The 288,358-nt window shown below is 45.2% G+C and overlaps 4 protein-coding genes across 8 annotated transcripts; 2 read left to right on the forward strand and 2 right to left on the reverse strand.

Moving 5' to 3' along the window:
- The first annotated feature begins 28,153 nt into the window (after nt 1-28,153).
- On the forward strand, nt 28,154-52,487 carry e2f4 (E2F transcription factor 4). 2 transcript variants are annotated; one of them, XM_033036036.1, is made up of 10 exons: nt 28,155-28,418; nt 39,358-39,467; nt 44,246-44,407; nt 45,293-45,336; nt 45,671-45,735; nt 45,865-46,147; nt 47,589-47,792; nt 48,907-48,954; nt 51,746-51,790; nt 52,287-52,487. In XM_033036036.1, exons 1-10 carry the CDS (start codon nt 28,302-28,304, stop codon nt 52,400-52,402), a joined length of 1,194 nt encoding a protein of 397 aa, XP_032891927.1. In that variant the 5' UTR covers nt 28,155-28,301; the 3' UTR covers nt 52,403-52,487. The 2 variants fall into 2 exon arrangements, with proteins under 2 accessions (XP_032891929.1, XP_032891927.1); XM_033036038.1 differs by lacking the exon at nt 51,746-51,790 and having other exon boundaries at nt 28,154-28,418.
- Nucleotides 52,488-62,914: 10,427 nt separating this feature from the next.
- LOC116982684 (engulfment and cell motility protein 3-like) lies at nt 62,915-153,933 on the forward strand. 3 transcript variants are annotated; one of them, XM_033036039.1, is made up of 22 exons: nt 62,915-63,092; nt 86,812-86,929; nt 93,510-93,625; nt 98,456-98,496; nt 102,789-102,861; nt 104,465-104,515; nt 108,736-108,905; nt 111,438-111,537; nt 113,212-113,363; nt 115,801-115,879; nt 116,281-116,331; nt 116,799-116,921; nt 117,818-117,949; nt 120,189-120,293; nt 121,629-121,737; nt 122,635-122,771; nt 142,611-142,774; nt 144,548-144,660; nt 148,072-148,176; nt 149,078-149,160; nt 151,337-151,417; nt 152,603-153,933. In XM_033036039.1, exons 3-22 carry the CDS (start codon nt 93,548-93,550, stop codon nt 152,813-152,815), a joined length of 2,160 nt encoding a protein of 719 aa, XP_032891930.1. In that variant the 5' UTR covers nt 62,915-63,092; nt 86,812-86,929; nt 93,510-93,547; the 3' UTR covers nt 152,816-153,933. The 3 variants fall into 3 exon arrangements, with proteins under 3 accessions (XP_032891930.1, XP_032891931.1, XP_032891932.1); XM_033036040.1 differs by lacking the exon at nt 86,812-86,929; XM_033036041.1 differs by lacking the exons at nt 62,915-63,092; nt 86,812-86,929; nt 93,510-93,625; ... (11 more) ...; nt 121,629-121,737; nt 122,635-122,771 and adding an exon at nt 134,967-135,100.
- A 7,976-nt stretch (nt 153,934-161,909) lies between these two features.
- lrrc29 (leucine rich repeat containing 29) lies at nt 161,910-176,730 on the reverse strand. 2 transcript variants are annotated; one of them, XM_033036043.1, is made up of 8 exons: nt 175,833-176,730; nt 175,436-175,646; nt 171,593-171,694; nt 169,077-170,060; nt 166,436-166,651; nt 164,593-164,802; nt 163,452-163,669; nt 161,910-162,464 (listed from the first exon to the last, which is right to left on the reverse strand). In XM_033036043.1, exons 2-8 carry the CDS (start codon nt 175,466-175,468, stop codon nt 162,281-162,283), a joined length of 1,947 nt encoding a protein of 648 aa, XP_032891934.1. In that variant the 5' UTR covers nt 175,469-175,646; nt 175,833-176,730; the 3' UTR covers nt 161,910-162,280. The 2 variants fall into 2 exon arrangements, with proteins under 2 accessions (XP_032891934.1, XP_032891933.1); XM_033036042.1 differs by having other exon boundaries at nt 175,739-176,730.
- Nucleotides 176,731-226,655: 49,925 nt separating this feature from the next.
- On the reverse strand, nt 226,656-272,993 carry LOC116982686 (E3 ubiquitin-protein ligase TRIM71-like). Its single transcript, XM_033036044.1, has 4 exons — nt 271,934-272,993; nt 247,331-247,498; nt 235,141-235,275; nt 226,656-233,645 (listed from the first exon to the last, which is right to left on the reverse strand). Exons 1-4 carry the CDS (start codon nt 272,822-272,824, stop codon nt 232,194-232,196), a joined length of 2,646 nt encoding a protein of 881 aa, XP_032891935.1. The 5' UTR covers nt 272,825-272,993; the 3' UTR covers nt 226,656-232,193.
- Between the last annotated feature and the right edge of the window lie 15,365 nt (nt 272,994-288,358).

Raw genomic sequence — 288,358 nt, forward strand, 5'->3', positions numbered from 1 at the left:
ACGTTTCGGGCCGAAACCGGCCCGAAACGTTGCCTATTTCCTTCGCTCCATAGATGCCGCTGCACCCGCTGAGTTTCTCCAGCATTTTTGTGTACCTTCGATTTTCCAGCATCTGCAGTTCCTTCTTAAACTCCACGATGTTAAAGTCAGTGCCCACTGCTAGAAGCTCCACAAAGCACAGCTCTATGGTGTTAAAGTCAGCAGGCCCAACACTCCGGAGTTCCAACACTGGCGAGCCCTGGCAAGGGATCGACCCGCTCCCTCGAAGTTAATTCGAAGCTGAATCTCTGGGCCGTCTCCAGTAGGAAAGGCCGCACCAATCCGGTTGGTAATCCTCGAGGAGGGCGGGGGGGGGGCGAAGATGCGACACGGAAAAATGACGCATCTCCATCCAGGTAAGTGACTGAGAAACGGTTTCCCCCTATTCCCCACCACCACCCTCCCACATAAGACATACTAAGAAACGTTAAAACATACATTTAGACACACGAAAAATAGCATAAAGGGTGAAAGGACTGGGAAGTCAGCCACTGATGGATGTGGGAGTCGTGGGCTTATGGTAGATGTCAATCGATAGTCTGTCCCCTACGATGCAGACAGAGCAATCAAGAAAGGCGAGAGAGATATCAGAGATAGTCCACGTTAATTTGAGGGCAGGATGAAGGTTGGTGGCAAAGTTAATGAAGTCAACAAGTTGTGCACAGGTGCAGGAGGCAGTCCCGCTGCAGTCGCCAATGTAGCGAAGAGAGAGCTGGGGGATGGCGTCAGTGTACGTTTGGAACAAGGACTGTTCAATGTAAGCAACAAAAAGGCAGGCATAGCTGGGGGTCATGCGAATACCCATGGCTACACCTTTAACTTGAAGAAAGTGAAAGGAGTCAAAAAAGAAGTTGTTAAAGGTGAGGGCAAGTTCCGCCAGGCGAGTGTTAGTAAACAGGAACATGAATAGTAACGTGTCTTCAATTTGAAGAAGGCTCCCGACCTGAAACATCACATATCCATGTCCTCCAGAGATGTTGCCTGACCTACCAGCATTTTATGTTCTAGGGTGCAGGTAGAGTTAAGGGCCTGTTCCGATAACATGCGTCTAGCGCGACCAAACGTGGTCGCTTGAGGCGTACGGCCTCGCGGGGCCGGTCCCACTTCGATCGGCGGAGGCGTATGGAGTTGTACGGGACTGCTCCCGACATCGCGCGGGGCTCCAAAAATCTTGCACTGTCCAAAAATCCCGCGCGACAACGGCCTGTCGGCCCGCAGCCGCATTGAGGCCGTACACAGCGTCTTGACGTTGTACGCAGTGTCTTAACGTTGTACGCAGCGTCTTGATGGCGTACGTCTAGCGCATGGCGTGGCGCAATTATGTCACCGCCCGGCGTGCCGTTGCGTGATGACGTCACCGCCCGACGCCGTGCGACGTCCAAATTCAGTCGCCGCGCATCCTGCCCAGCTGATTGGTGAGTATGGTGTCGGGACCAGCCCCACACAACTCCATACGCCTCCGTGGTTCGAATTGGGACCAGCCCCGCGAGGCCATACGCCTCAAGCGACCACATTTGGTAGCGCTAGACGCATGCAGTCGCATGCTGGTGGGACAGGCCCTTTACCATACCAAATGATTATTGTGTATTCTCCAATTTGTTGATAAAATCGACTTGTAGGCTTCTGTATAAACAGAATGTCTATTACCCTGGAACGGTCTGTAATGCAAAAATGCTCCATTCCCCACATTAAACTACACAGTACCTTTTCCTGAAGCAGTATGGATTGCTTTGCAGGGCATCTATTAACACAACCTTTTTTGCACGCGGGTTTCCTCTCAACTCCTCCATGTATTCCCAATCCACCCTACCTTTCCATGACCTTGCCTTGCACGTTCAAAAGCTTTGGATTCTGTAATGCGGAAAGTTATTAGATGAGGTGTAGAATATAAAACAGGGAGGTTAGACTGCAACACTGGTCGGGCCACTGGCTGAGCATTGTGTACATTTCAGGTCACCACATTCCAGGGAAGGTGTGATTGGACTGGAGTGGGACATTGCCAGTACTGGAACATTGCAGCTATTGTGAGTTGAAGGTGTTTTCTTTGGATGGGGAAAGCTGAGTGTAGATTTGATCAGGGCATAGAAAGTTATGACTCGCCTGAATAGAATAAATAGAAAGGATCTATTCCACTGAGCTGAGGAGCCAGAGGCAGAGACTGTAAAGTTAAAGTAACTGTAAAAGATTAGAGAAGGGAGAGGAGTAAAAGGAGTGTAAAGGGTTCAGGAACTCACTGTCAGAGGGTGGGAGAGGGAGAAGCCCTCACTGCATTTAAACTGTAGGTATTCTTAAAGAACTAATCAACAGCGGGTCATGGACCTAATGCTGGAAAGTGGGATTAGACTGGCTCTCTTTAACCACAGAAGCAATAGGGTGAAGGCTTTCTTCTCATAGAATCAGTGATCATAGATGAGACCTCCAGCCCAGCTGGCACATGCCAACCTTTTACACTAATCCCACTTGCTGGAAAAATGCATCTCGAACAGCAGAGTAGGGGAGGGTGGGAGAGCTGAGAGGGGCTAATAAAGGCTTGTTGATCGCACCTGACTTGAGGGGAAAGGTGTGAATAGAAGGAGACAAGGACAAATGAATAGGGAATAAAATTTGGAATGGTCACAGAGCATAGTAGATTATGGAAGTCTCAAGTAAAACTGAATTCAGGAATTGCCCAACAGATCGGGCAGTATCATTGAAGAAGCAAAAACTGTGAACATTTTGTGCTCATGACCTATTATCGGATTAGGCCGTTCCTAACACAAACTGGAAAGGCTGGTTATCTGAAATTGTTGCACTCTCCCTGATGTTCGCTCATTTTATCGTCCTGATAGTCAAATGGTCTGGTCATTTCCACATTGCTGTTTGTAGAATCTTGCTGCAAGCAAAACTAGCTGTGGCTTTTTCCGCAGAGCAACAGCATACACACCAAAAGTACTTAATTGACAGTAAAGCATGAGGCAGTGGAGGATGCTATCGAGCAGACACATCCCTATGGGTGATTTGCCATATTTCTTTGACCGATTTTGTGGCATGTTTTGCACCCAGCTGACAGGACTGTTGGCTAAGACCTTGGTTTAACGTCTCATTCAGGAGAGAGTGTGATTACTTTGGCCATAATTACTTCAACATGCATGCAAGCCGTTTACCCTGTCGACATTGCATGCAGTGTTGATCTATTGGGTTTGGGGAATATAATGGACCGTGACATGATTTTCGAGGCCACCGCAGAACCTTCTGACCTACACCTGAATATGCAACTGATAAAAGGATACGCAGTCCCACAGCAGTAAATTATTCCCCTGCCCACCACCCTCTCCAAAACAAAACTGTGCATTGTGCCTTTGAAGTGCAGAAGCGCAGGATGTTGGATAATAAGCTGACCATTTTACTTCCTGGTTTAAATCGTGCTCTTGTAACCACAGAACATTATTGACAGATGGCTTCCCATTGGAGACCTCAGCGTGGAGGTAGGGGTCATGGCTACTGGATTCCAAACACAGGGAGGTTTAGCACTGCATGAACTGGAGAGGGAGAGGCATCGGGTTTCACCGGCACGGTATAGGACCTGCACTGTTTGTGCCGTGTGTTGTTGAAGTCACGGTCAGCCTTTCAAATGGCCCTTGTCTCCTGCGAGCATGCAAACCCCAGGGCAAATCGCTAAGCGTCGAGCGATCAAATGAGATTCAGACACCGCTTCAGGTGTCCCCCACACATACAATCGCCACCTCCAAACCCCAACCTGATCCTCGGCCACTGTAGCTTCAGGTACATTCAAAAAAGAAACTTAACAAACAAAAACGCACATGTTGGAAAACTAAAATATAAGCAGAAAACACTGGGAATACACAGCATGTCAAGCCACATCTGCGGGAAGAGAAATAAAAATAATACTTCGCATCGAGGATCCTTCGTCAGACCTGTGGGGGAAATGGATGAGTTGCTTTCAAAATGCTTTTGTAACAATGGTCAACATAGAAACATAGAAACATAGAAAGTAGGTGCGAGAGTAGACCACCAGGTCCGTCGAGCCCGCACCGCCATTCGCTCATGGCTGAACACTAAACAGACACACTTACCCACAAACAGTAGACACAAGACACAGAACACAAGACACTACCCTCCCCTTTATACCGCTATCACCCCTCTCCACCCCAAGAACCTCGTGATCTCCTGGGGGAGGCAAAAAACCGGATTAAAAACCCAGGTCCAATTCGGGAAAAAAATCCGGGAAATTCCTCTCCGACCCCAATCCAGGCGATCGACACTTGTCCAGGAGATCACTCAGGTCTTACTATACTAACCATACCTAGGTCCATATCCCTGCCCTCTCCCCGTAGCCCCTTATCCCCTTGGCAGCTAAAATACCATCTATTTTAGACTTAAATATATTTAACGTTTCTGCTTCCACTGCTCCCTGGGGCAGTGAATTCCATAAATTAACCACCCTCTGGGTGAAGAAGTTCTTCCTCATCTCAGTTTTAAAAGAGCCCCCCCTTATTCTGCAACTATGTCCCCTAGTTCTAGTTTCCCCGATCATTGGGAACATCCTCGGTGCATCCACCCGATCAAGGCCCCTCACGATCTTATATGTTTCAATGAGATCGCCTCTCATTCTTCTAAACTCCAAAGAGTAGAGTTCCAGCCTACTTAACCTTTCCTCATATGTCAATCCCCTCATTGCAGGAATTAATCTTGTAAACCTTCGCTGCACTGCCTCCAGGGCTAGTACATCCTTTCTTAAGTATGGACCCCAGAACTGTACACAGTATTCCAAATGTGGTCTCACTAATACTGTGTACAGCTACAGCAAGACCTCCGTGTTTTTATACTCAATCCCCCTAGCAATAAAGGCCAAAACTCCATTGGCCTTCCTGATTGCTTGCTGCACCTGCATACTAACTTTTAGTGATTCATGTACTAATACCCCTAGATCCCTTTGCGTTGCATTACAACGCAGCTCCTCCTCATTTAGAAAATAACTTGCCCTATCATTTTTTTTCCCAAAGTGAATGACTTCACATTTATTAGTATTAAATTTCATCTGCCAAGTTGTTGCCCACTCACCTAGCTTATCTATATCCTTTTGCAGACACTTCCTATCCTCCTCATCCCCTACTTTTCCTCCCATTTTTGTATCGTCCGCAAATTTTGATATATTACACTTGGTTCCCTCCTCCAAATCATTTATATAAATTGTGAACAACTGGGGTCCCAGCACCGACCCTTGCGGAACCCCGCTAGTTACCGGTTGCCATCCCGAGTATGAACCATTTATCCCCACTCTCTGCTTCCTATTTGTTAGCCAATCCTCTACCCATGCTAATATATTACCCCCAATCCCATAATTTTTTATTTTTAGCAATAGTCTCTTATGTGGCACCTTGTCAAAAGCCTTTTGGAAGTCCAAGTATACCACATCCACCGGTTCCCCTTTATCCACCCGGGTTGTTACTTCCTCAAAGAATTCGAGCAGATTCGTTAAACAGGACTTCCCCTTCACAAAACCATGCTGGTTCTGTCCGATGAAGTCATGTTTATCCAAGTGCCCCGTTAGTGTTTCTTTAATAATTGTCTCTAACATTTTACCCACCACCGATGTTAGACTAACCGGTCTATAGTTACCCGCCTTCTGTTTACTTCCTTTTTTAAATATAGGTGTTACATTGGCCATTTTCCAATCCACTGGGACCGTTCCTGCCTCCAGGGAGTTTTGGAAAATTATCACCAATGCATCCACAATCCCCACCGCTATCTCCCTCAAGACCCTTGGATGTAATCCATCAGGCCCAGGGGATTTATCCTCCTTCAGTCTCATTAATTTCCCTAATACCACCTCCTTGGTGATCTTAATAGTATTTAGCTCCTCCATTCCTACCGCCCCCTGTTTATCCAGCGTTGGAATATTTTTTGTGTCTTCTATGGTGAAGACTGATACAAAATACTCGTTTAATGCCTTTGCCATTTCCATGTTCCCCACCAACAACTCTCCAGTCTCACCCTCCAATGGACCAACGTTCACCTTAGCCACCCTTTTTCTTTTTATATAGCTATAAAAACTCTTACTATTAGTTTTTATGTTGTTCGCTAAATTCCTTTCATAGTCTATTTTCCCCGTCTTAATTAATCTCTTAGTTATTTTTTGCTGACCTTTAAATGCTTCCCAATCCTCTACCCTCCCACTATCTCTGGCTACCTTATATGCCCTTGCCTTCAGCCGAATACTATCCTTTATAGTTTTACTGAGCCATGGCTGACTGTTCTTACCCTTACCCCTTTTTTTCTTCATAGGAATAAATTTTTCTTGAAGGTTATACAGTAGATCCTTAAACGTACACCACTGCTCATGTACCGTCTTATTCTTGAGTCTGCTATCCCAGTCAACTTTGATCAGCTCAGTCCTCATACCTTCATAATCCCCCTTATTTAGACTAAGCACCCTAGCCTGAGTTTCAACCTGCTCCCCTTCTATTTGAATACGGAATTCGACCATATTGTGGTCACTTGTTCCCAACGAGTCCCTAACTATGTCAAGAGTTAGACAGGGTTCAGAAAGAAGGAAGACATTTCAGAGCCATGGCAAATACGTGCTGTTTGTTTCAAAGTGCGATGGCAGAGCAAGAAATAACCATGGCAGAGGCTAGCATGTGTCTGCCGTCGATTAAAGGCTTCCTCCTGCCGGGTCATGCAGAGGAGCACCCTCTCAAGACAAGAACTGGCCGCAAGTGGGGGCACTGATCTAAGGTGATGTCGGGAATAACGGAGCAGGCTGGAATGTGTTCTACTAGCTCTACCTCTCCACCACCACCTCATCACTCCCACCCACAACCATAGGAAACGCATTCAGACAATTCATGCAGCATAACAACAACAATTCACCTTAGATACAGATGATGGGGACAACAAGCTCACCAGGCTTGTCTTCACCCTGGCACACTCTCAGTTCAGTGATGAGCTTTGCCAATGAATCTCAGTAACCCGCACTCAGACCTACTTGGGACCATTGTGTTTAAAATGAATGTATTTGCCTTTTCTTCTACCCCAACATCCTCTCACCAACTTCCCCAACAACTCTCATTAACTTCTACAGATGCGCCATAGAAAGCATTTTTTGGGGGATGCATCACAACCTGGCTTGGGAACAGCTCCATACAAGACTGCAAGAAATTGCAGAGAGTTGTGGACGCAGCCCAGACCTTCATACAAACCCGCCTCCCTTTCATTAACTCCATCTACACATCACACTGCCTCGGCAAGACCACCAGCATAATCATGGACCAGTCTCACCCCAGTAACTCCCTTGAAAGTGCATACCTTCAGATTCACAACAGTTTCTTCCCAGCTGTTATCAGACAATTGAACAATCCTATCATCAGCTAGGGTGCAGTCCTGACCTCCCATCTACCTCATTGAAGACCTTTGAATTATCTTGAATCGCATTTTATCGAACTTCAGCGCTATATCTTGCTCTGAATGTTGTGCCCATTATCTTTCTCTGAACACTGTGGACAGCTTGATTGTATTCATGCATAGTTTTTTCTCTGACTGGATAGCATGCAAACAAAGGCTTTTCACTGTACCTCATTACACATGCCAATAGTAAACTAAACTAAATCTGGATTAGCGGGTAACTCCCTTAGTGACTGGCCAAGCAGCAGATAAAACATTCTCAACATATGGAGAGTGACACTCCAACTCAAGGCTAAATAACATCATCACCCCACCAATATCTGCACACATCACACACAAAGTCTCTCCCCAACATAGATAGTGTACAATATCTCCTCATCCACATCCAGATTAATAGCAGATATTGCCCATTCCATAGCATGCAGAAAATAAGCCTCCCCAATATTATGCTAAATACCTGGTACTGAGCCTCCCCCAACACTAGGCTAAATTTAAAGCCTCCCTAACTGTAAGACAATCACAAGTAGAGCCTCAGCATCAGGATAAACTGCAGATGGGGACCCTGTTCTCAATACCTGAATAAAGAGCAGAGAGAGGCCCAACCAATATCCTCCATAAATAGGAGGTAAAAGTTCTCCTCAAACTGTTAACGGGCAGATACAGCTGCTCTTCAACAGACTCAACATCCGGACTAAGTAAACGGAGAGTCCTTTCCCAACACCTGGATCTACACCTGGGTCTACACCTGGATCTACACCTGGGTCTACACCTGGGTCTACACCTGGGTCTACACCTAGGTCTACACCTGGATCTACACCTGGATCTACACCTGGATCTACACCTGGGTCTACACCTGGGTCTACACCTGGGTCTACACCTGGGTCTACACCTGGATCTACACCTGGGTCTACACCTGGGGCTACACCTGGGTCTACCAACAAGGTAGACCCTTTCTCAATTGCATCAAAGTTGTTAATCCAGGTCAGTGGGAATTATCACGTTACTGACCAGATCGTGGCAAAAACATGGAGAATCAGGAAAAGATCCATCTACTTTGCAGGGTAGTGAGAGTACTTAGCACCAGAGAGCGAGGATATCCAATTTTACAACAGGCTCTAGATCATTTGGGAAGGTGGGCCAAGAAATGCAAGTGGAATTTAGCTCTGACAAGGCTGACAACAGCAGTTCTCAGTGTTCCCATTTGTTGCCTTGTATACCTGGAGGTATTTCCCTGCATCACTGCACAGTGTTTGATGACTATGTTATTTCTCTATTCCTCTCTTCACAGATGCTGCCCAATCTATCGAACCAACCCCAGCATTTTCTGCTTTTATTTTTTATTTCCAGTACCTGCAGCATTTTATTAGCTTTCAGTTGCCATGGCATTGTATCCAAATTTACTGCAACAGTTGCAACATTGCAATTGTAACCACGCTTCAGAAAGCTCTTAATAACCTGCATGCAATACACAAGAGGTTACAAAAGGTGCGACACAAATAATAGCTCTTACCTTTCTGATTATTACTCACACATGGACCATGGTAGCTTTATGCAGTTTGGTTATTTACAGTGTTCCTAACTCTAGGCTGAGCCTCGAATTGCTAACTTGAGCCCAGTCAAAGGCTGACCAGAACCGTGACTTATCATAGCAGGTTATGATTCCCTCCAGCTTATGCTGCCATTTGGAGGTCTGGTTTAGTTTAGTTTTGTTTAGAGATACAGCGCAGAAACAGGCCCTTTGGCCCACCAAGTGTGTGCCGACCAGCGATCCCCGCACATTAACGCTATCCTACACATACTAGGGACAATTTACACATACACCAAACCAATTAACCTACATATCTGTACGTCTTTGGCGTGTGGGAGGAAACTGAAGATCTCCGAGAAAACCCACTTGGTCACGGGGAGAACGTACAAACTCCATACAGACAGCAACCGTAGTCAGGATCGAACCGGGTCTCCGGCGCTGCAAGCGGTGTAAGGCAGCAACTCTATCGCTGCGCCACCGTGCCGTCTGGTCCAATGGTCCCTGGGCCACGACCTGATAAAAGGGTAGCCCATCTCACACCTCCATTCAATGCACCTGTCTAACAAGGAGCACTCCTCACGGTGAAATTGCAACCTCCAGACAAGGAAGGATAATAGTGGGTGAATTCAACAATGAACACTGCTGTTAGCTCTGAAATAGTTAATGCCTTGGTTTCTCAAATAATGAGTCGATCTGTTGGCCAAGAGTGTCAGTCCAACTGCCTTTGGCTTTCCCCCTGCACTCCTGTCAGGGTAGCATTGTATCTGCCTGGCTGGGAGCTGGTCATGCAGCCAAAGCATGTAATGGCCGGGAAAGTTTACGTCTTGGATGTGGAACATCAAAAGCCCTTCTCCTGTGCCAGACATTGTGGCACAGTGTGACAGAGCCTGGCCTGCCTGAACCTGGTGGTGTAGCGGGAAAAGGCAAACCACAGATGATGAGTTATTGCTGTGACACCGCTCTGCGCTGGATCTCTGCTGCGATAGAAGTGAAGCCGTTCTATTCATGTCTTTCCATCTGATTTTAACCTTAAAGGGGCAGTGCCTCCTTGGAACAGTGTTTGCTGAAACCCCTTTTCAATCAACTATCAGAGTTACCTAGCAATGCCTTGACTGCCATCCACTATCCACTTTGGGACCTATTTGGAGCCTAGCTGTCCCTTAGATTTGATGGTGTTTAAAGTTGAACCGATGTTCTGGATCAAATTGGAGCTCAGTTTATACATTCTTTTCCTTTGTTTGAATGTTGTTTATATTTTGTGAAGCTCGTACACAAGCCAATATTGGCATCTGTGATGTCGCAGTATGATTTAAGGTTGGAATTGTGTACACTTTGTGTGGTTGTATAAGAGTCCACACTGCCCATCAGAGAGTGCTTTATACACAGTAAAAAGCCTATCCTGTGAGGATAGGACAGTAAAAACAGTCCTATCCTGGCATCACTCCTCATGTCCACACTGGCTCAGATTCAGCGTCAAGATTGTTTAATTGTCTTTGCATCAGGAACTGAACAATTAAATTCTTACTGGTTGCAGCTTAACACGCACATTCATGTAACAACACTACAAATAAATGTACAATCATCGTTAATACAATAAATTATCAATATTACTCAGTAACCAGACTGTAATAATGCACACCAAAGGAGAGCAAGGTGATCAGTTTATTGGAAAGCATCCTACAAAATTCCCCTCAATCCCAGCAAGCATTTTAAGCAAATTTGGCAGAACACATTGCCAAGTGATAAGTATAAAAGTCCCACTTCACTTCCTTCTGACTTCAACTGCCTCTTTCCCAAAGCATGGAATTTTCCCTTTCTACCTCTTGACCTATCTTTTCTCCTTTTAAGACAACTCTTAAAAACTGTCGACTTTTGATCACCAGTCCTAATATCTATTTGAATAGCACAGAATTAAGTTGTTTGATATGATTCTATGATAGCATTCCATTGATAAAATTGCAGTGTAAAACTCACAATTGTTTGTTGAAATGTCCTTCGAAGAGTTAGCAGGTGAAGCTCAGGTCAAGAATGTGCCTCCAGAGAATGAGTCCCTGAAGGATCATGTGATCACTTTCATTATCCTTGCGCCCAAACTTCACCGGCCAACTCTTCCACACAACATTTTTCTGCCACTAATATCCTTTCTCCACCACATTTAAATCCATCTATTTTTGACCATCTTACCTCATAGTCAATCCAATCTTCGTGACGCATTGGAAGATGTGGACAGTTCCCCAAATTAATTTAGACAGATTGTCAGTAAAGAAGACATGAAGATGCCAAACCACAGAAGCCTGATGCATAGAAAGAGACCATTCATACTGAGCCAGCTCCTTGAAAGAGCTTTTCCAATTAGATCCAATTAGATCCGATATGAAATTCATCATTGGAGCACAGGAATAGGAACAAACCGTTCACTCCCCTCAAGCCTGTATCACTATCCAATGAGACCATGGCTGATGCTGATCTTTGTCTCAATCTCATTTATCCATCTAGAAGCCATAGCTCCCTTGCCTGGCACTACATAAGAATCTCCATTCCAGTATTTATAGCTGACTAGACTATAACCATATAACCATATAACAATTACAGCACGGAAACAGGCCATCTCGGCCCTACAAGTCCATGCCGAACAATTATTTTCCCTTAGTCCCACCTGCCTGCACTCATACCATAACCCTCCATTCCCTTCTCATCCATACGCCTATCCAATTTATTTTTAAATGATACCAACGAACCTGCCTCCACCACTTCCACTGGAAGCTCATTCCACACCGCTACCACTCTCTGAGTAAAGAAGTTCCCCCTCATGTTACCCCTAAACTTCTGTCCCTTAATTCTGAAGTCATGTCCTCTTGTTTGAATCTTCCCTATTCTCAAAGGGAAAAGCTTGTCCACATCAACTCTGTCTATCCCTCTCATCATTTTGAAGACCTCTATCAAGTCCCCCCTTAACCTTCTGCGCTCCAGAGAATAAAGACTTAACTTATTCAACCTTTCTCTGTAACTTAGTTGTTGAAACCCAGGCAACATTCTAGTAAATCTCCTCTGTACTCTCTCTATTTTGTTGACATCCTTCCTATAATTGGGCGACTAAAATTGTACACCATACTCCAGATTTGGTCTCACCAATGCCTTGTACAATTTTAACATTACCTCCCAGCTTCTATACTCAATGCTCTGATTTATAATGGCTAGCATACCAAAAGCTTTCTTTACCACCCTGTCTATATGAGATTCCACCTTCAAGGAACTATGCACGGTTATTCCCAGATCCCTCTGTTCAACTGCATTCTTCAATTCCCTACCATTTACCATGTACGTCCTATTTTGATTTGTCCTGCCAAGGTGTAGCACCTCACATTTATCAGCATTAAACTCCATCTGCCATCTTTCAGCCCATTCTTCCAAATGGCCTAAATCACTCTAGACTTTGGAAATCCTCTTCATTATCCACAACACCCCCTATCTTGGTATCATCTGCATACTTACTAATCCAATTTACCACACCTTCATCCAGATCATTGATGTACATGACAAACAACAAAGGACCCAACACAGATCCCTGAGGCACCCCACTAGTCACCTGCCTCCAACCCGACAAACAACCATCCACCATTACCCTCTGGCGTCTCCCATTCAGCCACTGTTGAATCCATCTTGCTACTCCTGCATTTATACCTAACAGTTGAACCTTCTTAACCAACCTTCCATGAGGAACCTTGTCAAAGGCCTTACTAAAGTCCATATAGACAACATCCACTGCTTTACCCTCATCAATTTCCCTAGTAACCTCTTCAAAAAATTCAAGAAGATTAGTCAAACATGACCTTCCAGGCACAAATCCATGTTGACTGTTCCTAATCAGACTCTGTTTATCCAGATGCTTATATATACTAAGTGGGACCCGTTGGGTCCCTGTCTGATGGGAGGCCTGGTCCCCCAACCCAACCTGTTCCCCAATATTCCACCACTCACCCGTTCCCCCAATGCAACCCGGCCCCCCAACGCAATATTGCACCACTCACGCATAGCCCCCAACTGCGCAGGCGTGGCTCATTTCCCCTCATCCCCCAGCACTCCCTCCCCCTCCTTTTCACCCTCCCTCTTATTTCCCCTCCCCCAATCCCTCCCTCACCAATACCTCCTTCACCTCTTCCTCCCTCTCCTTTCCCCTACCCTCAGTCCCTCCCCCCCCCCCTCCATAACTCCTCTCCACTCCCTCCCCCCTCCCCCACTCCTCACATCCCCTATCCCCCCCCCCACTATCCCTCCTGACCTCCCCCACTGCTCTCCTCTCCCTCTATTCCTCACACCCTATCTCCCCCATTCCCCCCTCCTCTCCCTCTATTACCCCTCCTCCCCCACTCTCCTCACCTCCCCCACTTTCCCCCTCTCCCTCCCTACTGTTTGCTCTCCCTCAATCTCCCCACTCTCTCCTCACCTCCCCAGGATCTTTCCCCTGTCTTCCTCCCCTCCCCCAATCCCTCCCTCACCTCTCCCTCCATCTCCTTTCCCCTACCCTCAGTCACTCCCTCCCTCCCTCCATCCATAAAAAGCAGCATCTGCAGTTCCTTCCTCCACAGGTCATTCATTGTTAGCTGTGGTTTAGATCCCGTTGACTTGACGATTGGACCAGTTTGCATCGTGTATGTATGGGTGTTTGAGTTACTCTAACTCTGTGCAAACTGCTCGGCAACTGCAACTTGACCAGCTTCTGCTTCTTGGACAGTGCCTTTGGTGGGGATTGCGAGGTTCAGCACTAAATTGATCAGGTGAGGTTAGTGATTAGTCATAGAAACTAGGTGCAGGAGTCGGCCATTTGGCCCTTTGAGCCAGCACCGCCATTCAATATGATCATGGCTGATCATCCTAAATCAGGAATTCTGGAATTTTTTGAGGAAGTAACAAGTAAAATGGATGAAGGAGTGCCAGTGGATGTAGTCTATCTAGTCTTTCAGAAAGCCTTTGATAAGGTCCCGCACAGGAGACTGGTGACTAAAATTAGAGCACATGGTATTGGGGGTAGGGTGTTGACATGGATAGAAAATTGATTGGCAGACCGGAAGCAAAGAGTAGGAGTGAACGGGTCCTTTTCAGAATGGCAGGCAGTGGCGATTGGAGTGCCGCAATGCTCGGTGTTGGGGCCGCAACTGTTTACCATATATATTAATGATTTGGAAGAGGGAATTAGGAGCAACACTAGCAAGTTTGTGGATGACACGAAGCTGGGTGGCAGTGTGAGCTGTGAAGAGGATGTTAGGAGGTTGCAGGGTGACCTGGACAAGTTGCGTGAGTGGGCAGATGCATGGCAGATGCAGTATAATATAGATAAATGTGAGGTTATCCACTTTGGCGGCAAAAACAAGGGGCAAATTATTATCTCAATGGGGTTAGGTTAGTTAAGGGGGAGGTGCAGCGAGACCTGGGCGTCCTTGTACACCAGTCACTGAAAGTTGGCTTACAGGTACAGCAGGCAGTGAAGAAAGCTAATGGAATGTTGGCCTTCATAACAAGAGGATTTCAGTATAGGAGTAAAGAGGTTCTTCTGCAGTTGTATAGGTCTCTGGTGGGACCACATCTGGAGTATTGTGTACAGTTTTGGTCTCCTAATTTGAGGAAGGACATCCTTGTGATTGAGGCAGTGCAGCATAGGTTCACGAGATTGACCCCTGGGATGGCGGGACTGTCATATGAGGAAAGATTGAAAAGACTAGGCTTGTATTCACTGGAGTTTAGAAGGATGTTCGGGGATCTTATAGAAACATATAAAATTATAAAAGGACTGGACAAGCTAGATGCAGGAAAAATTTTCCCAATGTTGGGCGAGTCTCTTAGAATAAAGGGGAGGTCATTTAAGACTGAGGTGAGAAAAAACCTTTTCACCCAGAGAGTTGTGAATTTATAAAATTCCCTGCCACAGAGGGCAGTGGAGGCCAAGTCACTGGATGGTTTTAAGAGAGAGTTAGACAGAGCTCTAGAGGCTAGTGGAGTCAAGGGATATGGGGAGAAGGTAGGCACGGGTTATTGATTGGGGATGATCAGCCATGATCACAATGAATGGCGGTGCTGGCTCGAAGGGCCGAATGGCCTCCTCCTGCACCTATTTTCTATGTTTCTATGTTTCTAACCGTCATTTCATCAACTGGCTTCTTCACGTTAAACCTGCGTTCCTGTTCAGACTAGAGATTCCTCCCTCGCTGCCAAACCTGGCACTGGGACTGAGTGCCTCGGCAAACTCCACCGATGTTGCGCAAGTGTCAGAGTGCCAGGCACGCACATTTCGGCTTCAGCTTTATATCTAATGCTTAGTCTCCACTCCGTTCCTCCCCTCTCCGGTCAGGCAGTTAGCCCTCACTGCCCCCTGTGTGAAGAATGGGCGGCGGACCAAGATACCAGTGAGCGGCCGTTGAAATAACATCCAGTGGGAGTGAGTGCATTGTTTGGGGAAATTGGCAAAGGAAAGAATGCGCATTGAGCGTGTCAAAGAGATACTGAAGCAGAATTTTAAGTCGGGTCTTTGATGGATTAGTTTTCAAAACACTGACTGAGGCCAGTTTGGGTTCCAATCACAGGGAATTAATCTCAGCTCTGGAACCGAAATCAATTTAGCAAATACTGAACGAGAAATGCCTTTGCCACTCTCTGTCCCAAGCCTGTGACATGCGGAGAGAGCTTCTCATTCACCGGGGATGATCTGTGTCGATTCCCCACATGCTCCTGATTTGAGTTAAGGTGGAGCTCTAGCCTGATCACTTGGGTAGCAGCACCAGGATGTCCATCCTCAAATTAGGAGACCAAAACTGTACACAATGCTCCAGATGTGGTCTCACCAGAGCCCTATACAGTCATTCCATCATTGAATCATTGAATTGAATAATTGAATTAGTTACCTCTGAACAGAAGAGGCGGTTTAGAGACAATCACACTGGAAGTTCTGGCTTATATAAAGGCCAGACCGGATACAGACTAGGTTTCCTATCCTGAAGGATATTAGCGAGCCAAGTGGGCTTGCATACAATCCAAGAGTTTCATCACTGAGACCAACTTTAAAAATAACATTATTTTACATCAAATACATGGATTAAAATTATCCATCTGTCATGGTAGGATTCAACCTCATGTGGTCCAGACCTTTTGCTCCTGGTCCAATAGCAATCACAGTTTACCAATCGCTCCAGGGATTCCCAACTTCACAGAAACCATCCAGGAGAACCCTGTTCACCTGACGCATCAAGAAATGGCTGAGTGCCCTGGATACAACAAGGGCTGTGGTAACAGACATCATAGTATAAATCATAGTATCATAGTATAAAGGATCTGCACCCCAGAACTAGGCTGTTGCAGTACAAAGTGCAGTACTGATGTCTACCCAACAATGTGTACAATTGCTGTGGATCAACTATCCACAAAAAGCAGGACAAACTCAAGCTGGAATTCAGTTGCTAACAGTATGATGGGTAAACCCATACCTCAAGGACTGCAGTGGTTCAGGAAGGCAGCTCACCATTAATTTCTCAGAGCAAAGTTGGAATGGGGACTTGAATGCTGGCTCAGCCTGTGAAGCCCACATCCATTTGCATGGATGGATGCAGTTCCAGCAACTCTGAAGCAGTTCAACACCTCCAGTATGTAAGAGGGAAAGGGGATATCAGTTTTGATGGTTACAAGGAAATTATAAAAGATTACCTTATCTGTACTTGAGATGGGACGAGTTGAGAGACCGCTTGAAATGATGAGGTCAAGAGGGCTCTGGTGAATATGGGAATGTATATGGAGAAATAGTTACAAGTAGAGAGGAGAGCAAAGAAATTAGGAATGGGCTATGTGTAACTCCTAAGTAACATCGCCTGCTTATGCTTTAAGTTGCTGTTCACACATTCTGTCATCTGTAATCTTGTTTGGCTGAGTGATTTGGAAAGGATTGTCATCTCATTGTAGATTGACTGCAGAATCTGACTGATGGATCCCTTAATACCATCAGCGAGAGCTGTACGCAATTGAATGGGGGCAGAGTCTGGCACGTAGTGTGTGGTCCCTTGAGGCTCCATGCTATACATCGAAGTAGTCCAAGAAAATGAAAAGCTTTGGCCCATGATGATTGAGTGACCTGCTTGCACAGAGTCTCTTGGCTGCAACACAAAGGATGGATGAAATCCAAGCGCACCACTCTCTGTCAATCATGGGGAGAAAACCACAAGGTTTGTCTGCTGTGTCTACACGATTCTTGAGCAGCATGAACGTACTGATTGTCTGAGTGACTGGCAATACTGTGGGATAACGTCCTCCATCAGGCTTCTGGTTCCTCTGCTGTAGATTCTCCCACCGGTTAGAGGCATGTTGATGCTAATTTCCCATTTACACCCCACCCTCCATATTTAACTCTGGCCTCGACACATATCCTATATTTACCCACTCTACCTTTTACAAATCAATCCGTGGAACAACAAAAATCAGGCCCTTCGGCCCATCAGGTGCTGCCAGTCATCAATCACTCATTTCCACTAAATCAACACTGATTTGATTTTTTTAATTCTATTTACATTTCCTTCAACTCCCCACCCCACAATTCTACTACTCAGCTACAAATCATAGCGGCTAATTGACCTGGCAATCTGCATGTCGTTGGGGTGTGGGAGAAAACTGAAAGAAAAAAAAAACCAACGTGGCCATGTGATTTAGGAAACCCAAATAATGTCCACATCTTTGAATAATGTCCACATCTTGGAATATCAAGAACTAAAAATCAGCAATTTCCTCTTTAAATTGCTCCCCCTTCTGAGGTCCCTCTAATCACACACCAATCTGATTTTAAAATACACCTCCTTGGTCACGGTGGTGAAGCTCTTGAACACTGCCTAACACATTGTGGGTAATAGCCACACCTCAAGGGCCAGAGCTGTTCTGGAAGCTGGCTCACCACCACCTTCTTGATGCCAAATAAAGGTGGATATCGATCGCTGAACTTACCATCACATATTCGTGCTGTACACGAATAAATATAAACCTCTCTGCTTCAAGACAATCCTTTAAACCAATATCTCCCATGTGGCTTGGTGACTTATTATGCGCCCCTAAGGCATTGCAAAAGGCATTGCAAGTCATTATATTCAAACAGCAATATAATTTCCATTTGTTAATACAACCTGCTGCTCAGGAACTGCTGCATTTTTGCAGGAGGTCCCAGATAGTACAGATGAAAGCTGGCAAAGACTTCAAAGCAGCCAGGAGGGAGTTAAGCAAGATAAAGATTTTTTTAATGACGCAGGGTTGCGGCGCTATTGATCTCAACAAATCCTTCATTCGCTTTTGATTCCAGCTGCTTATCACCTTTTGTTGCTCAACATCAGATTATATTGTTAGTTGTTCCCACATCAGTCACTGAACGGCCTTGAATTCTCACTGAGCGGCATATTGAAGTGGCTGTTCCTTCCTTTCCCAAGTTCTCTTGATGATTTTGATGATCTAAGGCCCGAAAAACTTCCACGGACACCAGTGGCCTTTGGTCACCTCGTCCAAGGGACCAGTCTTTGGTACAGGTCTGGACAGTTTAGTGTGAGCAGGGTATTCAGCTAACTGTGACCACCCCCTGCCCATATTTAGTTGACTCAGCTGAGGTCTCTCTGAGTTTTACAGAGTTGAAAATCCTGGCTGATCTCAACAAAATAAGCCAACATATCGGAGACTGAGGGGTGAATCTGGAGCCTGGATGAGTCATGATGCCCGACATCAAAGGGGATTCTCCTCACCAGTTTAGTGGGAATATGATTGGGGGGAGTAGGAGCATCTCACGTTCGAGATGAAAAGATGAGATTCTAACCTGTTTCCTATCTCCCCGGGTGACTGAGAGATTGGAATCCAAGTGGGGAGCTCAGGTCTTGAGCACAGAACACAAAGAGGATTTGGGCCAGCAACCTCGAGAAGGAAAGGGAAGTAATAGCAGTATTTTAAATGGTTGTAATCTTCATGACAAAAGCAACTTATGGAGTATCTTCAATGTGGCAACAACATCCCAAGATGTGTTATTAATCAAAACATTGATATCATGCCACAACAATGAGATATTATAGTCAAAAGTTTGCTCAGAGGGACGTTTGAAGGAACATCTATAAAAGAGAGATATATACTGTCTACCTTCCGACATCAGTCTGAAGAAGGGTCTCGAGCCGAAACGTCACCTTCTCATTTGCCTCAAAGCAGTCTTCGATGTCTTGGGTGGGGAGGGTTACCTGGTCCGCAGTAGCTCGACCTTGGCGGAAACCAGCCTGCTCGTGGGGTAGTTGAGGGTCTATGATGGGGTTGATACGCCCGTGGATCAGCCTCTCAAGGAGTTTATATGCGATGCAGAGGAGCGAGATGGGCTCGTAGCTTTTAGGATCATCCTTTGGCTTGTTCGGCTTCGGGAGAGCGATGACTGTTGCACGACGCCAGATCTTTGGGATTTTGCACTTCTCCATGGAGGTCGACAGGTACTGTCGAATCCAGTTGGTGGCAGCATCTCCAGAATGTAGTAGAAACTCTGGGTGTATGCTGTCAGATCCGGGGTCCTTTCCTGCTTTCAACATCGTGACTGACGTGGCCATTTCCTCGGAGGTGAAAGCCATTACTAGGTCCGTATCCACTCTGTCAGTTTTCCATGACTCGGCCACCTCTTTGCTCACTTCGCGCGAGAAATCACGGTCAGAGCTTGTGAACTGACCATTCTTGACTAGTTGAGATGCATTTGCCGGGTTTGGATGTAGCTCTGCCGGTCAGGCAGTTGACTGTGTGCCTTTACGGCTCGAGTGGGTGAAGTCAATCGATTCAACCGTCTCAATCCAGCATTCTTGGTGTTTCTCATCCAGTTGCGTTGGTAAGTTGTTGAAACTTGTCCCAGTCAGCCTTGCGGAAGTTCCACTGCTTCACAGGTTTGCTCGGTGTTGGTGCAACCAGTGGTGTTGTGGTGATGAGTGATGGTCGGTGTTGTGACCGTGGGAACTTCTCCAGAACCCGGCGTGTTGGTGGCTGATGGTTTTTTGTGTTACTGGTAAAGACTAGGTCTGGGTTTGTACCAGTGTTCCAGCGGGTTGAATGGAAGCTGTTTGGCTCCTTTGGATCATACAGAAGCGTGAGGTCATTGGCAGATGCCCAATCTATTAGGCTGTTTCCATCACTATTACATCTTGAGTAGTCCCATTCGGTGTGGTGGCAGTTGAAATTACCTGAGTATACACAGGGAGGGGTGAACACTGGTATGCATGTTGTAGCCAGACACACTGGGGGAGGCTTGTACACATTGATGATGGTGACGGCCTGGACCTTCCCTGCAAACCATTGCAGATCTGAGTCTTCTGCACTGCCCTTCTATAGCCCAACCCGTGTCATCTCTGATGAAAGTGGCCATACCATATTTACTACTTGGTGTGAAAGTAGCTAGTGTGAATTAAGGAATTGCGAGTTTCTCCGCTGTTCCGCAGTGTGTCTCCTGCAGGAGTATGACAGTCGCATTGTTGGCATATGCTAGCTGCTCAATGATGGATATCTTAGCACTGGTGAGACCTTCGACATTCAGCTGTAGTATCCCAGCATCCATACCTTTGACGGCAACTGTCGCCCACTCTGAATAGAGCGCAAAGCTTGGCTCAGGGCTGCGACACTCAGTCTTTGTCCTGTCCTTGGTTTGGTTTTGTGTTATCGGCATCTGTCTCCACGAAGTATTCCATGAGAGAAGACTAACTGGATTAACAGGAGAGACCACAAGAAGGTTGCTGACAACTCTCCCAAAAGATTGGCTCATTGCTTTGTACTCAAAGCACACCAATGATTGCCACAAGAAGAAAATGTCCTGTTTTTGGAGGAAGTGTTCAAGAAATTACATGGGCACAATGTGAAGTTGAAGTGAGGAAATTGGATGTTACAATGAAAATCTTGCGGAGATCCGTCTTTATTTCACTTCTTTTCTTATGACATGGAAGGCCATTCAGCCTATCGAGTCTTTGGAACAAACCCATCAATCTCAGTCTCCTAGGAGGAGGAGGAGCCCGAGGGCGGGCGGATGGGAGGGTGGGAGGAGACAGCTAGAGGGTGAAGGAAGGGGAGGAGACAGCACGAGCTAGCCAAATTGGGAAATTCAATGTTGATGCCATAAGGACGCAAGGACCCCAGACGGAATATGAGGTGCTGTTCCTCCAATTTCCGCTGTTGCTCACTCTGGCAATGGAGGAGACCCAGGAAAGAGAGGTCGGATTGGGAATGGGAGGGGGAGTTGAAGTGCTGAGCCACCGGGAGGTCAGGTAGGTTATTGCGGACTGAGCGGAGGTGTTCGGCGAAACGGTCGCCCAACCTACGCTTGGTCTCACCGATGTAAATCAGCTGACATCTAGAGCAGCGGATGCAGTAGATGAGGTTGGAGGAGATACAGGTGAACCTTTGTCGCACCTGGAACGACTGCTTGGGACCTTGAATGGAGTCGAGGGGGGAGGTGAAGGGACAGGTGTTGCATTTCTTGCGGTTGCAACGGAAAGTGCCCGGGGAGGGGGTGGTGCGGGAGGGAAGGGAAGAATTGACGAGGGAGTTGCGGCGGGAGCGGTCTTTGCGGAAGGCAGACATGGGGGGAGATGGGAAGATGTGGCGAGTGGTGGGGTCACGTTGGAGGTGGCGGAAATGGCGGAGGATTATGTGTTGTATTTGCCGGCTGGTGGGGTGAAAGGTGAGGACCAGAGGGACTCTGCCCTTGTTGCGTGTGCGGGGATGGGGAGAGAGAGCAGTGTTACGGGGTATGGATGAGACCCTGGTGTGAGCCTCATCTATGGTGGCGGAGGGGAATCCCCGTTCCCTGAAGAACGAGGACATTTCCGATGCCCTGGTATGAAATGTCTCATCCTGGGAACAGATGCGGCGTAGGCGGAGGAATTGGGAGTGGGGGATGGAGTCTTTACAGGGGGCAGGGTGGGAAGACGTGTAGTCCAGATAGCCATGTGAGTCAGTGGGTTTGTAATGTATGTCGGTCAGGAGTCTGTCCCCTGCGATGGAGATGGTGAGGTCAAGGAATGGTAGGGAAGTGTCGGAAATCGTCCAGGTGTATTGGAGTGCCGGATGGAAGTTGGTGGTGAAGTGGATGAAGTCAGTCAGTTGTGTGTGGGTGCAGGAGGTGGCACCAAAGTAGTCGTCAATGTAGCGGAGGTAGAGGTCGGGGATGGGGCCCTGGTACGCATCGAACAAGGATTGTTCAACGTACCCGACAAAGAGGCAGGCGTAGCTGGGGCCCATGCGTGTGCCCATAGCTACGCCTTGTGTTTGGAGGAAATGGGAGGAGTCAAATGTAAAGTTATTGAGGGTGAGGACCAACTCCGCTAAGCGGAGGAGAGTGTCAGTGGCTGGGTATAGGTTGCTCCTCTGGTCGAGGAAGAACCGGAGGGCTCTGAGGCCATCCTGGTGGGGGATGGAGGTGTAGAGTGACCGGACATCCATGGTGAAGATGAGGGGGTGAGGGCCCAGAGAGTGGAATGCGTGGAGGCGGCGGAGAGTTTCACAAGACCATCAACTTTTGTCACTCAACTCACACTGGAGGTAATTTACAGCAGCCAATTAACCTAGGCACAAATCTGGGATGGGGAAGGAAACCGGAGCACCTGAAGGAAACCCCTAGTGATCACAAGGAGAACGTGCAAACTCCAAGGTCGGCTGCAGGAGGTGCCCCCGAGACACAAGGCGGTTGGGCGAGAAGACGAACGTCAGTCAAAGGCGACAGAGGAGGCCCTGCAGCAGCCTGGGGCTTACGTGGATCGGGAGCTGTCCCAGTACATTGAGCACATGGACTTTTTGTAGATGGTGTTGAAAAATGGCCACTCGTGATCTATGCAAAAAGAATTTCAGTGTGCAGTGCACACATGACAGTAAAGCACAATTGAGGTTGGTGTGTGAGTATGTCAATGGACACTGGGCTAAGATGAGGAGATTGAGTTAATCTCCACTGACACAGTTGGGCTGGCTGAGCTTCACACAGACCATCCATCCTGCCGCTCAGACATGGAAAGGGTGTGACACCAGCTGAGCATCCTCCCACTCTGCTGATAACACGTTAAACACACAGGGCAGCGAGTCGCAAACACAGCCCAAGATCTGTTATGTGTGTGAGGATTAAAAGCTGCTTTGGGCTAGAAGCTTTCATTATGATCGCCATTGTTTCACATATGGGTGGCAAATTTCTAGATAATGAGGGGGTGTGAGAAGAAAGATTGGTGGCGGATTTGGCGAGAATTTAGGCGTGTTTGTCTTCTATGTCAAAAGCCAACTGATGTGAATCCTATGACCTCCCTTCTTGAACTTTCCATCCCATTAATTTTGGTGTGTTTCGTAACCTTTCCTGTACTCTCCTCCCCTTTAACTCCATACTTATACTACCAATTTGTCAACCCCTCCTCACCGCTATTTAGTTTAAGCCCACCCATGTAACATTAGCAAACCTGACTGCCAGAATGTCAGTCCCCCTCCAGTTAAGGTGTAACCCGTCCCTTTTGTACAGATCACCTCCCAGAAGAGGTCGCAATGGTCTATAAATCTGAATCCCTGCTCCCTGCTCCAGCCCCTCAGCTACCCATTCAGATCCCCTCTCCCTATTCCTGCCATCACCAGCATGAGGTACTGGAAGCAATCCTGAGATAACCACAATAGAAGTCCTGCTTTTCAGCCTTCTTCCTAACTCTCTAAACTCATGTTGTAGAACCTCCTTTCTCTTCTCCCCGACGCCGTTTTTGCCCACATGCACAACTACTTCCGGCTGCTCAACCTCCCTGGCGAGGATGTTCTGAGGTCGGTGCGAGACATCTTGAACCCTGGCACCAGGGAGGCAACAGACCATCCTCGAGTCCCGCCTGCCGCCACAGAATCTCCTGTCCGCACCTCGGACAATGGAGTCACCCACCACTTTGATTCTGCCCGACGTCGGTCTCGCTGATCGAGTCTCATCGCTAGGACTGGAGCCACCGACCTGTCCGCCGCTCGAACTAGAAGCGTCGTCTGTCCCAACAGCTCTCAAGAGGGTTTACCTGTTTTCATTAGGTACATCCACCGGGGTCTCCTACACTCCACGTTTACTCCTCTTTCTCACAGTCACCCACCTTCGCTCCTCCGGTATCCTTGGTGTGACAACCTCACTGAAGGTCTTATCCAAAGATCCTAAAAACTCCGCTATAGGATCTTTGGTCTTATCCAGGAAACGCTCGTTTTCCCAGATGGCCCTGAGGTCATCCAGCTACTTCTCCAGTTCCCCTACACAATCCGAGAGGTGAAACAATGTCAATTTATGGTGTTTGTTTGTAAGCAACTTATAGAAACTTACTCAATTCACACAGTCGATGTCTGGGCAAACTAGTATTTCCACATTTCATATCCATGTACCAAAATTCTCACCACACAAGTTGTAAAGATCTTAATGCAAATTAAATATATATTGTATGGGTTCCCTTTGAATATAGTTTTCACAATCTGCCCACAATTCACAGCGTGATTGGTGCTAAACTGATAATCTAGCAAGGGCAGTTGGTGTGGGAATTGAAGAAAAGTCACGAGGGCATAATAAGGATCTCTCGCTTGAGGTTGGAGCCTTTGAGGTCAAAGTATTAGTTACTTACAGATTTACAGCGCTATTAACTCAACAATGGATCCGCAGGTGTTTTACAATTGATGGTTAGATCTAAAGAAGCGAAGGACAGAATTAAAGCAGGAAATTATGAGAATATTCAACAGGTTAGACAGCATCTGCGGAGAGAGAGAAAACAGAGGTTAGGTTTCAGTTTTAGAAAAACAACCCACTTGTGTCAAGCAGCATCTGTTTGGTGGAAAGAATTGTCAACATTTCAGGTCAAGATCCTGCATTATGAATGAAAAACATTAGAGGTAAAGCATGCATTAAGGTGCAAGAAAATGTTGAGGGTGAGGAGAGAAAGGGAAGGTTGTGTGTTAAAGTCCAGGGAGCCAGGTTTGATTCCAAAATTGGGTGCTGTGCAGTTTGTACACCCCCACCCTCCCTTAAGCCCTATCCCCATTCCTCCCGTGGCTGTGTGGGACATTCCCAGTTGATGTATTTTCCTCCCTCAGCCCAAAGATGTACTGATAGTGACTCTCAGCCTGAAGAAGGGTCTCAACCCGAAACGTCAACCATTCCTTCTCTCCAGAGATGCTGCCTCTCCCACTGAGTTACTCCAGCATTTTGTGTCTATCTTCGATGTACTGATAGGATAACTGGCTACTGTAAATTTTCCCTAGTATGGATTAGTGGCAAATTAATCAAAAAAGGGGAGTTGATTGATTTGTGAGAGAGAATGGGCAATGTTGCACAGATACAGAGGAATAACGAAAGGGGGCAAGAGACAATGTGCCTGCTCTTTTGGGAACCAGCAAGCACCCGAGAGGTGAAATGCCCTTCTTCTCTGTCCTAGCGATTAATGAACAAGAATGAAAGAGTTGTAGGGAGCAGTGTAATGTAACAATTTAGCAAATGACAAGGGAGAAACCTTTAAACAGGAAAAGACAATGGGAAATTGTCAGTGGAAGAGGAAAGAAAGAGGAGGCAACTGGGTGAATGTGGTGATCAATGTGTGGGATTAGTGATTACCTGAAATGAGTTGAACGCGGTGATAAGACCATAAGGCTGTAATATGCTCAGCCTAAACAGGAGGTGTTATTCCTCAAGCGTATTGGAGGTGGGGACAATGGAAAGATGATAGAAATCAGCTGAGGGAATTAGCTTTTAAGAAAACTGGTCAGGAAGAGATTCACAGTACAAAATGCCGTGGAGGTTTTTGGAAAGGATGCAGAGCTGGGTTACCAGAACAAATCTGAAGAAGGGTTTCGGCCCGAAACGTTGCTTATCTCCTTCGCTCCATAGATGCTGCTGCACCCGCTGAGTTTCTCCAGCATTTTTGTGTACCTTACCAGAACGATACCTGGATTAAGGAGTAAGAGTTGGTCTTGGCATTACACAGAGAGTGGTGAATCTGTGGAATTCTCTGCCACAGAAGGTAGTTGAGGCCAGTTCATTGGCTAGATTTAAGAGGGAGTTAGATGTGGCCCTTGTGGCTAAAGGGATCAGGGGGTATGGAGAGAAGGCAGGTATGGGATATTGATTTGGATGATCAACCATGATCATATTGAATGGCGGTGCAGGCTCGAGGGGCCGAATGGCCTACTCCTGCACCTATTTTCTATGTTTCTATGTTATATTTAGCACAGACATTGTGGGCCGAATGGCCTGCTTCTATGCTCTGTCTGAATTACTCTCAGAATTGTCTGTATCCTGTTATTTGTAAACTGTGTGCGTGGAGAGAAATAGTCAGTGGCACACAAAGTTAACAAGGAGAAATAGTGGCTCTGAATGTGATCATGTTAAAATTTGTTTCCATACAATTTGATCAATAATAAGATTAGTATACACTGTATTATAAGTGGAGAAAACATCCACAGTGCACTGACACACTTCATCCTGATAAATCATGCAATTCCACAGCAAGGGGGAGGTGAATTTTAATGTTGGGAGGATAAAATGGGATCAATGCACTGATCACATTTTATTCTCCCTCGATCCCAATCAACTTCTCCCTTGCTCCACTACTAATCTATACGTTGGGGGCAATTTACTGCGACAAATTAACCACAATTTGTACACCTAATCACGGAGAGAATGTGCGAACTTCATCCAGACAGTGCCGGGAGTCAGGATTGAACCTTGGTCTCTTATACCTGTAAGACAAGTAGCTCTGCCAGCTGTGCCACTGTATCCAGCCTTCACATATATTACTTTTTTGAACCTCTCTAATGACTCCTTTAAGTTGGTGTGATGAAGTGAAGAGATTTCAAAAATGGGTTTATTCTCGAGTAATGTTATTGGAGATTTTCTGGATGATTCTGGAATTCACTGTCTGAAAGGGTGGTGGAAGCAGATTCAATGGTAACTTTCAAAAGGGGAATTTCGTGAAGTGGGAAATTTTCACAGCTCTATGGAAAATGTAACCAATCAGACAATTCTTTCAACAAGAAGATGTACACGAAATGCTGGAGTAACTCAACGGGACAGGCAGCATCTCTGGAGAGAAGGAATGAATGACGTATTGGGTCGAGAAGGGTCTCGACCCGAAACGTCACCCATTCCTTCTCTCCAGAGATGCTGCCTGTCCCACTGAGTTACTCCAGCATTTTGTGTCTATCTTTGGTTTAACCTAGCATCTGCAGTTCCTTCCAACATAATTATTTCAACAAGCAGACTCGTTCTCAACACACTGAATGGACTGGATGATACAGTTTTACAAAATCAGTTTTACAAATGTAGAAAATCTGAAATTAAAACAGAAAATACAAGAAACACTCAGCAGGTCAGGTAGCATCTGTGAAGCAGGAAGCTGAGCTAATGCTTTCGGTTGAGAATCATTCAAGATTCAAGTCATTCGAGAGTTTATTGTCATGTGTCCCAGATAGGACAATAACATTCTTGCTTTGCTTCAGCACAACAGAATATAGTAGGCATAAATAAATACAGAACAGATCAGTGTGACCATATACCAATGAATATATATATATACACACACATAAATAACAGATAAAGTGCAATGGGCTATTAATGATCAGAGTTTTGTTTGAGTTGAGTTTAATAGCCTGATTGATGGCTATAGGGCACAGGCTATTCCTGAACCTAGATGTTGCAGATTTCAGGCTCCTGTACCTTCTACTTGAAGGCAGCGGGGAGATGAGTGCATTTTATGCTTGCATTCTAAACTCAGCACATGCTTCTTAAACTCTTTAGTGCTTGCGTTCTTCATTGTGCGATCCATTGAATATGCATAATTGACAAGCAAAGTAAAAGTTACAGACAATATACACTGCACCACATCCTACCCTAATCCTACTTTATCCTCCTTTCATTTCTGTGTGGGAGTTGTGGAATATAAAACAAGTAGAAAAATACTGGTTGCACTTTGCAGGTAAGGCAGCTGGTGATTACCAAAAGCAAACTGCAGATGCCGGACGAAATGTGTAGGAAATTGAAAATAAAAACAAAAAAACGCCTCCAGCAGTTTTTTTTAATTTCAGCGGCTGAGGACATCCAGCAATTTGTTTGTGCGCTGCTCGTTCTTGCATTGAGGAAGAGGGTATTGAGGGACACTCCCTTGTCCGCTGAGGACGGCGGCCGCGTGCGCGGCGCGGTGCTTTGGAGACGCTCCCTGGCCGCACCGGCTGCCTGTTTGCTCCTCGTTCAAATCAGTCCCGGCGTGCCGCGCGCTGCTAACGGCCGCCGAACCCCGAGAGGGAGGGGAGAGGGAGGGAGGGGGCGGCCAGCCTGCGCCTGCCAGCCGCAACCATGGCCGAGTCGCTGCCGCAGACCCCGAGCAGGCACGAGAAGAGCCTGGGGCTGCTCACCACCAAGTTCGTGTCCCTGCTGCAGGAGGCCAAGGACGGCGTGCTCGACCTGAAAGTGGTGAGGAGAGGCCCGGGGGGTGGGGGGTGAGCGGCGGCACTTGGCCGGTCGTGGAACGTGGAGGCGGCGGGCGGGCGCGCGATCCGGGCTCCGGGCCGGAGGAGGAGGAGGAGGAGGGAGGCGACACGACACGTGCGGCCGCCCGGGCGCTGCAACCCCGATCCCTGCTGCGGCAACCCTAAAGCGCCCCCCCCTGATCCTCCATCCGGCCTCTGCAGTCCTGACCCCCACTGATCCCTGATCCCTGCTGCTGCAGCCCTGATCTCCCCAACCCGGGCGCTGCGCCGCATGATCACCCTCGAACCCTGCTGCTGGAGCCATGACCCTTTCCATCCCCATCCCTGTTGTTGCAGCTTTAAACGCTCTCCTAATGCTGCATTCCTCATCTGCCCCCTGATCTCCCACCCGGGCTCAGCAACCCTGATTCCCCCGATCCCTGATCTGTCCCCTCTCCGGGAGCTGCAGTCCTCAACTACCTCCTCCTAGGTGCTGCGAGACCTCATATGCTCTCATTTCCCCCCACCCCACCTGGCGCTGGGTCCCCTGTCCGACCCTGCCCTGTGCCCACGGATTTCCCCTCTTGATTTATCTCTGTCTTCCCATACCCCCCCCCCCCCCTCTTTAAACTATCAACACATTTTTATGGCCAAAATAGCAAAGTGTGGGAGTTGCTAACTTCACCCGCACACAATGCATAATTGCCTGCCTTGCCAAGTGGGAATTGAATATCCATGCATCCTCTAATGACACCACACTTGTTGTGTCTTGGTTGATTTACCACTGTTGAATATTTAGAATATACATTAAAAGTATTGTGTGGAGGTAGGAGAGAGAATTCCGCAAACCAAACATCTACACTGTTCTTCGTGGTAGTAATTGGCCACCGCACAGCTCTTTCGGAGGAGTAATACAGTGTTTTGCATTTACTGGAGAGAGGCACCTCGTCTATTCATGTAAATCAATCAGATTTGCTTTTTTATTGCTCTGCTTGTTCAGACCCTGCTAGGATCTGCTCCTTCGACAATTCCTGGATAGGACAGGTGGACCGTCCACAGGGTTTCTAAAGGCCTGAAGAATGCTGCATGCAAGAAAGACGCGCATACACTATTGCCCTGGTGGTTCAGTGGGCTGACGCATTGTTCATGCCACACACAGCTTACAAAGGGTTAGAGGCTCAATGCACAAGCTGCAGGGTTGCCCCCTCGGCAGTGGTTGGGGGTCTCTGCTCGTCTTGCTGTTGAGGGTGTCCTGTGACAAAGGCAACGTATGGAGGACTAACAGTGATGTTCACAGCAAATGCACCTCTCACCTGATGGAATAGTGTGCTGTGTTTCTGTGCCTGTGGGTGAAGATTGTCGCTGTGGGTAGCATACTGGAGGCTGGCTCTTGTGTCAGATCTGCCTCATTTTAAGTTTGAGGTCATGTGAATTGCAGCCCTCTGTGGCCAGATTGTAAGCTTGGATTGTAGTTGCTCATGTTGAAATATCAGAAATTGGTTGTGCCACGATTCTCCTCGTGGTTGAATAACTAAGTGATATTCCTGTGACAAATGCCCTGTGCTTGTTAGTTGGGACACAAGGACAGTAATAGATCACGTAACAGAGGTAAAACTAGATGTATTATGTGTCCAGAATCGTATTGAAGCAAATGAACAATGCAGCAAGCATGTGCACTTAAATTGGAAATAACATTGATATATCTACTTGCTCATTCTTTCCCTCAGTCTTGCAATTTGGAAGACATGTAACTGCAGGATGACTTTTATTGAGAACAAGATTCCATCCTGATATTTTAGGGTTTGTTAGTTCCGAATCTCCATGCTTTGTACAGAGTGCAGCATTACAGCGATGTGCCCTCTGTAAGCTATCGGCACGGAAGCTTTGTTCCATTCATGATGCCCCAACAGGAAGTTAAAATGGTCCGGAGGGTGAAAGGTGAAGGGTTATTAAGGGGATGTCATGGGTTCCAGTGGAGTGGAATAGCTAGCTCCATTCATGACACCCTGTGCATTCCTTCACCTTTGACCCTGAGCAGCCATTGTAACTTCTGTTAAGGTTGCAAACACCCATAATTAAAGGTGAATTATCTGCCGTTTAGAATTTCCATAATTGCTTCAACAAGACATTTTTTCTCCTCGAGGAGTTGGAATTCCTTTATATGAGCTGTCCACTGGTGGCTGAACATCTTGCAGCATTTACCTCCATAGCTTTTGTCCTCTGGCCCTTCTGTGAACAACGATGAGGATATCGGGCTTTCTTTCAAGCCCACTTTCAAGCTCGGAAGTGCACCAGTGGCTTTTGATACTTCCTTTTAAATCCCCCCAGTCTTTGGGCATTGTCTGCTCCTCTTTCCCCTCACCCCTTTCTGACAGATGCTAGGGTTATGCCTCAAGAATAGCAATAGCCAGATAATGTATCAGGATTTAACATCCATGTTGTATATTACTTGGCTGCAGGAATACTGAGTGGAACTGATTTTTTTGACCCCATACCCCATTCCCTCTGTCTCCTGCTTGTCCGTATTGGTGTGGTCTCTATTGCATGTTCTTTGCTAGGACTGAGATTCTTGAGTTATACAATAATACAACGCAGAAACAGTCCTTTGGCCCACCGAGTCCATGCTGCCCTATCAACCACCCACATATTAATCTTCCCTTTATCCCTAATTTTTTTTTAAATTCTCCACTCATTCTCATCAACCCACCCCAAATTCTACCACTCATGTACATGCTTATTTAGACTGACCAATTAACCCACCACCCCGCACATCTTTGGGATATGGAAGGAAACCAGAGCACCTGGAGGATGCACACGTGATCATGGAGAATGTCCAGACTGCATAGATTGAACCCGAGTCTCTCGCGCTGTGAGTTTGCAGCTCCACTAGCTGTGCCACCCAGATGAGAGAATCCCTGCTGACGACAATCGCTGGACATTGGATCATATTTGCTCCCCGCTCTTTCTTGCTCCGGGTTAGATCCAGATCTTCAACACTGCACACACCACTCCGTCCCCATCCTAGGCTGGGATCCTACATGGTGAACCTGAAATAGATTGCCATAGAAATCCAGGTGGGAGCTTCTGTGCCAACCTGTTTGTCTGTAAGTGACTTCAGTACCTGGCCCACGTGGCAAATTCATAATTCAACTCTGAAGTGTGCTGAAAAGCCTTGCAGGGCTACTAAAAAAAAATCCTATTATTCAACAAAAATCCTCCCCATCTCTGGATCAAGATGACAACCTGGCACCATGCTGGAAACAATTGGCAATATCCAGGGCACCCATAGCCCAAAGTAAAAGAGCCAAGCAGCGTGTTGGTTTCCTTTGTTTTTTTCAGCTTGTCAGCTGGTTCATCAGAGTTGATTAATGGATACCAGTTCCATAATTGGAAAATAAATTAAAAGGTAAAATGACTGAGCATGAGGGAAAGAACAAGTTGCAGTGGCGCAGGGAAATACTGGTTTGCTGCTCCTCTATCTGGGGGACTGGGTGATGCTGATGCTCTGGGAACTCTCTGTTGCCCTGTTCCATTTGGACATCCTCTGTGAAGGTGAATGACAGTAGACTATTCATCCGTAGAGAAACAATGCCATTAAGCGAGGACTCTCCAACTGTGTTTGGAAGGCGGACAGTGGGATAGGCATCTTATGCCAGTCCAAGCTGAGTGGTGCGTTTATCCTCGAGGCTTTTCATTAGAAATAATGCGTGGTCCTCTGCTAGAAATACACTAAACTATAAGTTATGACATGAGCCTGTTTCCTTCACAACCTTCATTTCATACACCTGCCTGCTTTCAGCTGAGGAATCAGTACAACTGGTTTCATGTGCCAGTGGGAGCCTAGATTTTATCTTTCTGCTATAAACAGAAGGAAACTATTTGTCTCATTGTTTTCTTGCTGATTCCCAGCAGAACAATCCATTTTCCCTCCTTATTTCCCTGCACCACTACAATTTGTTCTCTTTTACTCATGCCCAGTAATTCCATCTTTTAATTTGTTTTGTAATTAAACGACCAGACCATCTGGCCGAAAGACTGGTTGTGGAAAGAGTGTGCAAACAGCACCCGATGTTGGCATCGAACCTGGATACTTGGAGCTTTGAGGCCTAATGTCTGTGTGTGATTGGATAGTTGTGGCAAGGGGGCCTGCCAACCTTAATTTTGGGGCCAACTAGCTTGGGTTGTGTAAGAAATATTTGGGTGAAGGATATTTAGAGGGGAAATTCTGCTTTTGGTCGAATCCATGGCTGAGAGGTGATCTGTAAGCCAACACCAGTACATGACCGGATGAGGTGTCTGAAGCTGCTATTTGGGTGAGGTATTAAATGGATGCTGCATTGTCCATTCCAGATGTCATGGTGGATCTTGTCTTCTGACCAACATCATAACCTTCAGCCATTACACCCTTTCATTACAAATAGCAGCTCCACACTCTGATTCTTTGGACACAAAATTGTGGCCACATTTACCATTTTTTGTTGCCCCACTCAATAATTATCCCTGTGTGCAAAACGTCTAGTGCTTGAATGCTGGGAAGAGATGCTGGGGTGTACAAAAAGCTTATTAATACAATGAGTCTTTTGGGGCTAGAATTGGCAGTTGCTACCTCTCGGGTCATCTTTGCAAAGTGGTCAGGTAGCCCCTATCCGTTTGCAGAGGGCATGGATGCAAATCTGTTCAGATTGCATCTAGACAGTAGCACTTATGTAGGCTGGGTAGCAAGCTTGGGGGCCAGCTACCCTTCTCCCACATTTCTTGTGTATGATACTATTCTGACGGGAAAAAATTGCCTTTGTTCTTATATTGGTTAGATCAGTGTCTCGGAAATGACCACCCAACACCTGTTTGGCTGCATTGTTTCAATTGGGTGGTTCACCAGCAACAAGTAAGAAATAAGCTGGGAACTAAGACAAAGCTGATGTTTCTGCCATGACTGGGGCACAGTTTGATTATTTGAGGCCTGGCATAGCATGGGTTCCTACATTTTGTCGTCTGCCTTCGTCAGGATGGCACCTTACATTTGCTGCATGTTTTAGGGCTGGTTTCCTAATCCTACAGTGTGGAGCGGTGAAAGTTAGTTTGGGTGGTTCTGGAGCAGATGGAATGTTGGAATCTGTATGATTCAGCTGGCTGCATCTGGGTGATCTTGGCATGTAGTGCCTCTGGAAAAAGAGCTGCAAGGCATATGCACTTGGCTTAGAAAGACTTTTAGACTGTTTCAAATCTAAATGCATCCTTTGCTCCAACCACAATGATGGTATTGATCAGTGGATCCTTGATTGTCACTGAAAATATTTGTCCCAGCTGGAACCATATAGGTCCATTATCCAATCCAGATTCAATGTTGTGTTTGCTTATCTCAGTCCTGGCAGTTGTAAGCTGCTCACAAGAATTTTACTGTTGGATTTGGGTCACTGGCATGTATGGGAAGGGACTTTAGGGGAGGGGACAGTTATAGATAGCCCTGGTGGGAGTAGTGGACTATGTGTCTGCCTATTGATTGACTTCACCTACCCCTCCTTTGAGTTGCAGCGCCTGATGGCTTACAGTCCAATAACTGAAGTGTGGCATGTTGTAGAGAAGCTACTTGTCTCCTGTCATGGTGCGATCCAAGGCAGCCATCAGTTTGTGTGTTGTTCGCCAGCTGCTGACAATGGGGTTTTGGGCTGGAGACGAAAAATTCATTGCTGATCAGTTGATGCAATTTGAGACCAGTCGTCTTTGCCTGATGTCTTTGTGGCTACGTTTGCTGGTGAGGTGAGGGAGAACTTGGGAATGAGGAATTTGTTTGCATCTAGGGTGCTGCTTGCGGAAATATGAAAGCAAAAAACAATGGTTAGATTGTACAAGTTAGAAGGGAATTGGCTGTGGATTAAAGTAGATTGGCATATCTCGGTCTGGAGTGGTGGAGTAGAACCAATTAGTTGGCCCATTCAGTGCGGCACAGGCATTGTAGGCTGACATTGCTGTCTCTCCAGGTTCGGCTGCATTTAGTTGCGATGGAGTGGGTAATCATGTGACATCAGTAGCTGGGACGATGGGTGGGGGAGGAAGGATGATGGTAAATCCCAAGGGAAAGGATATTTTTTTGTTTTCTGGGATCAAGACTGTTCTTGTATGTGGCAAGTGAAGTGAGGGAGCACTGCCAGCCTGTGGAACATGTTGCATTGGACTGTTTAGGCATTGGATGACCTGGAATTGAATAGAAGGCACCCTTTATGTTACACCTTTCACATTGTCAGGACATTAGGACTTAAGAGGATTTGAAGTGTGGTCGCTATTCCTATGTCAGAATGGTTCACAATAATTCCCTCATGCCTTGTAGGTATTGGGACTTCTGTTTAATCCTGACCTCCGATCCTGTTTGCCTGTCCCCCTATGATCATGTGATCATCCCTTGGTGCTCTGTACCTGTCACATCCTAAAGATGTGAATGGGGAGGTAAATTGGACATGGAAATTGTCCCTTGTCTGTAGGTCAGCAGTTGAGGGGAATATGGGGAGAATAAATGGGCGTAGCGTAAGACTCGTGTCTAAATGGGTGCAAAAAAGTTTGCCTAGATGCAGTGGGTTGACTATAAACTGCAGTGTGATAATGATCGGAAGCAAGGATGATTGTAGGGTAAATATTGGTCAGGGTGCTTGGCTACCTTTTGTTGGAATGTTATCAGGTCTTTTACTGCTGTGTGGGAGAGTAGCAGGGGCCTCAGTTTGCATCTTATCTGAAAGGCTGCCCCTTCAGCAGGACAAACGTTTAAGTGCTACGTGGTGGTGAGGGCTAAAAGTCTGTGCTTGAGTTCCTGGAATGAGACTTGTTCATATGAGTTTCTGTTGGCTGAACGTAGCTCCAGCAGCAGGAGTAGGAGGAGATGACAAGATAGATGTGTGGAGGGAACTGAGCAGAGTTTGTTGCAGGAGGCCACTTTTCTGCTTAGTGCCAGGGGTGCAGATTATCCCTGTAACTGCCTCCAAAGTCAAATAGTTTGTGGCCCTTGATGCACATTTCACTGGCAAAGCCAGCATAAAATGCCATATTCAACTGTCTGTAAAGCTCCTAGTGCACTATCTCGAGTTCCTCAGAAAGAACCTCCCTGGATATTGCTGGGTGGGGTGGGGCTGTCATTGAATGGCAAAGGGGGGTGATGTCATTATGAGGTGTGAATGTTACTTGCCAACCAGCTCATGATCAGATGTTGCCAGATTTTGTGGTATGTTGGCACAAACAGCTCATGGCACTAACTGTTGTGCATTCATAGATGAGCATTCCCACTTGTGGGTCCAATGAAGGGAGGGGCATTGAAGCAACAAAGTTTCTGCTTCGACTGCTTCCTTCAGGGATGAATGCAGTGAGGTTTGAGTCCAAGAGGTTAGATTCAAACATCTTTCTTAATGAGAGACAGTTTTAGTTTTTGAAAGATTTTTCATCTTGATTCTCATTGATGTATTGATCAAGTCAAGTCTAGTTTATTGTTAGATGCACGTACATTTGTACAATGAGGTACAGGTACAGTGAAAATCTTGTTTACAGCGGCATCACACACAAAGCCTCTGACAACCCCAGAAAAAACATAAAATACACATTCTGCGAGGTGCTGAATACGTCTATGAAAAGGGGCAAGACATTGGTACAAAACTCATCCAGGAGGTGGTCCATTGTGTTTCATTGCCGAGCTGGGATTACGGTTATACTGGTTGGTTCAAGGGAATGATAGGTATGGGAAAATAGCTGTTCCTGATCCTTGGTGGTTTGAGACTTCGGACCCCTGTACCTCTTGCTCGAAGGTAGCAGCGAAAAGAGGACCATATCCAGATGGTGGGGATCCTTGATGTAAAGATGCCACCACCTTAAGGTATTGTCTTGTAGATGCTTCCGATAGATGACCAGATAGTTCTGATGTCTTGGTCCATTATTTATGCATCATCATTGAAGTTCATCTTTTGTTTTTTTAAGCTGGTTCTGGAGTCTGTCAAAATAGTTTTATTGTCATGTATATAAGTAGGGTGAGGTGCAGGTACAATGAAAATCTGTAAGACTACATACAATACGTTCATGGCAGTGTTGGAGTGGCCCATTCTTAATCACGTTTGTGACCAAAAATATGAAAAATTGTGGAATACATCTCCTAATTCTGAAAGCATTATAGGTATATTGTTTTGTACTGTATATGATTCATATTTTTTTGGAAGTTTATCAAGTGAAATGTTTATGTTACGCTGACAATGTTTGTTTAGCGTCAGAGGTCAAATATGACTGATCACGTGTGTGACCTCACTTGGAAGCATTTTTTTCATCTCGGTCTTGTCTTACAAACTCAGTGAATTTTAAAAAGCTAGAATGTTTATATCTTTAGCAGACATGCATTATAGTTCTGTAGGTAGGAAAATAACAATGAATAAGATTAATTTCTTACAAGATTTTTTTAATGTATTAATGTGATGACATCTGGTCACGTGTGCAAAATTTGGTTCACTTTCCAAAGAATGGCCTGAGTGTTGATTGAGCTGAATGCACCTTTGACATACCTTGACACGTCTCATGCCTCAGACTGTAATTGATACAGGGCTCCAATTCCTTTGGTAGTGTTGCTGTTAGAAGTTGGAAGGGCGTTGAAGGGTAGTATGGCTTGAGCCTAAATGTTGTTACCGTTCTCCTGGTCCTCCTCGCAAATACCATTGCATTCAGAGAAAGAAACCTCCACCTGCTTCCTGTGCTATTCCAAGTGTGTCAATGTGAATTTGCACCATTCCATGAAATGCCAATCTCTCATCAGCAATGTACAGATTCGTCAAGTGGAGCGAGTGGCCCATTGCACAATAACAGGAAGTGGAACCTCTGTATCCCAGCATCCCAGACTAGTCGGTGATTTTCCTCACTTGCACAGGAGGAGGTGGGTGACCTGTCTTATAAAGACACAGGTGGAGCCCATCTGGTTCATGCCAATTCCTGGCAGAGCTATTTCATCGTAGACACCAAACGTAGACTGGACGATCATTTCGCTGAACACCTTCGCGCAGTCTGCCTGGACCTACCTGATCTCCCGGTCGCTAAACACTTTAACTCTCCTTCCATTCCCACATTGAACTTTCTGTCCTAGGCCTCCTCCATTGTCAGAGTGAGGCTAAGCTCAAATTGGAGGAACAGCATCTCATTTGGGCAGCTTACAACCCAGTGGTATGAATATTGATTCCTCCAACTTTAAGTAACCCCCTGCATTCCCTCTCTCCATCCCTCACCCACCCAAGTCACACCAGCTTTTCGTTCTCTCCCAGCAAACAGCTAACAATGGCCTGTGTCCTTTATCATCATTACTTTTTTGCATATCTTTCATGGCATTGTTCTATTTCTCTCTACATCATCGTCTTCATATCTAGTTTCCCTTTCCTGCGATATTCAGTCTGAAGAGTCCCAACCCAATGCTTCACCCATAGATACTGCCTATATCGTTGAGTTACTCCTGCTTTTTGTGGCAATCTCATCCTTTTCCCCTCCACTTTGTATTCCTGGAACATTTTCTCTCTTATACACCCATCAAATTCCCTGCGGTACTTGTGCCACTTACCTATAGTTAGAGCCATTTATTTCACCCACAGTCTTTGGGATGTGGGAGACAGTGGAACACTCAGGGGAAGCCCACGTGCTCACAGGGTGAATGTGCAAATTTCACACAGATGGAAACTGAGGCAAGGTCCCTGGAGTAGAGAGGCATGAACGGTGATCTAACTACTTTTCACCGTCATGTCAGTTTCCAATATTAACTTGCTACCTTTTGTTTTGGCCAATAGCTTTTCATTGGGTGCTTCCTGAGTACACACAAAGCCCATCGAAGTAAATGCACAAGGGTCCCTGTCTGTGCTAGGATCGCTGTCATTAATTTGGGTTAATGGACTAGCTACAGTGCAGCATATGTCCCTGCAGCATTATGCTGCAAGACGAAGGATATGTCAGTGTGAGTGCAGCAGGCATTCGCTACACTGGTACTAGAGGTTGTGTGTTTGCTGCAGGAGCAGAGAGTGGGTGAGCTAGGAAGAATGAGAGAAGAACTCATTCGATGTACACATTTTTCATGGACTGGAGGAACTCATCGGTTGTGGAAGGAATGGGTGAACAACATGGTTTCACTGGTTTCTTTTTTTATTGTCATGTGTACTAGATGCAGTGAAAAACATTTTTTTGCATACAGCTCAGCAAGACTATACCCATACATAAGCACTATTGCCTCGGTCAGTACAGTATGCACAGAACAGCCCACTGACTCCATATGCAAGAGGCACCATTTTACAGTCCCAGTTGCAGATGGCCATCATTCCGATCAGCACACGAGCCTGGCCCTCTCCAGCCCTCAAGGACGTGAAGGCAAGATCCCCTGGTTCCTCTCACCGGGCCCTTTGTCCAGTGTCTGCCACGTCCCCTTCCACCCCCTCTCTGATCCCCAATCCTTGGTGCAAGCAGGGCTTGGGCTCACCGGGCCTCTGGGCCAAGCCTGCTTCATAATTCTTCTTCAGGTTCATGTTTCGCCTCACTGATGGGTCCAGAACCATGGGCCACTTTCTGTAAATAGGGATGGGTTAAGAGCAGCGATTGGGATACATTTCTTCATCCAGTGGTATCAGTCTTCACCTGAAATGCTGCCTGACCCACTGAGTTCCTCCAGCATTTTGTTTTGTTTGAAATCTTTTTCCTCAGTGGGACTGTGGAAGGTTAGTCATTGTGTTCAATCAATCAGATTAGCCTCTATCTTGATGAGCTGTAGAGCAAACAAGCTGCTCATTGCAATACAAGGGGAAGAAGTGTGTTTATCCAAATACACATGAGAGAAGTGTGCCAGTGGATTTGGATAAACAATGACAGAGGAAAGTCAGCTGAGCATATATCCACGTAGGCATTAGATGGACTGAGTGACCTGTTCCAGTGCTATAAATTCCATCATTTTGTTCTCTTTCCAGGCGGCAGACACGTTGGCCGTGCGGCAGAAGCGTCGTATTTATGATATTACCAATGTTTTGGAGGGTATTGGATTGATCGAGAAGAAATCGAAGAACAGCATTCAGTGGAAGTGAGTATGCCTGATTGCAGGTTGGGCCCGGATCTGTGTGGCGCTTCAGTGTCTGTGTCCTTTTCCACTTCTGGCTTTTCCACTCCTTTCCCTATCTGCCTCTTTTTATGTTTCCCACCCCTCCCTTTCCTTTTCCACTCTATGTCAGCTTACAAATGCATTTCTTCTGGCTTGGAGCTTCAGATCCTGTTAAAAATGCAACAGTCAGAAGTGCCCTTGCTGGAGTTTTGTTTGGAATGAATTGAACCCTGCTGGCGCTATCAAATTGGCATTAGAAATATAACGGTGTGTGATGACTGGGCCCCGTACTATTAATCCTGCATGGAAACACGCATTTTGGCACATTGAATCCATGTCGACCATCGATCACCTGTTCACACTAGTTCCATGTTATCCTACACACTGGGCAATTGAGAGCCCAATTAACCTACTAACTGCACGCCTTTGAGATGTGGGAGGAAACTGGGGTACCCAGAGGAAATCCTCACTGTCACGGGGAGAACATGCAAACCTCACACAGCTGTCAGGTTCGACCCTGGGTCTCTGCACTGTACGGCAGTAGCTCCTCCAGCTGCTGCATTGTGCTGCCCTTGGACTCTGGGTGGAGAGGGTTGAGGAGATTGGGATGGCTGTGAGCTACTTTGACTGGGCTGTGAGATATGGCTGTGACCCAGCTGCTCTGAGTATCGCCATAGTCTGTCCTCCTTTAGAATTAGGAGCAGGACAAATTTGTGTGAGTTTATTGTGCATGATGCTGCCACTGTACAGGTGCTAACGAGGACTGACCATTTGACTCCAGTAGGCCACTAGGTGGGAGGGATGGAGGGTGATGTGGAGAATTAAATGATAACCCATTAGCACTGTTTGTTTACTGACAGTCAACAACCAGATCTTCTGTTTTGCTTCACACCTCTCAATGTGAGAGTTATTGCAAGCGAGCAATTTCCCACTGTTGAAATCTCTGCCTGGACTTAGAAGCACATTCTGATTCCTTGGGAGAGACAACTGATTAGCACAACAGTGGAGTGGATTCCTGCGAGTTGGATTTCTGAGGGGGTTGATTACTGGGATAGTTGGTGAAGCTTGACGAGTTAGACCTTCTCAGCAGTACAGCAAACTATTGGACCACATCGCTAATCACTGAATGGAAACAGGCAGAAGCTGAACTGGCCACAACATGACCAGTGTCAAGCGGGTGGCAACTCTGACAAAAGATGCAATTACCACGGCGGGTGGCCACAGTGGCACAGCGGTAGTTGCTGCCTTACAGCACTTGCAACGCCAGAGACCCGGGTTCGATCCCGACTACGGGTGCTGTCTGTATGGCGTTTGAACGTTCTCCCCGTGACCGCGTTTTCTCCGAGATCTTCAGTTTCCTCCCACACTCCAAAGACGTACAGGTTTGTAGGTTAATTGGCTTGGTGTATGTGTAAATTGTCCCTAGTGTGTGTAGGATAGTTTTAATGTGCGGGGATCGCTGGTTGATGCGGACTCAGTGGGCCGAAGGGCCTGTTTCGGTGGTGTATCTCTAAACTAAAAACTAAATTACTGCCTTGCGCTCTATGTCTTGCTGAGAGAGGGAAGTGGTTTGTTGTGATGATGATGACGGTGACAAGGTGTGTTGTGCGTAGTTTGAGAGGAAGCATTCTTTTGATTACTGGGAGTGGAGAGAATTGTATGGTAGTTCTTGCGATAGTTGGGGCAGTGAGGGATGAGTTCCTGCCCTTGCAGGAAGAGCAGAGTGGTGATTAGACCAGACAAACTCTAACCCGGAAGTTGGTGCTGACATTGCTTATCCTGTGCGAGGTTTACAGCTGCAGGTTTTGATAAATGGAGCCCATTTCACAGGGAATATGTTGCATTAACCACGGATTTTTTACTGCATTGTGTGGGTTTTGGGCACGTTTCATGCGTTGATTGTGCTTGTGTCAAGCTAGAGATTGATTCCAATTAGTCTCCAGCTTTGTGAAAAGGGGAATTGTGGATATAGAATGAAAACAGATCCTTCTGAGTCCACGCTGACCATCAACGACACATTTACACTAATCCTACATTCAATTATTTTTCTCCCTTCTCCCTGCATTCACATCAACTTCCCTCGGAACTTTCTAGTTTACATAGTCCAGCTACTTCCAACATCCAGTTTGCAGGATAGCATGTCAGCTAGGTGAGATTTTGGGAATTTCCTGAAAGCTCCCGTCCAGAGTGCTGTGCCATTTGAATGTTTCCCCTTCACTCCTGCATTCAGCTACCACCACCTTATTGCGCAGTCTCCCAATCTAGTGAATCTAGTTTGGGTACAATTCTAGTAAGTTATTGCTCCTTGCTGCATCCACTCTGACATACAAATGCTATGCAGAGTTAACCACCTCTCAGTTGGCCTTGCACTGTGCGAACCATACCAGTGGTTGGGATTTGAGTATCCCATGATTTTAAAACTGCTTTTTCGCAGTCCATTTTTCTCCTGGTGGAAATCTAATTTTAAGGCAGTGTGTCCATTTTATTCCTCTTTCCCTGAGGGACGTCAGTGGCATCTTAGTCCTGGTAAGGGACAAGGTCCTCTCACAGCGTGGGTGCCAAGTCAAGTCAAGTTTATTCGTCACAAACACATACGAGATGTGCAGTGAAATGAAAAGTGGTAATGCTCGCGGACTTTGTGCAAAAAGACAGACAAACAAACAAACTACAAACAGAATGGAACAGAATCACATATTCTTTTACATATTAAATATTGTGTGGGGAAGGAAAAAGGGAAAAAAACAGTAATTTTTTTTAAAAAGCAGTAGAGTGGTACAGTAAAGTTAGTCCCTGGTGAGATAGGAGTTTACAGTCTTAATGGCCTCTGGGAAGAAACTCCTTCTCAACCTCTCCGTTCTCACAGCATGGCAACGGAGGCGTTTGCCTGAACGTAGCAGCTGGAACAGTCCGTTGCAGGGGTGGAAGGGGTCTCCCATGATCTTATTGGCTCTGGAGTTGCACCTCCTGATGTATAATTCCTGCAGAGGGGCGAGTGAAGTTCGGCCGAACGCACTACTCTCTGCAGAGCTTTCTTGTCCCGGGCAGAGCAATTCCCAAACCAGATTGTAATGTTTCCGGACAAGATGCTTTCCACAGCCGCTGAGTAGAAGCACTGGAGGATCCTCGGAGACACTCTGAATTTCCTCAATGGCCTGAGGTGGTAAAGGCGCTGCCTTGCCTTACTCACGAGTGCTGCGGCGTGTGATGTCCATGTCATATCCTCCGAGATGTGGACTCCCAGGTATTTAAAACAGCTCGCCCTATCCACAGTATCCCCATTTATCCTCAATGGTGTGTACGTCCTCGGATGATGTGCCCTCCTAAAGTCCACGATCAGCTCCTTTGTTTTTTTGATGTTCAAGAGGAGGCTGTTGTCCTGACACCAGAGTGCTAGATCAGCCACCTCCTCCCGGTAGGCCTTCTCATCGTTGTCTGAGATCAGGCCCACCACCACAGTGTCATCAGCAAACTTGATTATTGAGTTGGAGCTGAACCTAGCCACACTGTCATTTGTGTACAGGGAGTACAATAGGGGGCTGAGGACGCAACCCTGGGGGGATCCTGTGCTCAGGGTGAGGGACTTCGATGTATTCCCTCCCATCTTGACTACCTGGGGCCTAGTGGTGAGAAAGTCCAGGGCCCAGGCACACAGGGGGGTGTTGAGCCCTAATTCCAGTAGCTTCTCGGCCAGTCTGGTGGGGACTATCGCGTTGAAGGCTGAACTGAAGTCTATGAACAGCATCCTCACGTAGCCCCCCTTCTGGCTGTCAAGATGAGAGAGAGCGGTGTGCAAAACCTGGGAGACCGCATTGTCCGTGGATCTGTTCGGAAGGTATGCGAATTGTAACGGGTCCATGTTGCGAGGGAGGAAGGCGCCAGGGAATAGATCCCCCCCCCCCCTCCCAGTTCACTGGTGTTGGGATGATTGACTCTAGCCTCTGCTGCTCCATAGGGGTTTTTCACTGGTCGTCATGCTAGGGGTGAGAGTTGACCAGCTGATCCAATAGAGTAGGTTAGGCTAGGTTTGAACTGTCCATATCTGCAGGCGATAGTTGTGATTAAATAAAACTCTGGATTCAGTGAACATAACCTGCCCCATTTGGATACCTGACCTGCCCCCTGCAGCTCCCACTCCACTGACACTCCAGCGGCAGCTAACTGAAGCAGGTACAATAAAACTCCGATAATCTGCTATCCAGCTGCTCAAAAATTCCACTGGTTCACTATCTGGTCCACCATTTGAAATCCTGATGGTTCTTCATGTGGCTCCATTGCAGAAAAAGAATGAGAAATAGACAAATGCATCACTTTTGCTCAAAATGATGCCATTTTAAAGGCACAGTTGATTACCTACAATTCTCCAGGTGATGCTCCAATTGCCAGGGCTCTAGTTTCTGCGTTGTCCTGAAAGTTAGCTGGCCTTGTTACCTGTGCTCTCTCTAAAGTTGTGGGTCACTAAAATTTATTATTTTAACTATATAAAAGTTGAAAGAAAATGAATGTGATGAGACATTAATATGATAACCTCTGATAGTGAGGAAAATCCCCCTGATCATGCTGGATAAAGGGAATTTTGCTGTAGTAACTTTCCAATCAGAGGTCCACACCAGGATTTATTTGTGCAAGGACAGTGTATGCGTGGTGGGTGTTGGAGAGGTTGCTGAGGGGGGGAGGCCTTGTGATGCAGTATTGAGCACAACACTGCCTTCTGTCTTGCCCCGTCAATAATTTGTACCTCGTGTCTTTGCCCTCGGTCACAGAGGAGTGGGCCCGGGCTGCAACACACGGGAGATCGCGGACAAGCTCATCGATCTGAAGGCGGAGATAGAGGACCTCGATCGGCGGGAGCAGGAGTTGGACCAGCAACGAGTCTGGGTACAGCAAAGCATTCAAAACGTGACGGATGACATAGAGAACAGCAGATATCCTTTGACAATGACCCCCATCCACTCCCCAACCTTTTCGCCTTTCTACGTGCAGCGGCACACTGGGCCCAGGTGTATCGCTGGCTCTGGGGCTGCTTTGTCCTGGGTAAATTCCGTAAGAGCAGAGTTGAGCTTTCTAGCTGGTAAACTAAACTCTGCCATTTCTCTCTCCCTTCTACACCATCAGCAAGTGAGATTGCTTGAATCTTATCCTCCACAGGCCCCGTTCTTACCTCGTAAGATTTCAGAACAGGAGCAGGCCTCTTGGTGTTGTGAGCTTACTTTGCCACTGAATGAGATTGTGGCTGATCTGATTGTAATCTCAACTCCACATTCCTAAATGAACCTGCTAACCTGTCATTTCTTTCCCCAGTTTATCAATAAACTACCTCTGCTTTTAAAAATAGATCAAGTACCCTGCTTTTGCCACCTCTGGTAGAGAGTGATTTGTATCATTTTTATCAACCACTTATTTCTAGATTGTCCTACAAGAGACAGCACAATTCAAATAACTCCCTACTGACCTAACTCCCTAACCTGTCTGACCTTTCCTCATGAGGCAGCCTGTTCTTCCAGCTTCCCTCCTCTCACTAGATGGTCCATCCATGAGCCTGCCCACGTGGCCTTCCTCAGTCCTGTAGGCTGGGATGGGGACTTCCAGCTGTGTTCCAATCCAGTCAGGGATGTGGATGACCTGTCCCCTGCCTGGGATTGATACCCAACATCCTCTCCTTCCTATAACTGCATCCCACATGTGCCCTGATAGTTGCCCTGGAAATGTGGGGTTGACACTTGGCCATTGAGGCTGCAGCAGCAGATGGTTCACCTGCCCGGAGGTGGCGTCACTATTGACCTTGTGTGTCCTTAACTGCCTTGCTCCACGTTGGCGTATGTGACGCATGAAGATATGTGCCGATGTTTCAAAGGTAAGCAATTCTCAGTCGTGTCCAGCAGGCATGGGCCCAGGACCCAGCCACATTGTCCTGGGAGACAGTGATGGGTGAAAGGATTGGTGCAGTGGGGCTGCCCTTTTTGCCCTGTTCCCCAGTATGAACCCATGCTACTGACACCTCTCAAACATTGTCCCCCTTGTGGGACTGTAGGAGGAGATGCTGATGGGATCCGTGCCTTTTGTTGGCACTATGCGTTCACCAAGACCCAAGGTCTGCTGCTGGTGATCCCAAAGGCCTGTTTTGTGTGGTGCTGAGACATTGGGTTGGGGTTTTTATTGATGTCTGTCTTCTCTGCCTTTATGTGCAGGTGATACGCTGTTAGCAATCCAGGCACCCTCGGGCACACAGCTGGAAGTCCCCATCCCTGAGGGGGTGAGTACTTCAGGATATTGCACCCTCCCTCTTTATATCCCCTCTTTCTCCATCCCCACCCCGAAAAAAGGTTGCTATCTCTCTGCTGCCCTACCCTGCCTGGTTGCTGAGCCTCTGCTTGTTTTGCAGGTCCCCAACGGGGTGAAGAAGTACCAGATACACCTGAAGAGTATGACGGGTCCCATCAACGTACTGCTGGTAAACAAGGATACGTCCTCCTCCTGCCCGGTGGTAGTTCCTGTGCCTCCACCTGAAGACCTCATTCAGTGCTCTCCCACAGTGCATACCACCCCACAGAAGCCTGTCCTTGCCAGCAGCCAGGAGGCCGTTGCCAGGTCTCCAGCCCGGCCCGTCTCTCCGTCCACAGCCCCTCGGGTGCCTCCCCACCCGCCCACATCAGTAACGCCCACAGGTAAGCCCCCTTCACCTTTAACCTTTAGAGGCCATCAGATGGAGGCTGGGTGGGAGGTTGCTCTGCTGTTTGCATGTCTGTAAGGTCATGGTCGGGGGTCCAAATCTGGTGGTTGGTTTGTCTCACATAAGTGCATTCCCACTGAATAACCCTCTACTTTTGTAGGGTGACCCAACGTGGCGGCTTCTGGCGATCAGTTGCTAATTTAGCGGCCAGGAGACCTCTCTTGTGCGTTGAGCTGTTGGAATTTTTTTTTTCATCTAGTGAATCAGTATCTGATCGGGTAAACCCACTGGCTGTAGGGGTTATGTGGAGCACATCAGCTGTGATGTACCATTGCACTTTAAAAAAATGCTTCACTTTCCATGCAGTCGCCAGCAGTCTCCTGCTGCCTATGTCTGCTTGAGCCACCTCCATCTCTCTGGCATTTTCTCTTCTCTCCCCTTCCATTTAACCAAATGGAAAGGAACATCTGAACATAAGTGCACATGGGAAAGGAAGCTGGTTGCAATCCCATGTTGTCAGCAATTAGCTGGTAGAGCTGATGCTTCACGGTGCCAGAGACCCACGTTGATCCTGACCACGGGTGCTGTCTGTGGAGTTTGCATGTTCTCCCTGTAACTGTGAGTTTAATCCAGGTGCCCCAGTTTCTTCCCAAGTCCCGAAGACGTGCGGGTTTGTAGGTTAATGGGCTTCTGTAAAATTGCCCCTAATGTGTCAGGAATGGATGAGAAAGTTGAATAACACAGAACTGGTGTGAATGGCATGTGACTCGCTGGGCCAAAGGTGCTGTTTCCACGTTGTATCTCTAAAAACTCAGCTTTGTCTGCGATTTTCAATTATCTTTTCTTTGTCATGACTTCATGCTCCACTGAATATTACTTTGTCTCCCCCCCCCCCCCCCCCCCCCCCGTTCAGAGAAGATCACACGGTGCAGCTCATACACACCCATGTCATCTACATGTATCACTCGGGGCTGCTTGTATGTTGCCTTGTCCTCGAGGTACACCACCCTCCTATTATTCCTAATGCTGCCTGGTGTTGCAATTGAAGCAGCTACTTATTCTTCTTCCTTGACGGAGGAGCCCTGCTCAACATCTGAGCTCTGCACCTCCCACTACGTCACCAGAGTCTATTTTACTTTCTCCCACTTCTCTCCTCCATGACAGTTTGACTGTTTGCAGTTACGTTACAAGTAGGTGTTTTGGTAAGCCATGACAATTTAACTTGAACATGGAGGCTGGTCGTCAGTGGTATGTAAGGATTGAGGGTGGGATTGTCCTTCGACCTTACAATCGGGTAACTGACTGGTAGTGACTTCAGGCAGTGCCTCTTATTCACAATGCAAGAGTTCCCTGGACTGCTGCTGCCTGTTTTTATTTGGACTTTAACTCCTTTGTTATGCTGAGACCGCTGATATCTTCTGTGTCCTCCCTTGCAGTGCCCAGTGTGTCAGCTCAAGAGCCCCAAAACAGTACCAGCGGTGTCTTAAGCCTCGAGCCCCTCAATCTACTTCCAACGTCTGCCTGTCAAGCGACCACGATGGATACGCAGCCTCTGGAATCTTCCGCCTCGTTGGACAGCAGCACGTCCTTGTCCAATCCCACTACCTCCTTCGTTCCAATCAAATCTGAAACTTCAGTGGGTGAGTCGTTTTGCTGTGGGCAGCTCGCGTCTGGAGTTGAAGTTACGTATGCTTGGTTCAGCCTTGAGCTCATTGCCTTGCTGAACAAACAAAGCCAAGTTAATGAAAGTTATAGACAAACCACGCTCCTTCCCATGGGTGTCCCGGTAGTGCAGACAGTGGAACCTCTGTTTCAGTGCACCACCAATTCCAATCCTGATCTTGGGTGCTATCTGTGTGGAGTTTGCATGTTCTTGCTGTGACTGCATGGGTTTCCCTCTACATCGCGAGTGCCAGTTAGTAGGTCAATTGGCTTTCTTAAATTGTCCCTCGTGTGTACATGGGAATCCTGGGAAACTGTTGGGAATAATGAAAGTAAAATGGGCTAGGGTAAGATTTGTGTGAATGGTTGGTGCGGCCGGGTGGGCTGAAGGCCACTCAATCTCTCCTCATCCTTGGGTTTCATAGACTAAGCCATCAGTTAACCACCATTGTTACTGCCTAGATCACGCCCAAGCCTGTCCCATGGAAACACTGGTACTGAGGCAACTGTGGTGGGCTGGGTGTGGATATGGCAGCTGTTACACCCAGCACACTGCTCTGCAAGGACAGCCCACAAAAAGTTGCTGTTTGACCATTTACTGATTTGAATGTAGATCCTGCAGCAAATGCAGCAGGTGTCATTGCATCAAAAGGGAAGCCAGGATCTCCCTCCACATGTGAACGACCGGCCTTGAGGCGTCAGCCTGTAATTCATTGGCCACAATCCCGAGGCTCTGATTCATGACCACACTCCTGATCCATGAGAGCCAAGGTATAATTCCATCTTCACTTCAGGCTTCCTAAACATGAAAGGTTTAACCATCCAAAGACCCTCCTGTTTCTCCTGCTATCTAGTTTAAGGAATGGACTTTGCTACTAGCCAGTTCACGGATCCTTGACCTGGGCATCTCGCACTGATCGCAAGAGTTATTGCGTTGATCGGTGGTCCATCTCCGCTAGCTGCTGAGCTTACACTTGCTGTCATGGGCTCTGCCTGTTCTTTATGTGTGGATCTTTGGTTTGTCTCTGTCGTCCCACCTGCACCCTCAGCTCTTCTTTTTTGGGGTGACATTGTTGTGTTTTTTCCCCACAGAATTGGAGTTTCCGAAAGAATTAACAGAGATGTTTGACCCCACTAAAGGTAGGTGTGACTGGGACCTACTTGCTCTGCCAGTGGTGTGTTTGTTGTGTGTCTCTCTCTGGGTTTACACTGGTTCAGCATAGAATAACCTAGATTGTTGTACAGGGCCCTAGTGAGACCACACCTGGAGTATCGTGTACAGTTTTGATCTCCAAATTTGAGGAAGGACATTCTTGCTATTGAGCGTAGGTTCACAAGGTTAATTCCCGGGATGGCGGTACTGTCATATGCTGAGAGAATGAAGCGGCTGGGCTTGTACACTCTGGAATTTAGAAGGATGAGAGGGCATCTTATTGAAATGTATAAGATTATTAAGGGTTTGGCCACGTTAGAGGCAGGAAATATGTTCCTGATGTTGGGGGAGTCCGGAATCAGGGGCCACAGTTTAAGTATAACTGGTAAGCCATTTAGAACGGAGATGAGGAAACACTTTTTCACACAGTGAGTTGTGAGTCTGTGGAATTCTCTGCCTCAGAGGGATACTTTTAAGAGAGTGCTAGATAGGGCTCTTAAAGATAGCGGAGTCAGGGGATATGGGGAGAAGGCAGGAACGGGGTACTGATTGTGGATGATCAACCATGAACGCAATGAATGGCGGTGCTGGCTCGAAGGGCCGAATGGCCTACTCCTGCACCTATTGTCTATTGTCTATCCCTCGCAGAAAGCTCCCTGAAAGTGTGTGTCCTTGTCTCGAGAGAATCTCTGCCAGCAGTGATCCTGAACTCGCACAGCTTTTGGTGATATTCAGTCGATCTTACACCAGGGTGGCAGGGATTAACAGTTGTCTCTGTAACCAAAACCAGGGTAATTCCCACTTCTGACATCTCTTGGGCTGCTGTCTGTCAGTTGAATCCTGGCTGTTAAGTTCCATGATTCTATAGACATGAACGGAACAAAGTATCAGCATAGACGGCCACAAAACAACCACTTGTAGCTTATGTAGACAAAATGCTGGAGAAACTCACCCGCTGAATTTCTCCAACATTTTTGTCCACCTCCGATTTTTCCAGCATCTGCAGTTTTTTCTTAAACATCTTTTCGCTTAGGGTCATTCTGGTGCATTGTTGCCCTCTACTGTTCAGCTACTTCTGTACAGCAGCAGCTTGGACAACTTAACCAGTGAATTTTCTCCTAATGAACAAGGATTTATTTTGTTTATTCGGAGATAACATTGGTAAATATCATCACTGGACATTCTTAGACTATCTTATTACAACATGGATGTGAGGAGTTTATTTTACCTGTCTGAAGAGTCTCAAACCAGGGGTTAAGGTCACAAAATCAGAGTTTGATAGTTTGTATGGAGAAGAAATGTCTTCACCCAGACATGGCAAAGCATTGGAATTCATTAACAAAGAGAACTAAAGGTGTTTTACAGTACAATAGAACTTTATTTATCCCAGGACGGAAATTGATCTGCCAACAGTCATAAAACACTTTATTTTAGATTTTAAGGGAACCAAAGGATTGTTAATGGTTGAAAATGTTGCTGAGATAAGCCATAATTTTATTGCAGTTGGTATGAGTGGCCTATTTGGTGTCTGCTTTGTTGGTTATGGATGTTTGCATCTTACCCCTGCAGTCTTAGTGGTTTGTGCCACTGGCCTCATGAATTAGGGCTCTGCTTCCATTAGTGTTCAGCACATGATGTCATCAAGTGGGCCAATCCATTCCAATGCTGGGAGTGGTGCACAATTATTTCAAGTGCAAGGTTGCCGTGACGTTTAATGGGTTTGTTTTCCTCTGGGTAATTATGGGAGATTTCATGGCATGGTGTGGCCATAGGTAGGTGTGCAGGACAACACAGGGAATGAATGGTTCGTGCCCTCATCCCACCTTATCAGCAGGGACCTCCCACATTAGAAAAAACAAATATTGTTATTTGAAGTCAAAGGCACAGAGTGCTGGAGTGGGTGAGGTAGCATGTGGATCAGTCTGAAGAAGGGTCGAGACCTGAAACGTCATCTGTCCGTGTACTCTAGAGATGATGCCCGGCCTGTTGCGTTACTCCAGAACCTTCTTTTTTTGTAAACTAGCATCTACAGTTCTTTGTGTCCACAGTTATCTGAACAGTGACAGATTGAGAAAAGGCAACAAGATCTGAGTGTGTTTGCATGTCAGTTGCTGAAAGCAGCATTCAGGGGCAGTAAGGACAGCAAATTGCTTTCAGCAAGCAGTAAGGACAGCAAATTGCTTTTATTGCAGTGGGTTTGAGTACAGAAATGCCTTTGCAGGGTATTGAAGGTCGTGGAGAGACCATCAGAAATTGTGTGTGCAGTTTAATCTCCTTGTCTGAAGAGTGGTTTATACGATGAAGACTTTGCTCAATGTATGAGGAAAAAGTTGATCCGTGTTGGGCCTTTATTCACTGGCACAAAAGAGAGAGAAGCCAATAAAATTCTACCAGGACCAGACTAGGTGCAGGGAGAATGTTCTTAATAGTGAATCCAGAACCAGCATCATGTCCTCTGGATACTAGATACATCATTTAGAACCAAGATTAGAAATATCTTCATCCAGGGGTTGGAGAATCTGTGGAATTATAATCCTGAGATGACAGGTCAAGTCAATTAATTATATTCAATTGGGAGCTGGTGATATTATTTTTAGAGTGGAGCAAGTGGAGCAATGGAGGGAGACGGGAGCAGGCTACTAAAGTGAAGGATTGGTTGTGATCGCATTGAATGGTGGAGCAGCCTTGAAGTGCCAAATGGCCTCATGCTTCTGTTTTCTGTGTAATGTGCAGCTTTCCATCTTGCTGTCTGTTGAAACCCATGCTTTTATTTTGCAGAATGTATGCATTCTGACCTCATAGATGAGCTGATGTCTTCAGAAGGTGGGAATGGAGTGCCTGGGACTTGGAGGGAGGTGCATGGGGACGGAGGGGGTTGCGTGGCAGTGGAGTGGGGTGAGGCAGATAGGCGGGCTGCATGAGTGGTGGTTAGAGGGGGGCTGGTTGGGGGAAGCAGGCAAGTGGGGTGGTTGGGAGGATGATTTTGGGGTTGGAGGGTGTTTGCATTTGGGAGTTCGAGGGGTTGGGGTGGATGGGAGGAGGGTTGGGGGGTTGTAGGTGGCTGTATTTGAGGGGATGGGTTGGAAGGGATGGGTAGAGGAGTTGGGGGGGGGGGGGGGGTGGGTTGAAGAGAGGAATGATTTATTGGGGTTGGAGATTAAAAGTATTGTGACCACTTTGACTGGACTCATGTGGGGAGCCGGAGAACGGACCTGTCTTTCGTTGATTTTGTACAAGTGTCAGCTGACCTTGGGGCTAATCTTCACTGCCATTCCCAGCGATCATTAATTAACCCATCTTGTGCCTGTTTCCTTTGCAGTTTTTGCTCCTCTGTTGAGGCTGTCACCACCTCCGGGAGACCACGACTATTACTTCAACCTCGATGACAGTGAAGGCGTCTGCGACCTCTTTGACGTGCCCATTCTTAACCTTTGACCATCTTCTGGACTTGGTCGCCCGGCAGCTGTATAAAAAAACTTTTTTTAAACATCTTTTTAACAAAACAAAAAAAAGGAAAAAATATTTTTTTTTAAGAAAAAGGAAATAGCATTTTTTGCAGTTCCACATGGATCTCCAGTTTGAAATGGATCTCCAAGAGTGAGTGAACGCTTGATGTGATTGCACCAGAATGCAGTGAAGAGATAATGAAAAGGGCAAGTTGTCGATGAATGTTGCCAGAATGTTTGGCAGTTTCGATTTTGTTTTTTTGTTTGTTTTTTGCTCGCCTGTGAAGAGGATGCTGGGACCCTCCTTTAATCCAGGGCCAGTCGTATCTGCAGCTCTGGTGCTGTTTCAGGAAGTGGATGCATGGGGTTGTGCAAGACACCAACGTGGTGCCAAGTGATGGAGGTCGCCAACTTGGAGGAATGTGTTCAAGACTTAAGTTCTCCCTCCTCTACTCTATGGATGGTGCCACTGACTGTCAGTTTTAATCCGTCTCCTTCTATTAGCCATTCATCATGTGACATCTCCAAGGGGAACAGTCAATTTTCAAGACAGTGGGAGGTATTTATAAAACAGTCAGTCTTAGATGTTATGAGGGTCTTAATCCTACAGATTTCCACATTTGTTGTGAAACGGGCATCTCTGCTTGAAAGATGACAACGTCCCAAAGTCTCAACATTTTCTGCTGTTTCTTTGTCTTGCCCAGTGGTGACAGTGCCCAATGTGGTCTGGGACAGGTGGGGGTGGGGGGCTTCAATTCGTCAAACACACCAGTTAAGGAAATATAATCATGCTGGTCTTGCTTGAGTGGGTTATACAAAACTGTAATGGACCTCTAAATGGGGGGGGGGGGGGGGGGGGGGGGGGGGGGTGGGGGGGGGGGGAGGGCAATTTGAAAAGTTGTGACTATTCGTTCTACCTTTGCTGTCCTCTGGTGGTGGACTGAGAGACTGCGTGCAGTGTTGGGAGGGTGGGTGAGTAGACAGCCCAACTTTACGACACTTACAGAAAACAACTTGATACAAAGATGTGGACGTTGTGTCCCAGCTGGCCCAGAGGATATTGCACTGGTCTCTCGGATGCAATGTGCTTAATACTTTGGGGTTGATTGTTGCATTAAGGCACTCGTTCTTTTCGATGCTTGTTGGAGGGGGTTCTTGGAAGTCCACCCCTTAGCACAAAAGAACAATTCTTCCCCCAACGAGCTTTCCAATATGGAACTGTGCCAATGGCAATTTTTTTTAAAATATTCACTCCAAGTATTTTGACTTGATGGATGTCTCATCTGAATGAGGCACTACCATTTAGTTGCATATCCTGCACAAAGTAGCCCAAAGGGGCTAAACCCTGACCTATAAACTGATGGTCTTTCTTGCCGACGTCCATTTCCAAATTGTAGGGATCAGTTGGGAGTGAGAGAAGGAGTGTCATTACTGTGAATTGTCACCAAGGCTAAAACGGCACCTCTCAGAGAAATATCCTACATTACACATAAAGGGCCAATTTTGCAGTTGCCAATGTCCAAGCTTAAATCTTTTGTTTTGAAAAGATAAAATATATCTTTTAACTTTAATCCATTGATGGATTGGTCTCGTGGAGACTTCAGATGGTGATAATCCTTGGAGATTTGTATGCACAGATCAGGAGTGTTGCTTTTTATAAAAGTGGAGGTGGACTGAGAGGGTGAGTGCAGTGGTGGGTGGGTGGGTGAGCAGCCCAATGGTATGACACTTATGGAAGCAACTCCATAGAGAAAGGAAAGATTGCAGTTTGCATTGAGTAAGTCACATAAATTGGCTGCATCTCACCGCCCTGCCCAATTTTGATTGCAGACCCTAGTGGTGTGAGTACGATCGTGTTCATTCTTTATATGTTTATACCTGTTTTTCCACATCCCAAAATGGGGTTTAGCTCAGGAGTGGATTAAGCTATGGTGCCATTGGCCTGGCCTCAAACATTGCACTTCTGTGCCTCTGCTTCAAGGGAAGCAAACTACCGAAACCAGGGATTAGTTTGGGCATGAAGGTAGACATAGTGCTGGAGTCACTCAGCGACTCATGCAGTATCTCTGGAGAAAAAGGATGGATGATGTTTCGGGTTGGAACCCTTCTTCAGACTGAAAGGAAAGGGGGGAACTGGGGGTAGGAAAAGGTCAGAACAAAGCAGGGCAGGCACCAGATGACCAAGGAAAGGTGGAGCCCATACTCTGGTTTTTTCCTATGTATTAAAGTTGCGTTGGTGGGTTAATTGGCTGCAGCAAATTGCTCCGAGCACGTATAATCTGGGGACTGTGGGAAGGTGGAGAGAAAAACATTTGTATTAATAGGATTTAATTCATTGAAAAGATTAGCACGTGGGTGGTTGAATGGATAGCATGGACTCAGTGGATTAAAGGGCCTGTTCCTGTACTTTATCCATGTGATTCTATCATATATCTCTCTTGAACCTTCCCAGTCAGTACTCTCCATTTTAGCAACACCACCCATGATCACTGCCTCATTCTTCTCTTCACCTTTACTGTTTCAACCTTGTATTGCTAATTGCCTCCTGCTCCGGTTCAGCAAATCCTTACTGTAGTGCAAATTAATCAATAATTCCATTCTCCCTCAGTTTGTCACTCTGATTTATGTAGGAAGGAACTGCAGATGCTGGTTTAAACTGAAGATAGACACAAAATGTTGGAGTCTCAGTGGGACAGGCAGCATCTCTGGAGAGAAGGAATGGGTGACGTTTCAGGTCGAGTCTGAAGAAGGGTCTCAACCCGAAACGTCACCCATTCCTTCTTTCCAGAGATGCTGCCTGTCCTGCTGAGTTACTCTAGCATTTTGTGTCACTCTGATTTGTTCCTTTAACTTTCCAAATCTTTCTGCTCTCTTCCCTCTTGGGTAATGGCCTATTTGTTTCTAAATGTGGCCTTTATTCCAAACATTCAGCACCTGCATCTAACCTGAAAGTCCAGCCTCTTCTTTTATGCCTGGCTCCTCAGAACACGGAAACCAGCATCTACCGTGCCTGACTATATAATGTTGTACGTCTCAATGAGACCACTTTTGATTCATCTGAACTCTGTCTAATATCTCCTCTGCAGTGTTGCCCTCTTCCTAGGAATCAGTCTGAGTCTTTGTTGCACTGCCCCCTTTGCAAGCACATCCTCCTGAGGAAGAGAGGCCAGAACTCTATACTACATTCCAGGGGTAGTCGGAGTAAGAATGTGCAAGTACCTTGCAGTGAATAAATGCCTATTACTGTTTTTAGATTCTAGTTCTTCCTACTTGGATTTTATTCCAATGTTCTTTTAAAAAAAGACTTGTATTTTTAAAAAGTCTTGCAAGATTACTGTTACAGAGGTCGGACTGCCGGGTTCTGACTCGAATCAATACAATAACATGAGCCCTGAGGCTTTCAGTAACGCCTTTGATGTCTGCCTGCCAGAGATGCTCGAATTCTTTGAGTAAACTCTTATTTTAAAAATGTCTTATGTCCACACCTACATAATTGGTACTCTTGTTTGAGAATAGTTATATATCAACACCTCATTTTCCCCCATTCATCTTCCTTTGTGGAAAGAAACCAAACAGGCTAACTGTTTCAATTATATTAATACAAGTTTTAAAAATAAACTCATCCTTTGCCAATAGTCTGACATCTTGTTGAGAGGTTACAAAGTTTCAAGGAAGATTATTCAATAAACAGCTGGATTGCACTTGTCAGAGAAATCGCAAAGTAAAGATGCCTCATTTGTAGTGACATGTACTCAGTTTGGTCCACAATTCAGGGACCTGTATTGGATTCCTTGTGTTTGAATATTATTACTTTATTGCTGTATGTTTGCATGCATTGTCACAGACCTGCCTCTATTGCAATGAAAAATGTCCCAGTAAACCTTGCGTATATATTTACCTGTATGAAAATATTCGACTGAATGCACGGTATCGAATGACATTTCTTCTGAAACTGAAGTAGGTAAGTGTCTCTCACTTATTGGCTAAATGGCAATAAGAGGACTGTTTTGTTATTTCGCCTTCACCCCCCCCGCCCAAAAATCATTCCTAGTGTTGCCCGCTGCCCACATCATACACTTTAATCTACTGCCAGACTGCAACTTCACACAGACTCCCCCCCTCTTTGCTGAATGCAGACAGATTGTTTTAATGCTTCGGTGGACAGAGCTGAATGCTATGACGGGATGTAAGATAACACTTGTTTTTGTTCTCAAAATAAAACCTATTTTTGTACTTTTTTGTGTGGGGGGAAATATTTGAAAATCACAATATGCCAGTTTTGGACAATTTACACAATGCCTTTTGTAAACTGAAATTCATCTCAACATAGCACTTTAGAGAAATCAGATGTTTATATTGTATCATATGACAACAGATGGTCATTCCATTGTAGGCTGGCTTTGCAAAGGAAGAATTTCTATATTATTTTTCTTCTTGTGTTTTAATAGTGTCTAAATTAGTTGGGGAAAGTGACTTCATGATTGAAAATTTGCAATTTTATTGTTACGTTTTTGCAAACATTGTGTTCCTCAGCTTATTTGAATTGTAATTTTGTTTTTACTCATTTGTTTTTATGAGCTTTTTTAAAATTGGTTGAACATTGTACTTTGTTTAATTGTTTTATACCAGACAGCAAATGCACGTGTACCCTCACCAGTGTGTCTCCCATCACCGCTCTTGTTCTATCTGGTATTTTAACTGCAGTGAATTTGGGAATTGTACAGTACTTGAATAAAACTTTTTTTTCCAGATTCTGTGCTTATGCTGTATAGATTTGGTGTTTGAAAAAGAAACAAAATAACTTTTGGGCTCAAATTCCAGCCACACTGCAAAAAATGTAATAAATGTTTAGTTAGTGGTTTATGGGATCACTGTGGGGAAGTCATCAAATGTTAAAAGATCAGCTGTGATCTTATTGAATGGGAGAGCAGGCATTGAAGGCCAACATGACCTGTTTATTGTGTAAATAGAAACAGCTTCTACTTATGCTATCTGTGGCTGGTTCAAGGAATAGGGATTGAGCATTTGGCTGCCAGACCATTTCTGACCATGGTGGTGCAACTGGTAGATGTAGATAAGTTTGTTTCCTTGAAAGTTGATAGAGACAAATGAAAATGAATTCTTAAATGAATCATTTGTTAAAGTGTTGGAAAATAATCGATTCCATCAGATTATCTCATCTTCCTTAAGGCTGAAAGACGGGCATTTAATACTGAGGAGAATTTCCCCATGAAACAACATTTGAGTATAAGAAGTTGGGTCAGGTTGGTCCAGATGTGGAGGAACAGGGTGATGCTGTTCCAGAGGTGGGAGGAGGGTGAAGAGGAGAGAGGACTGATATCAACACAGACATTAACCTTCAATCAAAGGAGTAAAGCAGGCTGAAGTAAACAAGGCAAGACCAAGCATAGACGAGGCGACCATTTCGTGGAACACTTGCGCTTGGTCTGCCAAGGCTTACTGGATCTCCCGGTTGCCAACCATTTTAACTCCCATTCCCGTACTGAACTTGCTATCCTGGGCCACCTCCATTGTCAGAGTGAGGCCGCACGCAAATTGGAAGAACAGAACGCTTCGGTTGCTTGCTTCAACGTTGAATTCTCCAATTTCAGGTAACCAACTGACAAATCCTCTCCCCTGTCCCACAGATGCTACCTGGCCTTTGACCTCCAGCTGCCTGATACTCCAGCACTTTGTGTCTTTTTGTAAACTAGCATTTGCAGTTCCTCGTTTCTTAACAGAAACATAGAAAATAGGTGCTGGAGTAGGCCATTCGGCCCTTCAAGCCTGCACCGCCATTCGATATGATCATGTCTGATCATCCAACTCGGTATCCCATCCCTGCCTTCTCTCCATACCCCCTGATCCCTTTAGCCACAAGGGCCACATCTAACTCCCTCTTAAATATAGTCAATGAACTGGCCTCAACTACCTTCTGTGGCAGAGAATTCCACAGATTTACCACTCTCTGTGTAAAAAATGATTTTCCCATCTCGGTCCTAAAAGATTTCCCTCTTATCCTTAAACTGTGACCCCTAGTTCTGGACTTCCCCAACATCGGGAATAATCTTCCTGCATCTAGCCTGTCCAACCCCTTAAGAATGTTGTAAGTTTCTATAAGATCCCCCCCCCAATCTTCTAAATTCTAGCGTGTACAAGCCGTAAGTAAGTACATGGTTATTCATCAGAAACTAGTTGGGATGCTGAATGATTGATTGCAAGGATATAATTATTGGGAATTATTAGCACCGTGTTTTAGTTGAACTGGACACAAATTAGAAACACTTCAGACTGCAACAATTGAAGTGACTGCAATTCATAGCCTGGCCACAGGGTGGTGGTAGTGTTCAGCCTGTGACTCCCGAATTCAATCTGCCTCCTGCAGTCACTGGGGGGGTTGTGTCCACGTGTACCCTCTACAGCACTCACAGGACTTCAGAGCCAGACCGGCAGATTTTCTATTGGATGTTCGTCCTATTAATATAGCACACTTTAATCAGTTTTGTTTAGATGCTACACAGTAGGAATGTTACAAAATTTTGAGATTTTAAAAATCAAGCCTGTAATTTATCCCATCAGATAAAGCATAAAAAGAACTTTAATTTGATACCTAACTCACTTTCATATCTTCAGTATTAAAATAGTTATGGTCATTTTCATAATCGGAAATTAGCATCTTGTTCCCTTTTGCATTTCCATTGGCAACACAAAGCCTGTGATCGAGGACAGTCAAAAGCCCATAACTTTCTTAAAAATTAAGAGAACTGAATGAAATTTTCAGTTATGATAGATTGAAGCATTCTGAAACAAATATGAATCCCACCGTCCCCCCCTGACCTCTCCCTTTCCGATATTGAATGGTCTGTCCTCAGCAGAAGCTTCACCTTTATTCCCCTCCGTCCCCACCTCAATGAGTTCCATGTCCACCACGATGTGGAGCTCTTCTTCCGTCGCCTCTGCATCCAAGCTTTTTTCCATGGGAAGGAGTCATCGCGCCCTAGTGATGACCCCGTCTCCAAAGGACCCCCTCCTCTTGGACTCCCCCTCATGGCCAACTACCTTCTTTAGACCTTTTCATTTTAAAGTGCCGGCGGGCCATCAACCGCCTCAACCTTTCCGCTCCCCTTACTCACTCTAACCTCTCCCCTCCTGAACGTACAGCCCTCCACTCACTGCAACAACCTCGACTGGGTGATCAAACCCGCTGACAAGGGAGGTGCCGTGGTAGTCTGGCGCGCTGACCTCTACCGGTCTGAGGCTAGACGCCAATTCTCAGACACCTCCTCCTACTTATTCTTGGACCATGACCCCACAGACCATTATCTCAAGCACCATCACAGGCTTCATCGCTTCCCGCTTCCTGCCCTCCCAAGCCTCCAACCTCATCGTTCCCCAGCCCCGCACAGCCCGGTTTTATCTTCTTCATAAACCTGACTGTCCTGACAGACCCATTGTTTCTGCTTGTTCATGTCCCACCGCACATATTTCCACATACCTCGACTCCATCCTATTCCCCCCCCCCCGGTCAAATCCCTCCCCACCTATGTCCAAGACACCTCACATGCTCTTTGTTTCCTTCATGACTTCTGTTTTCCAGGCCCCCACTCCCTCCTCTTCAACATGGATGTCCAGTCACTCTACACCTCCACCCCCCCACCAGGAGGGTCCTCTGTTTCTTCCACCACCGCAGAACGAACCAATCCCTGTTTACTAATACCCTCCACCGCCCCCCCCCTTACCCTCAAGAACTTTTCCTTGATGGGCCAAATAGTCTGTTACAAGAAAATCTGAAAATATGTTGTCACGAGTTTCACACAGGAGCAGTTAATGCATGGCCTCCAATCAGAAATGTTGACCTTGAGCTTTTCTTTACAGATGCTATCCAGCTTACTAAACATCTCCAGTATTTTCTACTTATAGTAAACGGTTGACTTTATAAAGAACGTTTAAAATGCAAACTATGCTATAATGTTGAGAACTGGGAAACGTAGATAAGTTTGTTCTCCTGAAAGCTGATAGAGACCGGGGAAAATGATTTATTTAAAGAAGAATTTATTAAAGTGCCAGAAAGGAATTGATTCCAGCCGATTACTCCAACTTCCTTGTGGCTGAATCGTGGGCATTTAATACTGAGGAGAATTTCCCTAAGAAATAATATTTGAGTATTAACTTTCATTTATAGTTGCATTTTTAGACTGATTACACATCATTGTGACTTAGTTCCACAGTGTTGTTTTGTGCTGATTTGGGAGGACGGAAACATCATTGCACAGAAGTCTGAGCAGATTTGAAAATGCTAGAATTGAACTTTGAAAGTTCAGCCACAAACCTACGTGATACCTAACAGGATCCTGTTGGTGGGAGAGCTCACCTCCCACAGAAAGATCTAAAAATAAATTCCACCACCACGGCTAAACCATAACGTTTAAACTACAACGGACATTGGGAAATTATTTACAGGTTGCCTCTTCATTGGAGGCAAGAATCGAATGACTTCTACAAAGAAAATTGGATAGAGGGGAAGAGAGTTACAAACTGGAACCCAATCCAAGCAGGCAAATGTACGAGCATGTGTTAGTATATATTACAGATTCCATTTCCTAATCTTCACATTAACACCCCACAATAAGAGGAAGGAAGTCTAGAGGTTCAAAGAGGATAGGTTCTCAAACCTGCTGTATACTGGAACATTTGTAATAGAAGTGAGTTCCCCAATGAAGCGGTGACATTGTGACCTGTCAACACAATGTCAGGGGGCTTCTCCAATGGACTCGGGAGCAATTCAATGTTGGTTGTGATGCATGTATTTCCCAGGCCTGTGTGGGGGAGATGCATGCATTTCCCAGATGTAACCTGACCTGCCATCTACCTCATTGGACTATCTTTAATTGGACTTTACTGGACTTTATCTTGCACTAAACACCATTCCCTTTATCCTGTATTTGTACACTGTGGACGGTCTGATCATAATCGTGTATAGTCTTTCCGCTGTTTGGATAGCACACAACAAAAAGCACTTTGGTACACGTGACAATAAACTAAACTCAACTCGCCACCAACAATGGTTTAATTAGGCACCAAGATGGAGATAATCATTCCAAGCCACCTCACGGGCATGTGATCAAAATCAGACACCCTGCCATATAGGGTGACATGAAGATAGATGACCAATTGCTCTGTGGTCATCTCAGGTGGTGAGTGTTGGGGGAGCATGCAAGAGTGATGACGAAAACCTAGCGTTGGTGATGGGAAATATTTGACACAGGTGCAGAGAAAGCAGTGCGGATGTTGGGGTACATATGACATGGGTGACAGTAGAATAGACGGGTGAGAGGAAAACAACATGGGTGATGGGGAACAAGTAGCATGGATGACAGGGAACATACAACATAGGTGATGGGCAGCAGATGACATGGGTGATGGGCCAATCCATGGGTGGCGCAGCGGTAGAGTTGCTGCCTTACAGCGCCAGAGACCTGGGATCGATCCTGACTACGGGTGCTGTCTGTACAGAGTTTGTATGTTCTCCCTGTGACCGCGTGGGTTTTCTCCAGGTGCTCCAGTTTCCTTCCATATTCCAAAGACCAAAGTAGGTTAATTGGCTTCTGTAAAAAATGTACATTGTCCCTAGTATGTAGGATAGTGTTAGTGTACGGGGTGATCGCTGGTCGGCGCAGACTCGACGGGCCGATGGGCCTGTTTCCACATTGTATCTCTAATGTCTAAATAGGCGTGAAGCGAGAACTTACAACATGCATGATGGGGAAACATGACATGGTGACAAGATACTTATGACATGTGTGATGGGGAAACAACACGTGTAGGGAGAACATACGACATGGGTGGCAGAGGATCATATGACATGTGGGATGGGAAAACAACACACGTGTAGGGAGAACATATGACATGGATGGCAGGAGATCATATGACATGTGTGATGGGAGTACACACAGCGTGGGTGGCAGGGAGCAGGATCGGGCAGCGAAGACACTGGCAGAGGTCTGGGTGAGTTTGGGGATGGGCCAGGACAGGCAGTTGGAGTGGTCGGATGAGCGATGACCTCGGGAAGAGACTGCAATGTCCCTGGCGTTGGCGACACGGAGAAGGTGGAATTTAGGAAATCAAACTCAACTCTCACACCCACTTGTAGCATCACCATCGTCAGTTCTCCACTCAGCTCCTGGCTGGTGAGGGTCAGTCCAGCCCAGCCCAGCCCAGGGAGGGGTGAGGAGTGGGTGTATTATAAAGGAGTAGGTGTGTTAGGGTGAGGAGTAGGTGTGGTGGCAGGGGAGGGGAGAGACAGGGAGGGGTGAGGAGTGGGTGTGGAGGCAGGGGAGAGACAGGGAGGGGTGAGGAGTGGGTGTGGTGGCAGGGGTGGGGAGAGACAAGGAGGGGTGAGGAGTGGGTGTGTAATAAGAGGTGAGGAGGCAGTGTGGATTTGGGGTGGGGAGGGGTGGTTAGTGGGGGTCGCTGGCCGGGCCAGGAGGGTACCGGTTTCTGTGGGTCTGGCCGCCGGCAGGCGCTGCGTTTTCCAGCAGGAGGAGCTGGCGTGTGTCAATGTCTAACCCGGAAGCCGAGTCGCGATCCCGGAGGACACGGTCCCTGCGGCATCTGCGCTCCTAACTCCGGGGGGTTCACCCGCTCTCTCCGGGGTCCTGCCTGCACCCCGCTCCCATCCGGTAAGTCCCGGGGCGGGGGGTGGGAGAGATGGGGGGCTGGGTGTCGGCTGGGACGGGCACGGCCTGGAGCCGGCTGGGGAGAGGGAGAGGACGAGGGGCGATCCCATTGCCTCACCAGCTGCCCAGGTTCTGTCGGTCGGACGGAGCAGACAGAGAGGGGACAGGGACCTGACGCCGAGGTCTATTCCCAGTCCCAGGCTGCAGACACTCTGCACACTGTTCAATCATTTGTAAATCACAACTTTGCAAACGCTCCTTGCGGCCTCGGTAACTTTTCAAAACTTTTTATAACAACTTTTTAAATCGTTTCTTCTTAAAAAATAACCTCCCCTCTCGCGGTCTGAGAATGATCCATCTCCCGCTTGGCTGTAGGTTTGTCGCTTGGGCTGGTTGGCAGTTTTGCTGGTGTTGAACCTGCCTGGGTGGTCTGGGATCGGACTGTGCCTCCGTTTGTACCCGCTCCTGCAGAGTGAATGGTGATACCATGGGAATGGACAACATGGCGAGTCTGCTACGTTGCTGAGAGCGTGCATGGACACTGGTGTCAGAGTGAGCTCTGCTTCTCCTTTTGGTTGCATTTGATAAACTGCAATGACTCCAAGGGACGTTGAAGAGTTTGCCTGGGATGTTCCTTTCCATCTCCCATCCCCCCCCCCCCCCCTTGACCGTCAGTTGAATAAATTTGCACAGTCTGCTGTTGTAGGATATGGAACACCTTCCTCCAGACCTTGCAGAGGTGTAAGATGCTTTCTGAATTCTAGCTGCTGACTCCCCATCTCAACATGGTTATTGCCCATCTCTGCTTGGGACAGGGTAACGGGTGGGTTTCAAGAGGAGTTTTGTACAGATGGCGATGTGTGGCGAGGGAACACTCAACCTCAAGCAGCGAAGGCTCAAGTGGAATTTTAGATTCAGAGAGTCCAACAGTACAGAAACAGGCCTTTCGGTCCAATTTGACTATGCTAACCAAGCTGCCCCATCTAAGCTAGTCCCATTTGACCTATATCCCTCTAAACCTTTCCTATCCACGTACCTGTCTAAGTGTCATTTAAATTCTGTTATATTATCTGTCTCAACTATCTTCTATGGCAGCTTGTTCCATAAACCCATCGCCCTCTGAGTGAAAAGGGTTCCCCTCGGGTTCCTATTAAATCTTGCCACTCCCATCTTGGAGCCTTTCGAAACTGACTTTTAATTTATACAAATTACTTATTGTTCTCCCCACATTCCGCTCAACTCCCCCCAGATTCTACCACTCATCTGCACACTAGTGATTGAGAGATACAGCATGGAAGCAGGCCATTTGCCGACCATTTTCACCCATCCATACTTGTATGTTATCCCACTTTTGGATCAACTCCCGACACATTAGGAGCAATTAACCTGACAAAAAAACAGACATCTTTGTCATTGGGCGGAAACTAGATCACCCAGAGAAAACCCACACGGTCACAGGGAGAACAAGCAAACTCCATGCAGTTAGCTCCTGAGGTCAGGATCAAGCCTGGGTCTTTGAAGCTGCAAGGCACGACTCAGCGCTACCGATGGCATGATCGAGGTGGGGGTAACGAGGTGACCAGAGATGAACGTCCCTCAGTGGGACGTTTCCTTATAGGATTGTAAAATCCTATCGCTCATCAAGGCTGCATGAGACCAGGCAACTTCCTTGGCACTTCTTTAAAAAACAGCCCAAAGCTTCCGGTAGCTATTTTGTTTACATTCTGTAGCTGGAGTGGTTGCTGAGACTAAACATGTAAGAATTTATGAGGAATTATCAGCAGCTCCACAGGTGACCGTTGCCCAAGAGAGGTAAGCCAGGCGATGAAAGGGTCACCACACTGGTAGTGCCGCTGCCTCACCACTCCAGCAACCCAGGTACAATCCTGACCTCGGGTGCTGTCTGCGTGGAGTTTGCACATTCACGCTATGGCAGCATGACTCCAAAGACGTGCAGGTTGGTAGACTAATTGACCGCTGTAACTTTCCCCCAAGAGTAAACGGATAGCAGGAGAATTGTGGTGGAATCAATGGGTATGTGAGAGAGAGTTAGGGTGGGGAGGTTAATGAAATTCATGGCATTGCACTGTGACCTAGTACATATCGGTTCAGTTCAGTTTAGTTTAGCTTATTGTCACGTGTACCGAGGTACAGTGAAAAGCTTCTGTTGCGTGCTAACCATCCAGCGGAAAGACAATATATGATTACAATTGACCCATTCGCAGTGTACAAATACATGATAAGCGAATAACGTTTAGTGCAAGGTAAAGCCCCGAAGGGTTTCAGCCCTAAACGTTTCCTATTTCCTTCGCTCCATGGATGCTGCTGCACCCGCTGAGTTTCTCCAGCACTTTTGTCTGCCTTCAAAGTCCGATCAAAGATAGTCCGATGGTCCCCGATGAGGTAGACAGTAGTTCAGGACTGCTTTGTGGTTGCGGAAAGCAACCAGATATATTAGATGAACTGAGTGTGTCGCCCTAGAAGTAGACGGTTGTAAAGATCAGAATTGCTCCTTTTGGCCCACCTATTCCATGCTGACTGTGATGTCTATCTATGCTGTTCCCATTTGCCTGAATTGGGCTTAAGTCCCTCTCCAGGTTATTTAAACACTACAACGTCCAAATAAGCTCCGAACTACAGACTCGGCGGCATTGTTTTTGTCTTTGCGCTATTATTGGGTTTTTTTAAATATACTGATCTTTTGTTGTTGTTTTTCACGCTGTTTACAGAGTACTATGTTTAAATATCTGTTGTGCTGCAGTAAGTAAGAATTTCATTGCTGTTGTTTCGGGACATAATACACTAAAACACTCTTGACACTTCATGACTTAATCTTTCCTGTCTATGTACCTGTCCAAATGCCTTTTAAACATTGTAATTGTATCCATCTCTAACACCTCCACTCTAATGGTGGCATAGCAGTGGAGCTACTGCCTTACAGCACCAGAGACCCAGGTTCGATCCTGACTATGGGTGCTTGTCTGTACGGAGTTTGTACGTTCTCCCCATGACCTGCATGGGTTTGCTCCGAGATTTTCGGTTTCCTCCCACGCTCCAAAGACGTACAGGTTTGTAGGTTAACTGGCCTGGTATAAATGTAAATTGTCCCTAGTGTTAATGTGCGGGGATTGCTGGTCGGAGCGGATTCGGTGAGCCGTTTCCGTGCCCTATCTCTAAAACTAAAACTAAAAACTAAAAACCTCCCGTGGTTTGACATTGACAACTATTTGCCATTGGGAGTTTATGAACAGTGCTGTATAAATTCAAGTTCTTTCTTTCTGATGGTTCCCACGACCGAGGGAAAAGATGAGAAATGAGGGTCAAGGTTGATGGAGGCCTTGATCACTCATTGCCCTGAAGGGTGTGTCTGGTAGTTCAGCTTCAGGAAGATGTAAAGCCAGCACTGAGCTCACCCACACATCAAAGCATCGGTCATGCATTGAAGAGAGCTTCACTTCCCAGGCCCGGATGCAGCTCAACTTACAGTGTTTGGGGAAGTGGCATAAGGTCATAAGTGATAGGAGAAGAATTAGGCCATTCAGCCCAGCAATTCTACTCCGTCTGCCAATCATGGCTGATCTATCTTTCCCTCATAACCCCATTCTCCTGCCTTCACCCCATAACCCCTGACTCCTGCACTAATCAAGAATCTATCTATCTCTGCCTTGAAAATATCTACTGACTTGGCCTCCACAGCCTATTGTTGCAAATAATTCCACAGATTCACCACCCTCTGACTAAAGAGATTTATCATCTCCTTCCTAAAAAAACGTCCTTTAATTCTGAGGCTATGACCTCTAGTCCTAGACTCTCTCACTAGTGGAAACATCCTCTCCACTCCACTCAATCCAAACCTTTCACTATTCTGTATGCTTCAATGAGATCCCCCTCATACTTCTAAACTCCAGCGAGTACAGGCCCAGTGCCGACAAACGCTCATCATAGGTTAACCTACTCATTCCTGGGTTCATTCTTGTAAACCTCCTCTGGACTCTCTCCAGAGCCAACACATCCTTCCTCACATCAACTCCCACGCCCTGCCTGACCAAGCTTCCAACCTCATCGTTCCCCAGCCCCGCACGGCCCAGTTTTACCTTCTCCCCAAAATTCACAAACCCGGCTCTCCCGGCAGACCCATTGTCTCTGCTTGTTCGTGCCCCACCGAACTCATCTCCACATACCTTGACCCCTTGGTCAAATCCCTTCCCACCTATGTTCTAGACACCTCAGACACTCTCCGCCGCCTCCACGCATTCCACTCTCTAGGCCCTCACCCCCTCATCTTCACCATGGACGTCCAGTCACTCTACACCTCCATCCCCCACCAGGATGGCCTCGAAGCCCTCCGGTTCTTCCTCGACCAGAGGAGCAACCTATACCCAGCCACTGACACTCTCCTCTGCCTAGCGGAGTTGGTCCTCACCCTCAACAACTTTACGTTTGACTCCTCCCATTTCCTCCAAACACAAGGCGTAGCTATGGGCACACGCATGGGCCCCAGCTACGCCTGCCTCTTTGTCGGGTACGTCGAACAATCCTTGTTCAATACGTACCAGGGCTCCATCCCCGACCTCTACCTCCGTTACATTGACGACTGCTTTGGGGCCACCTCCTGCACCCACACACAACTGACTGACTTCATCCACTTCACCACCAACTTCCATCCGGCACTCAAATACACCTGGACCATTTCCGACACTTCCCTACCATTCCTTGACCTCACCATCTCCATCGCAGTGGATAGACTTCTGACCGACATACACTACAAACCCACTGACTCACATGGCTATCTGGACTACACGTCTTCCCACCCTGCCCCCTGTAAGGACTCCATCCCCTACTCCCAATTCCTCCGCCTACGCCGCATCTGCTCCCAGGATGAGACGTTCCACACCAGGGCATCGGAAATGTCCTCGCTCTTCAGGGAACGGGGATTCCCCTCCTCCACCATAGATGAGGCTCGCACCAGGGTCTCTTCCATACCCCGCAACACTGCCCTCTCTCCCCATCCCCGCACCTGCAACAAGGGCAGAGTCCCCCTAGTCCTCACCTTTCACCCCACCAGCCGGCAAATACAACAAATAATCCTCCGCCATTTCCGCCACCTGCAACGTGACCCCACCACTCGCCACATCTTCCCATCTCCCCATCTCCCTCCATGTCTGCCTTCCGCAAAGACCGCTCCCTCCGCAACTCCCTTGTCAATTCTTCCCTTCCCTCCCGTACCACCCCCTCCCCGGGCACTTTCCGTTGCAACCGCAAGAAATGCAACACCTGTCCCTTCACCTCCCCCCTCGACTCCATTCAAGGACCCAAGCAGTCGTTCCAGGTGCGACAAAGGTTCACCTGTATCTTCTCCAACCTCATCTACTGCATCCGCTAGATGTCAGCTGATTTACATCAGTGAGACTAAGCGGAGGTTGGGCGATCGTTTCGCCGAACACCTCCGCTCAGTCCGCAATAACCTACCTGAACTCCCGGTGGCTCAGCACTTCAACTCCCCCTCCCATTCCCAATCCGACCTCTCCGTGCTGGGTCTCCTCCATTGCCAGAGTGAGCAACACTGGAAATTGGAGGAACAGCACCTCATATTCCGCCTGGGTAGGTTGCGTCCAGATGGTATGTACATTGAATTCTCCCAATTTTGTTAGCCCTTGCTGTCTCCTCCCCTTCCTTAACCCTCGAGCTGTCTCCTCCCATCCTCCCATCCCCCCCGCCCTCGGGCTCCTCCTCCTCCCTTTTTCCTTCCTTCTCCCCCCCACCCCCCATCAGTCTGAAGAAGGGTTTCGGCCTGAAACGTCACCTATTTCCTTCGCTCCATAGATGCTGCTGCACCCGCTGAGTTTCTCCAGCATTTTTGTGTACCTTCCTCAGATATGGTGCCCAAAATTGCTCACAATATTCCAAGTGCGGCATTACCAGTGCCTTATAGAGCCTCAGCATTACATTCCAGTTTTTGTATACATGAACTGTCATGTCAAGCTTCTCGTGATCTTATACATGATGTTTACTCATAATTCTAGGTTCCATTGAATTGTGAACCCAATCTGCTCATCTTTTCCTCATAAGAACACCGCTTGATCCAGGAACAACTCAGTGAAGCTCCTCTGAACTGTAAATATCCTTGGAATTGATAGGATTCTTGCACAGAGTCTTTACCCAAGGCAGGGGGATCAAGAACCAGAGAGGGACACTCACAATACTCCAAATGTGGTCTGACCAGCCTTAGTAAAGCATCAGCATTACTTCCTTGCTTTTGTATTCTAGTTCTTTCCAAATATATACTAGCATTGCGTTTACCTTCCTTACTACCGATTCAACTTGCAAATTGGAACTTTTTCGGAATCCTGCACTCCCAAGTTCCTGTGCACCTCCGATTTCTGAATTCTCTCCCTATTTCGAAAATAGTCTACGCATCAATTACTACGACCAAACTGCATGACTCCACACTTTGCTACGCTGTATTCCATCTGCCACTTCTCCGTCCACTCTCCCAACCTGTCCAAGTACTTCTGCCGAGTCACTGCTTTCTCTACACAACCTGCCCCTCCACATATCTTTGTATTATCTGCAAACCTGGCCACAAAGCCTTCAATCCCTTCATCTAAATCATTGATAAACAATGTGAAGAGTAAAAGGGGTGTACAAGTTGAGTTTTTAAGAAGGAACTGCAGATGCTGGTAAATCGAAGGTAGACAAAAGTGCTGGAGAAACTCAGCGGGTGCAGCAGCATCTATGGAGCGAAGGAAATAGGCAACGTTTCGGGCTGAAACCCTTCTTCAGTTCCTGAAAGAAAGTTGAGGGCAGATGGAAATAGGCTGAGTTCCCGGCCCATCTGAGCATCCATGATAATCTGCCCCAATGTAGTGTCGTTTGCACTGATTAACTTGTTACCCGTTATTCTCACGGTATGAAGCCAGATGTTAGTTTAATTTTAGAGATACAACATGGAAAAGGACCTTTGGCCCACTGAGTCCATGCCAACCATCGATCACCCGTTCACACTAGTTCTATGTAATCCCATTTTCCCAGCCACTCCCAAAACATTAGGGGCAATTCACAGAGGCCTATTAACCTGCAAACCTGCACGTCTTTGGAATATGGAGGAAACTGGAGCACCGCGATGACACAGGCAGAACATGCAAACTCCACACAGACAGCACCTGAGGTCAGGATCCAACCTGGGTCTCTGGCGCTGTGAGGCAGCAGCTCTACCAGCTGGGCCACTGTACCGCCCACAATCATTCTGATGGTTGGGGAGTTGTCCCATGTGTAGAAGTAAGTATCTACCGGGATTGAGGGGAGAAATTTGTAAACGCAGCAATGACAGCCAGCTCCCCACTGGGACTGTCAACATCCACAATGTGACAAATTCCCAGTACACCCAAGGACAAACAGCCGATGGCCACTCGAATGGTCTCACCATAAAGGTTAGGGGCCAAGTGCTGGAAGATGCGGGTTGGTTCTTACTGTTTGGGGTGAACACGATGGGCAGAATGGCCTGTTTCAATCCCAGACCCACAGCAGTCTGTTGGCTCACCACTAAGTCCAAATAATCCTTCCCTTTGCCTCCTGCAGGCAGGATGGTGAGCCATCTACCTGGAGAATATGGAGGTTGTTCCCATTGACAGCCCATTGGGCAGGGAGTTCTGACATTTTGGCCTGGTAGCACTAAGGGAATAGTTTGTGTCAGGATGGAGCTTTGTTTAAAGGAGAATTAGATGGTGACTCTATTCCTGTCCCTTTGTGGTAGAAGGTGAAGATCTGGCAAGTGCTGTTGAAGTGAACCAAGATAAATGTGGATGGATGCAAAGTGCAGGAGTAACTCAATGGGTCAGGCAGCATCTCTGGACAAAATGGATGCGTGACGTTTCAGGTCAGGACCCTTCCTCAGACCCGACCCGAAACATCACTCATCCATTTGCTCCAGAGATGCTGCCTGACCCGCTGAGTTTTGTGTCTGAAGTTCCTTCCTGCACATGAAAGCACAACAATCCAGCTTGCCATCCAGCCACTATTTAGCATCTTACTCTGTGGAGGGTGATCGATACATTCTTTCTCTGTGATTAATTCACAGACTTCCTGAGAAATGTGGAAAAGTGCAATCTAAATATGAAGCAATGCACAGCTTCACAAGTAGAGCACTAAAAAAAAATAATTCTGAGTCAAGGGTGGAATGAGTTACTGTGCTTATCATGCAGTTATTGGATTTATCAAGGGAACGATTGCATCCTGAGCCCTTCCTGTGTTGAAATGACTCAGCGAACTTTGTCCTGGCCTGACTCATTATTTTCTTGGTTTTCTCAATTAGAACTCTGAGTTTCCTGTTTTTTTTTTTCTTCCTCTGAAACCCAAGTGTGCATCTCCCTATTGCAGCTCCTCCTCAATTAGCCACTTTGTTTTTAACCTTGGAGACATCTCGTCCTGTTCAAAGTCCAATGTTTCTCACATGAATATCAAACCTGGTCTTTATTTATATTACACCTTCCACAACCTTGAGATGCCTTTAACCATTTTACATTTGTATATTATGTTTCCATAAAGTGTGGGCACTTTTGAAATGTGCACGCAGCAACCTGCCAGAGGCATCAAGGCGTTACAACCGAATGTGGTAAACATCCTATAATCCTAGGTCCACCCACTGGGTCCCTGGATCCTGTGCTACCTTCAATGTATTGGGGACCTGGTACCTGTGATCCCTTCAAACTCACCTGATCTGTAGACTGCCCTCCCTCGAAATTAATCTGGATCTATTTTCCCATAGTCCCATGAAACTTGTGTAGGAAGGAACTGCAGAAACTGGATTACATTGAGGAGAGACACAACATGCTGGAGTAACTCAGCGGGTCAGGCAGCATCTCTGGAGAAAAGGAAGAAAAATCTCGACCTGAAACGTCACCTTCTCTCCAGAGATGCTTCCTGTCCCGCTGTTCTATCCGACAGATAAGACTGGGGACAGTTTACAGAAGCCAATTAACTTACAAACCTGCATGTCATTGGAATGTTGGAGAAAACCGGATCACCCGGAGAAAACCCACACAGTCAGAGGTAGAATGTCCAAAGTACTTACAGACAGCATCCGTAGTGATGATTGAATGTGGGTCTCTGGCCCTGTAAGACAGCAACTCTCCTGCTGTGTCACTGTGCCGCCCGAAGGAGTTCATTCGGCCCATCGGTCCATGCTGATTATCAGGGGGGCAATCCTATTGTTCTGATTTTGTCCCCCCCTCCTTATTTCACACCCTAGCAACTAATTCTCTCTCAAACCACTTCCCATTGATTTTTTTTGGTCGCTATTAACCTGCATGATGGGTGAATTTCCAATGGCCAATTCACCCTCCAACCCTTGGGGATGTGGGAAGAAACCGGAGGAGCTGGAAGAAACACACGGCCTATCTTTTCAACATCAAATAATCGGGTAAAAGCAGTGACGTGTTGAGATTCTTTTTCATTATTTCAATCTCAAGGGTATTTTAGTTCTTATTTTAAAGTTGTACTTGACGACTCTGAGTGTGGAGACGAGAGGGCAGTTCTGCTTTCTCATAATTGTTGACCAATATAGTTCCTTCGGATGTGGTATCCCTCCCTTTCCTGCCTACCTTGCAATGCTGATGGTGTAGCCCAAGACTTCATGAAGGTTGCCTGTGCTTACACCATTTGGCCGAGACTGGTGGTCGGGTGAGCGTGAGGTGAAACCGCCCCTCCCTGCGCCCAGCCTGCGGGTGAACATCGGGACTCTCAGCCCACCGGTGTTTAATCACTTGCCAAGGGGGCTGCAGTTAGAGTCACTACCTCACGGCTCCAGCTACCCAGGTTCAATCCTAACCTCCATCTCCATCCGTTTATGGAGCTTGCAATTTCTTCCTTGTGACCATGTGGGTCACCCAGGTGCTCTGGTCCCCCCCCCCCCCCCACCCCCACCCACATCTCAATGACATGTGTGCAGGAAGGAACTGCAGATGCTTGTTTAAACAGAAGATAGACACAAAAAGCTGGATCATACATCAATGATTCAGATGAAGGGATTCAAAGTAACATTAGCAAATTTGCAGATGACACAAAGCTGGGTGGCAGTGTGAACTGTGAGGAGGATGCTATGAGGATGCAGGGTGACTTGGACAGGTTGGGTGAATAATAATAATAAATTTTACTTGTGGGCGCCTTTCAAAAGTCTCAAGGACACCTTACAGAATTTAACAAGAGTAAAAAACATATAATCGGAGTAAAATAAATAATAAAGACATCACCAATACACAAATTAAAGACAGAATTCGATCCAAAGACAAAAAAGCAAAAACACAATGTGAAGAGAGAGCAGTGGCAGCTAAACCGCTCCAGCGTACACTCTCCCTTCCGACAGCCATCTTGGACACAAACTAAAATAATCACTTACACACAAAAATCATCCCCCCACAATGGTTACCACTGTGGGGGAAGGCACAATGTCCAGTCCCCATCCCCAGTTCTCCCAAAGTCAGGCCTATTGAGGCCTCCGCTATTGCCTCTACGGAGGCCTGATGTTCCTGGCCATTCTCGCCGGGTGCTGTTGCCCCGGCGTCGGGAGAGTCCTCTAAGCTGCTGGGCCACCTGGAACGGCTGCTTCCTTACCGGAGACCGCGGCTTCCGAAGCCGACAAGGCCGCGCCGGTTTGGAGCTCCCAGGCTCCCGATGTTGAAGTCGGCGCCGCCCGCTCCGCTCCGCAGACCCACAGCCCGGAGGTGTTGAACTCGGCGGTCACAGTTCACCGGAGCTCCAGCGCGGCGACCCAGGCAAGGCATCGCCCGCTCCGCGATAGCGCTCCAGCGCTGTGCCGCCACCGAAGCCGAGGTGCTGGGCGGTCCCCGCCAGGAAACGGCGCTCCACGCCCGCTGGCATAGCAGATGCAGTTTAATGTGAGGTTTTCGACTTTGGTAGCAAAAACAGGAAGGCAGATTACTATCTAAATGGCGTCATGTTGGGAAAAGGGGAAGTACAACGGGATCTGGGGGTCCTAGTTCATCAGTCAATAAAAGTAAGCATGCAGGTACAGCAGGCAGTGAAGAAAGCGAATGGCATGTTGGCTTTCATAACAAGAGGAGTTGAGTACAGCAGCAAAGAGGTCCTTCTGCACTTGTATATGGCCCTAGTGAGACCATACCTGGAGTATTGTGTGCAGTTTTTCCTAATTTGAGGAAGGACATTATTGCTATTGAGGGAGTGCAGCGTAGGTTTACAAGGTTAATTCCAGGGATGGTGGGACTGTCATATGCTGAGAGAATGACAATAATAGACAATAGGTGCAGGAGTAGGCCATTTGGCCCTTCGAGCCAGCACCGCCATTCAATGTGATCATGGCTGATCATCCCCAATCAGTACCCCGTTCCTGCCTTCTCCCCATATCCCCTGACTCCGCTATCTTTAAGAGCCCTATCTAGCTCTCTCTTGAAAGCATCCAGAGAACCTGCCTCCACCGCCCTCTGAAGCAGAGAATTCCACACTCACAACTCTCTGTGAGAAAAAGTGTTTCCTCGTCTCCGTTCTAAATGGCTTACCCCTTATTCTTAAACTGTGGCCCCCTGGTTCTGGACTCCCCCAACATCGGGAACATGTTTCCTGCCTCTAGCGTGTCCAAACCCTTAACAATCTTATATGTTTCAATAAGATGCCCTCTCATCCTTCTAAACTCCAGAGGGTACAAGCCCAGCCGCTCCATTCTCTCAGCATATAACAGTCCCGCCATCCCGGGAATTAACCTTGTAAACCTACGCTGCACTCTCTCAATAGCAAGAATGTCTTTCCTCAAATTAGGGGACCAAAACTGCACACAATACTCCAGGTGTGGTCTCACTAGGGCTCTGTACAACTGCAGAAGTTCCTCTTTGCTCCTATATTCAATTCCTCTTGTTATAAAGGCCATAAATGGAGCGGCTGGGCTTGTATACTCTGGAGTTCAGAAGGATGAGAGGGAATCTTATTGAAACATATAAGATTATTAAGGATTTGGACATGCTAGAGGCAGGAAACATGTTCCCGATATCAGATACATTGCAACTGTAACGGTAACTTGCCCTGAGTGTAGGGGACTGGCACGTGGCTGTGTTAACAGACATAAAAACATAGAAACATAGAAAATCGGTGCAGGAGGAGGCCATTTGGCCCTTCGAGCCAGCACCGCCAATCATTGTGATCATGGCTGATTGTCCCCTATCAATAACCCGTGCCTGCCTTCTCCCCATATCCCTTGATTCCAATAGAAACATATTGGACATGTGATAAATTTCACAGATTAATGGGATTGTACCAATAGCTAGTATTGATTCAATGGGCCAAATGGTTTTCCTAATTGTAAAGCAATCACTGCATTGTGTGAGAGGCTGCTAACTAGTTAGCTCGGTTAGACAGCAATGTGAGAGCTTCAAGCTCAGCCTCTTGAACTTGTTCATTCAAACATTTCAGTCGTAGCACATTCATGAATATAAGGTGAACTGCACCTCACAGGAGTTCCATTGCACCATTCAACAAGGGCCTGGGGAGTTCACCCTCTCATCCTGGCTACTACAGTACTGCGCTGGCTGGTACCGATCTCATAGTCATACAGCATAGAAATAGGCCCTTCGGTCAACTTGCCCACACCAACCAACATGTCCCATCCACACTAGTCCCACCTGCCTGCATTTGGCCCATATCCCTCTAAACCTGTCCTATCCATGTACCTGTCCAAATGTTTCTTAAACGTGTTTCTTGAATTGTCTCTTAATCTCTTAGTAATAGATTCTCCCTTTTAGATGGTAACTCTTCCTGTGGATCAGCTCTCCCTTTCCATCGGAGCCCTTCATTTCCCTTGAGTAGGAATCCTATTGAAGAGACAAATGTTTAACTGTAATGCATATAATGTTCATATTCACACCCATTCATAAAGGGGCTGTGTACTAGTTGGCACATTTCCCTCACCTGGTCACACAATTTCACCCGTAAATGGATATGGCAGACCGCCTTAGCCTTATGTCCTTGCCTCCTGCACTGTTACTGCACCGCTTGTTATGAACGTCTCTCGGTCCCGTTGCGTACACGTTTGCCTGCCGCTTTAACTCTCTCGAGAACAATTGCTCCTCTCCAGTTCTTTTTAACCACCCTGTGGGCCGTCCTGCCTAGCTCTTCTTTGCATTCCCCTCCTTCTGTCTTCTGGAGCCACTTTTCCGATATCCCATTTCTTCCCAGCCTTTCTTTGCACCTCCCGTACTCCCAACTAGGGTCACTGAGTCAAGCAGCACAAAACGGGCCCTTTGGCCCGCTGAGTCCACAGCAGCATCAACCACCTATGTACACTGATCCCATTTCATTCTCCCCACATTCTCATCGACTACTGGGGCAATTTACAGTGGTCCGTTAACCTCCCCACCAGCACGCGGCTGGGATGTTGATGTTGGAGGCAACCGGAGCACCCAGGGGAAACCACACGGTCACAGGAGGATGGTGCAAACTCCACACAGGTAGCACCAGAGATCAGGATTGAACCCTGAATTGCTGGACGTGGAACAAAATAGCACAGGAACAGGCCCCTCGGCCCACAATGTTTGTGCTGTGAGGCAGCAGCTCTGCTATTTACACCACAATCCCACCCACTCTGCTCTCTCTTCCAACAACCAGGCCTTGAAAATACAAAGTGTCCCCGATGCTTCCTTGTGGACCCGGCTACAGTCCCATACATTGTCTGCGCTGCACACTGAAGCCCTTGACCCTTCACCCAGATTTCCTTAACGAGAGAGAGAGAGACAGAGAGAGAGAGAAAGATACACATACAAAATGACTGCATTCAGCAGTTCTTCACCCACTCAATGCTCCTCATTTAAATTCAGTCTCAGTGTGAATGGTTTAAATGGGCTGAGGTACAACTTGGAACCTGCATTTGACATTGAAGTAGACACGTATTTTGATGACTCAGTGAGTTGTCGCGGAGTAAATTCCAAGCAAAGGAGCCGTGTAAACATTCTCTGAGGCATCCATTCATCAAACATGACTGCACGTGTCCCCGATCATCTCTAAGTTCACATCTATGGAGCGAAGGAAATAGGCGACATTTCTGGTCGATAACCCTTCTTCAGTAAGGCCTCGACCCGAAACGTCGCCTATTTCCTTCGCTGCATAGATGCTGCCTCACCAGCTGAGTTTCTCCAGCATTTTTGTCTACCTTCGATTTTCCAGCATCTGCAATTCTTTCTTAAACATCTCTGAGTTCACGGTGAGTCCGTTGGGACTTCGATGATCTCTCTCGGCAGCTTTATATGCTTATACTCCACTGTGCCGCCATTATACGCCACTGTGCTGCCCTTATTAAGACATGTCCACCTTTTAAGAAGTGCCATTGTTTTCAATGGTTCAGTAGGCATTCATCAGCGTTCCAAGGAGATCAGGGTTTACAAGGGGTCACTGTCAGTGTTGACTTGTTAATACCTATCAGGGTGTGACGGTGATATCCCAAGCCTATATCACATGTATAAATAGCCCCCAATGGGTCTTCCGACCAGGTCAGTGTATTTGGTGGCAGGTTCGTGTGAACCAGTCCCGTGAATCTTCACTCCACTCCCTCTATGGCTACATTCTTCCTTCAATAAGGACAGCAAGTCTGTCCGCAATACACCAGGTGCTGTCAAACTCACCAAAGCCCAACACAAATGTAATGAGACTTAGAGTGATACAGTGTGGAAACAGGCCCTTCGGCCCAACTCGCCCACACCGGCCAACAATGTCCCAGCTACTCTAGTCCCACCTGCCTGCACTTGGTCCATAACCCTCCAAACCTGTCCTATCCATGTACCTGTCCGACTGTTTCTTAAACCATGGGATAGTCCCAGCCTCAACTACCTTGTCTGGCAGCTTGTTCCATACACCCACCACCCTTTGTGTGAAAAAGATACCCATCGGATTCCTATTAACTCTTTTCCCCTTCACCTTGAACCTATGTCCTCTGGTCCTCGATTCCCCTACTCTGGGTAAAAGACTCTGTGCATCTACCAAATCTATTCCTCTCATGATTTTGACCTATTTCTTTCATGACTTCCTTACTCCTGTATGACAATCTTCTTGTCTTAAAGGCTAAGGCACCATTTTACCAACAAGTTTTCTTGCAGCACCTTTTGGTGGGCCCTCTTTGACTATGTCCTGAGAACATTGCTTCCTTTGAACTGTCCAGCTTCTAACAATGTAAAAAAGAGCTGCTTTTCTGTTTTGTGCACTGAATGTCATGACTTCATTATGTTCATCTGCCATGATTTTGTCCACTTGCTCTGCTTGTCCATGTCTTCCTGATACCTCTGAACATCTTCCTCTGCACCCCTGCCCAGGTTAATGCCATCCACACGCCTGGAAAGAGGACATGTTGTACCCTCTGCTGAATCGGTGGTGTTGATCATGAACAGCTGGGTGCAACCCTAGCCTCCATGACATCCCACCAGTCACAGCTGACCAGCCCAAGAAGGATCCGTTTGTTCACTTGCTATCCAATAACCAATTCCAAGCCCGTGTCAGTATTTGCACCCAATTGCTCTAACATTGCAAACCGACCCGCCAAACAGGATCTTTACAAACACATTATGAAAATCCAAAGCCTCCATCTATCCAAATTCAGTTTAATCTATTCTACTAGTTACAACCTCAAAGAACTCATGTAAATTAGTCAAACATGCATTTTCTGCCAGGAATCCATGTTCAACTTGCTTAATCCTATTATTCTTTATAAGGTGTTCACTAGTTTAGAGATACAACATGGGAACAGGCCTTTCGGCCCACCGAGTCCATGCCAACCATCGATCACCCTTTCATTCTAATTCTATGTCATCCCACTTTCACTTCCACTTTGTACACACTAGGGGCGATTTACAGAGGTCAATAAACAAGCAGGTCTGGAGGAACTCAGTGGGTCAGGCAGCATCTGTGGAGGCAGAGGATAGTTAATGTTTTAGGTTGAGACCCTGCATCAGGACATGGCCCATGGGATTTTTCAGCTTCATTATTACAACTCCTCTTATCTTATTTTGTTCCTTCAGTTAATTAGTCTCACTCAATTATTATTTAACATGTCGGTCAGATTGTGCACGTCTCTTCGTGAAGACAGATGTCAAGTAATTGTTTCATTCCTCCTGCTATTTTCTTGTTGCCCATCATAAATTCCCCTCTCTCTGCCTGTAAGAGGCCCACCATTGCTGTCAGTAGTCTAATCCTTTTTATGTACATATAACAGCTTCAACGGTTCATTTTTAAGTTTCTTGTCATTTACTCTCATATTTCACGTTGCCTTTCTTTATCAGTCTTTTAATCCTTCTTGCTAAATCCTAAAATGCTCCTAATCCTAAAGCCTACATATTTCTGGCAACTTCATAATCCACATCCTTGAATTTAGCACAAACTTAATTTTTCTTGTCAGCCATGGGTAAATAATTTTTTCCTGTTCTGTTTTGTGCCTTAAAGAATTATTATTACATTGCACCTTAAAGAATATGCATAATTTCTTCACATGCTAACCACTGTCCCTCCTCTATCATGCCTTTCTCACTCAACCACAGCCATCCCTCATGCTTTCGTTGTTTCTTTTGCTTAAACTTAAGAGCCTGTTTTTGCATTGAACTGCATCAATTCCAAATTCAATGTCAAATCCTACCATATTATGATTACTCTTCCCCAAAGTCTCCTTGGCAACAAGATTATTCATCAAATGTTTCTCATTGCATTAAACAAGATACAAATTCATCTTTTCCCAAGTCGCTACCCCACCTTACGTAAATAATTCTTGAATATATTCCATGAGTTCATTGTTCACTTTATTAGAGTCTATATGTCAAAGTCAATTTTATTGGTCACATGCACCCGAAGGTGCAGTGAAATGAATTTGCCAGCATCAATACACTTAAAAAGAACACACAATACACAATAAGATATGTAGTTAGTCTCTCATAATTACTACTCAACCCAGCTACATGCAGCTCCAGTTTATGATTAATGCCACACCTGACATTAAAACTACAATTTGGAGCCTTTTCCCCAACTCCATCCAATATTCTCTGTCCTTTGATCCTTCTTCGCATGAGCCAAGTTCGATCTAATTCTGTGTCATGATCGGTAAATCCAGGATCATTTCTTACAGCTGCATTGATCTCTTCCCTTACTAATACAACTATTCCACCTGCTTTTCCCTTTGCCTATTCTTCCTAATTATTGAATGTCCCTGGATTATTTAGTCCCCAGTATAGGTCACCCTACAGCCCTATTTCCCATAATGTGCCACTCATTCATTTACCTTGCTGTGAATGTTGTCAATACTCACATACAACCTCAAACATTTTTCCGTTTTTCTGCACCTCTTCACTGCCCGACATTGATTTGTAGTTCTCTACACGCTGTCCGTGTGGAGTATGCGCGTTCTCCCTGTGACCCCATAGGTCTCCTCTGATGCTGTTTTTCCTCCCAAATCTCAAAGACGTGCGGGATTATAGGTTAGATAGATAGATAGATAGATAGATAGATAGATAAATAGATAGATAGATAAATACTTTATTAATCCCCTTATTCAGGGGAAATTCTGATGTCCTTGCAGCACACTAATAAAAATACAACACAGTATTCATAAAGAAATTCAACACCAAAACATCCCCCCACAGTGATTCCCACTGTGGGGGAAGGCACAAAGTCCAGTCCCCATCCTCTTGTCCACCCATAGTCGGGCCTATTGAGGCCTCCACAGTCGCCGCCACGGCGCCCGATGTTCTCGCCGGGTGATGGTACTCCGGCGTCGGGAGAACCCCCAGCAGCTTGGGGTGCCAGGAACGGCCGCCTTCCCACCGGAGCCTGCGGTGGTTAAATGGCCTCTGTAAATTCTCTCTATTGTGTGGAGAGTGGATGACAAAGTGGGATAACATAGAATAGGAAAGATATTGTCAAGCTTGAAAGGGTTCAGAAAAGATTTACGAGGATGTTTCCAGGACTAGAGGGTGTGAGCTATAGGGAGAGGTGGAGTAGGTTGGGATAGACACAAAATGCTGGAGTAACTCAGCAGGACATGCAGCATCTCTGGAGAGGAACGGGTGACATTTCAGGTCGAGACCCTTCTTTAGACTCATGGTAGGCTGTGCCTCTATTCCATGGAGCGCAGGACGATGAAGGGGGATCTTATAGAGGTGTACAAAATCATGAGAGGCATAGATCGGGTAGATGCATAGAGTCTCTTGCCTAGAGTGTGGGAATCAAGGACCAGAGGACATAGGTTCAAGGTGAAGGGAAAAGATTTAATAGGAATACGAGGGGTAACTTTTTCACACAAAGGGTGGTGGTTGTATGGAACAAGCTGCCAGAGGAGGTAGTTGAGACTGGGACAACCCCATTGTTTAAGAAACCCCATTGTTTAAGAAACAAAACTCCTGCTTTGTTTGTAAAATTCATTTGAATAGGCAGCACAGTACTGCCTCACAGATTCAGAGACCCGGGTTTAATGCTGACCTCGGATGCTGTCTACGTGAAGTTTACCATTCTCCCTGTGACTATCTGGGCTTCCTGCAAGTAATTCGATTTCCTCCCACATCTCTAGGTTGCTGGGTTAATTGGCTGCTGTAAAGTGCCCTTGTGTAGATATGCAATGGAATCTAGGAGGTAATTGATGGGAATATGGAGAGAATGCAATGGCGTAGGCTAAAATCCATGTCAAACGGTATGTGCTTGATGTTTGGTGTGGACTTGCTGGACTGAAGGGCCTGTTTCCATGCTGTACTCTATTCCACCCCGGTCAAGCTTGCTGTTAGCATACCCTATATCGCTGGCAATCCACCTGCAAGGATTTTGCAGTGTACAGACTCTATCCTTGAGTTTCAGTTTAGCACAGACATAATTTCTCTTGTCAGCCATGGATAAATCAGTTAGTTTAGTTTTAGTTTAGTCTATTGTCACGTGTACAGTGAAATGCTTTTTGCTGCGTGCTAACCAGTCAGCGGAAAGACAATATACTGCATGATTACAATCGAGCTGCTCAGTGTTCAGATACAGGATAAAATAAATAGCATTTAATGCAAGATCGAGTCCGGTAAAGTCCTGTTAAAGATCGTCCAAGGGTCTCCAATCGTATTCTTTAGCTATATAAATTGTGGGGGTTGAGGATGGCCACAGGAATGAATGAAAGGCAGTGCGGAAGATCCCACGGAACATACAGATCAGATGAGTTGGTGCGAGTGAGGGGAGTGGAGTGGTCAGGAACATCCATTCCTCTGTCTGTGAGGCCGCTGTGATCAGGAGACCTGCCAGGGTTGTGCGTGGTGTTGCTGGTGCTCCGTGTTGCCTGGCGGGCGGAGCTCAGCAGTAGTCAGCCTTAACGTCACAATCTGTGCGGCTTTATTAACCCTCCAAAGTTGATTTCAGTCCCTGGTAAAAATTGTGACTGCTCAGAGGTTAGATCCACAGGTTGTGTGTGGGGTGAAGACCCTTATTGATGCTTTCATTTAAGTTTGAATGTAATTTTCCACACAGGCAGCAGTTGAGGGGGTAACATCAAGCTGGAGGGCGGCTTCCTACAGCCGTACTCATGCAGGGAAGGGGAGCATTCATTCCTGACAATGATACACAACTGGCCAGATGACCAGTAAATGATCGTTTTAAAAACAGACAAACGCTGGAAATCTGAAATAACCCCAGAAAATGTTGGAAAATCTCTCCATGCCGGGCAGCACCTGTGGAGAGAGAAACAGATAATGTCTCAGATCGAAGACCGTCCATCTTTGTATAGCTGCTACCTGACCTGCTGAGTTTTCCCCAGCATTTTCTGTATTTATTTCAACAGTTGGCCCAAATGGTACATGCTGATCATTATGGAGATATGGACCAAGGGGTTTTCCCTCACTTTACCTCATCATGTCCTTAATGTACATGGTTCTGGCATAACCTCCCTGCTGCTGGATAAAGATCGTTCTCCAAGAGCAGTGTTGGGATGTTGGCAGATGAATTTTGAGAAAGAACATTCCTGTTGAAAGGAGGGTGACTATGGTATTGGCTCCAGGCCTGGTATCACATGTGGAGGTTTGCTTTTACATTAGGAAACCTTTAAAATGTGATGGCAGTGTTCAGCTTTCTATCAAGAAACAAAGTGCTGGAGGAACTTGTGGGAGGAAATGGAAGCATCCGGAAGAAACTCGCTCGGTCACAGGGAGAATGTGCAAACTCCACACAGACAGGACCCGAGGTCAGGATTGAACCCAGGTCTCTGGCACTGTGTGTCAGCAGCTCTACCAGCTGTGCCTCTGTGCCATTGAGTTTGAAGCTTTCTATCATTTGGTACTTTTAACAGTTTTCTATCAGTCAGTTCTGTTGGTGATGATCTTTAGTGACATCCTTGGCTATCAGTGGGTAGTATTTGTGTCCCTTACAGAATCAAGCCATTCTTCCTTTGGGGATAGTGAATCTTTCTACTCATGTACGAGAGCAACCTCTCTCACACACAGTTAGTCTGATCTTGCAGTGGAAAGTTAGTTTGGATGTTTTACCCAGGTTCCATAGAGTCATACAGCACGGAAGCAGGCCCTTCGGCCCACATAGTCTTTGCTGACCATTGTACTTATCTCTAGTAGTCCCTCAGTAATTCAAGTGCTTTTCTAGATGCTGCTGAAACGTGTGAGTTGTGGTTAAATGTCCACTTTGTGGGACTGTACTGTAACTGGGTCAGAGATGAGGAACCTCAAAACGAGAGGGAACCTGATGGAGGTTTCTAAAGTGCCATTTGGTTTGAGATGAGGGATAGAGAAGTGTTGGAACCTGTGATCAGGGTGGTGATGGCCATTAAGCATGAGTTAAAGTGAAACGGCCAGCTGGTCCACGAGTCCAACCGCACCAATGCAAACACTGCAGGGTTGCATGGTTGATGTGTTGGAGCTGGCGTCTTGTGAGTAAGCAGCCAGTTTGATCATTCAACATCTGCTATGTTTGGCCATCTGGAACAGAAGCTCCAGGGTGGCAGGAAGGCCGGCAGCAGGGTTTTGTCTTGTTGCCAGGAGGTCTGTCAGCGATCCCTGGGGCTTCTGAAGCCGCACAGGCTGCCTGTGAGAGAAACTGAGGTAGGTGGGGGAGATGGGGTGGTGGGAAGGGAAGGCAGTGCAGAGGGATTGGGTGAAGTAGCTGAATTCATCTGCCTCAGGTTCAACAACTTTAGACTTCGAGTCATAGAGTTGTACAGCACAGGAACAGGCCCTTCTGCCCATCATGTTCATGCTGATCTTTTTATCCAACTACACTAATCTCATTTGCTGACATTAGGACTGTGTCTTTATGTGCATTGTCTATTTAAATGTCTGTTTGATTGCCTCTTAAACGGAGCGATTCCCTCTGATTTCATCACCTCCTCTGCCGACGCATTCCAGATATCAACCATCCATCATGCAAACAAAAACCCTTACCCCTGTGTTCCCCTTTAAAGCTCCCCCCCCCCCCACGTTAACGCTCTGCCTTACTTTTGATACCACTGCCACGGGAAAATGATTTTCTCTATCTTCCACATCTATGTCTCTCCTAATCTGATCGTGTCATCCCCTCAACCTCGTTCTCCCCAGGGAAAACAAGCCCAGTCTATCTCTCCCCATAGCTAAGTCTCCAATCCCAGCAACATCCTCATGAATGTCCACATCTTGCCACAAATAGCTCTGATGAGTTAAGGAGAGGAAAATATCCCCCACCCCTCCTCCCCACCCCACCACCCCACAATAGATTTTAAGTCAGTTCCACTATTTAATAATTTAATATTATCATGACTGATCTGATTATAACCTCAACTTCACGTCTATGCTTCCTCCTAGTAACCTCTCACTTCAATGCTTATCAAGAATCTATTTACCGTTTCCCATAAATTTTTCAATGACGCTCATTCCACCACCCTTGGAAAAAGAGAATTCCCTAGACCCAATCCTCTGAGAGAGAAAACAAATCATCTTAAACCTCAGGTGGCATTTGGAGTATTGTGTACAGTTCTGGTCACAACATTATAGGGAAGAGATAATAAAGCTTGAGAGGGTGCAGGAAAGATTCGTAAGCATGTCAGCTGGACTGGAAGGCCTGAGTTATAAAGCGAGACTGGATATGCTGGGACTGTTTTTCTTGTACAAAAGAGGGTGAGATGTGACTTTATAGAGGTATATAAAGTTATAAGCATAATTTTATGAACATGAGTTCATATGTTATAGGAGCACAGACCATTTGGCCCATCAAGTCTACTGTGCCATTCAATCATGACTGATCTATCTTTCCCTCTCAACTCCGTTCCCCTTCTTCTCATAACCCTTGACACCTTTATGAGATAAGGGGGTTGGTCACAATCTTTTTCTCGGGATCGGGGAGTCTAAAACTATGTAAGGTGAGTGGGCAGTGGTTTAAACGGGATTCGACAGGTAAAGCCTTCACACAAAGTGTAGTTGGGATCTGGAATGAGCTGCCAGGGGAGGTTGTGGAGGCAGGAGCTGTAACAACGTTAGAAAGGCATCTGGACAGGTACATGACTGAGCAGGGCATACAGGGGTGCAAAATTAATGAAAGAGTAGGTCAGAGGCTATGAATACTGTAGCAAGGATTGCCGCTAACTCCCCACAGCCTGTCCACCATCTGCAAGCTCAAGTCAGGAGTGTGATGGAATAATCTCCACTTGCCTGGGTAAGTGCACCTTCAACAACACTAAAGAAGCCCGACGTAGCACAGGACATACTGTATCAGTTCACACGATAGGTATCCCATCCACAGCCATTCACTCACTCCAACACTGATGAACAGCAGCAGTAATTAGTACCATGTACATGGTGCTCTGCAGCAACTCACTAGTAGGACAGGGGCATAAGACTCTTTAGCCAGCGTCTTCCAAAGACACTTGAAGGACATCTTCCAAAGACTACCAGCTTGAAGGACAAGGGCAAAGTATAGTCAAGAGAGTTTTTATTGTCATATGTTCCAGACAGAACAATGAGATTCTTACTTGTAGAAACACAACAGAATATGTAAACATAATGAATGAACAAAAAGTTCAGTATTTTTATATCTGGATCTGGATGTAGTATGCTGAAAAACGCTAGCTAGACCATAGCTCAGCACTGGACAATTTTATACTGGACAATTTTTACATTTATCAAGCCAATTAATCAAGCCAGTTAACCTACAAACAAAAACAATATATACACACACACACACACGCACACACACACACACGCACACACACACACACACACACACATATATATATATATATAAAAAAACAAATAAACAAACAATAATATTGCAAAAAGACATAACCAATGCCCCCAAGTCTACATAGTTTAGAGCTTATTTGGAGGTTGTGGTGTTTAATAGCCTGATGTAACACACCATCCTAACTAGGAAACATATTGTCATTCCTTCACTGGTCAAAATACTGGACCTGTGTCTCTGACAACATTGTGGGTATACCTACACCTCCTGGACTGCAGTTGTTAAGGAAGGTAGCCCACCACCACCTTCTCAAGGGCAATTAGTGGAAGGAAATTAAATGCTGGCTCAGTCTTGAAGCCCATACCCTTTGAATGTGAGCCAGGCCACCAGTTTCAAGGTCCATCTCAGTTTAAGGACATATAAGACTGATGGTACAAAGGCATATCAGACCAAGGCCTACTCTGCCTCTGTGGGTGGACCTAGATAATGGTTTCCCCACTGCCCTGGTCAATGTCCTTTCCTCAGTCAACATCACCTGTTCTTGAATTCATTGCAGTTTTGTGAAACTTGCTGTGCATCTCTCCTATGCCACAGTTACTACAGGGGCCACACTTCACACCAGCCATTTGATTCCAAAGAACATTGGATGTCACAGAGGTGATAGAGATTGCAAGGTGCGTGTTCAGAGGAGCCTCCTAGTGGGTGCAGACTATCAGTCTAAGTTCAATTATTTACACTTCACTCATTCACCAATGCTTTCCTTTAAAGAAAATACTTTGTCAATAATATTTAATAATAATAATTTGAAATGTATCTCCCCTCTGCCCCTTTTGTCTCCACATCCCTCCCTTCCTCCCGCCTTCCTTCCCTCCGCTCACCCCATGCTCGCTTCCCCACATTTACACCCCCCTGAACGCTGATACATCCACTATTCCACTCCCTTCCAGCTTAATCCCTCACGACAGGTACTCCCACTTCCTCCGTCACTCCATGCACTCCCACTCCATCCATCCACTCTCTTCCCTACTCTCTCTCTCTTCTTCATTCTCTCCCACTCTCTCTCTCTTGCTATCTCTCTCACTTTATCTCTCACATTATCTCTCTTGCTTTCTATCTCATTCTCTCCCACTTTATCTCTCTTTCCCACTGTGTGTCCCATTCTCTTCCACTCTGTCTCTCTCCACCCACTCCCTCTCCTGCCTCCCTCTCTCTGCACCCCACCGCCCTCTTCTTTTCCTCTTTCACTCACTCTGCTTCCCTTCCCGCTCGCCCTCACCCTGCTTCTGGCTCTCTCCCCCCATTCTTTCTTTCTCTGTCTCTCTCCCTACTTCTGTCTTCCTCTCCCTCTCCCCCTCCCCCTCCCCCTCTCGCTCTCCCTCTCTATCTGTAATCCTTTGTCATATTGTTTACTTTTACATCTCTTCTCCACTCTCTGCATATCATACATGTGTTTATCAGTTGCTAACTAGACATCTTCTGAAGAGTGCTGACTTTCCTACGGCAACTTTGGGGTTAAGTGCTGGATTGTATTCCTTTGGGTGGAGTTAGGAATGATTTGTAAGAATATGATTAGACTTGTCTGTTCACAGAGCTCCCATTACATTCCTGATTTATCTCAACCCACAACCTCTGGCAGCCTTCCGATCCAGCTGTTGTTCAGCGCATTATCCAACAAGCCCTTCGACCCCGAGCTCTGGTTTCACAGCTTCACGCAAGCACGGGCAGGGTGGAGATAAGCAGAGTCAAAAACTGGAGGAATTTGTGGGCGTTTGTGCTTGCATCGAATCCGAGGTGTCCACACCCTGCCCTTCCCCTGAACAACAAAGTATCACATGATTTAAATCACCATTACATTTATATCACTACAATCTGTACAGTACTAGATTGTTTTGAGGCAGGTTTTGGAGCAGTCGAAGAACATGGAACCCCGGCCAAAGGGGGAGATTCGAGCTCCTGTGTGGAAAATCTGCTACCCTCCTCCATACAGGGATAACCTTGAGCCAGCCTTGCCTGTCCCTTCCCTGGAATACTGCCAGAGATACTGCTCCTTGGCACTGTGCTGGAATTGGAGAGAGACCTTTCAATTACCGTCCATGGGAATTCCTGCCTTCAGGCCTGTGGCCATTGCCAGTGGCTGCGCCGAGTGTGATCACAATATAGGAGCAAGAATAGGCCACTCGGCCCCTCATGCCTTACCCCTCATTCAACATATTCAAGGCTGATCTATACTGACTTCAACTCTACTGTGCCCGTAACACTCAATCCCTTGATCTTTCACCTCCACCTTAATGATCTGGCTTCCATCATCCACCAGGACAGAGAATTCCAAAGTTTCACCAACTGTTTCAGAACTGTTTTCCCTCATGACACTGATAGAAGGCGCTGGGCTTGTTTGTTGGATATTGTACTCACTCACTCAAGTAGGGAAATGGTGACGCAGCTGTTTTACACACAATAGCAGACCAGGTAATAGTGGAAGATTCTGATGAGGGAAGTGCTTGAGGTTTCCGATAATCCATCACTTTGCTTGTTGCATCGCATTTTTGGTCGCTGTATCTGAGCGAGGTGGCTTATGGGAGGTAATAACAGTCAACTCTCAACGGCCGTCTGCCACAGTGTCATGAGGGAGAACAGTTCCCAGCAAGGAGAATGAACATAGAATAGTACAACACAGGCCCTTCGGCCCACAATGTCTGTGCTGAACATGTTGCCAAATTAAACTAATCTCTGCATGCATGCGATCCACATCCCTCCATTTCATGCATATATCCACGTGTTTACCTAAGGCCTCTAAAAATGCACTATCATATCTGCCTCCAACACCACCTGGCTGTGCTCCACTCTGCCAGGGGAAAAACAACGTACTCGCATTTTTCCTTAAATGTTCTACTTTATATTATTTATAGCTATTCCCTCTCATCTTTGTCATTTCCACCTTAAGTTAAAGATTCTTAAAGGCCTGTCCCACTTACGCGACTTTTTCGGCGACTGCCGGCACCCGTCATAGGTTGTTACAGGTCACCGGAAATGTTCAACATGCTGAAAGTCCAGCAGCAACCAGAACAAGGTACGACCCTTTGTGCGACTACTCACGACCATACAGGCTTCTCCCCGTGGCATGTCGCCAGGGTGTCGCCTGTATTGTGGTGAATAGTCGCCTCAGTCGCCCCAAGAGTCGTAGCGTCTTTCTGGTTGCCGCTGAATTTTCAACATGATTTTATACACTTTCATCAAATCTCCGCACAACCTGCGACGCTCCAAAGAAAACAATCCCAGTTTGTCTAATCTCTCTTCATAGAAAATACTCTCCAACCCAGGCAGCATTCTAGTTGTTTAAGAAGGAACTGCAGATGTTGGAAAATCGAAGGTACACAAAAAAGCTGGAGAAACTCAGCGGGTGCAGCAGCATCTATGGAGCGAAGGAAATAGGCAAAGTTTCGGGCCGAAACCTTCAGACCTTTTCTGCGCCCTGGTTGACCTTATCTGCACCCTGTCTTTAGCCTCCACTTCCTTCCTGTAATTGGGCGACCAGAACTGCACTCAATGCTCCAAATGTGGCTGAAGCAAAGTCTTGTCGAGCTGCAGCATGACATTTGTAAAGCTGCAAGGTTCTGTTAACAAGTCACCGCAGTTGAGACAGCAAAAAGGAGTTGGGTGCCGGACGGTTGAATCAGTCGCTGTGAACCAGAGGCGACTGATTCAAGTCATCAGTCCAAATCTGTTAATACTGTGGTCACACCGCAGCCAGCATCTGCTCACTGAGAGCGGAGGAAAGGTTCGATGACTTGCACCGGGGTTTGGCAGGTTTCTAAAGAGCAAATCTGCTTCCTTCAGGACAGATGAAGGAAGTCATCAGGCATCAGGACAAATGAAAGGAAGTTGTACTAATTCTTCATGAACTACCAGGATATTGGTGCCAGTTTTGGTGAGGCATGAAGACTTTGGTATGGGTGCGGAGGAATGTTACTGAGACGAGGGGCTTCCGTGGAGAGATAGAGAGAGCTGAGGTTATTCTTTTGGCAGAGGAAATTAAGGGAAGATTTGGTTTGGTTTATTTATTGTCACGTGTACAGTCAAATGCCAGATCTGCATGCTACCCATTCAAACCATAGATGGACACAAAAAGCTGGAATAACTCAGTGGGTCAGGCAGCATCTCTGGAGAAAAGGAATGGGTGACGTTTTGGGTCGAGGCCCTTCTCCAGACCATACATAGTTATAATAGATCCTCTTCTGGAACTGCACACAGAGTGTTGTCACATTACGGCACCATCTTGCAACTTCCAAGTATCTGAAATGTCTGAACTTGGCCTAAGGAGATATGCAACGCCTTGTATCTCGCTTCCTGGAGGCACTGGACCGATGGAGTTGGTGTCAGTCTAGCTCGGCACAATACCCTTGATGCTGTCGGCTCCTTCCACCGCCACTCCATGTGCTGCTGCAGGCTCGATGTACTCGCTCACACAGCTGGTGGAGGGCCACCCGTGTCCGCCTGTGCCGACATCGCAACCCACGCCCACCGCAAACACGCAGTCTGTCACCTCCGGCAACTGCCCCTTCACTCCCGTGTGTGAGGTCGCCACATCCCCCTCCCCGAGCCAATCACGGAACTTGATAGACTCCCCTCACCTGGGGCAAAGGTTGTGGCTGTTCAATGTACCTATACTCCAGTGGACATGTGGACTGGCAGGTTAATTGGTCGCTTTGAATTGGCCCTAGGGTTGATGGGTGGTGAATTTGGGGGGAGATGAGTTGATGGGAATATAGAATGGGATCAATATAAGATTGGTGTAACTGGGTAGTTGATGGTCGGCATGGACCTTGTGAATAACGTACCTGTTTCCATTTTTTTTTTTTTTTATTTCAAAATATACTTTATTCAATTGGTAAATATATACAATTTCTGAACCATTCAAAACAAAATTCATCCGACATTTTCGGAGACTATACAACCTTTTTCCAGTACAATTTTTTTACATTTGTCAAATTTCACCAAACAGTCCCCCACCAGTGCCACTCTGTGGCCCCTGTTCAAGTAATAAATATATACAATGTGTACACAGTGCGAAAATTTCCATCTGACATTTCAAGTTCCACAAAAAATGTCCCCCACCCGTGCCACTCATGTGGCCCTCTGGTGTGGGATACCTTCCCTTAATTTAATTTGAGGGGCGTCTCCACCATACTGTGCCCCCCATGTCCAGCAGCGGAAGGACCCTAGACTGTGGCCCTCCCCCACCGAGCCTTGGCGTTGGCTGCACCAAGCTTCAGCGAGTCCCTTAGCACGTACTCCTGCAGTCTGCAGTGGGCCAGTCGGCAACATTCCCTGACGGACATCTCGCTCTGCTGGGTGGTGAGCAACGCTCGGGCAGACCAAAGAGCGTCTTTCACCGAGTTGATGACCCTCCAGCAGCACTCGATGTCAGTCTCTGAATGTGTCCCTGGGAACAGTCCGTAAATCACAGAGTCCTCTGTGACGGAGCTGTTCGGGATAAATCGTTCCAGGGACCCTTTCATACCTCTCCAGACTCGTTTTGCAAATCCACACTCTGCAAAGAGGTGGGCAACCGTCTCCTCTCCATAGCAACCGTCCCGGGGGCAGCGTGCGCTGGTAGTGAGGTTCCGACGGTGCAGGAAGGATCTAACTGAGAGGGCTCCCCTCACCGCCAGCCAAGCCAGGTCTTGGTGATTGCTGGTCAGTTCTGGCGATGAGGCATTTTGCCAGACAAGCTGGACATGGGGGGCACAGTATGGTGGAGACGCCCCTCAAATTAAATTAAGGGAAGGTATCCCACACCAGAGGGCCACATGAGTGGCACGGGTGGGGGACATTTTTTGTGGAACTTGAAATGTCAGATGGAAATTTTCGCACTGGGTACACATTGTATATATTTATTACTTGAACAGGGGCCACAGAGTGGCACTGGTGGGGGACTGTTTGGTGAAATTTGACAAATGTAAAAAATTGTACTGGAAAAAGTTTGTATAGTACCTGTTTCCATGCTGTGACACCCAGCAAAAGCATGAAATAAACTAACCATTTGTTTTTTCCTTTTGAAAATAACTTGCTTCTTGTGACAGTAGGGAACCTATTGAGTCCTTTGGATCCCAGCAGAATAAAGTCCCACACCCTTTAACATATTCTCTTTGGGTCTCAATTCCTGTTGGGGTCTTTTACCTCGTTTTGGATGAAGAGGCAATTGAAAGTGACCCATTAACCAATCAGCGCTCATTAGGATGTGGGAGGAAACAGTAGCAGTCAACAAAAGTGTGGCCTAACCCAGGCGACTATTTACATGCTAGCCACAGAAGCAGATCTACACTCACATATTACAATCACTCCACACTCTTAAATCTCTATTCGTACAGCAACATTTCATACTTTAACTATGTTGACCCATGGACTGTCCTTGATCGGACTTTACTGGCTTTACCTTGCACTAAATGTTATTCCTTTATCATGTATCTATACACTGGAATAATGTATTGTAATCATGTATTGTATTGTAATCATGTATTGTCTTTCCTCTAACTGGATAGCACGCAACAAAAACTTTTCACTGTTCCACGATACACGTGACAATAAGTTAAACTAAACTACACTGAACAATCACAGGAAGAACGTGCAAACTCTATTCAGACAGCAGCCGAGGTCAGGATCAAGCCCGTGTCGCTGGAGCAGCGAGGCAGCAGTACTGAGCGCTCCACTGGGCCACTCATGGAACCTGGTTGTGCCTCTGAGATAATATGGGAATGGGGAAAGGTTTTATTGGACCGACGGCAATTTTGAAGCAAATGCAGATGTCTCATTTATTTTTATTTTGTTGTCATTCTCCTTCCCGTTTCCATGGGAACCACTTTGACCTGTAGGGGTTCATGGTCCTCCCTCCTCCCCACTTCACTTTAGTTTTGTTGTCACGTGTACGTCGTAAGGAAAAGGAGTAGAATTATACCATTCGGCCCATCGAGTCTACTCCACCATTCAATCATGGCTGATCTATCTCTCCCTCCTCACCCCATTCCCCTGCCTTCTCCCCTCTCCTCATAACCTCTGACACCTGTACTAATCAACGTACTAATCAGGTACTAATCACCTGTACCAATTCACAGTGCACTTGCCCATACGACCACCTGCAGACCTCCGTAGGTTTACATTGGAAGCAACGGTATTTGGGAAGATGGGGGAAAGGAGGAATGTCTTTTGCCTTGCATTGTTTTTCCAATATAATTCATCTCCTTGTCCTCACTCTGTCAGGTTCCACATCAGTGAGGTGAGCCTACACCAAGATCAAGATGCCACCTCCCAAGGATATTGTGAAGATCGCTGTGCAAATGCCTGGAGCTTATCCTCAGCTCATAGACCTGGACCAGGTAAGGGACACATCTGGGGAACTGCACCCACAACAGGATATTTACACTTGGTGCTCATTTCCCTTGGTGCAGCGGTAGAGTTGCTGCCTTACCTATGGCCAGAGGTCATAGCCTCAGAATAAAAGGACGTACCTTTAGAAAGGAGGTGAGGAGGAATATTGTTAGTCAGACAGTGGTGAAACTGTGGAATTCATTGCCACAGACAGCTGTGAAGGCCACGTCAATGGATATTTTTAAGGCGGAGATTGGAAGATTCTTGTTAGTAAGGGTGTCAGGGGTTATGGGGAGATGGCAGGAGAATGGGGTTGAGAGGGCAAGATATATCAGCCACGATTGAATGGCAGAGCAGACTTGATGGGCTGAACGGCCTAATTCTACTCCTAGAACGTATGAACTTAAAGGCCACTCACTAAAGCATAGTGGGACCAGAGTTCTCAACTTGTATAGGGTAGATGACATACTTGTGGATATCTGGGGTGGTTGTCAAGTGGCTGAATGTTCTGTGCGATTCTGCTAGTGCTGGGGGTGGCACAGCGGTAGAGTTGTCGCTTTACAGCGCCAGAGACCCAGGTTCAATCCTGACTAAGGGTGCTGTCTGGGCAGAGTTTGTACGCTCTCCCTGTGACCGCGTGGGGTTTCTCCATGTGCTCCAGTTTCCTCCCACACTTCGAAGACTTACAAATTACCTGTAGGTTAATTGGCTTGGTATAAATGTAAATTGTCCCTAGTGTGTAGGTTCGTGTTAATGTGCGTGGATTGCTGGTCGGTGTGGACTTGATGGGCCGAAGGGCCTGTTTCCGTGCTGTATTTCCCAAAACTAAAGGTGATTATGGAGGAACGGGGGTGAGGGAGTAATCCGTAGATAATCAAAGAAACATCATTGGCTGATAAAATGTCTTCTGGGCAGTACAAGTGAATGAATTGAGTCCAGAGTGTAAAGATGAAGTCACTCGCTCTGATAATGATGTCAGTTCGTGCTTACAGCTTCTTAAAAATCTGCACAAAGCCAGACATTGTGCTTCTTAAACTGTATTCACGAATACCCACGGATTACCGATTAAGCTGCTCTGCCGTACGTAACCATCCCAGAACATGTTAACTCTCAGCTTGCTTCAGTCAGGAAACTCTGAGGCCCTCCAAATCATCAAAGCACAAATTTAACTCTCGATCAAAAGTATTGGGTTTTCTAAATGTATAAACAAATGACTGCAGATGCTGGTTAATGCACAAAGTGCTGGAGTAACTCAGCAGGTCAGGCAGCATCTCTGGAGAACATGGATAGGTGACGCTTCACCGAGTGCTGGTGTAACTCAGCAGGTCAGGCAGCATCTCTGGAGAACATGGATAGGTGACGTTTCGGGTTGGAATCTTAAATTCAGATTGAAGAATGGTCTTGACCCAAAACATCACTTATCCATGTTCTCCAGAAATGCTGCCTGACCTGCTGAGTTATTCCAGCACTTTGTGTCATAGTGTCTTACAGCATGGAAACAGGCCCTTCGGCCCAACTTGCCCACACCAGCCAATGTGTCCCATCTACACTAGTCCCACCTGCTTGCTTATGACCCATATCCCTCTAAACCTGTCCTATCCATGTACCTGTCTAAATGTTTCTTAAACATTGCAATAGTACCTGCCTCAACTGCTTCCTCTAGCAGCTCGTTCCATACACCTACCGCTCGTCAGGTTCCCATTAAATCTTTCCCCCCCCCCCTTCACCTTAAAATTATGTCCTCTGGTTCTCGATTCTCTGACTCTGGGCAAGGGTCTCTGTGTGTCTACCCGATCTATTCCTCTTTTCATTTTGTACACTTCTATAAGATCACCCTTCATCCTCTTGCACTCCAAGAAATAAAGTTCGAGCCTGCTCAACCACTCCCTATAGCTCAGGCACCAGAGACCTGACAACATCCTCGTAAATCGTCTAGGTACCCTTCCAAGGGTGCCCTTTTGGGTTTTCTGATTCCCTGATGGCCCGAGCAGCCAGGGGCGTTCCTTTGGAAGGTAGTTGTGATTAGACGCCTTCTCTTGCTGAGGTTCTAGTGGTTCTGGTGTTTCCCCGAAGACACCGCGAGCAGTCTTGAGTTCGATCGCATTCCATAATAGCAACCTGTTTAACATAGTACAGCTTTACAAGATGATTCCTGAGGCTACAACCAAAGTAAATTTAACACAAAACACACGTTGACATTAGAAGGACTGATTAAAGAGTGCAGTGAAGAGGAACGAGAAGGCAATGTTGAGGGGGGCATTTGAAAGGTTAGTGCCATACAGTGGGAGACGTGGCCTTCAATAGTGGAACAACTACATCTGGGGATTCACGAGAGCCACAACTGAGGGAATGCAAAGAACTGAGGGTGTTGTAGGTCAGGAGGAATGTCGGGCAAGAGGTATTTTGAGGCCATGGGGTGGTGAGAATTGCAAAACTGGGATGTTGGAGGACTGGAGTGTTTCTCATCTCTTGCTGAGCTGCCCCATCTGATTTGTTTCTCACTGAATTGACAGACGTCAGTGGGACAGAGTTAGTTGACATAGGAGACCACAGACACTGTAGTCTTGTGGGGGGGGAAAAAAACGATCTCCTGGAACTGAACGGGTCAGGCAGCATCTGTGGAGGTAAATGGACAGAGGTTAGGACTGGATTCAGTCAAGGCTGAGCTCTCTGGTTGGAATTTCCGGCCTTATACAGGGTGTTCCCAAGGAGTCAGGTAGGAAGAATTGTAGTGTCTTGTGGTGGCACAGTGCGCAGCAGCAGAGTTGCTACCTTACCGCTCTAGAGGTTCGATCCTGACTAGGGGTGCAGTCTGTGTGGAGTTTGTACATTTACCCTGTGACCGCATGGGTTTTCTCTGGGTGCTCCAGTTTCCTCCCACATTCCAAAGAAGTACAAGTTTGTAGGTTAGTTGGCTTCTGTGAATTATCCCCAGTGTGTAGGATAGAACCAGGGTATGGCTGGTCGGTGGGCCGAAGGGCCTGATTCCATGCTGTATAACCAAACAAAACTAAATCTGGCCCAGCATTGAAAGGGGGCCATTGGGTCAAAATATACCAAATGCAGTGAGCAGCAAAAATAAGAAATAGCAGCTGGGGCAGGCCATTCGGCCCTTCATGCCTGCTCCATCTTTCAATAGATTCAGAGATGACCTTTTACTTCGGCACCTGGATTCCCTTTCCTGCTGTTTCAAACATAGAGGGGGAAAATGTGGGACGGATTTCCGCACCCTGGGAATTCTGATGACGAAGAATCGGATGCCGTGATTGACACCGGGAGCTGGGCATGGATGAATTTGACATTCGCTTTGTTCTAGACAGTTGTTGGTCGGTTTGTTGCCTGATCTTCCTTATCCCTATCTGTTTAGTTTAGTTTATTGTCACGTGTACCGAGGTACAGTGAAAAGCTTTTTGTTGCGTGCTAACCAGTCAGCAGAAAGACTATACATGATCACATTGAGCCGTCAGCAGTGTACAGATACAGGAATAAAGGGAATAATGTTTAAAGCAAGATATAGTCCAGTAAAGTCCAATTAAAGATAGTCCGAGGGTCCCCAATGTTGTGAAGTTTGAAGTGATTTATGTCTCTTATGCATGAACCAGAGTAACCCAGTCCAGCAGGATTGCTGGTGCCACTGGTTGTAGCTCTGGGAGTTGTCACTTCAGCTTCGAGCAATATCAAAAGTAGTGGCAAAGCAGATTTTGGCCAAGAGACGTTTTTTTCCCCCAGTTTGGGTTGTTGTGTTTGAATGGAAATTTGACATTGTGTTGTGGGGGGGCGGGGGGGAGAAGGGTTGATCGGTTGTCCAATATGTTGATGAGACCACACCATTGTGTGGAGCTCTGGTCACTTGGTTATAGAGACGATGTTAAACTTGAAAGGGTGCAGAAAAGATTCACCAGGATGCTGCTGGGAACAGGCAGGCCGGGGTTCCAAGGCGAGACTGGATCGGCTGGGACTGCTCTCACAGTCTGAAGGAGACTGAGGGGTGATATAATAGTTTATAAAATCATGAGGTGAATAGTCACAGTCTTAGGAGAGTATAAAACTAAAGGGCACACATATTCTTTTACATATTAAATATTGTGGGCGGAAGGAAAAAGGGTTGGTAGGCTATGAGTCTATTGCAGGTAGATGGGACAAGCACAGGTAGCCAACTTGGTCGACATGGACAAGTTGGGCCGAAGAGCCTGATGCAATGCTGATTAATGCCAGGAATTCCCCACCACCGCCATCCTTGTTCAATGCTGCATCTGTGATAATGTTAATTAGATTTGAGATATTGAGACAGGAATCCAGGACCATGAACCAAGCTTGACCTTTCCCCGAACAAGGAAATGTTTGCGAGACAACTGCCTGAGAAGATGATGCCCCTTTTTCAGCTACTCCCACCATCCACTGAGAACTAGTCCAAGTCCAGGAGCCTTGTATCTGGACGTGCCTGACAGGGTGGGGACTGGGTTAAGCTGTGATGGCTCACCAGGTCGAAAGGCCATTGCTGCAGAACCAGGAGCATTGAAAAGCCAATTGCAATCCCTACTTGCCCAAATAATTTGCCCTCAAGAACACCCTGGAAGCAGCAGACACTTCAGGGTATTGGACCCTTCATGGAGATGTGAGATGGTTCACATCAGTGTTGGTAGGGAGAAGGGAAGGATGCGGTAAAGGTTAGGGGGATAGAGGGCAAGAGAGTGAGTAAATACAAAAATAAATACAACTGAGGCAAATTGAAGGGGCCTCAAATACGGAGAAGCCTCAGACTCTCTGCTTTTTGTATGACTTTCATTTCCTATCACAGTACTTTGAGGTACTGAATATTTTTATTTTTGATCCCGTAGAAAAAGCCTCTGTCAACCGTCCTGAAGGAAGTCTGTGACGTGTAAGTACCTGCCATCTGTGAATAGTCTCCTCGTTAGTCTGGGGAATGCGTAACCCATGACACAAGATGCCAAAGCAGGAAGGTTTAGGTTAAAGGGAAGCGAGTGAACGGGCGATGTTGAAGGACGAGCGATATATGTCCACGTTGGCGCGAGTGCTGGACAAGGAAGGGATCCACCGACGGTGACCTGCCTTGTGATGAACACATTTCCCTTCGGATGATAGAGGTTGTGGGTTTGGAAGGGGCGGTTGGAGTAGCCGGAGTGTGTAACCACAGTGCGTTTTCCCAAGTTCACAAGTTCTAGGCGTTGCATTTTCCTGCCTTCTCCCTATAACCCTTGACACCCATTTCAATCAAAAATGTGTCAATTTCTTCCTTAAAAATATCCACTGCCTTAAAAATACTCCACAGCCCTCTGTGGCCATAAATTCCACAGATTAACTACCCTCTGACTAATGAAGTTCCTCCTCACCTCCTTTCTAAAAGAGCGCCCTTTAATTCTGAGGCTATGACCTCTGGTCCTAGACTCTCCCACCAGTGGAAGCATGCTTTCCACATCCACACTATGCCTTTAATTATTCTGTGAGTTTTCAACGAGTTCCCCCCTCAACCTTCTAAACTCCAGCGAGTTGAGGCCCAGTGCTGTCAAACGCTCATCATATGTCAGTTTTGTGGACGGTGCGTACTACAGTCTCCATGGTGATCATAAAAGGGAACAAATGTTTTGGGTGGTGAATAAAGTATGAATCAGATGGCATGCGTCAACCTTGATGGCGTTGAGCTTCCTAAGAGTTATTAGCGCTTCACTTGTCCAGGCCTGTGAAGGGTTTCCCTTAACGCTTCTAATTTATGCTTTGTGCATACAACATGGAGCTGTACAACACCTCACTTGTTTTTGCTGCTCACTGCACCCGGTATATATCTTAAACACAGGGATAACATTGCCTATTCTCCAGTGTTCCAAGACCTTGTTTGTAGTAGAGAGGACACAAGGATCGACAAGGCCCTGCCATCTCCTATCTTGTCTCTCTCAATAAGATGTGAAGGATCTCATCAGGCCCTGGGGATTTATCCATCCTGTTGCTTTTCAAGAATCCCAACACCACTGCCACTTTGATCTCAAGCTGTCCTGGCATATCAGTACATCCCACACTGACCTCACTTTCCTCCATGTCCTTCTCCTTTAGTACTTTGAATACAACCTCTGATTCCAAGCATAAATTCCCTTCTTTATACTTGACTGGTCCAACCTTCTCCCCCAGGCCCCGTCATCTTTTTAATCTATGGAATAGAATAGAATAGAATAGAATAGAATACCTTTATTGTCATTCAGACCTTACGGTCTGAACGAAATTTTAATCTATGGGTTATGAACCTTGGGATTTTCTTTCATTCAACTTGCCAGTGACATTACATGGCCCATTTTAGCCATTCTAATTCCCTGCTCCAGTTCTTTCCCACTTGCTTTATACTTCCATTGCCTTCAGTTGTACCAGGGCTGCCTCGGTGAGATGCTGGCGTGATGACAAGTGAAATCACTCGCGTATTGCATCTGGATTTCAGCTCTTTGCCCTGTGTTTGGACCAAGACTGTGATGTGGTGTTGTCCTGGAGAAACCCGAGCTGAGTGTCAGTGAGCATATTATTGGACACCAAGTGCCGCTCGGGGAAGCTGTTGAGGCACTTTCCATCATTGGTGAATTCAGAGCAGAGAGATAGAATGGTAACTGGCTGGATTGGATTTGTCCTGCTTTAGACACCTAAACATCTTGTTCCCAGCAACACTGTTTTCCTACAACATAGAAAGAAGCCATTCAACCCGTCTAGTCCGAGCATTCCCATCAGTTTCATTGTAATCCCAATTCTCCCACGTTTCCCTATAACACCACATACCTTCCCCCTCCCCCCCCCCCCCCCCCCCCCCCCCCCCCCCACTTCCCCAAAGTCTGTCAATGACCTGAACATTGGAGACAACTAACTGAAGCAAACTAATCTACCAGCTGCTTTGGGCGGCGTTGGAGTAAAGTGGAATATCCGATGCAAACCCACAGTGTACAGGGAGGGAGGTACAAACTCCATTCAGGGCGTTGGAGCAGTGAGGCAGCGACTCTATCAGCTGTGCCACTGTCCACAGCAAGGGGTGATGACTCTGCTCCGCCCCAACATCAGTGTGTTGACTGTGCTCTGACCCCATCACCAATGTGTCGACTATATTATGACCACAACACCGTAGACTGCAATCTGACCCAACACAAGTGTGTAGACTGTACAACCACCAGTGTATAAAATGTATTATGATCCCAACACTAATATATAGACTGTACTCTGTCCCAGCACCAAGATTTAGTTTAGTTTAGTTTAGAGATACAGAGTGACAGCACACCAATCCCTGCACACTAGCACTATCCTACACACTAGGGGAAATTAACAATTTTGTACCGAAGCCGATTAACCTACAAACCTGTACGTCTTTGGAGCATGGGAGTAAACCAGAGCACCCGGAGAAAATCCACATGGTCACAGGGGCAATGTGCAAACTCCGTACAGACATCACCTATAGTCAGGATCGAACCCGGGTCTCTAACGCTGTAAGGCAGCAACTCTACTGCTGCGCCACTGTGCCCTGATGCCTACACCAGTGCAGACAACACCAGTGTAGACAGTACTCTGTCACCAACACTAATGTGTAGACTGTACTCTGAACCTGACACTGGTTTCCAATGCACTGTCACCTTTCCTCATCACTGCTGTGATCAGTGAACCATGCCCCCCGGTCATTATTCCGAGACGATGGCTGCGGATGTTTCTGAGCAGCGTTACGCTGACTAACTGCGAGAGCCGCATGTGTGGAGTATTCCACAACGATGCCCACGTGCTGACCAACATCTTTCCTTTCCTGTTCATAGTAGGTCGGCACGTTTTTGAATCTAGGCTTGGAGCCTGAGATTGAGGTCTAGATTTTAGAAATACATCAGTGGAAAAAAAGCCCTTCGGTCCACCGAGTCCAAGCCGACCAGTGATCACCCATTCACACTAGTTCCACTCCCTGCACACTACACTGTGCCGCCCCACACACGCCACTGTGCCGCCCCACACACGCCACTGTGCCGCCCCACACACGCCACTGTGCCGCCCCACACACGCCACTGTGCTGCTTGTGCAGAAGACACAGTAAGCACCAGGGCACTGCCATGCTTTGGAATGATAACAGTACCCGACCCTGACTCTGAACCCAAATCACTTTTGCCAGTGCCCCTCAGTGCCTGTGCCAAATCCCCCAAACTCCTTTCATCTGTGTCAGCAACCACCCACGTCTCCTCTACCTGTTGCCTGTACCTGCCCCAGGCACTTTGAGCCTATCCCTCCACACTGCCCAAACTGCCAGGCACTGCCTTCTGTGCCAGCCCGGACTGCTGTCCCAGCCTCAGACAGAAGCCCTTGACACCAGCCCTGGGTGCAAACACCCATTGCTCCTCATACACAGAGATGTGCCCACACAAAGAGACATGTTCGCACACTCACGGAGACACAGTGACACACATGCACACGCAAATATACACTCACGTCCACCACAACCGTCCTGACCTTCTGTCCATTTACACTAATTCCATTTGCCTGCATTGGGCTCATTTGTTTCTATGCCTTGCTGAAGTGCCTTTCTGAATAGTTATTGTAGGCAGTGATTGTCTCTCAGCGTCGTACTTGCATCTCACCATGTCGGCAGTGGCAGCCCACTGCACACTGGAGAAGCCACATGGAATTGGAGTGCATTCCCGGCAATCTGGGCCCACTCCATTCCCACAGATTTAACCAGCGCTTGTCATCTAGTTGAACAGAGGCAAAGTGAAGGCCAATTCTTTCTCTCTCTGTAGCAACCAACTGGCTATCCTCTGGCATTGGTAAATGGTGGTCATGTGTTTAGGATTAAAGCAACCAATGACAAAAACACTCAGCAGGTCAAAGGCTGGCCCTTCACGTTGCCTAAAATAGACACAAAAGCTGGAGTAACTCAGCGGGTCAGACAGCACCCCTGGGAAAAAAGGAATAGGTGACGTTTTGGGTTAAGAACCTTCTTCAGACCTCCACTTTGCCTTTTACCGCTGGTTAAAGCTGTGGAGTTGGGTCAAATGTGCAAAGCAATTCACTCAAACTCCGCGCCGTCTCCATTGTGCAGTGCGGAGGATATTGCTAGTGTACGAGGTGATCGCTGGTCGGCGCGGATTCAGTGGGCCAAAGAGCCTGTTTATAAAGTCTGAGGTCCAAAATTAATGTTGGATTTTCCTTCACATCAAGGTGGAATAAGAACAATCCGGACCAGTACGCTCTTCAGTACACGGATGGGATACAGAGCTACATCACAGAGACGGTGAGGGACTGTGCATGTGTCCATGGAGATGACAGGGACAGGTGGCTGTGGGGATTTGGGCCTTGCTGATGTGCTGGGGAGACCTCCCCCTGAGTGGTGTTGGTCTCAAGGTGTTGATCTCAAGGTGTCCTCTGTTGCAACCACAACATACGGACAAAGTGCCGCTGTTCAAGAAGGGGAAGGCATCAGTGTGGAGATGATGCTCTTCATTGACACATTCTCTCAGCACGTGGCCAAGGGAAACTGTGCAGAGTGTGGAGATAACATGATTGTTCCCCTTGGAGGAGAGATTCTGTTGGGCTTTCCCTCATTTTATGTGGCTTTATTTCTAAGGGCAATTATTTCTAAAGGGGGGGAGGGGGGGGGGGGGGGGAGAGTCAATGCACCAAGGGCACATAATTCATTCAATTGGGATAAGACTGAAGAGGGTGGCCTAGTGGTAGAGTTGCAGCCTTATAGCTCCAGAGACCCGGGTTTGATCCTGACTACGGGTGCTGTCTGTATGGAGTTTGTACGTTCTCCCTGCGACTACGTGCGTTTTTTCCCGATGCTTTGGTTTCCTTCCACTTGACAAAGACGTAGAGGCTTGTAGGTTGATTGGCTTCTATAAATTGGCCCTAGTGTGTAAGATAGTGTTAGTGTACTGGGTTATTGCTGATCAGCGTGACGTTGGTGGGCCGAAGAGGCTGTTTCCACATTGTATCTCTATAAAGTCTAAAGTGTAAAGGAAGGGAGAGCACTTTTTTACAGTGAGCCAACCTGAAAAGATGGTGCGAGCAAAATCAAGGATGACTTGTGAAAGGTTACTGAATAAAGACTGGGAAATGAGCAGTGTTACAGGATGGTGGGACAATATCTGGGGAGGCTAAGTCTAAAGTTGTGACGGTCAGGGCTAATAAGGTTTTCCTGCTCCCCCCCCCTCTCCACCACCCCCCTGCCCCCTTCTCTCCATATGGAAAACAGTCTCTGGGCCAGACTCTCGTGCCTGCAATTGGCTCCTGTGTGCGTACAGTCCAACATGTGTTGGCCTGTGTGCTGAACAGTGATAGTGATGCAGAAACAGACAGTTACTGAACTATCTCTCCAGAAACCCCCACTGAGAGGCCACCATGTGTAATGGGATGAGGACAACACAGGGCTGTCTCACAGCGCCAGAGACCCAGGTTCGATCCTGACCTCCAGTGCCGTCTGTGTGGGGTTTGCACGTTCTCCCTGTGACCACATGGGTTTCCCTCGGGTGCTCTGGTTTCCGCCCGCATCCCAAAGATGTGGAGGTTGGTAGGTTAGTTGGCCTAGGTTAGTTAGTAAATTAGTCCTTGTGTGTAGGTGAGTCGTAGTGGTTGGGAATGTGGGGGGAATGGGTTAAGGGGAAAATTATTTGGGGGTGGACTGAATGACTTCCTATACAGTAAAGAAATGTTGAAGATGTGAAATATGGAGTCCTTGCCTGGACTACCACTTATCCCAGTCCAAAGGCATTTCTGGTACCACTGTGGATCTGGATCTGTGGATCTCCTGAGGGAAGGGACGGGACAGTACGGGGAAATGTGTGGATTTTTCTCTCGGACTGTTGCCCACTGACTTTCTTCCTGACTCGTTACAGAATCGTCATGAAATTAAGAACGGAAGCATTCTGCGTTTGGCCACAGCCCCGGTAAGTTCCTCCCCGTTAGTGCACAGGTAGATTTGTCCCCTTCAGTACGGGGCCCTGACAATGGTCTTGCCACTGGCCAAACCCTTCCTGTAAGAAGGTACACAAAATTGCTGGAGAAACTCAGCGGGTGCAGCAGCATCTATGGAGCGAAGAAAATAGGCGACGTTTCGGGCCGAAACCCTTCTTCAGACTGGAGAAGACCCTTCCTGTAAGAAGACTGGGGTAGGCTGGTGGCTTTGCTTTGGGTCAAAGCCCATCCCATGGGTTTATTGGGAATGGGCCTGCATGCCAGCGTTTCATGTATATGAGACACGTGTTGCTGTGTGTCTGTCCTTGTACACACAGACACGTGTATATGTGCACATGTATTGTCGTGTGTCTGTCCGTGTACACATAGGCACATGTTTATGCACCAGTGTGTTGTCATGCGTGTGTGTGTGTCCGTGCTGTTCTCCCTGTGACCCTGTATGTTTCCCTCAGCTGCTCTGGTTTCCACCTACATCCCAAAGACGTACGAGGTAGTGGGTTAATTTTACCACTGTTGTGGATAAATGGCAAAAGGAACAAAGATTTGATGGGCATATGAGAGTGAATAAATTGTAGGAGCATGGAGAAGTAAGTGGACTAATGAGGTTGTCCTATACGGAAGTTGACATTGACTGTGAGCAGAATGGCCTCATAGAGTCATAAAGTCATACAGTGGGAAAACAGGCCCATTGGCCCAACTAACCCATGCCGACCAACATGCCACATCTACACTAGTCCCAGCTGCCTGCATTTGGCCCACACCCCTCAAAACCTATTCTATCCAAGTACTAGTCTTAATGTTTCTTAAATATTGTGATAGTACCTGCCTCAACTGTCTCCTCTGGCAGCTCATACCTACCTTTGTGTAAAACCGTTACCCCTCAGGTTTCCATTAAATCTTCTCTATTCCCCTCCTCTGGGTAAAAGACTCTGTACATTTACCCCGTCTGTTCTGCCTTCTGTCATCTCAAGTAAGATTTACACCATTGAGTGCCTGGACCCTAAACTCTGCTAATCCTCATTACCCCTCTCCTTCGCTAATCTTGGTGGAGTGTCCATTATCGTGCTGTAGTGCACTGTGATTGTTCACCAGGCTAAGGGACCTGTATAAACAGAAGCTGTTCTCCGAACCCGTCAAACACCAGCTCACATCAAGAGCCGGCCTCCAGCACGGCCTCGAGTGCGTCTCCTGGTGTACAACACAGGTACTGCACCTCTGCACCGTCAGCAGAAAACCCCCTACAATAGTGCTTTTACTCATCGTGGTTAAGAGGTATTGCACATTCTCTAAATGGCAGGACAGAGAATTGGGTGGAGTATAATAAAACCCAACACGTGACTGAGAGATTACCAGAGAAGGAAATATTAAAACTCATCAGAAACATGAAAATAGATATGCAGAGGTCCAAAAAATACAAACATTTCAAAAACATTACAGATGTAGCATTTTTCTGATGGATTCCACGTCAGAAATGTAGAATCCTCACAGGAGGGGGAGGATATTGGGAGAGATTACTTTCTACACAGTGGGTTGCTGGCACGTTGAGTATCCCAATGAATTTGCATTTGAGTTTAGTTTATTGTCTCGTGTACCAAGGTACAGTGAAAAGCTTTTGTTGCATGCTAACAATTCAGTGGAAAGACAATACATCACTACAATTGAGGCATTCACAATGTACAGATAAGTGATAAAGGGAATAATGTTTAGTACCAGTTAAAGTCAGTAAAGTCCGATCAAAGATAGTCCGAGGGTCTCCAATTCAGGTAGATAGTAGTTCAGGACTGCTCTCTAGTTGTGGTAGGATGGTTCAGTTGCCTGATAACAGCGGGGAAGAAACTCTCCATGAATTATACATCGACTGTGGTGTGTGAACTGGGATAACTTTTTAAAGGAAAGCCAGTAAATTACAAGAAGAATGAACTGAAAGCTTAAGAAGTCAGTCCAGGAAAATGGCATGTGTCTGTGTGTGGTGCATCAAAGCTTTTCTGCGTGTGTGTCTCAGGCAGCAGGCATGTACAGACTTGGTCACTGAGCACTTTGTGTCTCCTGCACCGTGCAGTAAGATGAGGACTGCTGTTACCCCAGCACCACTTAACTGCACGAGCCCCAGAACCCTCAACATCCAAAAACCTATTGATCTCCATCTTGTATGTACTCAGTGACTGAGGGCCCACACCTCTCTTGGGCAGAGAATTCCAAAACTTCACCACATATTGGATGAAAATCATCTCTGTCCGAAATGGTTGACTCCTTATTTTCAAGAGGTGAAGCAAATTCTATACACTCTCGCCACCAAGGCAGTGTCCCTGTCAAACCTAACAGTACAGCAAGGAACAGGCCCTTCGGCCCACTGTGTTTGTGCAGAACCTCTCGCTCTTCTATCTTCTGGAGAAGATGGGCTTAATTTGTTTATGGACAAGCTCACCATCCAAGAATCAATTGGTGAGAGTGCACTGTCTGTTTGACAAGTGTACCGAGACTAGGCCTGTGTACAATGCCAGAGCCCTATGATATGTTCCGGTCACTCGACCCACTACCTCTACACTGAGCATGCTTCCACTGTGGCACTTTGCACCAAATGTGACAGGGAGATAGATGGTGTCAAGCCAGACGGCAGCTCAACCAAGCTGGGCAGGGACATGAAGCCATTTAAAAAATCAAATTCGGTAAATAGTTCTTCTTCTTTGACATAGAAACATGTTCAAGTCCTGGACACAGGGAGGACTAAGTTTCTGCACTTGCTTCCAAGACCCTTTTAAAGAAGGTTTGCTTGAGTAGTAATAGCTTCAAATGTTTCACTGATTCATTCAATGGAAATGCATGTCAGGAGCTTGCCCTTATGCAGATTAAGATCATCTTTTCCAAAAGTTGGAAAAGTGCGAGATGTGGCGCAAATCTCCGTGGGCCTGTTGCTGTGCTATACTGTTCAACGTTCTGTCATGGAAATGGCAGCATTTCTTGCCAATCCCTAAAAGATGGCAATGAAAAACTAAAAGATAGAGAGAAGGAAAAATTAGAGGTTGTGATAAAACGTGCCAGAAATAAACTATATTGTAAAAGCTCCTGTTGATTGAGGTGTAAGTAACATGAAAATCTTGCTTGCAGCAACATCAGAGTCAGATGACACACAAAACATAAATTATACCTAAATTACAGGCAGCGAAAAGAAAAAGTGTGCAAAATTAAAAACAAGACGCAATGCAAATCACAGCGAGAAAACAATTAGAAGAAAGTGCCAGGTCAAAAGTTATTGGGGAAAGTAAAAGGATATGGTGCAGGAGTGGACAGAGTGGTTTGGACAGAAGAGTGGCCAAGTGGCTACGCTCATTGGTGTCAAACCCTCTGTCATGTTGAGAACATGTTGAAAATTTAGCAGCGACCAGAGAGACGCTACGACTTTATGCGCGACTGAGGAGATTACTCCCGGCAACCACCAGCGAACATGTGGCGACAAACTAGTCGCCTGTAGTTGCCTAAAAAATTGCCTAAGTGGGACAGGCCCATTACCACACAAGGGGCAGGTTGTCTCACGAGGAAAGGTAGGACAGGTGAGGCTTGTATCTGCTGGAGTCAGAAGAGTGAGAAGGGATTGCTTGATATATATGAGTTCCTGAGGGGATTTTGACAAGAGGGAAGTGAACCAGGGGTGACGTCTTTAAAAATAAGGAGTAAATTTAAGGCAACAATGAGGCTTTTTTTTTCTCTTGGGGGAAGTGAGCCTTTGAAACCCTCTTCCTCAGAGACTTGTGGAAGCAGCATATTTAAATGTTATGAAGGCGGAGGGGGAGAACAGTTACCGAGATTGGGTGGGAATGTTCATGTCATAGGAGCAGAATTAGGCCATTCAGCCCATCAAGTCTACTCTGCCATTCAATCAAGGCTGATCGATCTCTCTCAACATCATTCTCCTGCCTTTGCCCATAACCCCTGACTGAGGGCAGTTAAACATGTGGACACCTCAGATATGTCTACTCTGATTGAAAGTTTGTGTCTGCCCACCGCATCCTTGTTGCTCAGTCGGGACTCTGCCACAACTACGTTGGACTACATTGCAGCAATCAAATCACGTCATGCAACACAGAAACAATCCTTACAGCCCACTGTTTGCACTGATGCCATGCTCTTCCCATTTCATTTCCCACATTCCCATGAATGCCCCAGATTCACTGGCATGTCTCTTTCCCGGTTCCAGAGTCGAGAGGCGGAGAATCTGTCCACGGGGATCCAGAGTGGCAACTATGACGTGCGCTTTGAGTCGCTGAAGGGGCTGGCAGTCCTCTCCAAGGACATCACCTTTGCCCAGGAGTTCATCAGCAAGGACGGCATTGCAGCGCTGGTCCGCATTGTGGAGAACGGCAATGAGTAAGTAGAGGGCTGGGCAAGGCTTGAGTCAGAGAGTGGTGCATCTGTGGAATTCTTAGCCACAGAAGGCCAAGTCAATGGATTTTCTTAATGCAGAGATAGATAGATATTGTTGATTAGTATGGGTGTCAAGGGTTATGGGGGAGAAGGCAGGAGAATAGGGTTAGATGGATCAGCCTTGATAGAATGGCATAGACTTGATGGGTCGAATGGCCTAATTCTGCTCCTATCACTTACGATCTTATGGCAACACATAAAGGCACACTTCATACCCCAAAGACATGGACCGTGACAGTCTACATCTACTAGGACCCAGCCCCTCAATAGATCTCAGAACCCCTATAACCTTGACCCCTAAAGGTCCCAAGAGAGGGAAAATGTCCTGATGCCCACAAACAGATACCCCAGCCCCACTTGAGCAGCCTAATCACACCAAGCATGTGCCATCTGTAAGATACACTGCCGTCAGTCACCCAGGCAGCAGCTCCCAAACCCACCGCCTGCACACTAAGAATGTCAAGGACAGCAGGTGCATGGGCACCACCACCAGCTAGTCAATGCAAGGCTCTATGCTGCTTCACCAGCCCAACTTCCCCTTCATCCCAAAGCCCAAAGATGCTCAATCTGCCCCAACAAACAGTCCCCTATCTATACTTCAGATAAGTTCAAATGCATTGGACCACCAATCTGTGTGTAACTGATCCCAACCTAACATCCCACATGATACTCTGTCAACAACATCTTTCAAACTAAGTGATATTTGGCACAAACTCTCCATTCTGTGGACAATGGAGTAACTCAGTGTGTTAGGCAGCATCTCTGGTGAACATGGATAGGTGACGTTAGGGTCAGGATCTTGAAGAGGGGTGCGAGGGGAGGGAAATAAATCTGGGAAAGATGAGAGGCAAGACAAAGTGTGGGTTCCCCTCCCTACAATCTGACTGAACAAGGGTCCCGACCCGAAACGTCGCCTTTTCGTCTTCTCCAGAGATGCTGCCTGACCCGCAGAGTTTTAGAGATACAGCGTGGAAACAGGACATTCGGCCCACTGAGTCCGCGCCGGCCAGCGATCCTACACACGAGGGAGTAGGGAGAGGTGCATGTGGAGCACAAATGCTAACTAGACTAGTGGGCTAAATGGCCTGGTACAGTTCACACTATTATTTCACTCATGAGGAAGTTAAAAGGATGTGGGCATGAACCGAGTTCCCACGAATGGCTGTCTTTCCTGAACCTCAAAACAATCCCAAGGGATTGGGCACAGCTTCCCGACACTTGTCGTCTCTCCTGAAATCACCTGCGCACAACCTACCCTCAGGTGCAACTATCTACCCTCCTGTGGTAACTGTAGTCTGTTCCAGTTAACAGGAGACACACAAGACTGCAGATAGTGGAATCTGGAGGGGGAAAAAACCAAATCTGAAGGAACACAGCAGGTCAGGCAGCATCCGTGGGGGCAGAGAAATGGTCGACGTTTCATGTCAGCACCCTGGGTTCGGACTGAAGTAGTGCATGAAAAGTGTGACCACCAGAACTCTGGACATCAATGCTGAGCTTGTTTTGCAAGGCAGGGTACTCGGATAGCCAGCCGTCGATGGGCCGAGTAGCCTATTTGCTTCTGTTGCTAGAGAACTGGCACAGATGAGGAATTGAGGCCAGCATAGATCAGCAAGGATCATATTGAATGGTCTATAGAGCAGGTATGAGGGCCGAATGGCCTACCCTTGCTCGTATGTTTAAGGTCAGCTTTAGGTGCTGGGGTTGGCTCAGGCACACCCCACTATGGGTAAGAAGAATGGAGAAACAAGGAACTGCAGATGCTGGTTTACAGACACAAATTGCTGGATTAACTAAACGGGTCAGGCAGCATCTTTGGAGAACATGGATAGGTGATGTTTCGGGTCGGGTTGCTTCTTCAGACTGATTGTGGTGGAGGATTGGGGGGGGGGGGGAAGCTGTAAGGGAGGAGGACGGAACTCTCTCAGTGATGGCCACACTTCTAATGTACACACACAGGTTGGGTCGTGTATGATCTTAATGGAAATACATGTTTGTTATGGCGCCGCTGGTAGAGTCGCTGTCTCACAGCTCCAACGTCCCGGGTTCAATCCTTACATCGGGTGTTGTCTGTGTGGAGTTTGCACGTTCTCCGTGACCACATGCATATCTGGTTTCCTCCCACACCACAAAGATGTGCAGGTTGCTAAGTGGATTGGGCCGGTGTAAATTTCCCCTCATGTGTAAGTCAGTGGTGGAAACTAGGAGGTGTGGATGAGAACATGGGATTAATAAAGGATGTAAATTAGACATGGAGACAATGTAGGATTGACGGAGGATATAAATGAATGTAAATGGGTGGTGAATGGTCGGCATGGACCCAGTGGGCCGAATGGCCTGTTTCTATGCTGTATGACTATGACACCTTCCACTCTCTCAGGGGCTGCCAGCTCCTCTACCTCGGCCATTTTGTTTGGCTCTGAGGCACAGAGTAACTGCGGGAGAGTTTTTCTGACTACTTTCTGTGTCTTCCAGCACGGGTGAGAGTTTGGCGCACACTCTGAATGCATTCATAGAGCTCATGGAACACGGTGTCGTCTCCTGGGAAACCCTCACCCCCGTCTTCATTAAGAAGGTTAGTCCACAGCTTGAAACTCAAAGAACCGCAGATGCTGAAAATCTGACATAAAAGCCGAAAGATGTTGGAAATACTCAGCAAGCCTGGCAGCGTGTGTGGAGAGAGAAACAGAGTTAACCTTTCAAGTCAAAGATCTTTCATCAGTCGCCAGCTTCCTGTGACATGGGGATATCGTTGGCTGCTATCAGGCCTGGTCACCTGGACCTCTGAACCCATATTGGTTTCACTGGGGAAACAGCCAAGTTCTGGTGGAGCTCAGAGGGTCAGGGAGCATTTGTTGAGGGAAACGGACGGGCAACGTTTTGGTTCAGGCTTCTTCAGTCTGATGGAGGAGAGGGGAGAAAACTGGTGGAGACGGGTGGAGACAGGACCAAAACAGGCGAGTGATGGGTGGAGACTGGTGAGGAGGGATGAGTGGCAGGTGGGTGAAATGATAAATCCAGAGGCGAAATGGAGATAAAAAGGTGCCCGGTAGAGAACGAAGAGGAGGACTGAAATGTAAAGCTGGAGGGAGGGATATAGGTTCAAGGGGAAAGGGGGGGGGGGGGGGGGGATAAAAGATAAATTGGTGACTCGCAATTGGGAGGGGTGGGCGATGAGCAGAGGAAGAGAGGAAAGGAACAAGGTGAGCGTGTGCATTGTGTGGGGGAGGTGAGAAGGAGGGGTCAGGGTTTTTGTTTGAAATTGGAAAATTCAAAGGTCAATAAAGAAACAAAGTGCTGGAATACCTGTGGATGAGGCAAGATCTCTGGAGAACATGGATAGGTGATGTTTTGGGTCGGGACCCTTTTTCACACTGATTGTGGGGGGTGTGGAAGGGGAAAAGAAAGCTGGAAGAGAGGAGGGGCAGGACAAATCCTGGCAAGTGGGTTACCATCACCAATCCATGTTCTCCAGAGATGCTGCCTGACTCGCTGAGTTACTCCAGCACTTTGTGTAGTTTATTGTACACCAGCACCTGCGGTCGCTTGTTTCCACTCAAAGTTCATACAGTTGGGTTGTAAGCTACCCATCGGTATATATGAGATGCTGCTCCTCCAGTTTGCATGAGGTCTCACTCTGGCAGTGGATGAGGCCCAGGACAGAAAGGACAGTATGGGAAAGGGAAGGGGATTTGAAATGGTTAGCAACCGGGAAAGCTAGCCGGCTTTGGTGGACAGAGCACAGGTTTTGCTGGGTTAGTCTGGCTGCGTCGGCTTTGAGGGAGAGAATGGGCAGCCGGATTGTCCGGTGTACATATGGAGATCCATTTTACTAGCTGGTAGCACTCCAGCAACTGCACCACCTGCTCTGATGATAAGGCATTGTGTTGCTAGTTGGTGCTGCATTGGAAGTCCTTGGTCTGACCCATGGTCCTGACACCGGATGGATTATCACATACACAGGAGACCTGGGGTGGACATTATTCCCGATGAGCAAATTGGGAAGTTTAATTAATCAGGGGGGCATCAAAACCAAACTTCATCCCTCATCAAATGGTGAAGGTGGAGTGACACTGGGGGGGGAGGGGGGGGCGGGGGTCAGTGTTGGGGTCACTCTCCTAGTCATCAGATGTTTGGCTGGGAATACAGTGAGCGGAAGCAAAGAAAAGCGAGTGAAAGGGTAGCGTGCGCTGTGCTTTGGCACTGTGACCTTTGGCCTTAGGCTCTGACCTTCTGTGTACACGTGTAGATTGCAGGCTTTGTGAACAAGTCGGCCATGGACGCGTCGATCCAGCAGTTATCTCTGGCCATCCTGGAGAGTATGGTGCTCAGCAGCAGCTACCTGTTTCAGCTGGTGAAGAACGAGGTGCCCCTGGACAGGCTCATCTCTCACCTCCAAGTGTAAGTGGCAGCCAGTCAAACCAGCGCTCCCTCCCCCATTGTCTGCGGGAACCCTGCACAACTTCCCCAAACACAAGATAACTCATTCAGGCACAAGTTCCGGCTTCCGGGCAATGGCGAGGACAGCTATGTGTGGGGGCTTTCCATCTGTAGGGGCCGGTAGCAATGGCTGTGGTCTGGGGAAAGGTTTTGTTGATGGCTGCCCAGTGCTTTGTGAAGAGGCAGAGGGGCACAAAATGTTGCCTTGTACGCATAGAAATAAGGGCACAGGATGTGTGATTGTTCTCTGGTAGCTTCCAGAAGCAGCACTCTGGAGATAATTCAAACCAAGGTCTGTTGATGGCCACCAGTCTTGCACTATCTTCTAAAGCACACTTGGCCTTAATGTGCCATGGAACCAGGCCCACACCTCAGTCCAGTGGCTTCCAGTGATGGTCGTGAGAATGAAGGTTAGCCCCTGCCCTCTGTAACATGGAGGACTCCTTCCTCTCCTCTCGTACAGTTAGGCAACACGACATGCTGTTCCTGATTGCATTTGCACCATGTTCTCTTCTGTAAACAGTGCTGCACCTGATTCTGTTTGGATATACTGTTCACCATCACACAGTATCCTTCTCCCACCCTTTCCCCATCCTTACCTATGCAGCAGTAACGCAGACAGGCGGGTAGAGTTGCTGCCTTTTAGCGCCAGAGGTTCGGGGTTCGATTCTGACTATGGGTGCTGTCTTTATGGAGTTTGTACGTTCTCCCTGTGACCTGCATGGATTTTCCCTGGGTGCATCGGTTTCAAAGACGTACAGGTTTGTAGGCTAATTGGCTTGATAAAATTGTAAAACTGTCCCATGTGTGTGTAGGATAGTGTTAGGGTGCGGGGATCGTTGGTCGGCACAGATTCAGTGGGCCAAAGGGCCGGTTTCCACACTGTTTCTCTAAACTAAATTAAACTGAACTGATCCGAGAACCACCCTGCCCAGTTTCCACCCGGAATTATTTTGAGCTGGGAGCTATGGATGGGATAGAGTCGTACAGCATGGAAACAGGTTCATCAACAAACTTGTCCATGCCGACCAAGATGTCCCAACTACACTAGTCTGACCTGCCTGCGTTTGGCCCATGCCCCATAAACCTTTCCTATCCATGTACCTATCCACATGATTTTTAAATATTGTTGTAGTATCTGTCTCAACTATCTTCTCTGGCAGCTTGTTTCATATACCTACCATCCTCTGTAAAAACAAAAAGTTGGCCCTCAGGTTCTTATTAACTCTTATTTCCCCCCCCCCTCACCTTAAACTTGTTTTTTGATTCCCCTATTCTGGTATCTATTCCTCTCATGATCTTATACACCTCTATTAGATCACCCCTCATCCTCCCGCACTCCATGGAATAGAACTCTCCCTACAACTCAGGCCCTCAGGCCCTCGACCTCTCCCTACAACTCAGGCCCTCAAATGCTGACAACATTCTCGTAAATCATCCCTGCACCATTTCCAGCAACGTCTTTCCTATCAGGGTGATCAAACTGAACGCAATATTCTAAATGTGGCCTCACCAACATCTTATACACTCTCTCTCTCTCAGGAAGCACGAATGAAATCCAAGACAAAAGCCACTCCTGGAATTGTGGGACTCCCATCTAGCAAGCCCCCTGATTCCAAGCAGCCGATTAAATCCTTCAACACAGAGATCCGTAGAGACACCTATAGATTGGGGGTCGGGAAGGGAATGGCTGAATCTCAGGCTCTGACTCCTCTTGTGTTATTTGCACTGAATGGAGACAGGTCACTTGCCCCAACAGGTCTGTTCAAAGCCTACACTTCTGAGTCATATCCTAACCTCAACAGACCCTCCTTTCCAGTGCTGAACCAGCTTTTCCTGAAAGGCATTGTTTTCCACCAGTATGATAGATGGCAATCCAATCCACATGAGAGTCATAGAGGTCTACAGCATAGAAACAGGCCCTTCGGCCCACTGCGTCTATCATGCCCAACTATACTAATCCCATTTGCTTGATTTAATTCCATTTCCTTCCACGTCCTGCTCATTTACGAACCAATCCAGAGGCCTCTGAAATGCTGTTGCTGTTCCTGCCTCCACCACCTCTTCTGGCAGCTCATTCCAGATGCCAGCTGATGCCAAATATGTGAAGCATTTAACTGTTAGATCCCCTTCAAACCTCCTGCTCACCTGAATCCTCGGCCCTCCAATTTTAGACATCTTCACCGTGCTTGCAATAGCTGAGGTTCACTGGCTGCATGATGTTGGGTATCTGCTTATTGAGCACTGCTCTCACACCTCCACTTATTGATGGTGACCTCTGCCCTCTGGCGGCGACCTCTGCCCTCTGGCGGCGACCTCTGCCCTCTGGCGGCGACCTCTGCCCTCTGGCAATCTCTGCTCGTTGGTTGAGCTCGTTGTCTCCTCTCTTCCATCACAGGACAAACCAGATGATCCAGACGAAAGCAATGGCGCTGATCATAGCCCTGCTCCTCAGCTCCAACGACGATGAGAGGAAGGTACCTTTTCAATCTCTCGTACTGGAAGCAATGCTAACTAACCCTCATGCGCTCCATGACAGAAGCTATAACATGACACGGTCTAGCTCTGTACAGTCAATAACAGTGTGAGCAATGTCACACCACGACTGTCACATAGAGTCCTCCGCAAGGTGACAGATGTTTATAGGATTGGTATTTATTCAGTATTGTCACCAGTACCGAGATACAGTGGAAATACTTTGTTTGAGTGCAAAGAAAAACGTGGACATGGAATAACCACAGTTATTAACATTCATTGGCGACTTATCCATTATCCTCGCTCCAGGGATATTTTAATTAATTCTTTAAACGTGAACAAGTAGTATATCCCACGTATTTTTATTGGACATGGTGAATATATTTCTTTTTATTTCTGTCAGGAAACAATGGAGTTTCTCATTAAAAGAAACCTGAGGCAATATGTCTTCAAGGTAAGGCACTTGCATTGACCAAAACCCGGGCAGGCCACTCGGTGGGGATTGGACAAGCTTTATGGAGGGAGGTGGGGATTGGCCAGACCCTTTGGATGGAAGGTGGGGATTGGGCAGGTCTTTTGGAGGGAAGTTGGGGATTGGACAAGTCATTTAGAGGAAAGCTGGGGATTGGACAGATCCTTCAGAGAGGAAGGTGGTGGTTGGACAAACTAATGGGAATATAACATGGACATTAAGCGGAGATGAATTGTTAATCTGATAGTTTAGTCTGAGGGTTAATGGATTTTAGTTGTATCCTGCCCCCTGTCCTCTGGAAGCTTGGATGATCTTCCATTATTATTGGAGAGTTAGGGCTGCTCCTTTAACGAATGGCAAACAGCACCATGCCATTTGTGGGGTTTTGATCATCAAAACTAAACTAAACCAACTTTATTGAAAGAGGGATGTGCTGTGTTTTATGACAGAACATTATCCTGAGTTCCTCCACCATGAGAGACGAGATGGCCCATTACTTGTACGTCCTGCAGTCCGTTTCCCTCAACCTCCTGGAGCCCAGGATGAAGATCCCAATGGACCCCTACAACCAGGTAAACTGTGACCTCACCTGGAACAGGGAGCTAGGTGACGACTTCATTAGCATGGTGCGAACACCTGCAGGGGGCAAAGTTGGTAGTTGATGTAAGGACACAAGCCACTTGGCCCAACAGATTGATGCCAGCCACGGATGCCTTGTCACTGTCCTTCACAGCTGATTTTCTGCTAAAGAGCCAAAGAAGCTGCAGACATTAGTGCAAAGAAAACTGCAGATGCTGTAACTCTGCCATAAAAATACAAAAATGCTGGAAGCACTTATTAAGTTAGGTGGCATCTGTGGCCAGAGAAACCAAAACAAAATCTCAGGTTAAAGATGTTTTTATTAGAAAAGTTAGAAATCAAACATGTTTTAGGGTGGCACAGTGACGCAGCAGTAGAGTTGCTGTCTTACAGTGCTAGAGACCCAGGTTCAATCCTGACAAAGGGTGCTGTTTGTATGGAGTTTGTACGTGCTCCCTGTGATCACGTGGGTTTTCTCCGTGTGCTCTGGTTTCCTCCCACATTCCAAAGATACGCAGGTTTGTAGGTTAATTGGCTTCTGTAAATTGTCCCTAGTGTGGTATAGAACTAGTCCAGGGGGTGATAGCTGATCGGCGTGGACACAGTGAGCCAAAGGGCCTGTTTACACACTGTATCTAAATAAAAATGGAACTAAACTAAACTAAAGTTGTAGAGAAGGGGGAGAGATGGAATGCATTCCTTGAGCAAGTCCCATTCCTGTTCAAGTTCCCACATCTTTACCGATCAGGTGACTCAAAGTACAAGATGTCCAACATTCTCTCTGTGACCCTCACCCACAATGGGTATCCTCAGGAATGATATGAAATTCATGGAGATCCATCCTCTGCTGCAGTTCCGTCATGGTATGTCTTGTATATTTTCCTGACAGGACCAGAGGGAAATGATACAGAGCCTGCGGCAGGCAGCCTTCGAGTCCGATACTGACACCACCTCTGGGAACTTCAACACGGACCGGCGAAAGTCTTTGTACTCCAGAGAGTTCAGGAGGCTGGGCTTTCCGGTGAGTTCATGCAGCATCTTCCACCTTTTGGCAGAATGTATGTTGTCCCGGAACCTGTATTCTACAAGCATTCACTTCTGGGCCCAGTTTTCTGGTACAGATAAATTCCCCATTCACTTCCTCATCTAGGTGTTCAGCAGTGGTTTCCCAGATACATCCTTCCAGGACAGGCAGAGATACAATGGTGCTCACTCACCGACAAAGCCCAAGTCCATCTTCCCTTCGGCCAGTCGGAAATGCTTGATCGTTTTCCTCAAAAATCTATTTCCATGATATACATTGAAAGAGATACTTGGACACTAATTTGGTATCATTACTTTCCTCATCGGTGTTGGCATTTAATATGATATTAAGTGTAGTGTTATTCATTTTCATTACTGTGACTTTCCTTTGATCCATAGAGTATAGAAACAGTTCCACCCCAACCATGCCAACCATCCACACTCATCCCATTGACTGGTACTTAGTCCAAAGCCTTCTAAGTCATGGCAATTCAAGTGCTCATGGATACTTGGTGACAGTCTTTGCCTCCCCCATCCTACTGGGCAATGTGTTCTAGATTCCAATCTTCCTATGGGTAAAAATGTTCGTTCTTGTACCCTTTCTAAACCTCATACTCTTACCTGAAACCAATGTCCTCTGGTTATAAACATCACTGTTGAGAGGAAAAGTAAGCCACTCTCACACCTATGACATGGAGATACGTTGACCATTGCCAATATTTTTGGTGATCCATATTTGTTAGTGAGTGGTTGTGCATTTCGCATTGCAAGTATTTACATTGAGGCAACCCTTTTTTTAAAGTAGAACTTTTATCTAGCAGAAAAATACCTTGTGGATTTGGTCGTCTTGTTTTTGGAAAAGTTAACCTACTTCCTCAGAGGCAGTGTGGTTGTCAGGCCCTGGGACCTAGCCAGGTGAAATTTAGCAAGTTGCTTGCCCTGCCTCGTCAAGGTTAGTGAGTTGGTAGTCAGTAAGATTCTAAATCCCTCTCTCCAAATTATTACATGCTGGTGTTCTCCATAAGGATTGATCTCATGTTACTTTCCCTGGCTTTCTTTTTAGCAAACTTTTTTGTTCCAATCCTGAATTATTGGAATCATTCAATTATCTGGTGAATACCACAGTTTTATTTTGTATGAATGAATCCAAGGGTAGATTCATCCTCCCCCCCCCCCCCCCTGCCACACATAACAAGATAAAGAACAGTGATACATCAGAAAGATCATTTTCATTCTATGCCAGAGTCTTCTTGAGGATGAATGTCCTATCCCAGTCCAAGTACCTGTCACGTAGCATTGATATTTCTTACTTGTTTAGTTAAGTTTTTAGTTTAGGTTACTTTAGTTTAGTTTGGTTTGGAGATAGAGTGTGGAAACAGGCCCTTTGGCCCACCGAGTCAACGCCGACCGCTGATCACCCGCATGCTAGTTCCAACCTACACACACTAGAGACCATTTACAAATGTCAATTAATCTACAAACCCACACGTCTTCGGGGTGTGGGAAGAAACCGGAGGAAACCGATGCTGTCATAGGGAGAACATACAAACTCCATACAGACAGCACCCGTAGTCAGGATCGAACAGGGGTCTTTGACACTGTAAGGCATCAAAGCTATCGCTGCACCACTGTGCCACCCTTGTCTCCTAGCCTCGTCTGTTCTGGCCCTCTCCATAGCCTGAGCCTGGGTTTTAAGTGCATTAGTGCTTTTTCCCTTGGCCTACATCTAATTCAAAGTGAGCAAACGCCATCCACGTTAGCATTTGCGCCCCCTCTCTCTCCCCCCCACTCTCCCCATCCTGCCCCCAAACAACACGCCATCTCTTCCCCCCCGCAGCCCCCTCCTTCGACTCCTCGCCTCCCTTCTTGCACCCACCCCCTCGCCTCTCCCTCATCTCACCAACTATCCTTTGTACCAACATCTAAAACTAAAATTAGCCATAGATTAATTTGAAGGAAGGATTAATTAATCTGAATAACGTTCCCAACACAAAACGCTGAATTACTCCAGCACTTTGTGTTCAACGCAAGATTCCAGCATCTGCCTTCCCTGCTTCAACATCAGATTAACGTTGCCACTGTTGCTGAGTGTGTTACTGTGCGGGAGGTGGTGTGTATATTAACTGTGACCTTCCTCGTTACTCTCTGCTGCTCATGACGGGTGCAAAAGGACAGGAGGTACACCCCTTGCCCCCAGTCACTGGCTGTCAGTAAATGTGTTGTCTCTCCCCCTGTAGAACAATGCCAACCCCTCGCTGGACTTCAGTCGCACCCCTCCTGGGCTACTGCCTCTGGATAACATGATCTACTTTGCTTCTCGCCACTCTGACGCCTACAATCGGGTAAGCTGCCAACGCCCAACTTCTTTCTCTCCGCCCTTTCCCAACGACTTTGATTCACGTCTGCAGAAACACTGACGAGAATCACAATCGAGCTGGGAGCAGCCTGACTCTTCCATCCAGCTGGTTAGTTGTTGGAGGGAGATGGCTGATCTCAGGTAGACTGGTCGAGGGCTTCTTTGACTGGATCCATTGGAGGTGATTTTGCTGCAATCTTGGTGGAAGGTCCGTGTGTCTGCGCGTGTGGCCAGGATGTCAGTGATACTCAATTGTCACATGTACCTAGGTACAGTTAAATGCTGTGTTTTGCATACAATCCAGCAGCCCTCACCTAGGCAAGAGACGCCACGCTTCTTGTGCCGACAAAGTTTTATAAAGTTCATCAAATAGACTTATCTTCTGCTCGACGGCGAACCAGGGCTGCTGCCGCAGGTTGCCGCAGGCGACCTCCCCCCCCCCCCGCCCCCCGCCGGGTCCCCCCCTTTGTTCTTGACGGGCCCCCTGCCAGGGACCCCTTAATTCTCGGCGCCCCCCACCAGGTCCCCCTACGTTTTCGGCGGCCCACCTTTCTCTCAATGGTCCACCCCCCCTCGGTGGTCCACCCCCCCCCCTCAGTGGTCCACCCCCCCCCCCCTCGGTGGTCCACCCCCCCCCTCGGTGGTCCACCCCCCCCCCTCAGTGGTCCACCCCCCCCCCTCGGTGGTCCACCCCCCCCCCCTCGGTGGTCCACCCCCCCCCCGTCGGTGGTCCACCCCCCCCCCCTCAGTGGTCCACCCCCCCCTCGGTGGTCACGCCCCCCCCCCCTCGGTGGTCCACCCCCCCCCCTCAGTGGTCCACCCCCCCCCCCTCGGTGGTCCACCCCCCCCCCCCCCCCCTCGGTGGTCCACCCCCCCCCTCGGTGGTCCACCCCCCCCCCCCCCTCGGGGGTCCACCCCCCCCCCCTCAGTGGTCCACCCCCCCCCCCTCAGTGGTCCACCCCCCCCCTCAGTGGTCCACCCCCCCCCCCTCAGTGGTCCACCCCCCCCCCCCCTCGGTGGTCCCCCCCCCCCCTCAGTGGTCCACCCCCCCCCCCTCAGTGGTCCACCCCCCCCCCCCCCTCAGTGGTCCACCCCCCCCTCGTGGTCCACCCCCCCCCCTCAGTGGTCCACCCCCCCCCTCGGTGGTTCCACCCCCTCTCGACGGTTCACCTTGCTCTCGCTGGTCCAGAATGACAGCCTGCCTCAGTAGTTACAAGGAGACGGTGGAGTCGTCACCTTTCGGTTTCAGGATTGGAACAAGTCTCAGTAAATAATCTCTCCCTCTCTCCTCCTCTCCGCTTCAACCCCTCCCAATGAACAGTTTGTTCTGGAGAACAGCAGTCGGGAGGACAAGCACGAGTGTCCGTTTGGCCGTGGGAGTATTCAGCTCACCATCATCCTCTGCGAGATACTGAAGATCGGAGACCCACGTGAGTTCATCACTCATCCTTTGTAACACTTTGTAATCTGATTAAAAAGAGGGAGTTGTTCCTTGGGAGCTTCGAGTGGTTTAAATTCATTGTCATGTGCATCGAGGTACAGTTTACAGCTTTTGTTGCGTGCCGGCAGGAAGACTATACATTATTACAATCAAGCTGCTCACCGTGTACAAATATAGGATAAAGGGAATAACGTTTAATGCAAGACAAAGTCCAATTAAAGATAGTCCAAGGGTCTCCAATGAAGTGGATGGTAGATCAGGACCGTTCACTAGTTGGTGAAGGAGTTCATCAAACATCCTCGACCCAACATGTCACCTATTCCTTTTTCCAGAGATGTTGCCTGAAACGCTGATTTATTCCAGCATTTTGTGTCTATCTTTGGTTTAAACCAGATCTGCAGTTCCTTCCAACATCCTTTGTTACAGCTTGTCATCGGATTAAAAAGAGTGAGTTGTTCCTTGTGTGTGTGGAGGGGTTTGAGGGTGGTTTTGTTAGGACTGGTGAGGTCCAGCACTGGCAAACATCTACCAAACATTTCTACCATCTGGTTGGTGTCACCTGACATAATTGAGCTGGTTGCCATGTCATCTGTGGACCTTGTTGGTTTGATATGCCAGGGTCCTCTCCGACAGCTGGAGGCCAGGACGAGGCCAGGTACTGGCGCTGTGAGGCAACGACTCTACCAGTTGTGCCACCTAAGGCACGCTGCTGTGAAATCCTGCTCACACTAACACCACTCTCAAACCTACGTCTCTCACCCCTTTGCAGAACCCAGTGAAGATCCAACCCCTCTTTTTTTCTTCAAAGTAACACAATAAAACAGGACAAGTTTACATGTCAGTGGTTTCATTGTCTTCTAAAAGCGTCTTGTTTTCTTGTCCACAGCCTCAGAAACAGGACAGGACTTCTATCCCATGTTCTTTGCCCAGGACAGGGTCTTTGAAGAATTCTTCTGTATTTGCATCCAGCTCTTGAACAAGACGTGGAAGGAGATGCGAGCCACACAAGAAGACTTTGATAAGGTAATAACTATAACTTGAAGGAACTTGAGGATGACGGGGCAGTGTTGTGTTAGGCCAGGATGGGGATGGGGCTCAATGACCTTTGTGTGTGCTGTTCAATCTGTCGTTGAACTGACATCGGTGGCAACAATGAGTCCTGCATGGCTCTAGGCAACGTACATGGGATATTCGGTTTTATTTCAAAGTCTTGTGACAAGACTACGTGAAGAACCCGCCAGCCCGCATGCGCATCAATACTTCGTCGCATGGCACGAGATACGGATGCATTCAGAGATGCTCCATCAGAGAGGTGCAGCGGGCTTGGAGATGCTGACATGCGCGACCTGTACAGCAACCACCGTTAAAGCAGGTGACCTGGCCCGGGAGCAGGTGGCCCGGTCTCGGAGTAGCTGGTAGGCGCGACCTTCACAGTAATCTCCACTAAGGCTCCGAAAAGGAGCAACTTGTCGAACCGGGCTCGGAGACACTGACAGGCGCGACCTGCACAGCAACCTCCATTTAAGCTCCTAAAGGGAGCTGCTTGTAAGGCCGATCTCGAAGATGCATGCTATTCCGTACCAATACATGAGAGTCACAGGATATATCTGAAGTTTATCTGGCAAGGCCAGTTGTGGCAATTTTAGGCTCTACCCAATGGGTTGAGTTCAGCCCCTAGGCTATTTACTAGATTCTAAAGCCAATGTTGCCCTACTCAGATCTAAAGGGCATATTCTCATGGGGATTATAGATGACATGCTCATTGTAGGGAAGGCATCATGTGTCACAGAGTTAGCTGTTTCAGCAACCAAGGCACTCCTAGAATATCTTGGGTTTGTTATTCATCCAGGAAAGTCCATACTGGAGCCGACAAAATCTATTACGTATCTAGGTTTTGTCATAAACTCTCCAGATATGTCTGTCACACCACCCACAGATAAGAAACAGAATATTGTAGAGGCATGCACAGGGTATAAATATCGGAAGATGCCTCCAAAAGATAATTCAAGACGAGGCAACATGAATTATAGTAGTGCCAAATTGGCCTACTCAACCATGGTTTCCATTGTAAATAGGTCTGCTGAAAGAAGCTCCTATATTTGCTCACAGACACGAACAGTGGTTAGTCAACCTGTCACTCGTGCACCACACCCACTGCATGATCGTATTGATTTATTAATTTGCAGGATTTAAAGAGACCCTGCAAGCTTATAGGATTATCCAGCAGGACAATTGACGTGATCACTGCAGCTTGATGAGATGGCACAAGAAAGCAGTATGCCACCTACATAAAACAGGGGAGAAGTCTTGTGAAGAGACACATGTGAGCTACTTTTAAACAGAAGTAGCAGAGGTTTGGGGGTTTCTTTCAGTTTGGTTTTATGAGAAGCGGATAAGTTATAGCGCAATTAACGCTGCTCGTCGTGTTTGTCATCGTATCTAGTACTAGAAGTGGGACAATAAACAATTGGCTCCCACCCACTGGTGACAACGGTTATGGAAGGTGTCTTTAATATGAACCCTCTAAAGCCTAGATACAAAGTAGTATGGAATGTGTAATCAGGGTTAAATATTTTTTAACACAAATTGACATCAGCTGCATCCCTAACGTTGGAGTAGTTACTCTTAAGTTAGTCATGCTTCTGACACTTACTTCAGCACGAAGAACTCAGTCATTACGCAATCTCCGCCTGGATCACTTGGTCATATCTGACAAGAGGGTAGCATTTTATGTGAATGAACTCATAAAGCAGAGTAGGCACGGTTGGGCACAAGTTGGAGTTGACAGCATGCCCACCAGATCGGAGATTGTGGTGTTTATTATGTGAAAAGGTACTAAGGTTACTAATGGTTACTAAGAACCTATGAGATGAAGGAAAAGTTATAAAATAGTCTCACAAGAGAGTGTTGGTGCAGACTATTTCAAGATGGATAGAGTGTAAGCAGCTGAAAGCGGGAGTGAATACAGATAATTTCAAGTCACACTCTCCCAGGCATGTCAGCAGCTAATAGAATGGATGTTCCTCTTGGTCACATTCTTGCAACAGCAGGAGGCTCAGATGAACGCTCTTTTGGAAGTTATAAAATATCGTTTAACATGTTTGGACGATTGCAGATAGAATTGTGGACTGTGCTACATGAGCTGTTGTCTAACTCAAAGGCAAATGGGACTGTAGTCCAATTAAGGGCGGTGTACATGTATGTAAAGGTAGCATCATGTTGTTAATGGCCCATGTATTTTCTACCATTTATGGTTTATCTGTGTAGTGTGTTCCCATACAGATTGGTTTACTGCATGAAGCCACAAGTCTCGTCACGAAACCTTGAAATAAAATAGAAAGATTAAACAAGAACTTACCGTTTGAAGTTTGATCTTGATTTTATGAGAAGTTGGAGTGAGAGACTACGTGCCCTCCACTCCCAACCCTGAATCTCATAAATTTCATTCGGTAAGTCAAAGGTTATTAATCTTTCTATAGCTTGATTCTGGTTTAAGTGGACTGTGGTTTCATACAGTGGCTCTGAAGATTGTTGCGCATGCGGGCTGGCAGGTTCCTCACGTAGTCTCCCACTCCAACTTTTCATAAAATCCAGATCAAACTTCAAACGGTAAATTCTCGTTTAATCTTTCCATCAATATGGGGCTTGATACTACAAGAAGTGTCCAAACCACAAGATGAAGGTTGGGAAGGTTGACTTTGTCGCCATTCAGTTGATCTGACCTCCCCAAAACTGTGGTTCTGCAGAAAGTGCTGCTGAGCCAGGCCAAAGAGTTACACAGTGTCACAGTGGTAGAGTTGCTGCCTTACAACGCCGGAGACCCGGGTTTGGTCCTGACTATGGGCACTGTCTATACAGAGTTTGTACATTCTCCCTGTGACTGCATGGGTTTTCTCTGGGTGATCTGGTGCTCTCCCATACTCTAAAGATGTACAAGATTGTAGGTTAATTGGGTTCTGTAAATTATAAATTGTTCCTAGTGTATAGGATAGTGCTAGTGTATGGGGATCATTGATCGGCACGGACTTGGTGGGCCAAAGGACCCGTTTCCATGCTGTATGTCTAAAGATAGAGACCTGGGACGTGATCACAGCTATCAGGGGAATCACCAGCACTGCTCAATTATATAGGGTTTCTCTCATGGAAAAATCTTGAGAATTGATGGTCTTTGACTTTGAGCTACCTTTCAAGTTTCTTTTCTCCCACCTCCATCTCCCCATTCTCCCTTCCCCTCTGTAACATAGAACAGCACACGAGCATGCCCTCTGGCTCACAATGTCTGAGCTGCACATGATATCTACCACGTTACCTCGTCAAAACATCTCCTCTCCCTTATTTACCTGGTCCACTTCTGGCTTACAGGCCCACGGCTGCCTGTCCCAACATACCCTCCCTCCTCTGTGGATCCCTTCCATTGGATTGTGTAAGATTACCGAATAGTGAAAGGCCTGGATAGAGTGGATGTGGAGAGGATATTTCCACTAGTGGGAGAGTCTAGGATCAGAGGCCATAGCATCAGAATAAAAGGATGTACCTTTAGAAAGGAGATGAGGAGGAATTTTAGAGGGTGGTGAATCTGTGGAATTCAATGCCACAGACGGCTGTGGATATTTTTAAGGTAGAGATTGATAGATTCTTGATTAATACGGGTGCCAGGGGCTATGGGGAGAAAGCAGAGAATGGGGTTAAGAGGGAAAGAAAGATCAGCCATGCTTGAATGGTGGAGTAGACTTGATTGGCCGAATGGCCTAATTCTGCTCCTACAACTTATGAACTTGTGAGGAAGGAACTGCAGATGCTGGTTTAAACCAAAGAGACACAAAAAGCTGGAGTAGCTCAGCGGGTCAGGCAGCATCTTTGGAGAAAAGGAATAGGTGACGTTTTGGGTCGAGACCCTTCTTCAGACTGAGAGTCGAGGAAAGGGAAACGAGAGATAAGATAGAAAGTACATAGGACAAATGAATGAAAGATATTCAGAAAGGAACGTTGATCATGGAAAGGTAGAGCCCACAATGGGCCATTGTTGGTTGTGGGATAGGTGATAACGAGTTATTTGCTGGGCCAGCCAGTCGAGGCAGCAATGCGTGAATTGCAGCTGAGACCAGCGCGCCTGATGCACGGGGTCTGTGGACAACCCACCACGCTGGGGAAAATGGGGCCAACACTGTCCATGGCGCCAATATGGGATAGTTCACGGAGCAGTATTTATCCTGCCTCTGCCCCGGCACTGTATGACTTTGCCGTGTCCTAATCCTGGCCTAATTTTTTAATGAATCTATGCTGCAAATGAGCAAACAATTTTTGAAATAGGTTTGCGTCAGTTTTAGTGAGCTGTCGGCTCTGCTGGCTTGCAGCCAAGTAAATAGCTGATGAAGGTCCCCGTGACAGGGGCTTGACACAGGCTGTCCGGGCCCAGGTCTGATTGGACAGCACCGCAACCCATTGTGCTGGGGATGTGCTGGTGTCAGCACGGAGAGTGTTCTGCGAGTTGCTGCAGAGAAATTAATAAGCTGCAATCCCCGGGTGGTTTTGTTATCATTTTATCCGGAGCCTGCCGTCTATCGGCCCGGTTACTAGTGCCCTCCGGCGCTCGATCTGAACGGTCAGCCGCGGGTGGAGGTGGACACATTGCCTCTGCGACGGACCGTGGTCTGGACATGTCCTCCCCACTCACTCAGCCCGCAGCCAGCAACTCCCGGTGCACAACTCCCAGCGAGGGACGCAAGGTAAGGGCAGGGTATCGGTGCAGCCAGGTAGGAGGTGGGGCAGGAGCAAACACTGCTATGGGCAGAGCTACACGATCACTCAAACCCCTTCAGATCCCAAGAACCCACTTCATAGTGTTCATCTTGACTCCATAGTGTTCATCTTCACTCCATAGTCTTCATCTTCACGCCAAAGGTTCAATGCTTCAATGGTGCTTCATTTGTGAAATTATTTTTGTATACAATGCAGAAGCAGGCACATCCATGTCCTGGCACCATTCCCCAAGTCCAAAGTCCAGTCGGTCCGCGCGCTCGATGTACCGGAGCAGTTCCCGGGATCTGACATCCCTCTCCTCTCCTCGTCCAGGCATCTTTGCGTCTCGGGGGGGCGATCCACACAGGGTAATTTAGTGGATGGGTTTGTGCATCCATTTCCCATGCCGCCCCACCACTACAACCCAGGTCCGTTCATCTCTCCCATGGATCTCACTGTAAATCTCAGCTCCTGTCCTCAGACAGGTGTAGCTACACTTCACTTATATTGCTCACTGCACTAGCAGGAGAGTCGGTGCATTTCCATGGTGTTAATCTGTGAGTGTGAGATATGGGATATGCATAATGTGTATATGTCTAACCAGATAGAGTGGAACTGTCAGTTTCACCTGGGCTGTCTCTTTAAGGATGTTGACCATTTGGTAGACTAGTGTAAATGGATTCTGGTGTGCGGTGGCAGCTATTTACTGGTGGTAAACGGTTCCCTAGATCGGCAACTCTGGGCTAGAACCCTCGCTGATAGATAATGGAGCCATAAAGAGTCACATATGGGTTACAATATGGAAGGAGGCCATTCAGCCTGTTGAGCTAGTACTTGTTCTATCCAAGAACAATCCAGCAGTCGTACCCCCTTGCACTAACCACGTAGCCCTGCAAATTATTTTCTTTCATTAAATCCTCCTGCCTCTTACTGTATTCAACAGTTGAACCCGTCTCCACCATTCCTCAGCTGTGCATTTTGGGCCTGAACCGTGTTAAAAAAAGAAATAGTTTCTGCTGTCAGTTTTAGCCACTGTTCAATCATCTTCATTGTAAATCCGTGTGTTCTTGATTCTACTGCCACTGGGAAGAAGAATCTGCCTGTACCCCTCATGATTATAAATCCCTCCATTTGATTCCCCTCACAGCCTTCTCTGTGAAGGAGAATACCGCTAGCATCACCACTTTGTCCAACAACTAAAGTCTCCCATCCCTGCAATGACTAAATTAATCAATCTCTTCTGCATCCTACAACTGCTCTCTCCCTCCCTTTTAAACACTTCTGTATCTGTGTATTGTTCAATGTGTAATGCCAATTGTGAAGTAGAGACGGAGGATAGAGAATGCTGGAAATATCTGCAATTTAGAGGTACACAAAAATGTTGGAGAAACTCAGCGGGTGCAGCAGCATCTATGGAGCGAAGGAAATAGGCAACGTTTCGGGCCGAAACCCTTCTTCAGACAATTATATGTCACTACATGGATATGGAACGTGCTTCCACAGGAATAATCGCGGCATTTAAACGACAGGTACATGGATACCAAAAAATAGACACAACATGCTGGAGTAACTCAGCAGGACAGGCAGCATCTCTGGAGAGAAGGAATGGGTGACGTTTCAGGTCGAGACCCTTCTTCAGATACCAAAAGTTAAGAGGAACACAGCTCAAACACAGGCAAATGGGACTGGCGTAGTTATAAGGCCCCCATGGATGTGATGGGCCGAAGGGCCTGTTTCTGTGCTCCATGACTCCACTCAGAATCTCCACAAAATGCTTTACAGCCAATAAATTAAGTGAATGTGTTATGTATGAAGTTCAGCAGCCAGTTGTTCTGTGCAGAACAACCTCCACAAAAACATAGTGGTTAGATGTGTAGCAAGAAACTGAACAAGGATCCTGACCCAAAACGTCACCCATCCTTTTTCACCAGAGATGCCGCCTGACCCGCCGAGTTACTCCAGCACTTTGTGTCTATCTGCAAAACAAAGTGGTGTTGGCTGTGGAATGGATATTGGCCGCAGGCTGCGTTTGTGGAACTGTGGTATGAGATGCTGGTTCGTACCGAAGGCGGTGCCTTGGACAGTGTCGCACACCCTCTGGGCTTGGTGCTCGAGACTCGGCTTGGATCTTGGTTCCTGAGTTAGTTACTTTAGTTCGTCACATGTACTGAGGTACAGTGAAAAGCTTTTGTTGCGTGCTAACCAGTCAGCGGGAAGCGGTCTGAAGAAGGGTCTTGACCAGAAACATCACCTATTCCCTTTCTCCAAAGTGCTGTCTGACCTGAGTTACTCCAGCGTTTTGTGTCCATCAGCAGAAAGAAAATACATGATTACAATCGAGCCATTCATAGTGTACAGATACATGATAATGGAAATAACGTGTAGTGCAAGATAAAGCCAGTAACGTCCGATCAAAGATTGTCCGAGTTAGCAGTGCCACCCACTGCTCCCACTGACGCCATCTTCTGGATAGTCCTCTCACTCTCAGACTGAGGTGCCTTTGGGGTTTGGGTTAAATGATGTTCCCATGGGTCAGCTCGAGCGATGTTGAGAATGATCCTTGGGTGTATTGATTGGGGAGAGTGGGGTGGGGAGATTACATGGGGAGGCAAGGCAGCAGAGATGTCTATCGCTGGAGAATGTGAAACTCACATCACTAGAATAGTAAGATTAAACGAGAACTTACCAGTTTGAAGTTTGATCGTTATTTTATGAGGAGTAACGTTGAGGGATTACGTGAAGAACCCCGCCAGGACGCATGCGTTTCATTCTTCAAAGCAGCGGTGTGAAATCACAGATAACTGTAATGACTAAACATAGTAAGATTAGAGAAGATATACCAGTTGAATATATGATCAAGGGTGGGAGCGGAGGGCACGTAATCCCTCAACGTTACTCCTCATAAAATAACGATCAAACTTCAAACTGGTAAATTCTCATTTAATCTTACTATTTTACTTCGGAGTCACATGAGTGACTACGTGAAGATTTTAAAGCTCTGTGATTTCATGCCGTGGAAACGAGTCCATGCATCACATCTGCCTTGATTATGGGGAGAATAGTGTTAACATCATTAGACATCAATACGATATTGAAAACCCAACGATAAATATATTAACACCAAATTATAGCCCCTATTTATGGGGTAAAATTATATTACAGAACTTAAAATTGTTTCTGCAAATGTTCCAGGTTCAATGACTGGTTTGTTATAAAATCGTTGGAAAGTTTTCTCCGTTGACCATCCTGCTGTCTTGAGGATTTGGTCCATAGGAACATCCAACTTCATAGCTGCCGATGTAGCTGCAGCCCTGGTGGAGTGAGATTTAAAAATGCTAGTGTCTACTCCAGCCTTTATTAGGACCTGTTTTAGCCATCTAGAGATGGTCTGGACTGTCACTTTTTTGAGTGGCTGTTTGTAGCTGATTAAAAGTGACATTTCTTTGCCTCTGATGATCTTAGTATACTCCATATATAATAGTAAGTGTGTTACAATACAGAGACGATCATCTGTCGGGTAGGCCCTGAATTCTGTTTTTAGGCCTGCTGACCCCTGTCTGTTCTGTTTGACTAATTCATTGATGTGAAAAGTTAAATTTCCAGATGAAATAGTCATGTTGTCCAGCCTTAGTTTCTGTAGCGACTGGACCCTTTGTGCCGTGACCAAGGCCATCAGCATGACTGTTTTCATAGTCAGTTTCTGTAGGGACAGAGCTGTAGCTGGAGACCAGTTTCTTAACATGGTCAGTACAATGCTCACATCCCATATTTGGGAGTACCTGGTTCTTGGGGGATTAACATTAAAAATGCCCCTCATGAGTTTGGTTACCAGGGTGTGTCCCAACAGAATGCCGCTCTGTTCCTTGCCACAGGTATGTTGACAGAGCACTTCTGGCGCAGTTGATGGCACTATGACTGAGCCTCTCATCGTAATGGAGGCTTGCCAGGAATTCCAGTACAGACAGGATGTTCATAGATCTGTGGGTGATGTTATTGTTGTGACAGTACTTTTCCCATTTCTTGATGACACCAAGTACTGTTTTTTGGTGGACTGTCTGTGGGCCGCTGAAATAATATCCACTGTTCGGTCCGTCAGTCCCAGGTGTAGTAGAGGTGCTTTCAAACTCTACAAATTAATAGGTTTATATAATTATGACATGGGTAACTTCCCCTTGTTGCGGGATGAACCAGTAAATTAAGTCTATGATGGATGGTGATGCATGGTTCTAATACCATGTCGAGTATCACCCATGGTTGAGTAGGCCAATCGGGTACTATCAAAATACCAGACGCGGAGTCTTGCTATATTTTCCTTAATACCCGACTGATGAGGCAGAAAGGAGGGAATGCATAAATAAACAATATCCCCCAATGCAGCGAAAATGCATCTGTTGCCGCTGCCCCAGGTTCTGGTTCCCATGAACATAATTCGATAACTGGTGTGAGCCTGGATGCGAATAGGTCGATATCTGGTGTTCCATACCGTGCTGTAATGTCAACAAATACATTTTTATCCAACATCCATTCAGTGTTTTCATTGAATTTGCGTGACCTGTTGTCTGCCACTAAATTTAGTTTACCTGGTAAGTAGGTAGCTGATATCCAAATATCTCTGGATACACTAGTGCCAAATTGTGTTGGCCAGATTGTCACATGATGTCGATTTGTTTCCACCCATATGGTTGATATATGCTACCACGGTGGTGTTGTCAATTTGTAGTCTAACATGCTGGTGATATAACCCAGAACAATATGACTTAAGGCCATGGAATGCACTTAACATTCCCAGGTAGTTTATGCCCAGTGTTGTAATAATGATGCCTCCTGTGCATTCCATCTCCCCCACAGCTGGAGATGGAATTGGTAGCACCCCAACCAAGTGCACTGGCATCAGTTTGTAGTACCATAGACGGGTTGCTGATAATGTTTGGATTGGAACAATGCCTAATGTTATCTTTCCACCATTTTAGTTCCATTATGGCCTCTGTTGGTAGCTTCATTGGTCTGTCAAAATGACCACCATAATTTTTGAGTGCTCGTATTTTAGCCCTCTGTAATTTTTTATAATGGAAAGGTCCGATTTGTGTGGCTGGAAACGCAGCCACTATTATGCCAATTATTCTTGCTACCAGTCTGATGGATGGTTTTGTGATGTCAATGATTTTGCTGCAAGCCTCCATTAAGGCTGTAACCTTTTCTTTCGGCAAAGTCACTGACATGTGAACTGAGTTAAGGGTGTACCCCAGATGATCCATTGTGTTAAATAACATCTGTGGTCACCTCTAATGGGTACTGTATGGTAAGCATCTTTTAAATCGATGCTTGCCATGTAGTAACCTTAGGAAATCAATTGCATAGCAGTAACAAAGGTTTCCATCTAGTAATGAATATATAGTACGAAAGTATTCAAATTAGTCAAATCTATGATGATGTGGCAACCACCATCTTGTTTATGATAAAGATTTTGGACACGAATTCCTGTGATTCGTGTTGGGTTCCTCCATTACTCCTTTTTATAAGCCCACTGTAGTTCAGCAGGCGCTTTTGATTTTTCTTTGCCTGTAAGCACGAACATTCGGTTCGGTACATGCTGAACTGGAGTATTATGTTTTTGTATAAATTCTATGGTATAACCCTATACTTCTGAAAATATAAGTGTCGGTAGTTAATTTATTCCATGCATCCAGATAGAATTGTAATCTCCCACCAACCTCGTAAGGAACCAGACCCACCTACCTCCATGGTTACTATTGGTAGGTTTGTTACTTTTTCGGCATCCTCCGTGGACGTTGAGGCGCCGGTGTCTGGATCTGTAGTTGGGTCGGTGTTGAGGGTTAGCGCATTCCCCAGGAAGGCCGGTCTGGGCCATGGTCTAAAAAGACCGATGTTGGGTGTTCCTGGCCTTTGTGCTTTCACCAGTTTGTCTTGGCCGACTGGTGGTGCGTAGGGGTGCTTTTTCTGGCCGAAGTAGTTTTTAGACGTTGCTTTAATGAGCCCCAGGGTTTTACCCTCTTCGTCAAGTTCTTTTACCTGTTTTGATAAGTTGCCTCCAAATAGTAATATTGGTGGCTTGGAGGTTCCAGGTTTGAATAGGCCTGCAAATTAGGGTCTAAAGCCGGTTGGATGGCACTTTTTCCTAATACTGTTTACTCGTATTGGTAGTTGCAAAATAAAGCCAGTGCATCCTGGTGATCTTGTGTCATGTCTTTTTTGTTTATTGTGCGGGCGAAAACCGTAATTCCCGCTATTAGGACTTTCAGAACTTTCTGTAGTTTCAAGTCCCTGGCTCTGATTGAGGCTCCGACATGTTTTCAAATACACTGGTTGACACTGGGAACATTCAGTGTTTTGCAGTTCCCTGGTGGTAAGTGTCTTGCTGTGGTGTCCAATAATGCCTGTCCTTATAGCTGGTTGAATGACAAGTAGTCGATACTTGCAGCTATTTTAGGTTCCAGGTTTTGGCCAGTTTGGTCGGGTTGAATAAACTGGGACACCATATCCAATAGGTTTTCTTGCACCCCATTTGCACTAGGGGTATGTTCTGCACCCTCTTCAGGGTCAGCCCAGAATTGACCCCCTGTACTCCCCTCTGATGAGGGAGAAACACTGTGCAGCCCTACAAGAGGTACTGCTGTAGGACTTACTAGCTGCCCACTGTGACTAGTCTCCATCTCCCGGAGCCTGTCACTTTGGAGTATTTGCTCCAACAGCCGCTCCAACTGGCTCCAATGCTCTCGGGCACTGGCCACTCGCGGCTGCTCCAGTTCCTGCAGCCGCTCCAACCGGCTCCAATGCTCACGGGCACTGGCCGTCGCGGCTGCTCCTGAAGCCGCTCCTGCTCCAGTTCCTGCAGCCGCTCCAACCGGCTCCAATGCTCACGGGCACTGGCCGTCGTGGCTGCTCTTGTTCCCCGCTCCCAGCCGCTCCAACCGGCTCCAATGCTCACGGGCACTGGCCGCTCGCGGCTGCTCCTGAAGCCGCTCCAACCGGCCCCAATGCTCACGGGCACTGGCCGCTCGCGGCTATTCAGAGTCGGACTCATCGGAGTCAACGACTCTGTTAGTTTTTTGCTTCGCTCTACCGCCCGGCCGTGGCCGGTGCGGGAGCATAGTCGGGCACAGCTGTTCCCATTACGGGAGATTGGCGTGCCGTTGGCTGCTGCTGCTGGCTGCCCGCAACTCCGCGGTTCTCCCCCGCCAGCTTTTTCGCAGCCTTCGTGGATCTGGTCCATGTCTCCACCTGTAAGGTAAGTGGAAGGAACGCAGTCTCCTTACCTGCTGTTCCTGGCTTTCAAATTCTGCCGCTAAGGGGAACGTCGTTCCCCCTGCTGTGACTCGTTGCAATGGGTGTAGCGATATGACACGCATGCGTCCTGGCGGGGTTCTTCACGTAGTCACTCACGTGACTCCGAAGTAAAATCTGCCTTAAACCTGCAGATCCTGTCACTGGTGATAGAATCAGGCACACAATGGGTTAAAGTTAATGTTACGTGATATAACATTAATTGAGAGGCGGCAGCTCCAGTTCAGTTTGCTATTTAGAACAGAAGGGGGCGGATGAGCACGTTGAAAGGTTAACAGCTCCTGAGCCGGCAGCGAGACTCCCCAGGCAAGGTGAGACTCCCACGCAAGACAAGGCAGGTAACTCCCACCACCCAGCCCCCCAACAGAATCGGGTCAACGAAGTAGGTGCAGATGATGTTGTGTGGACCTCTGCTGGGCTGCATTTTGTCTTTTCCCCAATCCCCAATAGATCAGCACTCGTTCTCTCACCCAGGATATTGTAGTGGGCAGCACTGAGCTTGTTTGAGGGTGGGAGAGGTAGGAGAGACAGAGAGAGGTAGGAGAGACAGACAGAGGTAGGAAAGGCAGAGAGGGGAAGGAGAGACAGAGAGGGAGAGGGGACGTTGAAGTATAGTCAGTGTGAGAGACCCGAGTGTAGATAGTCAGAGGGTGAGGGTGGGGAAGGCTGAACACAGGGGTAGGTGAGAGGGTCCATGTGGGGAAGGGTGAGCAAGTGTAGGGGCTGAGAGACAGTGTGGATGTTGGAGCCAGAACAATTTCTCCTGGCGCTACATCTTTCAATGCTGTAGAGCTTCTCCCGGTGTAGAGAGGAGGAGATGTAGGGGTGATTGGAAAGACAGGCTGGAGAATCTCTTACCCCCACCACCCCCCCCCCCCCCCCCCTAAGAACTCTGCCTGGGAAGATGTTGGAGACTAGGTGACTGATTGTTTTCTCCTTTTCTCTGAAAGCGCCGCGCATCACCCAGGTTTAATAATTGGGGCACAAAGATATAGAATGCAAGAACCCAGACGATTACTTTTATTATCATGCGCACATTTCAAAGGGTTGGATGGAACTTATTTAAAAGGGAAATGGGTCTGTGAGTCGAGATCCACTTTCTTTATCCCAAGGAATACCTGGCATCTTGTATGGGGAGGGCCTTTGGGCGTAGACACAATGCATGCCCCTTGTGTGCGGAATAGTGGGTGTTGTGATCTTTCTGCTTCTGAATGCCCCCCCTACCCCTCCCGTCCCCTGCTTTGCCACCTTGGTGTTTTATTGGCCATGAACTGAGGCAGGTGAGTGCAGGTGAGATGCAACTCAGCCATGATCTTCAAAATGACGCAAAGTGCTCGTGTAACTCAGCGAGTCAGGCGGCATCTCTAGAGAACATGGATAGGTGACGTTTCAGGTTGATAGACTTTAGAGATACAGCGTGGAAACAGGCCCATCGGCCCACTGAGTCTGCACCAACTGGCGATCACCCCGTACACTAGCACTATCCTACACACTAGGGACAATTTACAATTTACTGAAGTCAAGTGTTAAGTGGTAGAACAGGTTGGAGGGGCTGACTGTGTTTGTTTAGTTTCCTTTTAGGAACAACCACGTAGAAAGTATGTGCCCAGGTTTGTTCATTGTCAAGTTGTTGTTCAGCAACATATCAGTTAAACTCTGCCAACAATACACAGCCGCGTCACTCTGTGTGATGGTGGTTTCAGAATTAGACCAACGTTCCAAATATGGGAGGTTGCCTTGTGCACAGGGAGGGAATGAGAAGAAATGGGCTGTGAGTAGCACTGACCATCCAGCCACCTCTGATGCAGGGCTTGAAACTCATCACCCTGACCTCTCCCACCCACCCCCTCCTCCCCCCAGCAACCCGCTCCTGGTCTATCCTGTACCTCAGAACCTCCCTCATCCACCAGCCTCCGCTCTCACAACCCCTCAACGGCCCTCTCCCGGTCTTTCCCACCCATCGGCCCCTCTCCCCTATCGGTCCTTACCACCCCCAGCCTCCCTTCTCCCAGTGTCCCCCAACCCCTCCACCCTCCCAGTCTCCCCCACCACCAGTTACATCCTCCCCCCCGGTCTCCCTGAGCCACACTGTCAGCTCATAGAAACAGAAACATAGAAAATAGGTGCAGGAGTAGGTCATTCGGCCCTTCGAGACTGCACCGCCATTCAATATGATCATGGCTGATCATCCAACTCAGTATCCCGTACCTGCCTTCTCTCCATACCCCCTGATCCCCTTTAGCCACAAGGGCCACATCTAACTCCCTCTTAAATATAGCCAATTAACTCATCCCCCAGCCTCTTCTCCTCCCAGTCTCACCTACCCCTCGACCCCACTCCCCTACTAGTCCTCTCTACCCCCCCATCCTCTTTCCTCAGTGTCTCCCAGCCCCTCCCCCTCCCGTTCTCTCCCACCCCCCCTCCCCCTCCCTCTTGATCCCTTCAACGCCCAGCCTCCTTCCCTCCTGATCTCTCCCAGCCCCCAGTCCCTCTCTCCTCATGGCCTCTCCCACACCCTCAGCTCCCCTCTCCTAGTCTGTTCCAGCTTCACCTCTCCCAGTCTCTCCAAACACCCCCACCCCCAAACCTTCATTCTCGTCTCCCACTGGCTTTCTCACGCAGCACACTTCCCCCCAGCAGAAATTAATCAGTAGCCATGGATACTGGTGCCGACTGATTATTTTAGACCCCCCTCTCTGATCTCTGGCATTCATTTTCCAGCCTATTGTCCTTTCCTCTACATGAATCGGGCTGCCCCAGGCAATTGGCATCAATCTCTGCTCTAAACTCTTTCTGTGCGAGGGAGCTGTACAACGTTCACTTTGTTGAAAACGTTTTCACCTCCCTCCAGTCTCCCTGTGGCTCCTCTCCTTCCTCCTCTACTCACCCACCTGTTCCTTCTGCCCCTGTTTATTTATCCTCTCTCCTCCCCTTCTTTCACCAAAGTCCACTCATCTTCCTCCTCTCCCTTCCCTTCCTTTCATTTTTCTCCAATCCCTACCTTTCCTCCTCTCCTTTCACCCCCCCTTCACCTCTCACCTTCCTCCTCTTCGTTCCTCTCACCTCTCCTTCCTTCACCTTCTCCCATTTCCTCTCTCTCCACCCCACCTGCCTCCATCTCCCACCACCACCTGTCCTCACTCCCACACCCCTTCGCTCACTGTGACCCACTTCGCTGTGATCCATGTCTCTGCTCACTCCCTGTTGATCCACAGTGTGGACAAAACTTTAATTGAGTGCCGTGAAAGCTGAAGTTTGTTTCCCAAAGATCTTCGGGTCCCTAACGATAGTTTGCATCTCACTCTTGCTCCCGGCCTCATCTTGTTCTAGATTCTGATCCAAGGTCTGATTCGCTGGGAAGACCCATTGGGAAATCCCGCTGCACATTTCCCGGGGGTCCAACCTCTTCCAGCCTGCTGGAGGTGTATTAAATCATAGGAGATGTAGATAAGGTGGACAGACACAGGATTTTTCTCAGGATAGGGCAGAGGTTTAAAGTGAGAGAGGAAAGATTTCGAAAGGGGGCTGAGGGACAGATTTTTCACTGAGGGTGGTGGGAGTAACACGAGTTGGTAAATAGATGGGAATGGTCAAGAAATATAGGAGCCAAATATAGGGAAATTGGACGAGCTCAGAAAGGCATCTTGGTCTGCATGGATGAATTAGGCCGAATGACCTGTTGGTGTGCTATGTAACTCTGAGTCTATTCCGAGCAGTCAGGGGGATTACCTGCTGGGGACTGTGTTGCGTATGGGATGGTGGTGGACTTCCTTCGCCTCCATTCAGTGACAACCCACTCGAGCCCTAGGCCTGAACTCGTACCTGACAATTGCTCCCCTCTTGAGGCATTGCTCACCCCCAATCTCACTGCAAGCAGAAGCCCCCCTCCACTGAGGTCTGTTCAACCGCTTGATGCTCTTGAGGGACCTTGAATCACTCCAAGGTAGGAAAGAGATGAGACTAGGCCAGAGGGTGTGAAATCTGTACCTCTACCCAGGAGGGCTGTGGGGGACTCAATCACTATATTCAAGACGGGTCGATAGATTTCTACATATTAAAGGATTCAAGCGATTTGGTCAGTGCAGGAAAGTGGCACTTAGTGGTAGAGCCAGCATGAGGGGCAAACAAGTTCAAGTTCAAGTTCAAGTGAGTTTATTGTCATGTTACAGCCCACTCTCTTAGTTTACTTTAGAGATACAATGTAGAAACAGACCCACTGAGTCAATGTTGACCAACAATCACACATACAGTACACTGGTTCTATCCTACACATCAGGGACAATTTACAGAAGCCAATTAACCTGCAAACCTGCGTGTCTTTGGAGTGTGGGAGGAAACCGGAGCACTTGGTGAAAACCCACGCGGTCACGGGGAGAACGTACAAACTCGGTATGGTCAGCACCCGTAGTCAGGGCCGAGCCCGGGTCTCTGGCGCTGTAAGGCAGCAACTCTACCGCTGCGCCACTGTGCCACCCCTGAAGCCTTCTGTTTTCCTTCTCTCATTGGTGAAGAAGGAGAAAGAAATGAAGGGTCTCGACCCGAAATGTCATCCATTCCTTCTCTCCAGAGTTGTGCCTGTCTCACTGAGTTACTCCAGCATTTTGCGTCTACCTTGGGCTGAGAGATGTTTCCTTCTGATGCGCCTTCTGTGGTACATCAGTTGAGTGCATTCCTCTATCTATCTCCAGTCGTAACCCAACCGCGTGCCACGGCTGTAGTTCACCAGCATTTGCACAGATGTGAGGCACCGTCTCACCGTGCCTGGGTTTTATTTTAGTGAGGTTTTTCTTTCCTCCCCGGAGGTGGTGGGGGAGGGTGCAGATCACAAACAAATAAATAGCCCAGATGGTGGGAAATGTGAGCGATTTGGCTTTGGGGCTTTGCGAGGAGATAACTGGTTTGGAAAGGGGCCGATTCCTGACACTAATGTTAATTGAATGTTTGGATAAGCATTAGCACGTTGCCAACAATTTCAGTTGAAGGGGAGAAACATTGGCAGCTGGTTCGACAGAAAACAACTAACAGCCTGCAATAAATGGTACACAAAAGTGCTGGAGAAACTCAGCGGGTGCAGCAGCATCTATGGAGCGAAGGAAATGGGCAACGTTTCGGGCCGAAACCCTTCTTCAGACTCCATAGATGCTGCTGCACCCGCTGAGTTTCTCCAGCATTTTTGTGTACCTTTGATTTTCCAGCATCTGCAGTTCCTTCTTAAACACAGCAGCCTGCAATAAATGATAGGCTAAAGAGAGGTGGGGGGGGGGTAATGATATACCGGGAAGCAACCTATTCAGAAGCCAGACAATAGTACACATGCCAGTTGTCATCTCAACCATGAAGTCTTTTCCTTTAAAAAAAAATGATTGAGAGGTAATTACTGATATATTAGTGAATAAATATCAGTGTATTTGAATGAAAGGGTGGTCTATCATCTCTAGAAAAGTGAGTGGTTATCTAATGGAGACATAAAACTGAGAGGTGGTTTGTTAACAAAGGTGGGTGGGGGAATTCTGCAAACCATCTCACTAATGCGATGCTAGTTGAAGGTGGTTGCCGGAGGTTGCAGGTAGTGGAAGGTAAGGTCTTCCACTACCTGCAACCTCTGGCAACCACCTTCAACTGGCATCGCAACCGGCTTCGACTAAAAAATTACCGATTTTAAAAACGGCAACCTATTTTTAGTCGCGGCCGGTTTTGAATTTTTTGAAATAATCGCCGGAACATAGAAGAAGCGGGAACCACTTTCGACCATTAGGGAGAGTGACAAAAACCTCCGGGAACCGCACGTAAACCTTGGGTGGGGCGCAAAGTCTCCAGAGGTTTCCGTTCAGGTTTCCTAAGTGGGACAGGGGCATAAGGGAATGCTTCCAAGGTGTGGGAGTCCATTCCCAGGGATGCAGCCATTGCGGAGGTTCCATAGTGAAATGCCACAGTGCGGGATTTACAGCAGATCACAGTGATACAAGAATGAAACAGGCTCTTCAGCCAACCAGTTCGTGCTGACCAGCAAGCACCCCTCTACACTAATTCTATGCTAATCGCGTTTAATTCTCCCAACCGTTCATAGAAACATAGAAAATAGTTGCAGGAGTAGGCCATTCGGCCCTTCAAGCCTGCACCGCCATTCGATATGATCATGGCTGATCATCCAACTCAGTATCCCATCCCTGCCTTCTCTCCATACCCCCTGATCCCTTTAGCCACAAGGGCCACATCTAACTCCCTCTTAAATATAGCCAATGAACTGGCCTCAACTATCTTCTGTGGCAGAGAATTTCACAGATTCACCACACTCTGTGTAAAAAATGTTTTTCTCATCTCGGTCCTAAAAGACTTCCCCCTTATCCTTAAACTGTGACCCCTAATTCTGGACTTCCCCAACATCGGGAATAATCTTCCTGCATCTAGCCTGTCCAACCCCTTAAGAATTTTGTAAGTTTCTATAAGATCCCCCCTCAATCTTCTAAATTCTAGCGTGTACAAGCCGAGTCTATCCAGTCTTTCTTCATATGAAAGTCCTGCCATCCCAGGAATCAGTCTGGTGAACCTTCTCTGTACTCCCTCTATGGCAAGAATGTATTTCCTCAGATTAGGAGACCAAAACTGTCAACTCCCCCTGATTCTACCACTCGCCTACACTCTAGTGGTCCATCAACTTACTGCCACACATGTTGTTGGGTTTACCAGAGCAAGCGGAGGAAACTTGTATAGTCACGGAGAAGATGCTGACTCCACTCAGATAGCGCTGAAGGTCAGGAATGAACGGAGGTCACTGGAGCTGCCAGGCAGCAGCTGTGCCGCCACTTCCATTGGCACTGCTGCACTGGGTCTTAGGTTATAACCCATCAAACCTAGCAAGATGCAACGTTTAGAAATGAAATATTGAAACCATGTTGAACTAAAGTAAACATTGAGAGTGTTTTTAGCTTAATTTAGTTTAGGGATATAGCACGGAACAGGCCCTTCGGCCCACTGAGTCTGCATGACCAGCGATCCCCATCCATTAACACTACCCCACACACACTGGCTCAATTTACAATTATACCAATCAATTAACTGACAAACCTGTACGCCTTTGGAGTGTGGGAGGAAACTGGAGATCCCGGAGAAAACCCACGCAGGTCACGGGGGAGAATGTGCAAACAATGTACGGACAGCACCCATAGTCAGGATTGAACCTGGTTCTCTGGCGCTGAAAGGCAGCAACTCTACCGCTGCGCCAGCATGCCACCCTTATAACTGCTTGTAAGTTCATACAAGGCAGAGTCAATGTAGGCAATGCAATATTGTAAATTGTATAATTTATGATTAGGTAGGGAAAATATAATTTAGATTATATGTTAAAGAATTGTTTAAATTATATATGACAGCCTTGCCAGGCACGTCCTGGCTTATATTTTGATTTGTTTGTTTAACTACTGCTGAAAGAACCAGGAAGAACTCCCCTCCCTTCTTTGCACAGTATCTCAGCATGCGGAATGATAACTACACATTTGTTTATTGTCACGTGTACTCGGGTACAGTGAAAAGCTTTTGTTGCGTGCTAAACAGTCAGCAGAAAGACAATACATGATTACAGTCGATCCATTTAGTGCAAGGTAAAGCCAGCAAAGTCGGATCAAGGATAGTCCGAGGGTCATCAAAGAGGTAGATAGTAGTTCAGCACTGCTCTCGGGTTGTGATAGGATGACTCAGTTGCCTGATCTGAAGGCTGGCCCTCTTCCAGCACCGCCGCCCCTTGCCATTGTGTGGAGCAGTGAACCCCCAGATCAGGGGACCGTGAGACACCTGTATAACATCACCCTGTGCAATGTGTTCTAGGTCATGCAGGTGGTACGGGAGCAGATCACACGGACACTGGCCACCAAGCCTACCTCCCTCGAGCTCTTTCGCAACAAGGTGAATGCCCTGAACTACAGTGAGATCCTCAAACTGCGGCAGACCGAGAGGATGCACCAGGAGGAGACCTTGGCACCACCAGTCCTGTAAGAGTTTCACAAGGCCTTGTTGAACGTAGTGTGAAGTGGAAATGTGGCGGGCAAGGACTAGAGACGTTTGAATGTACCTACTAACCTCTATCCACAGATGGTGGGGACCTCGTCACTCCACCAAAGTTGAGGTGAACCAGCCACTTCCTTACTTTGCTGGGTCCCTCAATTACATTTGTTTTTTATTTTAAAAATTGTACTGAATTACTGATCCTTGGTCGTGGAGAAGAAGCATCACTCTCTCTGCCATCTAGTGGTTGCTTCTGGAATGTGTGTAGGAATACACAAAGATGTCATCAATTTGACTTCAAATAAAGCTCTATTAAGCTCTAAATAAGCTCTAATGTTCAATCCTAATTTTGTCCTTTTGACCTATGGTCAGTTTATTTCCAATACTACCCATAGTCTTGCCCTCAACGTCCAATCTGTTCATCTTTTTGTCCTTTACCATCTCCATAATCTCTTCCAGCCCTATAACCTTTTGAGAGCCCTGCGTTCCTCCAGTTCTGGTCGTTGCTTAATGGTGGAGCAAAGAGCGATGAACCAAAGTCCTGAGCTCAGGAATTCCCTCCCTCACCATCTCCACCTCTCTATCCTCATCAAGAACATTATAACCCAATTCATTTATCAAACTTGATATTCACATTAACATTTGCAAGACTGCTGGTGCTGTACAAAGCATGTCGTTGTCATAGCTGTTGGGTAGAACTACGAGAAGGGCCAAATCGTCCTCCCACTCAACTCCTTTAAACTCTACACCAGCCCGACCCCATCAAACTCTCAAACAACAACAGTTAACAAGAGGGTCCTGGTTCATTGGAATTGCATAAAATTAAATGAATTTTGAGTCCAATGGAATTCTTTACACTTGGAGTGAAAGGGCAGGAATTTGGCCCATTGGAATTTTGTACACAAGGAAGGGATGCAGTCCGTGGGAATCTGCAGTGGGAATGAATTGGAGGAAGGGATTTTGGTGACTGGAGCTTTCAGCGTTGTGAATGAAGGGGCTTTATGGAATAGGTATTGATGCAAGGAGAATTGATCGCTAAAAATACATGTCTTTACATCCCCAGTCCGTAGTCTAGGGTTGCCACTGGTTGGATGTATATTTAGACATGGTCGGGGAGGTGGTGCCATTGTTAATTTCATGTCCTTATAATAGCCCAGGTAGCTGCAGCCCTCTGACCATTGAGCAAGCAAAAACATTGATGCTGCAGCCCCAGTTGTGCACCACGTACTTTGTAAACCCCTAACCATTCCCTGTCCACTTCCCATCCAATACTTATCATTGAAAAGCAATTGCAGTAATATTCAATGATTCTATGATACTTTGTCACATGTGCCTAGGTAGACTGAAATTCTCTTTGTTTTTGCGTACAATCTGGTACAATCATACAGCGGACCTCACCTAGGCAGTACACAAAGAGTCGCCAGGTTTCTGGCGTTGACAAAGTTACAAAAGGTTCATCTTGTCCACTGCTCGCAGAGGTAAACCTGGCCTGGGACCACGCATGTCCGCTGCAGGGCCCCTTCCTGAAGATTATTTCTGCTGGTATCAATGTGTGTGTGTGTGTGTGTGTGTGTGTGTGTGTGTGTATATGTGTAGGAAGGAACTACAGGTGCTGGTTTACCTGGAGTAACTCAGTGGGACAGGCAGCATCTCTGGCATCTCTTGAAATGCTGCCTGACTCGCTAAGTTACTCCAGCATTTTGTGTCTTACCTTCTTGTGTGTGTGTGTGCATGTAACATCCATGCCTCCTGTTGCACAGGGAGCTGAGGGAGAGACTGAAACCAGAGCTGATGGAACTGATCAAGCAGCAACGCCTCAATCGCCTGTGTGACGGGACGCTCTTCCGCAAGATCAGCAGCCGCCGGCGCCAAGGTACACCCTCCCCGACACGTGACTGCTCCTCCCTCTGCTCTCCCCCTCCCTTCACCTGGTCCTGGCTGCACGACGGTACCTGACGCATCTTCCAGTGTGGCCTGGTCAGGCCAGCCCACTGTAACATGTCCCAGCCCAGAGTGGTTCATGTATCAGAGTATCCAGAGGCCCAGAAATATGGCCACGTTTGCCACCACACTAGCTGGGCAAATTGAATGCAAGCAATTTAATCAATTTGATATGGAAATTTAGTTTTGGTTACGGAAATTGTGAAACTACAGGAAACACCCACCCAGCTCACAAACGTAATTGGAAGGAATCAGCAAGAAGTAACTCTGTGGGACTGGCAGCATCTCTGGAGAGAAGGAATGGGTGACACTTCACGTCAAAATCCTTGATCAGTCTGAAGTCTGAAGAAGGGTCTCGTCCCCAAACGTCACCCGTTCCTTCACTCCAGAGATGCTGCCTGTCCCGCTGAGTTACTCCAGTATATTGTGTCCATCTTTGGTGTTCCTTCCCACACAATTACAGTGTACCTGAAGGAGTAGGGTATGGAATTATACTCAGCAAAGATCACAGTTTTTTTGGGCAGGAGGGAGGGAATTATCAATGTCGGGGGGTGGGCGACAGGGAAAAATTGGAATGCCCTACTGTTGATGAAGGTTATTCGATGTGCTGAGCAACTCGGGTGGTTCTGTGCCTCACAGATACTGTGCAGTAGAAACCCTTGACTCTGGCATATCGGAATCGGTGACTTTTAATGGTCATGATTGAACGGCAAGTGTTTCGCTTTAAGGATGCGCCCTGCTGTGCACTTTTATATTTTGCCTGGTTAATGGTTTGGGGGTTAAAGGTCAGATGGATGGCCTTGTGCAGAGGACTTGAGGTAAAACCGATGGAGTCATTTGCAGAGAGGAAGTGCGTTGTCCCCTCCAGGGGGGGGGGGGGGGGGGGGGGGGGGAGGGCGGGGGAGGGGATTTATTGCCCTGTCCTGCTTCCGCTGGTGGCAGTTTATTGCTGTGAAATCACCGAGTGTGAATTCCTAGAGTACAGCTAATGCTGGTCCGTAACCTCCCCAGTGACGGGGGCCGCTGTGGAATGGGGATCAATGTTATTAAAATGGAAGTCCGAGGGGGACACTTCCAAAGGTGCAGGGTCTCATTAGCAGCAAGTTTGATTTTCCTTCTGCGCTAATGCGATTGGATGTAATTGGAATTGGCAACCTTGTTGTAAGCAGGCTGTATGTTATGGCCTTTGATCCTAGCCTGCAGCAGCCTGCTCTATGCAGGGGGAAAGGTGGACCAGGCACTTTGATCTGTTCGCCTTGGGATGGCACTGTGGTGCAAGTAGAGTTATAGACTCTGAGTCGTACAACGTGGAAACAGGCCCTTCCGCCCACATCAACCAACATTTGTATTTGGATAATTCATATTTATAATGAAATTGTTCACAAATATATTCTGCTTGGAAGGTTTGCTCAGTGGTGCCCAAGTATTGAACATTAAGTGGAGTGTTTTATATGGCTCAGTGGTAATATACTCATTGCAGAAGCAGAAGGTTTTGTTGTGAAGTCATTATCATAAGGTATGGAAACAGGCCCTTCAGCCCAACTTGCCCACACCGACCAACATGTCCCATCTACACTGGCCCCACGTGCCTGTATCTAGTCCATATCCCTCCAAACCTGTCCTATCCCTGTACCTGCCTAATTGTTTCGTAAACCTTGTATTAGTTCCTGCCTTAACTACCTCCTCTGGCAACTCATTCCATACACCCACCACCCATTGTGTGAAAATGTTAGCCCTCAGATTCCTATTAAATCTTTTCCCCTTCATTTCCCTGCTCTGGGCAAGAGACTGTGCGTCTACCCGATCTATTCCTCTCATGATTTTATTCACCTCAATAAGATCACCCCTCCTTCTCCTGCGCTCCAAGGAATAGAGTCCCAGCCAGCTCAACCTAGTCCCAGCCTGCTTAACCTCAGTAGTGGAACTGCCTTGTAGCTGCAGCGATTCTAACCTCTGGTGCTGTCTGTGTGGAGTTTACACGCTCTCCCTATGATTGCTTGGATTTCCCCTGGGTGCTCTAGTTATAGAACCAGAACATATTAAGCCCATCTTCCAGGACTCTGCGAATTACCCAGCCTTCACTGCCTGGGTAATTCAAGTGCTGTTCTGTACACTTTAATGCTGTCAGTGACTCTGTTTCCACCACTCCCCCAGCCACTGTTTTCCTCGCACTCACCATTCTGGATGAAGAAGGTCCCTTCTGAATCGCCGGTCAATAGTCGGCGTTAGATTTGATGGACTGAACAGCCTGCTTCCATGCTGTATCTTTTTTTTAGAAAAGGGCAGGAGGTAGAATTAGAGATGACCCAAGGGGTTAGATGGAGCTTTTCAGATAACGTTGTGCATGAGCACGAGGGACTGGATACAAGCCACTGTATATTCAATGTAAAGAGGCCGGCACATTCAGCGACAGTCAGATAGGGAGTCGGTGCCTGTAAGGATGTGCTGGCTCTGGAGAGGGTCCAGAGGAGGTTTACAAGAATGATTCCAGGAATGAGTGGATTAGGATATGATGAGCGTTTGACAGCACTGTGCCTCTACTCGCTGGAGTTTAGAAGGTTGACCTCATTGAAACTTCCAGAGTAATGAAAGGCATAGATGGAGTGGATGTGGAAAGGATGTTTCCACCAGGCAGCCACCGTGCCGCAGCGGTAGAGCTGCTGCCTTACAGCGCTTGCAGCGCCAGAGACCCAGGTTCAGTCCCGACTACGGGTGATATCTGAACGGATTTTGTACCCTCTTCCCATGACCGCGTGGGTTTTCTCAGAGATTTTCAGTTTCCTCCCACACGCCAAAGACGTACAGGTATGTAGGTTAATTGGCTTGGTGTATGTGTAAATTGTCCCTTGTGTGTGTAGGGTAGTGTTAATGTGTGGGGATCAATGGTCAATGCGGATTCGATGGGCCGAAGGGCCTACTTCCACGTTGTAGCTTTAAACTAAACTAAACATGGGGGAAGTCTAGGACCAGAGGTCATGGGGCACTCTTTTAGAAAGGAGGTGAGGAGGAACTTCTTTAGTCAGAGGGCCTTTGGAACACATTGCCACAGAGGGCTGTGAAGGCCAAGTCAGTGGATATTTTTAAGGCAGCGATAGACAAATTCTTGATTGGGACGGATGTCAAGGGTTATGGGGAGAAAGCAGGAAAATTGGATTAGGAGGCAGAGATCAGCCGTGATTGAATAGCGGAGTGGACTCGATGGGCCGAATGGCCTAATTCTACTCCTAGAACTTGTGAACGTGAACTTGTGAAGTTGATTTGCCAACATTTCTCCAGCAGACGTCAAGATCTGGAGTGAGGTCTGGGCCCAGGGCTAACTTTGCTCTTCTGTTTAATCCGGCAGACAAGCTGTGGTATTGTCGCCTGTCGCCCAATCACAAGGTGCTGCACTATGGAGATGTGGAGGAAGGAGTGGAGAACCCAGCCATCGAGTGGCTGCAGGAGAAGAGTGCGTATTGCTCCCGGAACATCCCAGAAGCAAAACACGCCCCCCCCCCCTCGCCTTACCCTGACCTCTGAAGGGGCTTATTTAGTTGTGAGGAGTTTAGCTGAGATTGGCCAATGTGGAGTGGCTCATATGTGGTTGAGGGGGATAGTCGTCCTTGGGGGAGATTGCAGAAGTGGCACACACACACTGGTTAGAAACAAAGTGTCGCTCAATTAAGATGGAGATGAGGCAAAAATATTTTCTTGGGATCGCTGAGCTTTTGGGACTGTTTGCCAAAGAGGCAGTTTCTTTGGACATTTCTGTCAGAAGCTAATATTGAGGGGTAGAAGGTTACCAGGGGTAGATGAGAACACAAGAGTTGAGCTTACGATCCAATCGGCCTCGGCCTTATAGAAAGGCAGAGCAGGTTCATGGGCATGGTGGTATAAAACCCCTACACTTGCACATTCCAATGGGAAAGTAACGTTTTGCATAGCAGATCGTGAATTGGAACATGTTGCTTGAAAATAGATTGCCTAGTAACCTTCAAAAGGGAATTGATACGTACTTGAAGGGAAAACATTTGCAAGGCTGTGGGGGAATGGAATTAATTGGATAGCTTTACCAAAGCAATCGAATAGCCATTCACCTCTGACTAAACAGAGGCAGGTGGATCTAGTGTAAATGGGGCATGTTGGTCGGCATGGGCAAGTTGGGCTGAAGGGCCTGATTCCACGCTCTGACCTGACCTGCCCGTGCACTCAATGGTGCAGAGCTCCATGAGAGATGCTGCTTGACCCGCTGGGTTGCTCCAGCATTTTGTGTCTATGTTCCACGTAGGGCTCGGGTTAGTCAGAGGCCTTCATTTTTTTTTGGTAAACATTGACCCGCGACACCCTTTTACCATTCCTCTCTTTTCTAGTCCCCGTGGCTGACATTAAAGCTCTGGTGACTGGGAAGGACTGCCCTCACATGAAGGAGAAGAGCACACTGAAGCAGAACCGGGTGAGTCCAGACAGCCAAGGCTAAAGGACAATGTTCCTCCACCACCCCCACTCCCTGCAGTAGTCTGGTCAATCACCAACTCTATGGTATGAACATTTGAACTCTCCATTTCCAGGTAACCCTTGCCTCTTGTGTTTCCCCCACCCCTTTTCTAATCCACCTCTGGTCAAACCACGGAGTAGCTGCTGCCAGTACCCAGCAACGGCTGAGCTCAGCTGACCATCGTACAGCTCCAAGTCTTACATCTCAGTACTAACTGGCCACACCACTGCCCCTGACAGCCTTACACTAGCCCTCACAGTCACGTGTGCAGGTAATGCATGCAACTACCACAGCTAATAAGACCTTATTCTTTATGACAAGGGAAAGTTAACATAAAAGTAGGAAAGTATTAGTAAGTTCATGCTTCGGGTACCATTCACTATTAGTCGCCTTATTTACGATAGGATGTAAATGGAAACAAATCGGAGACTGTTTACGAGATAGCTTAAGAGTGGGTAGATTGTCTTCTTACTGAAGATTGGATAGACGGGGCTCGATCCCCTGGAGGTTAGCAGGGTGGGAAGGGAGTTGTTAGAAAAATACAAGATCCAGAGGGGTCCAAGTAGAGTGAATACGTGAAGGATGTTTCCTCTTGTGAGGTAATCAAGAGCTAGTGGAAATGTAATTCTGCTTAAAACCTTAGACATGGGGCTCTTTGACTAAAACTATACAAAGACAACGTTGAAGTGAAATTAGATTATTTTTTTCTCTCAGAGGGTCATGAGCCTTTGGAGTTCTTTTCCTCAAAGGGTGATGGATGCAAAGTCTTTAAATGTTTTTTAGACCGATTTTGATAGGCATAGGGGTGAAAGGTTACTGTGAGAACACAGAATGCAGCTTTGAGGTTACAATCAGATCAGCCCCATGATCTTATTGAACAGCAAGAGGGACCAACAGCCTATTCATCCTCCTAATTCGTAGCTTTTTTTGTAAGCTCGAAGTCATTCATAGTTACGGCAGAATGAATTGGAATCCGCTTCACTGCCTCTGGCCTCACACCACAGCCCACACATTGCTCAAACTGCGCTTCAGAGAACTAAGTTTGGGTGACTCCCTCCTGAAGCCACAGCTTCAACAACTACTTGCATTTATACTGCACCTCTGCTGTGGTAAAACATCTCACACCCTGTGTGGTCAGAATTTGCCATCAAGCTGCATAGGTAGATGATAGAATGTATGACTATAACCTTGGTCAAAGAGAGAGACTTTAAGTAAGACTTGATCTTATAGAGCTGTACAAAATCATGAGAGGAATAGATTGGGTAGATGCATAGAGTCTCTTGCCCAGAGTTGGGGAATCGAGAACCAGTGGACAGAGTTTAAAGGTGAGGGGGGGAAAGACTTAATGGGAACCTGAAGACTGCTTGGGTCCTTGGATGGAGTCGAGGGGGAAGGTAAAGCAACAAGTGTAGCATTTCTTGCGGTTGCAAGGGAAAGTACCCAGGGAGGGGATGGTTTGGGTAGGAAGGGGCGAATTGACCAGGCAGTTACGGAGGGAGCGGTCTCTGCAGAAAGGGGAGGAGATGTGAAGATGTGGCTAGTGGTAGGAACCCGTTTGAGGTGGCAAACATGTCGGAGGGTTATATGTTGTATGCGACAGCTAATGGGTTGGAAGGTGAGGACAAGGGGGACTCTGTCCTTGGTACGAGTGGGGGGATGGGGAGTAAGAGCGGAGCTGCGGGACAGAGGGGACCCCCTGGTGAGAGCCTCATCTATAATAGATGAGGGGAGCCCCAGTTCCCTAAAGAATGAGGACATCTCCGATGCCCTGGTATGGAACACCTCATCCTGGGTGCAGGGCTCAAGAGGGTAAACATGGGCAGAATGTTTCCCCTGACTGAGGGGTCCAAAAACAGGGTCTCGGTCTCAAAATGAAAGGCTGAGAGGAAGAGAAACGTCTTCATGCAGAGTGTTGTGGCTTTGGGATTCTCTGTGCAGGATCAGTCACCGTGTTTAATCAAAATAGAAATGTATAGATTTCTGGTGGAAGGAATTGCGGGATACGGGGATGGTAGAGGTAAGTGGTGCTGAGTCCGATCAGCTATAATCCTGATTAATGGTTGAGCAGTTTCCAACAGTCATGTGGGCCTACTCTTGACCCAACATTTTATGTTCTGCTGTGTTTTGTTCTCAGGAGGTGCTGGATCTAGCCTTCTCCATTCTGTACGACACAGAGGACTACTCGTTGAACTTCATCGCGCCAAACAAATATGATGTGAGTCTTGATTGTGGTGGAAGGTCACCCATACTAGGGAAGAAGGGGATATGGGATTAGCTGCTCTGTCTCTGAGGTTGCAGTCTCGGAGTATGAAATTGATGATGCTCGAGAGCAAAGTGATGGCAACATTTAATTAATTAAAGGTGAAGCACATGCTCTGGGTTAGAACTAGTGAAGAGCATTATAGCAACGTTAGGAAAGACATAGGCAACAACAATAGCTGGTGTTTATTTAGCACTTTTATCTTTTTATACCATTCCAAAATGATTCTGGGTGGACTGTCAGGCAAGATTTGAGATAGATCCCAATATTCAGGTGAAATACATTTCTTCTCCATTTTGAAACATGGAAGCTGAACCGTGACTTATTTTTGACTACCAAAAGGAAAGAGGTCAACATCCTGCAGAGGAGATCAATTGGAAAATCACCAAGGATGAAGATCTTTGATTATGTGGGGAAATTGTGGCTTGTCTCTTTAGAACCGAGATTGTGAAATGGATATTTAATGGAGAAACCAGAACATTGAGAAAATAGTAACAGTTAAGGGCCTGTCCCACTGTATGAGCTAATTCAAGAGTTCTCCCGAGTTTCCCCTGATTCGAACTTGGAGAATTACGGCAATAGGCGCTCGTAGGTACTCAGGGGCTCTCGTGGACATTTTTCAACATTTTCAACACTGATATGACGCCGTCAGTCGCCGAAAAAATCGCCAAGTGGGACAGGCCCTTAAAGCCCTCTGAATGTAGAGCATCTTAGTCCTAAATATATGCCACCTCCTACTGTGACTGGACTGTTCTGTCTGTGTAAAGTATCTGAGAGAAAAAGCAAGTTTACTCATAACCAGAGGCCATAGAACTAGAGAGTAAGGGGGAACATTTAGTTTAAGCAGTGAGTTACCATGATCTAAAATGCAACTGCTTGGACGATGATGGAAGCAGATTCAACAATGTTTTAGAACAAAACTGGATAATTACACTGGGAAGGTGCTGTGTGTAAAACTCTTTCAAACATCTATCAAAAGTGCAATGCGTAACAAGCCTCCTCCTTAACAAGCCATGACGTATATAAATCGTACAATTAGTTAACAAATTAAGCGCCATTCTGTTCAGAGTAGACCGTATTTTTCCCACTTTGACTGCTCTCTTTAAAATGTTGTTCCATTTCTCTCCCTGTCTCCACTAGTTCGGGCTGTGGACTGACGGCTTGAGTGTCCTCCTGGGCAAGGAGCTGAACAGCGAGCAGACCAAGAGTGAGCTGGAGATCCTGCTGTCCATGGAGATCAAACTGCGGCTCTTGGACCTGGAGAACATCTCCATCCCAGACGTTGCTCCACCCATCCCCAGTGTGCCCAGCAACTACAACTTCTGCTACGACTTCAGCCTCACTGACCACTGATGGCGTCAGAGTGGCTTCACGTTCAAACATGTCAGCACTTCCTCACTGTTAGAGGTGGCAGGGAGGGGGGGGGGGTGGGGGGGGGGGGGGGAGAAGAGGAAGAGAGGGTTGCAGAATTGACACGGGTTTTATATGGTTAATGTACAGATAAATTTTATACCCAGGTAGCGACTCAAATATTTTTGTGTGCAATATTGGAAAAGGTACTTGCAAGAAAAGGCAGTATGTCACTCCTCAGCTGGCAAAGGCTATTGCAATGAAACTGGGTTCAGGCCAGCAGAACTGGGAATCCTCGGGGGGGGGGGGGGGGGGGGGGGGGGGGGAGCAGGTGGAGGTGAAGCAAGATGTTATGGATTGTTATATGTAAAGAAAAATTGTGAAATGTAGCAAATGCTTCACCGGTTAATGGCAGCTGTGGAGAGAAACGGATATGTTCAGCTGGGAAACTTTCATCCTCAAGAGGATTACAAACCCGCAATGTTGGCCTCACATTTCTCACTCCATAGATGCTAGAAGAGTTGGAAGGGAAGGTTGGAAACTCAGAACAGTTTGCTGTTGCCACTTTTTGATTCTCTTCAGTGGAATGGCGAAGCCAGCCAGGCAGATGCTAGTTAGCTGTGAATTTGATAATTGGACATGGCCTCAGAAGCAAGGCCGTGTTGGATGAGGGCTGACGTTGACCATGGTGGTTTCTGTGATGCTGTTTAGTTTGTTTTCTGACAGGCTTTGAACCAAATTTTAGTTCTGCCCTATTCTGGCTAAGATAGATAACAGAATGTTGCCAGGATAAGAGCAAACCATGCATCCCAACTAGCTTTTGTTAAAGTAGCTAATGTTGATCAGGGATTGAATTTCTGACCTGGCATTTGACGTAAATCAACCCAGGGCATAGACCAGGGAGCAGATGTCAGGCACAAGTCCAAGCTTCTGATCATTGTTCCTGTACAACTGCTTTGCGTATTTAAAGAACAATAATCAGGTGTATGTACAACGTACTTCTGCAAGAAAACCATGCCTAACAATCAGTGAGCCCTTCCAGTGGTCACAGAAGAAATCCCCCCCCCCCCCTCCTCACATGCTATTATGGAATGGCAGTATGTCAGTCTGGATTATAATATTATAATATTAATAATAATATAATATTATAATATCGGTGTCCTGGATTTGAGTGGCCCAGATTTGCAGCCTAGTATAATCCTAATTCAGTACAACAGACTAACAGCCTCAACTCATCATCATAGTGCAAGTGAAGCACATGGAAAAGGGAAGAATAATTGAAAGGTATTCTTTGAGTGAAATATAAACAGAATGCTGGAAATATTCAGCAAGCTGGGCAGCATCTGTGGAGAGAGAAACAGAGTTGATGTTTCAAGTGAAACATCTGAAGCGATGACCAGATGCGTTGACTTAGGGTTTCTCCCTCTATAGATGCTGCCGACCTGTGTTTAGTGCGGTTTCTGTTTCATTTTTGATTTACAGCTTTTGCAGTATTTTACTAAAGTGCTCTGAAAGAACAAAGTTTGGGCAAAATCTGCAAGGAGATCATTCTTTTCAGGTTGGAATTTAACCTGGATCGGACACTTAATCTGTCAGGAGTTGTGCGTGTAATGGCGTGGTGCTATGACTCTTAACATTAATATAGAACTTTGAATCAAATTCACCATTGTAGAGGGACATGGGTCTGCTTTAGGGTTGATTAGTTTGCTCTGAGGCATAATTTGGGACAGGATTTCTGCAAGCTTTTCTGTAAACGCACTGAGCTGCTAACAGATTGTTTAGCTGTCCAAGCTGGGAAACCTGTGGGCTCTATCCTGGGGTTTGTCTTCTGTTTGCTGAACAAATGCTGGCCTGTGTCAGAAGCCCCAGCCAGCTTCATTGTTCAGTGAACAAAAGAGAAGGAAGAGTTTCTGCTTCAAAATTGTGATCCTCTGTGATCTCTATTTTATAGAAATATAAGTGCGCGTGTGCATTTGGACATTGGGTGGTCAATTCATCTCCCTAGCCCTTTGTGCTTGAACTGCCAGCCCAAGGGCTATTTGGCAAAGATACCAGATAACTAACCACCTGTTGAAATCTTACCTTGGGAACAGCTAAGAATTTAAAGTCGGAGAAATGGAGTGGGAATCGGGATACTCAGGATAATCAGGATGTCGGAACGACCTTGCTCATAGCACTAAAATGAGCAATGTAGACAATTTGACCTAAAATAGACAATTTGAAGCTGCAATGTTTAAAGAAAGCTATGCATTTGATGCTTTATGCAGTGGTTAATAGTCTCATTGTGAAATGAAGACTAACTATTCGAAGGCTAAGCCACACAATGATGTTCAACGCCCACTGGACGATGGTGGGGACAGCACCAGGCCATTGAGCTCTGTGACCTCGTTCCATCTTTAATTTAAGATGCTGATCTATATCCCTTGATTTCACATCCCTTGATTTACTTGTCAATTTCAGTCTAGGTAGCTCCAATTATTCCTCATTGTTTTACAGCCTTACATGAAAGTCCCAGATTTTGGCTAAAGTTATTTTTGTTTTGGGGCTAAGGGTGGCACAAAGTTCCCCGATTTCTCTCCCAAATTATGCACCTTTACTCTTGATTCCTTCTACTGAAGAAGTAGTTCCACTTTGTCTGCACCATCAAATTCTTATGATGTTTGAAAATACTTCAGTCAGTGCACCTTTGTTCTGAGGAAAACTATTTATGTAACTGACTGTACAATCTAAACTTTAAAGCCACACTTTTACTTTGGTGAACCATTGCTGCTTTCCCCTTAGGGGATAATTCCTGACCTTGTTAAATAGCGTAGGAAGGATAACTATAGTTGGATGTGCTCAAGGTCTCTCACTGACTGCATTTCAGTCGTATCGTCCTTGACCTCTGCCCATCTCAAAGGTACTTTGCACAACTGTATCTACGCAATTGTCATGCATAAAACACATCAGTCAAGCTTACAGCCAGCAGTGTGGTAAATGATAAGACCATCTTTTTAGTGATGTTGCTCGGGAGAGGTCACTGGAGAATTTTGCTGCTCCTCTGTATAACATAAAGGGATCTATTACTTCCACCTGCGGTACACTCTCTACACCGTACATCCACCTGAAGATGTACTGAAATCTTTGGCAAACAAGGTTTCCAGGTTATCAGTTGAGTAAGTCCGTACACATATCTGCTAACGATGTAATGCAGAAGTCTTACAACTGTTAGCTATGAACCATTGATGTAACATCACAGATTTGTTCCATCTGTCAGGGGGGGGAAAAAGACAAGTCTATGGCATTACCCTGCCATTGCCCTGGAGTGGAACTGACTACCTGTTGGGTCAATGAGATGTGACTGGTTTCATATTGCTCAGAGCCCAGGATCAAGAGGCAAACCTTGCAACTGATTTTCACTGCTTGCCTCTAGTGGTCAAAAAGCCCACAAAGATGTCTCATCCAAGAATCTATAGGTAAGAATACAATGGAGTACCTGTGGATCGCTAACAGGGCCCTCAGGAGATGGAAGGGAGCAGCTGCAGGAGCAAAATTGGGTTCAGAATGAAAGTGGCCCGACCACACTGCAACGATGTGCTCGTCTCACGGTGACAGGAGCCTGTTCAACAAGCTGATTCCACCTGGTTTCCAGCGGCTGTCAGTCACGGGGCTGACAATCTGTGCACAGCCACAGACATACACTGGATCAAACTTGAGTATTGCTATTGACTCATTAATTTATTTACAACACTATTGCTTTGGGTTTTGGGAGTGGTATTTTTGTGACTGTATGTGTATATAAAGTCTCAACATTTTTTGTAAGAAAATTATCTTTTTCTGCTACTGAACATCAGTAGATCTTCCTTGGCATTAACAAACTTGCCTTGTTCTCAGATCAGAATAAAATATGTTGCTCTGCCATGATCTTGTTTTTGTACATAAGCACAGTGGACTTCCTGGAGGTGATTACTTTTTAATGGATTTAATAAGCCTTGCTATTCGCCTGTTGTGGATGAATGGAGGTGCTACTTGCACAGCATGGCAAATTGCATTATAATATAGGGGAGTACAGTGGCACAGCAATAGAATTATTGCCTTACACTGCCAGAGCCCTGGGTTTGATCCTGACTACGGTTGCTGTCTCTACGGAGTTTGCTAATTTCTCTCGGTGCTCCGGTTTCCTCCTACACTCCAAAGACGTACATGTTTGTTGGCTAATTGGCTTTGGTAAAATTGCTCCTAGTGTGTAGCATAGTGCTAGTGTACAGGATGATCACTGGTTAGCATGGACTAGGTGGTCCTAAGGGCCTGTTTCCACAATTTATCTCGAAAGGAATGCACCCCTGCTCACTCGTTCAGCACTTGCATTGCCTGGCTCATTTAGTACACGTAGTCTTTCCCCTCCCCTCCTAAACACAATACCCAGCCCTGAAGAAACTTGCAATTACTTGTCTTCACAGCTCACTGCTTTATTGCCAATGGATGCTATTGTAATGTTGAAAATGTGGCAACCATTTTGCGCTTTGCAAGCTCCCACAAAGTAACAACACAATGACCAAAACATTAATAATAATCAAAATATTACAGAGGCATATGGATCACTATTATACCCTTTATTAAGAGGGGCTCTCAGCTAAGTGATAAAACAAGTCAAGTCACACGGAAATTATTTCCACGTACCTCGACTCCATCCTATCCCCCCCCCCCCCCCCCGGTCCAATCTCTCCCGACATATGTCCAAGATACCTCACATGCCGTTCGTCTCTTTAATGACTTCCGCTTTCTGAGCCCCCACTCCCTCATCTTTACCATGGACGTTCAGTACACCTCCATCCCCCACCAGGAAGGCCTTAAAGCCCTCCGTTTCATCCTCAATCACAGAACCATACAATTTCCCTCTACCAACACTACTCTGCCAAGCAGAGCTGGTCCTCACCCTCGACAACTTCTCCTTTGACTCCTCCCACTTCCTCCAAGTTTAAGGAGTAGCTATGGGCACCCGCATTGTGTCTCAGCTATGCCTGCCTCTTTGTAGGGTACAATGAACAATCCCTGTTCCAAGCATACATTGGCCCTTTCCCCAAACTCGATCTCCGTTACATTGATGATCGGTGCTACCTCCTGCGCCCATGCAGAACTCATGGACTTCATCAACTTTCACCCTTCACTCAAATTTATTTGGACCATCTGACACCTCCCTCCCCTCTCTACATATCAGTCTCCATCACAGGAAAAAGACTATTGACTGACGTCTATTACAATCCTACTGACTACTATAACTATCTCGACTACACTTCTTCCCACCCTGCTTCCTGCAAAGACTCTATCCCCTTATCTCAATACCTCCGTCTAAGCCACATTTGCGAAGACATTCAAGATGAAGTGTTTCATACTAAGACATCCGCGATGTCCTCATTCTTTAGGGAACGGGGTTTCCCCTCTCCCATCATAGATGAGGCCCTTACTCGTGTCTCCTTGGTACCCCGCAGCTCCACCCTTGCTCCCCCTCCCCCTAGTCGCAACAGAGACAGTCCCCCTAGTCCTTACCTTCCACCCCATCAGCCGTCGCATACAACACATAATCCTCCGAAATTTCCGCCACCTTAAACAAGATCCCACCACTGGTTAACTCATCCCTTCCCACCCAAACCACCCCTCCCCAGGTACCTGCAACCGCAGAAGATGCAACACCTGTCACGATACCTCCTCCCTCAACTCTGTCCAGGGACCCCCGACAGTCCTTTCAGGTTAGGCAGAGATTCACTTGCACCTCATCCAACCTCATCTACTGTATCCGTTGTTCAAGATGTGGACTCTTATACATCGGCGAGACCAAACACAGACTGGGCAATCGTTTCGTGGAACACCTTTGCTCAGCCCGTGTGAACCAACCTGATCTATCGGTTGCTGGACACTAATTCTCCATTCGTCCACAGACCTGTCGGTCCTAGGTCTCCTCCATTGTCAGAGTGAGGCTAAATGCAAATTGGAGGAACAGCATCTCATATTTTGATTGGGCTGCTTACATCCCAGTGGTATGAATATTGATTTCCCTCACTTCAGGTAGCCCCGGCATTCCCTCTGTCTCAATCCCCCACCCAAGTCGCACTTGATCTCAGTTTCACCCCACAAATAGCCTGTTTCTTTTATCATCATTACCGGTACTTTTTTGAATATCTTTCATTCATTGTTCTTTATCTCTCCACATCACCTTCTTTACCTCTCGTTTCCCTTACCCCTAACCAGTCTGAAGAAGGGTCTCGACCCGAAACATCACCCATTCCTTCTCTCCAGAGATGCTGTTACTCCAGCTTTTTGTTGAGTTACTCCAGCTTTTTGTGTCTATCTTTGGTTTAAACCAGCATCTGCAGTTCCTTCTTGCACAACAAGTCAAGATATATTTTGCTTGCTACAGCTATTCTCAAAACAGAGCAGGGCTGGGACAATAACAGTGATGGAAAGCTGCCATGTTCAGTTTGCTTGCATTTTCCCTCTGGGGGAAAGTCAGTGGACCTTTCAGTGCAATTCCATACTTGTTAACAACTCAACATACTTGTTAACAAGTAACATTCTGAGGATTCTGAAATTCTTCATATGTTACAAAGCTATTTCAGATTGAAATGGGGACTGCTATTACTTTTCAGCACAATTTAAGATCATTTCCAAGAATGTCTATAGGATCAGCATAGGTCTTTAAGTTTGGAAATCAGCCTCCTTCTACCCAAAATGACTCTTCTCACAGGGTGCCCTGATAAATGGCCTTGTTCACATTGATGCAAGTCTCAGCAATGGTTAGGACTTCGAAGCAGGAAAGGCAAATCATGTTTTTTCTCTAATGCAAAGACAGACTGAAGAGCTCCAAAAACAGTCACATAATAAGTGTGCAGTCCTGTTTAATGCTAAACACAGGATGGCAGCATATGTGGCAAGAGAAACAGAGTTTGTCCCTCCACAGTTGCTGCCTGGCCTGTTATTTCCAGCATTTTTCATATGATTTCTGGTATCAGCAGCTTTTTTTCCTGTGGATTATAATTTAGGTTTTAATTGAATTGCTGATGATACTTCAGCTTGCTTCCCCAAAATTAAAACAAAGCATTCTATATGGCAAGGGCGACATCCCCTTCTGTCCTTGGGAAGTGGCATTGTCTCTTGAAGAAATGTAATCCTTTTTGTAATGATGTGACACGAACACATGTTTATTAAATCACTTACAGCATAGGATTTGCATACGTTACAGCTCCAAGCTGCTACTGCTACTAGCTAACGTAAGCGAGCTCTTGATACCATAAAGCACATACTAGGCGGAGCCACAACTATAATTGGCTGGTATGAAATAGCCAATCTACACTTTTGGTCAAGATAAACCCATTAGCTAGGGGCTTTGGGGATTTTGACCCAACAACAATTACAGAACAGCATTACGTGTTCAAATCAGTATAGTTAGTGATGGAGGCAACTTGGGAGTGGCTGTTTTCCCAAGCACCCGGTAGCCGAGTCCTTTGAGTTTGTGGAAGCCATTTGTTTGTTACCAAAGATAACATACAAACTCTTGAATCTGTGACAAATACAGGTTAAAGGGAAGCAGTAACAGCTAAGCTGCTATTTGGTGTTTGCACACACGTCCCAACCTTACCAACAAGCTAAGACACCACGACAAAACACATTAGATAATGTGCTTTATTTCAAATAGTACAGGTTTGAGATTTCATCTTATCCTAGGCAAATTGGGAACTAAAAACAATCCCACAAGTTCACCTAATGGTAGTTAATACTTCAAAATATCATCATCAATTTCCTGCTAAACCCTTAAATTCACAATGGATTTGACGATAAGGTGGAATGTGTTTAAACGGAGGGCAAGGTGCCGACCCTGCCATCTAATAACAATTTACCAGTGACCCAGGAGTGCAAGTACAAGGTACAAATATGACACTGAATAGGAAACAAGTTTAAAACACAATGAAAACCAATGGTTGTAATTTAAGAACATATAACATGAAACCCGTTTCTTAACACTGACTCTTGTGGGATACCTATTGCCCCAACAGTCTGTTCCCCACAGGACTATTTTCCATTTCACACTAGCCATTCAGTCGGTTATTGGATAAGTGCAACATCATGGAAATTCAATTTCCATATCCAGCAAAAAGGATCTAATTGGAATAGTGATCTGGAACTTGGAACTTTATACAAGGGCAATTGCAACATTCAACTCTGTCCCTGTACACATTAAATAATTTGGTCCCTCTGCAGAGTTTAAAGTGTTTATGCTCGATCTTAGGACCCTACCTTACCTCATCTCACCCTAATAATATGCTAAACTGCCTGCAATTAGATGTGAGAATAACCAGGAGTGGAGTTGCATTACATGAAGCACTTACTCAGAGTTTGGAAGCCAGGTTTTGGCTGCATGAGGTAACAGGAAACAAGAAACAGTTGTACTTTAAACTTGAGCAAGAAACAAGGTACTGGAGTAACTCTGTGGGTCAGGCAGCATCTACAGGGGCATGAGGCTGTTTGTTATTTTGGGTCGAGTCCCTGCAACTGGATTCCCTGTTACAAGCCACTTTAACTCCCCTCTCCATTCCCACACTGACTCCTCTATCCTCGCCTCCCCCACCATCAGGATGAAGCCAAATGCAAACTAGAAGAACAGCAACCCAATGGTGTGAACATTGAATCCTGCAATTACAAGTAACGTGCACTCTTCTGTTCCTTTCTCGCTCCTTCTGATCCATCCAATTCCTTTTACAGACCCCCTTCTTTCCAAGCCCAAGCCCATTACCCAGTTTCTTTCCCATTCCCTACCTGCCTCCACCTGGCTATCACCCATACACAACCCACTGGATCACCAATCTGCTCCCCATACTGTTCCAAACTGCCGACCATCCTTTCCCTACCTGGTTCCTCTCATCACCATCCTTTCTGATCAGAGTCCATCATCTGTATTCTTTTGTGTGTAGGAAGGAACTGCAGATACTGGTTTACACAAAAAATTGACACAAATGCTGGAGTAACTCAGCGGGAGAGGCAGCATCTCTGGAGAGAAAGAATGGGTGACATTTCGGTTCGAGACCTTTCTTCAGACTTCAGAAGGGTCTTGACCAGAAACATCACCCATTTCTTCTCACACCAGAGATGCTGACTGTCCCGCTGAGTTACTCCAGCATTTTGTTTTCCATCTTCATCTGCATTCCTTCGTGGTCTTCACTTATCAACCCCCAGCCTGTTGCTATTTCCAACCCTCCATCTGCCGATCAAACCCTCCTCACTTGAAACCACCTATCGCTTTCCAACTCCTGCCTCATCCTTCCCCCTTCCCCACCTCTTTATACAGGCTATCATTTGTTTACATTCTCAGTTCTGTAGCAGGGTCTCAACCCAAAATATTGACCATCCCTTTGCTCCCCACAGATGCTGCCGACCTGCCGAGTTCTTCCAGCAGCTCAATCTTTGCTATGGATTCCAGCATCTGCAGCCTCAAGTCTTTCATTCAGTCTTTGTCCACAATGTTAAGGGCAGGTCATCTCCACCCAAGCACCTCGCCTGGACATTAGTGAGAGTGGGGTGGAGTAGCTGAAGTTGTTCAATGTCCGCAACAGTCAGCCCACCGCACATGGAGACGTCCAAACTCTTCAGCCACTTGCACTCATTCATGAGGACCTTCAGCATCCTAGAGACAGAAGCAGGTGGGATAATAACCACAAGCATCAAATCTGATTCAATTTTACAACAAAAGAACAGGCCACGTGTTCAACAGATCCATAGTAAGAATTATGGAACGAGAAATTCCTCCTTCCAAATCTAATCCACATAATTTTCCGTTCCTTTTTTCCTCCTTTGCTTATCGAGCTTTCACTCAACTGCACTTCATGCCACCTCCCATCGATTAAATCATTTGAAAGCAAATTTTGCACTCTTACCACCTTGTGTCGAAAGATGTTTTTATCAAATTCCTGACTGGACTTACTGACACCCTTTTATACATGGCCCACACAGAGAGAAACAAAAAGATGAAGCTGAACTTTGAGTTCCATTCCCATCACCCTCCATCACCCCCATCCTCAAACAAACTCCCAGAGAACAATAACTAATTATTATTTCAATGGTGCTGCTGACCAAGGAAAGTGTCCATTGGAACACAAGAGCTTTTCTAATATCTAGCATCTGTTTCTCAGACAAGGTTTAGCACCATATTCAAATGACAACATCTCCAATACTGCAGTACTACTTTAGTATTGAACTAGAATATTAGCCTAGATATTGTCTTGAGTCTTTTGAGTGGGACTTGAACACAAAAGGTACAAGGTACACAAAAGGACTTGAATACAAATGCAGATACTATCACAACATTTAGGAAACATTTAGACAGATACATGGATAGGATAGGTTGAGAGTGATATGAGCCAAATGCAAGCGGGTAAGACCAGTGTAGATGAGATATGTAGGTTGGTTTGGGCAAGTTGGGCCGAATGGTCTGTGTCCACACTGTATGGCTCTATGACTATGACAATACGTTCTGCTTCTGCAATGAGTATGCTACCACTAAGCCATACTAAGCACATCACTTAATGTACACCATTGAACAAACTTTCCAAACAGAATATATTTGTGAACGATCTCACTAGGCAGATCTTGCCTTGTGCTCAGAGTTACTTACTGGCTGGTGATCTTATCACAGCAGGAGATGTCGAGGTGAGTCAGCTTCTTCAGGTGGCTTGCAGCGCCAATCAACCCTTGGTCAGTCAGTCGGCTACAGTGGCTGAGAGACAGTCGCTCCAGGCTACGGCAGTGCGTCGTAATAGAGATGAAGCTCTCATCCGTTATCTCACGTACCATGCTCAGTGACAGGGTCCTTAGCTCCTCAAAGCGGATTTCCTGCAGCAGTAATTGAAAGACGCATCACATGCCAGCACAGAGTGATTTCTAATTAGTTTGCAAAGGTTACGGATTTGCTGCCCTTCTTCATGTTTCTGCCTATATATTCCTAGGCCATGCATCCAAGAGGGCAGATCCATATGCAGGTATCCAGGTGTCTACTACCTGCTTAGCATAGGAAGGCCAATTTACATTTGAACATGTAGAAGCATTTTGTATCTGTTAAGATTTATCCGTTTTTTTTTTAAAGAATACACCATTCACCTTACTCCAATGTATAGTCTCCTCTTCACTAGTTTCATTTGTCCTTCATCACCATTCTCCTCCTATTCCTCTCCCTTTCATGTGTAGAAATAAACTGCAGATGTTGTTTTTTTCTTTTCTGCTTATATTTTTTGAACATACACAGATGATGCGACTTCACATTAGGTAAAATCATGATACGAGCTGATTTCTTGAACAGAAATCTGTTTCCCCCAATTCCTGTGAACTCACCGTGGCTCCCATTTTCCCTGTATCCTTTAAACTCACCTGGGTCTGGTTCCCCACATTCCCTTTAAACGGACCAGGTTTTATTTCACATGCTCCCATTAAGTCTGAAGAAGGGTTTCGGCCCGAAACGTTGCCTATTTCCTTCGCTCCATAGATGCTGCCGCACCCGCTGAGTTTCTCCAGCAATTTTGCCTACCTCCCATTAAGCCTACCGGGTTCACTAAAAAATGTGATATTCTACCATGTAGCATCTAAACAAAAGAATTAAAAGTGTGGTGGTGTATTAATAGGAGTATTATCCAATTGCCCAGAATATCTGTCAGTCTTTTGAATTTTACTGTCATATATTTTTAATCAGCTTACTTCCATTCTCCAGTGCATACGATTTACAGTTATGAACTACAGCCTCAGCATTGCCCTCTGCAAAGTACCTTTATTATGCTGGTATCTGTTAGTTTGGTACAGGCAGTCAGACTGAGCTCCTTCAGACGTGTCAATGAACTGAGTGAAGCTCGTTCTTGCTCCTTGGAGGCCTCAATGTCAGATTCAGTTACGACTTCAGGCTGCTCGTTCAAATATTTGGGAGGAGCAAAAAATCCCATATTACCGAAGCTCCTGCTCAACTCTGGCTCACCATCGCCCTGAAAGGGGGACAAATGGTACCGTTAGTTACAGTCATTCTTTAAGTCTCATTTGATGAGAACATGCTGACTCATTAAAACTACATAACGGTGACACAGAAAAAAAAAACAGGTTTATGTTGTGCCATGCACACCATTTAAATCTGTTGACAAATTTAATTCAATGTTTCTTCATGCACTTACTTTCCTATGAAATGAAAGAATGCTGTTTGCCTCAACCATGTCCTATGGCTGCAAGTTCCAAATTCTATACGCTATTAATACTAAAAATCTCATATCTACACATTACCGAGGGCGACAAACCTGAAACAATCAAGGAATGGCAAAACGGTGACAGAAGAGCTGAGCATCTTGTTGTAATAAGTACATATAATACATATAATGGTGTCTGACCACGAATTGTTACAGATTGTAGCTTTGTGAATTAGTGTCTGGACTAGAGATCATGCAGAGATAATTTATATTCATGTTATTTTTATTGTGCACAATGGAATTAAGTATTTAAAAATTCAATATTTCACAGCATAGGAGTGGATTTACAAACTAGTGCAGTATTTGACCTAAGAGCACTTAGTTTTTTTTTTTTTAAAAGGCATGTCCTCATTAGTACATAGCAAAGGTGCAGCTAGTAGAGCCACTGCCTCATACATTTGAAGACACAGGTTTAATCTTGACCTCGGGTACTCTCAGCATGGAGTTTGCATGTCCCGATCTGTGTGGGATTCCTACAGATACTCCGGTTTCCTCCAACATCGCAATAACATGCAGATTGCTGGGTTCATTGGCAACTGTAAATTATAGCTAGTGCATAGGTAAATGGAAGAATCTGGTAAAATTGATAAGATTGCCAAGAATATAAAATGGGAGGATTCACATAGAAGTTGTGTAAATGGGTGAGTTGGATTGCTTCTCCTGGAACGCCAGAGGGTGAGGGCAGACTTGAGAGAAGTAGATAAAATCATGAGAAGCATAAATGGGTTAGAATCTAAGTTGGATTCCTTGGCCCACGGTGAAAATATCAAATACTAAAATACATTGTTTTAAGGTGAGGGGAGCAAACTTTAAAGGCAATGTGAGAGGAACGGTTTTTATTTCACACACATAAGATGGTGAGTGCCTGCAACGCACTGCAGAGGTGATGGTAGAAGCAGATACAATAGTGGCATTTAAGAGGCTTTTGGATAGGCACAAGGATATACATATTCGGGCATATAAGAGTTTGTCTCGTCATCATGTTCGGCACAGACATTGTGGGCCAAAGGGCCTGTTCCATGTTCAATGTTTTATGGTGGTCAACACGGACTCAGTGGGCTGCAGAACCTGTTTCCGTGTTGCATCTCCCTGTAACGCAATGACTCATTCCTTGCTTTCTCAGTTTTAGCAAGGAAGGAATAAATTGAGAGGGGGGTTAAAAGCAAGATTGAAATGAGAACACCTACAAATCAGCAATACAAAGCAAAAGGCTCAGAAAGAAGCAAAGAGTCAAGAGGACACCTTTTTGCGTGAATATTCAATTGGCAACCACCAGTATTCACCTCATTAGATATGATGCTAGCCTAAAGCTCCTGTAGGAAGACAGAATTTCATATCAAGCGATTAGAAGTAGATGGATAAACAACTACAAACCAGTTACCTTACTGTATGGCTCGCTGTCATTATTGGATGCAATCATTCCCTGCAGACCCCAGTCTGTGATCTCCTTGCACCAGCCAAGACGCAGCACGGTCAGACCCCTGAGGTGGTAAACAATGGCACACACACTGATGTCGGTGATGTATACACAGGATGTGAGGTCCAGCTCTCGCAGTCTGCCGCCCAAGACCCTTGCCATTGAGAACACGCAATCGTCCTGTCAAATTTAATCCAAAGCAAAACTGAGAAAAATATATATAACTACGGGCAATTACAGATGGATGAAATTCATGTCCATCACTGCTAATTTAAAATTTGATTATAATTTAAATCTACCATTTTCATGTATTCTCCAAAACTCATTAAAGAAACGGAAAACAGAAAATGCTGGAGAAACTCAGCAAATCAGGCAGCGTCTGTGGAGAGAGAAACAATCAATGTTCCAGATCTATGACCTTTCATCAGAACAGACCCAACTCTGACAAAGACCACCGACTCGAAACATTAACTATTTCAGATTTCCCACAACTGGTCTTTCTTTTAATTTTCGTTTAAAAATAAATTGCCTCTGAAATGGAAGCACTTGGCATCTCAATTCACTGGTTAGTCAGTCATAGAATCTTAGAGATACACGGTATGGAAACATACCCTTCAGCCCATCTCATCCATGCCAACCAAGTTGTGTACCTGAACTACTTCCTTTTGCCTGCATTTGGTCCATTATCCTCTGATCCCACCAATCCATGGATCTGTCTAAATGTCTTTTGAACGCTGTAATTGTATCCACCTCTGCAGCTTCCTTTGGCAGTCCATCCCACAAACCCAGTACCCGCTCTATGAAAAACGTGTTCCGCTGATCCAGTTTAAATCTTCTCCCTTATACCCATGCCCTCTTGTTTTAGACACCACTACAATGGGAAAAAAGACTATGACTACCCACCTTATGTATGCCCCTTGTGATTTTATATACCTCTATAAGTTCAGCCCTCAGCCTCCAATGCTCCAGGGGAAACCGCCCCAACCTATCCAATCTCTCTTTATAAATCAAGCCCCTCCAGTCCTAGTTAAACTTTACAGCGCAGAAACAGGCCCTTCGGTCCATCGAGTCCATGCTGACCACTATCCTACACAGTTGGGACATTTTTATTGAAGCTAATTAACCTGTATGTCTTTAGAGTGTGGGAAGAAGCCAGAGCACCTGGAGAAACCCCACGTAGTCGCAGAGAGAATGTACAAACTCCGCACAGACAGCACCCATATTCAGGATGGAACCTGGGTCTATGGCGCTGTGAGGCAGCAACTCTACTGCTGCGCCCCTGTGTTATTTATTGTTTCATTGAGGGGGGACAGGAATAGAGGAAAACAGCAATATATAAACATTTGGGCAAAACTCCTGGGATTCCCAATCCATGGGAGAACCAACAAAATTGTCACCAAGTTAAGAACAGCAGCTGCCTTCACAGGGCAGTGTAGCAGGGGTAACAAGCACCGCAGAACCACTGCAAAGCACATCATTTGTTTAAGCTACAGGCAAGATCCCGATGCATTACTGGTACACGGGGAGCTGCGTGTAACTCCAAAATTAGGAAAGAATTAACAGCTTCTTTTACCGTTGTTATAAGGCTTACATGTGGCCTCTGCAATTTTTCCATTCACTTACTTATTCTAACCAACCCCATTCAAACTTTCACACTCCACTGACTAAAGATCAATCCCTATATTATCTAACCACCACAGATGGCACTACCTTTGGTGAGTTTGATGATGAGATTGGGGTTGGTTTTTAATGAGAAGAATGTTGCAAGTTCAGAAAAGAGTAGGCAAAAGTGAGTGCAGGGAATGGAAAAATTGAGATGCTCATTGTTGCATCAGCAATTAGTCACGTATAGGTGTCATGTGTACTGAGGTACAGTAAAAAGCTTTTTGTGGCGTGCTGTCCAGTCAGCGTAAAGACTATACATGATTACAATCAAGTCATTCACAGTGCACAGATACAGGAAAAAGGTAAAATGTCTAGTGCAGGATAAAGTCCAGTAAAGTCCGATTAAAGATAGTTCGAAGGTTTCCAATGAGTTAGATAGGAGATCAGGACTACCATCTACTAGGTGAGAGGACGGCGGTTCAGTTGCCTGATAACAGCCAGGAAGAAACTGTCCCTGAATCTGGAGGTATCCGGAATCTGGAGGAATCTAGGGAGAAATAAAGAGGGTCCAGGTGGATTAGAAATTCTGGATAGTCCGTATCGGATAAAGAGGACAGTATTTTGAAAATCTCCACTCCACCACTTGTGCTTAATATTCATCAGAAAAGATTGAAAAGTTGTGGGGTTACTGGTTCCTAGTTGAATTCCTCTGAGTTTTCCCCTTTCAAACATTAACTCTGATCCACCACCATCTGGAGATAACAAAGGTAATACATTGTGTGTGGGAAGGAACTGCAGATGCTGGTTTAAACTGAAGATATAGACACAAAAAGCTGGAGTAACTCAGCAGGTCAGGCAGCATCTCTGGTGAAAAGGAATAGGTAACTCTTCAGATCTTTTGCTTATCTCCAGAGATGCTATCTGACCCGCTCCAGCTTTTTGTTTCGATAAATTCAATACATTGCTCAATTTAGCGTGAGTAAAGTTCCCAGAGACTTACATTCACCATGGTACAGCAGCTGAAGTTGAGCCTCGATAGTTTCGACCCCGCCTTAGGCGAGGCTAATCCCATGATCAGGTCATAACCATTGACTTGGTAGCACTCAGAGACATCAAGGGCTTGGAGGGTCGGTATTGTGGCCAGTTCCTTCAGCACGCTGTCCGTGATGTTCCTGACCCTGCTCAGGGACAGGCTCTCCAGGCACTGTAGACTTGAAACTATGGCCAAAACCGATTTTCCCGTCAGCTCAGAGCAGCCAGCAAGATCCAGCGTAGTGAGCCCAGGCTGGCACGCACAGATGGCAGAAACCGCTTCATCCGTAATGTCTCTACAATGCTGAAGTGCCAGCTCTTCCAAGCAGAGCCCAGCAACTTGACCTATCGACCACATCGCCTCGTTAGTGATTGTGGTACGACTAAGGTTTAAGGCCTTCAATGTGGCTGCCTGTCCATTTATAAAATGGAGAATGTTACTAAACGAGAGTAAAGCAGTCGAATTGAATACGCTCATTCCTCGGTAGGGATCAAACCCAAAGGTAATGTGGCAGCTGGCAAGAGATAGCTTTCGGAGGTTGGGTGTGCACTCGGTAAGTCGATTGAAGGTCTGGTCAGAGAGGTACGATAGGTTGGAGAGGTTGAGTTCTTGGAGGTTTACCAGGGCTTCAGCCATCATCGATTTGCTCTTGCCTTTGGACAGCAAGATGCCACTCATGAAAAGGCAGTTGCAGCCAGTGATGTCGAGTCCTCGCAGGTTATGGCATGATGTGATCAGGGACACAAACGAGGACTCGCTGATGTAACTGCCCCTCAGAGACAGGTTCTCCAGATTTGGAGCCAGGTGGAGCATAATGCTCTGAATGACCGTATTTGAAATGGGTACCCCGTCGAAATTTCTCAGAGCCACACTTGGACTTTGCCTCCAACCTAAATCTCTGATTGACTCCAGACAAGCAGATGATGCTTGAAAATTGTAGATGACATTTTTCTGTATAGAAGTAAATATCAGTGTGATGAAATAACCAAATAGTACTTTACAATCAATTAAATGTAGTCAATACATTAATGACGGAAATAGAACAGCCAGTTTCTACACATGAAGGACACACAAAGGCCTCTCAGTACTACATTGGAGTGTCAACCTTGATTATATAAAGCACACGTCTTCCAATTTGGAACCAAATGACTCAACCAGCTGTATCTCAGGTTTAATCCAGCAATAGTGCTTTAGAAAGGAATCATACTGTGTGTGGTGGTCGGGTCAAGCTTGCCCACCCATCTGTGGTCTGGCCTCACACATGGTCATAGGAACTGAGATTAATTGGGACTTACAAAACTGGATCACAATGGTCAATCAGTACGTTCAGGATTGGTAGAGATGTGGGGTGAGATAAACACAAAAGCAAAGGTTTCCCTAAATGTTGTCAAAGCTAATATACTGAAGATGTTTAATACATCGGGCTTGTTCGCTGAACAAATGCTGGCTGCTCCATGCACACTTAATTCTAGGTCACTGTACTGTGAATTATAACTGTGAGTCCTTTTCTCAAGCAAGATGTGTCCATTGCTCTAGAGAGGGAGTGTTTGATCTGGGAACATTTCTTAGCTCTGCAGAATGTCAGAGCACCAATTCCCCAGCCAGCTTACAATAATATTTGCTGCCCACATAACCAGTTAAAGCATACTCTTTGGATTGGCCTGACTGTAGTTGATAATAGAAGACCACATAAAGTCGATGGAACTATCCCAGCTAATCCTCAGCAGCAATGCATGAATGCGCTTTAACCATGAAGTGTTTCCAGTTGAAGAACTTCCTATGGCCTCATTCACTGCAATAGTACTATACAGCTACTCCATGTTTCTGTTTCACACCTGAACAATGTTGAGTTCCAACTTGTTCAAGACATCACAGGCAGGGTAACTGGGTCTTACACATGCCCTCAACACTCCTTACAGCCCAATGCAGAGCCGTACTAACCCACCGCAATCCCACTCAAACCTGAGACAATCCCAAAATGTAATCCTTGATTTCATTCTATTACACATGTTCAGCTGTTTCAGACCTTTCCTTCTCTTGAAAGCCCTTCCCTTTGACTGCAGAGTTGCTATCATTCTACTCACTTCCATCTTCCACATTCCCTGCTTCGCTTCTACTGGGATTCCTCCCTCAGTAGGGAACAGAACTGTGGCAATGATTCTGGCGTTGAATTATCTGACGATTGGTCAGGCAGCAGTGAGTGTTATAATCCCACCCATGATAGGGATGGGATCCAATGGGGGAAAAAAAACTAATTAGTCGCCACTCTGATTCTTAATTAATATCTAAAGGCAATGAGGGAAAGTCAGGCCCAGATTTAGTGGTTTCCATCACGTGGTTTCCAAATACTCAGACCATAAGTGGTGTCCAAATGCTCAGAGCAACCACGATGATTGGCGAGATATTCATGGATAATTGCCACCCATGATGCAGTAACGCAGAAACAGATGGCAAAATTATAACAGCATTTAAAAATCAATTACCTGGAGACTACGATCCAGGGAGGCAGCATACCAGGCTGTGTTTACCAATGATGCCTCCTTCCTGTCTGATGTTGACAAGAAGCTCAGGATGTAGCAAATGACCTGACAAGAGAGAAATTGTAGCCCTGATCAAAAGTGCTGGATTTACCAATGAGAAACTATTTGCTGATCCAGTTTTTTAATTTGGAGAAATGGTCAATGCAACTTCTATTTATAATAAATCAGTGTCGTGCCCAACATAATCAACTGATGTTTTCATGCAATTTCCAACATTTCCATTTTATGTGCTTGTGGCAGATCGTTTCTCTTCAATTTGTGCACCAGCATTTGCTGCTGGGTGAATGGGATGTGCATCATTCTTGTGGCGCAGGATGGCCCGGGGAGGGATCTGCATTCTCTGGTTATCAACACTGCTACCAATTCCCATTTCAGTTAGCTAAACCCAAAAAAACACTTTTTACTGCATGCCATGATCTTATTTGCAATGTTCAACGCTGCCCATTTTCTTCATTATCCAGTTGGTGCTCTTTCCAGAAGAGTTCCATTGCTTGCCTGGAGAGGACAGGCTCTAGCACAGCTGATCCACTGGAATGAAACGGTAGCGATCTCACTTGTAAAATCTGGCAAAGCCATCACCACTCGCACAGTAGCACAATAAAAATTAGACTTCAGAAGACTAAAGATGAAGAAATTAAGAATTGAAATTAAGAATTGAAAGGGACTTTTTCATGAAGATGTGGTTCAAAACGTATGTAATTACTCCAGCATGCTAGAGAAAAGGTCTACCGACAAATTATTTTACTCTTCTTCCTTTCAGTCTACCATCTTCTCAACTAGAATCTTTCTGGGCTACAATACATACTACTTTTAAAAAAAAACATATTTACTGGGCTATGGGGAAAGACCTGGGAAAAGAGCCGGAAAAAGTGCCTTGTACAAAGCATCAGTACTGGTACAATGTGCTCTCCATTGTGCTCTAATATTCAACTAAGTTTTACAGGACTTTTACTCAATTTAATTTCCAGGCACTGGTCTTTATTCTGTTGTTGTGAGCAAGTTCACAGTGTAAATATCTTGATTTCCAACCATCTGGGAATTCTGTAGAAAGGAAAACATCAAGGAAGACTTTTTTTGGCACTTTATTCGGTCTTCTGTATACTTACATAGCCATGTGTTGTTGGCAGTGGGATAAGCACTTCACTAACCTTCTAATGATTGTTACAACATTGCTTAACACTCTGGGTTTCCGCAGATTTTTACATGGCAATTTACAAAATCTCCCTGGATTAATCATGCCTTCCATTAACCAGCTTAAAGAAGACGGACTGAGAAATATGTTCCTAAATTTCATCTCGGAAAAGGGGATTTAAATATGTCTTAAATTTGTAAGCAGCTTCCAATCAAACATATTTTCAAATTGTGAATAAAAAGTTCATATTCAAATTGAACATTTCAAATATCTAACCTGATATGACATATAGAAACAAAGAACTGTAGATGCTGGTATATGCCAAAGATAGAAAATGCTGGAGTAACTCAGCGGGTCAAGCAGCATCTCTGGAGAAAAAGGATTAGTGATGTTTCGGGTTGGGACCCTTCTTCAGTTAAAGATGCTGTCTGACCCGCTGAGTTATTCCAGCACTTTGTGTCTATCGCAGCCTTCTGAATATGCGAGTATCAAAATAAGGGGATATGTCCTGATTTTTAAACCCAAACCTAATTTGACTGAATAACGACATACATTATCAACAATGTTCATTTTGATGTGTATCATCCTATTGTAAACTTTTATTTTTCAAAATTTTCCATTAAATTATCTCATAGATTAAATACATCATTTATACTTTCATAGACACAAAATGCTGGAGTAACTCAGCGTGACAGGCAGCATCTCTGGAGAGAAGGAATGGGTGATATTACGGGTCGAGACCCTTCTTCAAGCTCTTCATGCGTTCATGTCAAGCTCATTCATTTCCAGGACCTCAAATATTGAGCTCCCTCACCCTTGTCATTCTCCGTGTAGTTTTACAAGCTACCAAAACATTGGCTCATTATCACCCTTTCAATAGCTGCAGACCTTTGCTGTGGTAGCAAAAATATCCCTCAGAATGGTAATAGCGAAAATGCCACGTGTAATAGTGTTAACATTCTGGTTAATTTTATTGCATTGGAATTGATTACAGAAGTAGGGAAGTTAGGTTTTGTTTATTCAGAGCGCTGGTGAGATTTCATCTGGAGTACTGTGTATAGAGCTGGGCACTTTAGACAATAGACAATAGACTTTATTTCAGGATCTTAATGCATTGAAGGGTTTTGGAGAAAACCTTCTGATCTGGAATGCATGGATTGCTTTACAAGGAAAGGTTGTATGGGTTAATAGGACCCCAAACCGAGTACATACCCAATGATGTGAAATCTATGCATTCTCATTGCAATCCTATAGTCAGTGCTCTGTTTGTTGTTTACCTCATTAAACTGAAGAAAATACAAGTCGTAAATGAAGAAATTCCCATTTATATATTGTTGCCAATATTCAAAACTAACCAGTACATTGCAGAGGTTTGAAAAAAAATGATGAGAATATAGATCACCAAGGAAAAGTGTGATAGGTTGACAGGGCTTGGTGTCAGGAAGGGTACAAGCAGTAGAGTTGGCATAAACTAATTTCTGGACAGTGCTGGTGGGAGGTGGTAATATTCCAATTAAAAAATAATGGGACCCAGAGAAACCGCCAGGACAGCGGGTCTTTATGGTCAAGTTAAGATTCCGACATTTTTTCTACACTTCGGAATTGAATGGTGCAAGATGGCGCTTAAAACGGGGCGGCTGCTGTGGGCTGACGCAATGTGGCCCGACTCAATGTGGCCCATTATCTTACATTCTTAAACTTAGTATGATTGTGATTAATGTATAATAGGATTGTCAATGAACCGTATGCGAAAAAGAATTTCACTGTACACGTGATAATAAAATACCATTGAACCACTGAATGGAAATATGCACAGATACTAAAATTCTAAGCGATTACAAATTTAAAGGCGCAGTGAAATCCTCCTCCTAGCGTTGTTACAATCCCTGCAATCAGTGGCGCTCCAGATCTGCCAACTGCTGTGCGCGGGACTTGATAGGCTTGGGGGGGGGGGGGGGGGGGCAGTGAGTAAACGGCAGGTTTTACATTGTTGTCAGGGAGGGATTTCCTCTTACAACAAGCTTATGATGTAGAGGAAATCCCGTTCTGTCATCCGTTCCCATTTTTTTTTCATCACGTTGCTCTGATCTATTGAATCGCTGGATTTGAAAGTCGGGGCTCAAATTCAAGGCCTTTAAAATCACGGATTGCAAGTTCACGCTAAAAGAAAAGGTATATAGGACGTTTATTTAACATCTTATCAAGATTTTGGCATAATTTAATTTTAACTGATGATGCGAAATAAGTTAATTAGGCCCCAATATCGGCAACATGATCATTATCTGTATTATGTAATTGTTTATCCGTGATCACTATTTTCATGCTAAATATCTGACTAAAAACTTTCACAGTACATACAGATTGGATTGTGTTGAACATGGCGGCAGCCATGACAGATCTGTATGTGTGTCTGTGTAAAACGGCCCTTGTGACAAGGCTTGTCCTCGATCAAAGCTTTTGAATTAAGTCTATACAAAACAATAGGGAACAAGATACTAATTTCCTCGTATGAAAATGACCATAACTTTTTTAATAGTCAAGATATGAAAGCAAATTAGGTAAATATTAAAGGTTTTTTTTATGCTTTATCTGATGGGATAAATTACAGGCTTGATTTTTTAAATCTCAAAATTCTGTAACATTCTTACTCCTACCTCCACAGGTAAACTTGGGACCTCTGTTTCCATGGTTTCTCGCAGTCCAATGAGCTTATAACATTTTGTCTCACAGTTACCACAAACCTCCTATGTTATACAGTTAATTTGTCAAGAGCTGGACATCATAACTGGCTTTCCTTTGCCAGAACTGGTTCTGAAACCTCTTCAAATTAAAGTCAGCCAATTTGCTTGTGTATGTCTCAATATACTATGACAAAGAGAAAAAATAAATAAATGTTAGACTTAACCAATCGTATGTTAATCAGTTTCAAATCGAGTCCCTCCCTGATCCGTACTTACCTTAACCCCAGTGTCAATCCAGATTAAAACAAGCAACAGTAACTGGGAATACAATCATTGTGCAGTTGAAATATGGAAATTTCACACACCATACCTAATTATAGAAACTCATTGGTGTTTTGTATGAATTCAGTTTCAATGGAAACCCCTTTAATATGACAGAAGCAGTTCATGTCTCTTTGACCTGCTTGCTAGGACTCTTTAAAGTTGTAACTTCTTCACTACTCCTGCCTAGTGTTCATTCTGGCTGCCCTTCCATCTGTTATACTGTAGGAAGCCTCTTTATATTACAACCTTTTTTTATCCATATACTTCCACTATATCCAGCTTCCTCTCACTGTACCTATAGCTGTGATACCGTTTTCTAAATCAGTTATTTTATCATCTATTCACTATATTATTCTATTAACACAATGTTTTGTATCACTCATCTACAACCTACTACTTTATCACTCTCCTGTCACTTCAAACCAGTCTGTGCAAACCCAACTTTACAATGCAACATTTCCCTTCTCAACTGCCATTAGAAAGCCAAGATTTTCAGTGAGCTTGTACCCCTCCTCCCTCCCCGCTGGCTCTGCTGAACACCAATATAATGCCTGCCCTCCCACCCACATTGCCTTTGATTATATTTCCTTCTTAATCTCCAATATCCATGTGTCCCAGTATCTAATACCCCAGATCTCCTTCCTTTGTATAACTATCTATCTATCGCTATTGTATTCATTTGTTCCTCCTCCTTTCACCCTCTCTTCTTCTCCTTCTTTCCTTTTCACTTTCCCCTTCACTACCGCTCTCTCTCTCTATTTATATATGTTAATATGCCCCTATACCTCTCTCTATATCTCTCTATCTATTTCTCATACACACTTCCTCCCACTATGGCCAAGCCTCTTCTCTGCATCAAAGATCATGGAGCGCTCTATGATCTCTGCTCTGCGTCTCCTCCCTTGGCCGACAAGATGATGTCCTCAGCGCTGGGCATGCTGGGAGCTGTAGTCCACCGCGCCTGCTATCCGCGGTGACGCGGGTCACGACCTTACGAGCGGCCGAGTTCGGAGAGAAGCGCATGCGCGTTTACGTTTAGAGTCGTCAGGTATGGACACGTGGAGGCAACGCCCTGTGGGTAATGTAGTTTAAATGTGCTGTCTGCCAAGTCTTATGGTGGAGCTTCGCCAAGTCTTTCTAAATAAGGGAAATGTGGAGGTCAATAATGTGAAGCTAAATAGTGAGCAGCAACAGGGAAGCACACCTATATATCTCAGACCAATGACCCTACATCAGAAATAGAAACATAGAAAATAGGTGCAGGAGTAGGCCATTCGGCCCCTCGAGCCTGCACCGCCATTCAATATGATCATGGCTGATCATCCAACTCAGTATCCTGTACCTGCCTTCTCTCCATACCCCCTGATCCCTTTAGCCACAAGGGCCACATCTAACTCCCTCTTAAATATAGCCAATGAACTGGCCTCAACTACCTTCTGTGGCAGAGAATTCCACAGATTCACCACTCTCTGTGTGAAAAATGGAAGATATCAGAGATAAACAATATTAAAGGTGGAAAGAAAGAAGTCAGGTGAGAAAAGGACAAGAGGTCTGAATAGATGGAGAGTATGAATGACAAAGGGTGAATGAAGATGCAGGGTGAAGGAAGATGATAATGAGACAAAGAAAGAAACAAGTGGAGATATATGGAATTGCTAATGCTGGTTTACAAAAAAGTATACAAATACATTTCTTACACCTATCACACCCTTCACATTTTTGATCTCCTATTTTCTATGTTTCTCTCCTTTTCTTGTAGCCCTTTGTCCCCTTTTCGTCTCTAGGCTTTCTACACATATCTGCCAATCAACTCTCCTCACCTGTATCCACCTATCTTTTGCCAAGCTTTGTCTGCCCCACCTCTCTTTTCCATCTTTCTCAAGTGGTTCCATAAGCTTCATTGCACAAGGTCAAAGAGTGTGTGAGCGATGGAGAATTAATTTGACACGGAGATCGTACAATGTTCATGAATCTGGCACATTACATAGTTGAGGTAACATCCTGTAAAACACAGCCTAGATCTTATCACATGTTTATCTTTGTTTAAGAAAGGACTGCAGATGCTGGAAAATTCGAAGGTAGACAAAAATGCTGGAGAAACTCAGCGGGTGAGACAGCATCTATGGAGCGAAGGAGTGGGCAACATTTCGGGTCGAGATCCTTCTTCTTCCTGAAGACCCTACATGTTTATCTTTGGCCTTTTTTCAGTCGACTTGAAGTGTTAATTGCGTTTCAAAATCCACAGATGCTGCCCGACTTGCTGAGCATTTCCAATATTTTCTTTACCTTTTTCTACTGATTTGTTGTGTACATTGCCTGGTAGTTAGATTGTTTAATTGCAGGCTCGTGGACTGGTTTTAGCAGGAGCAGAAGTGGGTTGGCATTCTATTGAAATTTATTGCCTCAGTTTGCTTTCATAAAACAGAACAGTACAGTACAGGAACAGGTCCTTTAGTCCATAATGTCTGTGCCAAACATGATGGACTAAAGGGCCTGTACTGTACTGTTCTCTGTTTTATGAAAGCTTTATCAACAGTTATTGAACTGCAGAACGCATCACACTCGGATCCTGGCCTCACGGCTGTATTTTGCAACATGGTTCCATGCAATATTTTTTTATTTGCTGCCTATTTTGAAGTCGGCGCCAATTGCTTATCCTTCCAACTAACTCGTCGCAAACTGAGGCAATACATTTCAATAGAATGCCAGCCCACTTCTGCTCCTGCTAAAACCAGTCAGGAGACTGCAATTAAACAATCTAACTACCAGGCAATGTCTAAAACAAATCAGTAGAAAAAGGTAAAGAAAATATTGAAAATGCTCAGCGCCAGGCAGCATCTGTGGACTTTGAAATGCAATGGACACTTCAGGAATGGGTGACGTTTCGGGTCGAGACCCTTCTTCAGGAAATTTGTTTTTGTATAGTTCAGTTGTTCAGATTCTACAACTTTTAATTCCTTCTTAAAGCAGTTCATAATTTATGTGCTGTTTTGTATGTGTGGAGTGCAGATTGTTGTAGAAGGTACAGTGTGAACTGATTCATTAAATCCTGATAGAATTGCTATGTATTAGCATTTGTGTCTTGTTTTAAAACAAAATGGGAACCAAGAAAGATTGATGCAGGATATGTGTATATTTAGTCATCCACAGCCGTGCAAAGATTAGTGATTAAACTCAATGTTAGTTGCTTACACTGATGACAATGCAGAAGGGGAGTGGGGAAAACTGGTCACTCATAAGGGTCACAACCTGAAACATCACCCATTCCTTCTCTCCAGAGATGCTGCCTGAGTTACTCCAGCATTTTGTGTCTATCTTGTGTGTAAACCTGCACATTTCGTCTGCTCCACTGCAAAATCTCCTTAAGGTAGTCCTACTTTGAAGAAGTTCTCCTACTCTCTCTGACAGGAATTCTGCAACACTCTCTCTCACTGCTCCCCCTGTGATTCCTCCAGCTCTCCAGCTCCATGAACCCTTGCTTTCTCTCTCTCTCTCCGTCCCTCCCCATCCTAGTTCTCCAACTAGTTTCACTGACTTCCTCATTAAATTTTACTGAATGTACGCCTAGTCATGACCTTCCCCTCAGCTAACCATGAACCATTCTACATTTTCTTTGACCATCGTCCCCTTTGATCTGTGTTTTCACACTTTAACCTTCCATATCTTTAAATGTCCCTCTCCCCTGACTGTCAGTCTGAAGAAAGGTCTCAACCCAATCGTCACCCATTCCTTCTCTCCCGAGATGCTGCCTGTCCTTGCCACTGAGTTTCTCCAGCATTTTGTGTCACTCATGAGGAGATGTTTGTAACTATCATAGACTTTTGTTGCAGCAGTGGAAAGAACGGTTTCTCCTTGCGACATTCACCTGCAGTCCCATGCCTGACCAATTGATGGCACTGTTGCCCACCAGGCTTTGACCTAAAGTGGGATTTTGCTGAAATTAAAATAAAAGCAGAAAATTCTGGAAGCTTTCAGCAGGTCGGAGACCATATACAGTTTTTTTTTAACTTTCCATCTAAAAATGTTGCCTGCATCTTAATTCAAACCAAAACGAGTTACTTAAACAACAGCACACTGTGTATTTATATTGCAGCTTTCACATTGGAAAATGTCCCAAGGCATTTCACGACCAAGCAGTGTGACAGTGTATAGGGCACAAATTTGATTTTAAGGGGGGTCTTCAATATTTGTGGAAACAAACTGGATTTGATTTACGGAATCTGATTATTTATAAAAATTACTCATTATCCAACAGTTATCTGTGAAATCAGCATCATAGGAATTAATTAAGGTGTGTGTACACGATCCCAGACCTAGGTCTTAAGTCGGGCCCAATCTCCGGCTCTCAGGCCTGACTAGTGCATGCAAAGCCTGCAGGCATCAACTCCCTGCAAAGGTTCACATGGCAGGAGGTGGGGAGGCAGAAGGAACTCCAGAGCTCGAAGAAGGGTCTCGACCCGAAATGTTACCCATTCCTTCTATCCAGAGTTGCTGACTGTCTTGCTGAGTTACTCCAGCATTTTTTGTCTATCTCCAGAGCTCAGTAGTTGGGCTGCGGTGGACATAGATGTGACGCCCAAGCAATTTTACTCAGGGCTGATCCTCAGGCCTGAACCACTGGAGCATTAGGAAGGGATTGGGAACAAGTTGAGAGCAAGCATCGGAATTTTAGATGGCCAGAGATGGTGTGGTTGGCAGCAAAGGATGGTATGTTAGGACATCTGCAGTGGAGTTAGTGGCAGCCTCAGGGTTACGTGGGGAAGGGCAAGAGAGGCCATCTTTATACTTTATAAATTCAGTGCAGAAACAGGCCTTTCGGCCCACCGAGTCTGTACCGACCAGTGATCACCCTATACACTAGCACTATCCTATGCATTAAGGACCATTTACAATTTTACCAAAGCCAATTAACCTACAAACCTGTACGTCTTTGGAGTGTGGGAGGAATTTGGAGCACCCGGAAAAAACCCACATGGCCACAGAGAGAATGTACAAACTCCGTTTAGACAGCACCCGTAGTCAGGATTGAACCCGGGTCAATGGCACAGTAAGGCAGCAACTCAACCGGTGTGCCACCTTGCCAATATGTGGGTTTAGGCAGCAGAGGAGCTGAGGCATATGGAGAGGCAAAAGTAGAAACAGAACTAACTATGTCACTCAACCCCTCAAGCTTGCCCTGCCATTCAGTCCAATCATGGATGATCTATGCTGGCCTCATGTTCTCTTCTGTGTCAGTTCCCCATTGCCCTCAATGTCCTGATCTTTCAAAAAAATAGTTTACCTCTTTAAATGATCTAAGCTCCACAACCCACTGGAGTTGCGAACTCCAGATTCTATCAGACAACATAAATTATCAATAAATTCTACAAATCAGTGCACAGAAAAAGACAGCAAAAAATAGATATTACTGCAAAACACAATTAGAAAACAAGTCAATGGTCGTACAAGAAGTGATCTATAGTACTCTATTGCTGAGGTAGTATTAGGGTTGTGCAAGTCCGTTCAAGAACCTGATCGGTGTAGCAAATTAACTGTTTGTAACAAAGTCACTGACGTGCCAAATCTCTTGAATTGTACAGCAAGCAATCAGGAAGAATAACCGCATGTTGATTATTTCAAGAAGATTTAAAGTTCGTAAGCTCTAGGAGCAAAATAAGGCCATTCAGCCCATCAAGTCAACTCTGTCATTCAATCATTGCTGATCTATCTTTCCCTCTCAATCCCATTCTTCTGCCTTTGCCCCATACCCCCTGAAATCCTTACTAATCAAAAATCTGTCAATCTCCGCCTTAGAAATATCAATTGAGGGCCTCCACAGCCGTCTTTAGCAATGAATTTCACAGATTCCCCACTGAAGAAATTCCCTCCCATCTCCTTTCTAAAGGTATGTTCTTTTTATATGCTATGGCCTTTGATCCTAGACTCTCCCACTAGAGGAAACATCCTCTACATTCACTCTACCCAGGCCTTTCACTATTGGGGAAGTTTCATTGAGGTCCCCCCTAATTATTTTACATTCCAGCGAGTACAGGCCCAGTGCCTTCAAACAAGAGCACAGATGACTAATTATCTAGAGCTGGTGAGACTGTATCAAGAATGATCTGGAGTAGGTCTAATCTTCCAAACTAAGGAAGGATAAACAAGCAATGGACGGCGTGTAGCAAAGATTCACTTGACTGATGCCTGGAATGGTGGATTTGTCATATGAGGAGTCCTTAAGACTGAGCATGTACTCTCTAGAATTTAGGAAATGGAGCAGTGAATCAAAATGTACAAAATTCTTACAGGGCTTGACGGAGCTGGTGCAGAATTAATGTTTCCTCTGAATGGGTATTTAGTACCAGGGGTCACAGTCTCTGAATAAGAGGTCGACCATTCAAGACAGGGATGAGAACAAACCTCTTCGCCCAGAGGGTGGTGCAGGCTCAGGCAATGAGGATATTCAAGTCTGAGCTCAATAGACTTTTGTGTATTCAGGGAATCATAGGGTTAGTGCAGGAATGTGACACAATAAATGTTCAGCCATGTTTGTGTGGAATGGTGGAGCAGGTATGAATGCCGCTGCTTGAGCCCTAGCTGATATTTATCTGGGATGCGGGGGGAGGGAAGAAGGTACAGTTAATGATTGAACTGTCAAGGACAGTCACTGTACTGGGTCAGGGCAGTGATGAGCATGTTAAGGTCACTGAATGCTTCAAACTTGTAGCTGACAGTCTTCACTCATGACAAGAGCACAAAAAATAGGAGCTGGGGCAGAAGCAAGCCACTCGGCCCTTCTAGACTGCCCCACAATTCAGTATGATCATGGCTGATCTATGCTGGCCTCATCTCCCCTTCTGTGCCAGTTCCTCGATCTGTCAAATATTTATCCATCTCCACCTTGAATATGTCTCATGTCACCCTGCTGGAGGGTTGGGAATTCCAAACATTCCAAAATTCTGAGGGAAATTTCTACAAACTTCCATTTTAAATGGCCAACCCCTTATTTTCAGATTGGTCTCATCAAATGGAATTTGCATCGGGTCTTTATTTTACACGTAAACAGACCTCTACACCTTTGATTGAACTTTCCTGTATTGACCCCCCCCCCCCACCCCCCCACTATAAGGTACAACATGTACCCTCAACACCGTCAGACAATTTATTAGAAGGGCGTGTGACTCACAGCAACAAGTTAATTGTAAGCAAACAAAGATAATTCACTCAATGGATGGCATGTTTAAGGAATTGTAAAAAGGATATGGCATAGAATGAGGCCTTCAGATTCATTAAGTCTACACTGGCTCTGAGTAGACCAACATCAGTCCTAAGCCCTCACTCTCTCCTTGTCTCTGTAAATGATAGTTCCTACCCAGTTTCCCCACCTGAGGATTGATTCTGATCAACAGACAACATCCATCACCTGAAAATATCAGCTAGACCAAATATAGACTATATGACTGCTTTGGTGAACACTTGCGCTCCTGGATGCCTACTGGATCTCCCATTGCAAACCATTTTAATTCCTCTTCCTATATTGAACTTTCTGTTTTGGGGCCCCGTCCATTGTCACACACAAACTGGAGGAACAACACATCATATTCCGCTCGGGTAGCTTACAACCCAACAGTATCAATATTGAATTCTCCAATTTTAGGTAACTACATAAGTCTCCCACTTTCCTTCTTCACCTTTATACCTTCCCCCTTCTCCCCCCCCCCCTCCCCCTGTGCCCTACCTAGATTTTCACCCATTTCTCCCCTCTTCTTCCAGCTAAATTCTTTGCTCCAGCTTCAAAATTCACAACTCTTCAAACCCTTTCTCACACCTTTTGTCTTTTCATCTCTAGCCTTTGTCCAACCACCTGCTTATCAAAAAGTCCTCTTCACCGTTATCAACCTTTCACCTGCCAGGCTTTGTCCCATCCCTCCTCCAGCTTTCTTTCCCCCCTACAATCAACCTGAAGAGGTGTCCCGACCAAAAACATCACCTATCTATATCCTCCAGGGGTTTCACTTTACCTGCTGAGCTACTCCAGCATATTGCGTCTTTTCTTTTTGTAAGTCAGCATCTGCAGCTCTTTGCCTTTAATAATAATAATAATAATAATAATAATAATAATAATAATAATAATAATAATAATAATAAATACTTTATTGATCCCCTCAGGGAAATTCAGAAATCCGAAATCCGAATCCAACAGTGAGATGGCACCCATCTTGGTGCAGTCCAATCCTGGGTATGGAAACTCTCACCCTTGTCCTATTCTGGCTCAATCTTTAAAAAACACAGACATCAGCATTGTGCAAATTCTCACAAGTCCTCTGAAGTTACCACCAGGTTCAAGAATGCTTCGTTCCACTAACCATCAGGCTCTTGAACCACCCTGCACAACTCAACCTCAGCCAGTGCCATACTTCAATGGAGTTTGTATATAGTTAAACTATTAACTTCACCTTGCACTGTTATGGTCTGGTTACCTGGTATTACTGAATAACATGGAAAACATGCCTGAACTCTGGAGAACACGGGTTGGCAGTGTTTTAGGTTGGGACCCTTCTTCAGACTTGAGTTACACCAGCATTTTGTATATATTTTGGGGTAGCTTACAATCCAACATTGATTCTCCAATTTCAAGTAAACCCCCACCCTACATGCATTCTTCCTCCCCAGCCCAGTCACACATATTTCCCCCATCATCTCCCATAACCCTTGTCACCCTGTTCCTTTCCCCTCATCTCTCACCCCCGAGTCCTATATTTACCTTTTATTTCCTCTCTGTTCCCTTCTCCCATATTGTATATTCCTCCCTCCAGGTGTTTCCTTTTCACCCCCAGCCTTTGTCACTTGCTCCACCCATCTGCCAATCACCTGTCCTCACCACACCTGTATCCACCTATCACTTGCCAGGCTTTGCCCCACCCTTATTTCTCTTTTCTTCCCTCTCCTTCGACTGATGAAGGCTCACAATCTGAAATGTTATCTGCCCATTCCCTGACACAATGGCTGGTGGGTGCATGGAACGAGCTGCCAGGGAAGGTCGTTGAGGTAGGTACAATAACAACATTTAAAAGATATTTGGACCTGGATCAGAAAAGTTTAGAGGGATATGGACCAAATGTGGATAAATGAGACTAACTAAGATGGAGCATCTTGGTCGGCATGGACAAGTTGGGCCTGTTTCCATGCTGTGTGACTCTATGACCCTCTGAGTTCCTTCAGCCACTTGCCAGCATCTGAGTGCCTTGTGCCTCCATAACTCTAAGCTTTCCATTCTTGCCCATCACTGGCTAAATGTGATAAGTAGCGTCCGCCACATAGTTGCCCGCTGAGAGCTATGCGCAGCCTGAGATGTCGACATTTACGGGAACCTGCTACTCTTCAAAAAAATGTGCTGAGAAATTCTCCCCGGAGTCCTGACCAACACTTCTGCCTCTGTCATCATCACTAAAGCAGATTAACTGCCTGTGGTGGGATCTTGCTGGGTAGAAAGTGTCTGCTACCTGGAATTGCAGAGTCATGATGAGTCACTTGGGATCTGCTGTCTACACTGGTCACTGACCTCTATTCAAGTGAAGTTATGACTCTCATAACGACGTTCTGGGTCACTACATTTCTGGGAGCACTTATTATTTGTACGAATCAATTAGGATAAAGGACACAATTTGTTTTACCCAAAGGGATAACACACTGTCCTAAATGGTTTATAATTCATTCAAAATGCAGCTGGCAGTTTCCTGTAGCCAAACACTGACCGTATGTCAAAGGTGTCAGTTGTCTTCATCAGGTTCTCGGATATCCCCAGGTTGTGACAGACTTTACAGGAATACAAGTGTTTCCTTTACCAGCGTCTCTGGATGATTCAATGACTCTGAGCCATCTTCTTCCTAGTAGGTCCCTGGGGATCAGGGGTGAGTTGCTTCCGCCCTGGTTCTGAGGTGACTGATGAGGCCAGGGTGAGGATGGTGGAGGTGGAGCGCTCCTTCTGCGTGCTCCTGAGGCAACGACCAACACCTCTCCGTGCCATTCCCAATACTCCATCACCGCTTCCAGCAGCCTCGTGCCAGAGATTCCGAAGAGCCATATATATTGGGATTGAGATTCTTTTTTTTTTGCATACAGATCAATAAGATTATTGCCATATATAAATACAATCCTCGGTTAAGTACATAATGCACAGAAACAGCCCACTGAGTCAATATACAATAGTCCGTCAGGTTTTGGTGCCATTTCACAGTCCTAACAGCAGTTGTCCATAAAAGCCTCCTCATCCCACGGAACAACGTCCCTCTCCTGGCCCGGTCATCTTCAACCTTCGTGCCCCGGGGTCACTTCCCCTAGCCAAAATATCGGTGAACATGTGGGGAGGTATTGAAAAACAGAAGGGGATTAATGTAGGATTTGTGTCAATGGGTGTTTAATAGAGGCCACAAACTCAGTGGGCTGAAGGTCCACAGTCTATAACCTGTGAACATTGGGGCAGTAAGAGGCCCCTCAACTCGGTTCTGTTCCTGGATGATTGGTATCTGAACTCTGTTTCCTCACTAGTATCCGGGGGAAGCCCCAGTGCTCCACAGTATCTTTGCACAGAGGAAGCTCATGTGCCTCTCAGGCTGACTTCGGTTGCCAGACAAGCTAACATTTTCCGTGCAGGGCTCCACTAATGGGCAGCCCCACTCCAGACCAACTGTGACACAGCATTCCATGTTGTCTCACCACAGGGCCTGTGTTTAATAAACTGCGTTGGCTGTCTCGGAGATGAACTTGTAACAGACTGAGGCCGAAGTATAAACACACTGCAGTTAGTTTGCGGACTTGTGGAGGAAGGGTTTCAGCAGGAGCTGGGAGCAGGAACTTATGAGGTCGGTGCACATGAACCGCACACAGGCGGTATGAGCCTGAGATCTATCAATTAATCTTCCAATGAGACATATACAGCACGGAAACCGGCCCTTCGTCCCAACTCATACATGCCGACCAAGTTGCCAAACCAAACAAGACCCATTTGCCTGCACCAGGCTCTGATCCCTCTAATTCGGTCCTATCCATGCACCTGTCCAAGCAACTTTTAAATGTTGTAATTGTACCAACCTTCGCCATTTCCTCTGTCTGGCAGCTCGTTTTTTGTACCCTTGGTGTAAAAAGGTTGCCCCTCTGGTCCCTTTTAGTTTGTTCCCTTATCACCTTAAACCTAATCTCTAGACTCCCCTATCCTTAGGAAAAGGCACTGGCTGTTCATATCTATGCCCCTCATGATGGAAAATACTTCTACACATTACCCCTCAGCCTCCTATACCCCAAGGAATGAAAAGACCTAGCCTATTCTTATAACTCAAACCCTCCAGACCTGGTAACATCCTCACAAGTTTAATTTTGCCCACTTTCCAGGGAGGATATTTTAAATGTGTCAGAAGATCCCATGTTTAGTAGGAGTCAGAAATCAGATAGCCTTCACCCTCATGCCTCTGCAGTTTAATCCAGTTTATTGCTGTGGGAATAATGAGTCTATAGTCATCGATGTCCATTTTCTTACCACTAATTGAGGTGAAATAACATCTAACATGAGTAAATCCCAGGATGATTCCAGGGTGGTGGAAGGAGCCGCCAGCATCGTGCTGGGGCAGACCACCAGTGTCACAAGGACACCGGGCCTTAAAGTCAGAAAATAACAACTTACATATGACCGGGCGGTCACGGTGGCGCAGCGGTAGAATTACTGCCTTACAGCGAATGCTGCGCCGGAGATCCGGGTTCGATCCCGACTGCGGGTACTGCCTGTACGGAGGTTGTACGTTCTCCCCATGACCGGCGTGCGTTTTCTCCAAGATCTTCGGTATCCTCACACACTCCAAAGACGTACAGGTTAATTGGCTTGGTAAATGTAAAAATTGTCCCCAGTGGGTGTAGGATAGTGTTAACGTGCGGGGATCGCTGGTCGGCGCGGAACCGGTGGGCCAAATGGCTTGTTTCCGCGCTGTATCTCTAAATTAAACTAAACTAAACACATCCCCTTGGGCCATGATCAGACATTTCAGAGACATAGAAGTTGCAAGATGGTGCCAGAATGTGGCAAGATGATCTATTGTACTTGACTATAGAATGATTTGACTGGATTGCATGCAGAAAAAGCACTGTATCTCTGTACACGTGAAAATAACTAAACTAAACTAATTTCTCTTTGGTTTGACCTTCTTTGATAGGTCCTTTCCTTGATCTCTCACTTTGTTCACTGCCCACTCCAGCCCATTTTGATACAAGGGTCTTTGTCCTGAAAACATTACCTGGTTTCTCTTTCCGTAAATGTTCCCTGGCCTGCTGAACTTTTCCAACACTTTCTGTTTCTGCTTTTACTTCTATTTCAATCCCCTATCAATCCCCCTCATGCGTAAAATCATTTGATAGTGTGAATGTACAGAGTCTTTTACTCTGAATAGGAGAATCAACAACCAGAGGACATAGGTTTAAGGTGAGAGGGGAAAAAATTAATAGGAACCCGAGGGGCAACTTTTTCACTCAGAGGGTGGTGGGTATAAGGAATGAGCTGCCAGAGGATGTAGTTGGGGCAGGTACTATAACAACATTTAAAAGACACTTGGACAGGAACATAGATAGGAAATGTTTAAAGGGATATGAACCAAATGCAGGCAATTGGGGCTAGCTTAGAATAAACTATTCCAGAATCATCATCAAGAGATGTACTTTCTCAGTGACTAGTACTCCGAATTATGTGCTTGTGGTTTACTAGCACATGATTAGGAGTACCAGACGATGACGAAGCCTGCAGACAGGCCGGTTGCTATGGTTACCTGTGGTGGCCTGTTAGTCACTGGCGTTGTCTCAAATGTTACAGGCTGCTTTGGGAGTAATTCCAACAACATCAACAACAGTCCAACTTTTTGGGCAGTCTGAAGAAAGGCCCCGACGCGAAACGTCACCCATCCTTTTTCTCCGGAGGCGCTGTCTGACCCGCTAAGTATTTCAGCACTTTGTGTCTACCCCAGGGCAGATACGCAGGGGGTATCAAGTACCTGGCAGGGGGTAGGGACCATGAGATGAACTGGGAATTGGACGCCCTAGACGAGAGCTTAAGAAGGCACAATTGGGATAAGGAGGTACGAGGTTTTGGAGGAGGATGCTGAGATAGGGAGGGTGAGGTGGTAGTGAATGTTTCTGGGATAGGGTGGAGTGCGGTCTGGGGGAGGTTACTGAGAAAGGGAGAGGTGAGATGTTGAGGGAGTTACTGAAGTAAGAAGGTGTGAGGTATGGAGGAGGTTACTATATCAGGTAGGCTGTATAGAGAAGGGAGGGCTGAGGAATGGGGGGGGGTTAATGGGCTGGAGATGCATGAGTTATAGGGGGCTTACTTGGAGAGGGAGGGTTAAGTTTCTGGATATAGACACAAAGTGCTGCAGTAACTCAGTGTGTCAGGCAGCATATCGAGACAAGGAATAGGTGATATTTCGGGTTGAGACCCTTCTTCAGGCTATCTGTCCAGAGATGTTGCCTAATTCACTGAGTTCCCCCAGCGTTTTGTGCCTATCTTTGGTGTAAACCAGCATCTCCAGTTCCTTCCTACACAGTAAGTTTCTGGAGATGTGTACTGGGATAGGGGAGTATGGAGGAGATGAAACCTGATTCGAGGGACTCAGGTTGGAGTTACCCTGTGGAGTTTGAGGTCAGTACTCCCAATGCTAGGTTCAAGCTTGGTTGATGACAGGCCAGAACCAAGAGCTAAGTGTTCCACTGAGTAGTTCCATCAAGCTGTACTGCCAGCGCCCCTCCCCCTTTCCCCTTGGGAACCCCATGTTCTCTGTAAAGAGTCGGTCTCTGTTTCTTCAGGTCAACATCTTCAGGCTTCACCAAAGGTCACCACCACTGATTACATCACAACAATCAAACCCAACTCATGTGCAATTATATGGCAGTCACCTGTTCATGTCCATCAGTTGTAGTGGCAGAACTAGGCCATTCGGCACATCAATCATGGCTGATCTGTCTTTCCCTCTCAACCCCATTCTCCTGCCTTTTCCCCGTAACCCTTTACACCTGGACCAATCCCATGGCCTCAGCATGCCTGCAAGTTTTCCATAGCTGAATGCGTACTCTTTTAAACTGTGGCCACTGTTTTTTTGTTTTTTTTTGGGATTTGGGCATTGTATGAAGTGTGGCTTGTTGGGTTATTTAGGTGGCATGCATCCACATTGGTGGGTCAGAAGTCACATATGGACCAGACTGGTAAACATGGCAGTTTTGCTCTTTCGAAGGGCTTGTGAACCTGGCTGGTCATAATGACAGAAACGTGGGACTTCCAAAGTGGTTACAGTGGTCAACAGGCCCAGGACTCAGGGTGAAGTTGACAGGCAGATAGTTGGAACGAAGGCCATAGATCAGAGCTTTAGGTGTGCAACAGGTTTGTTGTGGATTTTGAAGCCGGGGGGAGGAAAGTAGCGGGGGGGGGGGGGGGGGGGGGGGGGGGAAGAAATAGATGGAAGTCCAGGTGGGGCCCAAGGGAGGGGAAGGAAAGGTGTGGGAGAAAGGGGGATTATGGGGTTGGCGTTGGAAAATCACCTCGAGGTGGAAGATTAACCATGACCTTCATGAATGGTGGAGCTGATGGATTAGATGTCCCACTCTTGATCCTAATTCAAGTTTCTACAGGCAGCAAGATCCACACACAGCAATGATCAAGTACTCTGAATTTGGATTACGACTACACTTTGGCCAGGAGTCCAGACCAAACAGCCCTGCGAGAGTGTTACTTCCTGAGCAGACAGGCAAGAACTCATTTCAGTTTGCGTCTTTCACGTCATCATGCTGATGTCTGTCGTACTTGAACTGAATCAGGTCCTGGGCCAGATAGAATCAACCACAAAGCAAAGAGACTGCAGTCCCATGAATCCCCCCCCCCCCCCCCCCTCAACAGATTCTTCCACTCACCTACACACACAAGGTAATTTGCACTGGGCATTTCATCTGCCAGTCCGCACTTCACTGGGATGTGGGAACACCCGACGGAAACCCACACAGTCACAGGCAGTACGTGCAAACTCCATGCAGACAGACATTGGTGAACCAGAGGGACATTTTAAGGACGGATCATGGATTCAACAGTTGCCTGTAGGCTCTGGATTAATAGTCACGGAACGATATAAGATGGCAACATGCCTTTCAGCCCATCGAGTCCATGCTGACCATACGCAGTCATTTACACTAATTCTACATTACTGACACTTTTTTCATTATCCCCACATTTTAACCAGCTCCTCCCCAAATTCTTCCACTCACCTACACACCAGAGGCAATTTAAAGGGGGCATTTAATCTACCAACCCACACTTTGTAGGCATGTGAGAACACCCAGAGGAAACCCACATGGTCACAGGGAGTACGTGCAAACTCCACGCAGAGAGCACCCAAGGTCCGGATTGAACGCAGGTCGCTGGCACTGTGAGGCAATGATTCCACCAGCTGCACGCTGTGTCGCCTACAAACAGCTCTGATGTTATCTAATGATGTTATTGATGTTAGGTCATCCCACTTGACCTAAACCGAGGCGGGTTCAGGCCGCAATACCAATGCAAGGCAGCACGCTGGCTGCCAGCAGCCCAGCCACTCAACGCACCTGCACACTGCAAATTTAAAACCTGCTGCCAAAAAGATGTATGAGGCAGAGAAAAGGCATGTTATAGAGTATAAATCTTGCAGCTACTTTATTACACTGGTGCTTTCTACACAGTCAGAATCATGCTCAGAGCTTTCCACATACCCTCAATAACATCCCTGTTGCTGCTCCCATGGACTAAAGCAACTTCAGAGGATTTATTGTTCAGAGGCAGCATGTGTTGGAATAACTGTAGGCACAGTTCACTTAGGGGACTGTCTGTATATCATTCAACATTGTGGTTAAAAAAATTGGATTTTGATTACTTTCTCAACCTCTCAGAATCTAAAAGTGCTGTACAGCCAATGCCGTGTACAATTGGCAGGGGATGAATTGCACCAGCGGATCCACCAGCTACAATGTTGAACTGCTTGAAGGATCACTACTGGGATGATTTGCAGAACGCAAAGTGCTGGAGTAACTCAGCAGGTCAGGCAGCATCTCCAGAAATCATGGATAGGCGGCGTTATGGGTCGGAACACTTTCTTCAGATGTTTTGGGTTGTGACCCATCTTCAGAAGAGTCCTGATCCATTGCATATCCATGCCTTCCAGAGATGCTGCCCGACCCACTGGTTTACTCCAGCACTTTGTGTTCAACTATGATAACCCATTGCACTACCATGGACTTGCTTTCTTTCTAATCGTGTTTTGCACCATCTTGTATTTTTGCCGTCTTTTTTTCAATGTATTGCAGCACTCAAGTGTAATTTATGTATAAATTATGATGTTTGTGTGTTGTCTGAGTCTATGTGCTTGTGATGCTGCAGCAAGTAAGATTCTCATTGTACCTGTAGCCCACCATCCTTGTGTAGGAAAGAACTGCAGATGCTGGTTTAAACTGGAGAACCTCCAGTCTTCTCCCACCAATCTTACTGTCTCCGACTACATTCTATCTCTGTCCCGCCCCACTCCCCTGACATCAGTCTGAAGAAGGGTCTCGACCCGAAACGTCACCCATTCCTTCTCTCCAGAGATGCTGCCTGTCCCGCTGAGTTGCTCCAGCATTTTGTGTCTACCCTCACCATACTTGTGTACATGACAATAAACCCAACTCGACTTGAAATCATTTCATGTGACATGACATATACCCAATTATGTTTTAAACATACATATGTACAAACAGGCGCAAATCCACATGTCCACCTGCATACGAGCATATACATGCGTGTACACCTGACCACATTTATAATGCAGATCTCCATTCCTTTTATCCTGCTTTCATGCTTCATTCCCTTTGTCCTGTTTTCACACCTTACCTTTCCTTATCTATGTATCTCCCTCTCCCTGACATCAGTCTGAAGAAGGGTTTCGACCTGAAACGTCACTCATTCCTTCGCTCCATAGATGCTGCCTGTCCCACTGAGTTACTCCAGCATGTTGTGTCTATCTTGGGTTTAAACCAGCATCTGCAGTTCCTTTCTACACATTTACATGCAGTTTGGCACACTTACACATGCCTGCAAACACACAGATTCAGACATACACTTGCAAACAGGTGCTCGGAGAAAAACATTTAAACTTTCCATCAGCTGTTTCTTTGGTGATTTTCATTCGTCTTCCAGCACCACTAAGCCCCCTTAGAGTCAGGGAATCATACAGTGTGGAAACAGGCCCCTCGGTCCAACTTGCCCACACCACCTTGTAAAGTCTCTTGCCCTTCTCAACAGGTGCCAGTGCTGACCTGACTGAAACAGTACAATTCGGAGCAGAGGCCTCCTTGGGGCAGTCTCTGAATGGCTGCAGGGTTCACCAAGCACATCTCAATGATCCTCCTGAATCAACCTTCAGAAGCAAGCGATCAGTTTGTCAACCTGCTGTGACCACTGGCTGTCCCGTCCTTTCCCTTCTAACTGGTCTTGCAGACGAGGTCGCAGAGCTTGACCTAGTACCACCAGTGGAGGTCACCACCCGGTTGTTCACCTGTCACCTCCGAGGTCACCACCAAAGCAAACAGGCCGCCCTGATAGTGACTGCATCTTATCAGATGCCATCCTGACTCAGGTAGCGGGTTCAGGTTAAGAACTAACAGAGGTAGAGGTTAGGCTCACAAATGAAGTTTCAACACAATTTCAGTCCAAAACCCATGACCTGCAACCGCTTATGTTAGTTCCGCCACACAGCCTAATAGACTTTTAAGAGGAAGAGAGAGAAAGCTGCTGTTACTCTCTCAATAAAGCTGAGCACAAAACTCGACCAGAATCAGCTGGTTAAGGTAGATCTGTTTGTGTCAACCACACCTCATCCAATGGGATGAAGACTAGATGTATCCACCTGGTCTTTCCACTGATACAAGCCAGACCTGTTGACAGAGGAGTCAGTTAGCTCCTTGTCTCACTGCAATCCAAGTTCTTGGTCTGGGTAGAGTCGTACAGCATGGACGCTGGCCCTTTGGCCCATCAAGTCCATGTCAACCATAAGCCATCCATTTACTCTGATTCTGAAGTCATCCTATTTTATTCTCCCAACATTCCTAAAAACTTCCCCAGACTCTACCACTCACCCACACACTGGGGAATAATTTATAGTGGCCAATTAATCCACACGTCTTTGGGATGTGGGAGGAATCTTGAGAACCCAGAAAAAAAACATGTGGTCGCAGGGAAAATGTGCAAACTGCAAACAGAACAAAGCACTGCCCAAGTCTGCGAGAAATTGCAGTGTTGTAGATCTAGCCTAGTTCATCACACAGACAATACTCTCCACCATTGACTCCATCTACACTTCGCACTGCCTCGGAAAAGCAGCCAACATAATCAAAGACGTGTCCCACTCCTTCTTCTCCCTGCTGCCTTTGGGCGGAAGGTACAGAAGTTTGGAAGCATTCACACCCAGACTCAAGAACAGTTTCTTCCCCCATGTTATCAGTCTTCGGAATAGTCCTTCAATATGTTAGGATACTATCCACTTCATCTCTACCACATTGCGGACAATGGGCTTTGTCTATGGAACTGTTGTGCCACAATGCTGAGAATGATATTCTGCATTCTGTATCTTCCTCTTTATTCTACCCAGAGCACTGAGGGTGATTGTCAGAGATGGATATCAGAGGCCAACTCACTCAACGGTCTCAAACCCCCAGTGACACGGGTTTAATTCTGCATATGGTGCTCTCTGTGTGGAAGTTGCATCTTTTCTTCTCACATCCAAAGGTGGTTTAGTTGGCCTTGTGTTAGTGGGAGGTAGGAAATACTCAGGAAAATCAGGAGCTGGGTGTGTAAATGGACATGTGAGAGAGAATAGCTGAGAATAGATTGCAGGGAAAAAAGTGAGAAGACACTGGGTGCCAGCATGGACTCAATGGGCTGAATGGCCTCCTTCTATGGTGTATGTAAATATAAGATTTGACAAATGATAGCTTCATTTGCCAGATATCTGTCGTATCTGCCTCAACCAACACCCCCAGCAGCATGATCCCACTCTCATCACCCTCTGTGTAAAAACTTGCCCCACGCTATGGATGCTCAGTGGCTGGGTATATTCGCGGGTGAGATCAATGTCTGTTCCTGGGGCAATATAGGGATAGCAATGGAATCCTCTCGTTGAATGGCGCTAGAGGCAGGAGGGCTGAATGGTCTACTCCTGCTTCGAATTTATTTGTTCTTCTGTTATATCTCCTGTTACAGGAGATTTATAGCTTCCAGTCAGTATGTGATCGACATGGCAACAGGCTTCCAGTCCAAGAGCAGTCGTTGAGATGTCGAACATCCTGATTGGCGATTCAAAAATTTCCTCACTCCTGCTTTTAATATCCGGGGAGGAAGCACGGAAACTCATTACTTTTTCCATCCTTATTTTGTTTTAGTTATTCTGAATTAGGTTAGTTCCACCCCTTGGTCTATTTTTAGTCTTCTGCAAATCTCTGGCATTTGATCCCCATTCTCTGCTGTGAAGTTGGATACAATGCAGCCATTCACTAAGCCTGCCATTTCCTAATTTTGGGTTATAATGTCACAAGTATCTCCTCCTCCCCCACCTCAACCACCCCACTTTCCCGTTAATTTATACGAGTCTCCAGTTTTTGTTTCTTGTCCTTCAAAATTCTCCTCACATTCCTTGTTTTTAATCGTTCTACCACTTGCCCTGTAGTTCATGGTCTCCCCGATAGCTCCACTGGCCTTTTTCACCATAAATTCTTCTATCCAGCCTCTCTTAACTCCCCAGTAAAGCCCTTGTCCTTTAAGGATTTCCCAAAAACTTATTTCTGCCATTAAATACTTCAGTGTACTCGCTTCCCTATAGTTTTATTCATTAATAGTTCATTCCAGACTACTCTAAGCAGTTCCTTCCTCGTCCCTTTTGTACTTAAAACCTCAATGTAAAAGCTTGGTGATTGATCCTTCCCCACGCTAACATTGAATTTTAACACATTATGACGGCCTTCTTGCTAGCTGTTCTCTTTGCATTCGATTTTTGACGAGCTGAGAAACATCTTGGTTAAGAAAACTGTCCTTCATCCATTCAGGAAATGTGCGTTCTCAAGAATGCAAGCAGTTTTGCTTTGTCCTTTCCTTGACAACTAATTTAAATTTGACAGTAGCTTCTGAGACAGGAACCTGAAATGTTAGCTCATGTTTCTCTCTATCTGCCACCTGAGCCGCTGAGTGATTCCACTGTTTACTCTTTTTATTTCACATTTCCAGCATCTGCAATTTTCATTTTGGATTTTCATTCATCTGAAGGCAGCTCTGGGTGTGGATTGGAGGAATCTTAGTGTCCCAGTCCCAGTGTCAGGAGTGCAGAATATTCTCTGCAGACGGTGGAAAGAGAGTGAAACGTCCCAATCTATCTGTCCACCCAGTCCATCGGGCTCCTCTTGCCCCATTTGTGACAGGGTCCGGGGATCTTTCTTAGAATGATTCAGTGTATTTTTCTTAGAATGATTCAATGATACTTTATTGTCACATGTACCTAGCTCGGTACAGTGAAATTCTTTGTTTTGCATACAATCCAGTAAAATCATACTCTACATAGGTACAATGATGGATAGGTACAAAAGTCCAACGACTGCAGTGTAAGAATAGTAGACTTCACCGTGGCAGTACACAAAGAGTTGCCACATCTCTGGCACCAAAGTGTGCCCTTCAAGTTTCAAAGCTCTTAAACGTACTGTCTAATCTTGAACTTAAAGGCCCGTTGTCCTGGTGGCGACACTGGGTCAGTGTTGCAGGGTTGACCTGGCCTGGCGATGCTGCCAGTGTCCTCTACCACTGCTCTGCCTCTCTGCAGGCTACGTCTGATCTACTAGCTCGGCCTCAGTGGAGCCTCCAGTGGCACCCGTTCAACGTGATCGCCCGGCTGCTTCAGAGCCTCTTGTGGCCCACTCCACCGACACCTCGACCCGTGGACACACCGTCCCGTCAATCCCACAGCCACCGCTCAGCCTCTGTGGAACTGGAGTGGAAGCAAGTCAGCCTTAATCCCAAGGCATTGCTTAAAAAAAAAAGAAATATAGAGCTGTACTTCAATGAGTGTTTAAAAATTCAGGAGATAAAATTGTGGGATGGTTTACAGTTGATGAGTTTACTCGAACTCTGTTTTTTTTGGCTTCTAATTCCTACTAAGGCAACTAAGAGTTTCTATGATTTTGTACAATTTACTGCAGTTCCCAGGAAGTTTACAGGCTTGGTTTCCTGTTTGGCTGCAGAATCATGTGGGAATATTGGCTACATTGGTCCTGTGGCAGAATCTGAGGAAGTGGGGAGTGTGGCAATGGGTCTGCTGGTGTACGAGGTGAATCAACGCACTGTCACACAGTCAACATTTTAAAAAGATAGTGTCTCTCATGAGGAAGTCTTCTGTGGTTTGCTCTCTCACTGCTCCCCCTCTGCGATTATACTGCTCTCCAGCAGAGTCTGAAGATAGATCAGCCATGATTGAATGGCGGAGTAGACTTGATGGGCCGAAAAGGCCTAATTCTACTTTCACATGATATTCTGATCTATGGCCTTTATTGAAGATTGTGGCCAGCAGCTATGAAACAGGGTACTTTCTGATCTACATGCTATTCATTGGGCCTTATACTGAGATGCTGGAAGATCGTCATTCTAAAATACATGCCTTTGGGCTGCCCAAAACAGGCGGACCTTACAGAATAAGGACATGTCTATAAGGGAGCAATGTTGCCCACTTGGATATTCCAGGTTGTGGGAGAAACGGACTGCAGTGACTCGATTTACAATATGCTCCGCAGCGAGACCAGGTTTAAAAAGCCCCTCGGCTCCACAACCCTCCAGAGTTCAGATTTTGCAGAGGACGCTTCGTGAAGAACATAACTCCAGAGTAGCTAATTTATTGGCTGCATCAGTGACTGTCTGCCCATGACAAGGTCTCAGCCTCAGGAGGTGCTGCATTTCCCCAACCCCCTCCCAACCTCCCTACCATCAGGCTCCCTCTCCCTCATCTTGTGCCTCAGAGTTGGGATCTCCTGCCCTGACCACCCTCCGTGTCCCAGTCTGCCAATGGTCATAGGTTCAAGCCTTGGCTCCAACCTCAGTGATCGTGGGGCCCCTGGTATTGAGTGCTGCTGGGTTTGACAGTAAACCGGTGAATGGAACCCCGGGGAGTCCTTGGGCTACAAAGAGCCCGTGAGTTTCAAATTACTGGTCCCATGCAGGCCGCTGAATCTGTGCTGAATGCACACCGACCAAATGGAGAAAAGTGATCATCTGTCTTCTCCCTCTCCATTTCCTCTTCCCTCTCTCTCTCTTACATGTTTTTATTCCTCTCCCTCCTCTCTCCACATTATCCGAGTCTCTTCCTGACTCTCCCTCTCTCTGTCCTTCCTGTCTTTCAACTCTATCCCAACTTTGCCCATCTATCCCTCTCTCCTTGTCTATCTCTGACCTTATCTCTGTCTATCTGTCTCTGTCTCTCTCTCAGTTCTTAGTCACTGACTTTCCCCATTACCTCTCTGAAGAAGGGTCTCAACCCGAAACATCACCTATTTATTTTCTCTAGAGACCTGCCTGACCCATTGACTCCAGCATTTTGTGTCTATCTTTTGGTATAAACCTGCATCTGCAGTTTCTTCCTACATCTTTATCTCCTTCTCTCCGACACCTTTCTCTCTCTCTCTCTCTCTCTCTCTCTCTCTCTTACACTCTCTCAGTCTCTCTTTCTCTCTCACACTCTCTATCTATCTCTCTCTGCCTCTCTCTATCCCCCTTGGTCTCTCCCATTCACTTTCATCTCTCTACCTATCTTTCTGTCACCTTTTATGTCTTTCTCTCTCTGACTGTCCCTGTATTTACTAGTAAATTTCCCTAACTCCTATTTGCTGGTAATCTCCCTCATTTGCTCCAAGTTTGGAAATATTTCTGATGCCAGCAGAAAGAATGAATAAGGCTGACATCAAACATTCTTACAATTTGAAAGATAGCCATTACGGTATTACACACGTTGCCTCCTACAGATCCCTGCATATCCACTTTCTATTATTATCTAATGTCAAAATGTGACAATAGGTGTGATTGAATCACCAAATTTCCCATTAGGCAGAACTTACAAACGTGATCTCTGACTTATGGGTCTTCAGTGCTAAATAATGTGATAACTTAGGCGGTTTTCAACCTTAAAATGCATGGAGTATAAATGATTTGTCTATAATTGATGGTTTAAACGATGGATTATTAACTATTGGTATTAAAAGAGATAGGTTTCTTAATTTTAGATTCTGTTTTATTTGTTTCCATGTTCTAATTGTGCTATGTATAATTGGATTTTTATTATAATTTTTGTTATTCAAATGTATTAGTGAGAGGAGAGTCGCTCCTATATTACACGGAGAGCAGTCCTCTCTCATCTGGAAGAGATGAGATTCCTCTTAGCAGGCAAAGCAGACCAATTCCAAAAGACGTGGTCTACGTTTTTGGAACTATTACAAGCATGAGGTGCAATAGTAATTTTAAAAATAAATAAATAAATAAATAAATGGTACCAGGATCTGGCAACGGGGGGTAAAACAACAAAAACAGACTTGGTTGGTAGTCCCCTTTCTGCGGAGTTTAATGTTATAATAGAGCGATTGTTTCTCCTTTCTTTTTCCTTCTTTTCTAGGGTCTACTTTCTTTCTTTACTTCCTTCTCTAACTTCTTTTCTAAGGGGCTTTCTTTTCTCAACACTCTCTTGCACCTTCACGACTCTTGCGCACTTTCCTTACTTCCTTTACTTCTATCTTTTTCTTAAAGCTGAAAAAATGAAGCGGTACAAAAAATGTATTAAGACATATGTGTTGTGTATTATTGTAACTTACCGTACTTCTAATTAAAATAATTTTTTTTTTTAAATTAAAAAATAAAAAAATTTAAAAAATGCATGGAGTAAATTGCAAGATGCTGAGATAAATGATTTCAAAGGCAGGAATAATTGGGCGGCACGATGGCCCAGCGGTAGAGCTGCTGCCTTACAGCGCCACAAACCCAGGCTCCGTAATTTTGACTATGGGTGCTTGTCAATACGGAGTTTGTACATTCTCCCCATGACCTGCATTGGTTTTCTCCAGGATCTCCGGTTTCCTTCCACACTCCGTAAGCCGTGCCAGGTTTGTAGGCTAAATTGGCTTGGTATAGACAATAGACAATAGGTGCAGGAGTAGGCCATTCGGCCCTTCAAGCCAGCACCGCCATTCAATATGATCATGGCTGATCATCCGCTGTCAGTACCCCGTTCCTGCCTTCTCCCCATATCCCCTGACTCCGCTATTTTTAAGAACCCAATCTAGCTCTCTCTTGAAAGCATCCAGAGAACCTGCCTCCACCGCTCTCTGAGGCAGAGAATTCCACAGACTCACCACTCCCTGTGAGAAAAAGTGTTTCCTCGTCTCTGTTCTAAATGGCTTACTCCTTATTCTTAAACTGTGGCCCCTGGTTCTGGACTCCCCCAACATCGGGAATTGTAAATTGTCCCTAGTGTGTAGGATACTGTAAGTGTGCGGGGATTGCTGGTCAGCCCGGACTCGGTGGGCCGAAGAGCCTTCTGTTTCTGCACTGTATCTCTAAACTAAACTAAATAACTTTATCCATTATTGCCTTCAAATTAGTTTGCTAAAAATATCCACAGCATGATTTTTGTCGTGTGTTTTTATAGAGATGTGGCGTTTATAGCCTTTGTCCGGTTCTCATTGAGTGATGTGCCTGGTCTGGCCTTTGCTACAGTTAACAACCCTGGCTGGAAGCGTCCTTGCCATGTGAGTATGAACCCACGCTGACAGGGAACAAAAATACGCAAAGACAAACCCAGGGAAGGCTGGAAATGTGAGCAGCTCAAGCAGTATCAGCGGACGGGGCATTGAGTACACGAGCCGTCATGTTACAGTTATACAATATACTTGTCAGACTGCACCTGAAGCATTGAGACTTGGAATGTAGAACAGTACAGTACAAGAACAGGCCATTCGGCCCACGATATCTATCCCAGCCATAGTGCCAATCCAAACTGAATCTGAATCTGAATCTGAAACTAATCCCATCTGCCTGCACATGGTTGGTATCCCTCTATTCTTTGACTGTCCGTCCAAATGCCTCTTAAACATTGCTATCCTATCTGCTTCCACCACTTCTCCTGGCAGTCAATTCCAGGTACCTACTGCTCTCTGTGCAAAAAAACTCGTACAACTCGTCTAAGCTTTTCCCCTCCCACATTAAAGGTATGCCCTTCAGTGTTTGACATTCCCATCAGAGGTAAAAGACTCTCGCTACTTACCAGATCTATGTCTCTCAGAATTTTACATACAGCCGGTGCCCAACTTACGTAAGGGCTATGTTGCGTAAGTCAGAAGTTACGTAAGTTAGAAATAGAAGTGCAATTGTGCACGTGTAAATTTACTATTTGACACGGAGACCACGGGGGGAGCTCCGACGTGGACACCACGGGGAAGCTTCACTTCCCAAAATGAAACGCCTCACACTTGTCCAGTTTATACTCCAGCTATTATTTCCTTGCTCACATTTAGTAACTGATCTTTCACCTGAAAAGCATCTTCACTATCCAAAGCTTGTTCACTATCCGAACCTTTGAACCTTTCCTCACTATCCACAGCTTCATCAACTTTGTGTTGTCTACAGCTTTACTAATCAGTCCACCTGAATTTTGTGCAGTTGTGGGCATCCTACTGGAAAAAGCATGTGATTAAATGGGGTGCAGAAAAGATTCACAAGGATGTGGGCAGGACTAAGCAGCTTGAGTTATAGAGAGAGACTGGATAGGCTAGATTTGTTTGCCTGGAGTGAAGGAGGCTGAAGGGTGAACTTGTATAGGTTTATAAAATCATGAGGGGCAAAGATAAAGTGGATGGTCACAGTCTTTTTCCCAGGTTAAGGGAGTGTAAAATGTTGTCCCAGGGTGGGTAGTTTAAAGTGAAAGGAGAAAAATTTACAAGGATAGACACAAACTGCTGGAGCAACTCAGCGGGTCAGGCATCATCGCTGGAGAACATGGATAGGTGAAGTTTAGGGTTGGGATCCTTCTTCAGACTGATTGTAGGGGGAGGGAACTGGAAGCAAGAAAAGACTAGGATAAATCAGGGGCGGCAACAGATGACGTTATGCAGGGTCCCGACCTGAAACATAACCTATACATTTTCTCCATGTGTGTTTCCATGACCCACTAAGTTACTCCAGCATTTTGTGTCTATCTTTGGTACAAACCAGCATCTTAATTATATATAAGATTTATAGGGGACATGAGGAACTACTTTTTCACGCGGGCGATGGTGGGCATTAGGAAGTGGTAGATGCAGGTACAATTACAACATTTTAAAAACAGTCATGGATAGGAAAGGTTTAGATGCATATGGGCCAAATATGGGCAAATGGAACTACCTCAGGAAGGCACTTTCGTCAACATGGACAAGTTGGGCCAGAATACCTGTTTCCATGCTGTACAATGCTGTGACTATCTGTCGGGAGAAAAACAGAGACAAAGTTTTGGACCAAGGACCCTTCATCAGAGTTCACAAGCTTTAGATTCAATCCTGACCTCTGGTAGTGTCTGTGTGGAGTTTGTACCTTCTCCCTGCAACTGTGTGGGTTTCCTCAGTCCTAGATCCTTAAGATGTGCATGTTGGTTGGTGCATTGGCCATTGTGAAAAAAAACATTGCAGCAAAATACAAATTATTGGAGGAACTCAACGTGTCAGACAGTTGGTAGACTTGCCTTTATCAGCTAGGGCATTGAATGTAAAAGTCAGAAAGTCATGTTGCAGCTTTATGGTTAGGCAGTACCTTGAAGTATTGTCACCACATTATATGAAGGATATGGATATGGAGGCTTTGGAAAGTGTGCAGAAGAGATTTACCAGACTGCTGCCTCTATTAGAGGGTATTAGCTATAAGGAACAGTTGGACAAACTTTGATTGTTTTCACTGGAGTGTCGAATGTTGTGGTGTTATCTGCTAGAAGTATACAGAATTATGAGTGGGCAATAGATAGGGCAGGCGAGACTTTTTTTCCACAGTGGAAATATCAAAGGCAAGAGGGCATGCCTTTAAGGTTAGAGGAGGCAAGTTCAAAGGAGATGTTTGGGGCTAGTGTTTTGGCACGGAGAGTGATGGGTGCCTGGAACGCTTCACGGATGGTGATGCAGGCAGATGCAATAGTGGTGTTGAAGAGGCTTTTAGATAGGCACATGGAATTACAGGGGAAGGATGGATATGGATCATATGCAGGCAGAGGAGATTAGTTTAACAGGGCATCGGGTTCGGCATAGACATTGTGGGCTGAAGGACCTGTTTCTGTGCTGTACTGTTCGATGTTCCATGTTCTAACCAGCCTGAATATATCGTGTTTCCTTCTTCAGTTCCTGCTGGATGTTTGATATTCGTTGCCCAGAATCACGGTGGCACTGCAGTAGAGTTGCTGCCTTGCAGCACCAGAGACCCAGGTTCAATCCTGACTACAGGTGGGATCTTATAGAAACTTTCAAAATTCTTAAGGGGTTGGACAGGCTAGATGCAGGAAGATTATTCCCGATGTTGGGGAAGTCCAGAACTAGGGGTCACAGTTTACGGATAAGAGGGAAGTCTTTTAGGACCGAGATGAGAAAATCATTTTTTACACAGAGAGTGGTGAATCTGTGGAATTCTCTGCCACAGAAGGTAGTTGAGGCCAGTTCATTGGCTATATTTAAGAGGGAGTTAGATGTGGCCCTTGTGGCTAAAGGGATCAGGGGGTATGGAGAGAAGGCAGGAATGGGATACTGAGTTGGATGATCAGCCATGATCATATCGAATGGTGGTGCAGGCTCGAAGGGCCGAATGGCCTACTCCTGCAGCTATTTTCTATGGTTCTATGCTGTCTGTATGGAGTTTGTATGCTCTCCCCGTGACCACATAGGCTTTCTCAAAGATTTGCAGTTTCCTCCCACACTCCAAAGACGTACAGGTATGTAGGTTAATTGGCTTGGTGTATGTGTAAAACATTGTCCCCAGTGTGTGTAGGATAGTGTTAATGTGCGGGTTTCGCTAGTCGGTGCGGACTCGGTGGGCCGAAGGGCCTGTTTCCACGCTGTATCTCTAAACTAGATTAATCCTGGAGTGAGACCAGGGACTGCAGCACTGACCTGTAGCAGCCGTCAAAGGGTTAACGCCCCCTCCCCCTCCACCACCCCTACTGAGGAGTTGCCGGGGAGACCCAGAAACACAGGTTTTGATAAACATGTGTCCGAACCGTTCCGGTTGAAACCAGTTCCCGCTCACAATGAGAAGCGCATAAAGGGAGAGGCAGAGAGGGACTGCAAATACAAGGCGGGGGTTTGTAGCTCCTGGAGGACCACCTCCCCAACCAAAGGGAACAGCTGGGAGCTTCATGCATACATTACCATACAAATAATCCCGCAGGCAGTTCAACGCTAGCTTGGTTGACACGTGTTAATTCAATCCCCCTCCCTCACATCCCCTAACAAGGAGCCCATCATTTATTTACATCCATTTTGAAGACTATTTCACCTTACCTTTATAAATATAGCACAAGGGATTACGCATCATCTCCGAGTTTTGATTAAATGACTCATTACATCAGGAAAGCTTTGCAGACAAACAGCGATGGCTGTATCTGCAAAGATGATAGACTGAGTTCAAACAATAGGAAAGTAATATCTCGAAGCCCAGGAATAATTCATCACCTGGAGCTGAGTCACTTTTCTTTCGACTCATCGGGTTGCCTGTGACTTCTCGTCTCCAGATGATGCTGACTCACGCTGATACGGGCTTCCGTGACCTGCATTCACATCGCAGCCTCCCGAGCTGCATTGCAACCAATGAGGAAACAGCCTGAATCTGTACACAGCAAGAGTCCATAGATGGAGGGTAGCCCAGCAACATGTATCAGTGATTAAGAAGGAACTGCAGATGCTGGAAAATCGAAGGTACACAAAAATGCTGGCAAAACTCAGCGGGTGCAGCAGCATCTATGGAGCGAAGGACACTGCATTTCGTTGTCTCTGTATTGCACACTGACAATGACAATTAAAGTTGAATCTGAATCTGAAGGAAATAGGCAACGTTTCGGGCCGAAACCCTTGGGTTTCGGCCCGAAACGTTGCCCATTTCCTTCGCTCCATAGATGCTGCTGCACCCGCTGAGTTTCTCCAGCATTTTTGTGTACTAACATGTATCAGTGATATTGGCTAAAGGATGCTGTTATCCAGCATTTGGGAGAGGCACTGCTGGTCTTGCTGGACTTTTTACATCAGCTTGAGGGGGCACGATACTCTCAAGGACCACCTTCAAAAGGATCAACATCAAAAAAGCAGCCAACATTGTCAGAGACCCACACCACCCTGGCCACACTCTCACTTCACTCCTGCCATTGGGGAAAAGGTATAGGAACCTGAAAACTGTAACGTCCAGGTTCAGGAACGGCTTCTGCCCTCAACCATCGAGCTATTAAATACTGCAACATCCAAATAAGCTCTTAACTACATAGACTTAGGGGCATTGTTTTTGTCTTTGCACTGGTATTCTTTGATTGTTTTATGTATGCATGAATGTCATTGTTCTGTTTCGGGCCATATGCAAATATTCTATTGTTTATTATAGTGTTTAAAGAGTACTATGTTTACATATGTGTTTTGCTGCTGCAAGTAAGAATTTCATTGTTTTGTTTCGGGACTTATGACAATACTGAGTTGGATGATCAGTCATGATCATATTGGATGGCGGTGCAGGCTCGAAGGGCCGAATGGCCTACTCCTGCACCTATTTTCTATGTATCTATGTATCTATGTAAAGCCCCTTTGACGCTTGAAGGTGTATATGCATTGGAATTCAGAAGAATGAGGAGTGATCTTATTGTAGTATACAAGATCCTAAAGGGATATAACTAGTAGACATTGAAATGTTTTCGCCAGTGAGCGTCTCGAACAAGGAGATGTAGTTTCAAGATGAGGAGGTGGTCATTTAAAACCGAGGTGGGTAGGAATTTCTTCATGCAGAGGATGGTGACTCTCTAGAATTTATTGCCTGGATCATGAGAAATATTTAAAATGAAGCTGGATCATGAGAAATATTTAAAGTGGACGTAGATACATTTTCCAACAGGTCAGAGGGCTGTGTGGAACTGGCTCAGAGTAGGGGCAGCACAGTGGCGCAGCGGTAGAGTTGCTGCCTTAGAGCGCCAGAGACCCGATTTGGTGCTGTCTGTAGGTAGTTTGTGCGTTCTCCCCATGACCGCATGGATTTTCTCCGGTTGCTCTGGTTTTCTCCCACACTCCAAAGACGTACAGGTTTGTAGGTTAATTGGCTTTGGTAAAATTGTAAATTGTCCCCAACGTGTAGGATAGTGTTCGTGCGCGGGGTGTTCGCTGGTCAGCGCGGATTCGGCGGACCGAAGTACCTGTTTCCGTGCTGTATCCGTAAAACAAACTCATCCAGTCAGGAGCGAAGATAGATGCAAAATACTGGAGTAACTCAGCAGGTCAGTCAGCATCTCTGGAGAAAAAAAGGTGCCAGACGTTTCGGGTCGGAACCCTTCCTCAGGCTGAGTTCTAGTCTCTATCTTTGTGTCTATCTTCGTATAAACCAATGCCTGCAGTTCCTTCCTACATATACAGTCAGGAGGGAGGCAAGAATTCTTTGTATGTTGCAAAACATACTTGGCTAATAAAGTATGATTATGATAATGATGATTATGAGAAGGAGGGTTTGCTGAGGAGTCGTGTGAGGGTAGGGGATGGGGACTGAGATTGGGAAGAGTTCTGGACCACCATCTCCACAAGAGACATGTGTTGCTTCCCCTCAGGAGAGCAGGAAAACACCACAAGCATTCCGGGAGGGATGTGGGGGTGGAAAGGGTGGAAAGGCAGGGAGAAAGCATTCCAGAGACGGCTCCGGATCAGGATTCTGCTCCATTTTAACTGCGGTCTCCGTGGCAACCAAGCAGCTCAGCAGCAGGGCAGCAGCTTCGCAGTCAGAAGGCCTCTTTGACACCAAACCTCTGTGGTCAGAGGAGTTGGTGGGGGGGAGGGGAGGGGTTGGTCTGTGTAGGGGAGGGGGAGGGTACGGCTATTGTGGTCATTGTTAGTTGTGTGCAAGGGAAGAATGCAAACCTACATGTAGGAAAATAAACATTCCAACCACTCCTGACCCAGGAGGCCTTACACTATACGCAACATCCTCTTCAATCAAACACTGGGGAACGGTGTGGCCCAGCCATGTCCAGAGCTCCAACTCCCTGTTTCTACCAGTAGCCTTGTAGAGGTTCTGACAATATAACCATTACCCCCGCCCAGCGGCCTTCCCCCAACACTGCCCCCAGAGGACGGATTGCAACGTCCTGTGCTCTGTCACTCACAGTTAGGTGGAAATGGAAAAGTGGAAGATCACTTAGAACGCAATGATCCGCAGTAAAGCTGTGGATCAGAAGGCAGTGGAATCCAAATCACTGGATGTTTTCAAGAGAGAGTTAGATTTAGCTCTTAGGGCTAAAGGAATCAAAGGATATGGAGTAAAAGCCGGAACGGGGTACTGATTTTGGACGATCATCCATGATCATATTGAATGGCGGTGCTGGCTCGAAGGGCCGAAGGGCCTACTCCTGCTCCTATTGTCTATGTTTCTTTCAGGCAACATCTCTAGAAGACCAGTCTCACCCTGGGTCACTCCCTTTTTCCCCCTCTCCCATCAGGCAAGATGTACAGAGGTTTGAAAACACATTGCTACAGATTCAGGGACAATATCCTCCTAGCTGTTATCAGGCAACTGATCTGTCTTCTCACCAATTTGAAAGCGGACCTGACCTCCCATCTACCTCATTGGAGATCTTCGAGCTATCTTTAATCGGACTTTACTCAACTTTATCTTGCACTAAACTTTATATCTTGTATCCTGTATCTGTCTGACTCACGTTTACAATTTATATCTGTTTGCTTTGTCATTGCCTTCTCCTAGCTAACAATGATCTATTCGACATTTTCCTTGATCTCCATCCCCTTTGTCTCGTTTTCATACCTTACACTTACCTTATCTCTGTATCTCAGTCTGCAGAAAGGTCTCGACCCGAAACGTCACCCATTCCTTCTCTCCAGAGATGCTGCCTGTCCCACTGAGTTACTCCAGCATTTTGTGTCTATCCTATATATCTGTACACTGTGGACATCTTGATTGTAATTGTGTAAAATCCTTCGCTGACTGGTTAGCACACAATATAATAGCTTTTTACTGTACTTCGGTACACATGGCAATAAGAAGCTAAACTAAGCGACTTTCCGGGTTGAGACCCTACTTCAGATTAGAAACCCGTGCTTGTCAATGGCTTCATCCCTCCTGTGGTCAGTGTGCATTTCCTAGGCCTTATCTAGACTTTAAAGATACAGCAAGGAAACAGGCCCTTCGGCCACCTGAGTCTGCGCCGACCAGCGATCACCCGGTACACTAGCACTATCTTACGCACTAAGGACCAAAAATTTACCATTTTTACCAAAGCCAATTAACCTACAAACCTGTACGTCTTTGGAGTGTGGGAGGAAGCCGGAGCACCAGGAGAAAACCCACGCAGGTCACAGGGAGAACGTACAAATTCCTGCGGAGAGCCTGCAGGTTCCAACATTTAACCCAAAAAAACAAAAAGAAAAGCAATCCATTCTGACCAGCTGGGTAATCTGCCTCTTGTGCGGCTGTGAATCAATCCATCAGAGGGAGCCATTCTGTCCATATTATCAGCAGCCCTTTCATGACTGAGACAAGGGTAGTGAGGACAGTCCCACTCCAGCAGTGGGGCACAGAGCCCAGAGCAGGCTGGGACAAAACCTGCCAAGTGATAGGTGGATACAAAAGGATCCTGACCCAAAACGTCACCTATCCATGTTCTCCAGAGATGCTGTCAGGAGTTACTCCAACACTCTGTGTCCTTTTGTGGAAACAAGCGATGGGGTGATTGTCAGATGGGTGAAGTGACACAGGCTCGAGGTGAAAAGCAGCCAATAGGGTGCAGTAGTTGAAATTTAGGAATTTAATCTTCATATCATTGGGGTGTAAGCTACCCAAGTGGTGTATGTGACCCTCTGTTTCACCAGGAAAAGCTGCTGTGATCCCTGGATGGAAGTGGGAGGGGATCTGTAGGGACGGGTGCCTGGGGAGGATGTGGTTTGGGTGGCGAGAGATGAGCGAACCTAGGAGTTGTGGAGGGAGTGGCCTCCACCAGAAAGTGGAAAGGAGTTTGGACGGGAAGATGTGATGGGGGTGGGATCACTTTGAAGGTGGCGGAAATGTTGGGAGATTTATACGGAGGCTGTTGGGATGAAAGGTGGGAACCAGGGGAATTCTATCCCTGTTCGATCCGGGGCCGAGTAGGAGCGAGAGCAGAACAACAGGACACGGAGGAGACACGGGTGAGGGCTCCACCCGCAACAGCAGGGGTGAAACAACATTTACTGAAGCAAGCGGACATTGTGGATGTCTCAGAGAGGGGAACCTGATCTACCGCTAAAAACTGCCACTTGCATTAAGCACATGGACAATGACTAGACAATACCCTATCTCCATCCCCCAACACCTTGCAGGAGGGCAGTTTGCAGTGTGCTCTCGGCCCAAGTTATATTGTTTAAGAAGGAACTGCAGATGCAGGAAAATCGAAGGTAGACAAAAATGCTGGAGAAACTCAGCGGGTGCAGCAGCATCTATGCAGCGAAGGAAATAGGCAACGTTTCAGGTCGAAACCCGCTGAGTTTCTCCAGCATTTTTGTCTACCGGAGTTATATTGTGACTGGTTCAGGTCTTCAACCAGTGGCTGGGACACAGGGTGGGAGCATATGGGTGGGATTTGTGAGGATGTACCATATGTGGCCTCTGGTTAGTATAAAATGTACGGGGTGTGGACTGTGTGGGGTTTGGAGAGAGCGACCTATGTGTGGGGTATCTGACTGTGTTGAGTGTGCTTGGAGTGTCTGTGAGTGCAGGTGTGAGCGATCAGGTGTGAGCGATCAGGTGTGCAATATCTGATAATGTGTGTGGGTGGGGTGTGTGTGTTTAGGGTGGTGTGAGGTGTGACATGGGTGTTGGGCTGTGTGGGAGGTGTGGAGTTTGTGTGGGGCATAGTCTGTGGGTTAGGCTGTGTGTGTGTGTGTAGGGTGCTGTATGGAGTGGTATGTGTGCTGTGTGTGGGGGTGGTGAGGTATGTGAGGTGTATGCTGTGTGGGGTAGGCTGTGTGTATGTGTAGGGTGGTGAGGTGTGTATGTGTGCGTCTGTGTAGGATTGATGAGGTATGTGTGTGTGGGGGGGATGGTGAGGTGTGTGTGTGGGCAGGGTGGTGATATGTGTGTGTGTGTGGGTTGGTGAGGTATGTGTGTGTGTGTCTGTGTAGGATTGGTGAGGTATGTGTATGTGTTGGGGGAGTGCTGTGTGTCTATGGGGTGCTGAGGTATGTGAGTGTGGGCAGGGTGGTAAGATATGTGTGGGTTGGAGGGGGGGGGGTGTGTGTGTGGGTGGGGGGGGGGTGTGTGTGTGTGTGTGTGTGTGTGTGTGTGTGTGCGCGTGTGCGCGCGCCCTGTGTATGGGAAGGCACAGAGGTGGCATCTGACAGTCTGTGGCCCGGAGTGTGGGCAGTGGAGGGGAGAATGTAAGCACACTCCCCCCCAAATACTCCCTAATAACGGGAGTCAAGAGTGTTTCATTGTGGTTTGGAGAAAAGGGGCTGTTCCTCAGCCGCCGAGCCCGTAGAGAGTGCGGCCCTGGTGTTTCAGAGTGTACACCACATCCATGGCAGTGACCATCTTGCGCTTGACATGCTCCATGTAGGTGACCGCATTCCTGATCCCATTCACCAGGAAAACCTTCCGTACCCCGCAGGTTTCATCGTAGATCAGACCGTAATTCCGCTTGACACCAACCGTCACACCGAGCAGATGGCTGTTTTAGTGACACCTTGGATATTTCCAATGCTGCTTGGCTCCTGTCTTTGCCTCCTTTCCCTCTGCCGGATATTATGCTGCTTTACTCAAGCAGAGCGTTTAATTGTCATTACCAACAAGGGAACAATGAAACTCTGACTTGCTGCAGCGTAACGGGCCTGTAAACACAGCAACACAGAGATAAATATCTAATGATCCCAATTGCAATGTTTCTTTAATTCTGAATCCTCCATGTTGTTCTGCTGATGTTGTCTGCCTGGCCCAACCCCCCACCAGCCTCTCCCAATAAACAAATGTCCTGAGCAGACTGTGAGGAGAGCGATGTGTATTCCCTCCCCCCCCCCCCCCCCCCCCCCCCCCCCCTCATCCGGTGAGGTGAGACCAGGCCCTCCCTGCCGTGATCATAAAACCGAGAATGAAAATAGCTTGCATGGTCAAGCACTGAATTGCCCTTGGACAACAACCCCATGCGACAGACACAACAAATAGCTCCTAGTGAGAATGGGCCACAGAATGCTCCTTCCTCCCCACCTCTTCTTGATCCCTTTGTCTGTTCCATGTGCTGGTGGTGCCAGCATTCCCAGAGTTGAAATTCCTGAATTTTGGAGATGAAGGGAGTTGCTGGCACAAAGTGATTGGGAATGAGCAGCGAGTGTTGTCAGCAGTGCCTGGCTAGGAACATAAACAAGCCTGTGGCATGACTTGCTCCAACAACAAGGGAGGTAGAGTCACTGGGTGAAGGGTGGCACAGCAGTAGGGCTACTGCGGTAGAGTTCTTGCCTCACAGCGCCAGTTCGATACTGAGTACTGTCTGGATGGAGTTTGTACGTTCTCCCTGTGGCCTTGTACGTTTTCTCCGGGTGCTTCGGTTTCCTCCCATATTCCAAAGACGTGTGATGTTGTTGGTTATTTGGCTTCTATAAATTGCCCCTAGTGTGTACAATGTGAAAGTGGGAAAATGTAGAACGAGTGTACGGGCGATCGTTGACCGGCATGGTCAAATAGCCCGTTTCTGTTCTGTATCTCGCCATGACTTCTGTATACTTCATTCAATATTCACAATGTGATCTCCTCTTCATTGGACAGACCAAACACAGACCGAGGACCATCTGATGATTCATGACATTGAGGGGTTGAGCTATAGGGAGACGTTGGGCAGGCTAGGACTTTGTCCCTTGGAGGACAGAAAGTTGGAAAGATGAGTTAGTTGAGGCAGGTACTGAAACAGCATTTTAAATAATTTGGACTGTTGCGGTCCGGATCCGCCCCCACTCCTACTCCCAGAACGGGGCCAAGAAAATTGAAGATAGACACAAAATGCTGGAGTAACTCAGCTGGACCGGCAGCATCTCTGGAGAGAAGCAATGGGTGACGTTTCGGGTCAAGACCCTTCTTTTCAGACTGAAGGTCCTCGACCCGAAACATCACCCATTGCTTCTGACGTCACGCGCTCCAGACGGCTGTGCGGTCGAATGAAGTCGCGCGTGACCTTCGCGGGACTGTCGCGGCTCAACGCGGCCACGAAGTCGCGTAATTAGCGTGCCAAGGACATGTAGGTCGGACAGGCCCTTAACTGTAATACGCTTCATGCGCCTGGGACCCATACAAAACTGGTCATATCAACAAACTAGAAGGGGTACAGAGGAAAGCAGCACGCTTTTGCATCGGGAACTACAATAGAGGTAGCAGTGTCATCCTAGATGCTGTCCGACCTGTAGTGGGCAACGCTGGCAACACGAAGAGCAAGGAACAGACCAGCCATGTTGTACAAGATTCACAAAGGGATCGTGGGCATAACTGCAGATAGATACATAACATACTCAACAGAAAGGAGAACAAGAAAGAGTAATTATATGGAAATAGAAACCCCATTTGCCAGGACAGATATTTATAAGAACTCATTCTTTGTTAGAACCTTAAGGGAATGGAATAAACTAGACAATATAGTCAAATCACCTTCCATAGACAGTTTTAAGGGGGCATTAACAGCACGTTAGTATGCGCAACACATCCAAGTTGGCAATATGCAGAGTACTGCCCTGCCATTTTACAAATTCAGAAGGTTCAGAAGGTAAGAACATCCATTGTCTTCCATTAAGAATCTTATAGAAACATATAAAATTATATTAGCATAGAAAATAGATGCAGGAGGCGGCCATTCGGCCCTTCGAGCCAGGACCGCCATTCATTGTGATCATGGCTGATCATCCTCACATGACCTCCTTTCAATATCGGTTTTCAGATTGTGGGATCATGCTGTGCGCATGTTTCCCTAATACAAAGTCAACTAAGCTTCAAAGGCACCCCGTGCGGGAAAGAACTGCAGATGCTGGTCTACACTGAAGATAGATACAAAATGCTGCAGTGATTCAGCGTGTCTGGTAGTTTCTCTGGAGTAAAGGAATTGGTGACATTTCGGGCTGAGAATGGTTTTGACCTGAAACGTCAACTAATCCTTCTCTCCAGAGATGTGCCTGACCCACTGAGTTACTCCAGCATTTTGCGTCCATCTTCAAAGGCACCCAGTGTGTAGGAAGGAACTGCAGATGCTGGTTAACCGAAGATGGACACAAAAAGATGGGAGTACCTCAGTGGAACTACTTCAGCATTTTGTGTCCATCTTCAAAGTCATCCAATTGTCTTTAGCCATTTTCAGTTATGCTGAGGTTGGGAGGGGTGCTATATCAATGTAAGCAGAGAGGCGATGGTCTGAAGAAGGGTTTCGGCCCGAAACGTCGCCTATTTCCTTCGCTCCATAGATGCTGCTGCACCCGCTGAGTTCCTCCAGCAATTTTGTGTACCTTCGATATTCCAGCATCTGCAGTTCCCTTTTGAACACGAACGGCTTTACCAGGATGTTGGATGGAGCATTTCCTTATGAGGGGAGGCTGCACAAATCAGGGTTGTCTTCCTTCAAGCTGAGGAGACCTTGTTTTCCCGTTGTGTTTAAAATTCGAAGCAATGTTGTACTGTGAGGCATTAGAGATTTAGATTGAGGATGAGTTTTCTCACCCAGTGGGTTGTTCAAATCAGAAAACATACAGTCTGAGGTGGAGGTGGAGGCAGAGACTGTAACAAAATTTAACAAGTATTTACATGAGCATTTGTATCACCAAGGCATTGACAGTGATGGGCTAACTGCAGGTAAATGGGAGCCATATAGAAAAGAACAAAGACGGTGGCGCAGCTGTAGTGTTGCTGCCTTACAGCGCCAGAGACCCGGGTTTGATCCTGACTACAGGTGCTGTCTGCACGGAGTTTCTGCGTTCTCCCCATGACCGCGTGAATTTTCCCATGGTGTTCCAGTTTCCTCCCACACTCCAAAAATGTACAGGTTTGTAGTTTAATTGGCTTCGGTAAAAGTGGCAAATTGTCCCGAGTGTGTGCTGGTGTAACGGGGATCGCTGGTGTAACAGGGATCGCTGGGCGGCGCAGACTCGATTGGCCGAGGGGTTTATTTCCTCGCTATATATCAAGTGAGTTTATTGTCATGTGTCCCTGTATAGGACAATGAAATTCTTGCTTTGCTTAAGCACACAGAAAATAGTAGGCATTTACTACAAAACAGATAAATGTGTCCATATACCATGATATAAATATATACACACATGAATAAATAAACTGGTAGTGCAAATAACAGAAAGTGGTTGCTAATAATCAGAGTTTTGTCCGAGCCAGGTTTAATAGCCTGATGGCTGAGGGGAAGTAGCTATTCCTGAACCTGGTTGTTGCAGTCTTCAGGCTCCTGTACCTTCTACCTGAAGGTAGCAGGGAGATGAGTGTGTGGCCATATCTAAACTAAACTATGGTCGGAAAGGACGTGGTGGGCCAAAGGGCCTGTTTCTGTGCTGCACCATTATGGAACTATCCACACTAATCCTTTTCTCCAACATGCTGGAGAACGGGTTAGATAGATGGTATAGATAGATACACGATAATTCAATGATACCTTATAGTCACATGTACCTAGGTGCAGTGAAATGCTTTGTTTTGCATACAACCTGGTAAAATCATAGAGCAGACCTCACCTAAGCAGTATGCAAGTGTCGCCACGTTTTGGCACCGACAAAAGTTGCTTCCTTTCACTTTCTGACCATTTACAGATTTGGAGTTGACTGTGATGCTCCATGTGGCCACAGTTCAGTATCAGTATATCTTTATTGTCATTTTCCTGAGTACTCACATACCCAGAGGAAACAAAAAAACGTTACTCAACCAGTGTCCATTCAGTGTGCAGTACAAATAACAACAAATAACTAGAAATAAAAAACATATATCATGAACAAATTAAATTAAACACTCTACTCTCTACTAAACATCAACAGGCGTTCCGATCGACAGCTGCTGCAGTGTGTCCAGGTTGATGGTTGGTGCGCGATACTTTGGCAGGGGGCTAAGTCCGTTTATCAGTCTTATAGCCTGCGGGAAGAAGCTGAGGAGCATCCTGCCGGTGCAATTATATCACAACACAAGGAGGTGGGAAAGCAGACAGGATAGAAAAATAGTACACCAGCACCTTTTAAATCTCTTTACTTATCAATTGAGAGGAATATCATGAGAGGAATCGATCAGGTAGATGCACAGAAGGTGAAAAGATTGGAATCTGAGGGGTAACTTTTTCACACAAAGGGTGGTGGGTATATGGAACAAGTTGCCAAAAGAGGTAGTTGAGGCTGGGACTATCCCAACATTTAAGAAACAGTTAGACAGGTACGTGGATAGGACAAGTTTGGAGGGATATGGACTAAACGTGGGCAGATGCGACTGGTGTAGCTGGGGCATGTTGGCCAGTGTGGGCAAGTTGGGCTAAAGGGCCTGTTTCCATGCTGTATCACTCTGTGACTAATTTACTTTTAGATTTTTCTCTGCTCGGATGCGATGCAGGAGGAGATTTAAAAAGAAAAAAGAAAAAAAGTATTTAACAAAATGTAGATTGAACCAAAAAAGGAGTGCGACTGAAAGCTTGGTGACTGGCCAAGACTAGCACACAAGTGGTGCCATTTACAGGTCATTAACGCACCAAATGGTGCCGGGGTAATTGGGTTTTATGAGCCACAAACATGGAGTTTCCCACTGGGCTGGAGCTGCAATAACACAGCCAAGCCGGGTGATAAACAGACCTCCTTCACTGCACACACCCATCAAACCAGTTTCCTCAACAGGGCAAAGCCAGCCACAACCAAACAACTGTGTGTCACTCAGCGAGGGCCTCCCTGTGACTTTGATGCAGCTTTGTTGATTTATGACAACTTCGCGTTTTCTGCCAAATGTGTGATCCGTGCAGCAAAGAGGGGTTTTTCCCCCTCCCTTTTTGCACTTCCAAACCTCCCCTCCTCCCCCCTCACCCAGCTCGCTTCTATTAAACGGGCTTTATAACCAAGAATTTGATGCCTGGAATTGCTTCCCACAATGGCCCCTTTAATGGCTGGGACAATGGAGGCACTGCATCTCTCCCCTCTGTCAACTCACGGCACTGTACAGCCTCACAGGGACAAAGAGCGGAGCCAGCTCTTCATCAAAGGCCACCGTGAAATCCACTGCCTGGACAGAAATGCCAGGAATTCCCACTCAACAGAAGTCCTTCTGGGGCGGGGGCTGTGAAATGGAGTTAAAAACGACAGCAGCAAAAATGAATGGAAAGTTCAAAAGGAAAAGTGGGGCTTTATTTTGTTTTGTCTGTGAATTTATCAAAAGCTGCAACCAAAGGCAAGCATTTTGCACCCAAGTTACAAAACCTAGTACATTGAGTTATATTGCCAATTTGTATAATGGAACTTAAAATTGTAGTTAAAAATCTTTTTCTTTCCAAAGTTGCTGCCTGACCTTCTGATTATTACCAGCATTTTCAGCTCACATTCCAGTTAGACTTTAGATACAACATGGAAACAGGCCATTCGGCCCAATGAGTCCACACCGACCAGCGAACACCCCATACACTAGCACTATCTCACCCACTAGGGACAAGTTACAACTTACCCAAGCCAATTAATCTATAAACCTGAAGAAGGGGTTCGGCCCGAAACGTTGCCTATTTCCTTCGCTCCATAGATGCTGCTGCACCCGCTGAGTTTCCCCAGCAATTTTGTGTACAATCTATAAACCTGTATGTCTTTGGAGTGTGGGAGGAAAGCGTAGCACCCAGAGAAAACCTACGTAGTCACAGGGAGAACGTACAAACAGCACCCATAGTCAAGGTCTCTGGCACTGTAAGGCTGCAACTTCACCGCTGCCCTTCTGAGTTAAAAATAATAATCAGCTAGTAGATGATAAGCAGGACAAAATAGGGGATGGACAGATGGAACTAAGCAGGGTAGGAGATAAAGGGTGAATAAAAGGCTTAAGGCTGTTCTGTATAAATACTTCAGTTTATTCTCACTAAATACTCACCCCTACTCAGCCATGAATGATTGAATAACTCGGCGTCAAGATGCTGATGGGATTCCTCTTTGGCAATCCTTCCCCATCATTCTCGACTCGAAACGTCACCCATTCCTTCTCATCCAGAGATGCTGCCTGTCCCGCTGAGTTACGCCAGCATTTTGTGTCTATCTTCTCTGTAGATGGTGGCTTGCTTCCATCATGGTCCCGTGTGTTTCGAGGAGACCGAAGAGGCCAATGTTGGAACCGCGGAGAGTTCCACAGACGGGACAGGAGCTGGAGTTGTTGGATTACTTGCGAGGTGGACCTCTCCTTCTGCCATTGCTGATGGATTTCTGTATGCTCCTAGAACATGGATCCCAGGCTGGAAACACAAGAGAATGCAGCTGCTGGAATTTGGAGCAAAAGAATAATAACTTTATTTATAATAATAATAATAATAATAACTTTATTTATAAAGCACTTTAAACAACTACAGTTGCCACAAAGTGCTGTACATGAGAAATCATGAACAAAAAGCTATTACAAACAATTAAAAACCATTAAAAACCGTACAACGAAGGACTATAAAAAACACACTAAAAATTAAAAGACATTAAAAGCACTAAAAACAGGACCAATGCCTCAACCAGTGTCGAAAGCCAAAGAATAAAAATATGTTTTTAGGGAGGATTTGAAGATGGACAGTGAGGGGGCCTGTCTGATGTGCAACGGCAAGGTGTTCCAGAGTGCCGGAGCAGCAACAGAAAAGGCTCTATCCCCTCTGAGCTTCCGCTTAGACCTTGGTACCTCAAGGAGCAGCTGATCAGCTGACCTGAGGCACCGGGCAGGAGCATATAGGTGGAGCAGCTCAGAGAGGTAAGGCGGGGCGAGCCCATTCAATGATTTAAAAACAAATAAAAGAATTTTGAAATGAACTCGAAAGTGCACTGGGAGCCAGTGTAGGGAGGCCAAAATTGGCGTAATGTGCTCCCTCTTTCGAGTTCCAGTCAAAAGGCGAGCGGCAGCATTTTGAACAAGCTGGAGACGAGCCAATGAGGCTCGTGCGACTCCATAGTAGAGTGCGTTACAGTAATCCAGCCTAGATGTAATAAAGGCATGGATTACTGTTTCAAAATGCTCCCGCTCGAGAATGGGCTTCACCTTTGCCAGCTTCCTTAGGTGAAAGAAGCTGGACTTAACCACCGCGCCTATTTGTTTGTCTAGTTTAAAATCACCGTCCATCCTAAAACCCAGGTTCAAGACGGTTGGCTTTACAGACATTGCCAGTGGACCCAAGTCAACAAAGGGAGGTTCACGGCAGCCATTGGGGCCAAACAAAATCACCTCTGTCTTCTCTTCATTAAGTCCCAGAAAGTTTAAGGCCATCCAGGACTTAATGTCCTCAAGACAAGACAGAAGTGATTTTAAAGAATAGTCTTCCTCTTTCCTGAGTGGCATATATAACTGGCTATCATCCGCATAAAAGTGAAAGGAGATGCCATGCCTTCTTAAAATTGAGCCCAGAGGAAGTAAGTATAAGGAGAAGAGCAGGGGCCCTAAAATTGAGCCCTGTGGAACCCCATATACCAAGGGAGTGGAGGAGGATTCAAAGTCAGCAAGGCTTACCCGCATGGTTCTGTCTGCCAGATAGGACCTGAACCATCCCAGGGCACTGCCACAAATGCCCACTTGGTGCTGTAGTCTGGAAATTAAAATTCCATGGTCCACTGTATCGAAGGCGGCAGATAGGTCCAGCAAGACAAGAACCACATAATTACCTGAGTCGTTTGCCAGGAGGATGTCGTTGAAGACCCTTAGCAAAGCCGACTCTGTGCTATGCATAGCCTTGAATCCAGACTGGAAAACCTCCCGAATATTGTGCTCATCCAGGAAGAGTTTCAGCTGCGCATAAACTACCTTCTCCATGATCTTGGAGATAAAAGGCAACTTGGAGATCGGCCTAAAATTGGACAGATCAGTTTGATCCAGGCCTGGTTTTTTAAGTAGTGGTTGCACTACAGCATGTTTAAAATTTATGGGGACAACCCCAGAACACAAGCTACTGTTTATAATGACAAGAACCGACTGCCCTATACTCGGGAACACCTCTTTAAAAAGAAGAGGAGGGACAGCATCACAGGGGGAACCCGACGGCTTAATATGCCTAACCACATCCTCTAGACCCGACAATGTCAGAGGCACAAACTTTTCAAATGCCACCAGGCATGGGGCCGGAACAGAGGGGTCAGAGGCAGGAGCTGAGATGAGAGCCCTTATAGAAACGACCTTATTAATAAAGAAGTGCAGGAAGTCATTGCACAATTCGGACGATGCTTCCAAGCAAACAGGCTGTGGGGCATTTAAAACAGAATCAATAGTTTTGAATAATACGCGTGGGTCGTGACGCTTAGCCACTATTATTTTAGACAGGTAATATCTTTTGGCCTCTTTAACAGTATTTTGATAGTTTCGCCAGCTGTCCTTTAGGATTTGCGATGAAACCTGCAGCCAAAAAGAAAAAGAACTCTGGATGAACTCAGCAGGTCAGGCAGCATCTGTGGAGGGAAAAAGGTGGTCAATGTTTTGCGTGAAGAGTCTGCATCAGGACTGAGAGTCTAGAGAGGAGATGGCCAGTATCTCACACATATTTAACTCATTTTGTCACACACATGCTCTCACCCCACACCTTCCAAGACAGTACAGGGGTAGAGTTCACCTGGCCCTCACCTTTCACCCCAGCTGAACATCATCTTTTGCTACATCTGCCAAGTGCAATCGGATTTCACTACCAATCACTTCTTCCTCCCCTCCCCCCCTTTTCTGCTTTCCACAGGGACCCCTCTCTCCGTGACTCCCTCCCCCCCAGCCTCCTGTCCCCTGGCACTTTCCCCAGCAACACTTGACCCAACACCTCCTCCATCACCACCATCCAGGGACCCAAACTGCTCTTCCAGGTGAGCCAGTGATATAAATACACTGTATCCTCCAACTAATCTACTGTATTTTCAGCTCTCGCTGTGGCCTCCTCTACAATGACGAGACCAAGTGTAGACCAGACGACCATTTTGCAGAATTCTTGTCCTTTCTCTACAAACGACATCTTGATCTCTTGCTGAGATTTCCCACACTGACCCATCTGTCCTCAGCTTTCTTCACCACCATGACGAGGCCAAGCACAAAATAGAGGAACGGCAACCGCATATTCTGTTGGGTAGCCCATGGCCCAATCATTGAATTTTCCTATTTCAGGTGAGTCACTCTAAATGTGTTCCTTTCCCATTCTCAACATTCCATCCATGGATCTCCCTCCCTTGGAGTTCACCTTACCCCCCCCCCCTTGCTACTTAGAATCATCTCCCGCCCCCATCTGTCTCCATCCACCCATCAACTATGCAAGGCTTTCTGCTCCCTCACTTCACCTTTTCTATACCCCTCCCCTGCTAGGTTTCATCTGTCCATCCTTCCTACCAAATCTTCTTCCCATTCTAACCTACCACCCTCGGCCTTATTCCTCACCCCTCCTGGCTCCAACTGCCTAATCTATTTTTCTTTGTATCTTGTGTCCACCAGCCTCTGCCACATCATTCCCCCTCCCTCTACCCCACTGGGCCTTACCAAACCTTCATTCCCCCCTTCATCTGGTTCAACCTATCATCTGCCAGGTTCTGTCTCAACTCTCCCTCTCACTACTATATACAGGCCAAAAAAACAAAGTGCTGGAGGAACTTAGCAGGTCAGGCAGCATCTGTGGAGTGAAATAGATAGATGATATTTCAGGTTGGAACCCTTCTTCAAAATGATTAGATTAGGGGAGAGCAAGCTAGAAAAGAGAGGAGGGGGGCGAGACAAAGCCTGGCAAGTGATAGGTGGATACAGGTAAGGGGGGGGGGGGGGGGGGCGTGATTGACAGGTGGGTGGAGTAAGTGATAAAGCCTTGAGGTGAAAAGGAGACAAAAGGATGTCAGATAGGTGATAGTCGGTCGGCATGGACGGTGGGCCGAAAGGCCTGTTTCCACGCTGTATCTCCAAACTAAAACTAATTGAGGGAAACCACTTTGAGCTGTGCTGGATGCTGTCAGCTGACACAAGCGAAGGACCAAAGATATAGCATATAACCCCGCATACTGGCATCCATCTCCAGACTGATTTCCGGGGTGTCACGGGAGGTTGATGCATTATCCTATGTGCAGAGATTTTGCAAACTGGGCTGAACTCTCTGTGAAGTTTAGAGGAAGGAGGAACAACCTCCTTCAAACATACAATATTGTTTCATGACTCAACAACAGATGCATGGAAGAAGTTATTTACCCCCTGGCTGGGGTGTCTGAAGCGAGAGCTCAGAATTTTGAAATGAAGGGTCAGCCATATGGGATGGCAATGAGAATTTATTTCTTCACCTAGAAAAAAATTAATCCTTAAAATTTGCCACCCAGAAAAATAGTGGAGACCATCACCAAGTATATTGAATGGGGCGAGTTGTGGGAAACTGGGACTGAGTAACTGATCAGCCACAATCTTATTAAATGGTCGAACTGGTACAAGGAACCTACTCCTACTTCTGTGTCTTCTGCTCACTTAACTGATTAAAGTATTTACTCTTGTAATATGGGAACTGTCTTCATGCTGTGCCTTTTTCACTGGTTAAAACTGCAACCCATCCAACTTCATCAATGCAATGGGAGAAATTGATCAAATTTGGAAAACTCTTTCCAGCCAATTATCGCCAAATGTGTGATATATATATATATATATATATAGCTATACATGATATTTATAGCCAAGGTCCACAGAGGTGATGTGCTAGCAGTCAACTCATGTTGGGGGACTGACACAGGTTGAATTATTATCTGAATGGTGGCCGATTAGGAAAAGGGGAGATGCAACGAGACCTGGGTGTCATGGTACACCAGACATTAAAAGTAGGCATGCAGGTGCAGCAGGCAGTGAAGAAAGCGAATGGTATATTAGCATTCATAGGAAAAGGATTTGAGTATAGGAGCAGGGAGGTTCTACTGCAGTTGTACAGGGTCTTGGTGAGACCACACCTGGAGTATTGCGTACAGTTTTGGTCTCCTAATCTGAGGAAAGACATTCTTGCCATAGAGGGAGTACAGAGAAGGTTCACCAGACTGATTCCTGGGATGTCAGGACTTTCATATGAAGAAAGACTGGATAGACTCGGCTTGTACTCGCTAGAATTTAGAAGATTGAGGGGGGATCTTATAGAAACTTACAAAATTCTTAAGGGGTTGGACAGGTTAGATGCAGGAAGATTGTTCCCGATTTTGGGGAAGTCCAGAACAAGGGGGTCACAGTTTAAGGATAAAAGGGAAATCTTTTAGGACTGAGATGAGAAAAACATTTTTTACACAGAGAGTGGTGAATCTCTGGAATTCTCTGCCACAGAAGGTAGTTGAGGCCTGTTCGCTGGCTATATTTAAGAGGGAGTTAGATGTGGCCCTTGTGGCTAAAGGGATCAGGGGATATGGAGAGAAGGCAGGTACAGGATACTGAGTTGGATGATCAGCCATGATCATATTGAATGGCGGTGCAGGCTCGAAGGGCCGAATGGCCTACTCCTGCACCTATTTTCTATGTTTCTATGCATTCTCGATGAGCTCTGTGTAGGGGAACAGTGGTTTCATGAACATGTGTAAATCTTAAATCCATAATCAGTCACCTAAAAGTATTAGGCATCCATCCAGTCATAGTCATAGTTTATTAGCCAAGTATGTTTTGCAAAATACGAGGAATTTGATTAGCCATGCGGTCATACTAATAAAAAGCAACAGAACACACAAAATACATTTTAACATAAACATCCACCGCAGTGACTCCTCCACATTCCTCACTGTGATGGAAGGCGAAAAAAAGTTCAATCTCTTCCCTTCTTTCTCCACCAGCGGTCGGGGGCCTCTCACCTTCCGTTGACCAGACGATCTTACCCCCGTGTTTAAGAAGGAACTGCAGATGCTGGGAAATCGAAGGTATACAAAAAAAAGCTGGAGAAACTCAGCGGGTGCAGCAGCATCTATGGAGCGATGGAAATATGCAACGTTTCGGGCCTAAACCCTTCTTCAGACTGATCTTACTACTGTAACTGGCGATGGGCCAATTCGTCAGGGCGATCAAGCTCCTGCATCGGAGGGGATTCTCAGCTTCCCCGCGCCGGGCGATCTATCTCAGGTTGGGGCTAGTCGAACCTCGTGCAGTTTTGGAGCTTCCCGACTCGGTCTCTCCCGAGACTGTGTGCTCCGATGTTAAAGTCCGCAGGCCGCGTTGGAGCGTCAATCCCAGCCATGGGATCGGCTCCGATGGAAAGTCCACGCCCCGCAGTGGGACTCAAAGTCTGTCCTGAGCAAGGCCTCCAGCTCCACGATGTTAGGCCGCAGAGTGACCGGAGATACAACCCGGAAAACAATGGCATCTCTGGCAAGGTAAGGGATTGGGAAAAAAAGTTTCCCCTGACCCCCGCCCCCCCCCCCCCCCCCCCCCACACAAAACAAACCAGAGAATATTAACACAAACTTTTTGAACACACTAAATATAACAAAAAAAAGAGGAAAAGGACAGACTGTAGGCGAGGCTGCCATCGAACCGCCACCTGGTCTTGATGTTCAAGCATTCAGTGCATGTGACTCAATTGGATCTCAGCATTTCCTTCCCTCAATTGAATGTATTTAAACGGGCCAGGAAGGCAAGTTTTGAATCCCTGGTGCATGGGCAGAAATCCTGGGGGGGGGGGGGGGGGTGACGTTTTTCTTTTGCCCGAATATTGGTGACGTTTCGGGTCGAGACCCTTCTTTAGACCTGAAGAGTGAGTCTGAAGGGTCTCGACCCGAAACGTCACCCATGCCTTCTCTCCAGAGATGCTGCCTGTTCCTCCGAGTTACTCCAGCTTTTTGTGTCCATCTTCGGTTAAACCCAGCATCCGCAGTTCCTTCCTTTTGGTGTGACACAACTGTCACACCAAACTAATTGTCCAGGTTGGCTTGCTGAATATTGCATAAGACATGGTCAGATGAAAGGGGAGGTTTTATATATATATCCTGCTCTTTTATGCATATTCGGGAAAAAGATTAAACATGTGGCAAATATGTTATTGCTGCCTTTGTGTCGGGGAAGGGGGAAAGTTGCAGCTGAATAATTTCCAATTTCCATTTAATTCTTTTCCACTCTGCGACGTGGGCTAATCGATACCACGTCGCCCTGCTATCTTTCACTCGTGCTCACGAGATTGATTTCAAGATGCTCAGATGATCTTCCAATGCGGTTATTGTTCCGAGCGCCAAATCCGTTCAGCTGTACCTGCAGCTGAAGCTATGGGTGGATTAGTAGACCTTGAAGAGGTATTGACACTTTGTTTTTATGTAGAGGGGAAATAGAGGCGAGGTATGTGATTTGAGCGTAAAGTACGACTTCCTCGACACCGCTGCTAAAATGGCACTGTTAAATGCGCAAAGTTAAAATTAAATAAACTGAAAAAAAATACAGATTACCTGGTGTTTTGTGCGTGGGAGCTCGTGGTGCACGTTAAGCAAGCAAGCAGACAGTATTACTGTGTTTAAACAATAAATAAATTGTGCTTCGGGGGGGGGGGGGGGGGGGGGGACACACAAGTTGTCATGCAGACTTGTCATTGGGCCGCCAGTGAATTTGTGTTCCCTCCCCCCACCCATGTTTTAAAAGCGATTCCGCCCATGCGGCCAGGTGGTATCCAATTCAGGTTGGAAGAAATGTGCAATTAAATCAATAGAAGAAGTACTGATCGCAGGAGAGCAAATATCAGCAGAATATCTGGACGAGATTTTCAATGGAAAGCGAGGCTAGGCGATTGCAAATTCACTTCCATCCAGTATTAATGTGCTTTTTTGACACCGTCTAGGAACTTTCTCTGATGAGGAAAATAATGTATTATAACTTTCCACGTGAGCCATATGTGGGAAGGACTGAAACTACTGTTTTTGGTTCCTGTCAAAATAAATCTGCTCGTGGGTCAGCCAGGGAATTGCCCAAAGCACAGACTGCAGACATAGAACCACATACTTCTATTTCTAATATTCCCCATTTCCACTCCCACCCTTGCATAGCAACAAACAGGATCTTCAGCCTTTGACCAAGTTGCCCAATTACAATGCCCTCCATAATGTTTGGGACATAGACCCATCATTTATTTATTTGCCTCTGTACTCTATGATTTGAGATTTGTAATAGAATGTGGTTAAGGTGAACCTTGTCAGATTTTAATAAAGCCCATTGTTATACATGTTGGTTTCACCATGTAGAAATTACAGCAGTGTTCATACATAGTCGTCGTCCCCCCCCAATCTCAGGGCACCATAATGTTTTGGACACAGTAATGTCATGTAAATGAAAGTAGTCATGTTTAGTATTTTGTTGCATATCCTTTGCATGCAATGACTGCCTGAAGTCTGCGATTCATGGACATCACCAGTTGCTGCGCGACTTCTCTGGTGATGCTTTGCCAGGCCGGTAATGCAGCCATCTTTAGCTTACGGTTATTTTGGGCCCTTCAGTTTTCTCTTCAGCATATGAAAGGCATTTGTTTGAACTTGAGCAGATAGGATGTGTCCATATATTTCAGAATTCATTATGCTACTACCACCAGCAGTTGTATCATCAATTATGATAAGTGAGCCAGTACCTTCAGCAGCCATACATGCCCAGGCCATAACACCCCCACCACCGTGTTTCACAGATGAGGTGGTATGCTTTGGATCTTGGGTAATTCTTTCTCCTCCATACTTTGCTCTTGCCATCACTCTGATATAAGTTAATCTTCGTCTCATCTGTCCACAAGATCTTTTTCCAGAACTGTGGTTGCTCTTTTAAGTACTTCTTGGCAAACTAACCTGGCCATCCTATTTTTGCAGCTAACCAGTGGTTTGCATCTTGCAGTGCAGCCTCTGTATTTCATTTTGGAAACCTCCCTCCCCCTCCTCCCTTCCCCAACAGTCTGTGACCCATAGCGCTGCGGCCATAGCACTATGTGTAAAGCCCATAGCGCTCCAGCTGGCTATTTTTAGAACCCATAACGCTGTTCGTTAAATTTCCATGCGTTAAACTGACAGCGCTGTTTAAACCTGGAGCGGGACAGGCAGATCAAAGCTTACAAAAATAATCATCCAGATCTGGAAACTTAATATACCAATAGATTTAATCGGCCATCATTTTTAGAGGTACAGTATGACTTTTTATATCCTTGCATTTAAGCAGCAAGATGAAACAGGAAGTCGGCTGATTTTTTTTAAGATCGGCATTTTACAAAGCAAATCCGTACATCCGTATTCTGATCACATTTCCGCACAAAATACGGAAAATCTGTACTACTTGGCAGCTGTTAGATCCTTCCACTGTAACACCCTTCAAATTAACCAGGTTGTTGTCAATTAAACAGATTAGGAAGAAATTCGGTCGCAGTTCATTGTGACCACCTTTTAAAAACAAAATCCCGAAGGTACAGATGTATAACGTATTAATAGAATAACTTCTGAAACCATACAAGAATGTGTTAACTGTAAACAAATTTTATTGAACTTTCATCCAGATAAAATTGCACAAACATCAATTTAGGCTTTCAAACACACAGGAATAAGAAGTGTTCCAGGTCAGTAAACCTCATTCTTTGGTGCAGAGGCTGGGTCTTACAATTCAGAGGTAAATTATATAATAGGGAGGAAAAAAATTACCCGTCACCTTACTGTAAAAGACAAGCCCAAGAGGAATTTTCCTTTAAAATGAACTTTTTTTTGGTAGTCGAGGACCCCATTTTCCCCTCTCCTATAAGCAGTGGTAACCACCAATGAACATTAAATGCTGGGTTGTTGCACAACAGTAACTTAAACAATACTGCTTGGACATCTTTAAATACAGAAACAGGCTCTGTTATTTTGAGGCACTTGTCTAAGTTTGAGAAAAGGGCCTTTGACCACTTGCACCAGACATTTTAATGCTATCCCCTTAATCTGGAACAGACTACAGTTAAAATTAGAACAGAGGCAATAAGCAAAATCACATCTTACACAAATCAATAGAACTTTTGCTTTTTTATGCAGCTCTGCCTCGAAAATAATGAGCCTGGAACTTAGTTTCACTGTTTTTAGAAAACAGCGAAAACTTGTTAAGCTATATATTACGTCTTCTCAACCAGGATTTCTGGATCTTGGACCAGACACTTAAATTCTCAAGAATAAATTTTGAAAAGTCTGCTTAACTAGTGGTTTGAAACCCAGTTTCAGAATATAAAAAAAAACTTAAGCACTTCATAAAATCAGTCCACAAAAACAAAATGTGTCTAAACAAACAGCATATCAGGTGCTCCCATTAACAACTGGGGTCACATCTTGTCAATGAAAAAGTCAACTCTTGTCTACATTTTAACATTATCCAACTATCAGGTGTGTGAAATGGGTTCTTAAATTCCAGATCAGTTTTGAGACAACTGCATTGGCTACTAAAAGGACAAATCCTGCAAAGACTTGGACCTACTCCAAGTGCTCCACTCACCAAATTTCTATTCTGCAGGCATATTTGTGGATTATGAACAACCTCTACAGCCTGTAACCCAACTGGTTCCCAAATCTACCTTATCTGAGCATCCGCTCTGCCAAGCATGGCACTGCCACCTCTCAACCAGCAATTAACCTACACTTTAGGTATAAACAAACCACATTCAATAGAGAAAGGAAAACTGGTGGCTACTATGTTATCCACTCAATAATATCAAATGAGAAACTCCATACTTTGACAAAAATCTCACCCATTGAAAAAGGCTGCGTCAAAGTGTCCTTATATAGTAATGAACTGGCACATGGAGCATTAAGCAGAGCCAATTAGAAAATTGGTTATCCAACATCAAATTTTCCTGCTGTTTCTCTTTGATGTCATTGAGTTTATAGAAAAATAGCAAAATGACCTTTCACACAGTAAATGATTTACCAAGAAATTAAATTTAAATTATTAGTGGGAAGAAGGAGCAATGCTGAAATTGTAAACACCCATTTTTTTGGAAAATATTTCCTGAAGTTGAACTTCAGCTACTGTCAAACCAAGTGAAGACACAGCAAACAGAATGAGAATTTCTAAACTGTGGCAAAAGGAGGTAACCTAGCTAGACTAGTAAAATCTTTTACACCAACCAGTATTCAATTACTACTTTGTTCTACACTTTGTTTAAGCAGCTGATTCATGGGTTCCATTAAAATCCCAGTATAAAAAAAATGCACAATAGCCCCCGGTGCAAGCTGTTCACCCAATGGCAGGTGAGCCAACTGGGTTCCAATATGAGGTAGTTTGAAGCTGCCGCAGAAAGAACTACCGAGGTAGACAAAAGCCATTACCTGACAAGGCACGAGAACCACATCTTGCATCCCCAAAACCTTCAGAGGATAGGGTCACTTCCCTGAGAATTATGTATCATTTAGACCCTAGCCTCTAAATTATTGGCTTCTTAGGGTTCTGCAAGTTGATGTTTTGTTTAGACTATGAGGTAAGATACTGTGCCTGATTAAGTTGAAGAATTGTGAACATAATCCATTAAGCATTTTTAGTGAATTTTCTCTGCATTTGCTTGTAAGGCTGTGCGAAGTGTTTTGTGAATTCTCAAGCTAATATAGACTAAGGAGGTTTGTACAAAATTGGAAAGTGATGTCATTTTGAATACTCCCAAACCTTAAATCATACAATTCAAAGTGTATACATATCCAGATCAAGATCATATTAAGTTACCAACTGGACAACAAGACATTTAAGTCAAATAAGAATAAAGAGTTATTTAGGGGAAAAAAGGGAACTTCATCACCCCTGAATCCAACCTTTAACTAGCAGTTTTGCATCTGGAAAAGGTCCCCCAATCTTTCATATTATATATGGTCCCACTAAAACTATGTTCAAGAGACTAATTCAAAAGCAAATTAGAACTGAAAAGCCATTCCATCAAATATATTCTTATGACTTCATAGGGAACAACATGATCAGATAGATCACACTTTACATTAGCAAAGATTCCCCCAAGCAAAGTACAGTACTGGATAAAATGTGTTACTCCATTACTGCAGACTTCACTTTGAATTCTGCTTCACATGAATTAACTCACAGTATCAAAAGAAATAATTTGAATGGGAACAACCTATTTTGTTTTCAGAAGGTAAAATTTGTTTTGAAGATTGTGGATCACTGCTACCCCAACATAAGTCAATAATATGGTACATTAACAAACTGATGAATTATACAAGTTATTTTGGTGCTTAACGGCAGCAGGATTACCTTTTAAAAGCACCCCAGATGGGGGTGTCAAGTGTGTGCTTGTATCTTTAAATTTGTGCTAAGGAAAATAAATGCCTTCAAGAGATTTTAAGGCAGTCCACCCAAAGTTGCAACTGCATAAATCTCAAAGCCAGAGTACAGTATTCAAAATACAATAACTAGATTTAGTAGGGTTTGAATTCTAAAGACAATACTTATTTCATATTTCAAAGAGTTGGAGAGCTTTAAAGATTTCAAATTAATGGGGCTCCTTAACAGTTTTGCGTGAATCATTAACCACTGCTCATGAACAAATTCCTATTGTGTAAAATAAAAGCCATTCTACACTACAACAGCTAACCACAATATATCAAACCAACTGTTACAGTCCATCTGAAGCAGCACATTAGCCAGTTTCATCTTTAAGGCTAAACTGATCCATTAGGGAGATCACAATTATGTAGAACACCCACATTTATAAATAGCTTTTGGATCACATGAATTATGAAGCACTTTCCAATCTTACTGAAGATCAGCCAAAAGTAATCATTCTCCATACTTGGGAACAAACAGAACCTAAAGTCACTGCCCCATCATGATAAATTGGCCACTATTTTGTTAATCACCATTCCCCCCACCATCACCAATTTTTCCAACAAATAGTCAACATAGCTTTGAGTAGGGATAAAATTGCTCTGTATTTTTAGACCCTATGGTTTAGAACTCAAAACAACTTTTCCCCCGAAGTTCTCCCAATAGTTCATTGTTGCTATTGACTGTGCTCAGCAATACAAATTCCTTCTGGGCCAACCCCATGTTTTGATAAGCAGCCTTAGGAGCTGAACTTCAGCAAAGTACCAAAAGCAAACATTGTCACAAATGAGCACACCTCATTTTTAAACAAAAACAATTATACAAAAAAGTGAATATTTAGAATCCCTAGCCTTCGTGGATTTTAAACTACTGGACCCTTTCCTCCCCATTCATGACGGCAGGAATGGAATATACATTTTTTGCAAACAGCAGAGGTACAAATAACAGCAGGAAGATGGCTTTAAAGATTTTTTCAAAATCTGTGCCTGTAACAGTGAATACCAAACCAGTAAGGCAGAAGATCTAATGGAGCATCCTAGCATGTCAGATGAAACTGGCTGTGTTAAAATTATACAATTTTGGTTGTTAACCTTTTTTAAACAAATATTTTGTGAAATGCCTGTTTATATGCTGCAGTTCCACAGACTGTATAAATACTGATTTTTTTAAAACTAAAATCTGAATTGAAGGCTGTACTGGAAATTTGCATAAACTTAATTTAAAAGAGTTTTAAAGAGACATGGTCTCATCTCTAAACTAACAGGCTGCTTTTGGACTACAGAGAAAATATGAGATTCAGAGATGGAATTAAATCTATTGAACTATCCTTGCTCCTATACTAAAGCAGATATATATATATATATGATAAATATATATATTCTCAACTATTAGCTACAACCAAAAATCTGCCACAGTATTCATACAGCATAGTTACAATCAGTAATTCAGCCAGTCCTTGTGGGTCTTCATTTTTCAATTGCTTCAGCATATGACAAAATCATTATGCTCATGCTGAAAAGAATCAAACTATTTTCTACTAAGGGACAGAATAATACAAACCACGTTCTCTAAATCCCACCAGTAAACAACTGATCAGCTCTTCTCAAAATAAACCAGAAATATTGCAAAAAGCACAATTACGTCCAAACACAATTGCTCAATGATGGATTGGATGATTGAAGATTTTCCCATTGAGAAAGCCTGGTATTGAGAACAGTTTAGAGAGTCAAATTAGGTGCATGCTTAACCTTTGCCCACAGCATTGGTAACAGCACATGTATTAAAGCAGTCTTGCACCAAGCAACACCAGTGGGCTTTCCCTCCCAGAAATCATTTTTCACCCAATCTCAATTAGGACCAAACAAGAGCCAAGAAAAAGCTTCTTTTTTTTTTTTTTAAACCAGCCAATTCTCACTTCCAATGCAAAGTAATACTGCCTCCAAGACCAAATACAGCCTACTAATAGAGTAGGAAATAGATTTCATAAAGGTACCTGAGATAGCAGTAGAGGTAAATATATTTTGATTATCCCAGGTGCCATAAATATAGTTTGATCTTCAGGGTATCAAATGACAACTCCATTTTTTTTATATACAACACCCCAAATAAACACTAAGAACCCTCAAGAGCTTCTATGTGCATCAGGCCAAATAACATTACACCCTAACAACAACAAAAAGAGGTATTTAGTTTACATTCAGGTGGAGTGTAGGGTTACATTCAGAAAGTGTAGGGCTAAACATACAAGATGTTCAATATTGAATAATCCCTGAAAACAAAATGTATGCAGGTAGACAGCCAAAGCCTTTATCAGTCACCCACAATTGGCCACTTTTAGGCTATACAAGTGGCCAATAGTCTTCCTACCTGAGAGATTTTCATTAAATAAAGCTACAGGACAACTTTAATACTAAGAAACAAGTCTTTGGATTCAGATCATAAAGGCACCAAATGCCTGGACACATTTGCACAGTTCCATGGAAATATCCAAACATTAGTCAGCCCAACATCTGCAGGCAGTGAGGTAGGTCTGCTATAAATTTATGTAGTTTTGAAGTAGTCTCACAGCTCAAGCTCACACTTTTACCAACATGAGGTAGATGACTGCAGCACAGGAAAAAAAACAAACTGTCTTCTATAGGGAAAACAATTAAGACATTGTCCCTGAGCAACAAATCCACAATATAGAAAAACAAGAACACAGCATTATTAAAATAAGAGGATACGATTGTTGCCAAAGTCGACGACCACTATCAGTCCATCTGGCATTAGGGCTATTCCAGATGGACGATCCATCTGCCCAAAGCCACTGCCTTGGGTCCCAAACTTGCACAGGAAGTTGCCATTTGGTTCAAAGATCTGAATGCGATGATTCCTGGAATCGGCTACAATTATGCGGCCTTCTTGGTCAATAGCCACACCCTGAGGGCGAAGGAACTGTCCATTACTTGTGCCTTCAGAACCAAGGAAGCGTGCTGACTGGAAGTCAGGGTGGATCACCAGCAGCCGATGATTGTTGAAATCTGTTACCACAAGGTGTCCTTCATGGTTAAAGGCCACACCACGGGGAGAATCAAAGTGCTTCCACAATGCCCCCTCAAAGCCATATTTACTTACAAAGTTCCCATCTGGGCCAAAAAGCTGAACTCTGTGATTGCGAGTATCAGACACCAGAATCTTTCCATCAGTATTGACTGCAACATCCCAAGGATAGTTGAATTGACCATTCTTGCTGCCTTTCTCCCCAAATTTAAGGATGAATTGCCCATCAAAGGTGAAAACCTGAATGCGGTGGTTGTCCTTATCGGCCACTATGATCCGACAATTCTGATCACAGGCAACTCCAGCAGGACGATCAAATTGTCCAGGTCTAGAACCCGCCGTTCCAAACTTATGGTGGTAGGTTCCACTCGGTGTGAACACCTGGACACGGTTATTGCTGCGATCAGCAATGACAATATAACCCTCTTTGTTGACACAGACGCCCCATGGCCGACAAAGCTGCCCATCTTCATCCCCTTCTCCACCAAAAGAGCAAATCGGAAGCCCAATTCCCGTGTAGTTGCGACCCGCTTTGACAATTACACGAAAGGGGCTATTCTCAATATGCTGCCCACGAATAGTAACTGAGACTACATGCTCTCCTTCCAGATGTGGGGAGTAATTAACTGTATAGGTGCCATCATGATGATCAAGAACATCAGCCCGAAAGAGGCACCCATCAGGCCCCATAATCACAACAACTACCAAGTCACCACCTGACGATCTCCCTTCACCAGTATGATCCTTGGTGATCACAGTGAAGCTGCTCATCTTCCCACGCAATGCTCGTTTCAATCCCTCACCGGCAGCTGTGGATATTGGTGCATATGCACTGCTACTGATTATGCCGAGTGACTTTATGGCCTTGTATAGTACACCGTCAGGTGGAATAAAGGAAAGCATGTCATCATCTTGAGGTTGAAGGAGATTTCTAAGTTTCTTCAGGTCTTGGATTTGGACAAACATTTGCTCTTTTGCCAAGAGTACATCCACATCTCTCCCATCCAATAGCGCTTTCTGCACGCAGTCTATTGTGCTCTCCAGCCTGGTGAGATTTTCACGCAGTGCTTCCACTTGGAGGTGCAGTGTCTTGGCCTTCATCTGCCGGATCTTTTCAACCTGTTGACATGAAAGATTTAAATGAATTGTCAATATTAAATAATATTCTAAATATTTGTTTTAACCAAACTAATTTTATTCTCACACCCCCAAAATAAGTTTATCATTTGGTCACTGATGTTTTGCTCAGAGGTTTTCAGTATGGAAGAGTCTACGGAGCTAGAGAAAATCCCGCCTTCACCAGGCATCCACACCCGCTGCATTTTCAATTGGGATTACTCAAATTAGGGATAAAGGACTAATAGTTATGTTAATAGACAAGATTCCAGGAATCCCAAAAATAATGGAGCAAGTTTAACTTAGAAGGAATGGGCGACCTTTCGGGTCAAGACCCTTCTTAAGCCTGAGTTACTCCAACATTTTGTGTCTATCTTTGGTTTAAACCAGCATCTGCAGTTCCTTCATACACATGGTTCAAGTAGAATCAGAGTACGAGATGAATAATAAACGTCAGCCAAAACACAGTTCACATTCCATGCAAAGATTAAAAACAAACACTAACTTTTGGATACTGATCTTATTTGAAACACCTTTGGCTAAATTGCATTTTATTATTTCATCTTTCCTGGCCTCCACCTTACCGCAGACCTCACCTCCCTCCTCTCCCTACATCTTAATATGCAGTAATGCAATATCTCAATTTTCTCCCTCTATTTAAGTCACCATAGAACCAAACAGTACAGAAACAGGCCCCTCGTCCATCTCGCCCATGCCAACCAAGATTCCCGCAAGCTTTTCAAATGCATGTAACTGTCCACGTCTTAAATGTTGTGATTGTACCCATCTCAACTTTCCTTGAGTAGCTCATTCCATATACCCAGCACCCCATGAAAAAGTTGTCTCTTGTGTTCCTATTCAATCTTTCTGCCCTCACCATAAATCTACCCTCTAGTTCTTGAATCCCATACCCTGGGAAAAATAAGATTTTGCATTTACTCTATCTATTCTCCCTCATGAAGTCCGCGGTGGTCGCGATCCCAAGCAAGGGATCAGCTCCGATGATAAGTCCGCGCCCCGCGATAGGGCTCAAAGTCAGCTTCCAACTCCATCGATGGAAGGCCGCAGAGCGCTCCCGAGAATGTGATCCGAAAATTAATCACATCTCCGGCAAGGTAAGAACTTGAAAAAAAAATTTCCCCCGATCCCCTCCCCCACATAAAACAAACCGAAGAACATTATAACAAACTTTTAACACACTAAAAAAAATAACAAAAATAATGAAAAAACGAACAGACTGCCGGCAGGGCAGCCATCACCTCGGTGCCCCTGGTAGTACTGATTGGTACAATGCAAACACTTAGTGTAATATAGAACACATGGCCAAGTTAAAGTTAGAGTTGGCATTTAATCTAAATTAAGACAATTGTGATTTGAAATGGAATCAAACAAAGGGTGGGTTGAAGAAACTAGCCCAAGAAAAAAAAGAAAAAAAATGAAGATGGTTTGCCAAAGTTACTTTGTGCACAAGCAAGCAATGCCACAAGAGTTAACTCACTTTTCTTAACAGTTCACATTCACGTTCTTCTAGAGCCTTCTTGTGCCGCGAAGTTACCGCTTTCACTTCTGATCGAATAACTTGAGCTTTCATCTCCACTTGTTCCACCATGGCCCGAACTTTCTCTATACTGAGCTGCAAGGCGAGGAGGTAGTGGCAGTGATGATGGCGGGGAAGGGTGGAGAGAGATGCAGATAATTAACAAAAGCATAAAATTCTCTACCTACATTTACACAAACAATTCCATCCTCTGATATATCATGTAATGTAGTAAATATCAGAGCTTCGATGCTTACGAGGCCAAAATGCAAATCTGAAAATTACTCCAGATTGCAACTCTTCACCCAACTTGTCTGATGCTTTGGATTTGATCCTAAAATTGGATACCATCGTCAGCAGTTCTGAAAGCTTCTGTTCCAAGATAAATCTCTATCATTTGAATGCAGTCTACATCCTTCCTCAGGAAGCTCATATTTGAGAAATTGGCTGCCGTCAAACATAAAGCTTCCTAATTTGAGGAAGAACATTCTTGCTATTGAGGGAGTGCAGCTTAGGTTTACAAGGTTAATTCCCGGGATGGCGGGACTGTCATATGCTGAGAGAATGGAGCAGCTGGGCTTGTACACTCTGGAGTTTACAAGGATGAGAGGGAATCTCATTGAAACATAAGATTGTTAAGGGCTTGGGCAGACTAGAGGCAGGAAACATGTTCCCGATGGTGGGGGAGTCCAGAACCAGGGGCCACAGTTTAAGAATAAGGAGTAAGCCATTTAGAACAGAGACGAGGAAACACTTTTTCTCACAGAGAGTGGCGAGTATGTGGAATTCTCTGCCTCAGAGGGCAGTGGAGGCAGGTTCTCTCGATGCTTTCAAGAGAGAGCTAGATTGGGTTCTTAAAAATAGCAGAGTCAGGGGATATGGGGAGAAGGCAGGAACGGGGTACTGATTGTGGGTGATCAGCCATCTGGCTCGAAGGGCCAAATGGCCTGCTCCTGCGTCTATTGACATACCCAATACCTACATCATCGCAGGGGACTTGAAGCAGGCAAGCTTGAAAAAGTCTCTGCCCAACTATGATCAGAACATCACCTTCAACACTAGAGGACCCAACATGCTCGACTACTGCTATAACATCATCAGGAATGCCCACCGCTTCATAAGTCACCTGCACTTTGGAAAATCTGATCTGTGCTGCTTCCTCCTGCGTACAAGCAGATACTGAAATAGCACATCACTGAAGGGGACTGTGAAAAGCTGGTTAATGGAGGAAGAGAAACCACTACGGGGTAGCTTTGAGTCAGCAAATGGGGTTATATTCAATCATTGGATCTGCAATTGCCACTGATTTCAGGAAATGTACGGACAACTGTGAATCTGCAAAATTATTACAGGTTTACACCAACCTGAAACCCCTGGATGAAGGAGATTTATATTCTGCTAAAGACTAGATCTGTGATGTTTAGGATTGGCAGTCATATGAGAAGTCACTGTATGACCTCCCGAAAGACACTGCAAGCACAGAAAGACAATTCTGGACCAAGTTGGAGCCTCAGAGAGAGTAGCAGAAGTGTTGCGATAAACCCAATGCTTCATGCATATGTCAGAGCATACTTCAAGAGGATAAATCTACACAAAGCACCCAGCACAGACAGTGCACCTGGACGACTGCAAACGACCTATGCAAATACACTAGCTGTAGTATTCAAGGACATGCTCATCCACTCCTTTCTGAAGTCCAAGGTTCCCAACTGCTCCAAAGTACATCTGTTGTACCAGTATACAAGATGAGCATAGCAACCTGCCTTAATGACCATCATTCGGTTGCACATATATCCACCATAACCAAATAATTCAAGAGTCGGTTATGACACAAATCAATTTCTGCGTCAGAAATAACCTGGATCCACTTTGATTTGCTCAATTGCTACAACAGGTCAACAGCAGATGCATTTGTTGGTTCTTCACTCAGCTCTGGCCTCATCACCATGCGCCAAGACCTGGGCCTCTGTACACACCCTTTGATTTTTGCCTTCCCCATTCGCTTGGTTGTTGTCAACAGATGTAGTATTGTGCATCTTTTCTTGGATTAGAACCCAATACTATACCGATACCCTATGCATTCACTGTACTGAAATGCTTCCTGAAGAGTTTCTAAAAATATTATTCAAATGTGCATCCATACTCTATCATTGAATTGTAAATGTTGAACTCCTGATATGAATTTTAAAAAGTCAAGCATGTTTGCAACTCTGAACAGTTATTCATCGACTCATTGCAAGCTTGAACTTGCTCAATTTCTGGTGGAAGTACTTGTCCTCTGCATTTTCAGTTCTACTCAAAAGGTTAGATGCTTAAATTATTTTTACACAGGCCTGACTTTCATGAAATCTGCTTTTCATAAGGACGTTTGAAACCCAAGGAAACAGAGGAAACAAAATCTACAATGGTAAGCAAATAATTTAATGCCAAGATTTTCATAAAATATCAATTCATTCAAATTTGATTGTTGTGCATTTTCAAACACCGTCTTAAATGTTCAGGGATAATTTTGATGGGAATTACGTAAAACTCAATGGATTAACAACAAAAAATGTAACATTCCATATTGAAATCTTCATTACTTTCAATGAGTAATAAATTATTATTATTTTTGAAAAGGCATCATTCCCTTCAAAACAACCCCGACAAATTTAATATGCCTTAAGTTTAAATTGAAGGAGCTTTCATTTCCAACAGCAGACAACTTTCAGAATAAAACATGAAAATTATTTCCCTGAATCACAAGCAGCCTTTGTGGATTCTGAGTGATGAGCACAAGCCTAGAAATGCAGCACAGGATATTTACAGACAAGTCATCCTTACTGACTAAAGGAGTAGGCAATTGTGTGAACAACATAGCCAGACTGTAAACTGTGAGTAATAGTAAAAGTATTTGTGGGGAGAATGAAAGCAGGGCTGAGAGAACAAGGATCGTTTTGTGTATTCATAGCAATTTAAAAAAAAAAATTTTTTAACAGATAAATTAATTTACATTAAGTAGACTAATCATTCACATCAAATTCTTGGACGCTTCTCTCAAGGCCATCTCATGGATCCAGTTGAAGCCCATGTTCAGAGGCACATTTGGTTAGTCTTAACTGGCTTTGGCAGAACACAGGGCTGCTGGTATTTGGAGGTGAACAGAGATGGTAAATGAGATTCAAGTTCCAAATTCTTGAACTTGGTTGTTTGAGCAAAGCTACAAAAATATCAATTGTACCTGGTATCAATGGACTCTCCTTCAAAACCTTCCCTTCCCAAATGACCCCAACATCAGCACAAGTAGAGTGGGTGTCTACTCTGAAACGCCTCCTCAGAACCTTGAGCATCAGTGAGAGAGAGAGGGGGGGGGGGGGGGGGGGGAGGGGAGAGAGAGAGGGGGGGGGGGGGTGGGGGTGAGAGTGAGAGAGAGAGAGAGAGGGAGGGGAAGGGGGAGAAAGAGGGAGAATCAGCCATGATCACAATGAATGGTGGTGCTGGCTCGAGGGACTGAATGGCCTCCTCCTGCACCTATTTTCTATGTTTCTATGAAAGAGGGGGAAAGGACACGAGAGTGGCATTGCTTGGCCAACTCCACTACACTCCAAGTCTATCTTTCTTGGCTAACAACCTAACTTTTCGGTGAATTTTCGGGCCTTATTTTAGGGTAAAATAAAAACAGCGTCTTCGACGCCGGGAAATATGGTAATCTTTTCAGATCTGAAACCATTCTTCTGTATGAGCTGACCTACTGGGCATTTCCTCTTGATTTACACTCCCAGTCTCTCCCAATAAATGTTTTTATAAAGAATACTCAAACTGTATGTCCTGACCTCTTGAGATTGAACCTTAAATTACCAAAACACATATGCATGGAGAGCTGTGTCCATTGAGCCAAATACTCCGTGATTCAACTTTCTAGCCTCGCTGTTCCAAATTGCTGTTGATCTCCCACATCTGTTTGGTGGCCGTTGCTGCATTGCGATCATCCAAACACCATGCTCAAGGAGGAATTGTGTGCTGGAGGAACTCCTCCACCACACAAGAGCAGGAGGCAGCTCTTAAAACGGAGCTTTCCCAAAGCACCCTTCAATCATTGCAGAGTTTTTGATGCTATCGCTTAGAAATGGTTGGCCAATCTTTGCTGCCCACCTACACAATGAATACCTCTCTATTGTTCACTATTATTTACTTACTTGAACTCCCTGAATTATGCAGCAAAAGCTCACCATCTTCTTCCACCAATTCCCTTGCCACCAAACCTACCATTGCAACATGATATCATTCAATAGCTTCACGCTGTTGCCGAAAAATAAACTTGCATCATGGCATGCCCCTTAAGAGTGGCAGCAAAAAAAAACCTCACCAAGACGAAAAATAACAAATGCAATAATTCACAACATATTTTAAAAAATGCCAAAGCTGTCATTTTCAGCTGGACAAACATCATTTGAATAACCTACAATTTTGGCTCAATGCTAAAAGGAATAGTGTGAAGCAATTTCCAACCATCGCATTGTGAAATTAGTTTTTCCACCATATATACAACTTAGAGGTGTGGTAGCATAGATATCTTGGACAAGTATTTAGAGACCAAAAACAATCGCTCAATAGACATGTTCAAATGCCAGCACAACAGCCAGGAAATTTAAATATCTGGATTTTAATTTATTTTTATTTTTTAAATCAGTCACAGTGAAATGAAACACTAACATGGTTGAAAGAACCCATCTGATTTTCAGCGACATAAATCTGCCATGCTGGCCAACATGAAATATCAAACTCGACAGTATGGCTGCTCTCTGAAATAACCTAGTAAATGACTCAGTTTGAGGCAATAAATGCCGTACTTCCCAGCAACATCCATATCCGGTGAATGAATACAGCCTTTCACAGCGCAAGAAAGAACTCACTGTATATGTTCAACATAAACCAGACGCTAACCCATGCTATCTGCAGAAATTATTGCTACAGTTTTCCTAATTTAGTCCCAGTGGAAAATAAAATCCAACTGTCCTCCCATAACACCCATAGGTTAACTGCCAAACTATTCTCTTCCCCCCTGCCCTCCCACAAATCTGAAAATCTCCAATACCCAAATCAGATAAAGAGCATTCAGAAAATAGAGCAAAATCAAATCAAAAAAATTCAAACCACCTACACACGACATTGGTGAAATTTGGTTTCATAAATGCTCTTTCGACTACTCCTGACAAGTTAATAAACCATGCTTCGTTGAAGCCTCTCAGTTGAAAATCAGGTTTGCAGTGTGATTTTTGATGTGGCAGCAGCAGATTGGGGGAAAATAGCAATGGAAACAAGTTTAGTCTATAGGAAGAGCTTCAGCTTTGAAGCTAGCAGCCAAAATATTCAAAGGCTGGCTGAAAATCAGTCAATTCTAAGCCCTTGCTAGACATCACAAGTGGCAAGTTTATGTCTTACATCTCAGTTTAAATCGGACAAAAACAAGTGATCTTTTACTTTATGCATCAAGAGCAGTGAAATGCACAATTTCTTAAGTAAATAAAACCCATCATTGCTACAATTGCCATATGGCGGTAAATTGTATATTAAGTCACATGGAAGTGCATTCCAACGTATTCTTTTAGATAATCCAAGTGGTGCTGTATAGAAGCAAAAACCATATTTCTACAAGCTCACAACCCCCAAAAACGAAGATAGCCATAGGCAGCAGGAAAATGGAGACACAACACATGCAGGTGTTCCTCAAAATCACGCAGAACCCGGACAGAAATATTGTCGTTAGTTCTTCACTTCTGGGTCTTTACCTTGGAACTTCCTATTTAATTACTAGGTAGAAATAAGTTCACTCGAGGACTGTAGCAGTTGACTGCCACCTTCAGGGGCAATTAGGAAAGGGCAATAAACACTAAATTTGTCAGCAATGTACACATTCTGTAGGCAAATAAAAATCAAATTTGATGTATTTACCATTAACTGTTTAACAACCCCAAAATTATTATACAGCAAAAGAGAATGAGACAATACACTGACTGCCGACACTCTTGGTTTACTAACACTGAAGAGTTTAAACTATTCAACCAGGGACAAAGTCATTACAGCCACCAAGTTAAAGTTTAGATTTCACATGGAAACTTTTTACTGAGCTGAGAATCTTCATACTTTTTCCATTGCTGTCCACTTAAGTTTGCTTTTATTTTTACAGATAGACATCAACATCCCAAATACACAAATCTTTTACACTTGGCTGTTTCCCATCAAGGAACTAATTTGTGTAGAAACAAGTCTGGGGAGCCAATCTGCAGTATGCTTGACATGTTATTTAATTTAACCTCCAAATTCAAGGGCTTTAACGATTGCCAATATCATAGGTTTAAGATGAGTGGAAAAATGTAACAGTAACCGTGGGTATATTGAACAAGCTACGAGAGGAGGCAGTTGAGACAGGTACTATAACATTTGGTTCAGAAGGATATGTGCCAAATGCAGCAGGTGGATCTAGAAGGGATATCTTGGGCCGAAGTGCCCGTTTCCATGCTGGATATGATTCTATATCTCTGTAGTGCCAGGAACAATGAAATTCTACCTTGACAAGCCAGTACTACCTTCAACATATTGAATATATCCAGTTTTCAAACTTAAGATTTTTGAAATCAATATACTAACAGCCTTGGAAAGGGGAAACATTCAATGATTATTAGTATGTGCTTGATAAGTGACAACAGAAGCTAGATTATTCTGCGTCAGAAATATCAGTTCTGCTTTGAAGAGCTGAACTAGATTGATGTGCAAGCACTCAGTTCTTTTGCCTTAGACAAACTAATGATCCAATAGATATTAGTGTCCATACATCTGGACTGCACTTACTAGGTATGTTGCAAAGCCTACCTGAAGCGTCGCTAAAAATCTGTCGCTGTGGGTGTGCGCGATTTTGGCGCCGTTTAGAGGGGGCGGGTTTAAAACGCGATTTTCTCTAGGCTGTTCAAATCGAAGATGTTCAGCCTAGTTAATTATTAACGAAAAATCGCTGAAAGACCCCGTCGCAAAAGCTATTATTAGTTTTAAAGGCCTCGTATAATAGTTATAGTAGTTTAAAAATCAATCTCTAAACCCGCGACCACCAGCAACCGCAGGGTCTCATAAAGCAAATAACTGAAGGTAGGCTGTATATTTTTACATTAAAAAGGGCTTCTAAAGATCCCTTTATACAAAGTTTAAGATTGCGAGTAGCTCATTTTGGGCCCATTATATCCCGCAGTATTTTTCTCGGCATTTGGGGCACAAATCTACCGCAATGTGAACGTTCTAAACCAGCGCGTTCACAGGATCCCACTGGAAAGCTGATTTAAATGGGCATTTATTTAAAGCAATTGAACACTAAATTCCTTCCATTTGGTCTATAAATTAATGTAAATGAGATTTAAAAATCATGTTTTATTGTGAATTATTTGTGAATATTATTTGGACATTTAGGCTATTTAGAAATGTTAATCATTTATTAAGAAATGGATAGATGTTTAGATCTAGTAATTGAAGTCTGAAATTAGCTACAGTTAGGTAACTAACTAATTATATGCTTTAATTTCAGGTCATCCAAGTAAGATTATTTTATATTTGTTTCACAATGCTTCAATCTATGATAACTGAAAATTTCATTCAGTTCTCTTAATTTTTAAGAAAGTTATGGGCTTTTGACTGTTCACAATCACAGCTTTTTTGTTATGTCCATAGAAAATCAATAGGGAACAAGATGCTAATTTCCCAGTATGAAAATGGCCATAACTTTTTAAATACTTGAGATATGAAAGTGAATTATGTGTCAAATTAAACTTATTTTTATGCTTTATCTGATGGGATAAATTGCAGACTTGATTTTTAAAATCTCAAAATTTTGTAACATTGCTACACTTACGTTCACTATAACCAGCACCTGTAAAGAAACAAAGTGTATTAATAAGTAACGGCAGGTGATGATTTATACCATGGATAGTCAGAAAATGCCGGAATAACTCAGCAGGTTAGACAGCACCTCTGGAGAAAACAGATAGTTTTGGACGGGAAGTTTCTCGGGTAGGGTTCAGACCCAAATGGTTACCTGTCCATTTTCTCCAGAGATGCTGCCTGACCCACCGAGTTACTCCACCATTGTGTGTCTATCACCAGTAATGAGACTCCCAACTTTGCCACATAAAATATCAGGGGTAGTTTGATGAGAATAATAATAATAATAATAATAAATTTTATTTATGGGCGCCTTTCAAGAGTCTCAAGGACACCTTACAAAAATTTTGCAGGTAGAGGAAAAACATGTAAGGGGAATGAAATAAATAGTAGAGACATGACTAGTACACAAAGTAAAGACAGAATTCAATACAAAACACAATATGAGGCAATTAATGCACAGATGAAAAGGGAGGGGGACGTGGGGCTAAGGATAGGCAGAGGTGAAGAGATGGGTCTTGAGGCGGGACTGGAAGATGGTGAGGGACACGGAATTGCGGATCAGTTGGGGGAGGGAGTTCCAGAGCCTGGGAGCTGCCCTGGAGAAGGCTCTGTCCCCAAAACTGCGGAGGTTGGACTTGTGGATGGAGAGGAGACCGGCTGATGTGGATCTGAGGGACCGTGAGGGTTGGTAGGGGGAGAGGAGGTCGGGGGGGGGGGGCAGATGGTGGAGGGCTTTGTAGGTGAGGATCAGGATCCGGTGGGAGATGGGAAGCCAGTGAAGTTGTTTGAGGACTGGAGTGATGTGGTGCCAGGATTTGGTGTGGGTGATGAGTCGGGCGGCTGCGTTCTGGACCAGTTGGAGTCGGTTGATGTAGGTGGAGCTGATGCCAAGGAGAAGTGAGTTGCAGTAGTCCTAGATGACTAGATCTAGAAGGTATCAGCAAATGCAAGATAATTTTCAGCTGAAAGCACCAATCGAATTCAAGGGGGATAAAAAAAGCTCTATAGTTGAGTCACTTGAGAAGGTAAATTTGAAGTCTGGGGAAAGAGCAGAGGAATAGGTCAGAAACAAACCGCTGGAGGAACTCAACACTCCACTGAGGAGGGAAATGGACATCAGTCAGAAGAAGGGTTTCGGCCCGAAACTTTGCCTATTTCCTTCGCTCCATAGATGCTGCTGCACCTGCTGAGTTTCTCCAGCTTTTTTGTGTACCTACGGAAATGGACATAATGTTTTGGGCCAGCAAGGGCCCTTCTTCCGTAAGTGCCTTGACATGAAGCATATTCTGTCCATTTTCCAGACACAGCCTGGCCTGTCAAGCTCCTGTAGTAGTATGTTTATTGCTCAAACCTCCAGCATCTGCAGTCTGGTAGGGTTGTACTAGTAGCATCACCTGCAGCCTTTTGTCTCCAAAGGAGCTGGTACTGGCATATAATTAATGGATTAAAAAAGGCCATTCTATTAATTCTAATGCCTCAGTGCCAAGGAGTATGGTACTGTGTGGAGTTTGCAAATTCACCCACTGATTGCATACAGTTCCATTCAAACCCCAAAGATAATATGTTAATTGCCTATTGTACACATTTTACTTGGGTGTAGTTAAGTGGCAAAATAATCAAAGGGGAGTTGGTGAGCCTGTGGGAGAAAGGTTGCTGGCATGCAGGGAAATGAGGCGAATAGCACTGATGGGATTGCTCTGCTGGAATTGGTGTGGGCTAATGGGCCAAATGGACAACTCCTTGGTCATAAAATACCAGTTAGGATCACATGTGACTTGGGGGTGTGCTGGTAAAAGCACCAGGGTATATTATTGGAGTGTGTCATTAACCAAAGATAGAGGGATGACTATGGTGGTTTTGGCCCAGTGATGTTGAGATATACTATTGCTGGAACTGTACTCATTTCAATAAGTCTTGGGATTTGCAGGTGGTGCAAAAGTGTCAATGTGTCTGGAGTAGGCTAGTATGCATAAATACATACTTCTGACTTGCCATTTTGTCCATGGTGTGCAGCTGGTGAATGTGTCGCTACATCAATAATGCTCATTTAATCTCTCAGGTGAAGGGTCTTTAACCGTATGTAGACTCACTCGCCGCCATAGATGCTGCCTTTTTGGTTTATATTTTGGATTTAAATGTGCAGATTTTTTAAATTGTCAGAATATTGTCAGGGCTTGTGACCTCTATTGTGTCTGAAACAGTTTCTTAATAGCTGGCGCAGTGGTGCAGCTTGTAGAGCTGCTGCCTCACAGCACCACCCAGGCTGTCTATGTTTTCCCTGTGACCATGAAGGTTTCCTCTGGGTGCTCTGGCTTTCCAAAGATGTGATGGTTTGTAAGCTAATTGTCCTCTAAATTGTCCCTAGTGTGTAGGGAGAGGGTGCGAAAGTGGGGTAACATAGAACTAGTGTGAACAAAATATCAATGTCAATGTGGGCTCGGTGGGTCGAAGGGCACATTTCCAGGCTCTCTCTAACCTAAACTGTGGAGAAAGTTAAATTGGCTGATGATTCTAGGAGATTAGAACAAGGCCAAAACAAATCTTTGCCCGAGCACTTCTAGCTAAAAATGGCTATATATCAACATTGTCTTTTTCACTCATGCTAACTAACATCTCAGACAATTTGTGATGCTGCCTCCTCCTCTAATCACAACCAAATGTGTGAAGATTACTGCATGCAACCTTTCACTTTACATATTTGTAGTAGTTGGATGTCTTCATATATAGGACAAATGTATTAAAAGGTGGCATTGTTAAAATTTAATATATATCAACTTTAAAGCTTTTATTATTACGAGTTAGGGATGCTTTTCGTTCTTTAGAAAAATTAAGATGATATCTAAAAAAAAAAAAATTAATGGCTGCAACACATAATTCCTGTATATTTTCTACTCTTGAGACTTCTTACTAATCCAGAAATAAACATCTAAAGATTCCTCAATGTAGTGAACCCAACTACAAAACTATTACAAATCCATTGTAGCCACCAGCAGTCTGCAGGAGTTTCTGTCCAGGCTTGAAGTACTTAGAACTATTATTTTGGAGTTATTAGTTTCCCTCACTTGAGGCAAGCATTAGCTGCTTTACTTTGCTGTTTCTGTACAATCTACAATCTCCTTCAGCACCACCAAGAATGCAACACTAACAAGTGATTAATGAGACGTCCAAAGAAAGAAAAGTAGAATTAAAGAAAATTAGTAGTATTGTACTTTAAAAAAGAGCAATATTTGGTTCAACAGCAACTGTAGATTCCTCAGTGGCTTTCTAGAATCATCCTGAAAAGGATCAAGTCACCAGGTCGCCTAAAGCAACTGCTCAAGAATAAGGGTGCTGTATTAACAGAATAGCAAAAAAATTTAAAATGACAACTTGTAAGAGGGGAAAGTACCACAGCTTTTGATAGGCCCAAAGAACCACAAAGTAGCAGTTTAATAATGAATAGTCAGTATACAATATAACTAATACTGAAGACGGTGGCACAGACATACCAATGTCAGCCAACTCATCTTTATGAACTTTCAGAATCTTGCTCGAGCTTAACAATCAATTTTTTTTAATGTCTTTGCAAGAGGACAGGAAAAATATTTAAAGTCAAAAGACCCTGAAGGCCACTATACAACCTGACAATCAGATCAAGAGTCTGAAATAAGCACAGCTAAGTAGGGTAATGAAAATAACTTTTGACAGATGCAAAATCAAGTAGAAGCCAACTATATTTTCACCCACACAATACAGGCACCTAATACCCAGTGGTTGTGGTGAAATTGTGCTCCACAGGCTTTAATTACAAGTTTAGCACAGATATTGTTGATACTTTGCACCCATCAGACATGACATCTTATTCTGCCATGTACAAAGCAGCAATTTATTGCACCCAAGCAACGTACTAATTTTGGGCATCATCTTCAGGGAACAAAGGTTAAAATTAAAAACATAAGATTTATATGGTAGATACTAAAATAAAAAAAGGTACCCATAATGCTACTTTTAAAGGCCCCAAATGAATCAGCAGTTTTATACATAATTTTGTTATGTGGATGCTTTCATTACAAAAAACTCAAAGGTTGAATCACCACCTTGCACAAAATTTGTCCTAGTACGAGTGGGAGGGTGTTGAGGTATTATGGAGAGGTGGGCAGGGAGCAAGGAATGGGGGAGGGGGAAGAAAGAAAGAGTTGAGAAAAGAGGACATTAGAACAAATTCAGCCAACAGATTTAGGAAAGTTTTAAGTTCATTTTTGCAAACCTGAATGGCCTGCCGGCCTTGCTGTGCATCTGCTAATAACTGTAAGGTTATTTCTTTGGAGTCCTGTACAGCATCTTGGAGGTAGACAAAGCTGTGTCCTACATGACGGCTCATTGTGCATTCTCGACAAATCGGCACAGCACAGGTATCACAATACAGACGCATCACCTGAAATAGAAGAAAGCTAGTGTTGATCATCATTTCAAATTAGACAAGACAATAGGTGCAGGTGTAGGTCATTCGGCCCTTCGCACCGCCATTCAATGTGATCATGGCTGATCCCCAATCAGTACCCCGTTCCTGCCTTCTCCCCATATCCCCTGACTCCGCTATTTTTAAGAGCCCTATCTAGCTCAATACAATACAATTTTATTGTCATTTGAGCCCCAGTGAGACTCAAACGAAAGCATCCAGAGAACGTGCCTCCACCGTGAATTCCACAGACTCACCACTGAGAAAAAGTGTTTCCTCGTCTCCGTTCTAAATGGCTTACTCCTTATTCTTAAAACAAGCATAAAAATTATTGGCAAAACTGCCCTGCAAAGAAACCCCTTTATTACGCTTAATCATCTCGCAATTCAACAATAAAAATATTTTAAATGGTCGATCACCCAAAAAAAGCACAGGAATTGTAACTGAATATTTGCGGATATGCTTCCCACAAGACTGCTCCAACATGCAATAAGATTGTGGCTGATCTCACCATTCGTTTCAACTCCACATTCCTTCCTGACCCCCCCCCCCCCCCCCCACCCCTCCCTAAATTTAAAGAATTCAAGGAAACCATCTCAGCCTTGACGATACTCACTGACCTAGCACCTAGGAAGAGAATTCCAAAGATTCACAACATTCAAACGGAGCACATATCTCAGCCTTAAATGGCCATTTGGTGGTCCCCCACTGTCAAGCCTCCAGAATATTAAACGAATAGAAAATGCTTGAAATAATTAGCAAATCTGACACATGTGGGAAAAACAGAACTAACATTACAGGCTAACGATTCTTCTAAACCTCAGAGGTTATAAGCTTATTTTACTCAATCTTTACTCACTTGGACAAGCACGCCATCCCAAGAATCAATCTAATATACCTTTTCTACACAGTATACTTCAGTAAATAGACTAATACGTCACACAGTACTAAAGGCATGGTCTCACCCATACAAACAACCACAGCAAGATACACATTTTGCAACTTCAATCTTATAATAAAGGCTAATTAATGTTCCATTTAACTTCCTAATTACCTGCTGTATCTGCATGTTTCCTTTCAAATAATATTCTGCTTTAATATTCTTCCTTCATAACCTTACATAGTATACTCAATTTGCCATCAAGTCACTTGGATTTATTCCTTTGCAGATTTTTGAAAACTCCTCAGTTTGCATTCTTACTTTTACAGTCAATGAACACAGTTATTTCAAAGTTATCAGTACACTAAAGCCTCCAGCAATGAACCAGGTGGCATTCTACTAACAATTTGCTAATCATAAAATTATCCATTTATCCTTATCTGCTGGTTTTGTTAGTTAATCCTCTGCATAGGGTAATACGAGATCGACAATATCATAAAACCTAATTGTGGACTACATTTTGTGGCATTTTATGGAATGTCTTTCAGTAAACTAAATATACCACATCCATCCACTCCCTTAATTCAACCTGCTCATTAAACCTTCAAGGAATTTTAATAAATGTATTGAAAACAATATCCCTTTCCATAGGAACGTCACAATTTTGCCAACATTTTAGGTTATCTATTTGTAAGTCCCTGCTTTGCATTTCAATTCTTGCTTAACTAGCATTACATTTGGATTCCTGAGCCCTTATAGAATCATTAGGTTGAAACATTTAAATCAATACATTTACCCATCTCTGCAGTCTAAATCCCAGGCATTTTGCAGTGCACACTTAAATATCTTTAAGGCAGCAATCACATTTTATATTATGGGATACATATTATGGAAAACACCGATGTAAATAGTACAAGAAAAATGTCGCTATTGCAGTGCAGATTGGGTGTCAATAGGTACGCAATTGAAGCTAATTTAGAAATTAACAGCTGCCAAATCTATTTTCTAACAAAGGCAAATTACGATTCACAATGTTAATTCTCAACCTAAAGACATGTACGCAGATGCACATCATAACCAATTTGAATTAACAGCTTTGAAATTTTGCTCCCATGGTCTGTACCAAAAATACTGCAAAATTCTCACGTGATTCTTAAATGAACATGTGTCTATTTTCTTTTCAGCATGCTCAAAGATGCATCGACAACGCGCCCGCAGATTTAACAACATATATTACCGCATGCAGAATAGCTTAAAAGATAGATCCTGCCATGCAAGACAGTCTGCTGATACATTTGTAGAGAAACTGGACATGGCCTGCCAAACATCTAGAAACAAGGAATTGTAGATGTTGCTTTACAAAAAAGGCAGAGTGCTGGATGAACTCAGCGACAAGTAGAATCTCTGGAGAACATGCATGCACTGCCCTCCATAATGTTTGGTACAAAGACCCATCATTTATTTACTTGCCTCTGTGCTCCATAATTTGAGATTTGTAATAGAAAAAAAAATCCACATGTGGTTAAAGTGCACATTGTCAGATTTTATTAACGGCCATTTTTTTACATTTTGGTTTCACCATGTAGAAATTACAGCTGTGTTTATACATAGTCACCCCATTTCAGGGCATCATAATGTTTGGGACACATGGCTTCACAGGCGCTTGTAATTGCTCAGGTGTGTTTAATTGCCTCCTTAATGCAGGTATAAGAGAGCTCTCGGTACCTCGTCTAACCTCCATTCTTTCCATCACCTTTGGAAACTTTTATTGCCGTTTATCAATTTGAGGACCAAAGTTGGGCCAGTGAAAGTCGAAGAAGCCATTATGAGACTGAGAAATAAGAATAAAACTGTTAGACACATCAGCCAAACAGCCTTACCAAAATCAACTGTTAGACACATCATTAAGAAGAAAGAGCACTGGTGAGCTTAGGGACTGACAGGCCAAGGAAGACCTCAGCTGAAGACAGAAGAATTCGCTCTATAATAAAGAAAAATCCCAACACCTGTCCGACTGATCAGAAACACTCTTCAGGAGTGGATTTGTCAATGATCACTGCCCGCAGAAGACTCCATGAACAGAAATACAGAGGGTACACTGCAAGATGCAAACCACTGGTTAGCCGCAAAAATAGGATGGCCAATTACAGTTTGCCAAGAAGTGCTTAAAAGAGCAACCACAGTTCTGGAAAAAGGTCTTGTGGACAGATGAGACAAAGCTTAACTTATATCAGAGTGACGGCAAGAGCAAAGTATGGTGGAGAGAAGGAACTGCCCAAGATCCAAAACATACCATCTCATCTGTGAAACACGGTGGTGAGGGTCTTATGGCCTAGGCATGTATGGCTGCTGAAGGTACTGGCTCACTTATTTTCATTGATGATTCTTCTGCTGATAGTAGTAGCATATTGAATTCTGAAGTGTATTTCTTGAGTGGCCAAGTCAATCACCCGATCTGAACACAATTGAGCATGCCTTTTATATGCTGAAGAGAAAACTGAAGGGGACTAGCCCCCAAAACAAGCATAAGCTAAAGATGGCTGCAATACAGGCCTGACCAGAGAAGACACCCAGCAACTGGTTATGTCCATGAAACGCAGAATTCAAACAGCCAATGCCTGCAAAGAATATGCAACAAAATACTAAACATGGCTACTTTCATTTACAAGACATTGCTGTGTGCCAAACATTATGGTGCCACCATGAAATTGGGGGGAGGGAACTATGTATAAACTCTGCTGTAATTTCTACATGGTGAAACCAAAAAGTATAATAATGGCCTTTATTAAAATCTGACAATATGCACATGAACCACATGTGATTTTTTCTATCACAAATCTGAAATTGTGGAGTTCAGAGGCAAATAAATAAATGATGGGTCTTTGTCCCAAACATTATGGAGGGCACTGTAGGTGACATTTTGGGTCGGAACCCTTCTTCAGACTGGTGGCAGGAATCAGAAGGGGAGTAGTGAGAGGGTCTCACAGAATTCCTACAGCAGGAATCAGAGAGGAGCAGTTCGAGATTTCTGTGTATCCATATTCCTCAGGGGTGCTGCCTGACCAGTTACTCCAGCAGTCATTTATTAAAAAATCCCAGATATCTGCCGGGTGAACCTTTCTGCTGTGCTCCCACCTAAATTGCCTCATTTGCTGTCCATATCATGAAAGCACCATTTAACAGCTCACAATAAACCTCAAAAGCAAGACATAACAGCATTTTTATCTTCTCTGAAGGACAATGTTGAAAACAAGACCTAATTGGAAATTTGATAACTATACAGAAGTGTAATACATAGGTTACTGGAAGATACAAACATCTCCATGACTGTGAATCTTATGTTTACACATTTCAAATTAACTACCCCCAAGTTTTCCATTTGAAGATTTTAAAATAGACACTTCAATATCAATTTAATTTTAAAGAGTAGCAAAGGTTTTAAATTAACAGCCATTTAAAAAATGGCAATTCTGTCTGCATTAACTGACTGCCAAGATGGAATCCTCTGATAATACTTGATTCATTCACAAATGGGTTCAGTCAATTATAAATGCTACAGTGCTTCTGTCTATTAGGGAAAACAAAACTTCCTTTAACACACAGCACTGGATTTGTTGACATTCAACAGAATTAGACAAAAGAAAATTGTTATCCATCCCCATTGTATTAATATGCTACAACTACAAAAAATGAAATCTATCCAACCAAGTCTGGTTCTGAGAGATTTACATAGCTGAGAATAAAAGAGACCCTTCTCTTCCAGGGCACAAACTACTAATGAATAGGACTGACGCATTTCTACATTTCATCCAAGCATTTTTTTTCATTCAGTATGGACTATAAGGTTTGTGATCACAAGCTTCCTGTAGTCTGCTCCTGACTGCCAAGCGACACCACATATTCTTCAGTTGCCAAATGCAACCTTGAATTTGCCATTCTATACGCTTCCATATAACAGGAACCACAAAAACAAGTCCAAAACAGAAATGTTTAAAATTGTTTAAAATGTCTCTTCCAGAATATTTCGAAGCTCTCAATTATCTACTGCCTAGAGGTAAAGTATTTTGACTGGCTCACAAAACCAATTTTGATAAAAAAATCATTCACCTATTCACCAAAGGCATTAACACAAAAGCCATGAAAATCACACTTTAGTGGCATTTTGTGGCCATTTATTCAGAGATTTAAGACATGAAGCATGGCTACCAATTAACCACAGCAAACAGTATCCAATTTCCCAAGAATTAGTTTAGAGGCTTAATTTTAAAATTGATCTTGGAGGGGGAATAAATAACATCAATAGTAGATCAAGAAGATTATTTTCACTCCTTCATTCAAAGCATGGCAGTAAAGAAAATTTTCAGTAATGAAAATGTTCATATTGAATGAAAACGATAGTTGTGCAAAAATTCAACAGCTCCTCTGGTGTTTATAGTAGTATCATTTAATAAAATGGAACTGAATAAAATACTTTGGTTTTGAAATTTATGCAACAGTAAACTAGGGAAGATGTGAAAGTCAAGTGTTTGGAATGGGATTTAGCAAGGACATATACAAATACACAAGTAACTACAGATGTTGGTTTACAAAAAGTGTGCTAGAAGAACTTGGTGGATCAGGCAGCATCTCTGGAGGACATGGATAGGCAACATTTTGGGTCAGGACATTTCTGCTGACTGTAGAAGGGGAATGAAAATTGGAAAAGAGGTGGGGGCAGGTCAAAGATAGCCAAGTGATAGGTGAACACAGATGAGGGGCGTTTGATTGGCAGATGGGTAGACAGGCGAGAAATGAAAAGATGCCAAAAGGCAGTCAAATAAAGAGAGAAAAGGTGCAAAATGTTAAGCCAGAAGGCATACAAGTGAAAGGGGAAAGGAGGATGGGATAGTGGGATAAATTAGCATGCAGCCAGGTGTGGTACATGGAAGAGAGAGAAAGGAAAAAAGGGTGAGAGGGATGAGTTGCCTAAATCGGGAGAATCCAATGTTAATACCGTTGGATTGTAAACTAACCAAGCAGAATACAACATGCTCATTCTCCAGCTTGGGCAAGGCCACATTCTGGCAATGGAGGTGGCCCACCACTGAAAGGTCGGTGTGGGAATATGATTTAATAAAGGGTTGATGGGAAAGAGATAGTCTCAAAAAATCATGCTATCTGCATTTTATCACATGCTTGGCATACTAAACATGTTATTATAAACTAGTTTTAAATTGATCGGATTAGAAACATTTTCAAGGACAGATGGCCACATTACCTTACGGTAATGAGACAATAGTCTATTACAGTACGCAAAATATTTGACCCGACCTGTTAATATCAGGCTTGATATAAAACATACGTCCAACAAGACAAAAGAAAACAAAAAAAAAAAGAAAAAGACAGACGGACTGCAGGCGAGCCGTAGCTGCTTGGGCAGTGCCACCACTTCTGGATTAACACGGGGCATCAAAATTATCAAGAGGCATCTATATGAAGGCGTTCAAAATTAACACTTTGTATTAATGATTTAATTTGGTGTTAATACCTGACCTTGCACATACCAAACACGTCTAGAGATTTCTTACAAAGATTAATGTAAACAGATGCTCGATGGTTGGTGCTGTTTCGGTGGCTGAAATGTTTGTTTTTGTGCTGTATCTCTGACTAACTCAAAGGCATTGTTGTTGTATACTCAGTTATAATAATGCCAAAAAAATGGACACAAAATGCTGGAATAACTCAACGGAACAGGCAGCATCTCTGGAGAGAAGAAATGAATGACTTTTCAGGACATCACCCATTCCTTCTCTCTAGAGATGATGCATTTCCAGCTGAGTTATGCCAGTATTTTGTGTCCATCTTCGGTGTAAACTAGCATCTGCAGTTCCTTCCTACACAATAATGCCAAAATGCTGTCAGTACGCCTTGGCAGCACTCAGAGTCAGAAGACAATAGATTTAAATTCCACTCCAGAGATTAGAGCACAAAACCAAAAAGTTGACCATTCAGCAAGGTACCAAGGAAGTGCTACATTTTTAAAGATGTAATCCGTTCAATTAAGCTTCTTGTCTTGAATCTTTGGTTATTAATTTTGGTTTAGGTCATGTCTGCTTTCTTGGCTTTTACTTACTGACTGGCAACAATTTGTTAATTTTGATTATTAAAAATGGCACAAATGTACTTCATTGGTTGCGAGCTGTAGTCGCAAATGTAATATCCGCTGGTAATGCTATTAGTTTAGTTTAGAGATACAGCATGGAAACAGGCCCTTCGGCCCACCAAGTCCACGCCGACTAGCAATACCAGCACACTAGCACTATCCAACACATTAGAATCTTTACCAAAGCCAACTAACCTACAAATCCTTGGAATGTGGGAGGAAACCCAAGCACCTGGAGAAAACCCATGGTCACAGAGAGAAAGTACAAACTCAGTAAATAGTAAGTATTCCCACATAATTGTTGTCTGCTTCTTATATCAGTGCACTAGAGTGGTAAGTAAATTCCTCCAATCAAGAAATGAGACAGAGTGAGAATGGACATGAAATAACTTATCAAAGTTATCACATTGGAGGAGGGTTTGATTGTGGTTTTTTTTGTACTAATCACCTATTAGGGAAATGTAAACCACAGATCTGGTGTCCTACGTTCTCTAGATACGTCCATTGTTCCACCCAAATTCGAACGATCTGCTGCTGGGGTTTTGTTAGTAGTTTTGTTCTACAGAGAGTCTTTCAGTGCTCTGAACATTGCCTGTTATAACGTCCAGATGGTGGGACAGGAAAGTGCTCTTAAGGCAAATGGAGTGAACATGGGAGAGGGGAGGCAGCAAAACAAAGAAGCTGGTAAATAAAACAGAAATGTTGGAAAAATTCAAGGTCAGGCAGCATCTATGAAGCGAGAATCAGTTAACATCTCAGCTCTGAAAAAGACAACATGCAAGTCATGACAGCAGAGAAGATGAGGGAGCTTAGTGGGTGGGCAAACAGATTTCTTTCCACAGATGCAACCTGACTTGAGATTTTCCAACGTTTTATTATTTTCTTTCAGATTTCCAATTTTTGATTGATTTTCATTTACTTTGGGATGGTGTTGGTTTTGAAAAAGGGAGTTAAATTTCCGTATTTCCCCAGTGTAAAGTTTCAAAATACTTATATTTGTGAAAGTTCTTCCACAATTCTATTTCTTAAAACATGTTGGATAAAGTTCCCTGATATTCATCGGGCTTAGGAGGGAGAGGTAGATCAGCCAAGATTGAATGGCGGAGCAGACCCGATGCATTATCCAACATTTTGTACAATTTCAGTCGGTGTAGAAATGCACATTCGATGTTTTACATAATTGATGTACTTAGCACACTCGATTGGGTATTGACACGAATAGAGAACTGGTTGGCAGACAGGAAGCAAAGGGTAGGAATTAACATGTCGTTTTCAGAATGGTAGGCAGTGACTACTGGGGTGTCGCATGGTTCAGTGCTGAGACCCCAGTTATTTACAATATATATTAATGATTTAGACGAGGGAATTAAATGTAACATCTGCAAGTTTGCAGATGACAAAGCTGGGAAGCAGTGGGAGCCGCGAGGAGGATGCTATGAGGCTGCAGGGCGACTTGGATAGGTTGGGTGAGTGGGCAGATGCAGTATAATATCTAAATCCAAATTTAATTAGTTAAATATGTTATGACATCGGTTGGAAGCTGCATACCAAATCTCGTTGCGCTTATGTGCAATGACAATAAAATATATTATTATTATTATTATGTGGATAAATGTGAGGTTATCCACTTTGGTGGCAAGAACAGGAAGGCAAATTATTATCTGAATGGTGTCAGATTAGGAAAAGGGGAGGTGCAACGAGACCTGGGTGTGCTTGTCACTGAAAGTAAGTAAGCACTGAAAGGTGCAGCAGGCAGTGAAGAAAACTAATGGCACTCAATGTGAGAGGATTTAAGTTCAAGAGCAAGGAGGTCCTACTTCAGTTGTACAGGGCCCTGGTGAGACTGGACCTTGGTCTCCTAATTTGAGGAAGGACATTCTTGCTATTGAGTACAGTGTATGTTCACCAGGTTAATTCCTGGGATGGTGGGACTGACATGGATCGACTGGGCTTGTATTCACTGGAGTTTAGAAGAATGAGAGGGGATCTTATAGAAACTTATAACATTGTTAAGGGATTGGACAGGCTTGTTGCAGGAAAAATGTTCCCCATGTTGGGAGAGTCCAGAACCAGGAGTCATAATTTAAACATAAGGGGTAGGCCATTTAGGACCGAGATGAAGAAAAACCTTTTCACTCGGAGAGTTGTGAATCTGCAGAATTCTCTGCCACAGAAGGCAGTGGAGGCCAATTCACTGGACATTTTCAGGGGAGAGTTAGTTTTAGTACTTAGGGCTAACTAAATCAAGGGATATGGGGAAAAGCAGGAACAGGGTACTGATTTTGGATGATCAGCCATGATCATATTGAATGGCTCCAAGGGCTGAACAGTCTACTCCTGCAGGTACACAAAAATGCTGGAGAAACTCAGCGGGTGCAGCAGCATCTATGGAGCGAAGGAAATAGGTGACGTTTCGGGCCGAAACCCTTCTTCAGACTGATACCTGCACCTATTTTCTATGTTTCTATGATAGGCACTTATATTTTAAGGAGGCAAGATCTTTGAAAACGCAGGATCAAACAAGAACCCGTTTATAAGATTGTAATACAGTGGCTAACATAATATGCAAGCCACAGTAAACAATTAGTCACTTCGACGTCCGCCAGCCTACTGGCAACTTTCCAGATGTAAAATTTTACTGTATACCTTTCAAAACCACAACACTCTTGTCAACACGGAGTACCATGCAATAAAGCCATTGGCAAAGATAAGGTTTACAAGTGGCACTTCACAGCAAGTTGGTTTTGTGCCAGTAGTTATTTCTGCAACCACAAAAGGTGTTTTCCAAATAATTTGGTCACTCAAATTCTTCACATACAGAGTGATTCATAACAAGTTGAATATATCCACAAAGATACTAAATGGGAACAAAATGCAAAACTTCATTTGTATTCTGAAAAAATGTACGTGGAAGTTTCCTGGAAAATTACAATATTTGGTTTCAAGTAACAAAATTATGCCTGCCGTACTGGCAATTGGGGTTTGGCAATCGCAACAAGCCAGAATGGTATTAGTTAGTGATTCATTTGACTTTCACATTGCATCATTTCTTTAGACCAAGAGGAGCTGATGTAAACAACTGGATACAGGTTTTCCAAAAAATAGAATTCTTCCCAAAACAGCAGTCGAAACAAAGATGCTGATGACCATCTCGACTCAATCTCTCTGCAAGCCGTTCCACTCTTTGTTAAATTAACTCTTCCAGTCACAAGAGACTACAGCTCCAAAGGCAAGGCTAAACTTCTGAGGATCCTGAAAATAGCTTCCATTGCCTAATATTGGAACATCAAAAAAGTAGTGGATTTGATGCCATTATACCTGTGCTTCAGCTACTGCTTTGACATGAACAGGACAACTATATAACACATCAAAATGACCATGCCTTGTTTTGAACAAGAAATGCTTCAGCTTGCACTATTGCATTAACTGGAGCACTCAAAATGTTAACTTGCTGCCAAATTCTTAACAACTCTAAAAACCATGTTGCCATTCTGTCACCGTCAATGTCTTGCCCATGCATCTCAATGGTCGATTATCAAAGTGACCAAAGACACTGAAAGCAAGACAACCCACCTCCATTTTTCAGATCCACCTTACTTCAGTCCAACCTGCTAAAAACCTGAACACCATTGTCATTTGTAAACCCAATAGCTCCAATAAACATGATTTTCCACTTTCATTCATAATAACATTTTCTGCATTGTGTCCTATACCATTTTAATGACCTACATTATCCAAATGTACATTAATCATGATGCCATGCACATTAAAAAATATATTTTCAGGACAACATGCCTCCACACATTCAAAATGTACCCAGCCCATTACTACGTATCCTAAAGTTCTGATCCCGACATCCGGCATAGTATGCCCTTCACATCAGCAGGTTGATCGTTACACTTGAATTCACTCCATAATCTGAAGCAGCTAGTTTTGCCAATTTTGGGCCCACCTCAAATATAATTGGCAAAGCTATCGGTATAAAAAGATAACCAAGACATTCTACCCTCATCAAATTGCTGAAAACGTACTTTTCTTTTGTATAGCTCAGCAATACTGAAGACAACTGTGGCACCTTAAAAGCAATTTAAGGAATTGAAACATGAAGTGAGATTACAACTGCATTTATAAATAAGCCCATCGCACAAAATAGTCAAATACAACCATTTACAGAAAATCAATTTCTCCTTTTCCCACCTAGGATGCCTACAGTCATACCCCAAGCATAGAATTCAAAGCAAGGCATGCAAGGTCACATCCCCAGGAACACAAGGTCACACGTGACAAAAAAAAAGCATCATGCATTAATAACAAGCCGTAGAATGCATTAACATCAGCTGCTATTTTAATTGTTACTTATGCACTATTCATATAATTGCAGATGTAGAAAACAAGATGGGTTATATTCAACTCATTCTAAATAACTCTGTGCTTCATGTTAGTGACTATTACCAACAATGCTAGGAATTATTATTATATCAAAATAAACAACACCATGAAATAGAAGCAATGACAAAGAAAAATTATCTTTAAAGCTTCATTGTGAAAAATTACAACTTGTTTAAGGATTAAAAGGATAAAACAAATACCATGATTCAGATGATAGATTGAGGGACCAGAATAGAAACTGTTCCCTTACTCGCCTTAAATAAATGATTGCGGTAGCAGCACATTAACAATAATTGGGTATCAACTTCTCCAATAAAGTATAGATCAATTCATTTTCCTAATGCAATTAATTTACTACACTTATGTAGCCCGTTATTCAATAACAGTTCATAAACTGTATTAAATTGATAGTGAAGTGTTCAGACATCAAACCAGCATAGCCCTTACTTAAAATCTCCATCAATCCAGCATTTCAATTAATGTCTTCTAACACAATGATATAGCCAACTATCCTAGCAAACAACAATTATATTGGAAGACAAGTAATTGCAGATAAATTTTCACTTTAGGAATGAACATGTTATACTGTTGATTCTCAAAGGCCGATTCCAATATACACACAAATTTACTCCCGGCAAGTCAAATTAATTTTATTTGGGCTAGTTGCACTGAAAAAAGTTTATCCCAGCAGTCCAAATTCCAAACTAGATCTAAAATGCAAAGCTAGAACATGAAACATTAACCACTCATTATTTTGAATGGCCAATACATAAACAATTATTTCTGCAAAATTAAGATTTACAAAATTAGAGTAAATTTGCAGTTAGATCCATCTTCAATTTATACAGAACAAACCAGCTAAATTAGCAACAGTCTCCAGAATGAATTAAAGACCATAATTAACCTTCTGAAGAAAACTGTGACGTTTCGGGTCGAGACCCTTCAGATTCTGAAGAAGGGTCTCGACCCGAAACATCACCCATTCCTTCTCTCCAGAGATGCTGCCTGTCCTCCTGAGTTACTCCAGCATTTTGTGTCTACCTTCAATTTAAACCAGCATCTGCAGTTCTTTCTTACATAATAAACCTTCTTGCAGCTAGTTAGCTACCGGGGAATTATATATATTTTTTAATGATTTGTGAATTTTGAGATGAAGTTTGCACTCCGAGTGATGATTGATCACACACAAGGGACAAGAATCTTCCCATTTTAGCCACTTATTGTCAACATCATTTACATCATGGTTGAAAAAATAAAAATAAAAGCAGTTTCTGCTCGTCTTACAAATATTCAACACAACCAGTCCCAACTTCAGTGTAGAATTAGCAAATTAACTTTTTTAATAAAAAACTCTCCTGCCCATTGTTCATGGGATCCCAGCTCAAAGTTGAACCAGATTAACCAGGCAGATCCTTAGGATCGAGATAGCTGGTTTCAGTCCAGTAACCATGGATCCTTTATTCTCTACCACATGCGCAACAAGAGATGTTTGACAGGCAGGCAGATGGCTACCCCAATTCTTCCATTAGAATTCCATGTGTTCCTAATAAAATGGATTCAAGTCTCAGTTCAATCCCAAATGCTCATTCTATACGTAATTATGGGACAAGGATTCCCTTGTGTGAAGGGCAGATGTTGCACTTCTTCCCAAGGAGGATTTCAGAATTTATTTCAACCTTTTCTGCCCATCTGGTCATTTGTAGCCATGACAAGGGTCAGAATAACGTGCGCTTCTGAAGTATGGTGTCATTTGCTATTCCTAATGGATTTGGAGGATTTTGTACTGGCAATGCTCATGGTATCTCTCCAGTGCTTCAAGGTCCCCACTACAGATATCGCATCTCAGAAATTACAGGAGCCCCCACTACACCACGAACTACTGTACTCTAACCAAACTAGATGCAAGTCATTCAATATCTTTGGAGCAAGATAAAGCTTTAGGGTGACTTACAAGATCTTGCCATTAACCAATAATAAATTGCCATGGGGTACATGATCAGAAAGATAAAAGGCAACCAGTGGGAAGTATTGAGCGTATAATGGGGTTTAATCTTATGTTTAAGAAAGAACTGCAGATGCTGGAAAAAGGTAGACAAAAATGCTGGATAAACTCAACGGGTGAGGCAGCATCTATGGAGCGAAGGAATAGGTGATATTTCAGGTTGAGACCCTTCTTCAGACTGATGTGGGGTGGGAAGAAGAAAGGAAGAGGCGGAGACAGTAGGCTGTGGTAGAGCTGGGAAGGGGTGGGGAAGGAGGGAGAAAGCAAGGACTACCTGCAATTGGAGGTCAATGTTCATACCGCTGGGGTGTAAACTACCCAAGCGGAATATAAGGTGCTGCTCCACCAATTTGCGATGGGACTCACTCTGGCCATGGAGGCCCAGGGCACAAAAGGTCGGATTCAGAATGGGAGTCGGGAGTTGAAATGCTGAGCCACCTGGAGATCAGGTTGGTTAATGCGAACTGTGCGGAGGTGTTGGGCGAAGCGATCGCCAAGCCTGCGCTTGGTATCACTGATGTAGAGCAGTTGACACCTAGAGCAGCAGATGCAATAGATGAGGTTGGAGGAGGTGCAGGATGGAGTCGAGGGGGGAGGTAAAGCGACAAGTGTACCATTTCCTGCGGTTGCAATGGGAAAGTACCAGGGGAGGGGGTGGTTTGGGTGGGAAGGGACGAATTGACCAAGGAGTTACAGAGCGAGCGGTCTCTGTGGGTGGAAAGTCGAAAGGGGAGGAGATGGGAAGATGTGGCCAGTGGTGGGATCCCATTGGAGGCGGCAATTTTAAAAATTTAATTATTAATTTTATTTTATTAGAAGCAATTGTACAGAGATAAAACATTCGGCATCTAAAATTATACAATTATTGTACAGCTTCATTTTTAACCTTATAACCTAAATCATGAAAATGAAAAAAGAGAAAACAAGAAAGAAAAGGAGTAGAAAGTGAAGAGATAGATTGAAGAACAAAAAATAACCCCTTAAACTACCAAAGCAGTGACATGGAAAGGTAAAGGAATATTTTTAAAAAAAGAAGAAAAGTGGATACACCTTGCCCCTCGTCCCCCCCCGCCCGCCTCGCCCAACCCAACATCGGATTTAAATTTGTGTTGCACCATACTATTGTTGTAAGAATTCAGTAAAGGGTGTCCATGTCTTAAGAAATTGATCTGGTTTTTCTGCCAAGACAAGGCTAATGTTTTCCAAATGTAGTGTCTCAGACATATCTGTGATCCACATCTTCACTGCAGGGACTGTTGTCTGTTTCCAAAATATGAGTATTAATTTTTTCGCCATTATTAGGCTATAGTTAAGGAAACGTCTTTGAAATATTGTTAGCTTAGAACAGGCCTCTGACATACCCAGTGTGATCAGTTTTATATCGGGATCCAATTTAGTTTTAAGTATTTTAGAAAATATATCAAAAATTCCCCTCCAGAAGTTTTGTAATTTTGTGCAGGAAACAAAAGAATGGGTTACAGTCGCTTCTTGGAGGAGACAGTTATCGCAGATAGGGGACATTTGGGAAGATCTTGTTCAATTTAGACTTTGAATAATAGAGTCTATGCAGTATTTTAAATTGTATTAGGGAGTGCCTAACATTAAGAGAACAGTAATGCATATATAAAACAGTTTCCTCCCAACTATCCTTTGAAATTGTTAAACCCAATTCGTCTTCCCATGCTCGCCTAATTATTTCCGACGATGGGATATGTACATTTAAAAGGGTATTGTAGAAATAGGATATTAACTTATTTGTATCCGCCTTTCTGTTCATGCATTTGTCGAATATATCAGGGCCCATGGAGTGACAATCTTGCGTGTGTATTTTCACATAGATAGATAGATAGATAGATAGATAAATACTTTATTAATCCCCTTATCCAGGGGAAATTCTGATGTCCTTGCAGCACACTAATAAAAATACAACACAGTATTCATAAAGAAATTCAACACCAAAACATCCCCCCACAGTGATTCCCACTGTGGGGGAAGGCACAAAGTCCAGTCCCCATCCTCTTGTCCACCCATAGTCGGGCCTATTGAGGCCTCCACAGTCGCCGCCACAGCGCCCAATGTTCTCGCCTGGTGATGGTACTCCGGCGTCGGGAGAACCCCCAGCGGCTTGGGGTGCCAGGAACGGCCGCCTTCCCACCGGAGCCTGCGGCTTCCAAGCCAACAGACCGCGCCAGACGGAGCTCCGCACACTGGCGATCTCGGCGAGATGTAAGTTCAACGTCGCAGCTGGCTGCTCCGCAGAACCGCGGCTCCACGATGTTTTCCTCGGCGGTACCAAGCACACTGGAGTCCCAGCGCGGCGACCCAGGAAAGGCATCGCCCGCTCCGCAATAGCGCTCCAGCGCTGCACTGCCGCCAAAGCCGATGTTCTGCACCGCCGCCGCCAACGCCGACGTTCTGCGCCGCCGCCAAAGCCGATGTTCTGGCCAGGTCCCCTCAGGGAAACGTCGCTCCAGGACCCGCTGGTAGGCCGCGAGGACAGGTCGAAGACGCTGCTCGGTGTAAGGCAACCCCTCCGACCAGGTAGGGACTTAGAAAAGCAGTTTCCCCCTTCCCCCCCACCACCCCCCACACATAAAAGATTTAGACCCCCTGACTGTACACTTAACGAACTAAAAATAATAAAAAAGAAGGGGAAAAAACGGACAGCTGCAGGACAGGCAGCCGTTCAGGACAGCGCCTCCTCCGGATACATAGTCTTGTATTTGAAGATATCTAAAGAAATGACTACCGTTCAAATGATATTTTAAGAGGTAGCAAAAATGTCGGAGGATTATCCTTTGGGCAAAAATGTTGGAGGATTAATCTTATAATTGAAATGAGGACTGTCATGCTAATCTGGCAACTTGATGCAAATGTATGGCATGCTGTCCATTTAAATTTATTAAATTACAAAAACTATACAGAAATACCCCATGACCCACCCTGCCATTACAGTTAGGACTTAGGACATGGCGATGTATATAATATAGAAATGACTAAAAATGCTTATCTGAGCACAAAGCTCATGACAAGGTCAACACAAATGAAGTGTAATTGACGCAAACATCAACCCTTTTCCACTCCATAGATGCTGCCTGACCAAGTAGTTATTGCATTTTCTGTTCCACTTTCCCCAATCACTTTCATCAATAATTAGAAAGGGGAGAAATAGTGGCTGGTAGAAAGGCTGCTACCAGAACAAGTTTGATAAGAACAAGATAATTGACTCAACTATTCTAAAAGTTTCTACATGGAGATAAGGAAAATTTGTAGCTAGCTACAAAATGCCACAACAGATATACCTCACCAGTTGCACGTGTTGACATTTATCACCCAATACCTCATTATAGTTAAGTATCTACAAGTTCTTTCCTCCACAAAAATAAGGACATCAAATCAGCCAGGTGCTGTCCAAACACATACAACCCTAAATCAGGATTCAAGAAAGATGATTAAAAAACAGCTGCTCTTTAATTGTATCACCATTTCCACATATTATTTGCTGATGAAAGGGCATTAGCATGAATGGTTAGCTCTTGCTCCCTCCACAATTGCTGCCTGACCTGCTAAATGTTTCTAGCATATGTTTGCTAGAAACATGGAATTTAACTACACAAACTAAATTTCTTCTTACGTGCAGACCAGTATGAAAATGCATGTTAGAATTATTTTTATTGGTTAACTCACTAGACATGAGGCTGACAAAGGGTAGAGGTGTTGTTGCCAACGTGTTGATTGTGGAATTTCTGTTATTTATTTGGATTTCTAACTCAGGAGATGGCTGCATTCAGCCTTTCCAAACAACAAAATTTACCCACAACCCCCCCGGTAACTTTATATTAACGATTTAGACGAGGGAATTAAATGTGACATCGTCAGAAAGGTTTGCGCACTATAATGAGGATAAATGTCAGGTTATCCATTTTGGTGGCAAGAACAAGGCAAAGTATTATCTGAATAGTGTCAGATTAGGAAAAGGGGAGGTGCAACAAGACCTGGGTGTGCTTGCACATCAGTCACTGAAAGTAAGCATGCAGGTACAGCAGGCAGTGAAGAAAGCTAATGGCATGTTGGCCTTCATTGCGAGAGGATTTAAGTTTAGAAGCAAGGAGGCCCTACTGCAGTTGTACAGGGCCTTGGTGAGACCGCACCAACAGTATTGTGTCCAATTTTGGTCTTCTAATTTGAGGAAGGACATTATTGCTATTGAGGGAATGCAGCAGGTTAATTCCCAGGATGGTAGACAAAAGTGCTGGAGAAACTCAGCGGGTGCAGCAGCATCTATGGAGCGAAGAAAATAGGCAACGTTTCGGGCCTAAACCCTTCTTCAGTCTGAAGAAGGGGTTTGGCCCAAAACGTTGCCTATATCCTTCGCTCCATAGATGCTGCTGCACCCGCTGAGTTTCTCCAGCACTTTTGTCCACCTTCGATTTTCCAGTATCTGCAGTTCCCTCTTAAACACTTTGTCTAATTCCCAGGATGGCAGGACTGCCATATGATGAAAGAATAGGTCGACTGGGCTTGCATTCACAGGAATTTAGAAGGATGAGTGAGGAACTTATAGAAACATAAAACTCATAAAGGATTGGACAAGCTAGACGCAGGAAAAAAAATTCCTGATGTTGAGGGAGTCCAGAACCAGGAGGTCACAGGTTAAGAAGAAGGGGTAGGCCATTCAGGACGGAGATGCGGAAAAAACTTCTCCACGCAGACTTGTGAATCTGGGGAATTCTCTGTCAGAAGGCAGGGGAGGCCAATTCACTGGATGTTTTCAAAGGTGTTAGATTTAGCTCTTAGGGCTAAAGGAATCATGGGATATGGGAGGGGAAAAAAAACAGGGACAGGAACTGATTTTAGATGATCGGCCATGCACGTATTTTTTTAATGTTTCTATCTGGAGTGTTCCACAACCTTAAACCACAAATCAAGGAAATATAATGCCAAACAAACATGTCACATGTCTCCCTTTCTGTCTTAGATGGGCCCCTCACAGTCCTGTAGTTCTGCTCTCATTTCCTCTTACCACCCCCCACCCCCGGTGCAACAAGGACAGTTCCCCTGGTCCTTGCCTTTCACCCCACCAACCTCCACATCCAATACATCATTCTCCAATATTTTCATCACCTCCAACGCGATCCCACTAATTACATCCTCCCATCTCTACTTCTTACCTTCTTCCACAGAGACTACTCCCTATGCAACTCCTCAGTTCACTCATCTCTGCCCACCCAAGTCAGCCACTCCCCAGGTACTTTCCCCTGCAACTCCAGAAGATGCAACAACTGTTGTTATACGTCCTCCATCTAGGGACCCGGACAGTCCTTCCAGTTGTAACAGGGATTCTTCAATTGCACCGTCTCTAACCTCGTCTACTACATGCAGTGTTCCTCATATACATCTATATACATATACAGTGGACTCCTATACATCAGCAAGACCAAGCATAGCCTAGGCGATCGCTTTACTGAACACTTGATCTCGGTCTGCCAGGGCCGATTGGATCTCCCAGTTGCTAACAATTTTAACTCCCCTTTCCATACTGACCTTTCTATACTGAGCCTCCCCCATTGTCCAAGCGAGGCCACACACGAATTGGAGGAACAGCACCTCAATTTGCTTAGGTAGCTTATAACCAACCCAGTGATGTGAACATTGAGTAGCAATTTTAAGTAACTTCTACGTGCACTCTACCCCCACCCCCCTCCACTAAAAGTTGGTTAATCAGTTCCACGGTTCACAATGATGTATCCCACTTGGAATCACACCGTCCTTCACCAACAATTGGCCATCCCGCCAAAGATAATCTGTTGCCGGCCCGGACTGGTGGTCTTTTCTTGCTTGCAGTTCCTCACCCCCCCCCCCCCCCACATCATCAGTCTGTGGAAGGATCTAAAGGTCAGAACCGTCATCTATCCATTTTCTCCAGTTACACCCGACCTATTGAGCTACTCCAGTATTTTTTGTCCATCTTTGGTATAACGCAGCACACGCAGTTCCTTTTTATTAATCACGTCGGGGTATGTGTCACATGAATAACTACGTTTCACAAGTAAAGAAAGTGCCCTATCTCAAAAGTCCAACAGAATTTATCTTACGGAACCTTTAAATGTCAAATGCAGAATACAACTTCTTACTCTATAATCCTCAGTCTCACTATTTTCATTTATCCGTTGAGAAACATCTTTAAGAAATAGCTTGATCGAACACGCCACTGCGTTACAATGATAATTGAAACTGGGCAGCAGGGGTGGGGGAAAAAAATTGGATTCAAAATAATTTCATTCCATGCCCCACAAATGAGTAGTTCTTGCCTTTGAACAACTTGCTGCAACTACCAAGATGCTTGACAATTAACAGTTATTTCAAATTATTACCAGTTAGCAAGATGCCTTCCACACATGGAAAGCAGCTGAGAATAAGAAATGCAGTAGGCCCAACTGTTATGCTGTTTATCATTAAAGTGTCTCCTTGTTACCCCCAGAAAAATTATGAAACAGAAGACAGCCTCTGATTCAAAGGAGTAAACCTATATATAGATTTCAAGACAATGCCCCCAGTACTACATTAAAGTTAGTTCACCACCATGGGGTCCCCGATCTGCACAATCAATAAAGCTACACAGCTGTGCAACATTTTGTGGAAAAAGGTCACATTTGGGCAGATGCAGCTAGGAAGTAGTTTTTTTTTTTTTTTTAATACTTAAAAACCAAAATTAGCACCATACACAGTTGTATTTATGAAGTCACTCAAAAATTAATAGGAAGCTTTTATCGACTTCCAATTATGTAGCTGAGTACTTCATTCAAAGGGAACAGAGCTGAGCCAGTCTTGAGCAATGGGTAGAACAAGGAAACACAACCAGGAGATAAACTCCACTTATTTCCACCCATAGTCAAATAATGAAACATCCCATAAATCTATACCAATCTTTGTAGGGTATGTCTTTTTTTTAATTACCATTTAACTTATTTGCCTATCACTTGTTTCAAAATGTAACTTTTATCAATGTATATGATATGCTAATTGATGCCACAGTATTTTTTCATGTAACTACTTTTATTTGTATCTAAATGCATACATGCAGAACTTTTGGCAAGCTTCGAAATGTCCATAGCTAATAATCTGTAAAACTTTCTAATGTCCTACTTTAGTACTCAAGCCTCTCACAAAATTGAGAATGTCAAATTCATATCAGGGTTGTTCTGCTCATTGAACTTCAAATTAATCAACTTGATTTTGATGAGATTTTTAAAAAACATTCGGAAATAAACCATCAGTCTGAAGAATCCCAACCTGAAACATTGTCTCTCCATTTCCTCCAGATATTGCCTGACCCACTGATTTCCTTCAGCAATTTGTGTTTACCTCAAGATTCCAATGCCAGCGGCACAGCAGATTCGATCCTAACCTTCAGTGCTGTCTATGTGGGGTTAGCAAATTCTCCCTGCGACCGCATGGGTTTCGTCTGGGTGCCCAGTTTTCCTCCCACATCCCAAAGATGTGTGGTCCTGTAGATTTAGCCATCAAAAGTTGCCACTCGTGTATAGAGTGGACCAGAAAGTGGGAGATCATCTAATGTGCGAAGTGTTCGTTGGGTTGAAGGGCCCGTTTCCATGTTGCATCACTAAACCGAACCTGCGGTTTCTTGTGTCTCTATCTATAACTAACTCTAATGGCAAAAATAATTACCCAGAAAAATATTTATCATGGTTTCTTTGCACAATTCTGATCAGATAAAAATTCGACACGATTCAAAAGGCTCTCTGCACCAAAATCTCAGATTTTTTCCCCCAAACTCAATTACCCTCATTAGCAACTTTGTGCTGAACTAGCTTATCAAAATCATTATATGCAGTACAACACCGTACCAACATAATGCAACCTTGCTTCCCCCTTTGACCACAGGGTTGAGATGCTGGCTACCCCACCACACAACTTTCAGTTGTCCTGATTTTCCATGAAGGGGGCCTGCTGAAAGAAATGGTGGAATGAGGCACCATAGAAAGGCTGACTAAATCCTTTGAAAACAAATTTGAAGGCCGAACCAATTGCCTTCTGTCTTCCAACCCCATTCTGCACTGGATTCTCAAACCGGTGTCAATTTATGCTACTTTTAATTTTGGATCATCGTGAATATCAAACTAGAATAAAGCTTGGTGTTGTGAAAGTCAAAATGTTGCCACTTAAAACAGAACAAAACTGCTTTCCACACCGATAAGGCTGAACCTCCATTAATGCAACAGTCCCCAAGAGAAACACAGATGCCAGAGAGTGGCTTCTTTGTGTTGAAAAATCTGTCATGTGAAAATCTAGCTACTAATCTAGGAGTATAGCCACTGAAGAGCTACCCAAATGTGAAGAGAATTTAAGTTATAAAATGATATTTACAATTGTAGAAAGCAAATGAATAGTTTAAGTTCGCCACAAAAGAAAAGTACAACAGGGTTAGCTTATTCAAAAACAATGCAATAACTTGATGGGAGAAATGACACTGAGCAAAATCCATATTTGAATGCAAGTGCCATCTAGAACATTCATCTAGCCTAGAAGACTAATTTTAATTCCATGGACTTCAAAATAAAACACCCAAATAATAACTATTAGTCTAATAATGATTAGTAATAAATTAATGCAATGAATTGTGCAACATTTTGTGCAATAACTAATTTCCCAATGGAACCAATGTCAGAAATTAATTGGAAATTGGAGAAAACTTGGGTAACAAGAAATCTTGTTGCTTCTCACTAATCTATGCAACATTGTAAACTTCCCTTTCAATTTGATACCATCTCTAGTTACCCATGTGGAGAGCAACTCCCACCCCCAAAGTTTAACAAATCCCACAAACATCTGCAAAAATGACTGAAGGACTCGCCAATAGCAGTTAATCAATTATGCTTCAGGTTTAACCGAATCCAATATCAACACCAGCCAGGACTACACTCTTGTCAGCACTGCTATAAAATCTCACCACGAGGAAAGATTGTTACACTCTCCCAAAAAAATGTAGTAATATCAGCGATAAGATCCAGAAAAACAAAATTGTTCTAACAATGAAATAGCCCACGGTTCTGTTTCCCCATTTGGCCCTGATTCTATTAGAAAAAATATAGGCACATAAAATTTATGTATTGGTCCAATCCATTGACATACAAACATGCAGTCAGAATTGTAAAGTAATGTTTAAAATATTCATGCATTTAAAAAAACCCAGTTCATGCTAATATATCTGAAAACCACCCAGAGGCTGCAGATTTCTACAGATTTTTGATTCTTAATAGTAATAACCCTATGCTTGGACTCCATGGACTTGCGTAAAAAAACACCCTCAAAATGGGTTATAGTGCGTTTTTTCTTCTTCATTTAACTACCACAGAATCGATTACTATTATTAACCACCTCCATCAACATTTTCACTTCCTTAACAGAAAAATTCAAACCCCTTTCGGATAGCTTGTTCTACAGTTGCCGAATTCATTATTTTTCTCCATTTTGGATGGAAAAGATCCATTTGTAAACAACTCGATATTAACGTAGTGACATAACGCTCTCCTTTAACGAGGGTTACTAGTGAACGGTATTGCCTTCACGCTGTTACGAGAGTGATCAGCGTAGGGGGACAAAGACCTTTCGCTTGCAGCATGCGAAACATGAATGGACCTAATCGCTTTAGAGTAAATCGCACGCTCTGACTCAGCCCGCCCAACAGTAGGCACCATTTTCTTCACGAAAAAAAAAGGCTGAGCAACCCTGGACTGGAAAGGAAGGAGGGCACGTGTGCGCGTACACACGCCAAATCTACAAAAAAAAAGACATTTAAAATTCATCAGGGTACTGAATTAAATTATTTCTGCCTACTCAATATGCCAAGATTAATCGATGTGTTATTGATATGTTGTGCCATCCATACTACCAAGGACATGAATGAAGACGGTACATCACTAATGCGTGATCAGAAACACGGCCTGTTACATTACACAACTTGTGTTGCTCCGATACCACGTTTTCCAGAACATTCTTTCAAGGTGGCATCCCCAAGACTCATTTACCGAATTCACACCATCGAAAGATGCTTGACGTCTTTAATCCTTGTAAGGGGCAGAAACTCACCAAATAAAATTAGAAAAGGCAAATTCAATATATCAATCAAAGCTATAAATTCGAAGGTTAAAGCCTTAAAAAGTGGTCTCCTTTTACGATATTGGCAAACCAACCAATACGTGTATATCCTGCAACTTCAATTTATATTAATTATCAAAGGATAGGTGATACTAGTTTTATATGAAAAATAAAATATTCGAATTCTATCAAACTCCAACGTAGAAACAGATTGGGCAAATGTCGAAATTTATAATCGAATTTATAAACGTCGTTAAAACAAATAATCAGACAATATTATTGTAGTTATCGATGCACCAAAAGGGCGACTACAAATACCGTCAAAGTGTATTGCATTGCCGTACGAGACCGAAGTAATTAAATCTAAACTAGATGGATACGAATGTAAAACGGGCGACATCGCAACTTCTTTTTACGAAAAAGGTTGAACGAATGGATGTTCAAAAACTATAAACACCGTACATGGAATGGTCTAAATACATTGAAGCAAAACGCTTTTGATACACGCGTCAAATTCTTACTGCAATTATTTTTTGGATCTTTTAGAAATAGATATTTATCCCAAACGATACCAAAATCATGAAGCATCATGATTACTAGTATCACAGATAGCAACATCTATCGTCATTGATGAAACGAGATACAAATACGCATACAATTTACAGTGACGGGAAATCGATGTTCGATCGGAACGAAATGGCTAAACCTTCGGGAGTGTTAAAAATCTCCAGGACTTGAACCATGTAAAATTAAATACAGATTTTTAAAAAAACAATTCAACTTTTAAATTGTGCTTCTCTCCCCCCCTCTGCTTATGCCCTCCCAAAGGCAGTGTTTGCATGTCTATGCAATCTCGCCCGCTGTTTGCCCCCGACCTACTTCGTTGTCGTGCTGCTGGCAGTAGCTGACCCGTTCATGTGCGAGCGGCAGGCTGGTGAAGGGCTGCTGGTTGTAGTGCTGCTGCTGCTGCTGCCTGAAGCGGTGGATAACGTGCTCCTTGGTGAGGCGGACCCGCTGGTGTGCCCGCACGCAGTGGTCGCACAGATATTCGGCACAGTCCATGCAGCGGGAGGTCACCGGCGCCCCCTCATCGCAGGAGCTGCAGCCCGACGGCGAGCCCTTGGTGCGGCCCCGCCGCTGCCCACCGCCACCGTCCAGCTCGTCCTCGGCCGCCGAAACCACGTCCAGCAAGTTGTTGAGCAGCAATAGGTCGGCGGGCAACCCGTCGTTGTCGGCGGGCGGCATGCGGTGCTCGCAGATGGGGCAGGCCAGCTCGGCGGCGCCGCAGGAGTTGGCCGAGGAGGAAGAGGTAGAGGCGGCGGCGGGAGGCGAGTGGCTGAGCGGCCCGTTGCCCCCTCGCCGCCTCCTGCCGCCGTGAGCCTCCAGGCAGGCCAGGCATAGGGAGTGGCGGCAAGGCAGCAGCCGCAGCTCGTCGGCCTGCGGCAGCAAGGCGGCCGGGCTGGAGCGGGAGCGGGAGTGCCCGGGGCCCCGCGAGCAGCACAGGCCGCACTGCTGCTGCTGCTGGGGCTGCTCCTGCTGGCGCGCCGCGTCTGGCCGGCCCGGGCTCTGCTGCTCCTGCTGGCGCGGAGGAGGCGGCGGCTGCTGCTGCTGCTGCTCCGGGCCGCAGAACGGCGCGGCCATGGCGGCCTCGGAGCGCTGGTAGCAGCGCGGGTAGAAGCGGCCCTGGGCCAGCTCGGCCGGCCTGGAGGGCAGCCGCTCGGCTTCCTCAGCAAGAACCGCTCCCCTGTGAAGCGACCGAGAAATCCACATTGGCGGGCCGGCGGGGGCTCATATTCCCCCGGGGAGGCGCCGTGTGTGGGGTCGCTCGGTGTGGGTGGGTAGGTAGGTGGGTGCGGAGGGCGGGCCGGCCCGGGCGGGCGGCCGGCGGGGCTCCCTTTCTCACTTCCCCCCTCCCACCCACCCCCAGTCAGGTCTACCCTAGGCCCCGCCGATACTTCGGCCCCCCCACCCGCTCCTCCTCAGCCCACCGCCTCCTCTTCCTCAGTCCCCCCTCCTGCCGCCGCCGCCCTCTGCTCTCTCCGCCTCAGTGTCTCCCCCGGCCGCCGCCTCGCGCCGCCGCTGCCGCACGCTCCATCTTCTGGCACTTTCTCTCTCTCGAGCAGCAGCAGCAGCCCGGCCGCTTCTCGTTCGTTCGTTCGTTCGCTCGTTCTGCTGCTGCTCTGCTCCCCTACGTGGGGCGGGGTGCCGTCGTCCTACGTCACCGCGCAGCTTGGCGTCAGGTGCGAACGCATCCATCCATTCATTCATGATTTTTTTTTTAATACACACACGCGCGCGCACGCGCATATTTCCCATTCATAATTCCATCAGCTCGTTGTTTATTCCACCCTCACTACTATTGGTGCGGTTACAGCTCGGCCCGGAGTGCTGGACACGTGCTGCAGGGATGCTAAACCGCGCTGGCTCGCTCCATCTCCTTTCTTTGTTGCCGTGTTGGCGGAATTAACCCAGCTGCAAGTGAATGATTTGTCGCATGCACTAAATTACTTATTTAACAAAGACGATTTAACTTCACTGCCCGGTAAAATAATAAATAAAGACGAGCGTTCTACTTTTCTTCTATGTTGCCAACCAGAATGGTAAAAGTACACATGTGCACTCAATGTAAATAGTATTGAAATCGAATGCCCTATCTGCAGTTCCTTCTTGGACGCCCTATCGGTGGAACTCGGTTAGATCTACGATCGCTGGAATAAAGAATTATAGGTTTTAATTTCACTCCAGAGACTTGAGCATGAAAGTAGAACAACACGGGGTGTTGAAATTGCCACGGAGTGCAGTCCCACTTCCTGTTTGTGCATTACAGGACATTATATCCATCTGCTTATATATTTATGCAGTATTCTGTCACAACCATCTACACTGAACTGCAATGGACGATGGAATTGGGGGGTTGAGAATCATGGAATTCATTCCCCAACTCCCACATAATTGCGTTCAGCTATAGTTATAGGTCAAAGTGAAATAGGTCCTTAACTTTAATTGAGATGTGCAATTTTACACATCTCAATTAAATCTCAGGTACACAAAATTGCTGGAGGAACTCAGCGGGTGCAGCAGCATCTATGGAGCGAAGGAAATAGGCGACGTTTCGGGCCGAAACCCTTCTTCAGACAATTAAATCTCCCTCTGCTTCCTCAACGCCAGTCATTTTTACCGCAGCCCTTGCAATGTCTATGTATTTCTCCTCTGTAGACAGCCTTGTGATAGCATACTCTTCTTGCAATCATGTGACCAGAATTGTGTCTTAAATAACAAACGCCTCAGCTATTGAAGGAGAGCAGCTTGTTTACGACATTTGGAAATCTGTAATTCTGCATTCCTAGGTCTATTTCTCCCTCAGTACCCTGTCCTTTGTTATGCATTGTCCTATTTACTCTACTCATAACCCTACCAAATAATCTCCAATTGCCCCAGTTCTACCGACGGAACCTAATCTTCAGATTTATTTGTTACATTCAATCGAATGGGCAATTTTGCATAATCTCCAAATTACTTAATCACACCTTCTGCAGTAGAGATGATATCTATGATTTCCCACACAATATCTGAACTCCAACCAATAATCCAGAAAGCACAGATGGTCTGGAGCTTATCATATTTCTTTTTTTTTTAGAATTATCACCCCCATTCCCCACATCACAATTACTATACTGCCAAAAAGCCTCATTGGTAATACCATAAGGAATTCCTCTAAAGAATTGTATTATTTTCAGAGTCACCTTTCACAGATGGAATGAGTCCAGTGCAGGCATCGTGCAGTATCCCATCACCGTTCATGGTGTTGGTCACAACTTAGTCAGTAGACTTATCTCTTTTGTCAGAAAGTTGAAAGCCCCAGGTCTATATTAGAGACATGAGTACTACAAAAATATTCTTCTGGGTGTAATGTGTCTGAGGATACGCTGAGGTTATGAAATGTATCTACTGGTCATCCTGTATAGAATCAAGGAAATGCTGCATTTTTAGCAGGTCAGCTTCTCAGGTGAGAAGTTACACTGGTCTGAAGAAGGATTTTGGCCCGAAACGTTACCCATTTCCTTCGCTCCATAGATGCTGCTGCACCCGCTGAGTTTCTCCAGCTTTTTTGTCTACCTTCAAGTTACACTAAAACCTTGACACCAATAATGCCGTCTTATTGGTCATATATGACTGTGCTACAATTTTAAAATGTATGAGAATGGTGTGCTGATCAACATTTATCTCTCAACACGATATCTGAAAGAGATTACCTATTAACAACCTTATTGCAGTTTGTGGGACCTTACCAAGTCTAACTTTGTCGATGTGCTTCCTATAGCACATCAGAGATTAGATTTATCTGTGTGCAATGTGCTGGAGGATTTGCTGGGGTCATGAAAGGCACTGCAGAAGTCTCATTATGGTTCGTGATTGCTGAGGCATAATCTTTGATTCCGTGCCGCATTGTAAAATGACATGATGGCAAATTGCCAATCTCTTAATGTTGCACATAATCTTATTGCTCCAGTATGAGTGGTTTGTGATTAGTTGCTATGTGTAAAATGTTATTGAGATTGCTATTGAATCTTGTGTACATTATTGTCAAAGTCATTGTTTTTGTGTATAAATGCTGCCTTTTTTGCTGTGATTTTTTTTGTACATATCAGACAGCTTCCTGTAATATCAGTGACCATACAGCTACAAGCCCCTAATGATAATGAATCAAATAACTGGCAGTTATCTTATGACCAGAACTTGTCAATCTAATTATTATTATTATTATTATTATTATTCAACTACCACACTTAATTTCTGCCAAATCTGACTCCAACTCAAAGCATAGATTTACGCAGCATATCCTTTGTTCCTCTCTCTGCAAATTTTCCTAGCTTGTTTACAACTCCAAAGGATTTTATTTAAACCTGAGAAACCATCAATCAGGAGAACTTGTTCTCCTTGAGTATTCTTCCGTTCATGCTGAATTGGCAGAGCCTGCTCAGTGATGATCCACAATCCTTCAAAAAGAACTGCATAAAATCTTCAGCAACTGGCTATTATTAATCCAGTTAATTTTATTGCCTTTGGTTTCCTTTGAGCATCACCTTGACTTGATCAACATGTTCAAAGAAACTTTGTATAGGCGGAATTTAGGCATTAGTTTGTGTTATAAAGAATTTCCATAGCTGAGATTGTCCTGAATTTCTCAGGTAGCATCCAAAGACTGCTATACTGCAGGTCTGACACCTAGTGCCCGATGAGTAGAAATTTGTTCCAATATTGGAACTAGTAAAGTCCATTTCCTAGATGCTGTCTGAACTTCAGTCTGAATAAGGGTCTCGACACGAAACATCACCCATTCCTTCTCTCCAGAGATGCTGCCTGTCCCGCTGAGTTACTCCAGCATTTTGTGTCTATCCTAGATACAGCTGTCAGCCCCCTCTTTGGCAACTGAATACTAACCTGACTGCTAATTGATTTTCCTCTAAGTGGGTTACATGAAGTATAGCTTCCTTCCGAGTTGTGAATTCTCCCTGTCAAAGTAGTCAGGTTTATTGTCACATGCACAAGTGCAGTGATTTACAAGGTACAATGAAAAATCGTGCATGCAGCAGCATCAGTCACATAGAATCAGAAAACGAACAAAAACATAAATCATACATAAATTCTGTAAGATAGTAAAAAAAAAAAAAAAGGTTTTGTGCAAAAATCAAGACATTACTGCAAAACACATTTCAAACAAGTCCACGGCAGTGCAAGGGATGGTTTACATTATAACGATAACATGAAGAGGCAGACACAGCTCCGGTGCCAGAACATGATGTTTAACATTCTATCTAATGCCTTTAATCAAAGGAAATACACATTTATCAGATCATTGTTACAATGTAACATTTAACACCTAAAACAACCAGCTTTCTAGGCTCCAAGCCTGAACAGGGAACACAGTGGTATTTCAGAATGCTACAATTTTGCCGTTGGGCTACATTTGCTCAGGTTTGAGGTGGGAGAAGGGAGTGAGGTGTAGGTTTCTCACACTTTCTCTTTCTCTCTCTCTTATACCTTGAGTATATATATATATATATATATAAAACACGCTACACAGGTATATATACCTTGAGTATATATATATATAACACGCTACACAGGTATATATACCTTGAGTATATATACATAACACGCTACACAGGTATATATACCTTGAGTATATATATATATATATATATATATATATATATATACATAACACGCTACACAGGTATATATATATACCTTGAGTATATATATATATATATATATATATATATATATAACACGCTACAAAGGTATATATACCTTGAGTATATATATATATAACACGCTACACAGGTATATATACCTTGAGTATATATATATATAACACGCTACACAGGTATATATACCTTGAGTATATATATATATAACATGCTACACAGGTGTGGCACTGTCACAGTCAGATAGACCATCACCCCCTGGTTGGTGACCTAGTCATAGTTGATTACCGGGCAAATGGCAAATGCAGTGATGGAAATGGGGGGTATGCAGGGGGAAGGCGTTCCCCTACTTTTCAGTTTCCATTTTCCATCCTGTACATGAATTTGCAGCTTTATCCTGCACGACTTAATCCAAGGGCGAGCGAACGCGCGGACAGACAGATGAAAGCAACGATCATAGAGCGGAATAGGTGAAATTTCGGGTCGAGACCCTTCTTCAGACTGAGTCAGGGGAAAGAGGAACAAGAGATATAGATGGTACTAACAACAAATGAATGGAAGATATGCCTATATCTCCCGTTTCCCTTTCTCTTGACTGTCAGTCTAAAGAAGGATCTCGACCCGAAATGTCACCTATTCCGCTCTATGATCGTTGTTTTCGTCCGTCTGTCCGCGCTCTTGGTGCCGGCACTTCTCCCCTCAGACTCTGCCAAACAAACACACACACACAGAAAAACACACACACACCCACTCACTCACTCACACACACACACACAGAAACACACGCGCACATACACACAGCATGTCCGGCAGATCAGTGCGGGCCGAGACCAGGAGCAGGGCGAAGGATGACATCAAACGGTTCATGGCAGCTATCGAAAAAGTACAGAAATGGTAAGGGGGAAATTTACAAAAAACACCCGAAGGAAACAGATGTTTAACAAAAAAGGGGGGCCGGCGATTGCTTCATATATATTAATGATCTGGATGAGGGAATTGAAGGCAATATCTCCAAGTTTGCGGATGACACTAAGCTGGGGGGCAGTGTTAGCTGTGAGGAGGATGCTAGGAGACTGCAAGGTGACTTGGATAGGCTGGGTGAGTGGGCAAATGTTTGGCAGATGCAGCATAATATGGATAAATGTGAGGTTATCCATTTTGGTGGCAAAAACAGGAAAGCAGAATATTATCTAAATGGTGGCCGACTAGGAAAAGGGGAGATGCAGCGAGACCTGGGTGTCATGGTACACCAGTCATTGAAAGTAGGCATGCAGGTGCAGCAGGCAGTGAAGAAAGCGAATGGTATGTTAGCTTTCATAGCAAAAGGATTTGAGTATAGGAGCAGGGAGGTTCTACTGCAGTTGTACAGGGTCTTGGTGAGACCACACCTGGAGTATTGCGTACAGTTTTGGTCTCCAAATCTGAGGAAGGACATTATTGCCATAGAGGGAGTGCAGAGAAGGTTCACCAGACTGATTCCTGGGATGTCAGGACTGTCTTATGAAGAAAGACTGGATAGACTTGGTTTATACTCTCTAGAATTTAGGAGATTGAGAGGGGATCTTATAGAAACTTACAAAATTCTTAAGGGGTTGGACAGGCTAGATGCAGGAAGATTGCTCCCGATGTTGGGGAAGTCCAGGACAAGGGGTCACAGCTTAAGGATAAGGGAAATCCTTTAAAACCGAGATGAGAAGAACTTTTTCCACACAGAGAGTGGTGAATCTCTGGAACTCTCTGCCACAGAGGGTAGTCGAGGCCAGTTCATTGGCTATATTTAAGAGGGAGTTAGATGTGGCCCTTGTGGCTAAGGGGATCAGAGGGTATGGAGAGAAGGCAGGTACGGGATACTGAGTTGGATGATCAGCCATGATCATATTGAATGGCGGTGCAGGCTCGAAGGGCCGAATGGCCTACTCCTGCACCTAATTTCTATGTTTCTATGTCAGTGTTGGAGGGAAGGGGTGGGGGGGGTGGGGTGGCTTGAGTGGGTGCAGGATTTTCTGGAGCTCCTTCCTAATGGCAATACTTTGTATGTTCAAAGTTAATAAGGAGGACTAGGCAGGAATATCAAAATGGTCACCTGCAGCTGAGAAAAAAAAAAAGATGATTTGTGTGGTATTTGGTAAAATAATAGCAATATGAAGAGGCCATGACCAAAGCAAAGATACTAGAGCGGAGACCGAAGCCGGTTACAGAAATGGTGCTGAAGGTTACCCATGACTCTACTACGGCTTTTTCATCGAGTGGACTATCTTGCTCCGCTATAGGATCTTTGCTTTCCAGTCTCCATGAGATGGAGAGTGTGGAGGAAAGTGGCACTGTAAGGGCAGTCCACATCTTTCACCAGCTCATTGGAACTTTTCCCAATTCCACAATGATTGTCTAAGAACTTGGCCCTCATCAGACTTGGCGTCTCTCCGCCGTAAACGGAGTTCACCTCCTGGACTCTCAACTCGTAGACCACCCGCTCCTTCCTGAAGCGGATATCAAACAGCTGTAAACAGCTGGCGGGACTGTGGCGGAACGCAAACTCCCAGTCAAAGTAACAAACGCAGTTGTTTACACGTGGTATATTGGTCCACGTGGCTCAAACTGAAGGGGGCCGTAGGTTTGAAACATCTGGCGAAGTCTCAGCGAGGCGTAGTTGGGATCCGAATCCGTCCTTTGGATCTCTCTCGCTCTCACCCTCTCGCCTCGGCATTCCCGGAAACATTTGCCGTTTTGCGGGGACGGCTGCATCTGCGGTTCCTTCCTGTTGGGGGGGGGCGGGGGAGCCCTGGTCTGTGGCGGCTCCTGATCTGTTCCCTCCGCGGGTGCCGCCTGAGCCGCCTGGCCTGCTGAGTTCCTACACCACTCTGTGTTTTTTGTTTGGCTCTGGAGTTAAAGGTGGACATGGGGGGCTGGGGTGGCTCAGTGGGACGGGTGGCGTTTCTGGGGAGTGTGTGGTGTTTCGGGTCGAGACCCATCTGCAGACAATCACAAGTACTCTCACCGACGAGAGTTCAGTTCATTCTAAAGAAGGGTCTTCTCTCCAGAGTCGCTGCCTGTCCCGCTGAGTTACTCCAGCTTTATGTCTATCTTCAATTTCAAGAGTTAAATAAAAAACACAGAGTGCTGGAGGAACTCAGCGGGCTAGGCAGCATCTGTGGAGGGAATGGATTAGGAGTTGTTTCAGGCCAGGGTTCTTCTTCAATAGGAAAGAACTGCAGATCAAAGATACTAGAGCAGATACTAGTATCTTTGCTGCAGATCAGGCATGATATTCTTTCGATTTAAATCGGAATTCCGATTTTATTGTTTTCCTATTTGTCAATTTTTTGTGCCTGATTATTTGGCGGCCAATCAACCGCTGTCTTTAAGGGGGTTGCGTCCAATCACCGACCAGCTTCCCTTAAAATTGCTGTCCAATCAACAAATCGGTCTCCTCCCGTCCAATCAGCTGCTGTCTCCAAGGGCATTGTGTCCAATCACATAATGTGCTGGTCACTCGGCGGACAATCAGACACAGTCTCCGAGGGGCCTTTTGATCAATCACCGACCTGTTTCCCTCACCGAAGCAGACGACGGCTGCAGCCAACACACAGAATGAGAGAGAGAGAGAGAGATGCAAGAAAGCAGCTAAGACATATAATGCACAATAAACTATATTATAAATACACAATAAACAAGTTATACATTCTTGTATTCTTACATGGGTGTGACCGCACATTAAAAAAATCCCCCCCCCCCCCTTCCTTCCCAACCTCAGCCTCACGGACCTAGTTCCTAAAACCCATTTCCATCACTGGGCAAACGACAACATGAGAATAAGGTAGTGCAGTATCACTGGTTTCAGAAGCTGGCAAAGTACGGACCCTGTACATAGCTCAATGAATGTCTGGTAATTATCATTGTGTTGGAGATGGTCATGTATAAAATGGCAGCCTTACTGCTTGGAGTACAACAGTGAACATACTTCACTGTGAGTGAACTGCTGAGGCCATCATAAAAGATGCTACATAATTCATTTTTAAACCATGAGGCTTGTCGACCCCGAACTCCTTTTGCAATCCCAATCTTTCATCCTGAGGAGACGCTCAGTTTCCCGTTGGCTGGTGCAACTGCCCAGAATCGGAGGGGTCCATAAGTTTATACGTTCTAGGAGCAGAATTAGGCCATTTGGCCCATCAAATCTACTACACCATTCAATCATGGCTGATCTATCTTTCCCTCTGAACCCCATTCTCCTGCCTTCACCCCATAACCCAACACTCTTACTAATCAAGAATCTGTCAATTTCTGCCTTAAAAATATCTATTGACTTGGCCTCCACAGCTGTCTGTGGCAATGAATTCCACTAATTCACCAACCTCTGACTAAAGAAATTCCTCCTCCATCTCCTGTCCAATGGTACATCCTTTTATTCTGAAGCTATGGCCTCGATCCTAGTCTCTCCCACTAGTGGAAACGTCCTCTCCACATTCACTCCATCCAGGCCTTTCACTATTCGGTTTCTATAAGTTTCAATGAGGTCCCACCTCATCTTGCTAAACTTTATCAACTAATCCCCTGGCTCTGTGTTTTGTATTGATCCTTGCAGATAGGCCTGTCTGTGACCTCTGAGCTTTTCACCAAAGATCCTATAGCTATAGGATCTTTGCTTTTCACACTTTTGAAGAAAACTCTTGCAGCTGCGTAGAGTAAATCGCCAAGGCCAATCCCATTTCTACCCACACATTATGACAGACACTTTTCCCCCATTTCCTGTATTAGAATCATCTTGGAATTAGTTTGGTGTGATAAATACTAATGCACAATTTGGCTCAGTAACTTTTCTTGCTGATGGGGAATGGGTGGTTCTGACTCTAGAAGGAGGAGGTGTAGCTTTAATTACAAATCACAGTTCAGAGCAATAAACACAGGGCGACACAGTCTGCTGGATAACCCAGGAGAAAAGACCTTACAGATGCACACTTAAGAGACTCAGGAAGGTTTGTGTTCAGACAGATTTGTATGTTCGTCTGCAGTAGGTTGTTGCAACTATAAATTATTTGGCTTTTCGGAATGAATGGCAAGAAAATTATTTGCTAAGGGTAATGGTTTGGAAGGCCAGACAGGATTTCGAGATCATAAAACATTTGAAGATTTTATAAGCATATTTGGTAGGTGTGGAGGCTGAGCATTTTTAGCTTCTTCTTAAATCTTTGAGTTATTGCCACCGTGTTTTCCTGCCTTCCAACTTTGGAGAGATCAAAGCTCTCCACATTCCCATTGGCACCACTTTGTCAATGGCTCAGAAAGTAAAAGCAGCAAGTAACTAGAATGTCATTTTTCTGATGTCATTTTAAAGAGAGGTCGCATGTGCTGGGCATGCGGGAATCCTGTGCAACTACATGAAGAAAAGCAGCATAGTTGTGTCTGGTATCCGATCAATACTTTCCTCTCAATACAAACTATTAAAGCAGATGAGATTGCTATCATTTCATGTGGAAATTGGTGATTATGCTTCCAACATTAGACCAGAGACTAAACTTCATAAATCCCTGTCTTTCTGAATGAGTGGCTGGTGACTTGCTGATGAGTAGGTGACTGGACAGATGTTGAGGTGCTACAGATAGCACCGTTGGAAGAGCAATGTGTGATATCACCAAGGGTTCAGCCCTTCTATAAGGAAGAGTAAAGCAGTAGGTTATGTACTCAGTCAAGGGATCATGAGGTGATGGAAACAGCAGAAAATGATTTTATGGATGGGGTGGTAGGTGGAGTGGAAGGTGAGGGTCAGGGAGAAAGGGTAAAAACAGATCACCAGGAAATTGAATGACCAGTGAACTACTGTTTACGGTAAGTTTCAGATGCATGTTAAAGAATGGTTATGTTTCAGATCTCTCAACTGGAAAGCATGTCTTGTCCTTCCCAACACGATTCACAGCATTGGAGGATCCCAAGGTAGATGATCTTAAACTTGCTACAACTCAGAAGAAGGCCATTTAACCTGTCGGGTCGATGCCACCTCCCTAGGATCCAATCCATCAGCCATTGTCCCTCTCCTTATTTCACTGTACCTCTGCAATAATCTCTCTCAAATGCCCCATCACTCCCCTTTGAGCTATATTAAATACTTACCTCAGAAAGTAAACGCAGCAAGTAACTAGACTGTAAACTCCTATCTCACCAGGGACTAACTTTACTGAACGTTTTTCCTTCCGCCCACAATATTTAATATGTAAAAGAATATGTGTGTGTTTATGATTGTGTTTATAGTTTGTTTGGTTGTTTGTTTGTTTGTCTTTTTGCACAAAATCCGCGAGCATTGACACTTTTCATTTCACTGCACATCTCGTATGTGTATGTGACGAATAAACTTGACTTGACTTACCTCCACCAAGATACAGTACCTCCACCCTACCAGCACTCCATTGGTTCCCTGTCACATCAGAACCTCTGGGGAAGATCCCTATATGGTTACATAGAGAACATGCCTGGAGCTGTAAACCAGCAGCATTACCTGCTGCACTATTGTGTGGGGTCCTAACAGTATTATGGTACCTGTGATGGAGCAGGACATTGCAGAATATTCCATGTATAATGTGACTGCATGAAGTATGAATCAATCAACGGGTAATCTCCATGGGTAGAGCGATCAAGGTATTGCACTGAATTGAATAGTGATAAACTGTTGCCGCACACTTGAATTAAGACAGCTTTAAAGCTATGAACCTATGACAATTGACAAAGGTAGATAAGCAAATTAAACTAAACAGTATGTTGGTACATAAGCAATGGTAAATAGAACATTAGTCAATAAAGCAGCATAGACAGGCTCTTTGACAACATGAAGATAGACACAAAAACCTGGAGTAACTCAATGGGACAGGCAGCAACTCTGGAGAGAAGGAATGGGCGATTTTTCAGGTTGAGACCCTTCTTCAGAAGCTGGAGGGTCTCGACCCGAAACGTCACCCATTCCTTCTCCCCAGAGATACTGCCTGTCCCGCTGAGTTACTCCAGCTTTTTCTGTCTATCTTCGGCTTAAGCCAGCATGTGCAGTTCCTTCCTACACTCTTTGACAGCATGTCTGCATTGACTTTGATGTTAATCTAAACTAATCTCATTTGCCTGCACTAGGATCCACTATTCTCTGCCTGTTCACATGCCTGTCTATATGCCTCTTAAACATCGCAATCAAATCTGCTTCTACCACCTCCCCTGGCAGTACATTCCGGCCAATTACAACTCTCTCCGCAAGAACATGCCTTGCAAATCACTTTTTAACTTTCCCACTCTCATCGTAAACCTATGTCATCGGTATTTAACTGCCGTCTTTCTGGGAAAAACACTCGGACTATCTACCCTATTTGAAGAAGTATATATTTTAATTCTTAATCAATATATTGAGACACATTGAGAAATACAAGGTCAACAAGAAAAGTAATCAATCTATAGTCGATGAAAGATGTTAGACTACAACAGGAGATTAAAATGGTGCCTGGAGTATAATAATAATGAGTATTATAAGCACATGGGTTGAGACACCAGCAGGATATGATCAAAAGTTTGATAAAGGAGAAAGTCGAATGAAAATAGAATGGTGAGAAAATAGAATTAGTAAGCTCAACAAAGAGAGCACTGGTGAGCTTACTAATCACAAAATTAACTGGTAGGCCAAGGAAGACCTCCATAGCTGATGTCAGAAGAATTCTCTCTATAATAAAGAAAAATCCCCAAACACCTGTCAGACAGATCAGAAACAGTATTGTGTGGATTTGTCAATGACCACTGTCCGCAGAAGACTTCATGAACAGAAATACCGAGGCTACACTGCAAGATGCAAACCACTGGTTAGCCGCAAAAATAGGATGGCCAGGTTACAGTTTGCCAAGAGTACTTAAAAGAGCAACTACAGTTCTGGAAAAAGGTCTTGTGGACAGATGAGATGAAGATTAACTTACATCAGAATGATGGCAAGAGCAAAGTATGGAGAGAAGGAACTGCCCAAGATCCAAAGCATACCACCTCATCTGTGAAACACGGTGGTGAGGGTATTATGGCCTGGGCATGTATGGCTGCTGAAGGTACTGACTCACTTAATCTTCATTGATGATACAACTGCTGATAGTAGTAGCATAATGAATTCTGAAGTGTATAGACACATCCTATCTGCACAAGTTCAAACAAATGCCTCAAAACTTATTGGCTGGCAGTTCATTCTACAGCAAGACAATGATCCCAAACATACTGCTAAAGCAACAAAGGAGTTTTTCAAAGATAAAAAATTGTCAATTCTTGAGTGGCCAAGTCAATCACCTGATCTAAACCCAATTGAGCCTTATATATGCCTGAGAGAAAACTGAAGAGGACTAGTCCCCAAACCAAGCATAAGCTAAAGATGGCTGCAATACAGGCCAGGCAGAGCATCACCATAAAAGACACCCAGCAACTGGTGATGTCCATGAATCGCAGACTTCAAGCAGTCATTGCATGCAAAGGATATGCAACAATATACTAAACATAACACATTACATTGTTGTGTCTCATACATTATGGTGCCCTGAAATTGGGGGACTATGTATATACATTGTTATAATTCCTACATGGTGAAACCAAGATGTATAAAAATTCCCTTTATTAAAATCTGACTAAGTGCACTTAAACCACGTTATTTTTTCTATTACAAATCTCAAATTGTGGAGTACAGAGGGAAATAAATAAATGATGGGTCTTTGTCCCAAACATTATGGAGGGCACTGTATTTCGACAGTGTGCCCAAGGCTTTGTAAATTGTTGCACCTGTTCCAGGGCAAGGTACATGCTCTGAACTTGTTTAGGGGATGGGGAGTTCAAGTGCAGTAAAGCTGATTATCTTGTTGAGCAGAGGCTAGCCTGGGTGTCGAGCACTACATTATCCATCTGCTTCCAGTCTTCAGAAAGTGTTCTCAGACTCCTGGAGCTGGGTGCACCTGCCACTGTATCTCTCACAGACTCCTGGAGTTGGGGTACACCTGTTACTGTGTCTCCCAGACTCCTGGAGGTAGGGTGCACCTGCCATTGTGTTTCTTTCAGGCTCCTGGACTTGGTGTATGTCGGAAGTCAAGTTTCTTCCAGAACTGATGTGCAGTAAGCAGATTCAGATGTGAATCTGCTACTTCCCTTGCAGATTCCCAAGGCTCCTTTTCTTTTGTTTAGTCTCTTCTGTCTGCTACATCAACTCACTCAGCTGCCTTTCAGAAGACAAACAGGTGCTAGTGCCCACCCAGGACATTTCCCACTCACCTTGCAGTTGGAAATCAATTTGCTTTTTGAAGGCAATTTTTTAAATCATTCTTTCCCTTCTTCACATCTAATCATTCTATTTCTCCCCCAGCTGTCCTCTTCCACTGACTATATCGCCTGGGGGCTGACACTGGGGCTTGAGGTTGTTGGAATTTATTTCCTCTTGCTGGGCACGTTCGCAGCCAGATCCTAGCAGATGGAGGGGAATGTTTTTTACTAGACTAAGTGGGACCCGTTGGGTCCCATGTTCACACGGGAGAGCTGGTCCCCCGACGCAATATTCCACCTCTCCACCAATTCCAAAATTGGTGGCCAGTGGGGGGGCTTTCTGGAGTGCTGGTATGGGTTCTTGGGGTGGCAGCTCAGTCCCTCAAGCCTGATCTGCTGGCAGCTCACTAACGGCTGGTGGGCTGGCAGTTGACTCATGACTATTCCTTGAAATTCCATTTCAAGCAGGGTGCAAGGCCACCAAATTCAAATCCATGTTCCTGCCATTTCAAGCAGGGTGCAAGGCCACCAAATTCAAGTGCAGTTTCTTACCACTATGAGCAGGGTGCAAGGCTACCGAATTCAAGTGCGGTTTCCAACCACTTCAAGCAGGGTGCATGGCCACCGAATTCAAGGGCAGTTTCATACCACTTCAAGCTGGATCCAAGGCCACCAAATTCAAGTGCAGTTTCATACCACTTTCAGCAGGGTGCAAGGCCACCAAATTCAGTGCAGTTTCATACCACTTCAAGCAGGATGCAAGGCTGCCAAATTCAAGTGCAGTTTCATTCCACTTCAAGCAGGGTCCAAGGCCACCAAATTCAAATGCAGCTTCATACCATTTCAGATACACATAAATGCTGGAGAAACTCAGCGGGTGCAGCAGCATCTATGGAGCGAAGGAAATAGGCGACGTTTCGGGCCGAAACCCTTCTTCAGAAATGCATACCATTTCATGCAGGGTGAAACCACCATAAAACACCAAACTCACAGTTCAGTAGACATTCAGTGTGTTCAGTTGATTCACAGCTCAGACAGAGTCATGACCTCTCCCTCCCCCGTCATGCACAGACTGAGCCACACCCACACTTCCGGTTTTTATAACCCCTCCCCCTCCCACCGGAAAAGGTGTGGCTTTCTGGGCATGTTTGACATTTTTTAAACACTAATAACACTTTTATTTTTCATTGATGGGAAGAATTCTCTGCACCTGCTCAGCGGAGGGGGGACTGAGTAAGATGGCCAAAAATCACAGCCGTAAGATGGCCAAAAATCACAGCCATAAGATGAAGCGTTTTAACTAAAATCAATATACAGTGCAAACAGGAAGTAAGTGCATTTGCAGTTAGTGCCTTTCAACTTCCAGCCAAAGCACCCAAGCCACCATTTGCCGTAAGTAGTGCCTTTCAACCAAGCCAAAGCACCCAAACCACCATTTGCAGTAAGTAGTGCCTTTCAACTTCAAGCCAAAGCACCCAAGCCTCCATTTGCAGTAAGTAGTGCTTTTCAACTTCAAGCCAAAGCACCCAATCCACCATTTGCCGTAAGTAGTGCCTTTCAACTTCAAGCCAAAGCACCCAAGCCACCATTTGCAGTAAGTAGTGCCTTTCAACTTCAAACCAAAGCACCCAAGCCACCATTTGCAGTAAGTAGTGCCTTTCAACTTCAAGCCAAAGAACCCAAGCCACCATTTGCAGTTAGTGCCAATCAACTTCAAGCCATATCGCCCAAGCCACCATTTGCAGTAAGTAGTGCCTTTCAACCTCATGCCACCATTTGCCGTAAGTAGTGCCTTTCAACCAAGCCAAAGCACCCAAGCCACCATTTGCAGTAAGTAGTGCCTTTCAACTTC

This window comes from Amblyraja radiata, chromosome 17 (assembly GCF_010909765.2).
Source record: "Amblyraja radiata isolate CabotCenter1 chromosome 17, sAmbRad1.1.pri, whole genome shotgun sequence".
Taxonomy (NCBI): domain Eukaryota; kingdom Metazoa; phylum Chordata; class Chondrichthyes; order Rajiformes; family Rajidae; genus Amblyraja; species Amblyraja radiata.

Bases quoted from the DNA above. Each gene is read 5' to 3' on its own strand.
- LOC116982684 (XM_033036039.1), top strand. From the start codon at position 93,548: ATGCCACCTCCCAAGGATATTGTGAAGATCGCTGTGCAAATGCCTGGA. The intron at 93,626-98,455 runs GTAAGGGACACA...TTGATCCCGTAG, and splicing joins AGCTCATAGACCTGGACCAG to AAAAAGCCTCTGTCAACCGT. The intron at 116,332-116,798 runs GTAAGGCACTTG...GTTTTATGACAG, and splicing joins TGAGGCAATATGTCTTCAAG to AACATTATCCTGAGTTCCTC.
- e2f4 (XM_033036036.1), top strand. From the start codon at position 28,302: ATGGCCGAGTCGCTGCCGCAGACCCCGAGCAGGCACGAGAAGAGCCTG. The intron at 45,736-45,864 runs GTGAGTACTTCA...CTTGTTTTGCAG, and splicing joins AAGTCCCCATCCCTGAGGGG to GTCCCCAACGGGGTGAAGAA. The intron at 47,793-48,906 runs GTGAGTCGTTTT...TTTTCCCCACAG, and splicing joins CAAATCTGAAACTTCAGTGG to AATTGGAGTTTCCGAAAGAA.
- lrrc29 (XM_033036043.1), bottom strand. From the start codon at position 175,468: ATGGAAACAGAGGTCCCAAGTTTACCTGTGGAG. The intron at 164,803-166,435 runs GTAACTGGTTTG...TCCCCCTTTCAG, and splicing joins ACAGCGAGCCATACAGTAAG to GGCGATGGTGAGCCAGAGTT. The intron at 163,670-164,592 runs GTACTTTGCAGA...TTACTGCTGCAG, and splicing joins CAGATACCAGCATAATAAAG to GAAATCCGCTTTGAGGAGCT.
- LOC116982686 (XM_033036044.1), bottom strand. From the start codon at position 272,824: ATGTGGATTTCTCGGTCGCTTCACAGGGGAGCGGTTCTTGCTGAGGAA. The intron at 235,276-247,330 runs GTTTGCAAAAAT...CTCGCCTTGCAG, and splicing joins AAGGCCGGCAGGCCATTCAG to CTCAGTATAGAGAAAGTTCG. The intron at 233,646-235,140 runs GTGAGTTAACTC...TCATGTCAACAG, and splicing joins AATGTGAACTGTTAAGAAAA to GTTGAAAAGATCCGGCAGAT.